Source organism: Peromyscus californicus, unplaced genomic scaffold, assembly GCF_007827085.1.
Source record: "Peromyscus californicus insignis strain IS unplaced genomic scaffold, ASM782708v3 Scaffold_5__1_contigs__length_169319896, whole genome shotgun sequence".
NCBI classification, from domain to species: Eukaryota; Metazoa; Chordata; class Mammalia; order Rodentia; family Cricetidae; genus Peromyscus; species Peromyscus californicus.
Window position 1 is genome coordinate 105,380,335 of NW_026294573.1, and position 286,775 is coordinate 105,667,109.

The following is a 286,775-nucleotide window of genomic DNA, read 5'->3' on the forward strand; positions in this document are numbered from 1 at the left end:
AAAGTTCTCCTCCTTCCTCTCTTGTTCCTTCGTCTTTCCTCTCTCAGATTTCCCCTTCTGTTAATTCTCTCTGCCCCAGCCCTGCCTATCCTTTCTCCTGCCTCTAGTGATTGGAAGTTTGTCTTTTTAAGGTGCATCCAAAAGTCCTGAGGTTGTATAAGAAAGGAATACAATCAGTGGGCAAGGTCAAAGATACAAAAATGAAGTCAGTTGGGGCAATGCCTGGGTCATCCTTGGTAAGCGGTAGTCTGGTGATTTGAACAAAGGCATTGTAAAAGCTGGTAGTTGGTATTGCATTGATTAAGGTGGCCCCGAGTCTTAGTTTCTTTTCCTAATGTGAAAAAATACTCTCACAAAAGCAACTTCAGGCCAGGAGATGGTGGTGAACTCCTTTAATCCCAGCACTCAGAAGTCAGAGGCAGGTGGATCTCTGTGAGTTCAAGGCCAGCCTGGTCTACAGAGCAAGTTCCAGGACAAACAGAGCTACACACACCCTGTCTTGAAAAAACAGACAAACAACAACACAACCACTTCAGCGAGAAAGGGTTTATTTTAGCTCTTAGTTCAAAGCACAGTCCATCATGGTGGGAATCAAGCTTGAGACAACTGGTCACCTCATGCCCACTACCAGGAACAATGAGGGATGAACGCAGGCGAGTGCTCAGGTTTTCTTCATTTTATACAGAACAGGCTCTCCTGCCCAGAGAATGGTCCCATTCACAATTACAGTGGGTCTTTCTGTTATCTATTAGGCAGCGCAATGTTATTTATTAAGCGGCACTGTTTACCGTGGGAGAAAAGCCACGAGGCACAACAAAACCCACTATAAGAGTTCATTAAGGGATGGGAACAGAAGGAATATGCACAGGCCTATGGAATGACCGTGCAGGAAGAGAGGGAAGGAATAGGTGAAACCCACTTTCATAGGTCCCCTTCCCCCGACATGAGCATATGGGCTTACATAGCTATGCCATGCATGTGCATAGATTACTGATCACGCTACATGAAAATTATGTGATCACACAGCCCATGGATTACGTAGGACCTAAGGCCCTGGGATGACTAAGCATCTTGCCTGGCTACTGGACAGCGGTCATGTAGCTGGGGGAGTGCCTAGGAATTCTAACACTTTCCACATCAATTAACATAATCAAGAGAATCACCCACAGGTAGGCCCAGGAGCCTTTCTCCAAGGCAATTCTAGATCCTGCTGACAGTTAACACTTACCATCATGCTACAAATCTTGAAAATGCCTCAGTTACCCCACGCCCCCCCCCTTTTTTTTAAAGATTTATTTATTTATTATGTATACACATGCCAGAAGAAGGCACCAGATCTCGTTACAGATGGTTGTGAGCCACCATGTGGTTGCTGGGAAGTGAACTCAGGACCTCTGGAAGAGCAGCCAGTGCTCTTAACCTCTGAGCCATCTCTCCAGCCGCATCCTCCCCACTTTTTTTCCAGACAGGATCTCATGTATCCCATGCTGACCTCAAACTACATAGTCAAGATGACCTTAAATGCCTGATTCTTCCTGCCTAGCTATTAGCCATTCGGCTCTTTATTAAACCAATCAGATGGCACCTTGGCAAAGACACATCTTCACAGTGTGCAAAATATTATTCCACAACATTTCCCCTTTTTTGTTTAAATAAAAAAGAAAGATTTTAACTCTAACACAATAAAACTATAAACAATAAGAACAACTATCAGGTATTGTCTAAATAAAAAGGAAAGGTTTTAACTCTAACATAGTAAAACTATATAGAATAAGAACAATTATCAGGCAAGAATTACATTCACAATGTCCAGTTCATCTGTATTTGGCAGATTGAGAGAAAATACGCCATTATCTATCCTATCTCTGTGAGTTCAAAGTTTTGTATCTAATTAACATTATTATTATTATTATTATTATTATTATTATTTTTGGTTTTTCGAGACAGGGTTTCTCTGTGTAGTTTTGGTGCCTGTCCTGGATCTCACTCTGTAGACCAGGCTGGCCTTGAACTCACAGAGATCCACCGGCTCTGCCTCCTGAGTGCTGGGACTAAAGGCGTGTGCCACCACCACCCGGATAAAATCTGATCTTTGTTAATTTTGATGAGAACCAAAGGCATAACCTCTCTCCCAACGCAACATATTTTTGACTTCCATTCTTAAGTGAAGACATTCTTAAAATATATAGGTTGGTTTAATTTAGCAGTTTCCATAATCCAATGTCTCTCAGCAGCTATTGTTTTTTGTACATTAGCATTAAAAAATTCAAATTCAACAAAGCACCATACAGAATCCAGACACTCTGTGTATTTCCCATCATTATGTGGCTTATTATTTTTTTTCATATTACTTTACTCTCTCTTTAAAGACTTTATTTTTTTAATTATTTTTTGTATGACTGTCTACACCCATTTTCTTCTCTTTCTTCAGCATCTAGCCACATTTTTAAACATACTGTACCTTTTTAGATTTCTTTTGTGTGTGTCTGGACCTAGATTTACTGAGCACCTGCAGTGTTCTCTGACTACGTTGAGATAAACTGTTATGCCAGCTGCCACGTGGCCTAGCTTAGCATATGGAGCTGGCACATGGCACTGGTGGCTGGCTCCAGCCCACAGACAGTGGCCAGTAGCTACACCCTGTATGCTGAACATTGGCCTGCCTGAGAGCCTGTCGGACGAGAAAGCCACATCCAGCAACTTGTCCAGAACCTTTCTTAGCTTTCTCAGGCTCTGTTTGGATATTTGAGCTCCATGTTGGGTGCAATATGTAGCGATTCTTTCTCTGTACCACCAGCCAGCTCCCAAATAATGACACAGAGACTTATTATTGTTATGCCCAGATCTCGGGGACCCCCAAAAGACCACCACGGAAACCAAAACCCGTATGTAAAAGCAAAGAGCCTTTATTTTCAAGCTCTAGGGCTTGGTCTGTCTGTCTCACACTGTGGTGGGAGCAGAGAGCCCTGAGCCCAGGCAGAGTAGGGTTTTTATCATAGCAGAGGTTGGGGTGAGGGGATTTCCAAGGTTCAGGACCCTGATTGGCTGACAATTATCTAGGGGTATCAGTAAAACAAAAATAGGTGTGTGCTATACTCAAGGACATCTGTCCACCTTATCTAATGGTTGGAAAGTTTGGGATGTCAGGTACTTCCTCATCCCTGGGTGGATCCCTAGGTGGTGTCAGCTTATGGCTTTTCCTGGATCTGGGTGTTGCCTGCCAGTAAGCCTGTCACAGAAGCTGTGTCTGGGCCCCTAAGCCTGTCAGGGCAGCTGTGTGGTCAAGCTGCTTTGGGGCCCCTCCATAATTATTAATTATGAAAGCTTGGCCTATAGCTTAGGCATGTCCCACTGGCTTTTATAACTTAAGTTAACCCATTTATATTAATCTACAATTTGCCTCATTTTTTTTTTATCTCTCTTCATCTTGTACCTCCTGTTTCCTTTCCATGTCCTCTGGTGTTTGTCCCGCCTAGATTCATCTCTTTTTCTTCTCTCTTTACCAGGAAGTCCCACCTAACCTCTTCTTGCCTAGCTGTTGGCTATTCAGCTCTTTATTAAATCAATCAAAAGGTGCCTTGGCAAAGACACATCTTCACAATCTACAAAAAGATTATTCCACAACAATAAATCTTGTGTTTAGGACAAGGAATTAAAATGTTTTTACCTCCCTCACCTTGTAAAACTTTTATACAAAAAATTTTTTTTAAGATTTATTTATTTATTATGTATACAGTGTTCTGCCTGTATGTGTCCCTGCAGGCCAGAAGAGGACACCAGATCTCATTACAGGCGGTTGTGAGCCACTATGTGGTTGCTGGAAATTGAACTCAGGACCTTTAGAAAAGCAGTCAGTGCTCTTAACCACTGAGCCATCTTTCCAGCCTTATATAAATGTTTTAATACTACCTACCCAGTAAGCCTTTACTTAGAGAAATGCCCACGCTTTATTCTTGGAATACGATGGCCTGGAATAGTGATACATTTCCCCCTCTCCCTTGACTTCCTGTCTGTCAGTTCTTTTCTTACTAGCCAATGGAATAGGATTGTGAAGTCTGAGGGCAGCTACTAGGGTAAAGACACAGCTACCTACCACCTGAGTTAGAATAAAAACCAAATGCACTTCCTATCTCTGCCCAGAGGGTGCTGGGATTAAAGGTTCTGCCACCATGCCTGGTTCACATTTTATAAAATTTTTATTTCCCTGACAAATCCAAGCCAAAGATAATGGTTTTTCCTGCCCACCTCAGAGGGCCAGACCTCTTGGCTCAAAGGGATGGACCTCCTTTGGGTAGTGCTGCTTCTGCCTGTATGCTTACGTGAAGTTTTCTGGGACAGACCACAGACACCTTAGGGGCTGAGTTTCTCTCTTTTTGGAGAAAAGGAACAGGGCAATTGCATTTACTTATTTCATTCTGTCAGCAAAACAGAACTGCCTTTGCACTAAACAAGTGCCTTGGACTTTGCACCTGAAGATTGGCTGTGACACTCGAGACATTTTGGTGTATGTGGACATGTATCTCAGACTTTTTTTTGTTTTGTTTTTCAAGACAGGGTTTCTCTGTGTAGCTTTGTGCCTTTCCTGGATCTCGCTCTGTAGACCAGGCTGGCCTCGAACTCACGAAGATCCGCCTGCCTCTGCCTCTCGAGTGCTGGGATTAAAGGCGTGCGCCACCACCGCCCGGCTGTATCTCAGACTTTTAATGCAGGACTTGGGACCTCTGCTGAGTCTGTGGATTCAAGGGACATGTCATTGTTTTGTTGTTGCTGTGTTTACTACGTCCTCCCTTCCTTGTTCATGGGACATGGTACCTTTCCATTTTTTAATCTTATATATATGGGAATTTCAACATGTCAGTGCACCATGTATGCAGTGCCAAAGGAGGCCAGAACACCATGTCATATCTCCTGGACCTTGAGCCACAGAAAGGTGTGAGCTGCCATGTGGGTGCTAGGGATTGAACCTGGGTCCTCTGGAAGAGCAGCAGTGCTCTTAATTGCTGACCTGTCTCTCAAGGCCCTCATGTCATCTTTCTTTAAATGTGTAGCCCAGGCTGGCCTCGAACTTGTGATCCTCCTGCCTCCGCCTCCTTCAGCAAATCCTACCGGCGTGCGCCACCACAACCGGCTCATGTCATCTTTCTTAATTCTGCTGCCAGCACTTTTCACTTACCAAATGTGCAGTTTACTGTTGGATGTTTTTATTCTTTTGGGGGCCTGCCACCCAGCTCCCTAATAAGTCACACACAGAAGCTTATTCTTAATTATAAATGCCCAGCCTTAGCTTGGCTTGTTGCTAGCCAGCTTTCTCAACTTTAAATTATCCTGTCTCTCTTTGGCCTTGGGGCTTTTATCTTCCTCTATTTCTACATACCTTTCTTTGTTTCTTGCTCTGTGTCTGGCTGTGTAGCTGGGTGGCTGGGTGGCTGACCCCTGAAATCCTCCTCCTTCTTTCTGGGTCCTTTTTCCTTCTCCTCCCAAATTTCTCTATTAATTCTTTCTGCCAGCCAGCCTTGCCTATCCTTTGTGCTGCCTAGCCATTGGCCATTCAGCGCTTTATTAGACCATCAGGTGTTTTAGACAGGCAAAGTAACACAGCTTCACAGAGTTAAACAAATGCAACATAAACTAAAGTAACACACCTTAAAATAATATTCCCCAACAGTTTACAATTGAATAAGAACAGAAGGATTTTCTTTCTCAGAGGAATATGCAGAACTTGGAATATGTGTATAAAAATATATATAATATATATAATGCTGACTTAAATTTCCCTGATGTCTTATTTAGGGTTTCTGTTGCTATGAAGGAACACCACGACCATGGCAACTCGTATAAAGAAAACATTTAATTGGGACTGGCTGACAGGTTTAGTCTATTATCATCATGGCAGGAAGCTGAAGAGGTAGCTGACAGTTGTACATCCAGATTGGCAGACAGCAGTAAGACAGTGAGACTCTGGACCTGGCTTGAGCATCTGAAGCACAAAGTCCACCCTCAATGACACACTTTCTCCAACAAAGCCACACCTACTCAAGCAAGGCCATACCTCCTAATAATGCTACTACTCCCTATGGACCTATGGGTTTCATTTCACTGTGTAGCCCTGGCTGTCCTGGAACTAGCTTTTTAGACTAGCTGGCCTCCAAATTCACAGCGATCCTCCTGCTTCTGCCTCTCAAGTGCTGGAATTAAAGGTCACCACTGCCTGGTAGAAAATCTTATTTTTATACAGCTCAAGCTAGCCAGTGAGATTAGCCATATCAGCAAGCTCCAGGTTTGATTGAGATCCCTGCCTCACTGAATAAGGTGGAAGAGTCATGGAGGATGATTTCCAACATCAACCTTGGGCCTTGATATGCCGGCACATCCATGGGTATCTTCGTTACTTTTCTATTGCTGTGAAGAGACACCATGACCAAGGGGGGAAAAACATTTAATTGGGGGCTTGCTTACAGTTTCAGAGGATGAGTTGATGACCATCATGGCATGAAGCAAGACAGCAAGCAGGCAGGTATGGCACTGAGCAGTAACTGAGAGTGATTAAAGGCGTTCACCACCGCTGCCTATGTAGCTGAGAGTGAGACTGGGCCTGGTGAGGGCTTTTGAAACCTCAGAGCCCACCACAGTGACACACCTCCCCCAACAAGACCACACCTCCTAATCCTTCCCCCAACAGTTCCACCCATTAGGGACCAAGCATTCAAATGTATGAGCCCATTCTCATTCAAACCACCACAATAGGTACACGAACACTCATGAGTCCACACTTAAAAACATGCACATACACACACATAATACACATGTACTATGTACATACTTATATACATACATATTGTAGGTAGCCAGGCATTGTGGTACATACCTGTAATCATAGTTACTTGGGATGCTTAAGACCTAAGGATGGAAAGTTTAAGGCCAGCTTGGGAGACAAAACAGTACTTCTTAAGGAAGAAAAGCCAAGCATGGTGGCTCACGTTTGTAATCCTAGCTCTCAGAGGCTGAGGTCAGAGGAGTGCCAGGAGTTCAAGGCCAACCTGCCCCACAGTATGAGCCCCTCTAGAAACAAAACAAAAAGACGGAAGTCTAGCTCAGCTGGCAGAAAGTTTGCCTAGCATACACAAGGCCCTAGGTCTGATCCTCAGCACTGTATAGACTGGGTTCGGCTGCACATGTCTGTGATCACAGCAGTAGAAACACAAAGAAAGGAGGGTCAAAGTTCAAGACCAGCCTTGGCTACGGAGGGAATTTGAGTGTAATCTGGCCTAGAGAATCAGGGGGAGGGGGCGTGGGGGTGGGGAGAAAAAGGAAGGTCAATAAAAAAGTCTGGGTTGTGGCTCAGTGATTGTGTGTTTTCCATGCAAGAAGACTTAGGTTTGATTCGTATCACTGAATAAAAATTATTGTGAGGCTGAGGGCATAGTTCAGTGGTAAAGAGCTTGCTGAGAATAAGAAAGGCCTTGAGTTTGAGCCCCCAGCACAACAAACAATTATGAACTTTCACTCTTCTGAGCGGCCTTTAGTCATTTCCACAGAGACAGTGACCTGTGGTGTGGATCCGATGCTGATCCTGGAATGCCAATGTGCAGGACAACTTACAGAATGAACCTGCACCAGTGCCCCGTGTGCCCTAACGTGGTTGAAGACACCAAGATCCCTGCTCCACTCAGCCTGAGCCTAGAGATCCTCAAAGGATTCCAGATTCTTGTCCAGTGGACTCCTGGGTCATCCAGAGCATTGTGAGGCAAGACAGAACCAAAAAATGAAGCTACCGCTACCACGGCCCTGCCCATTCACAATGTGTTTATCTCTGAAGGGACAGGACGACTCAAGACAGACGGACGGGACTGCCCTTCCCAAGGTGGTATCAGGGGTTGGCCGCAGTGCTGATTTGGGATGGTGGCACATCATTTCAATCTGGAAAATCAATCAAATCTTCTTCTAGGCAGAACTGCAGATGGGCCAACACAGTTCCCTGGAGGTGTGAGGCCTGAAGCCTGAAGGGACCAGCAGGTAACTGGGCACCACAGCCTGAGGCCAGTCAGGATCAAGCAAGAGCATCCTGCTTCCTCCAAGGGTTTCTTTGCCTGAGGAAAGTGGAAGCTGGCACTCACATTCCTTCAGGATCTTCAGAAAATGGAGGCAAGGGTGATCCTGAAGCCCTACCCACTTTGTTTGGTGACCAGTGCCAGTCCAAACTATACTGGCATGCCAAAAATGACCACTTTCTTTTTTGCGGTTCAGGATTTCACTCCTTAATGGAGACAGACCCTGGGCTCCAAGAGAGAGGCAGGCGACGACATGAATTATAACACTGGGCCCATTTCCTGAAGCACAAGTACAGTGTAACTGTGACAGCAGATCTTGGGGACCTAAAAGGGGTGATGCTGAATGGAAAGAAAGTGACCTGCCAGCCATGGTGGAGCACACCTTTCATTCCTGCACTGTGGAGGCAGAGGCAGGTGGATCTTTTTAAGTAAGAGGCCAGCCTAGTCTACATAACACAGTGAGTTCCAAGCCAGCCAAGACTACATATTGAGACTGTCTCACAAAAAAGAAAAAAAGAAGAAAAAAAAGTGACTTGAGGTTCAGACAGGAGTCAGGATGGAGAGAGGGCCAGAGTAAGAAAGAAGTGGAGAATGGAATCTGAAAACTCCCCAAGTGTGGGTGACCTATGCCACAGGTGTGTGAGGCAGCCGGGGTTAGCTTTGTTAAGGTACTTTGACAGGGGAAAGTCTGACCATACTGCTGTGGCTTTCTACCCTGAATCCATCTTGAAGCATCGTGAAGTAGGATTCTCTGCCTCCCTCACAGTGTCCAATCCTGTGTGCCCAGTGATAGTTTGTAAGAGATTTGGGAAAATGTGCTAAAAGTTAAGGAGTTTCAGGAGTAAAAACTGTTATTAGAGCTGTAAGAGTCTTGGGCCTTGGCAACCTTAACAAACTAGGTTGGGCTACTCATTCTCAACAGGCCAATTAAAAAGACAAAGTTGAAGTGAAAAAAAAAAAAAAGAGCAGAGATATTTTAATTAAGGTGGCCACATTGGAAAGAACAGTGACGTCTAGTGACATTCTCTACTCCAAGTCTATCTCCAGGGTTCTGACAAGTGGTTTAGTTTAAGCTTACATAGAAGACAAGAGGTATGCCTAACTAAGCAGTCCTTTGTCAAGGTGTGGTCCCAGCCATCATCGGTTCATTTCCAGTTTCTCTGGTAATGTAGTCTGACAAGTTTTCGGAACTGTGAAATGTCTTTCCTGGAGTCAAGTTCCCCTGTTGACTGCCATCTGTGCCCTAGTCTTCTCCTTCTCCCAACATGAGACTGCCAGGGAAACTGCGACCTCTGGAGAGTCCAGTGTTTTAATAGTCTGATTACAAACGGTCATCCATCAGGGTCTCTAGAGTATCTTTAATCCAGCCAGGATGGTTAGAGGGCCGAGATTGGAAGGGCTATACCTACCGGCAGCGAGACAGCTCATGCTTACTTCCGCATGCCAGAGGATGAGCTGGCTGAAGTCGGAAATGTCCCGCCAGAAGGCAGGATTCCTGTGGCCGCAGCTTGGCCGCAGCTAAACCGCCATTGGCAAGTGGCAAGCGGAAGTTCTCCGAGGACACCAATTCTCCTTGCAACCCTTTAAGTCCCACCCCTCTGGTCTAGGCGGCGTCTCCGTGGCGACATGCTGCGATGTGCGGCTGCGCAAGAGTGACGGGGCTCGGGCGAGTGGGAGGGGGTGTTTTGGTTCTCGCCGCTCGCCGTCCTTTCCAGACCTGGCTGTCGGAAAGCTGCTCGGTCCTGCTTTGCCTTCCCCTTCCCTTCCCTTTCCCGACCCGGATTTTCCCTCCTTCCCTTTACGCGCCTTTCTTTGATCGGCTGCCGCCCGGGGTCCGGGCCATTTTCCGGGCCGGGCGCACGAAAGCGCGCGGCCCCGGGCCCGGTATATGATCCGCCGCCCTGCCGCCCCTCGCTTCCTCCGCCCCATGTGGCTGCGGGGCCACGGCGGCGCTGCCCACGATGGCCCGGAAAGCAGTTAGCAGGAAGCGGAAAGCGCCTGCCTCGCCTGGAGCCGGGAGCGACGCTCAGGGCCCGCAGGTGAGGGCTTACAGGCCTGGGATGGCCAGAACCCCAACAGAGGCGTAGGGAGTGCCAGCTGGGGCCGGGAACCAGGGGCCAGGGCGGGACAAGAGCCGGGGTCCGGGACTGTAGAGCCGTGGCCGGTCCTTCTGCAGTTTACTGGCGTGCAGGCGGGCCGGAAGGGTGAAGAGCCAAAAGGAAACTCCAACATGACGCCTTCCGCTGGAAGTCTGCAGCTGGGGATAGAGCTGGAGAAGCCAGGACCTCCTGGGTCCTGCAGGAAACTGAATTCAGGGGCAATCTGGGAAGAGACCGAAGTCAGCCTTCCGCTGACACCGTGAATGTGGGCTGATTGTCTCTTATCAAGGAAACAATCTTCCAAGCTAGATGCTGGTTCTTTTAGACACCTAGAAGAAATACCAGGTGTCATCTCTGTACTGCCCCCTTTGGAGAGGAGAGCCTCTCGGACTTGGGATTCCGACGCTGGTTACTCTTCCTTTGCACCCCGTTGGTATTTGAGTTTTCGAATTCTAAAACTGCCCGCAGCGCAAGTCGCGCGATGTCAGATGAGCGGCCATTGACCACATCCCTGGAAGACACGGGATCCCACGCTGGCACTTTGAATACCCTTTATGCTCTACGGGGAGCACAGGCGGAGAGGGAGAAGGGGGCTGGGTAGAAATGCAGCCCAGGTGGGTTCGGTAATCTGGGCCTCATTACCTTCCCTGTCAAGGACACCTGAGTATATAGGGTTTCTGAGTCCTCCACTTTCCTCAAAGGTCTGGGAAACGTTTCATCGTGTCTACCCATTTTCTAAGTAGGATTCACTGTGAGAATCGTTTTTCAGTGCAAGACGAGTTGAGCTGTACTTTCTGGGTTGTGAATCTTCTGTTACATTTTTGGTTGTGTAAATCCTGAAGGACGAGTTCTCGGTTCTTCTTCTCTAATACAGTGGGATTTCTTGTCTTCGAGGAAAGTGGCCAAACCTCTGATTTCTGATGTTGATTTCCACAGTTTGGCTGGGATCACTCTCTGCACAAACGGAAAAGGCTCCCCCCGGTGAAGAGATCCTTAGTGTACTACCTGAAGAACCGGGAGGTCCGGCTGCAGAATGGAACCAACTACTCGCGGGTGTTACATGGTTACGCAGCACAGCAACTTCCCAGTCTCCTGAAGGAGAGAGAATTTCACCTTGGGACCCTTAATAAAGTGTTTGCTTCTCAGTGGTTGAATCATAGGCAAGTGGTGTGTGGCACAAAATGCAACACGGTAAGTGTCAGGAGGACTTTTCTCTTGGATCTGAGGTGCGTGGTTTTACCTGCTCTAGAGCCTTTCGAGCGCATCGTCCCCATCTGTTTACATTTCCTTTTATATAAGCAGATTTGGAATCTGTTAAGAAATTTTTCATGGGCTGGAGAGATGACTCCAGTGGTTAAAAGCACTGGCTGTTGTTGCAGAGGTCCTGAGTTCAATTCCCAGCAACCACATGGTGGCTCTCAACCATCCGTAGTGAGATCTGGCGCCCTCTTCTGGCATGTAGACGGAACACTGTATACATAATTAATAAATCTTTTTTTTTTTTTTTTTTAAAGACTTTTCAGTAGTAGTGTTAGGACAGAGAGGTGCTCAAGGAAGGAACAAACCCAGGTGTGGTTCTGGGCTCCTCAGGAGAAGTGCCCCCAGGAGTGCCTTACTCTCATCCTTTCCACCCGCCCATCCCCTTTTTCCTGCTCCTTTTCACACTTCTGCATCTTCTGATAATGTCAGAAGAACACGTGTCTTTAGGCCCCTGGCTCTGTGTCGGCTGCTGCTTCTGGTGTTTTGGCTTCATCTTTTAAGTAGGAGACCTCAAAGGAAGGACAGAAATCGATGCTCAGCGCACCACTCAGGGTACATGATAGTGACAACTTAGTTGCTGTGTACCAGCCTTTGACACACGTAGAAGTGTCTAGAACTTGACTGAAAGCAGAAATAAGGCAAATATTCTTTCTCATGTAATGGAATCCAAACATAGCGCCTGGACAGCTAGGCGGTAGAATTGTTTATGTTCCAGACAGGACTGTCCACTGAGACCCTGTCTCGAAAGAAACAAAAAGGGATGATATGAACAGTTTACTATGAGACAGACAGCGGTGGCGGTGCCCGCCTTTAGACGCTATAGAAATGGTTGATGCTACAAGAGACAGGGCTGGTGTTGGATAAATGATTCTGTCTAGCCCTCCCTCCATTTTAACTCGCCTAGTGTGACTAGACGGGTAATGTTGAATGGTGAGTAAATTGACTCTGGACCGAAACATACCTGGGGTTACTTAAAAGAGAGGTTACTCTACATCGAGAAAACCTTGGCCCAGTGAGCTTGTTCAGTGGAAAGATGCTTGCCGCCCAAGCCTGGCAACCTGAGTTTGATCCCCAGAACCGACATAAAGGGTGGAAGAAGAGAACTGATTCCATAAAGTTGATTTTTTTTCTGACCGCCACATGTCTGCCATGGTACACACCACACCCAACAACACAAACACATAATAACAAATTAAAAAAAAAAAAATCTTGGGTGCTCAGTGGGCAAAAGCTGCCAAGCCTGCCAACCCGAGTTTGACCCTCAAAACCCATGTGATGGGGCTGGAGAGATGGCTCGGGGGTAAGAACACTGATTGCTCTTCCAGAGGACCTGGGTTCAATTCCCAGCACTCACGTGGCAGCTCACACCTGTCTGTAATTCCAGTTCCAGGGGACCTGACACCCATGGCAAAAACACCAGTGCACATAAAAATAAAATAACCCATGTGATGGAAAGAGAACAAGCTACCGCAGGTGACTGCACACGGTTGCTGTGGCATGTGTGCCCATAGCCAAATATAAATACAAATTTAAAAAAGACAAAATCTATCAAATGCCTTAACTACGAGAAGTGTCTTTATAAAGACCACAGGCCAAATTTTAAACAATTTTGAGGAAGGAAATAATACTATGGTGGTTGGGGCCAAATTTTCACTTCTCCTTCTGTTAAAGGTTGTTTGTGTTACACATAACACTTTCAAAACTAGGTGCTGGTAGCAAGCCTGCACAAAACTTCCTTTTTCTGATTTCAGACGTGCCCCAGTGGTTTAGGAAACTTATTGTTGACACTTGGAGTAGGAAAAGTATCTTGTTTCTTTAACCCATTGACAATATTGAAGGTGAGCATATTGACTAATAATTGAATGTATTCTGGACTGGAAAGATGGCTCAGCAGTGAAGGGCACATGTAGGTTTGATTCCCAGCCCCACATGTGGCTCACAATCATCCAGGAGATCTGATGTTCTCTTATGGCCTCTGAGGGCACCAGGCACATGTGTGCTGTTCAGACATACATGCAGACAAAACACCCATTCATAACATAAGTTTTCTACAAAATTTGCTCTTAATACCTACTTCTGTTTTCCTAACTTAAAAGTCTATTTTAGCCAGGCAGTGGTGGCGCAGGCCTTTAATCCTAGCACTCAGGAGGCAGCGGCAGGCAGATCTGTGTGAGTTCAAGGCCAGCCTGATGTACAGAGTGAGTTCCAGGACAGCCAGAGTTACACAAAGAAACCCTGTCTCAAAAAATCAAAAACAATTTTCATTTTTTAAAATTTCATGTGTATTTCATGTGGGTGCTGCGTTTGCCACAATGAGCACGTGGAGGTCACAGTTTACAGATGTTGGTTCTCTCCTTCCACCACGTGGGCTCCAGGAATGGGTCTCAGCCTACTGAGCTCAGTCCCCTCCTAACTTCATCCATCCTTTGCCTGTTCTCTTCCCTTTCGATGTTTGCCCTGGTTGTCCTGGAACTCGGTGTAGACCAAGCTAGCCTTGACCTCACAGAGATGTGCCTGCTTCTGCCTCCCCAATCCTGGGATCACAGTTGTGTGTAATCACTCCTGATTCCTAACTTAGACTTACTACCTCTGTCTTCCTATCTTCATGACTTAAAGTGCTTGGAAGTAGTGGAGGCTGTCTCATGTAGGCCAGGTTGGCATCTCTTTTACTGTATAGCCAAGGCTGACCTTGAAAATCCCAGTCCCCTAGCTCCTCTCTGATAACTGTTGGGATTGTACACAGGTCCTACCACACTTGGCTGTTTTCTTTTTTTCATTTTTATGTGTATGGGGACTTTGCCTGTATGTATGTCTGTGTGCCGTGTGTGCGGAGTACTTGAGGAAGTGGGTATTGGGTCCCCTGGAACTGTAGTTAACAGATTAGCCGTCATGTGGGTGCTGGGAACCAAACGGGGTCCTGTGGAAGAGCAGCCAGTGCTCCAGAACCAGTTGCCTTTTCTTTTGGTGGTGGTTGTTATTTGTTTTGGGGGGTAGGGGACAGGGTTTCTCTGTAGCTCTGGGTGTCCTGAAACTTTGTAGACCAGGCTGGACTTGAACTCAGAGATCTGCCTTCCTCTGCCTCCTGAGTACTGAGATTAAAGGCATGCACCGCCATGTCAGGCTGTTTTCTTTTTATAGTGTTATTTATTTCTTTGCTCAGCTTCTAGAACCAAAGCAGGGAACCAAGAACAGTGTTCTCCCCGCCCCACCCCCTTGACTTTGTGACATTTGGCAAATGCTTCCTACTTTAGTATTTCGTTATGTTGGGGGTAGGGTGGGTTGCAACCTGATCTTATGTAGCCAAAGCCTGCCTTGAACTCCTGAGCCTCTTGCCTCTCCCTCCCAGCTGTCCTTGGTTTTGTTTCTGTAAAACAGTAATAGCATTATCTGGTCTGCCAGTCCTCTGGAGACTAGCTGGGTGAGACCCTAGCACTTGAGGCTGAGGTGGGTGGGTCTATTGAGTTTCATGACAGCCAGAGCTACATAGTGAGACCCTGCTTTAAAAAGAAAAGAAAACTATGATCTGTGAGGGAGGTTTCGATTCCAGTATGGCAAGCTTCAGGTATCTAAAGAGAGTTGGAATGGGTTGTAAAGTCTGACCATCGAGGATTTTACTTTATAGGGGTATGGGAGACATGGGGAGAATATGGTTAAGATACTGCTTCAGGGAGAGCAAAATCCAAGAGGAATTGCCATGAGTTTTACTATGAGAGAGAATAGACTAAATCCAAATGATGAGGGAGAGGCTAGAGAGAGAGATGGAAGACGTTATCTCAGGTAGAATCTGAGATAATGTGCTTTTATCAATTAGTCGATGTTAAGGAGAAGGTAAGTTTGTATTGGGAGTTACTAATTTATAAATTTATGAAATAAAGACACCTTTGGTTTCAGTCTCATAACATTTTCTTAAAATTTCAAAATTTATTGTGTATATAAATTTTCTGGGCAAGATGTGGGATAGTTCCTAGTTTTCCTGTGATTTTTTTTCCCCCCCAAAAGGTGAGTGCTATTGAGCCAAAATGATGAAGGACCTTTGATCTTTAAAAGAGGAGCTCCACGCAGCCTTGGAGGGGACATCTGTGTTTACCAGGCAGGAGCCTGGAGAGTACACAGAGTACAAACAGGAGGAGGGTGGGGAGAGCAGGCGGTTTAAAGGGAAGGGTCTGATGTGCAGTTAGAGGCGTTTTGTTTATTTAGAAAGGTTTTTGCTGGTAGGCTTTTTTTTTTTGAGACAAGATCTCATACAGTCTAGGGTGGCCTTGAACTCCTGGTGTTAGGGTTGCCTCCTGGCTCTAGCTCTCAAGTGCTGGGATTACTGGCATGGATCACCCCATGTGGAGCTAGCTAGGTTTTGAGATGGGGTTTCTTTCCTTCCCTGTAGACGAGGTTGGCTTCTAACTGAAAGTGGTTCTCCTGTAAGGCACCATCCCTGGCAGAGATATTTCAGTTAGAGAGGAATTCATTTCTTATCGCGATGCCCTCTAGCCAAAAACTACCAGGGAGCCAAGTAGTAGAACAAGTGAGATAAACTCACTATAGTTAGGGATAACCTGTTCCATAGGAGGGAGGGCCTCCCTGTAAGAGGGTGTCGGAAAGAACTTGGAAAGGATTTGCGTTGGGTGGTTGAGAGGAAGTCTTAAGGACTCTGCTCTGGATGGGATGCTGTTAGGAAGTGAGGGTGAGTTCCTTGTACACCTTGTCTAGAAGGAAGGTAAAGCTGCTGCTGATGAAGCAGCCGCTCGTATTCACCAGGGTAAGGACGTGTTTCATCTGCTTGTGGCTTTGACAATAGTCGTGTTTGATCTCTGTTCAGAGATGATTAGAGAACAGCCTGTTCTGATGCTGATGAACACCAAGTCCTGGCCAAAGTGTCAGGCTCACTTTGGTGTTCAGGCTGCTTTTTCTTTCTCAGCGTCTCCTAAAGTCATGGCCGTAGATGTACTGTTGAGTTCACAGATGGACTTGTGGTCATGAAGTATACAAGTTAATTGCTGCAACTGCTTGTCAGATAGGAGGGAGAACTTTGAGGCAGCCCAGTTTTGGAGGTAGGATGGTTAAGCATCAGGGTTGAGAAAGTAGCTGTAATATTAATGATTTCTGAGATTATCTTCTCAGAGTAACCAAAATCGTAAAAGCATAACATAGTAGTTACCATTGACACATGAAGCAAATAGCACACTTAGTTTTCCATGGCCAGATATCCAGATATTCAGTGTGTGTGTCTGTCTGTCTGTCTTGTTGTGTTTTTGAGACTTCATTGTGTAGCTATGGGTAGCTTGAACTTGCTGAGTAGATCATGCCTCTGTCTCTTGAGTGCTGATGTTGAAGGCATGTGTACCAGTGGGATACAGTCTTTTAGAGAAGGATTTATTGGCCAGATGCAGCCGTGCCAGCCTATAATCCCAACTACCCCAGAGACTATGTGAGGGAAGAAGATCAAAAGGTTTCAGCCTGCGGAGCTAGAGAGATGGCTCAGTGGTTAAGAGCATTTGCCTGCTTTTATAAAAAGTTTATGGCTAGATCAATTGGTAGTGTGCCTTCCTGTCATTCAGGAGACACTGGACTTCTTAGAACTATATTCCCAGCACTTCTGAAAACTATATATGGCGTTGCACATTTATTATAATCCCAGTATTAGGGAGGTAGAGCAGGAGCATCTGGAATTCAAGGCTGTCCTTGACTACATAGCAAATCTGAGGCCAATCTAGATGACATAAGACCCTATCATTAAATAAAAATAGGGGCTGGAAAGATGGTTCAGTGGTCAAGAGCCCTGACTGCTCTTCCAGAGGACCGGAGTTCAATTCCCAGCACCCACATGGCAGCCCACACTTGTCTATAACTCCAAGATCTGACACCCTCACACACAGATACATGCAGGCAAAACACCAATGCCTATAAAATAAAGATAAATTATTAAAAAAATAATAAAAATAAGGCCAAGCAGTGGTGTCCCACACCTTTAATACCAGCACTTGAGAGACAGAGGCAGGTGGATCTCTGAGTTCGAGGCCAGCCTAGTCTACCAAGTGAGTTTCAGGACTGCCAATGCTACACAGAGAAACCAGTCTTTAAAAAAAAAAAAAACAGAAAAATAAAAAATAGAACTTCAGTGTTCCTGAGCTGCAGTATGAGTTTCGGGAAGTTAGTGAGACCTTGTCTCAAGATAAAGTGTAAGGGCAGTTGGGATCACTGAGTAGGTAAAATACATGCTGTGCAAGCAGAAACAAGTGAGATGTTGCCTCAACAAGGTGAAGATGAGCTAACTTCCTAATGTTGTCTCTGACCTCTGCATGTGCAGCTGTGGCACGCGTGTGTCATTACACTCACTCACACACTCTCTCTCACATAACCATGTAAAGAGAGCTGGAGCTAGGGCTGGGTAGTAAAATGCAAGGCCTTAGGGTCAGTCCCCCGGCATTAGAGAGGAGGGTGGGTGGAGATGGAGCAATTGAGGGCAGGGCCACTTGTTGGAGTGGCTGTGGAGGGGCAGGGTGGGTGTGGTGGTAGCTCAAGGGTGCTTGCCTAGTGCAGTGCAGTACCCTGGTTTAGATCCTAATACCACCCTGACTGCCCCCAAAATGGTGGCACATCTGTAATCCCAGCTATTCAGGAGGTGAGGTAGAAGGTTCTCCAAGAGAAAGCCTGGGTGGTAGGGACTCCATATCTCAAAACATTTCAAAAATAATTGTATTGGGCTTAGCTACCAGGCATATATCTTTTTTTTTTGTTAGTTTGTTTTGTTTTTTGAGACAGAGTTTCTCTGTGTAGCTTTGCGCCTTTCCTGGAACAAACTCTGTAGCCCAGGCTGGCCTCGAACTCACAGAGATCCACCTGGCTCTGCCTCCCAAGTGCTGGGATTAGAGGCATGGGCCACCACCGCCCGTTTTAGGCACATATCCTTATCCCCCACCACACAGAGGGCTAATCGCAGTACTATCAGGTGAACAAATTTTGTAGTTAGGAGAGAAACTTGCTAATTATCTGCCTCCGCTCCCTCTTTAATCCCAGAATGGGTGGTTTCCTTATTTTTAGGACTAATTTTGTTTTTGTTTTGTTGACAGGGTCTTGGGGTCTCAATAAGTAGTCTTGGGTATGCTTGAACTTGATATACAAAACAGGCTAGCTTAGAACTCAGAGATGTGCCTGCTTCTGCCTTTCTAATGTTGGGATTAAAGTGTGTGCTACCACTTCCAGCCAACTTCATTTTGATTGTTTTGTTTTTGTTTTTCAAGACAGGGTTTCTCTGTGTAGCTCTACTGTCCTGGAACTCACAGTGATCCGCCTGCCTCTGTTTCCCGAGTGTTGGGATTAGCAGACAATTTGATTTTATTGGGAGGATATTTAGGTTGGTAAATTATTTCTTTGTGTATATTTGAATGTTTCTGGTTGGAAATAATTGTGGCAATATTTTATACTCCCTAAGGTTCTGTGCAAAGTTGATCCGTGCATAAGGCTTTAGGAAGAACAGGGGTTAAGAATGAATTTATGCCTCTTATGTGTGGTGATAGTAGACTTGTTTCTTCCTGTTTCGTCTTTTGGAAAGCGTTGCTTGAATGAGATTTGGGCCTGTTTAATGTAGTGCTTTGCTCTTTTTAGGCTGTTCTCTGTATGCAAGGAAGCGAATGATATTCCCGTATTCCCCAGCCTGTGCTGGGCATATAGCTCAGTAACACTCTGCCTAGCATGATGAGGTCCTGGTTTCTTCCTCAGCTCTGTAGAAAAGCAAGGTAGGGTCTGAGCATGGGGAGCAGGAGGGAGGAGACAAGACGTTATTTAGGGCAGCTTTCTTCCTTTGGGATATTGATGATTCCTTTGTTGTCCAGGACTGTGCCTCATTGAAGGAGATTTCAGACCCGGGCTCTGCTCTGTGGAGGCCAGAAATCACTTTTTCTGTCTCCACATCTCCAGTTACTATAATGATTAAATGCGTGTAAACTCATCGATACACTACCACACATGTTTAAGCACTTGTACTTCCAGTTGATAAATAACACCTGCATAATTGGATGTGATCTGAGCCCTTTATTTCAGGAGCAGTTTATTTGTGGTTTCAGTGAACAGAGAAGGAACATGTCACCCCTTTTGGTGCTCAGCTTTATCCAAGCTGGATCTTTGGTAGGCATTATAGTCAGTACCGGGATTACGGGTGTGTACCACCATGCCAGCTGGACATTTTTCTGTTCAAATCCCAGTGTGGTTGATGAGAGGTTGGGGTGGGGGATAGCTGCTCCGTGGCCAAGCATGCACTTACTGTGCCTGACACACACCAGAAATGAAAAGAGAGTGGGCGCTTAGACGAATAAGAGTTTGTCCTGGTGACATCCATGAGTATTACTTCCCTTCCTAAATCTGAAGTGCAGGACTGCTTTTTCCAGTTCTAAAAGATAAGAGAAACTATATGGATTGTCAGGATTCTTTATATTAAACCATACTTCTCAGACCTTTCGCTGAAATACCCCTAGACTGCTCAGTCAATATGTGGACAGTACTGGGCCAGTGTGGAATCCTTGGAGTTCTAAAATAATCTTTAAAATATTGTAAACCAGGCAGTGGGGGTGCACACCTTTAATCCCAGAACACAGGAGGCAGAGGCAGGCCGATCTCTGTGAGTTCCAGGATAGCCCGGTCTACAGAACTAATTCCAGGACATCCAGGGATACACAGTGAAACCCTGTCTCGAAAAATTATTGTATATTTTGCTCTATTATGTATGTATATATGTTTGCCATTGTATTAATAAAAAAAATACCTTGTTTTGGGGAGTGTAGCTCAGGAAAGTTCATGAGACTCAGGGTTCAATCCTCTGCAACACACACCCTCTAAATACTGTATTGGGGTGTGGAAGTCTTCTGTCATCTACTGATTAAATGAGTGCTCCCAGATGAGGTACTAGTTTCTTGTAGAAACCAAAGCACCAAATACATATACATGCCACCATGCCCAACTTTTGATCTTACATTTCTATTATAAAAAATTTGGACACAGCATATATTTTGAAGAACAGGGAATTTATTCATTAAGTGCTAGTTTATCTGTGCAGTAAAGTACTTTGTAGCCATGAAAATCTGTGTAGAAAGCTGGGAATAGTGGCATGCACCTACATTTGTCACACTGGGGAGGTAGAATCAGGAGTTCAGGGTGGTCTGCTGCTGAATGGCAAGTTTGAGGCCAAGAGGCTACATGAGACCCTCTTTCAAAAAAGAGACAACAAACAGTAAGTAATGTGACCAGCACCTGTTGGTACAGGCTTGTAATCCCAGCACTCAGGAGCTAGAGACAGGCAGCTCTCTCTGAGTTTGAGGCCAACCTAGTTTATATACTGAGTTCTGGATAGCCACGGCTACATAGTGAGACCTTTTTTTTTTTTTTTTTTTTTTTTTTTTTTGTTTCTTTCTGGTTTTTCTTTTTGGTTTTTCAAGACAGGGTTTCTCTGTGTAGCTTTGCGCCTTTCGTGGAACTCACTTGGTAGCCCAGACTGGCCTCGAACTCACAGAGATCCGCCTGGCTCTGCCTCCCGAGTGCTGGGATTAAAGGCGTGCGCCACCACCGCCCGGCTCTTTCTGGTTTTTCTTTAGTGAGATTTTTTTTCTTTCTGGTTTTTCTTTTTTTCTTTTTTTCCCCCCTCCTTTTTAAAAAAGATTATTTATTATGTATACAGTGCTCTGCTTGCATGTGTGCCTGCACTCCAGAAGAGGGCATCAGATCTCATTACAGGTGGTTGTGAACCATCATGTGGGTGCTGGGAATGGAACTCAGGACCTCTGGAAGAGCACCCAATGCTCTTAACCTCTGAGCCATCTCTCCAGCCCCTTTTTTCCCAGTTTTTCAGGACAAGGTTTCTCTGTGTAGCCCTGGCCTGGGCAGGGGATAAAAGGACTCAGAGATCCACCTGCCTCTGCCTCCCAAGTGCTGGGATCAAAGGATTAAAAGCATGTACCACCACCACCTGGCTGAGACTCCTTGTTTAAAAAAAAAAAAAAACAGACAAAACAAAATCAAAGCTAGCCTGGCTATAGAGTAAGTTCAAGGCCAGCTCTGGACAGTGTAATTGTCTGAGGACACTCCACCCTCCCCCAAAAATGTATAGAAATACCATGAAGCCCTGGTTCAGATTCTGAACAGGCATACACAAAAGAAGTATGGTGAGCCAGCATGATGCTTGAGCAGGTGAAGGCACTTGGCATCAAGTTTGACCTGAGTTTAATCCCTGGGACTCGCTGGTCGAAGGAAAGAGCTAACTTCTGCAGGTCGTCATGTGACCTCCATAGGCATGCCATGTTACCTGTGTGTGTGCATGCATGCGCAGACAGGCAAACATGAGCACAGATAAATATGCAGTGTATGACTGGGAGGGATTATCTTGGTCAGGTTAATTGAGGTGGAAAGACCCATGTTAATCATCTGTGCCTCCTGACCATGAGTGCAGTGTGACCAGCTGCCACAAGCTCCTGCTGCCATGATGTTGCTATCAGGATAAGACAGGACCTTGGAACAGTGAGCCGGAGAGCCCCTTCCTTGAGCTGCTCTTGTCGGGTGGTTTCTTGCAGTGAGCCAGATGACTCATCCAGCCGTTGGCCTTCTTGGCACACTGACTGTGTTGTTTCTTTCTCTCTCCTTTGTTCTTTCTACCTGTAATCATTTCTCCTCTTCTTTAATGTCAGTATCAAGACCTCTATTTGTTTACATTGGTGGGTGTGGAGATGAGAGGAAAACATTTGAGAGAATTGATTCTCTCCTTGCACCACATGGCTGTCGGGAATCCAACTCAGGGTGTCTGCCTTGGAGTAGGTGTCTTCACGCACTGAGCCCTCCCTGGCCCAGTGTGGTTTGTCTTAATGTCTGGGAAACCGGCTACCTTTGCTCTCCTCTCTATGTTAAATTCCATTCTGGAAATGGATACTGTGTTTCTAGTAATTGTGTAAGGTTCCCTTCCCTGTGGAAAACCATTGTCCTGCGGGTGCATTTATGTGTCCTCCGCACCCCGCCCACATGCATGGCTTACTAATCTTACGTCTGTCTCAGTAACAACCTGTGCTTGCTCTTCCTGCTGTCTGAGAAGGGAAGATTCAGGGAGCCAGAGCCTGAGGCTTTCCTCGCTGCGCTACCAGTGTCTGGTACTGGTCCCAGTAGGTTAGTGTGGAACAGCCGCACTTGAGTGTGTAACAGGGATCTGCATTGAAGCTTCTGCACTTGTGAGTGTGGAAAGCAATTCTGTGCCAGTTCCTCACATCCCTGTGCTCCTCTGGGAAGAGGCAGGATGGTCAGTCCTGCACGAGGTTCTTGGCCATCCCGCTGTAAGTTCAAGGGTGAAGATAGAGATGAGATTTTGATTTTCTGAGCCCTCCGTTCCTAGCCACCTCAGTTTTCACCAGTTTTTAAGCCTTAAGGCTTAAAAGGCTGTACAACTACTTAATAAAATAATTATATACTCAATTTTAAGGTTTCTTTTACTTAATCGTGTGTGTGTGTGTGTGTGTGTGTGTGTGTGTGTGTGTGTGTGTGTGTGTGAATGAATATGTGCATGTTAATGAAGATGCCTTTGTAGGCCAGAGGAGTTAGATTCCCCTAGAGCTGTAATTACGGTGTTTGGGAGCCACCTTACATGGGTGGTAGGAACCAGATGGGTCCTTTGCAGTACCTGTTAGCCACTGGGTCCTCTCGCTAGCCCCTTGTTCTTTGAGATAGGCTGTCTTGTAGCCCAGGCTACCTCACAATTCTGTTCCTCCTGCACAGTACTGAGATTCTAGGTGTGTGCCACTCTACAGTGGTGCCGAATGTTTGAGGTGCCAATAGAAAGATTGAAGAGCCAGCAAGAAGGCCGAGCGGCAGCCGGGTGATGATGGCGCACGCTTTTAATCCCAGCACTCGGGAGGCAGAGGCAGGCGGATCTCTGTGAGTTCGAGGCCAGCCTGGTCTCCAAAGCGAGTTCCAGGAAAGGCCCAAAGCTACACAGAGAAACCCTGTCTCGAAAAACCAAAAAAAAAAAATAATAATAATAATAAAGAAGGCCGAGCGGGTAAGGGTATTTGCTTCTCAGGGTGAAGACAGATGTGTTCAATCCTTGGACCTCCCCTAACCCCCCTCAATGGCTTTTTTTTTTTTTCTTTGTTTGTTTGGTTTTGGTTTTGGTTGTTTCTGTTGTCAAGGCAGGGTCTCTCTGTGCAGCCTTGGCTGTCCTGGAACTCACTCTGTAGACCAGGCTGGCCTACAAAGATCCACCTGCCTCTGCCTCCTGAGTACTGGGTTAGAGGCGTGCACCACCACTGCCAGGCTAGACACCCCCAGAGTGGAAGGAGAGAACCCCATGTTAAGCTTGGACAAAATTTAATACTTTCTTCTTTTTCTTTTTCCTTTCTTTTCTTTCTTTCTTTTTTTTTTTTTTTTAAGTCTACAGCACCTGGTATTCTTAGGTGGTCTCCCATCCAAGTACTAACCAGGCCCAACCCTGCTTAGCTTATGAGATCAGAGGAGATCAGGTGCATTCAGGGTGGTTTGACCGTAGACAGAATCTGTTTCTAATTTGTTGATGTAAAATGTTAAACTTTCCCAGCACTCGGGAGGCAGAGCCAGGGGGATCTCTGTGAGTTCGAGGCCAGCCTGGGCTACAGAGCGAGATCCAGGATAGGTACCAAAACTACACGGAGAAACCCTGTCTCGAAAAACAAAACAAAAAAATGTTAAACTTTAATATTAAGTCATTTTAAGTTATTTCATGTTCCATTTGACTAATGGCCTTAGCTATGCCATTAATAATTCCAAGTGTCCTGCTGTGTTTGGCAAATGGATCTCTGTGAGCCTCAAGGCCAGATGGGTCTACATAGTGAGTTCCAGGCCAGTCAGGGCTACACAGTGAGACCTTGTTTCAAAACAGAAAACAGCAGTGAAACTCCCCAGAGTTTGCTATAGAGGAGACCCTTAATTGAACAAATGAGTGTTTGTACTCAGTGTTGACCACACTCAATAGCAACTGTGTTTTGTGTGCCTCTTTTCTCTTGCAGCTTTTCGTAGTGGATGTCCAGACAGGCCAGATCACCAAGATTCCCATTCTGAAAGACCGGGAACCTGGAGGTGTGTCTCAGCAGGGCTGTGGTATCCATGCAATAGAGCTGAATCCTTCTAGAACACTCCTAGCCACTGGAGGAGACAACCCAAACAGTCTTGCCATCTATCGACTGCCTACATTAGATCCTGTGTGTGTGGGTGACGTAAGTTTTTCCATTGGTCCTCATTAGAACTAACCTTGTTTTAAAACATGGATCCTCTCCTAACCTAGAAAGGGGTGGTTTTTCCTGACTTGGGGGTGAGGGCTAGAACAGAGAGCAGAATGGAGATTGGGATTCCATAGGTAAGAGCTAGGACATGTGTTTGATAGAAGGGCTGTTTTTAATTCACAGGGTCCACGTATCTCCCATTGCCCTGTCAGAAAATAAATGTACCAATTCATCTATAGTCAGGCATTGTTTTTTGCTCCAGGAGCATAGCAGTGAATAAAATTAATAAAGCCCTTGCCTTTAGTACAGTGCTGAGTGTGACCTGTGAACCAGTGTGTGTATCATACAAGTCAGTAACATGTAGTGTGACATACACCATAGAGGAGTAGCAGCGAGTGTGACCTGTGAACCAGTGTGTGTATCATACAAGTCAGTAACATGTAGTGTGACATACACCATAGAGGAGTAGCAGCGAGTGTGACCTGTGAACCAGTGTATGTATCATACAAGTCATTAACATGTAGTGTGACATACACCATAGAGGAGTAGCAGCGAGTGTGACCTGTGAACCAGTGTGTGTATCATACAAGTCATTAACATGTAGTGTGACATACACCATAGAGGAGTAGCAGCGAGTGTGACCTGTGAACCAGTGTGTGTATCATACAAGTCAGTAACATGTAGTGTGACATACACCGTAGAGGAGTAGCAGCAGGCTAAAGGGATGGGTGTAGCGGGAAGATGCTGTTTCAGAGGGAGGCAGAGAGAGCTTTAGTGAGAAGACATGAACAAGGAGAGAGACTTAAAGGAAGCGTGGGCAGCGCCATGGGAGTGTTCCAGGCGAAGAGAAGACTGAGGTAGAAAGCTGGAAGCTGTGTCCTCTGGACATTTTGTTTGTTTGATTTTGGGTTTTGGTATTTTGAGTCAGGTTCTCTAAGTAGCCCTGGCTGTCCTTGAGCTCCTTGTGTAGACCAGGCTGGCCTCGAACTCACTGAGATCCTCCTGCCTCTGCTTCCCAGTGCTGGGATTAAAGGTGTGCGCCCCTTTTTGAATTCTTGTCTGCAGGAGTGCCAGTTTTCTTCTGCCTTTGATTCTTCCCAGATATTCTGAGCTCTTACACTACAGGTTAAGAGCATTAGAGGCCGTGTTTTTGTTGTTTGTTGTTTTACATTTATTTGTGTGGGGGGGTGCACATGCTGGTGCACACGTGGATCTGTGTGTGGGTACACATGGGAATGTGTGTGGGTACACATGCTGGTGCACACGTGGATCTGTGTGTGGGTGCACATGCTGGCACACATGTGGAGACCAGAGGACACTGAGAAGTACTGCAGTACTCCCTTCCTTCGCTGTGGGTTTTGGGGATCAAACTCAGGTCCTCAGACTTGGCAGCACCTCACTTGCCAAGCTGCTTTGCTGGCCCTGTTTTGTTCTACGGCACGGTCTCCATATGTGCTCATGCTGTCCTGGAACTTGGGGTCCTCTGCCTCAACTTCCTAAATTACAGGCCTGTGCAACCATGCCCTTTTGTACTTAAATGTTTTACAAGATATTTCCAGTCTGACCTGTATGCTTTTTAGGAGAATTCATTATGCTCCTTATTTTACTAATCTTTTGTTATTGTTGTTTTCCTCTCTGTTCATGTCACTTACCCTCTAAGGATGGACACAAGGATTGGATCTTTTCCATTGCATGGATCAACGATACTATGGCAGTGTCTGGTAAAGTTGCCCTCCTTTAGGAAGATTTGATGTGGAAAAAGAGGAAGTTTAAAAATTATAGTAGTGTGGGCCGGGCGGTGGTGGCGCACGCCTTTAATCCCAGCACTCGGGAAGCAGAGCCAGGCGGATCTCTGTGAGTTTGAGACCAGCCTGGGCTACCAAGTGAGTTCCAGGAAAAGGCGCAAAGCTACACAGAGAAACCCTGTCTCGAAAAACAAACAAACAAACAAACAAACAAACAAAAATTATAGTAGTGTGATAGAAAATAACCTACTAACACTAACAGGGGCCGGTGTAACCAAGGCTGGTGTAGAACTCATACGTGGTCTAGACTGATCTTGAACTTGCAGCATTCCCTTTGTCTAAGCCTCCTTTCTGCTGATCCTGTAGGATTGACCCACCGTACCCAGCTTAGGGGACTGTTTTCCTCAATCCACCTTAAGTGTTTTAGATTAAGTAATTGGGTGGGTGGGTTCGCTCATGCCTTGGCACACATGGGACCCAAGGGTGACTCTCAGCTCTTAGTTCTCTCCTCCTTCCCAGAACTTGGGAGGTGAAAGCAGGAAGATCAGGAGTTCGTGAACCAGCTTGGGCTATGTTAACACCCAGTCTCAAAGATTAAAAACTAGGAACAGAGGGCTGGACATGGCTCAGCGGTTAAGAGCATGGGCTGCTCTTCCAGAGGTTCTGAGTTCAATTATCAGAATCCACATGGTAGTTCACAATCGTCTGTAATGAGATCCATTGCCCTCTTCTGGCATGTAGGCACGTATGTGGATAGAGTGCTCATATGTACTTTAAAGTACATAAATAAATCTTAAAAAATAGGAAGAGAGAGAGAAGAGTGGACGACAGAAACATAAGCAAATAAATATCTTTGTGTATGGGCTTTAATGTTGTGAATTGTTTCTAATGGGAATATAAATGTTCAGTGTTGCTGTGGATGACTTTTTTTTTTCCCCTGGAGCTGAGGACCGAACCCAGGGCCTTGTGCTTGCTAGGCAAGCGCTCTACCACTGAGCTAAATCCCCAACCCCAACATTTTATTTTGTTGGAGAATCAGGAACAGGTTCAGAGAAAAGTCCTCTTTGAATGTGTGAGGCTGGGGATGAACTCAGCACTGGGCAGGGGTAAAGAAAAGAAAGCTGCTTGTTCATTATTGTTTACTAAGGAAAATAATTAATAGGTTTTGTTTGACTTATGACATTTAAAATTGAATTTAGGAGCCAAGCATAGTGGCGCACACCTTTAATCCCAGCACTCCTGGGGCAGAGGCAGGCCGATCTCTGTGAGTTTGAGGCCAGCCTGGTCTACATAGAGAGGCCCAGGAGAGCTAGAGGGTCAGGGTCAGAGATCCTGCCTTAAAATAAATAAATAAATAATAAATAAATAGATAGATATTAATAAATAAACATAGATAGATGAACAGACCTCAAGTCCTTGTGCTCAAGCAACTATTCTACTTCTGAGTTACATTCCCAGCACAAAAACAACCATCTCAGGGCTGGAGGGATGGCTCAGTCATTAAGAGTACTGGCTGAGCTGGGCGGTGGTGGCACGTGCCTTTAATCCCAGCACTCGGGAGGCAGAGGCAGGTGGATCTCTGTGAGTTCAAGGCCAGCCTGGTGTCCAAAGTGGGTTCCAGGAAAGACGCAAAGCTACACAGAGAAACCCTGTCTCGAAGAATCCCCCCCCCCCCAAAAAAAAAAAAAAAAGAGCACTGGCTGCTCTTCCAGAGGACCCAGGTTCAATTCCCAGCCTCACATGGCACTGATATCTGTCTGTAACTCCAGTTCTAGGGCTTCTGATACCCTTACACAGACATACATGCAGGCAAAACACCAATGATCATAACATTAAAAAACCAACAACAAAAAACCCAGCCATCGAGGCTGGAGAGATGACTCAGAGGTTAAGAGCACTGGCTGCTCTTCCAGAGGTCCTGAGTTCAATTCCCAGCAACCACATGGTGGCTCACAACCATCTGTAATGAGATCTGGTGCCCTCTTCTGGCCTGCAGGGATGTGTGTGGGCAGAACATTGTATGCATAATAAATAAATAAATCTTTAAAAAAAAAAAAAGGTGTGTACTACCACACTTTGCTACATTAAAAAAAAAAAAAAGCCATCTTTTTTCCCTTTCTTTGTTTTTTTATTTTTTAATGCCTGAGATGGTCTCCATAGCCCATGCTTAGCTCAGACTCACTATGTGGCTAAGGATGACATTGAACACCTGATCCAACTGCCTACCCTCCCAAGGGCTTAGATCATAGGTACATACCATCATACTAGGTTTTCTGTGATGCTGGAGATTGAACCTAGGATTTCCATGCATGCTAGACAAGTGCTCTATCAAGGTATATCTCCAGCTAAGAATTCATTCTTGGCCAGATGTGGTGGCGCACACCTTTAATTCCAGTACTCAGGGAGGCAGAGGCAGGTAGATCTCTTTAAATTGGTTGATGGACCTCCGTAAAATTGAATATAAAGAGATGTTTCTAGAGAAAGAAGTCTAGATGAAGAAATCTGAACTGAGTATGATGGCCCATGCTTGTAATCCCAGCACTCAGGATGCTGAGGAAAGAGTAATGCTACAAGTTTGAGGCCAGCCTAGGTTACAGAGTGAGATGTCTTAATGCATACCAGCCAAGTGATAATGGTGGCACACACAGGTGGCGGGCAGATCTCTGTGAGTCCAAGGCCAGCCTGGTCTACAGAGTGATTTCCAGGACAGCCAAGACTGCTTCACAGAGAAACCCTGTCTTGAAAAACAAACAACAAAACAAAACAAAGCATACTGCAATATTTGGGGTGGACCATGTAGCCAAGCTCTAGTGCCAGGCAGCTTGTTGAAAAGGCCCATGTAGTCTTCTGGGGGGTTTTCTCATGGAGGGTTAAATATATTTGACATCTGTCGATCTCCTTTGCTGCAGGTTCACGGGATGGTTCTATGGGACTCTGGGAGGTGACAGATGATGTATTGACCAAAAGCGATGCAAGACATAATGTGTCACCAGTCCCAGTGTATGCTCACATCACTCACAAGGCCTTAAAGGATATCCCCAAGGAGGATACAAACCCGGACAACTGCAAGGTGCGAGCCTTAGCCTTCAACAACAAGAACAAGGTATGAACTCACCAAGGGACCTCAGAAGCCTGCCCCTTCTGACTTTGTCTTGGGGGATCCTTTCTCCTCCAAGGCAATGCTTGCTGACTTGGCTTTAAACTCACAGGGCACCCTCTTTAGAGGCTAGGACTGCTGGTGAGAAGTTACAATGGACTGTGAAGCTTAAGCCTTTGTCTCTGCTGTGTTTGGCCGGGGTGACCATGTTTGTGGTCTGATTCGGTTTCCCTGAGACCACCCTACTCTGACACTGCCTCATTTGCATGTGCCTTCTCAGGTGCTCTAGTTTGGATTTGGTTTCCATACCTCTAAAAGCTGTCACTTGTTTTTAAGCTCCTCACTTTTCCCTGCTTCCTTTATCTTACACCTGCCCCTGAGTTTCACCTAAATCACTGTGCCAGATCTCCTCACAGTGGGGTTGTAAGCAGAATCTAAACTAGACCCAGGGCCCAGAAAGGAGACAGGCTTCTGCAAAATCTGAAAAAGGCCCCAACTGGACTCATTTTTTAAAACTTTTTCTTATGTATGTGAGTATTTTGCCTGCATCTGTGCATGGGTGTGTGCACACAAGGCCCTGACTTAATCTCGCACACCGGAGCTGAGAAAAATAGCCTTTGGCTTGTGAGCTCTGCTCTAATAGTCTTGAGGATATCAGGGGTCTCTGACATAGGAAGGACATTTTCACCCACAGATGTGTGTTCATGTGATTGTTAGAGACTACACTTGCTTTGCAGAGTTGAATATACTACCTGCTGCAGTCCGTGGGATGAGGTGAAAGCATCCTTGATGTAGTCTCCGGGACAGGTGTGGAAGACAAGAGAGCCCCACCCCTCAGGCTCCTCCCCTGCATATGTGGTACTTTGGTTTGCTGCAGAGCGTAGTATAACTTCCTCTTCATTGCTCTTGTAGGAGTTGGGAGCAGTATCACTGGATGGCTACTTTCATCTCTGGAAAGCTGAAAATACATTGTCTAAGGTGTGAACATGACTTGGTAATTTTATATGATAATTTATCATAGGTTTAAAATACTGTCATTCCTCTAGAGTCAGAGTGGATTTGTCCAAAACACCTTTTCTCCCAAGGTCTAAGAATAAACTTGCATAGTACATGAAGGTGTGAGTCTAGCATGCTTCTCTTGAGGAAAAGTCTGTATCTTTTACATTTACTTGTGAGGCATGATCTGTGTGTAGCCCAGTCTGGTCTTGTGATCTTCCCACTTCTAAAACAGCTCTCAAAGACTGGGAATACTGACAACCAGGCCATGCTTAAGCAGGAAAAGGCCTTTGTTTTGTTACGCTTTGAGACAGGGTTTCTGGGTGTAGCCCTGGCTGTCCTGGAACTTGCTCTGTAGACCAGGCTAGCCTCCAACTCAAAGAGATCTGTCTGCCTCTGCTTCCCGAGTACTGAAATTAAAGGCATATGATACCACCACCCAGCATCTAAATTTTTTTTTTAATTTTGTTTTTCTTTCTTAAAAGATTAGCTAACTAGGTAGCCTTGGCTTGTCTCAAACTCGGGATCTTCCCTCAGCTTTCCAGTGCCAGAATTACAGGAAAGTCTTAAAGAGACCCGAGATTGCAACAACACGGTTAAGGAGAAAACAGATTTATTAATAATACCTGCTAGCAACTTTTTTGTACAGTAGAGTGTTTATGTGGGTCATTAGTCCATGTCTTGTCTGTGCTGCTTACAATATTTGTAAGGAGCTTTTTCTAAAGAGAAAGCAAAGCTCTGGGAATTGACACAGCAGCTTTGCATTCCACTGCCCCTGCCTAGTGTCTTACATAACAGGCAGAGCCTGTAGATTTGCTAGTCCTCGGGGTCAAATAGGAAGGCTGACTCAGGCTCCCTGGGACGGAGTCAGTCCTATAGGTACGCTTTCTCTGGTGTACAGTTCCCATTGCTTGGGAAACTGGCCGAGCGTAGTCAGAAATGCGTCCCTTTATCGGAAGAGCAACAGGGTGAGAGTTAGGTGAGAGTGGTGGCCTGGAATCACTCCTGGAAATAAACTATAGTTCTTGGCTTTTCCTGGCCTTCTAGTTATTTAATTCCAGCCTTACCTTTCCCCCAGCCCACAAGTTACTTCATTTACTTGGTTTTGTCCCTGGCTTAGGTAGGTAATTTGTGTATAAAGGAAGCACACAGAGGTAAGAGCACAAGAATGAATGCCCATTTATGCTAGTTATGGATGTACCTCTTTTCAGCTCCTTTCCACCAAATTGCCATATTGTCGAGAGAATGTATGTCTGGCCTATGGTAGTGAATGGTCAGTGTATGCAGTGGGCTCTCAAGCGCATGTCTCCTTCTTGGATCCACGGCAGCCATCATACAACGTCAAGTCTGTCTGCTCCAGGGAGCGAGGCAGTGGTAAGTCCCTGTGTGTTCCTTCAGGCTTAACCACTACATTGCAAATGGGTTTTCCCTTTTGTTTCTTCTTTGACTTCCAAACAAGAATAGTAATCTGTGTGTAGCATGTACAAGTATTTGGTGACAGAAGAGAGGAACTTACTTACCTGCATGTGGCAACAGAATGTCCAGGCTGAAGAAGCCTTTGGTATGAACCACCGTGAGGAGATAAGCTTTTAGCACTAGTTCCTTGGGAAGTTTTTGCTGGGGCCCTGCCTGAGCTAAAAGTCTTACGTACTGACCTGGTAGAAGGAGTTAAGGAGTATGAGGTCACTTTTGGATGTGATGATAAGTACGTAGTGTAAGGTACAGATACACCTCAAGAAGCTGAAGAAAGTATGGGTTTTAGTTCTGTCAGTGGGTCCTAGGTCTTAGCATCTAACACTGGATTGTGGCTAGGAACCAGACCCAGGGCTCTGTGCTTGTTTGAACTGCTCTGCCTCTGAGCTGTACCCGTAGCCCCCAGCTGCTGTTCACACAGGATATTCTAGAACCATCACTTCTTTTCTTTAGTGGAAGAGACCCGTGCTGGTACTACACTAACAGTTCAGAATACTTCCTTCCTGAGAACTCACTTCTTCCCACCAAGAATCCTGTGGAGAGCAGATGAGAAAAGTTAACAGTTAAGACGACTTACTGCTCTTCCAGAGAACCTGAGTTCAGGTTCCAGCACTCGCATTGAATGGCTCACAGCTTCCTATGACATCAGCTCCATGGGATCTGTCATCCTCTTCTGGCTTCCATGGCCAGCAGCACTCCTGTGTACACACACACAGAGTACACAGTACACAGTGATTTTTAAAAACACAGAAGCTGAAGCGGTGGTGCACACTTTTTTTTTAATGTGCATTGGTGTTTTGCCTGCATGTATATCTGTGTAAGGGTGTCAGATAAGAACCTCTGGAACTGGAGTTACAGTTTTGAGCAACCATATGGGTGCTGGGAATTAAACCTGGGTCCTCTGAGAGAGCAGCCAGTGCTCTTGACTGCTGAGCCGTCTCTCCAGCCCCTGGTGCACACCTTTAATCCAGCATTTAGGAGGCAGAGTCAGGCCAAACTCCCTGAGCACTAGGCCAGCCTGGTCTACAGAGTGGGTTCCTGGACAGCCAGGGCTACACAGAGAAGCCCTGTCTCGAAAAACAAAAACAAACAAAAGGAACAGTGGGGGTTACAGTTTAGCCTCTTTTTCAAACAGTGTTGTTTCTGTGTAGATATTACGAAAGCGGTTTTGGTTTTGTTTATTGTTGGAGAAGGTGGGTGCCATGATGCTGATTGGAAGTCAGAGAACAGTTTGAGGGAGTTGTTTCTCTCCTTCCATGGGAGTTATAGGAATCAAACTTAGGTGGTCAGCCTTGACACCCTCTCACCAACGCTAGGATCTATTTGCAAGTAGTTAAGATGTATAAATTTAGACTAGAGGACAGTGGATATAATGAAAGCTGGAGAAGGAATAGGGTGTAGCTGGAATAGCATACAATGAAAAGTTTTATTATTGTCATCATCATCATTATTATAACTGTTTTGTTTTTGAGACAAGGTCTCACATAGGTATCTTTGGCTACCTGGAATTTGCTGTGTCACAGGCTGGCCTTGAATTCACAGATCTGATTCCCTGCCCCTCCCCCTCCACAGTACTGGAATTAAAGGCATACACCACCATACCCAGCTTTGAAAGGATTTTGGTTACTATTCATGGAGGCAGCTTGCATGAGGAAATACTAGTTCACAAAGGTTCCTAGCTCCACACAGATGCCAAGAGGTACCTTTTGCCCTGTACTTACTTAGTCACAGATACAGCAGATGTATTTTCCCTTTGATCCAAAGTAGTTGGTAACTTGCCGTAAATAACATAATACCAAATCCTTCCTGTAGGGCCATGCTGGTAACAGGAAGATAATAGTGAGCTGTAGTATAAGTAACGTGATGGAGCAGAGCCAATAGTTAGGAGAGATGACTCCAGTGCTACTCAAGGGTATGGCATACAGAGAATGTCAGACACACGATCTTTGGCAGAAAACAACGTGGATATTCCCAGCAATGTGGCTTATTAGCAGAGCGTCCTGTTTAGACATTGGCACAGTACCATCTGATATTTGGGTCATACTGTCCCTGATTGCTCTGTGCTTTTCTTTCTCAGGGATCCGATCAGTGAGCTTCTATGAACACATTATCACTGTGGGCACAGGGCAGGGCTCCCTGCTCTTCTATGATATCCGAGCACAGAGATTTCTGGAAGAGAGGCTCTCAGCTTGTTATGGGTCCAAGCCCAGGCTGGCAGGGGAGAATCTAAAACTAACTACTGGCAAAGGCTGGCTGGTGAGTAAGCTCAACCCCAAGAGGACGGTTGCTTGCCGTGGAGGGGGCGTCTTCCCTCTGCCTCCCTCTTCACTTTTCGCTGTTGACATTCCTTAGAGCAGAGGAAAGCCCGTTCCCGACTTTGTGTTTGTGGCCGCGCATATTGGCCCTGGGGAAATGGAGGCCCAGTGGGTTGGTGGAAGTAAACGCTTGTCATCTCAGCACTCTGTAAACTGAAGGAAGATTGCAGAACAGAATGAAAGACGCAGTCAGATATGCTGATGCCTTAAGATTTTCTCCAAGTAACAGTGGCAGAAGGATAAGAACTTCCTGTTGCTGCCGCCAGCGAGTTATCATGAACAAGTTTGACTGCGGAAAGCTGAAGGTGAAGACTTTCAGCACAATAATTTTTTATCCTGTTTAGTTGGGAAAATGAGACCAGTTTCCATGAAAACCGATCGTGTGACATCAGGTCGTGGGTATAGAGCCCTCTCCTCTGGCAGAGACCGGAAGTCAGTCCTGTCCCTTCCTGTCCTTTCCTAGCGGTGCTAACAGTCTACTTCTCTTCCCACAGAATCATGATGAAACCTGGAGGAATTACTTTTCGGATATTGATTTCTTCCCCAACGCTGTTTACACCCACTGCTACGACTCGTCTGGAACGAAGCTCTTTGTGGCAGGAGGGCCCCTCCCTTCTGGGCTCCATGGAAACTATGCTGGACTGTGGAGTTAATGACAACTAACTTTCTCCCAAAATGCAGATTTACACTAACTTCCACCCTCGGTTTCCTGTCTTTTGATTCCCCCACTGTGGAAGCTTTTCTGTGTAGTTCAGACAGCAGTTTGCCAGTTCAGGCAGTCCCTAGGAGGAAGCTATGCGGAAACCCAAAAGGTGGGGCTTTTCTTTAGTTGCTTGGTGGTTTGTTGTTTTGGGGTTTTTGTTAGTTTGTTTGGTAGATATTTTTGTTGTTTCCCCTTTCAGTAATCAGAATGTATCCCCACCTTCTGCTTTCTCAACCAAACATTGTTACAAATCCCTGTTTTAATTTTTTCCTTAAGTGACACACCTCTCCTTTCTTTGGCTTCTTTACACTGAAATGACAAGGTCATTCTCACCCTTACTTCACTTGAGAGGTAGGGCCCCTTTATAATTATGTGGTAGCTGTCAGACTTTCTGTGAAAGTTTGGGAGCCTTGTGTGTGTGTGTGTGTGTGTGTGTGTGTGTGTGTGTGTGTGTGTGTGCGTGCGCGCGTGTGTGTGCGCGTGTGCCTGGTGGTACTGTCACTGATACTACTCGGAGTGAGGATTATCTGTATTAAAGTATTTATAAAAGAAACAACTTTACTCAGAGTCCAGTTTAGGACTAGCCTGTATCTTTTTTTAAAGTCTGACATTGTAGGAAGTGAAAACTTAGAGAAACAAATCCCACCAGGAAAACCCTTGGGTTAGAGTAGCAGCCTTGGGGGGTGGGGGGAGGCTTCATGCCAGGACTCCACAGTGACCCACCCCTGCCTGTCCTTCCCACCCATGTATCCCCAAGAAAGAATGCCTGTATATGTGTTACTTCCGCTTCCTAACCTCCTATCTGCTTAGCCCAGGTCACTTGGCTAAAACATCAGGTGCATCTCTGGGACTGTAGAAGGCTTCCTGGTAGAGTATCCTCTCCCCAGTCTCCTCCTGCCTCTGCTTGGGGTCTGATCTGGCCAAGAGCAGGAAGTCTGAAGCTCGGCATGGTGGCCATTCATAGTCCTATGACTTACAGGGAACTGTTCCATTCCTGGGGTTTTGCTGGTATTTTCTAACTGGGTTCTGTTCAGGAAGGTGTGATTTGTGGTGAGTGCTTTGTGTGGGGGCTGTCTGTTTTCTCAGTGCAGTGGAGCTTAGCATTGGAGGTCACGCTCCTGCTCTGTTGGCTCATCCCTGGGGTAGCAACAGGGTGGCTGTGATAGCCTCACTGCATGCAACAGCATCGATGGGATTCGTACTTGGCGTGTTCCTCTCTTGAACTATTTATATTTCGTCTGAGGCTTTTTAACTTGCAGGCAACTGAGCGTAAGCCAGTTGTTCTCTCCACACATCATGTCGGAAGGAACTTTTATCCGCCCTAGTCCTGCTGAGGCGTGCAGTGCTGGTCTGGCAGCACCCAGGCCTGAGAAATGAAGTCATCGTCCTGCATCCAGTTTCTCAGTCGCTCCCAGTTCTCCCAGTTTCTCTTTGTGTCAAGAGAGTGTCCTGATAATGGCAGGGACTGCTGGGGAAGGGAAGCGGCGGCCCACATGACAGTACACAGCATACGCCACAGGATTCAGAATCATCATCCTATAATCTACAGAAATAGGTGCTATGAACAGGAAATTAAGCAAAATGCTGGATGCTATGACTCTTTTGTCTTAATTTTTTTTCTATTATTAAACTACAGGCTGTAGATTTCTTAGTTCTCACAGAACTTGTCATTTTAAACTGACTTGTATATTTAAAAAAAACAAAAATCTTGAGTAGGATGCTTTGTGCCGTGGCCAGACCGTCTCCTGTGATGCATTTGTTTGAGATTTTCTGTTTTTAAAATGTAGCATTTGAATTTTTGCCAAGGAAAAATAAATACTATCCTAGTGCAGAGCTGTTTGAGTGAATCTATATGGCAGGGAAGCTGCAGGGACGGACTACCCAGAGGACTGTTGAGGGCATGCTGGGCTTTGTCAAGGTTAGAGTACCTGCAGTGGCTTGCTCCTGCTCCCCAGCTCTGGGGCAACACTGGTGCAGCTGAGGGTGGCTGTGCCCAGAGGAAGTAGTGTAGTGCAGGAGAGGAACAAAACTGACTAGCTCCAGAGTAAGTCAGGGTCACTGGTGGACCTTGAGAATGACAGAAAGTATGACAGGAAGTGGCTTCATCGTGGCCTTTTTGTAACTGGAACCACGGATCTTCAATGTTCTTCATAAGGTCGGACACGGTGGCCACAGTGACTGATGGTCTTCCCAAAGCTGTGGGGAAAAAAGTGCTAAGTCCTACCGGCTTCATGCTGCTAACTCTACAAGAGCCAGCAGTGCTAGGGCACTGAGCCTAAAAAATGTAGTCCTAGTCCTCTGCCACATGGCACTTAACTGCCTTCCGAGCAAACAAGCTAGAGTTGTGTTTACACTTATACTATAGGCTAATTCAGACCAAACTCACATCGGGACCTCAGTGCTCAAAGACTTCGAGATGGGAAGGATGTGAGGGTTTGTTGAAGCAATATGAGAGCACTCCTAGAAAAGAGTGACGTTTGGACAGGGCCTGGAACCACAAGCTCCTGAGAGATGGTGTTTGTATACTATTCCATTTTGTGGAGGAAATGAATAAAACAAGCATCAGGGTAGAGGGATGGCTCTGTAGTTAAGAGCATTTGTTGCTCTTGCAGAGGACCTGCCTTTGGTTCCTATGGTGGTTCGAAACCATCTGTAACCCCAGTTCCAGGGGATCCAATACTCTTTTCTGAAAATGAGGGCAGCAGGCATTCACATGTCACACACACGTCACGTGTACATATAATGCAGGTAAAACACTCATCATACACATGAAAAAATCTTACATTTGGGCTAGAGAGATGGCTCAGTGGATAAGAGCACTGGCTGTTCTTCCAGAGGTCCTGAGTTCAGTTCCCAGCAACCACATGGTGGCTCACAACCATCTGTAATGAGATTTGGTGCCCCTCTTCTGACCTGCAGGCATACATGCAGGCAGAACACCGTGTACATAATAAATAAATCTTTAAAAAAAAAAAAAAAGTTTTAAAAAAAATCTTACATTTTCTTAAAAAAATCACCTTTTAAAAACGATCACTGAGCTGGGTGGTGGTGGCACACAACAACAAATCATTGATGGGCTGGTGAGATGGTTTAGAAGTTAAGAGCACTGGCTGCTCTCAGAAGACCAGGGTTCAATTCCCAGAACCCACATGTCAGCTCACAATTGTCTTACCTCTAGTCCCAGGGGAATCAGATGCCCTCTTGTGGCCTCTGCTATGCAGTGCGTATGCAGACATACATGCACATGCAGGCAAAGCACACATACATACAAAAGTAAGTGTTAAAGAGATCTAAGAAAAAAGATTACTGGGGTGCTAGAGAGATGGCTTAACAGTTAACAGCACTGGCTGCTCTTCCAGAGGACCTGGGTTCAAATCCTAGCACTCACATGGCTAAAAAACTAAGTCTGTAACTATAGTTCCCAGGAGTTCCAACACACACAGACGTACATGCAGGCAAAACACCAATGTACACACACAAAACGTCTTTACCAGGCTGGAGAGATGGCTCAGAGGTTAAGAGCACTGACTGTTCTTCCAGAGGTCCTGAGTTCAATTCCCTGCAACCACATGGTGGCTCACAGCCATCTGTAATGAGATCTGGTGCCCTCTTCTGGCCTGCAGTCATACATGCTGTATACATAATAAATAAATCTAAAAAGTCTTTACCAGTGACCACTTCTTTTATGAGACGGACTTTGGCACTGAGCTCACTATCTAGCCAAGGATGACCTTGAAGTCTGATTTTCCTGCCTCTGCCTCCTAAGTGCGGGGGATTACCAGTATGCACCACTACACCCCCGTCATCTTCCTCCCGAGTATTTAGAATGTCACTGCAGGACTCAGGTCTATGAAACATGCTCAGAGAAAGGTGCCTTAGCAGATAGGCAGTGGACTTGCCCTCAACCTCTGGCCTCCGTGGATTCTTGGCCTACTCCCATTTTCCAGTCAGACTGTAGCCAAATACATAGCACAGAAGGGCTTTGTGGACTTCCTGGTGCCACTTCCTGCCAGCAGCCTCTCCTGCCAGCCATGAAAGAATTTCCTTGTTCATTTTCAAGCATGTGCTGCCTGCCTCATTCCAGATGAGCTGCTGGCTCCTCCCATCATGCCTTGGGTCCTTTGCTGAAGAGAATCCCCTAGCCCATCAACACTCATTAATGTTCCCATTCCCCTAACAGTCTTATTTGAGGTGACTGAGGCCCTGCCCAGCCTGGTATTCACTGAAGAGCCCAGACTGGCTCTGAAGTAATCCACCTTAGCCCCTCAGTGCTGGGTTTACAGGCGTGAAGGACCACGCCTGACCAGTTAAGAATTTTTAGAAGGTACTATTCCTACTCATTATCTGAGCTCAGCCTGTTTACTATGCTGCTTATTAACTGTATCTAGATCTGTAATTAACATCCTAGTGCTGTGGGCGGGAAGAAAACCTGTCAACCACTGCCTTCTCCCTTCACTTGTGACTACCTTTCTTAATAAGGAACGACCCAGTCAGAGGACTGGAAATAATGAAGTGCCTGTTCTCTGAGTGCTAAGATGTAGATCCTAAGTGTCCCCCAGGTTCATGTAGTAAAGGCTTGGTCCTCGGTTGAGAGGCTATTGTTATGTGGTAGAGTCCTCTAGGAGGTGGAAGGAAACTACATCATGGGGCTGTGTCCTTGAAGACACAGGACCCTCTGCCTTTTCCTTTCTACTGTCAAATCTCTTCTCAGCAGCTGCTGTTCTCTGTCACACAGTCCCAGCTACAATGTCCAGCTTTGCCACAGGCCCTAAAACAATGGGTCCAGCTGCCTATGGAGTAACTTCAAGAAAAAAGGATACCTGAAAGCCTCAAGGAAGAAAATGAAATGAAATAAACAAGCCAGGTTTGGTGTAACTGTAATGCTTGAGAGATGGGAGCAGAAGGATCAGGAATTCACGGGAAGTCCTCAGCTACATAGTTCAAAGCCAGCCTCGGCTACATGATACCTTGTCTCCCAACACAGCAGAAATAATGATAACCAGGGGCTAGACATGGGAGCACAACACTTGAATCCCAGCATTCAGGAGGCAGAAGTCCATGGATCTCGAGTTGGAGGCCAGCCAAAGGTATACAGTGAGACCCCATCTGAAAGAACAAAAGGTATCAGACCTCATAAATGGTTTATCCCTGGTATTTTGTGGTAAGGGCATTTGCCAATGGCATAGTTGATTGCCGTGGTGAGAGGTATGTGGCAGGTTTGTGTCCTCAATGTGGTCACCCAATAAACATCTTCATAGCAACCTTTCTGCCCTCTATTATACTAAGAATACAAAATTATCACTGTAATGATCATATTTAGAGTTCCATCACTAGATATTTTTTAATTTTGCTTTTTGAGATAAGGTCTCCGATAACCACACAAACTAACTCCTGCCTCCAAAATCCAAGTGCTGAGATTATGTGTGTGTGCCTGGCTTGGGCCTTTTTCTTAAGATGTGGAGTGTATTTTAAGGTACTAACAGATTTCCTGAGAAAGGATACCCACCCCTAGGTGCCATCAGCCAACAGTGAGTATCGACGGAGAGAGAAGGGATCGGTTCTAGCTGCACAGCTGCTTGGGACAAAATGAGTCCCTCTGCTGGATGACAGCGTTTCTCCTCTGGTGGTGCTCAGACCAGCAGCCAGGCAGGGTGGTGCACACCTGTAACCCCAGCACTGGGAGGCTGAGGCAGGACGAGTAGTTACCTGTGAGTAGCTATATAGTTCAAGGACAGATTGGGTAACAGGAGACAGCCTCAAAAAATCAGCTGGGTGTGGTAGCATACTCCTGTCATCCCAGCACTGAGGAAACAGGCAAGAGGATCTGACAAGTTTGAGACTCGCTGTCTACATGGTGAGTGCTGGGCCATATAGCAATACTTGTCTCATAGAGTCCCATTAAACAAAGAACAAGGGCTAGGGATATAGCCCAACTGTAAAACACTTTGTCCAGCATGCACGAAGGCCTAGGTTTAATCCCCAGCACAAACAAAATAACAGCAAACTAACAACTCCTACCCAAAATAAGCTAGGACTATGGCCCACTCTTGTAATTCCACCATTGGGGAAACTGAGACAGGAGGATTGTAAGTTGAGTTCAATTCCTAGTATGGCATACTGGGTGCTGTGGTGGGTGGCACCTGCTTGTACCCTAGCACACAAAGACAGAAGGATCAGAAACTCAAGATCCACTTGAGAGGCAGAGACTATTGGATCTTTGAATTTGAGGCCAGCCTGGTCTATAGAGCGAGTTCCAGGACAGCCAGAGCTATTACACAGAGAAACCCTGTCTGGAAAAACAAAAAGTTCAAGGTCATCAGGCCAGTTTAGGCTAAATAAAACCCTAAGGCCCCCCCACGTAAAGTGGTTACAATGAAAGCATTCTCCCTTTCTCATTCTCCCCCTCCCTCCTTCCATCTCTCTCCCTCCTCCTCCCCACTCCTCTCTTTCTGCACTCTGTAGAATCATATGTATCTATATGAAGAGGTCAGCTCCCTCTCACTCCCCCAGGGCACTCTTGAGCAGAGAGAAAGGAGGATTTGTAGATAGGATAGAGAGAGACAGAAAACACAGGATAGCCTCGGGAGGACCTGGGTCAAAACCCACCGGCCCCTTCTGTCTCTACTAAGGGGCTTTTAAAGGAATGCCAAGGGGTGAGGCAAAAGACCTCCCCCAGCACAGCAAGTGTAGACCATCCCAGACACCTGGTGACCACGCACGTGGTCCAGCCATCCCCTAATGCAGTCCTGCTGTGTAAAGCAAGCTCCAATCTCACTAGGAAACATTTGTGGGCTCCCACATCTATACACACAACAGAAATCTAAACTATCACTAGACTTGCCAATAGTTGGTCTCTGGGCAACAGAGATACTTTTGCCAACTTCAGTTGAGTACAGTGGCAGGCACATGCCTGTAATCCCAGTATTTGGAAGAGACAGGAAAATTGTCATAAGCTTAAGGTCAACGTAGACTACATAGCCAGGTTTAGACCAACCAGAACTACACAGCAAGACTATTACTGTATCACAAACGGAGGAGGAGGAAGGAGAAGGAAAGAAAAAACAAAGGAGCTAGATTGTTTAGCCTTGTGAGGTCAAGGAATCTATCACATTCCCAGTAGGGGGAGCCAGAGGTTAGGCAAACTCTGAGGCACCGCTCCCGAATCAACACCTAACAGAATGCTGAAAAACAGCCGCCCCCAGAAACAGCATTATAAAACTATTTGTTTCAGGGTGCACCTGACTCAGGCTCCTACCCCTGAACTGCCTCCCCAGCCCTACAAAGCAAATTCGTAGGACTTCTCAGAGCAGTAATCCCTAACCTTCCCTATGCTTTCTGTCTGGATTGGAGTCACCCTGTGTTCTATGAGACCCTGTCTCAAAACAAACAACAGAGGCCAGCAAGATGGCTCAAAGGATGAAGAACAGCCAGAACCCTATGTTAAGGTGGAAGGAGAGAACCACAGTTGTCCCATGCCTTCCACATGCGCACCATGCCACCCATGATGAGCTGCCCCACCACACACAGACACACACAGACACATGCAATGCCAAATGGATACTAGGGGATGTAGCTGGGGCTAGAGTACTTCCCTGCAGCAGTTAGGTTGGCGGCATTTGGGAGAAAAGAGCACTGTATCCCGGGTGGATTCTCCTAGTAGTTGGGGCTTGGGGTGATGTTCTATTCTGTTTGTTTGATTTCGGTTCTTTTGTTCTTTTTTTTTTTTTGGTAAAGTATAAGTTTTAGCAGTTTGCTTAATTAGCTACACTTTATTGGGGGGAGGGTGTCTCAGCACACACGTGGAGGTCAGAGGACAACCTGTGAGAGTCACTCCCTTCCTTCCTCTGTGTGGGTCCCAGGGAACAAACTCGGGTGGTTAGGCTTGGCAGCAGGCACCTGATGAGCCATCTTTTTTTTTTTTTTTTTTTTTTTTTTTTTTTAAGACAGGGTCTGTTTGGTCAGCCTGGCCTGGAACTCACTGAGATCCTCCTGCCTCTGCTTCCCCCAAATGCTGGGATTAAAGGCGTGCGCCATTATGCCCAACTTTATCTTTTCTGAAATAGTGTTGCACTACAAACTGGCCTTGAAGTTGCAAATCTCCTGCCTCAGTCTCCCAAGTCTACTTACTATGCCTGGCTCTAGGCAGCTGTTGGACTGCAAGTAAGCACTTCATTAGATCTCTCTGGACGATGTGACCTTCTTTGATCAGGGAATGAAGTTGCTTCCGTAAGGCATTCTTCAGGCTTTGAAGAAACTGAGTCATTTATTGAGATTTTTAGAGTGGGTTTCACAGTTCTGGGGAGACAGCAGATTTTCATTTTAACTCAGCCAGAATAACCACGAGCAGCAAGGAATAGAGGAACTGATTAGAGAGAACTGTAACACACTGCTTCATGCCCTAAAGGCTCCCTCCAGGCCTTTCTCCAAACTCTCACCTGGAGCCTGGTAATTCCTTCTGGTTGTATCTATCCTGTATAACCACAGTTAGGCAAGAGGCCAGCCACTGAAGAAAAATATGTGGCTTTTCCATAGGACTCAGGGGCCTAAGCAACCTGGAGGGAGAAATTGAAAACTGGGCTCCCTGAGAATCTGTTGTGTCAGTGACTCTGAGGAGCTGAGCTGTCCAGGCACCATGCAGCAGGTTTGGAACTCAGAGGAGGTATCAGCTACCACTGTGCAGAACATGGGAGAGGCAATCTGAGTGTCAGTTTTGCCCATGGAGACCACAGCACTAAAGACCCTGTTGGGCTCCCGTCTGTTTGTAGAGACGGATGCTGATCTGTGCGTTCCTTGCCATATCTCTTCCTGTACCTCAGTAGTGTAGTCGGCTGTAGCTAAGGTGGGAAGAAGCTTACATTACAGTAGGGCTCTTCTCTAGCAGGGCAGGTCCAGGCCTGCAGGAACTGGTTTAACTTGCTTCTCAGAGTCTTGACTCCACCTCAGACTCCTTAAGCCTCAGGGAAGGGAAGTGGAGGGGTTCTGGGTCAGGACCTGAAATAGCCAAAGAGATCTACCTGTTCTTAAGAAATCTGTTGTTACCTAGGAAGTCTCTGGAGAAGTGATTTTCAGAGTTAGGTCTCAGGTCTTATCTGTTTCCAGTTCCCATTGCTATTCTTTTTCTTTTTTTTTTTTTTTTTTTTTTTTTTGGTGGGGGGTGGGGTGGGTTTTCAAGACAGGGATTTACTGTGTAGACCTGGCTGTCCTGGAACTCTCTCTGTAAACCAGGCTGGCCTTGAACTCACAGAGATCCACCTGCCTCTGCCTCCCAAGTGCTGGGATTAAAGGCAAAGGTGTGTGCTACCACCTCCCGGCTAGATTTAGGTTTCTTGAAAGCTGCTGTCTAAATCTGTCAGGTCTGTGTGGAGCCGGTATTGGGCCAGAGGACAAAGCAGCCTCCCAAAATCCCATGCCGTCAGTCTCCTTTTCCTCCTTTGACAGCGGCTCTGTGCAGCCCTGACTGGTCTGGAACTCAGCAACACTTTGCCTCTCCAGTGCTGCAGTTACAGGCAGCTGCCATCGGGCTTGTTTTAGCTCTGCTTTTTTTTTTTTTTTTTGGTTTTTCGAGACAGGGTCTCTCTGTGTAGCTTTGCGCCTTGCCTTTCCTGGAACTCACTTGGTAGTCCAGGCTGGCCTCGAACTCACAGAGATCCGCCTGGCTCTGCCTCCCGAGTGCTGGGATTAAAGGCGTGCTCACCACCGCCCGGCAAAATTATTTATTTATTCTTATTTTGTATGCATTGATGTTTTGCTTGCATGTATGTCTGCATGAAGGTGTCAGATCCCCTGGAACTGGAGTTACAGACAGTTGTGCCATGTGGGCACTGGGATTTGAACCCAGGACCTCTGGAAGAGCAGCCAGTGCCCTTAACCGCTAAGCCATCTTGCCAGCCCCTTAGCTCTGCTTTTGTTAGTAAATGACGGCTTGGCTCCCTACCCTGTAAGTTTCTGAAGTTTTACTGTTATCTTAGTTTCCCAGAAGTTTACTATGTTACACACTTCAAGGCCAAATTAAGGCTGTAAACAGCAGTGGCTGAAATTCAGCACTTGGTGGGAGGACATCCCTGGACCGCCAGCACAGGAGGTGGAGGAGTCAGGAGAGGACAGGGAAGGGTCTGTGGTCATTTGATCTCCACTGCATATCCCACCTTCCCAAGAGTCCCTGCAGACCTATCAGGAAGCCTTGTCCCCTCTGAACCAGTAGTGATCTATTCTCTTCCCTGAAAAATGGCTCCGAGGTACTTGACCAAATCTTGTAACCTTTTTGTATCAAACTCACATTAGTTGTCCATCAGTGTTTAGATGGGTTCTACTTGATAGGGTGTATGCTGTTCCAGAGATCTGTCAGCAAGACCTTGGGCAAGTTACCCAACTTCTCTGTGCTTTTTTTTTCTCCCTCATATGTAAATATCCCCAGGAGAAGAGGGTGCTTGCTGTATGGTCATCTTTGGTTCTAAGTTGGTAACAAGGTGATTATTTAACTTTTATGGCATTCAACCACAAAGATCTGGGTATGATGGTTTATGCCTGTAATCCCAGCTTTCTGGATGCAGAAGCAAGAAGGTAGCAGCAAATCCAAGGCCTGGCTGATGACCTACATGGTGAGTTCAAGGCTAGCCAGGGCTTCACAGTAAGGTCCTGTCAAAAAACAAACCAAGTCGGGCTTTGGTGGTGCACGCACGCCTTTGATCCTAGCTCTTGGGAGGCAGAGCCAGGCAGATCTCTGTGAGTTCAAGGCCAGCCTGGTCTACAGAGCAAGATCCAGGACAGGCACCAAAACTACACAGAGAAACCCTGTCACGAGAAAAAAAAAACAACCAAACAAAAAACCACCAACAACAAAAAACAAAAACAAAAACAAACCAAGCCATGCATTGTGGCACGTATCAGTAATCCCTGCACTTGGGAGACAAAGTATGAGGATCAGGAGTCGTTCTTGGTTACATATGGTTCAAAAGCAGCTTGAGTTACATGAGACCTTGTTTCAAAACAAACAAGCAAACAAACAAAAACAATTTAAACAAGAACATGGGCCTAAGCAGAAAAGTATGTACAATTACTTTGATGGAACATTTGGGTTTGGGGGAAGAAGTATGCATGTTCTAAGTATCTCAGTGTTAAGAACTGGACTGGAGAGATGGCTCAGAGGTTAAGAGCACTGGCTGCTCTTCCAGAGGTCCTGAGTTCAATTCCCAGCAACCACATGGTGGCTCACAACCATCTATAATGAGATTTGGTGTCCTATTCCGATGTGCAGGCATACATGCAGGCAGAACATTGTATACATAATTAATAAATAAATCTTTAAAAAAAAAGAATTAGTGGGGGTTGGGGATTTAGCTCAGTGGTAGAGCAAATTGCCTAGCAAGCCTAGGACCCTTGGTTCAGTCCTCAGCTGGCATGGTAACAAAGGAAAATAAACCAGGCCAGGTAGTACACGCCTTGAATTCCAGAACTCTGGAGACAGAGGCAGGTGGATCTCTGTTCTGAGTTTGAGGCAAGCCTGGTCTATATAGTGAATTCTGGGACTGCCAGGACTATGTAGAGAGAGATAAATAAATAAATAAGAGTTTGCGGGCTGGAGACTATACCTCCGTTGCATGCATACCTGGCATGCATGAAGTCCTGGGGTCCTGGGTTCATTAGAAAACCAGACATATTCAAGAAAGCCTGTAATCCCAGCATTTGGGAGGTAGAATCAGGGGGATCAGAAATTCCAGACCAGGCCTTGGCTACATGAGACAATTCTCAGAAAAACAGAGTTGGTAGAGGAAAGGCAACAAATAACCTCCCTCTGTGCTACAATGTGTATTTGTTTTTTTCCCAAAAAAATCCCTAGCTGTAAAAAATGTGCTTTAAAATATTTTTTAATAAATTGAATTATTATATTTGGGAGTTGGCATGTGTAATGCAACAAGTCTGAGACAACCTGAAGGAATCCTCTTCCTACTACATGGGTCCATGGATGGAACTTGGATCTTCTGGCATGGCAGTAAGTGCCTGAACCACCTTCCAGGCCTGAAATTGCCTTTTATCTTCTATCCAGCTCTGTTAGCATTTATGTTTCCCTGTTACAGAATGTCAGGAAGCTTGTTCTTCTTTTTTTTTCCTATTGATTTCTATGAATCAATACCTCTCTTTGTAATTCTGCTTTCTTTTTCCATTTCTCTCCATTAAAACTAAGCAAAGTAAAGAAAAACACATCCCTCTCCCCTGGTGCCGCATTCAGCCAGAGACATGTAAGTCCCTGAACACCACCATCTGGCCTGCTTCTAAACTAAGCAGCCAGAATTGACCAGCACCTGCAGCTGTCACTCAACGGAAAAGAATCCCACCGGGAAAGTTTTGGCCCCAAAGAAGTTTTCCCAGACCAAATGAGGCCAAGACTGAGAATTAGTTTTAACTTTGCTCTTTGGACCGAGTCCACTTTGGACAGAATCCACCTGGCTGTCTCCTAGCCCCCCAGGTGTCATATACCTGTGATTTTCCCAAAGGAAAGGTACTTATAAACTAGAGGTAGGCTACAATTTCTCTAACTGGAGCTACAGATCGTTTGCAATAAAACCTGTTATATAAAATAAAAAGTAGAAGAGAGAAGGGTCTTGGTCACATAGCAAGTCGGTAGCCAACCTAATAATAGTTAAAAGGCCCTGTCTCAAAACCACAGAAGTTTGAACTTGAAGCTCGTGGTTTGTGCCATTAATGAGAGTAGTTCCTTCAGCCACTGCAGTTGCTATTTCCTGAAAGGACATTTTCCCCTCCTGATGCCTTTTGCTGCTGACCACTTTACTCTTAAATGTAATGTGTTGTGAGAATAAATCTAGCTGGATAAGAAAGAAAAGAAAACGTCTCTACATAGCCCTGGCTGTCTGATCTTGAACTCTGAGACCTGCCTGCCTCTGTCTCCCTAGTGCTGGGATTAAGGGTGTGTGCCACCATGACCAGGTGTAAGAGTGTTTTGCTTGCATGTGTATCTGTGAGTTGCTTGGTGCCTGGTACCTATGGAGGTCAGAAGAAGGCACTGAATCCCCTAAAACTGAAGTTATAGACTGTTGTGAGTTACCACATGGGTGCTGGGAATTGAATCTGGCCCTCAGGAAGAACAGCCAGTGCTCTTAACTGCTGGACCATCTATCTCTCCAGCCCTTAAGATAAAGGGTCTTATTCTGTAGTTCAGGCTGTTCTGGAACTCACTAGGTAGCCCAGGCTTTCCCTGAGTGAACAGTAATCCTCTTCTCTTGGTCTCCCAAGTACTGGAATTATAGGTCAGACCATCACATCTGGTTTCACAAAAATAAATAATACACACAAACACGCATGTGTAAATACACATCTATCTTCTTGCTAGATTATGTATAACTTAAAGACAGATTGATTCATTGTCTCTGTCTCTGGCGTTTATTTGGCAGTTGCTTGTCGAAGGGACAGGCAAAGAGGCAGGTGTTACAAGAACTGCTAAATTGGTCACTTAATAAAAAAAATCCCGGTACCAGATATTGGGGTAAATGCTGAAAGATCAGAGAGACAAAGGAACAAGGTACTGCCATGTCTCACCTCACCAACTCTGAATCCTCTGAAATCCTCTGAGTCCTCACTTGAAAGGCTCCAGCCGAAAAAAACTCTAGCTGAAAGGGACGCTTCTGCTGAAAAACCTTTGGTTCCCATCTCCTCATGCCTTCCATACCTTTCTCTGCCCAGCCATCACTTCCTGGGATTAAAGGCCTCTGTGCAGAGGAATTGGCGAGGTGAGAAGTGGCTGTGGCTTGTTTCCTCTGATCTTCAGCATTTACCCCAATATCTGGTTTGAGGTTTTTATTATAAGACCAATTAAGATTCGTGCCACACATTGGAGATGTGGAGGCAGGGAGATCAGAGGTTCAAGTTAATCCCTGGTTACATATTGAAGTTTCAGGATGGGGTACATGAGACCTTATTTCAAAAGGTAGTTTATGGTTCATACATGTAATCTCAGCATTTCTGAGGCCAGAGCTGGAGGACTGCTGACAGTTCCAGGCCAGGTTAGTTTACTTAGTAAGATCGTCTCTCAAAACAAAGATGGATGTGGTGGTGTACACTTTTAATTCCAGCACTAGGTAGGCATCAGAGGCAGGTGGATTTCTGTGAATTTAAGACCAGCGTGGTCTACAAAGTGAGTTCAGGACAGCTAGGGCTGCATATTGAGACCCTATCTCAAAAACAAAACAAAATCAAGAAACACACACACACACACACACACACACACACACACACACACACGCACGCACGCACACACACACACACACACACACACACACGCACACACACGCACGCGCACACACACACACACACACACGCACACACACACACACACACGCACACACACACACACACACACGCACACACACACGCACACACACACACACACACGCACACACACACACACACACACACACACACGCACGCACAGGATATTGTTTCCTTCCTACTAGGAAGCTGGAGTGAGCTCAGAGCTCATGTCCCACATGGATGACCTACTCCCAATTTCCCCCAGAGTAGAGCCCATTGTCAGCAAAGATGAGAGCATTATGGTTTATCCTTAACTAACAGGCATTTGGTCTTGCTTTAGAAAGAAAACAGGTGTACCCACTTTGTTCTTTGGCCCGGAACAGGTCTCAAGCTGCTGGGAGATTAGCATTTGTTTGGAGGAATGTCAAGGTCAGACTGAATGGTTGTTGAGCTTCTTTCCCTCTTAGCATATGTGCTGCAAATGGCCAGTCCTGATCAGAGCGGCTCTCTGCAGGCAGTAACATTAGGGAACCTTAGAAACCCAAGAGAAGGTCTGCACTAGTTTAAACAAAATCGACAAGAGAGTAGTCTGGGGAAATTTTTTTTCTTTCGTGACCCCAGCCGGCCCATCCTCAAGCTTGCAGAACCAGTGCCCTATCAGCAACAGAGGATCTGAGGGGGCTCCTTTCTCTTCTAAAATATCAACACCACCACCTGTCACGCTACCATTAGAGCTGAATCCCCAGTGTCTCTAAGGAGACTTTTCTATGGTGATATTTGTTACCTCTACACTTTTCTGCTTCTAGGACCTCTACTGACATCAAATTCTTCTTCTTCTTCTTCCTCCTCCTCCTCCTCCTCCTCCTCCTCTTCTTCTTCTTAATATGGAATGCTTCGCAAATTTGCGTGTCTTCCTGTGCAGGCCATGCTAACTCTGTATCGTTCTGATTTTAGTATATGTGCTGCTGAAGTGAGCACAACATCAAATTCTTATGGAAAAGACAGAGATTAGTAGCTGGAGGAAATAACTTCGTTAGCGTGACATGCAAAGCACTGCACAGACACCACCAACCCCTATGATTGTTTTGCACTACACTGACTCCCAAGGCATTGTCCCTTTAGACAAACAATTGAATTCTTTTCTGCCTGGGGCTCACACAATTTCCCCTGCTAGGAATATATGCTAACCCATCTTCTCCCAGTCTTTTTTTTTTTTTTTTTTTACTTAGCACACAAAACCTTGTATTATTATGAAGTATTATGTCAAGGCTCTTACAATATTTTAACATAGCCCGGCACTCGGGAGGTGGAGGCAGGCGATCTCTGAGTTCAAGGTCAGTCGAGTCCAGGACAGAGTTCCAGGACAGCCAGGGCTACATAGACTCTGTCTTGAAAAACAAAAACAAAAAATTTAACATTTATCTATTGTGTATGTGTATGCACACATACTTCATATGGAAGTGGAGGTCAAAGGATAATGTGCAAGATTTCATTTTCTCCATTCACCATGTGGGTGACAGCAATTTAATTCAAGTGCCAGGCTTGGTGGTAAGCTCTTTGACCTGCAAAGCCACCTCACAGTCTCTATACTTATTTTATTTCTTTTGGTGCTTGTAAGGAAAGAACTTGACTGACAGCTTCTCCCTACCCCTTCCCCACAATATATTCTTATTTGTAATAAAAGTTCCTTATAACTTTGTGTGTGCGCGTGGTGCTGAACATCAAACTGAGGGCCGTGTACATATCAGATAAACATTCTTACACCAACCCCACTCCCAGCCCCACCAAGATTTAAGAATTCAATTATTTTTTCAAGTCTCTGACATGCATCATTTTGCATGGACCTGAAAATGTCCTTTACATAGATGAAGGAGATTTGGGGACTTCTTTTTAGGGTGGGAGTTGAACTCAGGGTCTCCTAGTGAGTCACATCCTCCAGCCCAAGGACAAGTAATACTTAAGGTGGGAATCTGCTGGCCTTTTAGAGAAGTAAGACACCAAGGGTCATTAGATTGTATCTAGGTCATAACTGTAATCAGTGAAGTATATGTGTGTGTATGTTTGGTGTTATGTGTCTATGTATGTAGGCTGGAGATTGAGTTCAGATGTCTTTCTAATTGTTCTTTTGTCTCATTTTTATTTATTATTATTTTTATATTTTGAGATTGTTTCACTATGTAGTCCTGGCTGACCTGGAAGTTGCTATGTAGACCAGGTTGGCCTCTAACTCATAGATATCTGCCTGCCTATGCCTCCCACAAGTGCTTTTGCAACCATGTCTGGCTTTTGCTTTTTTTTTTTTTTTTTAAGATGGGTTTTTAGGGGTTATCTTAGTTAGGGTTTCTATTTCTGTACAGAAATGCCATAACCACAGCAACTCTTTTTTTTTTTAAATTTATTTCTTTTTATTTTATGTGCATTGGTGTTTTGCCTGCATGTGTCTGTGCGAGGGTGTCAGATCTAGGAGATACAGTTGTTAGCTGCCATGTGGTTGCTGGGAATTGAACCAGGGTCCTCTGAAAGAGCAGTCAGTGCTCTTAACTGCTGAGCCATCTCTCCAGCCCTCACAGCAACTCTTATAAAGAAAAACATTTAATTGGGGCTGGATTACAGTTTAGAGGTTTTGTTCATTATTGTCACATCAAGAAGCAAGCAGGCAGACAGCCCTGACTGTCTCAGAACTCACTTTGTAGCCCAGGCTGGCCTTGAACTCACAGAGATCCGCCTGCCTCTGCCTCTCCAGGGCTGGGATTAAAGGCGTGCGCCACCACTGCTTGGCTAAACTTTTGATTTCCTTTAAAAAAAAATATTAAAGGTGATGGTGGCACATGTCTTTAATCACAGCACTCAGCAGGCAGATCTCTGTGAGTTAGAGGCCAGCCTGGGCTACAGAGTGAGTTCCAGGAAAGGCGCAAAGCTACACAGAGAAACCCTGTCTTGAAAAATCAAAAAAAAACCAAACCAAACCAAAACAACAACAAAAAAACCAAAAAAAAAAATATTAAATTTATTTTAGGTTGCATTGGTGTGAAGGTGTCAGAACCTCTGGAACTGGAGTTACAGCCAGTTGTGAGCTGCCATGTGGGTGCAGGGAATTGAACCAGGGTCCTCTGGAAGAGCAGCCAGTGCTCTTAACCGCTGAGCCATCTCTCTAGCCCCAAGCCTTTGATTTTCAATAGTTAATTTATTTATTTATTTTTTAATCTTTGACTTTCCCAAACATTTCTATAGAAAAAGAAAACAGAGACTGAACTGACCAGACACAATATTGGATCACTAGCCAAGAGAGATAAGATGCATCTACACATGAATAACCAGGATAATAAGTTCCTGTTGCTAGAGGTACAGCCTGAGCATTCTTTGATCAATTCAGGCAGAAAAACAAAGGCTTCCTTTGAACTGGGCAAAAATTTCAATTGTTTCAGCCAAGTAATTTAAATAGAACAAGTCTATTAGTAACTAGCAAGTTATTAATTAGCACTGTATCCCATCAGTATAAGCTAATTCCCTTTCTATCATGTTTAAACCAGTTGCACCTTATGGGTACAAATAGAATTTGAATATAATTCTGTTTGTTGAGGATTTATGGTGTGTCACAAAGATACTTTACATACTCTCTTTTTTTTTCAGGACAGGGTTTATCTGTTTTTCCAGAGGACACTGGCTTGATTCCCAGCACCCAGAAGGTGGATTACAACCATCTCTAATTACGGTTTCAGGGGATCTGATACCATTTTCTGATCAGACAGGAACATAGTGCATATATGAATGTATATATATTAAACATTTTTTGATTTATTTATTTATTTTGTATACAGTGTTCTGCCTGCACACATCCCTGCAGGCCAGAAGAGGGCACCAGATCTCATTGCAGATGGTTTGTGAGCCACCATGTGGTTGCTGGGAATTGAACTCAGGACCTTCGGAGGAGCAGCCAGTGCCCTTAACCTCTGAGCCATCTCTCCAGCCCCCAAACATTTTTAAAAAATTATTTTTATTAAGCAGGCATGGTGAATGGCTCTTGCTTGTAATCCGAGCACTTGGGAGACCAAGGCAGGATGACTGCTATAAAAGGCCACCGTGGACTGCATGTGGAGGCTAGGTTAGTCTGGGCTGGAGTGAAACTGTTTTCAACTTTTTTTTTTCCCACCCACAGGGTTTCTCTGTGTAGTTTTGGTGCATGTCCTGGATCTCACTCTGTAGACCAGGCTGGCCTCGAACTCACAAAGATCCGCCTGCCTCTGCCTCCCGAGTGCTGGGATTAAAGGCGTGCGCCACCACCGCCCGGCTTTTTTTTTTTTTTTTTTTTAAAGATATGCCACATTTATAAATCATTATTTGAGCCGGGCGGTGGTGGCGCACGCCTTTAATCCCAGCGCTCAACGAGGCAGAGGCAGGTGTGAATTCTGTGAATTCCAGGCCAGCCTGGTCTACAGAGAGTTACACAGGGCTACACAGAGAAACCCTGTCTCAAAAAATCCAAAACAAACAAAAAACCAACCAACCAACCAACCAAATACACCCCCTCTCCCCGCCTCAACCAAAAAAAAAAAAAAAAAAAAGCATTCTTTGTGCTTAATCCCTTTGGGTTAACCTCTTTACTAAAAGTGGCTCTGATAACTTCGAAAGACCCAAAACCCGATTCAGGTCTCTTAGGTCAGGAGTTAACTCCCTTTCCTTATCGCAAAACCGGGTCAGTTCTTGCCTCTTGGGCTAGTACACGATTTTATAAACCTCTGACAACGGGTAGGCGTTCAAAAAATGGTAGTCGTTTCCTGAAGAGGAGTGTTGGGAATGCAGAAAGCAATCCGCATTTGACTACATTAATGTCTCGAGGCCAATCAGCCGGAGGACGTTCCTGGGTATCTCGGCTCAGCAGCTAGCCGTTGGCGTTTTCCCGCGCAGAGGGCAGGGCGGAGCGCCAGTCCCGCAACGTGGTGGCTGGACCCACTCTCCGCCAGGACTACACCTCCCAGCAGGAACCACGCTGGTTCGTTTGGCAGGTGGCACCCACTGGTACTACCCGGAAGCTAGTCCTACCGTACTTGAAGTAGCCAGAGTCTGGAGTTGCATCTACGAATTCGATGGGAAAAGGCGGCCTTACACAGTGCTTTTACCGCGCAGCACGCTGGGAGTTGTAGTCCACTCCGGAAACGTCCAGAGGCCAGGCTTGCTTTGAGTGGTTGGACCATGTCACGTGATGACAGAGATGACCGCATGCGAGTAGCTTGCAGTGTCTCTGAGGTCATCAAAGCGCGACAGCACGCTCTAGTAGTGGGTTCCCTGTAGGCAGCGGATAAAATGACTCTGAAACTCCAAGCACGAGCAATGCTAGTATCCCCACAGCCTCCACATGGTACCCCTTGCCCAGCTGCCAGAGCAGTCCTGGCCAGCCGGGTGGACCTGCTCAAGCTTCGAGTACTGGCCCCGCCCTCTCCCGTGACGTAAGATCACGTGACGGGCAGGGCCGCCTCTGCCGCCGCCGCCGCTTTGTAAGAGGCACATTGGCAGGTAACGAGCGGCGGCGGCGGCGGCGGGTCCCGAGTCCAGCGAGAGCGGCAGCGGTAATTGCCATCCTGTCCCCTTCGGTCGCCTTTCCAGGGCCCTGAAACCTGCAGTGTGTGCTTTCTAGGCCTGGGCTAAGGTCTTCTGAACTCCCAGCCCCCTTTGGGATGCCCCAGGGTCTACACGGGTGGAGCGGGCCGAGCTTCCCTCGCTGGCTTCTTGTTTCCTTAGTGTGTCCAGGCCTGGGCACCCGCCTTCCTCTCCCGCTCAGGTTGCCCTGTGCTTCCTGCTCCCCCCACGTCGTAGTTGGCCGGGCCCCACCCAGCCCCAGGGGGCGCCTTCCCCTCCCCCCTCCGGGTTTCTGTCCTGGAGGGTGTGGTTTTCTCTCCCACCTCGGTCCCTGCCTGTAGGCTGGAGCTCCCAGCCACGCTGTCGCCCTCATCCTGACCACCTTTCCGCTTTCACGTCTGGCGCCGGTCCTGGGACGGGTCTTAAAGCCCAACTTCTGCGCTCTAGTCTTTCCCTACTGAACCTGAAGGCATAGTTCAGTTTTTACTTCTTTTCATTCCGGAGGGCTTTGGTGTTAGTTGAAACTAAAGTTTTCTTCCTCATGCCCTGTTCTTGTAGTCTGGTTGTGTCACAGTTTATTCTTTTCTTTACCGTAAGTTAAGAGTGCTTTGTAAACTGTAAAGCGTGCTGTTAGAAATTCAAATGAGAATTCTTTAGCCTGGTGCATTCCAACTCAGTTTTCTTTACCACTGAATTACTTTACCACTTGGCTTTCCTACCTTTCCCCCGAATTTGAGTTGGTTGCCCAGGCATGTCAACTGTCACCACTCAGGACTCTTGACTCTTGTTTTCTCTTGAGGTTAGTCTTCTCCTCGTTCCAGCTGTTTCCTGCTTTAACATAACCCTGTACTTTTCTACCACCTCTACACCTTTCTACTTTATTTCCAAGGTGTACATTTGCCTACATTTTGACGTTCTCCATCATTGTGTTCAGTAAAAATTTAGAGCTTTCAAGGTGCCCAGAGGTACCCAGAGATCATCTTTTATTTGAAGAGCATGTCGGTTTTTTTGGTCATTTTTTGGTGTAGATAGGGTTGCACTACCTAGCCGAGGCTGGCTTCCGTCTCAACATCCCCTTGCCTCAGTTTTTCTGTGGTGGGATCTCAGGCTGCATGGATTACAGGCAAACACTATCGTGCCTGTTTAGAATGAACTTTTTTTTTGTTTTTGTTTTTGTTTTTTTTGAGACAGGGTTTCTCTGTAGCTTTGGAACCTTTCCTGGAACTCACTCTGTAGCCCATGCTGGCCTTGAACTCACAGAGATCCTTCTTCATCTGCTGGGATTAAAGGCATGGGCCACCACTTCCTGGTGCCTGTTCTTTTTGATGTTGGTTTTTTCAAATAAAGTAGAAGGAAGGTGAATATCATACCTAAGTTCTGTAGTATAGCTTAGACATTGGACTGGTTCTTTGGTATGGTCTCCACCTATTTTAGGAGAGAATAAATTCCACTCTTTAGTGATGATCCACTATATTTTGCCTGCCTTTAGGGCCTTTTGGCTAGGCTTGTTTTCCAGTTGCTATGAAGATTTGTCTTACTGAGCAAAGGTGTTTAGTTTCCCATTCCACTCTTGTGCTTGCTGACTTTATGTTCTTGCCTGATTTTCCTACTTCCGGCTTACTCGTGTTCTGTAAGATCCCACCCTCACCCCCGGTGTATGTTTCCCACACTTCTCATCCCCCCCCCCATTTGCTTCCTTGCTGCCTCTGACCTTCAAAAACTAAACATTTCAGAGAAAGGGAGATTGTTTTGTTTGAAATATGGGTGGAAGTAAGTAGCATGGCAGGGAATGAGGCCATGAGAAAGGATTGTGGTAATTGCTTCTCCGTCCTGTTTCCTGCTGCTCTGGTTTCCTCTGGTCTCTTTAAATGTGGATTGGGCTAGCCATAGTCATATGAGGCTTCCTTTAGAAGTACTCTACTTCTCTTTCTGGTAACTGGTGAAGTGCTCATCAGGAGTTTCTCTTAGTATTACTTTGGATGAGTTTTATTATTTTGGAGAAATGGTGGAAGAACATGGTTACAAGTTTATTTTAATTATTAAATGAGTTTAATTTAGTTAAAAATGAGTTTATTTTAACTAATGTACTTTTTATTTTATTTTTTGAGATGAAGTTTTACTTTGCAGTCAAGATGTCTTCAAACTCAAAATCTGCCTGCCCCAGTCTCTTGGGAATTACCGGCATGTGGCATACTATTCTGGCCTGATTTTAGGTTTTGATGTTTACCCCTTAAGGATATAGAATGCATTTAGGAAGTATAATCCTGTCTTGCAATGCAGGCATGGTCTAAAGTGATTTTGCTTTTTTTTTTTTTTTTTTTTTTTTTTTTTGTTTTTTGAGACAGGGTTTCTCTGTGTAGCTTTGTGCCTTTCCTGAATCTCGCTCTGTAGACCAGGCTGGCCTTGAACTCACAAAGATCCGCCTGCCTCTGCCTCCCAAGTGCTGGGATTAAAGGCGTGTGCCACCACCACCCAGCTTAAAGTGATTTTGCTTTTAAATGTTAGCCTTGACACTGTTTTTGTTTGTTTGAGATGGTCTCACTACACAGCCCTGGTTGGCCTGAAATTCGGAGGTTCACCTAGAGTCCAGCCTGTATGTGTGCATGTTGTTTGAGACAGAGTCTTAGTCTGTAGCCAGGCTGGCTTCCAACTCAGGGTGTAGCCTCAAACTTATAGTCCTCTTGCCCAGACTCCCAGGTGATGGGATTTCAGGTCTGTGCCACCATGTTCGTCTTGGGTAGAGTTTTGCAGCTGTTTCGTTGCTGTTTGCAGAACGGGGAGTGGAGATGAACTTAAAGGAAGTCAAAGGAAGGCCTGTGTAGGAAACGCCACCAAAAAGCCCGTGGGAGAGTTTTGCAAGTTTTGACTGAGAAATCCATCTTTCTGTTTTCAAAGTCAACCAAATTGATCAGTTCTGAGTTCCAGCAGTCGGAATGTGTAAAGGCTTATATTTGGGTTGTTTTTACCTTTTTTTTTAAAAAAAAAAATAATTTTTGTATTTTTTTTGGTCAGTATTTCTTCCAAAGTTACCTTTTCTTTCTCCCTTTTTTGGGGGAGGGGTGATGGGGTTGCTGGTGATTGAACTCAGGGCTGAGGATATAGTTTGCAACTGAGCTATACCCTCAAATCCCTGTACTTTTTTTTTTTTTTTTTTTGGATAAATGGCCACCACCGCCTGGCAAATCCCTGTACTTTTTAGAGAAAGTAAGTTTGTTGGAAATTTTGTCTTTTTAAATTCAGGGTCTTGTAGACCAGGTTGGCCTTGAATTTGATGGGTAGCCAAGGATGAGCTTGAACTGACTTCCCTGCCTCCACCTTTACCTCTTACAGGTGTGCTCCACAGGTATGCTTCTGAAATGCTTTGATACAGGCATCGAACACCAGGTTTTATGAATTTTTGGCAGAGGGACATAGTTGCTTGTGAACTGAAGTGAGTTTCAGTTGGTACCCAGTTAAGTGTTTGTAATTGAGGTATGGAACAGGGCTGTGTTGAGGAGTGAAGTGCCTTGGTTAAGACTAGGCAATATTCTCCTTTTAAAAGTTGTTAGAGGGCCGGGCAGTGGTAGCACTCACCTTTAATCCCAGAACTCAGGAGGCAGAGGCAGGCGAATCTCTCTGAGTTCGAGGCCAGCCTGGTTGGTCTACAGAGTGAGTTCCAGGAAAGGCTCCAAAGCTACACAGAGAAACTCTGTCTCAACAACAACAAAAAAGTTGTTAGAGGGGGCTGGAGAGATGGCTCTTTCAGAGGACCAGGGTTCAATTCCCAGCACCCACATGGCAGCTCACAACTGTCTGTAACTCCAGTTCCAGTAGATCTGACATCTTCAAACCAATGCACATAAAGTTAAAAAAAAAAAAAAAAAAAGTAGTAAGCTTTAAAAAAAAAAAAAAAGCTGTTAGAGTGCTGGGTGTGATGGCACACTCTTTTAATTCCAGCACACTTGGAGGCAGAGGCAGGCCATCTCTATGAGGTCAGGCCAGCCTAGTCTACGTCATGAGTTCCAGGATAACCAGTGATTGAAAAAAAGGTGTTAAGGGGGTTGGAGAGGTAGCTTAGATAAGAGCACTTGCTGCTCTTTAAGAGGACCCTGATCAGTTCCCAGCACTCCAGGATGGCTCACAGCTGTCTGTAACACTCCAGCTCTAGGAGATATGATACCTTCTTTTGGCCTTCTTGAGCACCAGGCCTCTAGTGGTATGGACAGAGTACCCGAATGCAAAACACCCATACACGTTTACAACAAAATAAAACCTAGTCGTAGGCCAGTGAGATGCCTCACTGGGTAAAGACAAATGCTTCCAAGTCTGATGATGCCCGAGTTTGATCCCTGGAACCCATGCGGCAGAATGAGACTAGGCCCCTGTCAATTGTTTTCTGACCTCCACTTATATGCTGTGGCATGTGCACACACACACATAAAATAATACTGTTTTTTAAACAGTTGTTAGGAATGTGGGTGTGGTTCAGTAATGGAGAGCTTCCTGCCCAAGCATCAAGGCTTAGTCTCCAGCACTGAGAAAAAATGTGGTTTTTCTCACCCAATTTGGACATCTAAAATTTATTAGAACATGCCTTATTGCTTCTTTTTTTCTTTTGTTGTTTTGTTTATGTGCATTGGTGTTTTGCCTGCATGTGTTTCTGTGAGGGTGTGGATCTCTTGGAGCTGGAGATAAAGACCGTTGTGAGCTGCCATGTGGTTGCTGGGAATTGAACACAGGTTCTCTGGAGGAACAGCTAGTGCTCTTAATCTCTGAGCCATCTCTCCAGTCCTACATTTTTGTTTCTAAGGCTTAAAATTTAATATTTTTCTTTTAAAGTTTTTTTTTTTTTAATGTGAATAAATGTTTTGTATGTACACCATGTGTGTGCCTGGTGCCCATGGAGGTCAGAAGAGTCATTGGATCCAGTGGAATTGGAGTTGGTTATGAGGTACCATGTGTGTGCTGGGAATTGAACACAGGTGCTCTGCAAAAGCTCAAGTGCTCTTAATGCTGAGCAAGCTTTCCAGCCTCAAGACTGTTTTAAAAGATTATTTGTAGAGGAGAAAATGCCTGTTTTTATTTTTCCCTTTTGTTTGTTTGAGTCTGGGTTTTGCTGTATAGCTCAGGCTGGCATGGAACCTACTATGTGACAGGCTGTTCTTTGGCTCATCTTCAGCTCATGGTGATCCTCCTGTCTCAGCCTCCTGGCTGGCTGAGTTTAAAAGGCAACTGCCACCACACCTAGCGTAAATTTGCATTTGTAATCTCCTGGCGGGAGAATCATCATAAATTATTTGCTGATGTCTTGTCTACATTTAGAGTTCCAAGCCTCCCATGGCTATATAGTGAGACCTTGCTTCAAAAAAGCAAACCAAGGCTGGGCATTGGTGGTGCACCCCTTTAGTCCCAGCATTCGGGAGGCAGAATCAGGCGGATCTCTGTGAGTTCGAGGCCAACCTGGTCTACAGAGTGAGATCCAGGACAGGCACCAAAACTACACAGAGAAACCCTGTCTCGAAAAACAAAAAACAACAAAAAACCAAACCCAACAAACAAAAAAAGCAAACCAAAACAGAAGCCTACTTATTTTCTTGTTTAATGCCAAAACTTTTCCAGTGAAAAAGTCTACCCGTTAGAGTACACATGATGGACATGTATAATCTAGGCATGTAAACACACAGCTTATGCTGTGAGAGATCGAGAGAGATACTGGGTTTAGTATGCTTAACTTAAGGAGCAGCATGTTATGATAATTATGGTCTTAGATCACACTTCACAATAATTCAGGGGTCAACATTATTCTGAGGTTAGGTTCAGTGACTATTTGGAGTGTTTTTGTACAGGAGGTAAAGGAGGAAAAGGGGGTTGTGTGCAAAGGAAAAGGGGAAGAAAGAATTGAAGTAAGAGAGGAAGGATTATCAAGCAGTTCTGAACTATCAAACTTTTTTTGCCATAAAGTTTTGCCCTCCCACTCTCCCTCTGGTTTTTTCGAGACAGGATTTCTCTGAGTAGCCTTGGCTATCCTGGGATTAAAGGTGTGCACCACCACTGCCCGGCCCCTATTTGTTTTTTTAAATGTGCACGTTTATTTATGTGTGTGTATGTGGGTATGTGAACATGTGTGTGCACCTGCCAGAAGGCCTAGGATTCTGTGGAGCTGGATTTTAGGCAGGTGTGAGCTGCCTGATAAGGGTGCTGGGAACTGAACTAGTTAGTCCTCTGCAAGAAGAGTATGCTGTCTTAACTGTTGAGCTGTATCTCTAGCTCATGTTTTTTTGTTGTTGTTGTTGAGACAATCTGTGTAGTCCTTGCTGTCCTAGAGCTTGACATGTAGACCAGGCTAGCTTTTGTGCTCTCAGGCCAGCTGGAGTTACAGGCAGTTGTGAGCTGCCCAACAAGAGTGCTGGAAACTGCAGCACACACTCTTAACTGCTGAGTCCCCTCCTCCCCTCCTCCCAAGACAATTTTATGATGTTCCTGTAGCTGGCCTGGAACTCTCCTTTTATACCAGCTTGGCCTTGAACTTAGAGATCTTCCTGCTTTCTCTTCTGAAGTGCCTATTTTATACAATTTATTTATTTATTTTTTATATTTTTCGAGACAGGGTTTCTCTGTGTAGCTTTGGTGCCTGTCCTGGATCTCGCTCAGTAGACCAGGCTGGCCTCGAACTCACAAAGATCCACCTGGCTCTGTCTCCCAAGTGCTGGGATTAAAGGCATGCGCCACCACCGCCCGGCTGTTTTATACAATTTTTTATTTTTTATTTATTTATTTTTTTTAAGATTTATTTATTTATTATGTATACAGAAGAGGGCGCCAGATCTCGTTACAGATGGTTGTGAGCCACCATGTGGGTGCTGGGAATTGAACTCAGGACCTCTGGAAGAGCAGTCAGTGCTCTTAACCGCTGAGCCATCTCTCCAGCCCCCTTATACAATTTTTTTAAAAACTGTGTCTCATTTTGAGAAGCAGTAGAGGCATGGGATCACTGAGAGTTTGGGTCAGTCTGATCTACATAGGGAGTTCCAGGATAGCCACGACTATACAGACCCTGTTTCAAAACAAGAAAGAAAGAAAGAGTAACAACAAAAGGCTGGAGGTGCTGCAACTGAGTGGTAGAGTGTTTGCCTAGACCATATAGGTTCAGTTCCTAGTACTGCTCCCCTCTTCAAAACAGTGATTTGAAAACATCCCCGCACACTGTAGGAGAACCCAGTTATTCCAATCAAAAGTCTTGTCAGTTAAATGGTCACTATTTTACTACCACAGAAGTTGGTAATGTGGTAGAGCTGGCACAATGCCATGTACCTACACCAAGGTAGGTACTCTGGTCTGGCCCAGAGCGGGACAAGGAAATGGCTAGTGTTATTTGTTAGCTAGATTGCGGTGATAGTTGCAAAGCTTAGCAAATAAACTAAAAGTCATTTAATTACATAAAGTGAACTTTGTGTTTTGACCATACCCCAGTCAAATTATTCAACTTTTTTTGGAATAAATATTCTGAGGTAAGCAAATTAAATAGATAAAACAAAAAACTCAAGCAGCATACATTAATCTATAATTATTACCAGTTATGATAACCAAGCATTAGAAATCCATTATCTCCCCCCACCCACAGGGTTTCTCTGTGTAGTTTTGGTGCCTGTCCTGGATCTTGCTCTATAGACCAGGCTGGCCTTGAACTCACAGAGATCCGCCTGGCTCTGCCTCCCAAGTGCTGGGATTAAAGGCGTGCGCCACCACCGCCACCACCCCCTGGCATCCATTGTCTTTTTTTTTTTTTTTTTACTATTTTTTTTTTTTTTTTTTTGGTTTTTGGAGACAGGGTTTCTCTGTGTAGCTTTGCGCCTTTCCTGGAACTCGCTTTGGAGACCAGGCTGGCCTCGAACTCACAGAGATCCGCCTGGCTCTGCCTCCCAAGTGCTGGGATTAAAGGCGTGCGCCACCACCGCCCCCATTGTCTTTTTTAAGTTCCCACAGACTTAGGAAACAGTATTTGATCAAGGTTTCCTAATCTCAGTGTAGTAGATTTCAAGTGTATCTGACTTGGGGACTAGTGCTCTTAATCATACTGCTCTGCTATTTGCTTGTCTGAAATGCTGCTGTCTGGGAGTACAGCCAGGTGCTAGCTGATAAATCAAAGCTAGCAAAGGAAAGGAAATTGAATACCTTTGTAGTGTAAAAAGCTGTGTCTTGATACTAGATAAGGAATGGGAGTGGGATACGAAGGTGGGGGTCTTTGAACTGTGTAGGGTTCCACTAGACTGTACACATCTATTTTTTTCTATTTTATGTATTCTATGTGGAGATACTTCGAGTTGGTTGAACTTGAGTTCTGAGATTCAATACAATAGGCTACTTTTCCTTTAATTTTTCCATTCTGATTTTGGTAGCTTTTGAAATCAGTATGGTGAGCTGATCTCTAAGCCCTGTACCAGTTTGTATTTATCCGATGAAGTATGCATACATTAAGGAGCTGTACCCCCAGCCCTTTTTCTTTCTTTTTAAATGCTGGTGCTCTAACTCGTGAGCCACAGCATTGCCCATGCCCAGCATGTGCCTTACCCTGAGCTACGTCACTCCCCCAGGGAATGGCTGGCTCTAGTAGAGCACACAGTTTGTGGTGAGGGGACATGCCTCAAGTATTGACTTTTATATTTCAGGACTAAGAGACTGAAACAGTGTTGAGTGTTTGAGGACAAAAGGAAACAAGATGGTGTTGTCAGTGCCTGAGAAGGCAAAGGGAGGCTGACTCAAATTACCTTGTGGTAGAAACATACAAGAGAGCAGGAGGAGGACTGCAAGCAGGAGTCCTGGCCTGGGGTAGCATTTCTTCTGTTGGAGTGATAAGGTGATAGAAACCAGACTGAAGGTGAGGCAGGTGACTAGGGAAGAGTGGAGACAGGAGTGTGTTCCTTAGGGAAAGAGCTGAAGTAGTCATTGCTTACAGTGTAGAGTGCTCAGTTCCCAGTAGAGACTGGAAGGAACTATCTCTTGAGCTTCCATTCTTGAGGTTAATCTGCACTTAGACAACAGTTTTAACAGGTCTTTCTACATTACCATCTGGGAAAGAGATAGGGAATACTTTTTTTTGCGTAGTATGATGGGAGATTTCCTTATTTAAGGGGTTTTGTGTTTTGGTGTTTTAGTAAAAAGCTGACACTGGTAGGTACATAAGTAGCGGGTGTGTTATTGTTTAAATGGATCACATGACTTGATTGGCACATTCTTTAGGTAACTTGACATGGTTTTGGGATGGTGAAAACAGTAATAAGGATGCTAATAGAATAAAAGCAATATCCTTATTAAAAATCATACCTGTTTTGGGAGGCAGAGGCAGGCAGATCTCAGAGTTCCAGGCCAGCCTGGTCTACAGAGTGAGTTCCAGGGTGGCCAGAGCTACACAGAGAAACCCTGTCTTGAAGAACCAAAAATAGAAAAGAAAAAAAAAAAAAATCGTAGCTTTATAGTAGTATCTAGAGATGATATACTTTTGTCTTGAAAGCGCTCCCCCTAGCTGGACATGGTGGCGCACCCTTTATGTATATAAAAGATAGGGTTGTCACTGAAGCTGAAGGTCTCAATTCAGTTAGGCTGGCTGGCCAGCAAGCCCTGGGGATTTTCCTGTCTCCACCTCCATAATGCTAGGATATACAGGCCCTGCTTTTTGTAAATGGGTTCTGGGGCTCAAATATGGCTCCTGTACTTACTAACAGACCATTGCCTCACTTCCTTGCATCTTTGGCTATCCTGGAACTCACAGAGATCCTCCTGCCTCTGTTTCCCAAGTGTTAGGATTAAAGGTGTATACCATGATGCCCAGTAGGACAAGTTTTTAATTTAATTTTTTATTTTAGTTTATGTGCTTTGATGTTTTGCCTGTGTGTATTTCTGTATGACGGTGTCAGAGACCATGGAACTGGAGTTACAGACACTTGTGAGCTGCCATGTGGGTTCTGGGAATTGAATCCAGATCCTCTGGAAGACCAACCAGTGCTCTTAACTGATGAGTCATCTCTCCAGCCTTGACAAGCGTTTTTTAAATGACACAGTAATGAATTCTGTGCTTCTGCTTCCTTTGTTTGTTTATGTTTCTTCTCTGTGTAGCCTTGGCTGGCCTGGAACTCACTCTGTAGACCAGGCTGGCCTGGAACTCCGAGATCTACCTGCCTCTGTCTCCTGAGTGCACCACCACCGCTGGCTGCTTCTGCTTCTTTTGTCTTAACTCTTTTGTCCTGCCCCTCTGTTGTAGCCCACTAGGTTTCCTAGTAGCTGTACTCAGCAGAACTGCATAAAGAGGTTAATTGGACCACGGGCCTGAGTATCAGGTGTTTGTAAGGGTTGAGGGGGAGGTCTTTTGCTCCACCCCTTGGCATTGTTATAAGTAGCCCTTTGGAATAAGGTTCTGGGCCTGTTTAGATAATGATCCAGGCCCTCTCAAGTCTATCCTGTGTTTTCTCTCTGTTTCTCTCCCCTCTATTTCTAAGTCTCTTATCCCTCATTCCTCAAGAGTCCCTGGGGTAAATAATGGTGGGGGCTGGCCCCCCACCCCTCTTTAGGGTTATGATACAATATGTGCTTGTGCCAGTGGATGCTTGCAGATAGGGAGATAGCTTCTTAATTATCCAAGTTAGCAGGGAATTCATTTTGCAACTTGGTGAAAACCAAAGCTGTTTAAAGTTTGAAGGCTTGCTCTGTAATGATAGGGTTAAAAATACCCTTCCTACTTTAAAAAAGGTCTGTGAATCAGTGATTTAAGACAGTAAAGATGTCTGAGAAATGCATGACAGGAAAACCATTTGAAAAACTGCATTGTCTTTGGGTTTGGAATTTTGGTTTTGGAAAGTAGCCATCTTATTGCTGCCCAGAAGTTATGCAGACATAAGTGCTGCCACTATGAGAAATCAGCCGAGGACAAGAAGACAAAAGATGTGATGAGTTTGTATTAGGAAAGCAAGTTCTTCAGTGTGTCTTCAGATAGACTTGGGATTATTTCCTTTATCACTCATTACACAGTTAAAATAGCTGATGAGTCTGAAAAGTTAGCATCTGTTTGGTTTTTCAAGACAGGGTTTCTCTGTGTAGTCCTGGTGTCCTGGAACTCGCTCTGTACACCAGGCTGGCTTTGAACTCAGAGATCCACGGGCCTCTGCCTCCCAAGTACTGGGATTAAAGGAGTGTGCCACCACCACCAGGCTTAAAATCAGTGTTTGTAATACTCTATTGCCAAGGAAGGAAAACACTGCCTTTATTTATTTACTCACTCATTTATTTATTCATTCACTTACTATTTACTTATTTATTTGGGACAGGGTCTCTCTATGTAGTCCTGGCTATCCTGGAACTTAACTATGTAGATCAGGTTGGCCTTAAACTCATGGAGCCCCCCTGCCTCTGCCGCACACAAGCCTGAGGTATGTAGTAGGCCAGTCAGGGATACAAAGAGAGATCCTGCCTCTCAGAACAAATAAACAGCTTAGTGAATACACTTCCAAGGTTCTTTTTGCATCATAGTCCTGTAAATGTTGTGTGTAATATGGGCTGTTTGTTTGGACATGGGTTTTGTAGAAGTAGGGGTAAAGATTAGTTATGAATAATGAGTGACTTCATTGGAGGGCAAAGAATCCTTGATCCTGCTAGGAAAGAGAGGGTTTAAAGGCTGGGTATGTGGCTCAGTGATAAAATGGTTGCCTAGCATATGTGAAGTCCTGGGTTTGATCCCTAGCACCATGAAAGAGCAATAAAATAATTTTTTAAAAAATGAGATTTTAAAGCTGAGAAAGCTGGATAGGAATGGGACACCTGTATGGAAGAAGCCCCAGACAATGAAATACTTTTCCTTCTCTGACTGTAGGTAGCCAGAGAGAACTGTAACTGTGCCAGATGAGATTGGATGTCCTCTAATGTTCAAGAGTGCACCAGCATTCATCTTTTTCATGGGCAGGTTATAAGCACAGCCTAGCTGATAGCATTGTGTGGGTGTAGGGAGTTCATCCTTGTCCACCAGCTGCTGGAGGCCTGACCCTGCCCTCTGCAGCTGGGGACAATAACAGTATCAGCTTGGTCAGCTCCTGGCAAGTGAGCACTAGCAGTTGAGCTGCGGGGAATTAGGCCTCGGAATCGAGTGTTTGGCACCCTTGTTGCCTTATTCTCCCCCAGACTGGCAGTGTTGAGTTCTTCTTGCTGCCTGTCCTGGACTTTTTAAACCAGTAGAGATTCTTTACTAATTTCCCAGGCAGAAAAAGGTTGAGCATAATGGATTCTGATGGAAAAAGCAAGAATGCAGATTGGAAATTAAATGAAAGTAAGAAAACAGAACTGATCACGAGAGTTCAATAATGTTAGAGACTCAAAAGGGGTAATTGTTGTTGGGTATTTGAAAGGCTGTGGATCTTGCTGGGATTCTGGCCCAGGCTAGATATTTTGGATTAGGAATGAGGTATTTAGGTGATGTCAACAGTTACTGGTTGCCTTATAGAAGGAGGCCAAGTTGGGGACTGTTCTATTTCTATAATTGAACATTTGAATATGGTATAGTGTACCTCACAGACGAGGAAGCCAGGTGGGTTTGAAGTCTTCACTTTGTCACTTAATGAGCTGTGACTCTGTAAAATGGGAGTATTATGTACTTTGGAGTGCTGAATAGTATGTGATTTAATATCCTAAAAGTCAGGCTTGATTGCACATGTTGATAATCTTAGCACTTTAGAGGCTGGGGCTGGAGGCCAGTTATAAGTTTGAGGGTAGCCTGGGCTACACAGTCAGTGTCATGCAAGTACCAGGCTATCTGAGATCTTAAAATAGTATCTGGCACCTATAAAACAATATATGGTTGCTGCTGTTGTCATTACTTACTGGTTTTAGAATTTGGGGAATGAGTGTACACCTGGGATCATCTTTACCAAAGGCAGAGACTCAGAAATGAGTTAATACTCTCTGTAGGCATTCTTCTTTGTTTGTGGGTGAGTGTGTCTAGAGGCCAGAAGTTGATGCTGCCCTGAACCCAGTTTGTCAGTTCAGCTACATTAGCTGACCACATGCCCCGATGGAGATCCTTAGGTCCACCTCATCAGTCCTAGAATTACAGGTGTGCACCACCATGCTTGGCTTTTATGTGAGTCCTGAGGCTTGAACTCAGGTTATCATGTTTGTAGGACAAGTAAGCACTAGGTGAGCCATATCCCCTGCCCCTCTGTAGGTAGTCTTGGTGGAGTCTTGCTTGTTTGTTGAGAGAGGTCTCCCTGTATATCCCTGGCTAGCCTAGAGCTCACTTTGTATAGACTAGGCTGACCTCAAACTCACAAAGATCCGCCTGCTGCTGCCTCCCAAGTGCTGGGATTAAAGGCGTGCACTACCACTGCCCCCCTAACTTTTGTTTTAAAGAAGTTAAAAATATATCAGCAATTCTAAGTTAAAAATCTATCACTGTATCACATCAAGTTTACTTTGAATAAGATGAGGTAAAAAGGATAGGAATTTCATTTGGTTTTTTATTTTCTATTTTATTTTTTCATTTATGTTTTGAAATTTTACTGGATAGATTGGAGTAACCTCATGCTTTCTGTAGCTCAAGAACCCGAGATATGGAAGAGTTTCTGACAGATTATTTTTAGAAGTCTCTTGCTCTTGTCTGTTTCTATTCTAAGAATTCTCTTGGAACCTGTTCCAAAGTAGTAGAGCTGATGGAAAAAGTGTAAATGCAGTTCCTATGTCTGGCAGCTGGGTACTGGCTGCAAACACAGATATATTTACTACCCAAGGGTCTGTTTCCAGAAGAAAGCAGAGTCTCTCCATGTATTGTTTTGGTGTGTTAGTTGAAGGTGTTTCTTCCTAATCTGGTTTCCATGCCCTCCATTTTCAGTTTAGAGGGAGTGAACAATTTTAAGGGTTTTTGGTGATGATGACTCTGGTAAGTTTCTCCCTCTCTTTCTCCCTCCTCCCTCCTCCCTTCCTCCCTTCTTCCGTCCCTTTGTAGTGTGTGTGCGCGTGCATGTGTGCGCGTCGTGTAGGGGTTAATTCTTGCCTTCCACCTTGCTGAGGCAGTCTCTGGTTTCTGTCTGTCATGCTGTGTATTCCAGGCTGACTGGCCTTGTACTTCCTGCTGGTTCTGTCTTCATCTCCCGTCTCGGCATAAGTGCACGCATGCCACCTAATCTGGCTCTTTGCTGGCTTGGAGGGATTGGACTTCTGTGGTGAGAGCTTTTACTCACTGAACCATTTCACCCTCTATTTTTGTTTTGCTAAATTTCATAAATTTGTAGCCGTGTGTGTGTGTGTGTGTGTGTGTGTGTGTGTGTTTTCCTGTAATATTAGAGTAGCACTTGGAACTTCGTACATGCTGGACAAGTGTTCTGCCACTGAGCTATGTAATTTAATTATTTGTATGTAGGCATGTATGTTTGTGTGTGTGTGTGTGTGTGTGTGTGTGTGTGCACACGCGCGTGTGTGCCTGTGAAAAACAAAAGAGAAAAAAAAAGACCTGTCATTTTTCAAATAAACATAAAGGAAGCAATGTAAAGCTAAGAGTGCTTGTTTATACCAATAATCCCAGCATTTGGGAGGCTGAGACAGGAGGATTGTGTTCTGGGCCAGCCTGGGCTATAGCATTGCAAGTGCCTATCTCAAAAAAATAAAAAACCCAGGCTGGAGAGATGCCTCAGTGGTTAAGAGCACTTATTGCAGCCGGGCAGTGGTGGCACATACCTTTAATCCCAGCACTCAGGAGGCAGAGCCAGGCGGATCTCTCTCTGAGTTCAAGGCCAGCCTGGTCTACAGAGTGAGATCCAGGACAGGTACCAAAACTATACAGAGAAACCCTATCTCAAAAAACAAAAACAAAACAAAACAAAACAAACAAACAAAAAAAAACCCCCAAAAAACAAAAAACATTTACTGCTCTTGCAGAGGACTTGGACTGTGTTCTCAGCATCCTTGTAACAGTTCCTAATCACCCTTTAGTTCCAGGTAAAGCTCTCACACATAAAAATAAATCTTAAAAAACAAAACAAGGGTTGGGGATTTAGCTCAGTGGTAGAGTGCTTGCTTAGCAAGCGCAAGGCCCTGGGTTCGGTCCTCAGCTCCGGGGGAAAAAAAAACAAACAAAACCAGCTGATGCTGGTAACACCTACCCATAATCATAGTACTAGGGAGGTAGAGCCAGAAAGATCAAGAATTCAAAGTCATTCTAAACTATATATTAAATTTGGAGGCCAGGCCTGTGGTGTGTAAGACTATCTCAAAAGAAGAAAAGAAAGAAACCCAAAAACAAACTGAGTTCTAAACCGAGTGGTGGTCTTAGGTTTTACAAAGCAAGTATTTTGGCTGGGTGTGGTTTCTCATGCCTTTGATCCCAGCATTTAAGGTAGAAGTAGGAGGATCTCTGAGTTCAAGGCCAGCCTGGTTTAAATAGATAGCCCCAGGACAGCCAGGACTAGAGCATTTTGCTTTAAGTCTAGAACTGGGGGCATTTTATCGCATAATTACGTCTTCATTAGGAATGCTTTATTTATCACATAATTACATCTTCATTATGAATGCTATTTATTTATTTATTTGTTTGTTTTTTTTTTTTCCAGGCAGGGTTTCTCTGTGTAGCTTTGTGCCTTTCCTGGAACTCATTGTAGCCCAGGCTGGCCTCGAACTCACAGAGATCTGCCTGCCTCTGCCTCCTGAGTGCTGGGATTAAAGGCATGTGCCACCACCGCCCGGTTTAGGAATGTTTCATTTGCTGATAAGTGGAGATATAAATTTTTTTTTTAAAGATTTTTTTATTTATTATGTATACAGCATGTATGACTGCAGGCCAGAAGAGGGCATCAGATCTCATTACAGATGGTTGTGAGCCACCATGTGGTTGCTGGGAATTGAACTCAGGACCTCTGGAAGAGCAGTCAGTGCTCTTAACCTCTGAGCCATCTCTCCAGCCCCGAGATATAAAATTTTAATGTTTATACTCAGTGAGTTAGTAAAATTGTTTTTTTTTTTTTTAATTTTATGTGTATTAATGTTTTTCCTGTAGGCTTGTCTATGAACTACATGCATGCAGTGCCCAGGGAGGCCAGAAGAGGGTGTCAGATCCCGGGGACTGAAGTTACAGATGGTTACACACTGCCACATGGATGTTGGGAATTGAATCTGGGTCCTCTGGAAGAGCAGCCAGTGCTCTTAACTTCTTCTTTTTTTTTGGTTTTTCGAGACAGGGTTTCTCTGTGTAGCTTTGCGCCTTTCCTGGAACTTACTCTGTAGCCCAGGCTGGCCTTGAACTCACAGAGCCTCGCCTGCCTCTGCCCCCTGAATGCTAGGATTAAAGTCATGTGCCACTGCCACCACCACTGGCAGCTCCTCCTAATTTTCTAATTTAAAATTTAACTGTTGTGGGCTAGGTCTCACGTGGACTCCAGAGGGTCGTTTTAGGGGATTGGTTCTCTCCTTCCACCCTTAGGGAACTTAGATTGTCAGCCTTTCTCAGCAGTCACCTCCTGAGCCATCTTGTGCAGCTAGCTTTCTTGGCTGGCTGTCTTTGGACTGCCAGGCAGCAAATAACAACACGGAGACTTATTAATTATGAAAGCTTGGCCTTTAGCTTAGACTTGTCCCTAACTAACTCTTATAACTCAAATTAACCTGCTTTTGTTAATCTACATTCTGCCATGTGGCTTTTTTTTTAAATTTATTATGTGTACAGTGTTCTGCCTGCAGGCCAGAAGAGGGTGCCGGATATCATTACAGATGGTTGTGAGTCACCATGTGGTTGTTAGGAATTGAACTCACGACCTCTAGAAGAACAGCCCGTGTTCTTAACCGCTGAGCCATCTCTCCAGCCCCATCTGCCATGTGGCTTTTACTCTTCCTCAGTATGGCACATCAGACTTGGTACATGTCTCCCTCGTGCCTTGATTCGTCCCTCTGTCTGGAAGTCCTGCCTATTCTCTCCTGCCTGGCTATTGGCCATTCAGCTTTTTATTAAACCAATCAGAGGGTGCCTTATGTAGAGATACATCTTTACACTGTAAATAAATATTCTGCAACAGTCTTGCTCTTTTTAGGAGGAACAGGGTCTCCTGTACCCCAGGCTGGTCTCAGACTTACTTTGTAGGTGAAGATGGCCCTAAACTTGTGGTTTTCTATCTCTACCTGAATGGAGAACTACAGGTGTGCATCAGTATGCCCAGCTTAATGGAGTGCTAGGGAATTATTCAGCGTTTCATGCATGCTGGCTGAGTACTCTACCTACTGAGCTACATCCCCAGCCCCCAATTTAAAAAAAAAAAAAACCTTTTAAGAAACATTTATTGTATGTGTATGCCATGTTGGAATGTGATAGGGCAACTTGCAGGAGCCAGTTCTTTTCCTTCCATTATACGGGTCCTGGTGATTTCACTTGGGCTGTCAGCTATGGTAGCAAGTATCTTTAATTACTGACGCATTTTGAGAAAAATCAGGCTCATAACATCAAAATAATGTTTTGTTGTAATAGGCTATAAAACTTAAGTCTTTTGTAAATCACAAAGTTCATGCAATTTAGTGTAAGGATGTGTATTACGTTCTTGTAGTTTTCTCACTGGACTACATTCTATAAGAAGAGGCTCTTTATTATATTAAACATACTTACATTGTTTTCACAAATGGATTGCTTATCTTGTATGTATGAGGCCGTAGTTAGTCCCTAGTCCTGCCAAAATGAATTGCTTCATTTAAGCAATATAAATATTTCTTGTATAATTTTACATTGCTTTGTGTTTTAGAAAATTTGTCTCCTTTCTTTCTTTCTCTTTCTTTCTTTCTTTCTTTCTTTCTTTCTTTCTTTCTTTCTTTCTTTCTTTCTTTCTTTCTTTCTTTCTCTCTCTCTCTCTCTCTCTCTCTCTCTCTCTCTCTCTCCCCCCACCCTCCCTCCCTCCCTCACAAGAGTTTTGTGTAGCTCTGAGAGCTCCACCTGCCTCTGCCTCCCAAGTACAGGGATTACCCTACTTCCTACTGAGATCTTTAAACTCAGGTAACAGGATGTCTCTGAGATGGCTCAGTGGGTAAAAACACTTGCCACACAATCTGAGGCCTGAGTTCAGTTCCTGGATCCTACTGTAGAGGAGAGAACTGATTCTCAAAAGTTGTCCTCTGACCTCCACCCATTGGCTGTGACACACAAAAATCATGAGTAAAATAAGAATTTAAAAACTCAGAGGATGCTCTCAAAGGAAAACAATTATGGTAAAACCAACATTCTATATAATGAAAACAAAGTAACCAAATTAGCAGTCTCAAAGTTGTTAAGCTCAAAATAGGATGTAGAGTGTGTTTCATATGACTGAGAGGCAGTTGGAATAAGATAAAATGTTTAAACTAGCCTTTGGGGTATGTGAGATGTTTTAGTTAATTGATTATTTGCTGTTATAATGTAAAAAGCAGTGCCGTAATATACCCAGTTAGTATAGGACCTGTCGTGAGAGTAAATATCAGGGTGTCGGTTTAAGAAGATGTTAGGCCTTTTCTAACGAATACATTTGAAACACATTTATTTATAGTGTCTGAAGTAGTGTGATGAGTTTCGGGTAGTTTCTTAGTCACTGTTCTATTGCTGTGAAAAGACCATGAACGAGGTAACTTCTATAAAAGAAAGCATTTAATTGGCACTTGCTTACAGTTTCAGGGGGTAGTTTATTATCACCATGGTGGGGAGGGAGGGAGCATTGCAGCAGACAGCAGGCATGGCGGTGGAGAAGTAGCCGAGAGCTCACATCTGATCAGGAGTTTCAGAGTTGAAAGTCCACCCCCAGCGACACACCTCTAATAAGGCTGCACATCTTAATTCTTCCCAAAGAGTTCCACTGACTGGAGACCAAGTATTTAAACATATGACTCTATGAGAACCATTCTCATTCAAACCATCACAGTTAGTTTCTTGTAATTTATGATCATCAGATCTAAAGGATACCTAGAAGTCCCAATATAGCTGAGGATGACCTTGAATTTCTGATTATCTTTACCTCCCCAGGCCTTCATTACATATGTATGCCATCATATCCTGTTTTACAGGGAACTGGGGATTGAACCCAGGGTGCATGCTAGATAAGCACTCTACCAGCTGAGCTGCATCCCCAGCCCTCTGGTCTTATAAACACTTAAGATTATGAAGACAAGTCTGGAAACAGAATAGCTAAAGTAAAGTATGAGTTGAATATAGATCCTGAAGAAACCAAAGGAAAGCAGTGCATACATAAAAGGAGAGTCTGGTCAGTATTACCAGGCACTAAAGCAAAGCAGTTGGTTTTGCGGTCAGTTGGTTTTGCGGTCAGTTGGTTTTGCGGTCAGTCTGGGCAGCATAATGGAACCCACACCACAGAGAAGAGGACAGAGGAACAGGGACAGGGAGAGGGAAAACTGCTAGGAAACAATCCTGGGTACTTGCATTCTGTTTGAGATATTTTCAGTAGATAAACTTGGGTAGAAACTTAGCTTTGGCCTATTTGAATTATTCCCCTTTATGCTCTGGGGTGGTTATGCCAAAGATGAAAATTATCCAGAATTTTACATTTAACTTATTTGAGATAAGGTCTCAAGTAGCCCAGACTTCCCTTGAGTTCTATGTAGCTGAGGATAACCTTGAACTTCTGATCCTTCTCCATATACCTGAGTGCCAAGATTGTAGTCATGGGCTACTATATCTCTATATCTGCCTTTAGATGGTTCTAGGCATGGTTTAAGGGGTGCTGGGTTTAAGGCTGCTTCGATTAGAGCTTGTGTTAAAGGTTTCCCTGGAGCTCTGACTTGTTTTGAATGCTGGGATGCAAAATCTAGTCCTCATGATTGAACAGCAAATGTTCTTTTTTTAAAATTATTTTTATTTTTTTCAAGACAGGGTTTCTCTGTAGCTTTGGAGCCTGTCCTGGAACTCACTCTGTAGACCAGGCTGGGCCTCGAACTCAGAGAGATCCACCTGTCTCTGCTTCCTGAGTGCTGGGATTAATGGCGTGCACCACCACCACCGCCCAGCCAGCAAATGTTCTTAACTGTTAAGCCATCTCTTTATGCCCCTGGAACTCTTAATCTTGTCCCAGTGTCCCAAGTATTGGCATTACAAGCAGTGCCATTGTGTCCTCATTAACATAAAATTGTATTTACATTTTTTTACTTTCTCTCACCGTGTGTGTGTGTGTGTGTGTGTGTGTGTGTGTGTGTGTGTGTGTGTGTGTGTGAAGGTGCACAAATGGAGGTCTGATGACAGCCTGTTAGTGTTAATTCTTTCCTACTTTGTGAGTCCTGGGAAGTGAATTCTAGGTTGTCGGGTCTGGTGGCAAGTGTCTTTCGCCACTGAGCCTTCTTGTCAGCCCCAACCATAACATTTTTGATTACATGAGCAAAATTAAGATTTACAAGTAACTGATGATGTAGCTGTGTTGTAGAGTGTACATTTAGTATTTATGTAGCTCTGTGTTCAACTGTCTCCCACCCACCAAAAATTATACAAGCATAATTTAGAATGCTTCTGGACCAATTTTTCTTTCCTTTTCTTTTTTTGAAATTAAAAAAAAAGATTTATTTATTTTTATGTGCATGAGGGCTCTAACTGCATGTATGCCTTTATGCCAGAAGAGGGCATCAGAGTCCACTGTAGATGCTTGTGAGCCACCCTGTGGTTGGTTGGGAATTGAACTCATGACCTCTGGAAGAGCAGCCAGTGCTCTTAACCACTGAGTCATTTCTCTAGCTCCTCTTTTCTCTTCCCTCCCCTCCCCCCCTTTCCCCCTTCCCTCCTTTCTCCTTTCTCCAAGTTGAGCCAGAATCTCTCTGTAGCCTTGGCTGGCCTGGAACTTGCTATGTGTAGACCAGGTTGGTCTCAACTCAGATCTGTCTGCCTCAGATTCCCAAGTACTGGAATTAAAAACATGCACTACCGTACTTAGCTCTTTTTGAAAAAATATTCTGAAGCATTTTTATGTTTTATTTTGTGTGTTTTTTCCCCCCCTGAATTAGATGTGTGTGTGTGTGTGTGTGTGTGTGTGTGTGTGTGTGTGTGTGTGTGTGTTTTAACCATGATTTGGAAGTTTTGCTTATAATGCTTTCTTTCTTTGCAGATTTTGTATTTTGTACATACATTATTTTGTATATTCTGTATATGATGACTTCGGTGAGCAATGATCGTTGCCGAGGTGCTCGGGAAAAACCACAGATGCCAACAACACACGCAGCACAGCCCCAGAAACAAGTGGTGCAGGTGAGTCTGGTGGAGCTTCTGTCTTGGGTGGAAGTAAAGACACTGAGGGAGAAGGAATGCACTAATAGGCCCTTTCTAGAAAACTCAGGATTTAGCATTGCATTTACAGAGTGAATAAATAGTAAGTGTAGGAAAGAGGTGATAATGGTCAAATTGAATGTTGTTCCAGGAGAACCATTTGTTTCCTCCTGAATTCCAGTTGTTATCATCATCTCTGCTACAGCACTTTCCTTCCTTCCTTCGTCTCATGGTCCAGTTTATAGCACTAGGAACTGAACCCAGACCCCTTGTGCTCTAGACCAGCACTCTACTACTGCACTACACCCCCAGCTCCTTTGTTATTCTTGCAAGTGAAGTGAGACAGTTAGTTCAGTACGGCACTGAGCACAGTGTCCGTCCGGTACAAAGTTATTAATACTCTGTACTATAGTGATCCAGTTGACAAGCTTCTTAACAGAAAGAGTACCTTTTCCCCTTCATGTGATTTATTATCCTTACATTTATTAACTGTGTGTGTGCATGCACACATGCACATATATATATATACATATATATATGTGTGTGTATATATATATATCTCCTTGTGTTTTTTGAGCTCCAAGGACAGCTTGAGAGAGCCAGTTCTCTCCTACCGTGTGAGTTCAGGGATGGAACTCAGGTGTCAGGGTTGACTGTGAAGCAGTATCTTAGTGAATAATGAATCTTATCTGGTCCATTCTAATTTCAGACCCATGGCTTGATACATTTTTATTGTTCTTTTTGTTTTTTGAGATTGGGTCTTATCAGGTCAGCCAATCAGACCTTGAACTCATGATTTCTCTACTTCAGCTTCCCAGGTGCTGGGGTTTCAGACTAGGACCACTGTGGCTGCCTTGGATGATACTCTATTTTATTTTTGATATTGGGGTTGGAACACAGGGTTTTGTGCATGAGGCAAATATTTTACCAATGAGTTATTTCCCTTACTCTTTTCAGGAGTTTTGTAGAATTTAATACTGAAATTTTCTGTTATATTTGGTACAGAGTAGAATTTTTTTACATAATTCTTGTGTTAAATTGAGTCTAAAATTAGCTTTGTATTTTGCTGCTATTAACAGATAAATATTTGCTATGTTAGTGCTTAACCCCTAAGTTCTTTTACTCTGATAAGTATTCTTTACAATTGATCAAGAAAGATTGCCATGTTGAATGTGGTAGCACAATCTTAATCTCAGCACCAGAGGCAGAGGCAGGCAGAGTTTGAGGCCAGCCTGGTCTACCAGCAAGTTCAGGCTAGCCAGAACAGAACAACATAGGAGACTCTGTTGTTGAACTGTTGTAGCTAGGCTATCTTTTAGTTTATTAAATGAATTATCTTGTATTATGGAAGAAACATAGGTTAGAGTAACCATAAGTGAAGTCCTGGTGATTAATAATAATAATAATAATAATAATAATAATAATAATAATAATAAATTTAGTCTTTAAAAAGAAATTAAATCAGTATGTGTAGCAGGCTTTCTTTTGGGCCACCAGCCAGCTCCCGAATCATGACACAGACTTATTAGTTATCAATGCTCGGCCTTATGCTTGTCCCACCAGCTCTTATAACTTATTTAACCTGTTTCTCTTCATCTACATTTTGCCTTGGGGCTTCTAACCTTTCTTTTATTTTGTATGTTTTACTTTTCCTCTTCTGTGTCCAGCTGGCCCTTGGTGTCTCCCTCTCTCTCTCCCTCACTCTCTTCTCTTCCCTCCTCTCCGAGCCTAGATTGCTCCTACTTACTTATTCTCTCTGCCCAACAGCCCCGTCTATACCTCCTCTGCCTAGCTGTTGGCCATTCAGCTTTTTATTAGACCCATCAGGTGCCTTAGGCAGGCATGGTGAAACAGCAACACATCTTCACATAATTAAACAAATGCAGCATAAACAAATGTTACGCATTTACATAGTATTATTGCATAGTATTACATAGTATTATTACATAGTATTATTCCACAACAAGTATGAGGTTTCGAAGGAAGGCCAAATGAATGTTAGTGATGCAGACGGTACCCTGTATGCCTTGCAAGCGTTTGCAAGTCTGGAGCAGGGAATTAGTTTTTTTCCTTCCAAAAGGGTTTTATTTTTATTGTGTTTCATTTTCAGTGGTTTAAAACAGAGTCTTGCTGTGTAGCCCAGGATGGCCCAGAGCTTTCTGTGTAACCAGTGCTGGTCTCAAAACTAGATTTTTCTCCCCAGCTTTCCTGGGATTTGGACTACACTAAAAGATACTCACTGATAGCTTTTTTGTGGAGCCTCTGGGGGGTAGCTTAGGTCATCTAAAGGAAAAAGCTGCTGATTGAACAGCGAGGAGGATCTGTTTCCTTTTTGGTGTTTTTGTTTGTTTGCTTTGCTTTTTAAAATATTTATTTTTAGTTAACATGCATGTGCATTTTGCCTGTATATATTTTGTATTTTGCACACCATGTGTTTGTGTGCCTGTGAAGGCCAGAAGAGGGTGTCTGTTGGATCCTCTGGAACTGGAGTTACAGATGGTTGTGAGCCACCATGTGGGTGTTGGAAATTGAACCCAGGTCCTCTGGAAGAGCAACCAGAGCTCTTACTTGCTGAGTCATGTCAGTTTTTTGAGACAGGATGTCATAGCTCACTCGGGCTAGTCCAGTGTGCCGTATCATCCAGGCTGCTGTCTAACTGAAGCTCTGCCTCCCTCCTGCTCTCCAGTGCTTGCCTTATAGATTTGCACCATCATGTCGTAACTTCCTGTTTTCTTTTTTACATTTTATTTATTTGTATGGATATTTTGCCCACGTGAATATCTATACCACATACACAGTTAACATACAGTTGTGAGCTACCACGTGTTCTTTGGAAATCAAACCTGGGTCTTTTGGAGGAACAGTCAGTGCTCTTAACCACCAAGCCATCTCTCCAGTCCTGTTTTCTGAGGTTTTTTTTTGTTTTTTAAATAAAGATTTATTTAAATGTATGTGGTGCTCTATCTGCATGTACGCCTGCATGCCAGAAGAGGGCATCAGATCCCATTATAGATGGCTGTGAGCCATTATGTGGTTGTTGGGAATTGAATTCAGAACCTCTGGAATAGCTGCCAATGCTCCTAACCACTGAACTATCTCTCCAGCCCTCCTGTTGTTTTTAAAATTGCATTTTGGGCCTACAAGTGGGTAAAGGACTTGCCCCACAAGGCTGATGTTTGGAACCCGTGTAGAGGTAGAGAGACAGAATTGATTGCACAGAGGTTTTCTCTGACCTCCACATGTGTACTGTGTGCTTTCTCCTTCCGCCTATGTGCGTCGTGCACGTACACACACCTTTACAACAAGGAAAAACGGAGGGTGGTGAGATTGCTCAGTTAGTCAGAGCTCCCACCATACAAGCCTGGAGCCCAGGAACATACACATTGTAAAGTAAGAGAACCAGCTCCCAAAAGCTGTCCTACTTCTACACGCATGCCATGGCGTGCAGAAGCCTGCACTCACACATATGTTCATCATAATAATAATAAAAATGAGGGGGAAAGAAACCTTAAAAATGGAATCTTAAGATGTTGCCCTAAGATCGCCTCAAAAATTTGTCCTCAAGCCATCTTCTTGTCATAGCCTCACATGTAGCTGAGATAATTTTCCTTTTTGTTTGTTTTTGAGACAGAGTCTGTTATGTAGCTCTGACTGTTCTGGAACTCACTCAGGCTGGTCTCAAACTCACAGAAATCCACCTGCCTCTGCCTCCTAGGTGCTGGGATTAAAGTCATGCACCACTATGCCTGTGATAATTAATATCTGATACTGCTTTTTATAAAATTATGTAGAGAATCTTTTCAAAAATACTACTAAGGAAAATTTTACATTGGACTGAGGGTATGCTTGCTTGATGGTAGAACATTTGACTAACATACATGAAGTGCCAGTCTCAAGTTCCAGCACAATATACACATGAGTACACACTTAGGAATGTCACCTAATAATGGTAAAGTACTTGCCTAGCCTGCATGAAGCCCTGGGTTAGTCTTTAGCACCATGAAAACTGGGCATAGGGGAACAAGCTGTAACCCCAGCACTCAGGAAGTGGAGGCAGGAGGATCAGAAGTTCATTGAGTGTTATCTTTGGCTGTAGTGTGTTTGAAGCCAGCCTGGGCTACATGAGACCCCAGAGAGAGAAGAGAAGATGATTGTTAAATTATATGTTAATTCCAATGTAAAAATAGTTCCTCAAAATTACCTTAAAGTGGCAATAAAGAATATTGGTTAGGATACTAATTGCCCACTAAATGTCCAGTCGTAGGGGCTTTTCTGTCCAAGTTAAGTGCTGAAAGAGCTGTTTTGAATTTGTGTAAAGCTGAGTTTGGGTCTTGGGGTCTACATCTTTATTAATTAGGCAAGATACAATTTCTGGAGTGCTTGTTTTCCTTTTTAGTTAAGTATTATTTAGGCATCAGTTCTCTCTAGTCGATGTCTCCTTTTGTCCTCCTCTTCTCCATACCAACTCCATTATGCTCAGCACAGGCTGTTCCTCCCAGCCTCCCTTCCTGCAGCCTTCTGGGTAGCTGGAATTTCAAGTCTGCCATTAGTAGGGTAGGCTTGTTCTTCAGTTTCTTGTCATCGACATATTAAAGAGTATAGGATAATTATATTTTACATTGTCTTCTAATTTGGGTTTGTGTGATACTTCATGATTAGAATTAATTCTATATTTTTGGTATAAGTAAATGTGATGTATTATTTTTCCTGTTTTCAGTGCTAGGCATCAAACTCAGAATCTTGAGTATATTAGGCAAATGCTCTGCTTCTGAACTGTATGTGATGGGTGAACTATATGTGAACTGGATAAGATATTAGGATATCATAGGGTCTAGGTTTGTTCTGTTTTACTATTGATTAGCTCTACCAGTTGATTAAAGTAGTGAGTATTCCTCCAGTGTCTTAGAGAGGCCAACTGGGGTTTTAAAATACAAAATAGAGTGTTAATTCTTTGCAGAATGATTGTAAAGTATTAGAAATTATAAACAGTTGCTATCAGGAAGTGGTAATTTTTATTGTATATCCCACATAAATTATAAAATTATTATTTGAAATTTGAGGTGGACATGATGGTCCATGCCTGTAATCTCAGCACTAGGCAGACTAAGGCAGAGGATAATTTAGAAGTCAGGGTTGGAGAGAAGGCTCTGCCAATAAAGGTTCTTGCTACTAAGACTGACAACCTGAATTTGATCCTGGGTCTCAAATGATTGAAGAAGGGATCTATCTACTCCTGCAGATTGTTCTCTGTCCTCCACATGGGTGCTGTGGGGGGATGTGCATACGCACATACACACACACAATAAATAATTTAAAAAACAAGATGGCAGGGTGTGGTGGTGTGTGCCTTTAATGTCAGCACACAGGAGGCATAGGCAGGCAAATCTCTGCAAGTTAGAGGTCAGCCTGGTCTACATATATATAGCAAGTTTCAGGACTTCCGGGGCTACATAGACCCTATCTCAAAAAACAACAAAATAACAAACAAGTAGAAAATAAAATTATATTAAATATTATAGAAAATGTGGTTTCTGTTTAAGAAAATATGTGTTTATATTTAGTATATAAATAATAATTAGGCAAAATAATATGCCTACAGATTTTTTTTCTGTTACTGTTTTGTTTTGAGACAGTGTCAACTATTTAGAGAAGACTGTTCTTAAATGTACAACTAATATCCCTCTGCCTTTGCCCCCTTAGTGCTCATATTACTGTCATGAGTCCTCATGCTCATCTGTAACGATGGTTAAAAGAAATAAAATAGGGGCTCAGTAGATAAAGGTATTTGTTGCCCAGCTTGATGAGCTGAGTTGGGTTTTTAGGACCCACATGATGGCTAGAGAGAGCTGACTCTGGGGTTGGGGATTTAGCTTGCACAAGGCCCTGGATTCAGTCCTCAGCTCCAGAAAAAAAAAGGGGTGGGAGCTGACTCTGGCAGTCTGTCCTCTAACTTCTGCATATGTACTTGCTTGCATGTGTGTGAATGGGCACATACACAGACACAAAGAATAAATAGGTAAATGTATAAAAAAAATTTAAAGTAGTCAAAAAATAGGCCAACTGGATCTTTTATTGTAATACTAGGATGATGTGGGAGGATCGTTGTGAGTTCCAGGCTAGTCTAGTTTACATACTGATTTTCTGGCTGCATGGTCTGTAAAGACCTTGTCTCAGCCTCTGCCCCCAGATAAAACAAAAATTCTAAACCAAAAAGATACCCTTACTTCAATAAGTTATTCAAAGATTTCTGAAAAACAGTCCAACTAAAGAAATGGGTTCACTAGGGAATCTTCCAGCATAGTTTTCTTACAAATTAAAGATTATATATGTATATGGTTGTTTTACGTGCATATATATATCATCGCACCACTTGTGTGCCTGGTGCCCTTGGAGGCCAGAAGAGGGCATTGGAGTACCCTGGAACTGGAATTACAAACTGTTGGGGAGGGTGCACTAAAGTTGTTTTAAGTTGGAATTATTAGTTGACCCTGCTTTTTCCTCTTTTTTCCCTAAGCTGTACAGACCTCTTGACACTTCTTGAGCTCAGCCTGGTAACTTCCCTATTATACTCTTATGTTTGGTGCTTTGTTTTTTAAATAATTGAACTGTTTATTGAGTAAAGTATTGTATTGATTAAGGTTTGTAAAAGTATTTTATAAAGCTAACACAAGTTAGCACTGAGACTGTTGATGTATAGCATTACTGTTGTAATACTGTGCTTATGAACAGCTGAGCCCATCAGCTGTGCTTTCAGAAGTCATCTAGTCTGCACTCTGTTCAGAGTTAAAGCAGTGATTTCACAGACAAATGTAAAGAATGTTTGTAAAAGTCATAATACTTACACTAAAAAGGCCGAATCTTCTCAACAGATCAGTAGTTGATACTTAGTGAGTAAGACCAGGAAGAGTGTCTTTATAGTGAGAAATGTACGAGATGGTGCTTAGCTTGTATGAGACCTTTGGTAATTATTTTGCTGAAAATCTTAGGCCGTGCTTGTTGATGCAGATGCCTTTTCAAAATTAATATTTTATGTGATATTTTTATAGGGTCAAGGAATAAAAGTTGTAAGTTGTGTGTAATTACAGGCAGTGGACATTTCTTAAGGAGTTTTCAGGCTTAAATGTTGCTGCCTTGGGCTTGGAGGCATAGCCAGCAGTTGGGTTTTTGCCCAGCCCTTGGTTCACAAAACAAAACAACACAACATTCTCTGTAGAGCCAGCAGTTGTTGCTCATTTGCTCAGACTTTTTCAAACCCACAGTTCCTGGCTTTGTTATTTGTATTGTTGGATCTGAAATTAAAAACAAAAACAGCCGGGCGGTGGTGGCGCACGCCTTTAATCCCAGCACTCGGGAGGCAGAGCCAGGCGGATCTCTGTGAGTTCGAGGCCAGCCTGGGCTACTAAGTGAGTTCCAGGAAAGGCGCAAAGCTACACAGAGAAACCCTGTCTCGAAAAACCAAAAAAAAAAAAACAAAAAACAAAAAACAAAAAACAAAAAAACCCAAAAGATTTATTTTTATCATTTTTAAATATGGGGTATGTGTGTTTGTATGTCTATATGTGGGTATGTGCGTATTGAGTGTGGGCAGGCAACCTTGGAGGATGGCCAGAGGTGGATGTCTAATCCTCTGCTGCAGTGACAGATGGTTGTAAGCTGTCTGATGTGGGTGCTGGGAACTGAGCTCTGGTCCTCTAAAGAACAGCAAGCGTTCTGAACTGCTGAGATGTCCCCAGCTCCTTTGTACTATGACCTTTTGACATTACTCCGTGAAGTATTTCCTCTTTGAAAACTCTCAAACCAGTGCATCCCACTCCATGGTGTGTGTGTGTGTGTGTGTGTGTGTGTGTGTGTGTGTGTGTGTGTGTGCGCGCGCGCATGTGTGTGCATACACATACATATACATATATTTAAAAATGTGTTTTTTTGAGTCAGGGTTTCTTTATACAGCTCTGGCTGGCTTGACCTCACAGAGATCCATCTGCCTTTGCCTCTCAAGTACTGGGATTAAAGGTGTGTTCTTCAATGCCATGCTAACTTTGTTGCTCCTCTCTCTCTTTTTCTAAGATTATTTATTTTATTTGAACATTAGTGTTTTGCCTGCATGTGTGTCATTGTTACATGTTTATGCAGTGCCTGTGGTGGCCAGAAGAGGGAGTCCAATCCCCTGGAACTGGAGTTACAGTTGTGAGTGTTGGTTCTGGGAACTGAACCTGGGTCCTTTTTGCAAGAAAAACAAGTGTTCTTAACCACTGAATCATCTCTTCAGCCCCTAGATTTATTTATTTTTGAGACAGTTTTTTTTCTTTTCTTTTGAGACAAGGTTTCTCTAGCTGTCCTTGAGCTCAAACTCAACAGAGACCTGCCTGCTTCTGCCTCCCGAGTGCTAGGATTAAAGGAATGTACCACCACTCCCAGCCTTGAGACAGTGCTTTATCCATGATAGATTGGTCTTGAATTCTCTGTGTAGCAGAGGCTGGCCTTGAGCTCCTGATCCCACTTTGTCTGCTTCTGAGTACTGGGATTCCAAGCGTGTCCTGCCATGCTCATCTCTGGTTTGGGTGGTAGTGGGGATCAAACTCCACCACCGCAGGCTCTTTTAGCTCTTTTAATACCTATTTGTCTCTTTTCTTTTGGCCTCCTTCAGGGCAATTTCCATATACTAAACTCTCACCTTTAGCTCTCCCTCTTAAAAATGGGTAAGTTAGCTGGGTAGAGGTGGCACATGCCCATCACTCAGGAGGCAGAGGCAGGTGGATCTCTGAGTTTGAGGCCAGCCTGGTGGTCTACAGAGCTAGTTCCAGGACAGCCAAAGCTCCACTGTCTCAACACATACACAAAGGGTAAGTGCTGAGATTTGCACTCAAGTCTTCATGCTTGTGCAACAAGTACTTTACTGATTCATCCATCTCTCCAATCCCTACCCTGTCACCCTCAACTCCAGTCATCATCCTGTCTGTTTTCCTTTTTACTTCATTATCTCACAGATTTTTGCATATCACCGATGTGGGCTGTGCTTTCATGGATTCCAGTCTTTGAACTTGTACACTCACTTTGCCAGTCTTCAGGTATTAAATACCAGAAGTATTTCAGGTCAGTGAGATGGCTCATTGGGTAGACACACTCGATGTCCAGCCTGAGCACCTGAATGTTATTGTCATAAATAAATTATGACTTCCTGAATAGTGGAAGACGAGAACTGAATCCCACAAGTCCTCTGAGTTCCACATGTGTGCTGTGGCATTCTGACACCCAGACAGAAACACACATACACACAGAATAAACTAAATGAAAGAAAAACACAACTCCCTGTACCTTGCTTCCCCATTATAGTCCAGGTTTCTGTTGCTACATTGTTAGATGTTAAAGAGCTCACTCAGTGCCTAAGAGGGAGCATAATGAATGTGTTTTCTACTGTATACCTTAATATCTGAGCCATTAACAAATAGTATCAGTTGGTTCTGGCAGACTGGAGATTACTTACAGGATCCTGTCTATCAGTTGTGTTTGTGATTTTGTAATTTCTAAAGATAGGAAAAACTGATAATTGTTTACCAGATCATTGTTAGCCCTACCCTGTTTACTTGTTATTTTCAAAATGCTGTGCACATTGAAGGGTGTATTTTTGGGATACTTTTGTCTTTGAGACAGGGTTTTTCTATGAAGCCCTGACTGTTTTGGAATTTACTACATAGATCAGGCTGGCCTCAAACTCACAGAGATCCACCTGCCTCTATTGAGGTCAAAGGCATGTGGTTTTGTTTGTTTGTTTGTTTGTTTGTTTTGTTTTAAATTTAAATCTTTTTGTTGTTGTTTGTTTTGTTTTTTTGAGACAGGGTTTCTCTGTGTAGCCCTGGCTGTCCTGGAACTTGCTCTGTAGACCATGCTGACCTTGAACTCAGACATTCGCTTGTCTCTGCCTCCTGAGTACTGGGATTAAAGGTGTTTGCCACCACCGCCTGGCCTTGTTTTTGATCTTAAAGTTTTAGTCATCTTTCATCATTTGTATGACAGTTGTCATATTTTGTAGTACCTTTTATCAAATTTAGGATGTTCTCTTCCATTCTGAGTTTCTTGCACTCTCTTTATAATTAAAGAAAAAGTTGGATTTTGTCAAGTACTTTCTGTGACTCTGAAGATGATTATAGTGTTCGTTTGTTTGTTTGTTTTGAACACCTGGGCCCTTGTGTTCTGCCACTGAGCCACACTTCAGCCCTAGAATATGTTGTTTATATCTGTTATTGTAGAAATATAATACATTGCATATTTTTCCCCTTGCCTTACCTTGGCCTCATAGTAGGCAAATGCTCTATTGCTGAGCTACACTCTCAGATTTCTGATGTCAGATGTTACTATATAAACCAGCTTTTATTCCTGAGATATAAGCCTGATGTGGTACTAGAATATGGTCATTTTTATAAGTTGCCAGTTTATTGGTAGTTTGTTGATAATTTGTTTTGTTTTGTTTGTTTTTGTTTTTTTGAGACAGGGTTTCTCTGTGTATCTCTTGCTGTCTTGGAACTGGCTCTGTAGACCAGGCTGACCTTGAACTCACAGAGATTCACCTAGGATTACAGGATTGTGCCATCAGTGCCTGGCTTGATAATATTTTTTTTTATCTACTGATAAAGTATGCTTATTTATGTCTTTGTTTTTGGTTTTACTACAGTCCTGGTTTACACGGCGCTGTAAGTGTCCCTTGTTTTCAGAGTTTGTGAATTAGAATTAACTAGAGAAACTGACTATGCTTGGGCTTTTCTTTCACAATCTAGTCATTCATTCATTCATTCATTCATTCATTCATTCATTCATTCATTCATTCATTCATTCATTGAGACAGGATTTTACTCTGTAAACCAGGCTGGCATAGAAGTCACTGTGGCCCAGGTAGCCCTCAAGTACATTGCAATCCTCCTGCCTCAGCCTTGTGAGTGCTAGGGATTATAGGTGTGATCCACCATGCCCCACTGTTTTTGGAAGGTGTGATGAGTAGTTTAGTTACTTAGCCTATTATTAGTGTCCTTTTGGTAGGTGATGCCCCTGCTCCATTCCTTTGTATGTGTGATGTAAGTGCGGGTTTGCAGGTCAGAGGACAGCCTTTGGGTGTCTGTTCCCTTCTTGGGGCAGTGTTTCTTTTGTTGTTTCTGCTTTTGCAGGCTAGCTGCCCCTCGAATTTCCAAGCCAGTTCTCCCGTCACATCTTTTGGTAGTCATGCTGGGGTTAGAATCACACTGTTGCATCATGACCATTTATGTGCATTCCAGGGGTGGAACTCAGGTGTCAGGCTTGGTTGGTTTGGGCTTTTTTCATGATTTTCTGTTTTGTCTAGGCTGTCTAATTTGGTGACACATACTTGTTCAGGTTTCCTTTTGTTCCATTGTTGCTGTTTGTTTGAGGCGAGGTCTCACTGTCTTGCTAGGCTGTTCCTGAACTCACCAACTTCCTGCCTCACTCTCCTTTTTCAGTACTAGGATTTCAGGTGTATGCTGCCACGTCTTGCAGTCTCTCTAGTAATAGTGTTCCTTTCTTTTAATATTACTACTCTCGAATCTTATCTCTTTGTTTGTAGCTGAGTGTTTTATCTGTTTTATTGACACATACAAGCCTGTGTTCTCGTGTTCATCTTTCTCTGTGGGTTCTGGGTGTTGAACTGGGGTCCTCGTGCTTGCACAAGTACGTTTACCAAGTGAGCTGTCTTCTCCGCCCCACAACATTTTTTAAAATTCATTTATATGTGTGAATGTTTTGCCTGCATTTATGTATGTGAACCATATGTGCCTGGTACTACAGAGACCAGAAGAAAGTATTGGTTCTCTTGAGACTGGAGTTACAGGTGGTTTTAAGCTGCCATGTGGGTGTTGGGAACTGAACCTGGGTTTTTTGCAAGAGCAGCCATTGGTCTGAATCTCTGAGTCATCGCTCCAGTTCCCCTATCCCACCCCACCCCCCAGACATTACATTGAAAGTGATATACAATGTTTAGATCTGCTATAAAAAGCAGTGGAAGGTATTGTAATAATGAAATGGGACAGACTGCTCCTTTGGGATATTAGCACCAGGAGCTCTCATGGCTTGATCAGAAATGACTCTCATCCAGATTCAGTGTAACAAGGGAGCTCCATTTCAGAGGTTGTAGTTCTCTTTTGCTTTTCCTCTTGCCTTGTTTACTTATCATGCTGCTGGGCCTTTGTCTACAACACTGGGATTTCTCAGTTGATGGTGGGTCTGGGGAATGGTTATCTGGTGTGCAGTAGGAATAATGAAAGTGTATTTGGTCCTTGTGTATATTGGGAAAGATTGCATTAACATTGTCAACAAATATGGACATTGAATTTCTTTTTTTTTTTTTTTTTTTTTTTTTTTTTGGTTTTTCGAGACAGGGTTTCTCTGTGTAGCTTTGCGCCTTTCCTGGATCTCGCGCTGTAGCCCAGGCTGGCCTCGAACTCACAGAGATCCGCCTGGCTCTGCCTCCCGAGTGCTGGGATTAAAGGCGTGCGCCACCACCGCCCGGCGTGGACATTGAATTTCTGTACAGATGTCTTTTCTGGGTGTAATGCAATAGTATTTAGCAGTTAAGCTGAGGTAACAGCATGAATAGATTGGAATGATAGGATTGGCTTTTAGATTGGATATAATAGGCCACAGCTGCTGGAATTTGTATAATTACCCACCTACAGGAAATAGAAAGGCCTTCTGAAAGGTGCTTTACAATGCAGAAACTGCCAGTACCCCCATGCATCTTGGTTAAGGTTCCTTGTAACGAGTGAACTATATAATAAAAGCTGAATGGAGCTGGGCTGTAGTTGGTTGGGTTGCTACAGTGCCTACCTGGCATGCACAAGACCTTGGTTCAGTCTCTAGTGTCACATAAACTGGCTATGGAGATACAGGCCTATAATCTGACTGTGAGGTAGAAGCAGTGGACAGTCACAAGTTGAAGATCATCTTTGGCTATATGGTGAGTTAGAGCCTAGCTTAGCCTTTAGGAGATTCTTAACAAAGCAAACCCAGGAAAAACTGATTGATGTACTGACTGAGGCTGTCTTATTCTGTCCTTTAGACTGGCTCCTGAACCTGTGATCTTCTTGTTTCTTTCTCCTCAGCCATGGTTTTACAGTACATGCCATACCTGACCTGTATTTAGGTTTTTAAATATGTGTTCAGGAATTAATGTAGACTTTATTTAGTTAAGAATGCTAATTTAGCCAGGCATGGTGGTGCACAGCTTTAATTCCAGTGCTGGGGAAGCAGAGGCACAAGGATCTATGTGAATTCCAAGGCCAGCCTGGTTTGCTTGGTGAGTTCCAGGATATGTAGGGAGCCATGTCTCACAAAAAACAAAACAAAGAATGATAATTTAGGGCCAGTGGAATGACTCAGCATGGAAAGGTGCTTCTGACAAAATCTGACCTGAGTTTAGTTACCAAGACTCACATGGTGGGAGGAGAGAAAGGATCTCCACATTGAGTTGGGCCTGGTATTAGTTAGTCCTGGCGTTCTAAGGGCTGAGGCATGAGAATTGTCTTGAATTTGAGGTCAGTCTAGCTTATATAGTGACTCTAGTACAGGCTGTGCTACATAATAAGACTGCCCCCAAATCAACTGACGACAGCAATCCAAACAATAGCAACAAAAAATTCTCCTTCCAGACAGGACCCTGGGCCTGGAAAGACGGCGCAGCAAGTAAGAGTACTTCTGTACAGTCTTGAGATCTGGAGTTGGATTCCAGCACCCATGTCATAAGCTGGGAGTCCCAGCATACCAGTAACCCCAGCTCTAGGGCTCAGACACAGGAGCTTCTTTGGTGTTTTCTGGCTTCCATCTAGCCAAGGAAACATGGGCCCCAAGGTCAGGGAGAGACTAACTCCTCCTCTGGCCTTGTTCACAACACACACCTACACATGCATGCACCAGAATAGTCCAGTAGACATGCCACCATGCATGTACCAATAGTTCAGTAGACATGCCACCATGCACGCACTCGAACAGTCCAGTAGACATGCCACCATGCATGCACCAGAACAGTCCAGTAGACATGCCACCATGCATGCACCAGAACAGTCCAGTAGACATGCCACCATGCATGCACCAGAAGAGTCTAGTAGACTTGCCACCATGCATGCACCAGAACAGTCCAGTAGACATGCCACCATGCATGCACCAGAACAGTCCAGTAGACATGCCAACATGCATGCACCAATAGTCCAGTGGACATGCTACCATGCATACACTAGACTAGTCCAGTAGACATGCCACCATGCATGCACCAATAGTCCAGTGGACATGCTACCATGCATACACTAGACTAGTCCAGTAGACATGCCACCATGCATGCACCAATAGTCCAGTGGACATGCCACCATGCATGCACCAATAGTCCAGTAGACATGCCATCATGCATGTACCAATAGTCCAGTAGACATGCCACCATGCATGCACCAATAGTCCAGTAGACATGCCATCATGCATGTACCAATAGTCCAGTAGACATGCCACCATGCATGTACCAATAGTTCAGTAGACATGCCACCATGCATGCACTCGAACAGTCCAGTAGACATGCCACCATGCATGCACCAGAACAGTCCAGTAGACATGCCACCATGCATGCACCAGAACAGTCCAGTAGACATGCCACCATGCATGCACCAGAACAGTCCAGTAGACATGTCACCATGCATGCACTAGAACAGTCCAGTAGACATGCCAACATGCATGCACCAATAGTCCAGTAGACATGCCAACATGCATGCACCAATAGTCCAGTGGACATGCTACCATGCATGCACTAGACTAGTCCAGTAGACATGCCACCATGCATGCACCAATAGTCCAGTAGACATGCCAACATGCATGCACCAATAGTCCAGTGGACATGCTACCATGCATACACTAGACTAGTCCAGTAGACATGCCACCATGCATGCACCAATAGTCCAGTAGACATGCCACCATGCATGCACCAATAGTCCAGTAGACATGCCACCATGCATGCACCAATAGTCCAGTAGACATGCCACCATGCATGCACCAATAGTCCAGTAGACATGCCACCATGCATGCACCAATAGTCCAGTAGACATGCCACCATGCATGTACCAATAGTCCAGTAGACATGCCACCATGCATGCACCGATAGTCCAGTAGACATGCCACCATGCATGCACCGATAGTCCAGTAGACATGCCACCATGCATGCACCGATAGTCCAGTAGACATGCCACCATGCATGCACCAATAGTCCAGTAGACATGTCACCATGCATGCACCGATAGTCCAGTAGACATGTCACCATGCATGCACTAGAACAGTCCAGTAGACATGCCACCATGCATGCACCGATAGTCCAGTAGACATGCCAATAAGAGACCAACTGAAGAAGTAAGCGTTTAAGTAATGTTAGCTCTATTAAAGACTTGTACAGGGATGCGACAGAAGGTTGATATCTTTTACCTAGTTTACTTGTGGACCTGATCCTTACATTTTTTTTTCAAATTTAAGATACTGTATAGGAGCCAAGCATAGTGTTACATATGCCTGTAATCTCAGGACTTTGTAGATTGAGGCTGGAGAGAGAAGAGTTCAAGACTATGGGCTATGTGGCAAGACTATCTCAAGAAAGAAAATAAAAGGAGAATCCAGTTAGGCTTGGTGGCACAATCCTGTAATACCAGCTATTTAGGGGGCATAACCGGAGTTCAAGGCCTGTATGGGTTAGAGTGAGTTCACAGCCAACCTAGGCTATCTGTCTGTCTGTCTATTTTTGAGACAGAGTCTCTCTGTTATGTAACCCTGGCTGTCCTGGAATTTTTTGTATACCTCTGACATCTAATTCACATATTTCCTACTGCTTCTGCCTCTAGAGTGCTGGGATTAAAATGGGAAAGGCATGTGCCACCAGGTCTGGCTTCAACCTGGGCAATTTAGTAAGACTGTCTCAAAACAACAAAAATGTAAAACAGATTGCGAGGGGATATATATATATATATATATAATTTATTTATTTATGCATATATATGCTTAGCATGTGGGAGACTCTAGATTCAATTTCTGATGCTATAAAAACAAGACAAAAGAGCAGAACATCAGACCACCACCACAACCCCAAATGAGCATTTTATAGTGGTCACTGCACAATGCTACTAATATTTAATTGCTATAAATAATACAGAAGGAAACCTTAAAAATTTAGGAGTTCGTTTTCTTCTTCTTCTCCTCCTCCTCCTTCTTCCAGTTTTTCTTCTTTTTTTTTGAGAAAGGTTTTCTCTGTGTAGCTCTGGCTGTCCTGGAACTCACTCTGTAGATTAGACTGGCCTCAAACTCAGATCTGCCTGCCTCCTGAGTACTGGGATTCAAGGTGTGCACCATCATGCTGGGCCCAGAAGTCCATTTTTTTTTCTTTCTTTCTTTCTGTCCCTCCTTCCTCTCCCCTTCCCCCTCCCTCTTCCCCTTCTCCTTCCTTCCCTTTCCTTCCTTCCTTCCTTTTTGGTTTTCGAGACTGGGTTTCTCTGTCTCACAGCTCTGGCTGTCTTGGAACTTGCTGTGTAGACCAGGCTGCCCTCAAACTCAGAGAAATTCGCCTGCCTCTGCCTCCAGAAGTCTATTTTCTAAGAACAGGGTTTTGTATAAAGAACCATTTTCCGTGGAGCTGACTAAAAGCGACAACCCCCGCCAGTGTAGTTGAACAGAGAATTAACTTCAGAATTATTCTCTTCAACTACATGCAGCCTTTTCCCTTTAGAACCACCCAGAACCAGTTGGGTGTCCTTGTGTTGTCTTGTGTGTAGCCCTGACTAGGCTGGGACTTGGTATCTAGATTGGGCAGAAGGACCCTCCTGGGTGCTGGAATCACAGGCACGTGCCACCACCACCAGCATCTTGCTCTGCTTTGTTCCTGCCTCCTCAGTGGATAGGAAATCCCAATAAGCAGCATGACTGTCGGGTCATTTGGCCAAGAGAACAAATGCTTTATGTTGTTTAATTTCATGGCAGTTTTCTTATGGGAGCAGGTTACATATAGTCTCAAGTCCTAACTTCAGCCAGCCTGCCTGCTTTCTTCCCTCCCTCCCTCCCTCCCTCCCTCCTCCCTTCCTTCCTTGTATGGGAACTCACATAACTTAGTGTGTCTTCAAATTCTCATGTGGTCAAAGATGATCTTGATCCTCCTGCCTCAGCCTCTCAGGTAGTGGGATTATGAATGTGTACTATCACACTTGGTTAACCAGTGTTTCTCAAAGTGTGATGCTTAGTGGTTGAGAGTTCTGTTTAACTTGGATTCTAGCATCTGTCTTTGTATTTTAGTTTTGAAATCCACTACTTTTTTTGCTTCGTAGGCAACGGCTGAACAGATGCGGCTCGCGCAGGTGATCTTTGATAAGAATGATTCAGATTTCGAAGCTAAAGTTAAACAGGTATGTTTCTAGGAAAGGATACTGTGACTTTGTACTTTATTCTCAGTTACAAACATATTTTCTGGGGCTGGAGAGATGGCTCAGTGGTTAAGAGAACTGGCTGCTCTTCCAGAGGTCCTGGGTTAAAGTCCCAGCACCCACACATGGCAGCTCACAACTGTCTGTAACTCTAGTTCCAGTGAATCTGAAACCCTCACACAAATATTCATGCAGGCAAAACACATTTTTTGTTTGTTTGTTTTTGGTTATTCGAGACAGGGTTTCTCTGTTCTGGAACTCACTTTGTAAACCAGGCTGTCCTCTCTGCCTCCTGAGTGCTGGGATTAAAGTATGCACCACCACTGCCTAGCCAAAAATTAAATTACTTAAAAAAAATAGTTTCTTTATGTATGTAAGGGTTTTTTTGCCTACATGAATGTACACTGCATGCATTCTTATTATCCAGCGTGGCCAAAAGGGGGCATTAGCTCTTCTGGAATTAGAATTATGGATGATTATCAACCACCCTATGAATTCGGGGAACTGAGCCTGTTTTCTGCAGCAGCAGCAGCCAGTGCTCTTAACTGCCAAGGCATCTTTCTAACCCCTGCACTGGATTCTTATTAATGTCTTTTTTTTAAAACATTTTATTTATTACATATACAGTGTTCTACCTGCACGTATGCCTGCATTGCCAGAAGAGGACACCAGATCTCCTTACAGATGGCTGTGGGCCACCATGTGGGTGCTGGGAATTGAACTTAAGATCTGGAAAAGCAGCCAATACTCTTAACCTCTGAACCATCTCTCCAGCCTGATTCTTAATAATCTTAAAGAGAGATTTCTAGTTTTAAAATATGCTTATTTTTTAGTCTGAACTTGTATTTGATAATGAGTTTGGGGTCTGTGATAAAATACTTAATATTGGTAGCCAGATGATGAAATATAACATGCTTATCTTTTTTGTTTTGTTTCTGTTTGGTTTTTGGTTCTTTTGAGACAGGGTTTCTCTGTGAAACAACCCTGGCTGTCCTGTAGACTAGGCTGACCTTGAACTCACAGAGATCTACTTGCCTCTGTCTCCTGAGCGCTGGAATTAAAGTTGTGTGCCATCACTGCCCAGCAAGCATGCTTATCTTGACAACAGAATTTTTTAAAGTAATTAGTGTGTTTGCATGTGACCATCAGACCAGACATTTATGAAAGCTCACTGATATTTTTGTATACCAATATTTAGAAAGAATAACTTTTGGGATGTAAGGAACATTTTTTTTAGTTCTAGGAAAGAGATGCCTTTTCAAATGTCAGTATAATTTCAAACTTCAATTGACAAAGTATAGATTTTTTTAGAATGATGTTTTCATTTCACATTTCAGTAGAAGTCTTTGGGATAAGTTAACTTGAATTCCAAACCCTTTTTTACTGCTTTTCACCCTTCTAGAGTCTAGAAACCAGACATTGCTCTCTATGCCAATTTCAGATATTTCAGTCCTTAGTTGTGTTCTAGCAATTGTTCTTGAGAACAAGTGCTCCACAGCATGCTTTTTTACTTTGTGGATTCCTTGTTTTTACAATTGTTGACATCAGGTTCATAGTGAATGTTTTGAAGTTATCAAAGTAATCGATTAAAAACCATAGAACTCATTGGGTTGTGCTCTTTATAGTCCTGGCTACTTAGAAGGCAGAGGCCTAGAAGTTTGAGAGCAGTCTGTAGGGCTTAGCCATGCTCTATCTTCCTCCCTAAAAGAAAAAAGGAAGTGTCTAGAACTCTGTCTTCCTTTCCGTTAGGGTACCTAGGTACAGCTTGAGAAATACTCCTGTGTATTGTATTGCCAGTTATCTGAGTAATAAAACATTTGTAAAACACACCACTGGTCTGTGAGTTCAGAGTGAAGTTCTGCTCTTAATTCTGTATCTTACTTGTCCAGTCAGTAGGCAAAGCCTGATTCTTACTGTATGTCGTAATAATGGTGTGTGGCAGGTAGTACAGATAGTTCCTATCAGTAAAAAATACTTGGCAAGTGTGCAGGTGTGTGATCTCATCTACTCGGAGGGCTGAGATGGCTGCCTGGGCAGCTTAGTGAGAGCCTGTCTCAAATTGGAAGTAAAAGGTTACTAAAGATTTATCTCACTGGTAGAATACTTGTCTTGTGTGTATAAGTCCTCAAGTTTATTCTTCCAGTAGTGAAAGAAAAAAAATCTGAACATAAAGCATTGGGAAACTGTAAAGTATTAGAACTGTAGTTAGTCCAGTGGTCTAATGCAACGAGCTGCAGTTATGTTATTAGACCAGGAGGCCTGCTTTCTGCACTTAGATTTACTTACTTTTGCAGTGCTGGGCATCAAGCCTCAGACATCCTAAGCAAACACTACCACTGAACTATAGCTGCAGCCCCCAAGTCTTTTGTTCTAGACAGGTCTTTCTATAACTAGCCTTTGGACCACAGGCATGAAGCTCATGAAATATTGAAGTCAGGCTGTTTTGAACATAAGTACATTAAAATAAATTAAATTCCATTAAAACACAATAGTTACATTATAGATTTGTTCAGTAAATTAAGGAACTTAGATCTAATATGTGGATTGTTCTCCTGAGGAAGATGCTAAGTAGTTTGTTAGGCTGATTAGGAGGATGCCCTGAGGTGTCCTTTGACTTCAGCTGTGATCATGCCTAAGTTTCTAGAGACAATACTGTGTTTAGGAGAGCAGCTGTGACAGCTGTTGAATTCTACTTGTGAGACTCTAAAGTCTTATAATTAGATTTGTATGTGGAATATTCTAATGCAGTTGATGATGGTGGCCATGTACAAATATAGTCCCAGTTAATGTTTTAGGAATCAAAACTCTCCAAGTTTTATGCTATTGACCGAAGTTTGAGCATGATCTAGGAATTCTGAGAATGTTGGTCTGTGTTGTACTGATTAGTAGGCTTGGGGTTGTGGTGCACCTCTTTAATACTAGCACTTAGGAGGCAGAGATAGGCAGATCACTATGACTTTGAGGCCAGCCTGGTCTATATAGCAAGTTGTTCCAGGCCAGCTACAGCTACATAATAAGATTCTCTTTCCAAAAACAAAAAAAGTGGCTTGTCTTCGAGGAAGTTGATTTGTGGGTGAGTCTACTAGTATTAGTGGGGGGCATGAGAAAGTCCACCTGCACTTAGAACCTAAACTTACTGGAGTCTAGAAAAGGCCCATGTGGAGGGACAGTATGATTGTTGGATTTGAGTAGAAGAATCAGCAAAGTTAATATTGAGTGTTCTGGTTCCCCTTAACCATTTTCTGATACTTTGAATAGCTTATGGAAGTGACTGGAAAAAATCAGGATGAATGCATAGTGGCTCTACATGACTGTAATGGAGATGTGAACAAAGCTATCAATATACTGCTGGAAGGAGATTCTGACACGGTGAGTGTTACTGTTTTCCCCACTTTCAGATTGCGCTTTCAGTTTCCTCTTGGATGGAGCTTGTGGTAGAGGGGTTGGGGCATGCTGTATTTTGGAGTGGGTATTCTGGTAAACAAACCCAGGGCCATTCATATTTGAGACAAGCACTGCAGGAAAGTTCCCACAAAGAGCAATAACGTGGGTGTTCCTTCCAGCAAAATAGTTTCTAGTATCCTAGCCCATGAATACTAACTCCACCTAAAGTACCCCAGCAGTGGGTACTAACACCACCTAAAGTACCCCAACAGTGGGTACTAACTCCACCTAAAGTACCCCAGCAGTGGACACTAACACCACCTAAAGTACCCCAGCCCGTGGACACTAACACCACCTGAAAAACTTGGGCTCCAGACTGTTCACAGTTATTCATCTTTGTTACCACCTCTAACCACCTGCTTATTGGTTTTTCTCTGCTTTAGCCCAGGCTAGTCTCAAACATGATTTGAAGATGACATTGAACTTCTAATCTGCCTGCTTCCTTCCTTTGTTAGGATTACAGGATGCACCACCATACTTGATTTATACAGGGCTGAGGATTAAAACCAGGGCTTTGTGAATGCTAGGCAGGCACTCCTGACTTACATCCCTAGCCATGCTTTAAAAAAAAAAAAAATGAGTTTGTGTCTGTATGTGTGTGTGTGTGTGTGTGTGTGTATGTATGTGTGTGTGTTTGTGTGTGTGTATGTATGTATGTACTCCAGGTAAGTGCCTGGTACCCCAGGAGGTTAGAAGAAGGCATTGTATCTCCTGGAACTAGAGTTATGGGTGGTTGTAAACCACTAGATAGGTGCTGGGAACTGAATCCAGGTCCTCTGCAAAACCAACAAGTACTCTCTTTTTTTTGTATTGTTTTTTTTTGAGTCGGGGTTTCTCTGTGTAGCCCTGGCTGTCCTGGAACTCCCTTTGTAGACTAGGCTGGCCTCAAACTCAGTTCCACCTTCATCTGCATTTGAAATGCTGGAAAACAAGACCCCTTAACCACTGAGCCATTTCTCCAGCCCCTTCTGCCCTACTTACATCTTTAGACTAACAGAAAACCAGGATTTACTGGTAACTTTTTTATTAATGAATTTTCCATAAGCATGTTCTAAGACTTAAAATATAGACACTTAAAATATACACAGATATAGAAGATCATACCAGGCTGTTATAAGCTTTATTCCCTTGATTTCTATATGGAAATTGGATTGTATTTGGTTTATGTTTCTAAATTGAGGAAACTACTTCAGAGCAAGTTAAAACAAATAATGCTTCACCGAAAAGAAAGTATATTGATGAATGCACCCAAAATGACTTTCTTGGGGCTGGAGAGGTGGCTCGGTAGTTAAAAGACCTAAGTTCAGTTTCTAGAACTCTCCTATGGTAGTTCACAATGACCTATAACTCCAGCTCCGGGGATTCAGACACCTTCTCCTGAATGCACTTACACATGTATGTACACACAGAAGCGCACTACTTGCTTTTCTGGTGCATGAGAAGGCCAGAAGAGGGTGTCAGATCGTCTGGGACTAGAGTACATACTGTTATGAGCTACTACTTGAGTGCTGGAAATCAAACCCAGGTCTTCTGGAAGAGCAGACAATACCCTAAGCTGAGTTGTCTCTCCAGCCCCTATACACACATTATTTTAAGAAATAGAAATAAATATATATATGTACATATATATATTTAGAGGTTTTATTTTATGTGTATGAGTGTTTTGCCTGCATTTATGTCTGTGTATCATGTGCATGTAGTGCCTGTGGAGACCAGAACTGGGGGCATTTGATCACCTGGAACTGGAGTTACACATGGTAGTGAGCTATCATGTGGATACTGGGACTCAAACCTGGTTCCTCTGTGAGAGCATCTAGTGTTCTTTTTCTTTTTCTTTTTTTCCTCTCCCCTAGATAGGGTCTGACTATATAGCCTTGGCTGTCCTGGAACTTATTTTGTAGAGCAGGCTGGCCTTGAACCCACAGAGATCTGCCCACCTCTGCCTCCAGAGTACTGGGATTGCAGGTGTGCGCCACCACTGCCCTGTGATTGCCGTTCTTTCAATGTCTGTGTTTAGCCAGATTGCCACTTTATAGGGGAGGTTATTACAAATATCCACTATATAAAAATTGAATGCTGTAAGAAACCAAATACCATAACTAAACAGTGCTTTCTTTTTAGTTGATATTGGAAAACGATGAATTTTTGGGGTGCTGGAGAAATGGCTCAGCAGTTAAGAGCACATGCTACTCTCAAAGAGGACCTGGGTTCATTTCCTAGCACACAGCAGCTCACAACTTTGTAACTCCAATTCTAGGTGATTTGGCACCCACATCTGACATCCATGGACACTAGTCAAGCACATGGTACACATGTCTACATGTAGACACTAATACACAACATATAAAATGATCTTTTTTTTTTTAAATGAATGAATACTGGGCATGATGGCACATGCTTGTAATCCTAGCCCCAGGGAGGGAGAGAAATCTTAGTGTGAGGCCAACCAGGGCTACATATAAAGACCCTTGTCTCAACAACAAACAACAACAAAAAGAACCTTGTTGCATAAGCCTTAGATAATTTGGAAGGTAGTTCGCTATTGGAGTGCAGCTTTAACTGTAGATAAGATTCCATGTAGGAGAGTACTACTCCGTGTGCTTAATACATCTATTGGGAAAATGTGTGTTAAAAGGTGAATTAAGGGTTTGGGGATTTAGCTCAGTGACCCTGGGTTCGGTCCTCAGCTCTGGGGGGGGAGGGGTGGAGAATTAAAATGTTCAGCAGTATGTAGGGATGCAGCTCAGTTGCTGGGGTGCTGGCCTAGCATGTTTATGTAAGGCCTGGTTTTCTTGCCTGTCACCCATAGTATTGAGTGGCATTGAGACAGCAGAATGATCAGGGAGTCAGGTTCATCTTTGACTTCATGGTGAGTGTAAGACTAGCCTTCCCTATGTGAAGCCCTGTCTCCCCCAAAGTTCATGCCCTTTTGCAGACATTTTGGGGTACATTTCTTTGGTTTTATAAAAACTCAACTGCACTTTCGTTTCTAATAAAGAAGAAATCGGTGGGAAAAGAACTTTTCCAAGTCATTTACTAGGGCCTTGTTCTTTTCAGTGGAGGTGTACCCAAACACTGATATTTACTGCTTTCCTCTAGCTTCCTTAGATATCAATTTGGGGGGTCAGGATAGTTGGGTAAGCTTTTATTTTGAGTTAAGGTTTCATGTAACCCTGGCTGGTCTTGAGCTTGCTGTGTAGCCAAGAATGGCTTTGAACTCCTGAGACTTTTGCCTCAGCATCCCATGCGGGGTTACAACCATGTACCACCATGCCTGACTGTTACTGCTTTTTTTGTGATAAGTTCTCCCAGCTGGACAAAACTCACTATGTATGGTAGATTGACTTCAGACTCAAGGCATTCATAAGTGCTGGGGTTACAGTGTAAGCCACCATGCCTTGTTCAGTATTTAACTTTTAAAATTGTTTATTAGATGTATTCATTTTATTTTCTGTGAGTGTTTCACCTGCATGTTTGTCTGCACCATGTGTGTGCCTCGTGTCTGAGGATGTCAGAGAAGGTGTTGGATTCCCTGGAACTAGTGTTATTAGTTATGGATGGTGGGAGTCGCAGTGTGGGTGCGGTGAACTGAACCCAGGTCTTCTCCAAGAGCAACAAGCGCTCTTTTTTATTAAAATTAATTAATTAATTAATGCTGAATGCCATTTATTGAAGGAGGGAGGAGGTCTTAAATACAGGCTTACAGCACAATGGGAGAACCCCGGAGGACAGAAGTTCGCTACAGATGTTTTACAATCGTGCATCTAAGCTGTTAACGCCCATTATGCAGGATACACAGACAAGGAACTTCCCTTAAGCATTCAGGAGGGTGGAACCCGGCAGGGAATTAGCATAAGGAGGATATCAAGGTCAAGGTCAGCAAGCACAAGGCAACAGTTATCCAAAACGGGGGCCAGGGCCCTACAGGTCCCCCTTTTACTAAAAAATGAGCTTCTGACTTAGGTTGCGTGGGCCGTCAGCAGGTCACCTTACCCGTCATGGAGACGCCTGCCCAGGCCACACAGGCGCAACAAGTGCTCTTAGCTCCCGAACAAACTCTCCAGCCCTACCACCAGCTACAATGAACATGGGAATTTCATAATGGGGGGCTAGATCTGAATCCTTGTTTTTGTCAAAGGGCAGAAAGTAGCAAATTAGGGGCTGGACAAAGTCACAGAGTGCTCTTGTTTACAGGGGAGTGGGTGTGAAGGAAATGAAGCAGAGGAAAAGTCCTTTTGAAATTCTGATTTGTGTTAGGAGGACATGGTGTGAGACAGTTTCTTTCATGCTCTTTGCCGTGTGTCTTACCTGATACCGTCTTTGGCTCTGTGGCTAATGACTAGCCAGTGGTAATGCCTGTCTTCCCATGCTAACTGCAGTGGGGTGAGCGTGCAGACAGGGTAGGCTGGCCAGCAGCCAGATAAGCAGTGAAGGCAAACGGATTCTAGTCTGTTGACTAGCCCTGTTTCTGTGCCAGGGTCTCAGAAACAAAATTGGTACTTTGAAATGGTGTTCATTTGAGGATCCTAGTTTTTTGAATATTAATTTGTTTTTATTTTGTGTGCATTGGTGTTTTGCCGTGGGTGTTGGGACCCCTCGAACTGGATTTACAGACAGTTGTGAGTTGCCGTGGGTGCTGGGAATTGAACCCGGTACTCTGGAAGAGCAGTCACTGCTCTTAACCGATGAACCATCTCTCCAGCCTCTTGGGTATCGGTATTTTTAAAGATGAATTTTCTTTTCTCACGTAAGTGCAGATAGAAATACTGAGCACGACAAGTACTGAACTTTTTCTTTCATCATGTCTACATACAGTTTAATATATCAGCTCTTTAAATTAATGTATGTATTTGTTTTTAACAGATAATATTGATCGTTGATGGCTGTGCTGATGGTTTTGAGACAAGTTTGGAACAAACTGCTTTTCTTTATCACTGAGATGTATCAGGGCAGATCTTATGTATTTCTTTGGACATATCTTACAAATAGCAAATTCATAATGATGCAGGTTGTTACAAAGTTCCTTTGTTTTTGTTGTTTGTTTGTTTGAGACAGGGTTTCTCTGTATAGCCCTGGATGTCTTGGAACTTGCTAAGTAGACCAGGCTGGCCTTGAACTCACAGAGTTCCATCTGCCTCTGCCTCCTGAATGCTGGGATTAAAGTTGCTTTGGAAATCTGTATTTTTAATGACCTTGTCCTCTTTAAAAACCTTGTGTCCATACACTTGAGGACTATTGTACACAATCATCTCTTTAGTAGTTATGATAGTGTTAGACTGCCTCCTTTAGTGTTAGACTGCCTCCTTAAAGGCTTCTTTTCCTGATTTCCCTCACAAATGAATTCTTGTCAGTCTATGGACAACTCACAAGCCAAGAGTTGCTTAAGGCTGATATATCTTTTGCTGAACAATATGGGAGAAAATGTTTCTCTCTTAAATTCTTTGCATAGAAATCTGACCCCCATCCACCTTTTGTTCTGGTTCTGTAAAGATCTGTCTCTCTCTCATATATGCATACACCTGCCTTGTCCTAGCTTCATGATCTTCCAATAAATTTCCTGGAAATTTATTCTTTTTAGAGTTTTATCTTAAAGCATGTGTGTGTGCATCTCCGAGACAATGGCCAAGGAGGATAGAAGAGTACTGTAGTTACAGGCAGTTGTCAGCTGCTTAACATGGGTGCTGAGAACTGAACTTCAGGCCCTCTGCGAGAGCAGAGCCCACTCTTAAGCACAGAGCCATCTGTTTAGCCCAAAATGTACAGCTCAAGATGGCCTTTTAACTCCTGGTCTTCCTGCCTCTGTCTCTACAGCATGTCCTACTAGCATATGCTGGGCTACAACTGACTGTATTTTAGAGGAAGGGTCTGACAGTGTAGCCCTGGCTGCTCTTGCACTCTTGATCCCCCTGCCTCTTCCTCTTTTGTTCTGGGTTTGTAGGTATATGGCTTTGCTTCTGTTCTGTAACATGTGAAGTTGGGATTGTGCTTAGTTTAATCAGACTTGCAAACGTAATAAATTGAATTTGCAGACTTTTACTCGAAGAACAACAATTTTTATGGTCTCCAATTTAAAATATAGAGGAAGTGCTTCAGGAAATATTATTAATTTTATTCCTGTATTTGTATAGGAAAAGACTTGGTGGTGAGAAAGGAACATCTTGTCTGTAATTATTCATGCAATATATAATTACAAGAGCTTAACAAGGTTTGTTGTCCGTTTTGGGATTTGATCTTAGTTTTAGTTTGTGTGTGTGCACTCACAAGTGTGTGTGCCTGCAGAGGTCTGAGTTGTCAGACCCCCTTGGAGCTAGAGTTAGAGGCACTTGTGAGCCACCTGATGTGGGGCTGGGAAGTGAGCCGTCCCTCCAGGTTTTGTCTTTTTCAGGAAAGCAGAACTAAGTGGGAAAGAATTAAAATGTAGGGGTTGAAAGCTATATGACAACTCAATGATCGTAGAACTCTACTTTTTGATAGACGTCATGGGAGACTGTCGGGGGAAAGAAGAAGAATTTTGGAAAAGAAAGCTCAGAAAACAAAGAAAACAGAGAGAAGAGGACGGAGAGAGAAACGAGTCGTGGACGGGGAAGCAACAACCGGAAAGGAAGAGGTGGCCCCCGAGGCAGAGAGTGTGAGTACAGCTTCTCTGCTTAGCATTTTCATGCCCCTGGAAAAACAGCTCAGAGAATACCCATAAATCTACCTGTCAGTGTACATTCCTCAGTCTAATCACTAGCACTGGTCTGTTAGGTGCTGTGATGGGCTTTCCTGTTAATGCTGACCTGGGCTGCAGGTAGTTCATTTTTGTGTCCTTTAAGACTGATTTCTGCCGGGCGGTGGTGGCGCACGCCTTTAATCCTAGCACTGGGAGGCAGAGCCAGGCGAATCTCTGTGAATTCGAGGCCACCCTGGGCTACCAAGTGAGTTCCAGGAAAGGCGCAAAGCTCCACAGAGAAACCCTGTCTCGAAAAACCAAAAAAACAAAAAGACTGGTTTCTGTTAGAGGTCAAGTGAACTGGGGTTGGGGTAGGTATAGGTTCATTCTCTGATATATGAAGCTATTTTTCTTCCCCAATTATAGATACTCATGCTATAGACACGGATAACATTAATAAGAGGTATGCCTTTAATCCCAGGCAAAGGCATGTGGATCTCTGTGAGTTTGAGGCTGATCCTGGTGTACATCATAAGTTTCAGGCCAACCAGGGTTACATAATAAGACCCTGTCTCATCCCCCCACAACAAGCCTAAAGGAGATAAATTCAATAGGCGGGCTCTTTTTTGAGTTTAACCTGGAGTTGTTCTCCACGTATGTGCATTGGCGGGTTTCCTGGGGTTCCCTATTTTGACACCATTTTACTGGAACAGGCCAGGAGACATTTTATAGTTAGTTTATTCCTTTGATATTTACCAACTACTTGCTGTGTAGTGTAGAGACCTATGGAAATGATTAAAACAGATTTTTTAAAAGGTTGATAGCCTGGTGATGCCTGTAATCCTAGAATTTGAGAGCTTTTAGTAGGAATAATTGAGTTCAGGGCCAGCCTGAGTTACATAGTGAAATCCTGTCTCAAAAAACACCCTCTCCTTTTTTCCCCTCAGTCTTCATAAAATTAATTAGAAGTTAATTAGACTATCAATATATGTCTCTGGCTTTAATAAATTCTCCTTCCTCCAGCAGTGAAATTACATCCACCACTATGCTTTGCTCTAAATTTGTGTTTGTTTTGTGTTTTTCAAGACAGCATTTCTCTGTGTAGTCCTGGCTGTCCTGGAGCTCACTCTGTAGACAAGACTGGCCTTGAACTCACATAGATCTTTCTGGCTCTGCCTCCTGTGTGTTGGGATTATAAAGGCATGTAGCACCACTGCCCATCAGCCTGGCTTTACATTTAATTGAAATTATTTTATCTATTTATTGTTTGTTGTATGCACATGCCATGTACACACGTGTAGTAGCTCAGAGAACAACTTTGGGTTGTCTCTTTCTCTCCTTCCACCATTTGGGATTGAACTCGGTCATCAGGGTTGGCTGGAGCCTTTACCTAGTAAGCCATTTCACTAGCCCTATTTTTAAATTAAGGTTAATTGGGTGATAGCATTAAGAATGAGAAGTAAAGTATTTTATGTAATGGAAAATGTATAATTTGGTGTTGGGGATTGAATCATGGGCCTTAACTTGAATTCTTACTTAGCCTCATCTCGATCTCTTAAATAATACTTTATTTTTTGAGATAGGTTCTCATTATGTAGCCCTGGCTGACCTTCAACTCACAGAGCTTTGCCAGCCCCTGATAGCCAAGTGCTGGGATTAAAGGCATGGGCCACCACACCTGGCCTTATATAATACTTTAGTAGTGTTATATAGAACATTGTATGTGAGGAAATAAATTCAGAGACAGGTGGAGATAGGGGAAGGGATATGGTAAATTTAAATGCACTGCAAAGGAGGCCTCACTGGGAGCTCATGGGAGTTAAGTAGCCACTAAAAAATGAAGGGAGTTAATGAGACCAAGATCTCCTGTCAAGGTTCTCTATGGTATGAAGCCATTAAAGCCAGTGTGAATATGAGAAGTAGGAGTCTGTGCTTGCCTCTTCTGGGTAGTACACTAAAGAACCTGTCTTTCATTGTACCTTTTACAAGGATACTGTGTATGTCTGTGCCTGTGTCTGTCTGTCTGTCATCTATGTGATATTACTGTTTTGTTTTCCAGCCTTTATTTTATTTTTTATTATTATTATTATTTTGTTGTCATTTTTCCGAGACAGGGTTTCTCTGTGTAGTCTTGGCTGTCCTGGAACTCACTCTGTAGACCAGGCTGACCTTGACTTGTCTATGCCTCCCGAGTGCTGGGATCAAAAGGCATGTGCCACCACTGCCCGGCATTTACCAACCTTTAACTTAACTAAGGAGTAAATTCTGTTATGGTTGTTGCATAATGAATGTTGATTTTGTTGTTACTGTTTAAAGAAAATTTATTTGATGGGGGCAGATCCATATAGATAAGGTCTCTCTATGTAGATTGGATGTCTTGTAGCTCCATAAATAGACCAGACTGGCCTCACAGAGATCCTGCTTCTGCATCATGAGTACTGGGATTAAAAGCATGTGCCACCATGCTCAGCACCATGTTGTTTTAATTTCACTTTTATATCTGTGATTGCATGTGTGGCCATTCAGTTTTTTGTGGTCCCCCCCTCCCCCAACTAGGTCTCAGTGTGTTGTCCAACAGGCCTTGAATTCATGATTTTCTTGGTTCCACCATCCTAGTGATGGAGAAGTGTTTGGTCACGTGCTTCCAGTTTTGTGCCACTTTTTATTTTTCCAGTTTTCTAAATGTTGTTTCATTCTAACCTGCTGTTTGAGAGAGGGTCTCACTTGAAGACCAGGCTGGCCTTCAACTTAGGGGATCAGAGGAGAGTGCAGCCATTCCTGGCTTTTTTTTTTTTTTTTTTTGTTCATTTTTGCACTTGGTTTTGTAAGTGCCAAAAAAGTTTGGTATAAAGGTTTGGAAATGAAAAGTTGACATTTCTGCTTTTTTCTGTTTAGTCAAAGGTGAAGAGAATGGAATTGATTGCAACCAAGGAGACAAACCTTCAGAGCGGGGCAAGCGGACCCGAGGCAGAGGTAAGGGAGAATGAACCAGATGGAATCCTGGGCACAAGAGGAGAAGGCAGGCTGGTGATTTGCTGGGTTTTGAGAATGTGTGGAAATGCATTATGAAGGAATGTCATCCTCTAAGATGGCGAGATGTAGCTACTGATGCCTGTGACAGACGCGTTGTGATTTTGTGTTTACATTTTACTTTGGTTCTGTTGTTTTGGTGTTGAAGATTGAGCCCTGTGCCTGTCCTTGATAAGAATGTGCTCCACCACTGAGCTACACCCCAGACCCTAGAATCCTATTGTTATAGTAAGGTATGGTGGTTCCAGGTGTAATCCCAGCACTTGGGAGTCAGGCAGGGGCCTGGAGAGTTCTGCTATACTATGCAAGAATAGCTTATCCTTTATTTTGGGGTTTTGTGGAGGGTTTTCTTTGTTTTTTGTTTTTTTCTAGACAGGATTTCTCTGTGCAACCCTGGTTATCCTGGAACTTATATGTAGACCGGGCTGGCCTCAAACTCAGATCTGCCTGCCTCTGCCTCCCAAGTGCTGGGATTAAAGGCATACACCACCATGGGGCATTATTTATTTAAAATGTTTTATGTGTATGGATATTTTGCCTGCATGTATTTCTGTGTGCCATGTGTATGCAGAGTCTGTGGAGGGCAGAAGAGGGCATTGGATGCCCCTAGGGACTGGTGTATAGTTGGTGAGAGCTGCCATGTGGGTGCTGAATGGAGATGGAACTCCTCTGGTAGAGAAACCAGTGCTCTTAACTACTGGGCCACCTTTCCAGCGCTTGTGATTTTTATTTTTATTTTTTGTTTTTTTGAGACAGGGTTTCCCTGTGTAATAGTCCTAGCTGTCCTGGAACTTGCTGTATAGACCAGGCTGGCCTCTGCCTCCCATGTGCTGGGATTAAAGCGGTGCACCACCACCACCACCACCACCACCACCACCACCACTACCACCACCACCACCACCACCCAGCAACTTGTGTTTTTGTTTGTTTGTTTGTTTTTAAAAAGGTCTCATACTACAGTCTAGATTGGTTAGGAAGTCTCTATGCAGCCCTGATTGGCCTGAAACTCTCTGCTTGATTAAATCATTCAACTTACATATATATATATATATATATATATATATAAATACCACTATATTCCACAATTGTGTTTTTTAAAGGATTTGGACGTGGCAGAGGCAGAGGGGCAGGAAGGTTCTCTGCTCAAAGCATGGGGTAAGTCACAGCCATCCTATTGCTGTAGTTATTTCCTAGTTATTCTAGTTTCTCTCCCTCTGACTTGTGTGTAGTTAGAGCATTGCTGTTTCTGTAGCTATTAAATCAGGGCTCTGACCTTTGCACTGCTGGCAGTTTTGCTTGAATAATGCTTCATTGGGATAGTAGATGTTCTGTACTTTGATGCGTAGCATCATCCTCTCCTCTAGCTAGCACCCCTCTCCCCGTGAAGTTACTAAAATGTCTACAGACACTGCCAAAGGTTCCCTACGGAGCGGGCATGTGTGTATAATCATTCTCGGTTGCCTAGTTGAAAGCCAGCTAAATCCCGTCACTGTACACGAAATATGTTTATGTATAAATAATACTTTTATCCCAAATGATAGTAGTAAAGGCTGACCGTTCTAGGAAGGTGTCATAATTAGCTACTATTATTTCTAGGATTTCTTTTTCTCATTGTTTCTTTTGTGTGTGGCAAGACAACTCAAATATCGATCCCCAACCTTTAAACTCATAGCTTTTCTATTTACTTCCTGTGTTTATTGTAACATTTCTATTTATTTTGTTCTTCATTAATCACCAGTATCATGATGCCTTATAGCTGTTCAGTTAGGATTGAATTATCTTATTTGTATTTTTTTTATATCTATTTTGTATTTGTGAACATACACTTGGCATCCATATGGAGTCAGAGGACAACTTTTGAGAGGCATCCTTTCCACCATTGTGTCCCATGATTGAATTTAGCCTGTCAATCTTGGCAGCTAATGCCTTTACCTGCTGAACCATCTCACCAGTTAGGATTTTAATGAAAATACAGAGAAGTGCGGAACATTTCTTTAGCTATAGCTGTACATGAAGAAGAATATAACTCCATTCAAAGGCAAGGTTAGGGCCTTGGAGGGTTCAGTGGTTAAAGAGTACTTGTTGCTCTTGGAGAGGACCTGGGTTTGGTCCTAGCACCCAGCTGCCATATCGTGGCTCACAGCCATTTGTAACCCCAGTTTCAGGGGATCTGATGTACTCTTCTGGATCCCTCTATGAGCAGGGGCATGTGCATGATATATATATATATATATATATGCATGCAGGTCAGACACTTGTACATATAAAATAAAAATAATGGCACAGCTGGGCAGTGGTGGCACATGCCTTTAATCCTAGCACTTGGGAGGCAGAGCCAGGTGGATCTCTGTGAATTCGAAGCCAGCCTGGTATACAGAGCGAGATCCAGGACAGGCACCAAAAACTATACAGAGAAACCCTGTCTTGAAAAAAACAAACAAACAAACAAAATGATGGCACAGACTCTTCCTTAATCCCCAGCACACTAAGGCAGAGGCAGGCAGATCTATCTCTGTAAGTTCAAAGCCAGTTTAGTCTATATAGCAAGTTCCAGAACAGCCAGAGTGACATTGAAAAACCTTATTTCAAAAAACTGACTTGCCCTGAATAAACATGCCAAGCTTAGAGTCTGACATGAGGGAAGGAGATGGGTTAACTCTTGATATATTACTTCTCATTGGAAGTCTTTTAAAGCTGTATTATTTCGTGTGTGAGCCTTGAGTGTGCAATTGTGTTCCATGTGTAGGAGGGTACCTATGAGGTTTCCCTCTGAAATTAACAAGTTACACAATGCATTGAGAGTGTTTGTCCACTTTTTTGGTCTTTGGAAACGGTTTCTCTTAGGTACTGGAGTTCCGGGCCATTTTTAACAGTCTTGTGGGTCCTGCAAGAGCAGCAAGTGATCTTAACCACTGAGCCATCTCACCCACCTCTTCATTGGAAACTTTTACTGGTGTTCTTTCTTGGCTGGAAAAGTTTCAGGTCTCATAACTACTTAGGATGCCAAAGACCAAATTGTAGAAACTTGAGGATCATTTATAAGAGTAGATAGATGATCCTAAAGTAGCCTTTCCTTTGTAGAAGATAGGCAAGCTTGGCTGGAGATGTAGTTAATAGAGTGCCTCCCTAGCACAGGCAAAGAGAGCTCTGGGTTCAGGCCCTTGCACATCGTAAAACAGGAGATGCTGGCACAAACTTGTAATTCCAGGAGTATTGTTATGAGGTATCCACCAAAGAAAACTACCCAGACATGGTTTCAAGTCAATAGCAAGTCTGTATTAGCTAGCCAGCAACTACTCTAGGTGTTTGAGACATATTGCAGCTCTGAGCCTTTGTCAGGCTGAGCTTTTAAGCACAAAAACCACACCCTGGGTTGACATACATCAGTTAGCAAGAACAGTTAGCCAAAAGTAGAGCTACAGAAGCCAAAAAGCAAGGTTGGTACATTTAGGGTGTTTCCCAGAACTGTGGACTTTGGTTGCTTCTTTCTTAAGGATTTATTTATTATTTATACAACGTTCTGCCTGCGTGTATGCCTGCAGGCCAGAAGAGGGCACCAGATCTCATTATTGATGGTTTTGATCCTCCATGTAGTTGCTGGGAATCAAACTCAGGACCTCTGGAAGAACAGCCAGTGCTCTTAACCTCTGAGCCATCTCTCTAGCCCCCAGAACTGTGGACTTTGGGTTGGGAGTTTGTTACTGTTTTGGCAGGGGTTGCTGCCTGTGTGCTGGTTTCCAAGGCCTGAATGATACTTCCATCATGGTATCAGTTGTATTAGGTCTGCGGGCCTGTTACAGTATCAGAAGTTCAAGGTCATCCTCAATTACATAATGAGTTTATAGGCAGCCTGGGATACATGAGACAGATCCTATTTTCAAAAAATGAAAAAATGGGGTGGTGGTTCATATCTCTTAATCCTAGTACTTGGGAGGCGGAGGCAGAGGCAGGCATATTTATTGTTTTGAGTTTGAGGCTTGCTAGCACTGCATAGTGAGACCCTGTTTCAAAAACAAAAAACAAGACATTTGTATCATTGCGCCTAATGGTTAAAGGTGCTTGTTGCCAGGACTTGTGACTTAAGTTCCGTCTCTGAGACCTTTTTTGGTAGAGGAGGGAACCTGTTCCTGAAGGCCGTTCTCTGATCTCCATAAGTGTGCTGTAGCACATGTGAATCACCACACACTAAATAAAAAATGAAGAAATCTGAATCAGGCTGTCGTGGTGGCATAAACCTTTAATCCCAGCATTTGGGAGGCAGGCAGATGTCTGTGAGTTCAAGGTTACCCCTGGTTTACTTACTCAGTTCAAGGACATCCAGGTCTACATTGAAAAACAGTCTCAAAACAAAACAAACAAAATCTTCCTTATAGGGGCTGGAGAGATGGCTCAGCAGTTAAAAGCACTGGCTGCTTATCCAAAGGACCTGGGTTTGATTCCCAGCACCCACCAGCAGCTTACAAACATCTGTAACTGCAATTTAAGGGAGGCTCTGATCAGGGCACTTCCAAGTATGTGGTTCACAGACAAAACACCCATACACATAAAGTAAAATAAAAATAAATGTTTACAAAATATCTACATCACACCGGGCGGTGGTGGCCCACGCCTTTAATTCCAGCACTCAGGAGGCAGAGCCAGGTGAATTTGTGAGTTCGAGGCCAGCCTGGTCTACAGAGTGAGATCCAGGGCAGGCACCAAAACTACACAGAGAAACCCTGTCTCGAAAAACAAAAACAAAAACAAAAAAAAAAATCTTTATCACAATGGCTTAAAGAGTTGGCTGCCATCAAAGAGGAGGAGCAGGAGGAGGAGGAGGAGGAGGAGGAGGAGGAGGAGGAGGAGGAGGAGGAGCAGAGGCGGCCGAGGCCTTTTACAGCAGCCCTTCCAAGGAGCTTGAGCTTATTTGGTTTGGACTATGTTTTACTTTTTCTTTTTTGTGTTTAGAGACAGGGTCTCTCAAGGTTGCTTTGGCTGGCCTGATGCTTGCTGTGTAGACCAGGCTGACCTTTCTATCAGAGACCTGCCTGTCTTGCATCCCCAGAGCTAGATTATGGGTGTGTGCTACCACACCTGGCCAAATTTGGAATATTTTTGTACACAAACTTTATTTTGTGATTTTGAAACTTGCTTTAGTTTCTGTTTGTTTACTTCAAACCCCAGGACATTCAACCCTGCAGACTATTCAGAGTCTGCTTCTACAGATGGCTGTGGGACAAAGTTGGTAGTTTGGGAAGCTGCCCAGAATGGTACAGATGAAGGTCCTGGTAAGTGTTTTGTTTTTGTCTTAAATCTTTGTTTTGTTCTATGTCTGTATTTAAGAAATGGTCTCACTACAGCCTGAGTTGGCCTTGAACTTTCAGTGATCCTCCTGTCCCATAGTCTAGAAGTCTGGGATTTCAAAACTTAGCCATCACACCCATCTTCAGAGACTTCTTAGTATTTCTGTCTGTCTGTCTGCCTGGTGGGAGGAGTGCATGTGAGTTTGGGTTCCACATTCCTAGAGCAATTTCAGGTGCTGTGATCTACCTGACTTGGATGCTGGGAACTGAATGCAGGTCCTCTGGAAGAGAAGCAGACATCCTTAACAGCCCCTAGAGATGGTTTTAAAGCGTTTTGCTATCTGAGTGTGGTGAGGCATGAACTGTATTTAGCTCCCTGAGTCCAAGTCAGGTATATGTGCTTAACCACTGAGCAATCTCTCCTGCTCAGCCTTTCCTTTTCAAAGTGAGATGAAGTTCTGTTTTATATCTTAAACTGGCTTTGAACCACCGATCTTCTTATCCCAGCCTCTGAAGTGCTAGAGTTACAGGCATGTGCCACTACTTGCAGCTAGAAGAGTTTAAGATTTATTTTTATCTTTTATGTTTATTGGTGTTTTTTATGCATGTATATCTGGAAACCACATGTGTGCAGTGCTTGAGTAGGCCAGAAGAGGCTGTTGGATTCTCTGGACTGGAGTTGTAGGTGGTTGTGCAATGCCATTTGGGCGCTGGGGATCATCCTCTGGTCCTCTGGAAGAACAACCAGTGCTCTTAACTGCAGAGCCATCTTTCCGTCCCTAAGAGATAAGAAAACTGCTTAGTGTTCTGTGTTGTGACTGCTAAAAGTTAGAATTTGTTTGTTTGTTTTGCTTTTTTGTTTATCCAGACAGTGTTTCTCTGTGAAGCAGTCTTGGCTATCCTGGAACTCACTCTGTAGACCCGGCTGGCCTTGAACTCACAGAAATCTACCTGCCCATGCCTCCTGAGTGCTGAGATTAAAGCTGTTCGCCAGTACCACCTAGCTATTTATTTATTTTGTTTTTTTGTTTTGTTTTGTTTTTTCAAGACAGGATTTCTCTATGTAGCTTTTGGAGTCTGTCTTGGAACTCACTTTGCAGACCAGGCTGGCCTTGAACTCACAGAGATTCACCTGCCTCTACCTCCTGAGTGCTGGGATTAAAGGCCTGCCTGCGCCACCACTGCCTGGCTGTGGTTTTTGAGGCAGGGTTTCTCTGTGTAGTCCTGGCTCTCCTGGAACTTGCTCTGTAGACCAGGCTGGCCTTGAACTCAGATCCACTTGCATCTACCTATTGAGTAGCTGGGATAAAAGGCATGTACCACCATGCTCAGCTTTTTGAATTGTTTTCTGGAATATATAAGTCAATAGTTGTTAACTATTTGTTTACTTAGAGATCCTCTGATGACTAATTCCTGGTAGTCTAACTACAGAAGCTTTATTTATAAAAAACATAATTATACAATAACAGTGAATTAATTATAGCCCAATGCACAGAAGTTATAAACCTGGAAACAGCAGCCTTTCGTGGTGGCACACAACTCTAATCCTAACATTTGAGCGGTAAAGGCAGGGTGCTTTGGAGTTGAAGGTCAGCCTTGCCTATGTGATTAGTGTAAGGCTAGCCTGGACTATGTGAGACCCAGTCTCAAGCAAGCAAATACATTCTATAATACATTGAACTATCTCAGAAGCTTATGGTCTAGAAATGAATCTACAGAGAAGACAAAAGCTATTTAGAAATATTTGTAAAGACCTAGTGTAGATGTAACCAACTGTCTTACTAAATAAGAAACACAGAACCAATGCAAAGAAGAACGCCAAGAGGTCAGAGCTAAGAGCTAAAACCTTACCCTTCCTCCTGCGGTGGTCCTACCTCTCTGAAAGAGAGCTACTTCCTGTGTTAAAGTCTTTATATAGACTTTCTGTTCTGCCTTCTCATTGGTTGTAAACCCAATCACATGACCGCCTCGTCACTGTCTGTCTGTACAGACCTCCAGGTCTTCTATGGTTGGTATTGAGATTAAAGACATGTGTATCCAATGCTGGCTGTATCCCTGAACACACAGAGACTTACCTAGCGCTGCCTACCAAGTGCTGGGATTAAAGGTGTGTACCACCACTGCCCAGCTTTCCTATGACTTGCTAATATCTCTGACCCCTGGGCAACTTTATTTAGCAACATACAAATAACATTTTAGTACAAATAAAATATCACCATAACGTAGTATTCTGGTGTGGTAGAATTTAGGCTGAGGTAGAAGGACCACAGAATGGAGGACAGCATGGAATCTGTAGTGAGACCTTGTGTCTTAGTCAGACTTTTCTTCTTTGTGATAAAATACCTGAAAAATAAGAGAGGAGTGATTTACTTTAACACAGTTTCAGTCTGTAATGGCTGACCTTTTTTTTTTTTAAAAAAAAACTTTCTGAGACAGAGTCTTCTCTATGTAGACAGGGCCTGCCTTGAATTTACAGAGCATCACCTACCCCTGCCTTCCAAGTGTCTTGATTAGAGGTGTGGGTTACCATGCCTAGCCCTCTTTGTGGTGTTTTTTTTTTTTTTTAAATTTCATGATGAGGCATTAACATCATGACAAGCCAGGCATAGAGGAACTAGCTTGTCACCTCACGATAGCCAGGAAAGAGTGACTCTGGAGAGTTTATAGCTCCCAAGGTCACACTGACTCTAGGGGTCCACTTCAGTTAAGTTTCATTATATTCCAGCATATTGACTCACCTGGGAGCAACCCTTCCATACACGAGTCTTTTAGAGAACATGCCATATACTAACCATGGTAGTCTGTCTTGAAAAGAGAGACCCCAAAACTTTTCAAAAATTACTAGTGTAATTGATGCTACTTAATGAGACATCTCAAGGGAAAGAATTGGTGTCATACATTATAGATAATATCAGAACATAGTTCTATGCCCTGGGGTTGTAGCTCAGCTTGTAGGTGTGATGTCCAACACCATTTCTTATAGGAGAAAGATAAATTTATATCAACAACTTTGAGGTTCTGTGTGCTTTTGTTACTATAACATTTTGAACAAGCTGTTAGAAAGTATTTTAAAACAGAAAAATGATAATATCATTTATCTTAGCAGTGAAGGGTTTGCTTACCATACACAAAGCCCTGGTACCACCACTACCAAAAGAGACTGGCCAGAGAGATGGCCCAGCCATTAAGAGCATTTAATTGCTCTTCCAGAGAATTCTAGTTTGAGTTTCAGCACCCACACCAGGCACTTTACCCTGCCTGTAACTACTTCCTGCAGGAACGGGGTACACATACACATTTAAAAACAAGGGAAGAAAGGAAGAGAAATAAGTGTGTGTGTGCTTGCAAATACATATATGCAGTTGGAATTTAAGTGTGCTAAACGACCAAAGCCCAGTCTTGGGGAACACATTTATATTCTCAGCAATGTGGGAGACTGAGGATTGAGGTCAGGACAGTCTGGTTTACCTAGAAGACTCTGTTTTTAAAGTCAGACAAACCAACAAACAACCAAACAAACAAAGGGCTGAAGAGATTTCTCAGTGGTTTAGTGCACTTGTTGCTCTTAGAGAAAACCTGGGTAGAGTCCCAGCACTCACAGGGTAGTTCACAACCATTCAAAAATCCAGTTGCAGGGGACCTGACATCCTCTTTTGACCTCTTGGGCACCAGGCACATAGTATATGTTCCTACATGCAGGAAAATATTCATAATAATTCAATAATTTTTAGGGGCAGAGCAAGTTGAATTCTAATAAATGCATATACATTTGTAACCATAATTAAAATTGAGATGATATTTTTCTAGTAGCAATAAACAATTACAAGTCAAATAAAAATGGATCATTATTTTAAAACTAGCATCTTTTATGGCTGGGGATTTAACTCAGTATTAGAGTGTGTTCCATGTGCAAGGCCCTGGGATGTATCCCTAGCATTGAAGAAGTAAAACATACATAATGGATGTGAAAGATTGATTTGTTTGTGGAGAACATCTAGCATAGTTTCTACCAAAGGGGGGCATGCTCAGTGTTCTTGAGTCGGAGTTCTCATCCTTGCTGCCACCTCCTTTCCCCAGGGTACTGATAGGTAGCTTCAGCATGGGTACTACTTCCCATCTTAGCAGGCTTTGCCTTCATTCTAAAGACATGGAAGAGAATTTATGGTAATCCAAACAATTGTGATGAAGCAACCGAGAACTCAAGAGCTTAATCTTAAATTACAGTAATAGGCAGCATGGAGCTAGCAGAAGCCTATCATGGCTTGACACTGTAGCCTAGCGGGAAGCATGAGTCTTTTGTCTAGCTCATTGGGGCGAGGATTTTGACATTTCAGGGCTATTCACTATAGTGAATAGAACGGAGCAACCCCGAGTGGGAAAACAGGCCCAAGTAAGGCCGACACATATTTCACAAAGAAGACAGGAGCAAATCTTACCTGCTTTGGGCAAGGCAAAGATTATGTATAAAAATCTCAGTGAGCATGAATCCTTAAGAATTTGTGTGTATGGGCATGGGTGTGGGTTCTTGTGCCCATGTGTACACCTGCAGAAACTAGAACCGTGGCACCATGGGTCTTCTTTACCGCTCTCTACCTTTTTCTTATTGTGTGAGTGGGTGTGAGGAGGTCAGAAGACTTTCCACCCATGGATTCCAGGAATAGGCTCAGGACACCAGGCTTAACAGCAAGCCCCAATAGTTTAATGTATAAATTAGGCATAGTAAGACATTTAACAATTAGAACTAACTAATGAAGTCAAAACTGTAAGGGTTATATGAATGTGGTTGATGTTTTGTTTCTAGAATTTTCATTTAACATTTTTGGGCCTTGGTCTCTGCATGCGGAGGGGTTGCTGTAATAATGAACTATTTTGTGTGCTGACATTGCTCTTGTTTTCATGTGCTGTAAGCCTTCCTTTTACTTTGGTCCACAGAAGGGATAGCAAAGCCTCACAGTATATCTCAGGAGCTGCCAAATAAAAGTTCTTATGGACTCAAAGGTATGATGAATATTTTGGTTTGAAGTTTTGCATAGTTAAGAATCATACAGAGCCGAGTATGTCATTTCCTGGTAGAGTGCTTGAAAGCCCAGGTTTGACCCCAGCACTGCAGGAAGTGGGTGTGGTGCAGGTTGAGGAGAGTTTGAGGCCAGACTCAAAAGAAAAGAAATACACCTTTGAGCCAGTCAGGTAATGGTAAAGGCACGTGTCCCCAATCCTGATGCCTTTAATCCTGGGGACCCAGAAATAACATGGAGGGAACTGACCCTTACAAGTGTCCGCTGACCTCCACATTCATGCTGTGGCAGGTAGACCTCTGAGTTCAAGGCCAGCCGTGGGTTACATAGGGAGTTCCAGGACAGCCAGGGCTGTATGGTAAGACCCTGTCTCAAAAAACCAAAAAGGCCGGGCGGTGGTGGCGCACGCCTTTAATCCCAGCACTCGGGAGGCAGAGCCAGGTGGATCTCTGTGAGTTCGAGGCCAGCCTGGGCTACCAAGAGAGTCCCAGGAAAGGCACAAAGCTACACAGAGAAACCCTGTCTCGAAAAACGGAAAAAAAAAAAAAAAAGGAAAGAAAGGGATGGAGAGAGATGGGGGGGAGGGAGGAAGAGAAGAAGGAAGGAGATTGGTTGTGTCTTTTTATAAAATGAGTGTGTGTTTACTTTGTTCCTATGGCTCTTTCTTGTACTCCTTGCTCCTGGGCTTTTAGTTTTTGGCGTGCTAGGACTGAAGCCAGAGCATTGCACATACTGTTCAGACACCTTACCAGTGAATTAGATTCTCAGCCAGCTCAACCCAACATACTGTTTCGGGCTGAAAATAATGTTATCAAAGTTATCCCATAGGTTTGGGGGTATAGGACCATAGACTGAAATTGGATTATTTGCATGAAATTCTTACTGTAAAGTTTAAATGTTCTAGAATTGGTAAGAGTCTGGGCTCAGTCAGGTGGTGGTGGCAGCAGCAAACGCCTTTAATCCCAGCACTTAGAAGGCAGAGGCAGGCAGGTCTCCATGAGTTCGAGGCCACAGCCTGGTCTGCAGATCGAGTTCCAGGACATCCAGGGCTACACAGAGAAACCCTGTATCAAAAAACAGGGCAAAAAAGAGTCTGAGTTGCCCGCCCTCCTAGCCAGTGAGCGGCATTTTTATACTGCAAGCTATTGCACCATATGCCTCTGGCTTTCCCACCTGTTTCTCAACACACCAATTCATGGTTTCTCCTGCCTACTGCTATCATCACACATGATGTCTTCCTGTTTAGAAACATACTCAGTTTCTCACGGCCTCCTTTTGTGTTAATTTTAAAATTATTTCCTGCTCCTCTGAACTTAGAATAGGATGACAGTTATGGTAATGACATTGTGTGAACTTTGTTGGGAACTCTGTAATATAGCTAATATTTTTTAACCTTGTTCTCTAAATCTGATAATAGTAATCTACGTGATATAGGGCCTGGTGCAGATTTGCATTAAAATAATGTTCCTTTAAATTTTTATCTTCTCTTTAAACTGTAATTATGTGCTCATGTGGGTTCACATGTGGGTACACATGCATGGAACCGAGGTCAAATTCAGGTGTCATTTCTTAGGAGCCGCACATCCCTTTTGTGTTTTGAGACTGGGTCTCTCACTTCGGAGCCTCCAGTGGGCTAAGCTGGCCTGCCAGTGTGCCTCGGGGAGCTTCCTGTCCCCGCCTCCCAAGGATCAACATGTGCCGTCATACCCAGCTTATTTGTTTGTTTGTATGACCTGTGCAGGGAAACATACCCAAAGTAAGCACTCGGAGTCTGGGGGAGGACATCAGGTACCTTCCTCTACTGCTTTCCAGCGCATTCTTACTGAACCAGAGGCACACTGATTCAGCCGTGCTGGCTGAACTCTGGTATCCACCTGTCTCCATTCCCCGTCACTGGGTTGGCCATGCTCGTGAGTTACTGGAAATCAAGCTCCGTTCTTCAGGCTTGGATAGCCGCCAACTACTCTTCCCGTCCCTGTCCCCCTAGCCCCTGAATACTTTTTTTTTTTTTAATAAGTCATGGTTCTGCTGGGCGGTGGTGGCGCACGCCTTTAATCCCGGCACTCGGGAGGCAGAGCCAGGCGGATCTCTGTGAGTTCGAGGCCAGCCTGGGCTACCAAGTGAGTTCCAGGAAAGGCGCAAAGCTACACAGAGAAACCCTGTCTCGAAAAACCAAAATAATAATAATAAGTCATGGTTCTGAGAATTGTTTTCAAGTCCTCATGCTTCCTCGTACAGTGAGCACTTCACTGACGAGCTAATGAACTCTCTAGCGCCTTTTTTTTCAGTACCAGAAATTGAGTCTTACACATGCTAGGCAAGCACTCTGTCCTGCCCTGTGTTCCATCTTATTTGTCTATTTTAGATTGTTGGTTTGACATAGTCTTCCTACATAGTCCTAGCTGTGCTGCAACTGTGTATATACACTAGGGTGGTCTCGAACTCACAGAGCTCCCTCCTGAAGGGTATTCTACCATATCTGGCTATTCTAGTTCTCAGTTATAAAATAATGTGTATCATAAGGAATAAATCTGTTGTTGATCGTCTTTGTTTTTTATTTATTTATTTATTTGAGCATGTTTGCATTTTCTTACAGCAGAATTGCTAAAATATTTCTTAAATTGCAGTTTGAGGCATTAATTAGATTTAAGCATTTAGTTCTGGGTATTTTATATAGAATCATTTTTTATTTTTACTAAGATTAGAATAGATTTAAAGAAATCATGTTTCTTGGATTGTTAAGTAAATTACTAATGAGATGAATTGTTTTTCTTGCATAATACACAGAATCATTGGTAATATGGTTGACCTGTGCTGGGCCCTTTTTGTTCCCTGTCAGGTGCCTGGAAAAATTCTGTGGAAGAGTGGACAACAGAAGACTGGACTGAAGATGTAGGTGTCTAGTGTCCATTCCGACCTTTCTTCCTCTCAGTGTGTCATGGCTGCTCTCAGGAAAAGCCCAGAGCTCTTCATCTCATTATGTCTGCTGCTCCCACTGCTCCCGCCGCTCCCGCCGCTCCCACCCCTCCTAGCCCTCTAGGTGGCCCTAAGAACTCTGCTGTCTGAAAAGGTCACCAGTCAAATATGTCTTGCTTTGTATTGTGCAGACCAAGAGTAAAGATTTTCCTCTTGAACTTTCCATACAGCTTTCTGAAACCAAAGTGTTCACTGCTTCATCTGTTCCAGCAGAGAACCACAGCTCACCTGGGCAAAGGTAAAGCGGTTTTTTCTGGGTTTTCTTTTTATCTTTTTTTCATTCAGAGCCTAATTGAAATTTCATTTGTTTTAGGGCAACTGTTTCGTGTTTACTCAGATCTTTGAGTTTCTCTCCTTCCTCTATCTAGCCTGTACTTCCCCTGCCTGCAGCACCCATATTCACTCACGTCTTATTAGTGTGTCCAAGGGTGATTGAATGACGTGTTGTTGGGATTTGTTAGCAGCTGGCTGGAGAGTATACTAAACCTAGTTATAATGCATAGTTAGTCTCTAGTAAAGTTTTGTTTTTGCCCTTGAGACAGGGTCTTACTATGTAGCCCAGGCTAGCTTAGAACCTAGAGATCTTCCTGCCTCTGCCTCTGGAGTTCTGGGTGTTATATTACTATTCCTGGCTAAAACAATTTTTTCATTTAAAGAATACACTTACTGCATTAATTCTTTGGTTTCTCCATGCACTTGTTTAGGTGGTCTCTATCCTGATTCAAACTAGTCATTTTAAATGGGTATATTAATTATAATGTGCTAAATTCCAGAAAAAGGAGGCCCTTTGAGGTTAATATTCTCTGTGTGTATAAGGATGCAGGTATGTAGAGGCTAGAGGACAGACAGCCTTGTGTTGTCTTTCAGAGGGGCTGTCCACCCTGAAAAAACATTGTTTTACATTTATTTATTTTTGTGTGTTTGTGCACATTGGTGCATGTGCACCATGCCCATGTGCCATAGCACTGTTGTGGAAGAAATCAGAGGAAAACCTGTGGCATTCACTTTTGTCCATCCTGTGGATTCCGGATTTCAAACTAAGGTTTTCTGGCTCGGCAGTATCCACCTCTACCTGATGAACCTTCTTGCTGGGCCCAGTGTTTTTTGTTTTTTGGAGATAAGTTTCTCAGTGGCTGGGAACTATTAAGGAGGCTAGGCTGGCCTTCCCAGCACACCTAAGAGTCAGTCCATCTGTCCTGTCCTCTCCAGTGCCACCAGGCCCTGTATTTTTCATACAGAGTCTAGAGATCAAACTTAGATCCTTGGATTTGCTAGGACATCTCTTGACTGATGGTCTGTGCAGCCCTGAGGCTAATGACATTCTTAAACCTGGATTGGATGGTCAGGCTTGGTAGTTAATACTGCTTGTGATCCTAGTGTTCCAAAGGCTGAGGCAGAAGTGTCATGGGTTTAAAGATAATGTGTGCTATAGTGAGACTGGTCAGAAATGAATGTATACATGGCAGAATTACCTTATTTCCTCTTCGTGATTTTGCTCTGTAGTCTAGGCTGGTCCCACAGCAGTCCTACTGCCTCGTACTCTTCCCCTAGGCTTACAGATGGGGGTTACCATACCAGGTTTTAGCTGAATTCTTACTGAATCGTACTTTTCACAGTAATTCTAAACACCTTTGAAAATGATTTTAAGGGTCTGTGTGACTGACTCCTACACAGTCTGTTCTCTGACCTTAATACAAGCATGCAAACGTGTACACACATGCTCTAAAGGTATTTAATTTTAAAACAAAAAAATTTTAAATGCTGGAAGGCAAATTTGAATCTGGCTTCTCAAAAACAAGCTAAATGAGGCAGTTAGAACTTTATTATAGGAGAGAAAGATGCATACACCTCCATTGCATTTATGACTAAGTGAAAAATGACTAATTTACTAGTGGTACTTTAATTTCTTAGAAAGATAATCGAGAGAGCTGGAAAGGTGGATCGGTGGTTAAGAGCACTTATTCTTGCATAAAACCCAACTTAGATACTAGCACTACCATGGCTACTCATAGTGGTCCATAACTCCAGTTCACGGACCTGTCACCCTCTTCTGATCTCCACGGGCACCAGGCACACATGTGGCACATAGATACACCTGCAAGTGAAACACCACATAAAATGAATAAATATGAAAAACAAGATAATGGATTTAGGCATGATGGGGAATACCTTTAATCTTAGTGTTCAGGAGTGGGAGGCAGAAGGAGTTCAAAGCAAGGCTTATATACAAAGTAAATTTGAGGCTGACCTTGACTACCTGAAACCTTATGTTAAAAAACCCGAACATATCCAGGCAGTGGTGGTGCGCACTCCTTTTAATCCCAGCACCCCAGAGGCAGAGGCAGGTGGATCTCTGTGAGTTGGAGGCCAGCCTGGTCTACAGAGTTCCAAGACAGCCAGAGCTGTTACACAGAGAAATCCTGTCTTGAAAACCCAAACAAACAAAAAACCCAACCAAAATGATAAACAACAAAACACACACACACACACAAACACAAACAAACAAACAAAAAACCTTGCTGTTTTGGACAAGCCAATGCCTTCCCAAATGCTCTGCTCAACACAGCTAATCAGATGGCACCAGGGACTGCAAACTCCACTGCTGCCAGTGACTATTCTCCCTAGAGTTTGGCCGCTCCATTCTGTTTCAGTATGATGTGCTTTTGTGCTTACTTGTTTGTAATAGGGTCTCACCTTGTAACCCTGGCTGTCTGGGAACCAAGTAGACCAGGCTGGCCTCAAACTCAGAGATCGACCTGCATCAGCCTCCCAATTGCTGGGATTAAAGGTATGCGCCACCATGCACAACCTCATTCAGTATGGGGTCTTCAGGAAGGCGCCCGTTAGCAAGTCCTCAAGACTTCACGGCTCACACCTTGCAGTTTGTCCTGACAAGGAGTGAAATGTGGCAGTAGGTCCTCGTCCAGGAAACAATGATGTGATGATTTCCAAGCACATATCTGATGATTCCGTGTGGAGCTCAGCTACTGAGTTTCCTGGGCTGAGATGAAAACTTCTTCACTTGTCAGTGACCAGTAACTGGGATGAAGATTTCCTCCTCCTTCTCTTCCTCCTCCTCCTCCTTATTTTTTTTTATTGTGTATGTGCATTGGATTTCTATTTTGGGGTGTAGGTGTGATGTGCTCCCACACGAGCGCAGGTCAGAAGACAGTCCACGAGTGTTGGTGTTCTCCTTCCACCATGTGGGTCCCTGCGGCTGAACTCGGGCTGTTAGGCTTTGTTTGGTGGCAGGCGTCTTGACTCTCTAAGCCACCTCACTGGTCAAAACTGTGGACTGCTTGTATGTCCTTTTATTTATTTTTGAGACAGGTTCTCTCTACATAGCTCTGCCTGTCATGGAAGTAACTTTGTAGACCCGAGATCTGTTTGCCTCTGCCTCCTGAATGCTGGGATAAAAAGTGTGTGCCGCCATGCCAGGCTCGAGTGCTTTTACAGAAGATCCTGCAGTACTGGTTCTCACTTGAGTCTTACTAACCTTTTGGAGTAGAACGTGCTTTGATTCTGGTAGTGTTGCAAGTTTTATTAGCACTATATGCAATATACATAACTGACTTGTTTCACTGGAGTTGGGATATCATGTATTAGAACACCAACTTAGGTTTTAGATTATTAGCCTCAAAATTGAATTGGTTTCAGGAGAGTAAAAATGGTTGTGTATAAGGAAAAGAACATGGCCTAGCAGCGTGCTCTGTATGAGGAAGAAAGCCTGAATGATTGAACTCCCCAGACCCTGTTTCACTGACGAGGTGAGAGTTTCAGTTAGAGAACTGTTTTGAGCAAGACTTTGAAAGGACTCATGGAGTACCATCCTGGGCAAACCTTTTGCAGCTCCCACTCTACTGGGTAAGTCATCCATGTGGCAGGCAGTGTTTAGCCCAAACTTCATTTTCTTGAGTCCATGCTTTTGGTCAGGGTGATGGGGGCATTATACAATACTTCGTTACACTGGGTAATGGTGTTGCATGCCTTTACAGGCTGATCTCTGTGGGTTCAAGGCCAGCCTGGTCTACAGAGCTAGTTCTAGGATAGCAAAGAAACCCTGTCTTGAAAGTCTGTGTTAGTTTGTTATTCCTTTATTATTAAATATTTTAGAGAGAAAATTATACATGGTTAAATGTGTTATGGGATAGAATACACAGTTTATATGGATATTTCAGATAAACTTAAGACTTAAAAACTCTGCCATGGTTGAGGTCTTGATGCTTTAAGAATATCGATTCACTCTGTTTCAAGAGAATTGAAGCTGTGGGTGGTGGCACACACCTTTAATCCTACCACTGAGGAGGCAGAGGCTGGGGGAACTCTTGAGTTAGAGACTAGCCTGATGTACATAGTAACACTCTGTCTCAAAGCAAACATAAATCAAAATGTTGAACAGAAAAAAAAAGAAAATTGGAGAAACATGAGCTCAAGTAATGGTGTCTGTAAGACATTGCAGTTCCTCTTGGGGTGTCATTGGAACCCCTCAGTGCCTGTTTCTAAGTTGCAGTTCTCTCTGCCTTCGTAACCTGTTTGGTGACTGCTCAGCTTCTCTTTTAATCTTTCTGAAACTCCATTGTCCACTGGTTTTGCTTATTCAATCTCTGGCTAAATTTTCTTTATATTGATTTGCTCTCCAGTTTGCTGGCTGGTGCAACTTGCTCCTGACAGCTGATTGCTCCTTTGTCTCTCCTCTGCTTAGCATTGACCTGGTGGCCTTGCTGCAGAAGCCTGTCCCTCCCACTCAAGCCGCAGAAGCCAACTCCTTTGAAGCATCCCAGCAGCAGGGCTTTGGGCAAGCACTCGTCTTCACAAATTCTCAACACAACAATCAGACGGCACCAGGGACTGGTGGCTCCACTTCCGCCAACGCCTATCCGCCTCAGAGCTTGGTAACTCATTTTATTTCAAGTTGGGGTCTTCAGGAAGGCGCCCGTTAGCAAGTCCTCAAGACTTCACGGCTCACACCTTACAGTTTCTCCTGACAAGGAGTGAAATGTGGCAGTAGGTCCTCGTCCAGGAAACAATGATGTGATGATTTCCAAGCACATATCTGATGATTCCGTGTGGAGCTCAGCTACTGAGTTTCCTGGGCTGAGATGAAAACTTCTTCACTTGTCAGTGACCAGTAACTGGGATGAAGAGTTCCTTCTTATTAATGATTTTTTAAAAGCTTTTCTTTCACTTCTATTTATTATGCGTGTACTTGAGGGTAGGCCGTGTGTACACCATGACCCCCTTGAAGAGGTCAGAGAGCTTGTAGGAGTCAGTTCCCACTCTGTACTGTTGGGCCATCAGGGCAGCCCAAGGGATTATGTTCTCCTAGATTTCGTTTCAAGGTCTGTTTGTGTATTGAATATGTTCTAAAATTTTTGTTTTCAAATTGAATAAAATGCAGATGTTTGTCTCGTCTGTCCAGGTGTGCCTACTTGGCACTCTACTCCCTGAAATACACTCCCTTCTCTTCAATTGCCAAGTAACACGACAGAGGTCCTTACTTCAGTGTTATGTTTTTCTTCAAATAGTGCCACCCACTCATAGAGAGGCGTAGTGACTGTGACTCCTCAGTGCTTTTGCAGTGACTTCCATCGATCAGGAAGAATTCTGGGATTGGTAGTGAAGAAGACAGGCGGGTGGGGCTGTAAGCTTGGAGTGCAGCCTGTGAAGGAATGCAGCTGCAGGAGGATGGCTGAAGTCTGTTGTAATGCAAAGTAAATACAGAGGAAACTCTAATGTGTGCTCCCTCTGCCTTCCCGTTAGCTGCTGATGCAGTGTTTCTAACTTTAGAGTCTCTATGTGGTCACTGAGGCCAAGATGGAGCTCGACCATCAAGTCTGTTGATACTATAATCAATAGCTCGAGACACTATAGTGAAAGCTGTTTAGCATTATATTAGAGCCATGGCTCTAAAAGTTGCTACTATTTATAATCATTGGTGAAATTAAATAACAACTTACTACTACTAATAGTAAAAATAGGTTAACATAAGGCAGAATGAGACAGTGTATTAGGACTTGGACTCTATCTTATTGGTTCAGTGAAGTAGATGGAATTGAGACTGTCCTGTTACAGAGAGCAAAGCAGTGGCTGTAGAGAAAAAGTATTTGATAGTAGCTGGGATGGATGGTGGATGCTGTGTCAGTAAGAAGACTAGCACTTGGGTAGACTTACACCAGATGGACTTGAGCAGGGCTTTGATGGCAAAATAACATTGGCACAAATGTGCTAAGAGGCAGGAGCTGTGATTGATGGGCCAAAGCTGCCCATGACCTAGTGTATTTTTCTCAAGTGAAGAACTCTGAATTTTCTAACTGGGCTATTCCACACCTTAGAATACTGATAATAGCCAGGCATGATGGTGCATGCCTTTAACTCCAGCACTCAGGAGGCAGAGGCCCGAGGATCTCAAGAGTTTGATGCCCAAAAAAAAAAAATTTTTTTTTTTTCCTCTCCTTTGATTTAACTTCTGTAAGATACACACACTCAGGCTGGAAAGATGGCTCATATATTATTCCCCCGGGCATTTGAGTAGCAGAAAGTTCATTCCTAAAAACCTAAGTTTAGGGCTGGAGAAATGACTCAGTGGTTAAGAGCACTGGCTGCTCTTTGAGAGGTCCTGAGTTCAATTCCCAGCATCCGCATGGTAGCTCACAACCATCTGTAATGAGATCTGGTGCCCTCTTCTGGAGTGTAGCCATACATGCAAACAGAACACTATAATAAATAATTCTTTAAAAAAAAAAAAAAGAGTCTCTGGAGGAGGGAAGCATTGTTGTTTTTTCTTACTTATAGAGATTGACTGGTGTTCTTAGTGATCTGAAGAAGGTGAGCCCAGTACCGTCAGGGCATTTCTTCAGCTTCCTGCAGGTTTTATTGTCTGGCATTAGAATGTGAGCTTCTGACATTCACTTCAGTTTAACATTGCAGGGAACGCTCAGAACTGACCTCCGCTATTCCTGTTATTAGAGAGAACTACTGTTCACAGGTTATAGAAGTTTTGTGTGTGGTCTGTCCAGCATACTTTTGTCATTTAGTGGTTTGTTTCTTAATAGTTTATTTTTGGGTTGGAGAGAAGGCCCAGATGATAAAAGCAGTTACTGCTCTTACAGAGGACCCAAGTTTGATTCCCAGCAGGCATGAATTAAAATAATAAATGGAACTAATAAATAAAACAATTAAAATTTTTTTTCAAGATTGTAGTAAATGTTTTGGTTTCTTAACCTCACATCAGAACCAGGGAGGAATGCCGCTTTATTTTGTTGATTGTGAAGGCATAGTTGCATTTTCATGTACTTACTGTTCTCTAAAGCAAGGATTGCCTGTTCAGATGATCCGAGGTGAGTCCACTGTGTTTGCAAGCCTGAAGTGAAAGAAAGCTCAGGGCTTGCTCTCTTTCCCTGTCTTCACAGTCATCCGTCCTGGGCTCGGGATTTGGAGAGCTGGCCCCCTCAAAGATGGTGAATATCTCCAGCTCCCAGATTTTAGACAAGTTGAAAGCACCCAGTTTGAGCCCATTCGCGGCCACGTCAAGTGCACAGCAGAACAGTACAAGTCCCCCGGCCACTACTGCTTCTTGGGACCTCAAGCCTTCAGTATCCCAGTCCTCAGTCCTCAATCATTTTGGTAAGTATGTGTTCTGAGCTGCTTTAGTATATTGAGTCAGTCAGCAGAACATGTTCTATGTGAACAGTATGGAGGAACTTATACAGGGTCTCCTGGAATCCATGCAGCTTTGGAAAATGGAGTGAGTTGTCTTACTGTCCAGTGCCTACATTTCTTTGTTGTACAGTTAACAGGAGTAGACAGATTCCTGGCTAGAAGGGCAGAAATGTTGTATGGTAGTTCATGCCTGAAATTCCAACAGGCAGGAGAGGGGAGGGAGGAGGATCACCACAAGCCTGAGACCAACCTAATACAGAGGAAGAAGCTGCTTGCTGTGGGCCTGCTTGTTAACATGCCTTGATCTCCGAACTTGGGAGGCAAACTGGTCTCTGTCAGTTTGAGGACCTCAGCTGGTCTGAGTTGTAGGACTATATAATGAGAGCCTGTCAAAAAATTAAAAAACAAAACAAAACAGGAAAACCAAGCAATTGGGACTAGAGGGGTGAATGAGCGAGTCCTGGCTGATCTTTCAGAGGACTTAGGTTGGAATCCCACCATCCATGGCCTTGCTCAACAACCGTTTGTAGCTCCAGTTTCAGGTAATCCAGTGCCCTTTTCTAGCCTTCGTGGGCACATCACACAGGACACAGATCTGCTCGTAGGGAAACAGCTACTTACACACATAAAAAGTATAATTACTTAAGCAAGTAGGCAACCAAACGAAAAGACAAAAGATAAGTAAATGCGTGGTAGGGGAATATAAACATTAGTTTGCAACACTGACTAAGGACGCTTAGGAGTAATATGGAGTGTCGCGCAATCACTTTCTAAGGGTGTGGGGGTGCAGCTCCGAGGTAGAGTGCTTGGTTGCTGTGTGAGGCCCTGGGTTTTAACCATACACTACAGAGGGAAAGAAAGCCCATAAGAGCTAAGATGCATCCTCATTCAGTCATTTTGTGGAATCCATCATGATTTGGCCAAGGTTTACTTTCTGCTGTAGAGGGAGCATGTGTAAACTTGATGTTTTCTGCACAAAACTCCCACCGAAGTCCCCTTTTGACACTAAACTGTCATTTCCGGTTACAGTCCTGTGAAAGCTTGTGGGAGAGAACAGTAGGGGTTGCTTCAGTTCTGGAGTTGTTTGCAGGTTTCTCTGCTTCATGAAATAACTTGCCATGCTCAAAAGTAATGTCTGTGAGGGCTACTCCTTCAGCTCTCTTGGAAGCTGGATTCATAGCCCCCTTTTCCTGACAGAGCGTAGTTACAGATTTGCTAAGGAAACAGATGTTAAGCACAAACCATGTTGTTTGTATAGACCTTCTAGGACAGCAAGCCACTCTTCCTGGGTAATGTGTTGACACCTTGTGCCTACCACATACAAACGTTGATGTTGGATCCAGCCAGCATTCAAACACACCATCAGATAATAGCTATAAGCCTCTCCTGTTATCTTTTCCTTGCATAATTAATAACTTTATGGATAGAAGCACGTTATTTTGTTTCCATGTTCTCTATGAAGCCTAACTTTTTGGTACCATGCCTCATTCTAAGTTGAAAATGAACTCATTTAAATAGGATGTGCTACTTTAATTTTTTAAAACAAGGCTGTGTTGCCCAGGCTGGCTTTTAACTCACAATGCTCCTGTCTCGGCCTGTGACATTCTAAGATTATAGGCATGCATCCTAACACTCAGGTAGTCTGCATTTCTTTTCTTTTCTGTTTTTTGAGCGGGGTTTCTCTGTGTAGTCCTGGCTGTCCTGGAACTCGCTCTGTAGCCCAGGCTGGCCTCAAACTCACCTGCCCCTGCCTCCCGAGTGATGAGATTAAAGGTATATGCCACCATCACCTGGCAGTTTGCATTTCTTTTTCATGATTTCTATTCAATAAAACTAGAAAAGATTTTTTTTTTTTTTTTTAAATTGCAATTGGAGCCAGGCAGTGGTGGTACACACCTTTAATCCCAGCACTCAGGAGGCATAAGCAGACAGATCTCTGAATTCAGGGACAGCCAGGTAGGTCTACAGAGTGAGTTCCAAGACAGCCAGGACTACACAGAGAAACTCTGTCTCTCCTCACCCCCGCTCCAAAAAAAGAAATACAATTGGCATGTTCTAGTAATTGATCTGGTTGTATTGAGAAAAGTGTACTAGGTTCATTCATTATCATTTTGTTTTTAATAGCTCATCCATATAATACCAGTATGAAAAAGTAGACTGTATATGCTGAGTTCAGTGCCCTAAAGATGAGGGATGATGTTCTCTGCACATTAAAATGAAGGAGCCTTGGCTGGGGAGCGGTGGCGCACGCCTTTAATCCCAGCACTTGGGAGGCAGAGGCAGGCGGATCTCTGTAAGTTTGAGGCCAGCCTGGGCTACAGAGTGAGTTCCAGGAAAGGCGCAAAGCTACACAGAGAAATCCCGTCTCAAAAACCAAACAAACAAACAAACAGGCACCAAAACTACACAGAGAAATCCTGTCTCCAAAAACCAACCAACCAAACAAACAAACGGAAAAAAAAAAAAAAGAAGCAGCCTCTGAAAAGGAAATGAAGATCTATAATTACGTCTGTGTGTTTTTGATAGTCAGGAATGAGAGCAGCAGTGGAAAGAGTTGTTTGTCACCCATGGACTGTACAGTTTGTAATATTACCCATAATGTGTCGTAATCAAAATAGTTTGTAAAGGTAGGTACCAAATTGATGGCTGGGGAGATGGCTCAGTTTGTGCAGTACCTGATGTGTAAGGAGGAACATCTGTGCTTGGCTTCTCAGCACCCACGTCAAAGCTGGGTGCAGTGGTGCACATCTGTAATCCTAGCACCGAGGAGGCCGACGGGGTTAACCCCTGGAGCTCACTGCCTAGCAGAATGGGGAGTTCCTCCAGGTTCAGGGAGAGACCTTGTCTCAATAGAATAAGGTAGAAAGCCACTCTGGAAAACATTTTAGTGGTGACCTCTGGCTACACACAGAGAGAATATAGCAAAATTGATAAAATAATAAGCATCTAAATCGGTTAGCCAACGTATAGGTGTGTGTAGCCCTTCCATAGATGTCTCTACTTCATGTCTTCTGCATGAGAGATAAGGAACAAACCATTCAGTCACCTTTTCAGTCACCAATTGGATTTGTTTCCTTTCCCTCCAGTTCCTGTCCTCTTCACTCTTTTCAGATAGAGTCAGAACACCTGGTAGTGATGGAAGCCTCTTGAAAGTAAAGCTGTAGACGTCTAGACGTTGCAGAATTCCTCATTTCTACTCACTGTTTCTTTCTACATTTCATAGACTTCAAATCTCAGCCTGAGCCGTCTCCAGTCCTTAGCCAGCTGAGCCAGCGTCAGCAACAGCAGAGCCCGGCAGTCAGTGTTCCTCCTCCTGGTTTGGAGTCCTTTCCTGCCCAGGCCAAACCCCGAGAGTCAGCACCTGGAGATGGTCCTGCTATTGTCAACAGACTTTTGCAGCTTCCCAATATGGCTGTTGAAAACATTGTATCTGCCCACCAACCGCAGCCCAAACACATCAAACTCCCTAAGCGCCGGATACCTCCAGCTTCTAAGGTAGGCATTCCATCATGAATCCTGTCCCAAAGGGTTTATTTCACACTAGCTCAAGTGTTGGAAAACTGAATATTAGACATTGGGATACAGTGTCTTCAAGCATAGCTCATCGTCACTTGGGAGGATTTGGCAATTTCTCGGGCACTGGGCTAATTATTAGAGTGAATTCATGCTGGTAGACAGAGTCTCTTAGTTCAAGTACAGACCCGAGGGTCTAATTGAAAGCACTTTTGTTATTGTGTGTGATATCTCCTGGTTGGGAGGTGTGTGATTACCTCACCAGATAATGCTTTCATCACCACTGTATCCTCATGTACCAACTACCATGACACATCACATTTCCCAACAACGCTACAGCCGTTTATAATATTCATGTGGACATTCCCTGTTTAAAAGGTTCTGTTTCTCTTCTTCCTTTTTCTCAGCATTTGACAGTGCAGTCCACGGAAGCCACTTGCTTGCATCTGTTTGTAAGCCTTGAGACCTGGAGACCCTGCCCTCTATTCCTGACAGAGCTTTGCTTTTCCAGGTTCCCGCTTCAGCAGTGGAAATGCCTGGTTCTGCAGATGTCACAGGATTAAATGTTCAGTTTGGGGCCCTGGAATTTGGATCAGAACCATCACTGTCTGAGTTTGGATCAGCAGCTTCAGCCAGTGAAAATAGTAATGCGATTCCTATCAACTTGTACCCGAAGTCTTTAAGGTACAGAGCTCACAGTTTAGTTGTGACTGAACATAGTCCTTTCTTTGCAAAAGAAAACAAAACAGAGTCTAAGAATCTGGTGAAGACAATTTAATAATGGTTTTGTACAGCTCTCAACATGCTTAGTTTCCCAGATAACGCTGTGGCACGCACTTGTATTAGTCCTGTCTTGTCCCTCCCATTGAAAAATTGTATGTCAGAACTTGTCTCATCTAGATGTGACATGTAACTAGAATCGTGTAAAATGTGGCTTTTGCATCCCTTAGCTTTTACTTAAAAGTTTTCAAAGGTTATCCATACTGTGTGTGGGCTTCTGTTGCCAAGCATTTCACTAGGCAAATGTGGTACATTCAGAGTTGGTAGACATTTAGGTTCTTTTCTTTTTTTGCTTGTGGTGAATCATACTGCTGTGTTACAACGTTCCTGGTAGCAGAACTATTGAGTCATGTCCTAAGCACCTGGAGATGGCCAGACTTGCTTACACAGTATCAGTAGCACACTCCCCAGTGACCCACAGCGCTCCAACACTTCATTTTGATTCAGTGGACTATTTTGCAAATACAGAGATTTGAGATTGTTTTATTAGTTGTCTAGAGGGAAATGCTGATACATTAGATTGTAATGCAACTTTGTAGTTAATGTCACTTTAGAGTGTGATACTGAGTTCCTCTGTAAGGTGAAGCTGTCACATGATGCCAGGGTGCGTCTAACACTGTGTACTCTTTCTCAGTGACCCTTTGAATGCCTCTTTACCAATGACCAGTGCTGTACAGAATTCCACCTACACAACTTCAGTCATTACCTCCTCCAGTCTGACCAGCTCGTCCTTGAGCTCCACTAGTCCAGTGACGACGTCTTCCTCTTATGACCAGAGTTCTGTGCATACCAGGATTGCATACCAAAGCTCTGCCAACCCACCAGATTCAGCTCCAGGCTCTGTTGCTGTAAGTGCTTCTTCTCCCGGGAAGTTAGTGTGAAGTTTGGCAAATTATGCTGTAAAATTTATTTACTAGCCAGACAGTGGTACTGCACGCCTTTAATCCCTGCATTCAGGGGGCAGAGGCAGGCAGTTCTCTGAGTTTGAGGCCAGCCTGGTCTGCAGAGCAAGTTCCAGGACAGCGAAGGTTGAACAGAGAAATCATGTCTCAAAAAAGGAGAGAAAAAAATACATTTAATGCGTGCGTGCGTGCGTACATGCATGTATGCATGCATGCATGCGAGCGAGTGAAATATACATGTGGAAGTTAAGAGAGCATCTTGCAGGAGTTGTTCTCTCTTTACCTTGTGTCCTGGGGACGTAAGTCAGGGCATCAGGCTTGGCAGCTGGTGCCTTTGCTCATGGAGCCATCTTTTTTGGAGCTGAGGACCAAACCCAGGGCCTTGAGCTTGCTAGGCAAGTGCTCTGCCACTGAATTAAATCCTCAACCCCTCACAGAGCCATCTTGCTGGCCCATTGTAGTATTTTGGGGGAAAGGGCTTTCTGTTTATCAAAACAATAATAGTACTTTACTCCCCAGCCTGTGGTACCAGATGTGAACTGTTTCCTGTGGAACAGTCATCAAGTCCAGTCAGAAAAGCATTAGTTATCCCCATAACAGGTTTATCATTATTAACCAGTGGGTTCTTGCTTGGCTGGTCTGAATTATTGTATACAAGGTCCACAGCCAAGTAAGACAGTTGATAGTAACATGTGGAGCCATAGCAATAAGGTCATAGAATCCAGCTCTAATAATATCCATCAACAATAATGAAATTTGCTTGTATTGTTTGGGGTGCTGGGGTTTTTGTTTACTAATCTGTTGCTTCTAAGGATAGCTTGATCGATGAATATTTGATATCACCATTCAAATAATGTGAAGGACCATTTTGTTAAGAGTTGGAGAGAAAAGCAGCAGGGCAGACAATATCGAAGTCTCGTCAGTTGCTGGTAGGCAGACAGAGAAGAAGGAGGGGCAGGGTTGGCAAGCAGCTGTAGACAGGAGTCTCAGGAGGTATGAAGTGCAGCATGTGGAGCTGTGTGGTGGATCTCCTAGAACTGCACTTGCAGACTGTGAGCCACCCTGTGGGTGCTGGGCATCGAATACAGACCCTTTGGAAGAGCAGCCAGCCCCCTTTCTGCTGTGCCTGCTCTCCAGGCCTCTTTGGACATTTTTTATCCTAAAGAGCACATCGGTTTCTGTTCCCGCCTCTCCTGGGGATGGTGTCTGAGCCTCCGGGGCTCTGCTGCTGCCTGCACTGTGGCTGCCTCCCCAGCCTGCGAGGCAAGTGTCCTTTTAGTGTCTCAGTTAGTTCCACCACAGTCGCTGTTCAAGCCAGTCTGTGCCTTCAAAAAAGCCGTGTCTTAAGATCATAGCTTATCTTTTCTTAGAAATATTCCTGGTATGGAAGTTACTCTTTCTTTAGAAAAGAGTTTTACTTTTTTTTAAATTTAGAAATTTTATTTTTGCGTGAGAAATGGAAAGTATCACGATGCAGTTATAATGGGACTTCATCTTTATCAGTTCAACAGCTCGATAGTTGTTTTAGGAGGTGCTTTTAGCCTTGTTACTTCCCTAAGTTCTGAGTCTGGTTTGTGAAATGCCCACTTGTTGTGATCTGTTGAAGTCAGTTGTATTATGAGAGAGAAGAGGCTGCAGACGTTGCTCAGGGTTACGAGCCTTGCTGCTCTTGGACCCACCTCAGGCACATCACAGCCCCTAGCTCTTCTGGTCCCTGAGTGACATGCATTCACAAGGAAAGAGAAAGTCAAATCTTTGAAAACCCAGTTGCTCCTTTGTTAACTGTAGTCCCAATTGTGAGTCAGTCTGGTGATTGTCTGGACATGTCTGTGTGTTAACTCTCTCCATGTCCTTTGTAGAACGGACATGGTGGTGGCCGAAGTCAGCACACAGTAGACGGTAAGTATGTTCTCATTACAACTAGTGGAAAACAGAGAAAGTTTGGCTAACATAATTTGAAAACCACCAATTGATCAGCGGTTAATTCTCCAAAATCTGTACTTGACATTTTCCTTGGAATCCACTTTTTGTTTATTTTTGAGGCTGTCTCACTCATAGCCCCGGCTGACCTGGAGCTTGCCATGTAGACCATGCTGGCCTCGAACTCTAAGAGCTTTGCTTGCCTCTGCCTCCTCTGTGCCAGGATTAAAGATGTGTTACTACCACACCACACCCCAAAACTATTTCTTCTGAGAGGGTGTTTTATTCACTGTGTATCTGGGCTGACCTCGGACTTCCCAGTTAATAAAATGTCAAGTATCTGGGAACCCCAATGTGCATGCCAGACTCCCTTCTTGAGCTGTTCTCACTCTCTTTTCCTGTGAGACTTTTGTAAAGTCAGCTTGGGTTGTGGGGGTGACTTTGGCCTCTTAATCTGGGGTGAGATGCTTCTTGGATGTGTCATCTTCAGAATCAGACACTAAGACTCAGGAGTGTCAAATCACCTCAAACCCACCTTCCCCCGACCCTACCCTTTATTTCCTACCAATTGAACTAGCACCCAACAACATTAAAATATTTAATATTAGTTCAGTCAGTAGAGTGCCTACCTAGCCTATCTGTAGCTCTGAGTTCAATCTCTAGGACCACATCCGACCGAGTGTACTGGCAGAAGCCTGTAATGGTGGCATTTGAAGGCGTGAGAATCAAAAGTTCATGGGTGTGGTGGCATACAGTGTAATTCCATCATTCAGGAGCTGATGGCAGAAGGATCCAGAGTTCAGAGTCATCCTTGCTTACTTAGAAGTTCATGGTTGGCCTGTGCTACATGATACTGTCTCAGAAAGAAATGGAGTTGACCTAGCTGCAGGTCAACCTGTCCCCTGCCCGCTTTCAGCTCCCCTTGTTAGAGCGGAGTGCTTCCTTACAGGGAGTTCTGCACGAGGGAAAAGACAGTGATGTGTTTCCAAGCACATATCTGATTGAGATGTGTGGATGACAGTCAAGCTGAGTCTTTTCCGAAGGTCACCATGTGTGTCCATGTCTCTGCTCTGTGGTTGATTTTCTGAAACACACCCCAAGGAAGTTCCCGCTGTACCTTTGCAAATAGACGTTGGTGTGAATTCTTCCTGCTGGAGAGAGGACAGCCCTTCCTTTCCACATTTCCCTGAGGTGCAGTGCACTCTGGCAGCCCGGGCCTTCACTTCTTTCCAGTGGATGGAAGCGCCCTGAGGAGCTCTTGCCTATCTGCTCTCCAATCTCTTGGGCCATGCTTCTGAAGGGAAATTGTCTCACTACATACACATCAATTTTGGCCCATCTTTCCTGGGGGCTTGTGTCCAGTTCGTGAAAGTGGGATTAATCTGTCCATATCAAGACCGTTTATGATTGGGTCATTTTCGGTTCTTTGTTCAAACTCTTCCTTCCCATCTGGTTATGTAATCCTATCTGTAAGAAATGCAGCTGTCTGGTGACGTGCTTAGGCGAGGCGCTATCCTAGGAAATGTAACGTGTGGTATATCGTATCTGAACGTGAGCAGATAGGGACTGTGTCTCCAGTACTGAGGGTTGCTTCTGAGGCTGAAGGGGTGCGTTTCTTGCAGCTACTACATCCCTGCCAGCTCCAAAGACGACGACAGATGCTCCAGGCCTCCCGTCTGTGGGCTCTCTTCCCAGCACCACCGCGTGCACTGCGCTTCTGCCCTCCTCGTCCCAGCACACTGCCACTCTGCCCTCCTTGTCCCAGTCTGGGGACCTGTCCAGCAGCCCCCTTTCTCAGCTTAGCAGGTATGTGGGGGACAGCAAGAGGAGGAAGGGGATGGGGACGCCATGAACCTCTGGTGGAGTGTGCAGGCTTCAGTTGTAGTCCACTGGCTTGGCCTTTGCTCACATCCAACCTCGCTAACTGCTTCTAATGTTCCTGCTGCGGGAATCCAAACCCTCCTGAGAAGCAGTGGGGCCACATGCAGATACTGGGTGCCTTGCCTGGCTCTAGTCCCTGACCCATGCACTGTCACGTGGAGTAAGAGTGATGTGTGTGTGACTCACCTGTGTCCAGATTCCAGAGATAAATTATTGGAAGAGGTTATGGGAAAAGGAATTGGCATGTTACCCATACCTTGTGGGTCTTTGATCCATTTAGTTCAGAGCAAACGTGGTTGATTCGAACTCTGGATCTGATTGGAATTTAAGCTGGACTCTTAGGTGTGGGCCACACATAGACCCTCATGTGACTCAGTCTTCTGAGCTCTCTAGTATAGTCAAACAAGGTGATGATTTATTGAAGCCAGGATGTATCAGATGTCACGGTGTATGGCCCTGTGGATCATTTTTGACCACAAGGAGGACTTGCCACAGGATTCTAAGGGCATGAAGTGCGATGCCCAGCCAGGCATCCTCAGGGATAGGATTGACTTTGATTATATCCTGTCAAACCAGGTAGGTCTTGCTTCTGTGGAAAACTCCGTTGTTTGGACATGTGGCTCTCTATTTTCTTTTCTAGCTCCCTCTCCAGCCACCAGAACAGCTTGCCCTCTGCACACGCAGCACGTCCCGCAAGCACGCCACACGCTGTAAGTACCCAGCCGTGCTGCACAGTCCCCCCCGACCGCTGTGAGTCGTGGGCAGAGTGGTTCATCAGATCTCAGATGACCCAGGGCCTCATAGTTCATTGCCTTGGACTCCTGGGCTTTTTCTCGAGGTGTCAGGGTTTGCTTGCCTTCAGGGACTTGGCGTGTGCTCTTTCCTTACAGGACACGACTAGTCGGCAGGGACAGTTTGGTTTCTTGCGGATTTTTCTTATTTTACACTTTATTTATTTATGTTCTTCTTGGTCGAAGAATAGGTTTGTTTCTAATTTCTGTCTGCAGGAAACGTATTGTTCTGCTTCTTGGCCTAAAAGATTATTAAGTTGCATTCCATTGTGTATGAATGTCATTGGGACTTCGCTAGTGTTAGTGATTAGTTGTCTTGTTGACTGACAGCTTAGAGACAAACAGTTTGAGGAATGATGTTTTCAGAAGATCAAGAAATCCAGGCTAGGAGAGTTTCAAAGTGGAGGGGTCAGCTAGGGAATGCCCTTAAGTGTTTGCTCACATTTGTGTGTGTGCACGGTGTGTATATATATGCCTGTTTCCCACAGAGATCAGGAAGAGGCTATTAAATTCCCTGCATTTAGAGCTACAGATGATTGAGACACCAGGTGTGTGCTAGGGACCAAATCTAGGTCCTCTGTAAGAGTAGCCAGTGCTTTTAACCACCGAACCGCCTCTGTCGCTCAGTCTTGTTAGTTGTGTGTGTGCATCTGTGTGTGACTGCAGGTAGCCATAGAGTCTAGAAACGGGATTGGATCCCCTGGAGTTGGTGTAACAGTTGGTCGTGAGCCTTCTGGTACAGGGCTTGGAACAAAACTCTGCAAGAGCTGTACATATTCTTGACCACTGTGCCATCTCTCCAGTACCCTATAAGTAGTTTGGTTTTGTTGTAAGTGTATTCAGATACATCTCTTCTCTCTGTCTCCAAAAGCAGATTCTCAATATCTTGTCTTGCAGAGCAAAGTACCCTTTCCATGGGGCTAGTTACACCTCTGCTTGCTATTTTTGTGGTACTGGGGTAGAAGCAGGGACACTCGCCTTCTAGAAGAGCTGTCTGTGCTCTTAACCACTGGGGTTTATGTTTGAGACAGTCTCAAACTGGTCTGGACTCACTATGTAGACCATACTGGCCTGGAACTCCCAGAGATCCACCTGCCTCTGTCTCTGAGGTACTGGGAATAAAGATGTGTGTCATCATGACCAGCCTCCAGCCCAGTTTTAGTCGTCTTGGTGTTCACTTTGAGTCCTGGTGGCTGAATCTGGCCCTATAGCGAGAGGCTACACTTCCCCCAAGACAGAGTGACTCACCGCCCTGTAGTCACCGAGTGCTGGTATTGCCCACTGCCTGGGAGAGTCCATCTTCTTGCTGTGAAATCCACACGTCTCGGCTTTTGTTTTGCCAGCATGCCAGTGTGGAGAGCACCCCGTCATCAGCCACCTTCTCAACAGCAGCAACCTCTGCCCCAAGTGCCCCATCCTCAGGGGTCGTCTTGCCTGGAAGCAGCCTGTGCCTGGGTGGGACCACTGTGAGCGTGCCCAGCAACAGTACCAGGGCCACAGCCTTGGTGACCTCAGGTGTGTACTCCAAGCCCCTTACCTGCCCCCTCAACAGTGATCTTCTAGACCTCTGCCTATACCCCCAAACAGCTGAGCCACCCCATGGTGAAGTGAGTGATTTTTCCTCTTTGTAGGCAAAGCGCCCCCAAACCTGCCTCAAGGGGTGCCTCCTCTGCTACACAATCAGTACCTCGTGGGCCCTGGAGGACTGCTTCCTGCTTACCCGGTGAGCACATAGAACTGGTTGGCTCAGGCGCTGGTACCTTGCAGGACCTGGTAAGGGGTTGTGAGTTAGGCCAGAGCTGCCCACCTGAGGCAGCTCATCTCTCTGTCTCTGTCCACCTAATACCTGATGTGTCTTCCTCCTTCTAGACTCTACATAGACAGGATCTTTTCCTATAGCACCTGACCCAGGTCCCATTCTTGAGTGTGTCTGTTTTGGCCCCCGAGATGGCTTTGGTGTGGTCCCTAACGTGTCGCTGATTCTCCCGCAGATCTACAGCTATGATGAGCTCCAGATGCTGCAGTCACGGCTGCCAATGGTGAGTAGGAGAGTGGCTCTGTGGACCTGGGCAGCACACTCAGGGCTCCTCCTTTCCTTGCTTGACTGTCACTGTGTGTGGCCTGCGGGACCTCAGCCATGGGACTCCCCCATAGCACTTTTGAGAAGCTATGTCTGGGGGTGCTGTGCTTGGTTTGAGCATGTCTTTTGGCAGATAAGGGAGCTGTGCTTATCCTGGGGAAATTTGAGACTTTAGACAAGAGCACATGTAAGCCATGCCCCGAACCCAATCTAGTCCCTTATTTTCCTGTTCCATTTTGTGGTGGAGCACACCCCTTTAATCCCAGCACTAGGGAGGCAGAGGCAGGAAGATTTCTGATTTCAAGGCCAGCCTGGTCTACAGAATGAGTTCCAGGCAGCCAGGACTGTTATACAGAGAAACCCTATGAACAGCTGAACATGGAGGTACATTCCTGTAATCCCAGCATTCGGCTGAGTTTGAGTTCAAGACCAGCCTAGTCTACATGCTATGCCCCTGTCTCAGAACAAACAAACAAACATCACGTGCGAGTTGCACTTAGAAATTGAATCCTGTCTTCATCTCAGGACACCAGGACTCCTTTGGGCTGTAGTGGCCAATGGCCACACTCACAATGCCCTTCTGCTTGTAGGGAACAACGGGCAGGAGTTGGCTGATTTCGTATCACAGTGCCATTACAAGAATGCTGGCCCTTTGCTGTTGGCCTCACTGCCGGCCAGGGTCGCCTGTTCTGACTCCGGGTCTAGAGATAAAAGAATGGGTCTTGTGGCGAAGCCACAGTGATAAGCAGGGAAACCCGGAATGGGCCCTCAGGCAGCAGGATTGCCCTCTGCGTAGCTGGGCTCAGCTTGGTATTTTCTAGGGCATCAGTCAGTGACAGGCATAGATTGTGGCCTTTCATGTTCCTCAGAGGAAGAGACTTCTCCCCAAGTGTAGGCGCACATTTGTGGACCTCCATGTGAGTTCCTGGAGCATGTGAGCAGCCAGTTCCCTTGACCTTTGAACTGTCTCTCCAGCCCTTCCTTTTTCTTTTAAAAAGTCCTATCTTAGAGGACATCTCCAGTGAGCCCACAGTGGAAACAGCTTTCAAGTTTTCCTTGGATCCTATTTTAGGCTTCCTTTTGGGACTAAACCTCTCCCTGCCTTTGGATTTCCTCCTCTTATGTGAAAAGGGCTCCCCCTTCTGGGTGTCCTCCCCACCATTTCCTGTGCCTTTTGGAATTCTAGCTGAGAATTGCATGGTTTTCCTGGAGCTTACCCAGGCTTGGTGCGCGTGCCGTCCCCAGCAGCGATGCTCTTGTGTGGTGTGACCTCACCTCAGGACTAGGGCAGCCCAGAACCCTGGGTGGTACCGGCCAGGGAAGCATTTCTTCATCCATAGAGCACAACCTTCTTAGCCTTTTCAGCTGACATTCTTGAGTTTGACTCTGGGCAGCGTCATTGTTGTTGGAGCTAAATGAATTGGGAGAGCCTAGACCTGGGTTTCTGTACCCACCTAGCACTGCTCCCTGTCCCCCTGTAAGCCTTCCAGGCTTTCCTCCTCTGCCTTTCCAGTGGCTGTTCATTTAGAGTCTCACAGTAAAGACCAGTAGAGTTGGTTTGGTGCATAGCATTTACCAGGTCTCCATATGTGGTGTCAAAAGTCGTGTGAGATTGCCTCTGTCTGACAAGCATTAGGGTTTGCAGTCTGCCTACATGTTGTCAGCTGAAGCAGGGGTTCCGGGCTGTGCACACTTGAGGGTATTGTCACACCTGCAGCTCTCTGGGACAGCTGCCTGTCACGGGCACTCTGCGTGTGGCATCCCCCAGAGTGCCCATGCTTGTTGGGCCTGCTGGATCTGCTCTCTGAGGGTGGGTGAGACCATTTGCTCAGGGAGTCTCCTTGGTCTTTTCTAGGATTACTATGGAATTCCCTTTGCAGCACCCACAGCCCTTGCCAGCCGAGATGGGAGTTTAGCTAATAATCCGTATTCAGGTTAGTTGGCTCAGTGGGCAAGAGTGGGAGGTGATGGGCTGGCCCGTGGCTAGTCCTAGGAGGCCAGAAGGTGGATGCAGAAGGGCTGGGGTGCTTGAAGGTGTGAGTGTGAGCTGGCAGTTAGACCTATTCCTGTTTGTAACAGCCAGCCTGGCCTTGCCCTGGATATGAGGTTTGGTTTTCTTCTAGGTGATGTCACTAAGTTTGGCCGAGGAGACTCTGCATCCCCTGCTCCTCCAGCAACACCAGCTCAGGCACAGCAGGGCCAGTCTCAGACCCACCACACAGCACAGCAGCCCTTTCTGAATCCTGCTCTGCCACCTGGCTACAGCTATACCGGCCTCCCCTACTACACAGGCGTGCCCAGTGCCTTCCAGTATGGGCCCACTATGTTTGTGAGTATTTCTGCAGATGGTTCCCAGGGCTGTGGGCTCCTCCAAGCTTGAAACCCTGGCCATGTTTTCCAGCTGCCTTTAGGTCCATCATGGATTCCACTTAGGAAAATCCTGGGCCTCTTGGTTATGACTTGGTTTTGCTGTAGGCTCTGGCCCAGACTGCCTGATCTCCTCTTTGTCTTATTCTTACACTCCAACCTCACCTGCTCGTCCCACTAGGTCCCGCCAACCTCGGCGAAGCAGCATGGCGTGACCCTCAGCACTCCCCCTACCCCGTTTCAGCAGGCCAGTGGCTATGGGCAGCATACTTACAGCACAGGTAAAGGCGGGCCCTGCACTGAGAGGCCCAGGGTAGGCCAGGCTTGCTTGGCCCACACATGTCTCTTGTGTCCTGCCATGCAGGTTATGACGATTTGACCCAGGGGACGGCAGCAGGAGACTACACCAAGGGCGGCTATGGGGGATCATCACAGGCACCCAACAAGTCGGCTGGATCCGGGCCTGGTAAAGGTAGTATCAGCCCCTCTCCAGGACTAGAACCTGGAGTGACTGTCCCCTGTCTGGCTGAGGCAGGGCTACCCGGGGTCTCTGAAACTGGCCTGAATGCCAGGGGAACAACTGTTTTTGCCCTTAGGAGTATCAGTGTCTTCAGGCACCACTGGCCTCCCGGATATGACTGGTTCTGTCTACAACAAGACACAGGTGAGGAGGGGGGTGTACAGGGGTGGGCAGGTGGAGGGGGGTCTAGTTCACTCTGCCCTTCTCATTGTCACCTCTGTCCCGCAGACGTTTGACAAGCAGGGATTTCACGCAGGGACACCCCCGCCTTTCAGCCTGCCCTCTGCCCTGGGCTCCACTGGGCCCCTGGCCCCTGGCGCGGCCCCCGGCTATGCACCTGCACCCTTCCTGCACATCATGCCGGCCCACCAGCAGCCTCACTCCCAGCTGCTGCACCACCACCTCCCGCAGGACACCCCCCCGGTGAGCACAGCGATGGAGGCAGCCTCCTTGCCATGGGCCTGGGGTTCTGTGCCGGCCTTTATAGCCCTTTCTCCTCTTCCTCCTCAGAGTGGCTCTGGTCAGCGCAGCCAGCCCAGCTCCCTGCAGCCCAAGTCTCAAGCCTCCAAACCCACCTATGGCAACTCTCCGTACTGGACAAACTAGACCCTGAGAAAAAGAGGGTGGGCTCTTGGGCAGGAGAGCACACATGGAGCACATTTCTGGGAACCCGGTGCCCTTTCCTAGAATTCTGAGACGTAACTGTCAGCTGAGCCTCTGTGGGAAGCCTGCCTCCCAGACCCACTATTGTATGTAATGTATTTATGTATGTATTTGTAAATGTGATAGAAGCCTGGAGGAGCTGGGGTGTGTCTACCAGGTAGCATAAAAGTGTGCTCTCCCCATCTGGACACCCTCGATGTAGCCAAGGAAGCAAGCCCCACCCCCGCCCCTCTGCCTTCAGGCCTTGCACGTGGCTCCCAGCTCAGCGGGCTGCTTGTGTGCCATTGAAGGACTGGTGGTAGGGATTGGGGTCAGGTACCAATGAAGAATCACGACTCTTCTTTATCTCATTCCCTGTGAACCATTGTGTTTCTCTCCTCTGTAATGCTTCATACTTGGTTTTGAGCAACTGATCCTCTTGTCATTTGTCATGGCCCCCCTCCAACAAATCTGAATCTGGGAAGAGCAGAGATGACCCTATCCAGCATACACCTGTCTGCCTGAGCAGCAAGGCCGCCTGCTTCTGGTCTGCTGCCCCAGGGGCTTGCCTTTGACCAACCATCTAAAAAAGAATCCCAACTGGGTCTCAGAGATGTTCAGCCAGTCAGCTCCCGTGTAAAGAAATCCAAGATCTGCTTCTATCTCAGTGAAAGCCTGTCTCCAAACAAAGGCTCCTCTATCTATACCAGTTGTCCTGAACCAGGCAGGCAACTGTTTCAGGGTTTTCTCTCACCCAAACTCCACCTAATAAAGTTCTGAGAGCATGCTGGGTCTCTGCATTCTGTGACTAAAGATGGTTTGGGAGAGTCACTGGACCTCCCAGGGATGGCCACTTGAATTGCTGTCTCCTTCTGCGCTGCTTCTTCAGGCTGTACTCATGAAAGCTAATGTGCCTTTTCTGGCCACCTTAGTAAGACCTGGGACCCGCGGCCATCTTTTGTATGGTCCAGAGAGCAGGAGTTTCAGGGTAGTGCTGTCCAAATCCCAAGTGACCTGGAAGGAAGCCACGTGCCAGGGCTCAAGGTCCCAGAGCTGTGTGTGCCTGTCCTGTGCTTTCACTGTGAGATAGGCAACTGTTGAGTCAGGGATTCGGGACAGACGATGCTCAGTATCCTGAAGTGTCATAGCTCTATTTCAGACTAGGCTAAGTGAAACGCCTGAGGTAGGCTGGGTAGCGGGCATGCCCCTGTAATCCCAGGACCTAGGCAGCGTCAGGGGGATTAGTGAGTTTGAAGTGGGCCATGTCTACTTAAATGGGACCATCTTTGAAGTCTGGAGGATTTGGGGGCCACAGTGACAGACATCATTACAGCCAGGAGCAGTGGTCAGCCATCAGACACCTGTTAGCTGTCGCCCATAGCTTAGGCTCCTGGCCTGCTCATGTTGTGTCTCCTGTGACAGCCCTTGTCCCTCGGCCTCCTGAACGAGGGACTGAGCATGCTGCTGCCTGACTCGGTCCCTCGCTTCGTTCTATTCCAACAATGAACACACAGTGTTTGCCCAGGGAGGATGGCAACACCCTTCAGGCCAGTTCAACAAAGGCCTTGACTTGAAGAATCTCAAAAGAGCTTATTGACTGAAGGTAGTTAGTGGAGCCCAAGTTCTAACTATTTGGCAGAGACCTGTCAGGGTGACAGTGAGGTGTATTTTTTTAACATGGGGGGAAGGGCGATGACCCATGGGGAAGTAGCAATACAGGTATATTTTATTTCACATTTTTATTAGTAGACAGATGGGCATAAAAAGACAAAATCAATCACTAAGGGGGAGTCAACACAAAATGCATCGGATAAACTTTTCTCATAAGTTAAACTGAAAATCCATCTACAATTTTAGCTAAGAAAACTATTAAAGTCAGGTGTGTCCGCTGGTTTCAGTTGAATTGCATCTGCATCTTTTTAGTTGTAAATGTAAACCTTGTGTATCAGGGCGGGAGGGAGGGTACTTACTTTTCCAAGAGAGCTGTGCACTTCCCTTCCAATGGACAGGATCAAACATAAGGGAACCAGCAAATAATGGCCAGGAGAGGGCCAAGAGGAGACTACACAAGTAGATAGTGTGGCTAAGAGAATTCTGGAATGATGAGAGACGTGGGGAGACTTTGAGAAGCGACAACAGCATCATGATACTACACACTTTGTCCACTCAGCCTGAGGATACATGAAGTAAAGAGCACTCGGTGAGGCGGGGGTAGACTAAAACCTTGTTCTTTCCAACTGTACTCAGAAGGTTCTACCTGCAGCCGAGACCTCCATCTACTCTCAAGAGAAAAAGCACTCAAGTGGTTTTCCACAGGGCATGTTCTCAAAGTCTGTGACCACCAACTGTTGCCAGTCAACATGGCCTTTGGAACTGCCTGCACAGCGTCGATTTCAAACCTGGCCTTCAACAGCAATGTCAACAGGCTACGAGGCCCACCTCAACTTGCCTCTCTGGCTCCCTGAGTCAACCTGCGACACAGGCCAGCAGGGCACCTCCCACAATGCCAAGGTGTCTAGCATGTCCAGGTGTGAGATCCTTCAGCATGAAAGGCTTATGTTTAGGGTGCCAAGAGAATAAGATCAAACTACTAGCTGTAAACTTTGGGGGTGGACGCAGGGGGAGGAAGATGGGCGCTATGACAGGATCTGGCTCCAGGTTTGCAGGCAATGGAGCATTGAGGGGACACCAAGCTGGTGCCTCTAGGAGTTTTTCCTCCTTCCTCTGGTCCACACAGCACAGCAGCTGTGTTCCTGAGTCACTAGATGCACGTACAGCCCTGGGCCCATGGAGATTAATATGAGTTATTTCAGGACCAGACTCAACATTCTCATTTAATAACAGACCAAACTTTAGAGGCCAGAGAACTGCTGGGAAATAGCATTCATTCAGGAGCGTTTGAAGAGTGACTGAAAACCCTGAGATCAGAAAGGAGGAGGAAGCACGGAAGGCAGGGCTGCCTACTGGACAGTGGAGGATCCGTCCTCCCTCCTCCCCAGTTCCTGTCTGCCCTTTGGTTTCTTTCTGAGCTGTGATCTGAAGGTAAGAACTGACACTGGCTTGAGGATCTTAACAATCCTATCCTTCTGAAAACTGGCTTCACATCATAGCAGTTTGATACACCAGGAACAGAAATCTCATTTCAAACGTGAAGTCCCTGGCTGGTGAAGGCTGGAGCTCAATCTTGGCTCAAATCTGGGAAACAGTTGCAACAGCTACCTACTGGAAATGCCTGCAGTCACTGGGGCCCCGCCCAACAGAGGCCCAGGGAAGCGCCATGGCCAAAGCACACTGAGAGGAAAAAAACCTCCAGATCACATCCAAGTGGCACACAGCCACACTGATCACTACCAGTATAAGCAGCTCAATGAAAACCAAAATCTTAACACATGCACCTAGGATTAATACTGAATAATTCAAAGTGGCTACTTCAATGAACAAACAAAACTTGGTGTGAGAGTGTCTGCGATGCTGGCTCTCCGACAGTGGCCACTAGCACTTTTCACTTTTCCCCGCGGCGGCGGCAACCAAACTGGTGTAATTTTATAATTTTTAGTTCTTTGTTTTCACCCCTAAAAATCCACACACACTAACCTCCACTTCCCCCCTACTTGCCCCACTCATTGGTAGAAAAAGTTACCCTACCTTTAAAATAAATAGCAACCAAGTGCTCAGTTCTATGTAAAGTATGAATATTTATTTCAGGCTTTAGATCCCAATCGATTCCAAAAAACAAAATCTGATTTCTCTCCTCAGAGTAGCTGTAGCCTCCATGTTGGGACGATGTCACAGAGGCAGAAGCAGCACATTTCATCAGGCTTAGCAAGAGTAAGTCCCTGATGCCCACCGCATCCCAGCCTTAGGAAGGGAAAGAAACAAAATTCACCACCACGGGGCTGAACAAATGCACACGCACTAATGGAAAGGAGCAGCTAAACCTTGGCAAATTGGCTTTTTTTTTTTTTTTTAAAGTTTGTTTTGTGGGTTTTTTTGGTTTTTTTTTTGTTTGTTTTTTGTTTTTTTTGGTTTTGTGTTTTTTTTCCCCCATTTTCTTTTGCTACCCAATATATGCAGCACTTGTGGACTCCCAGTGGGTTCCCAGCTTTAAACACATTAATGTCTTAAACAGACTAATCTTCGAGAATCTAAAAACAGACGAACGTGTTTTGCTGTGAACATTCTGCAGAGATGAAGTGAGGTGGGAGTTTGAAGGGTGGTGGCTGTTTTTGTTTTTTAAAAAAGAATCAATACAGTGATGAGAGCGTCAAGAACGCAAGAATTCAGACATTCCGTGGAGGGTACTTCCTCTCCAGTAAGGTCCATAAAAAGGAGCAAACTGAGATCCGCAGGGGAGTCAGCAGGAGCTGTGTGTTTCCCCACCCCATGAGTAAGTTTTTGCTGAGGGGCCACCATAGATCCCCACTTGCTCCCCTCCCTTTGGCCTGAGACGTCAGGGCAGTACAGGGGCACTGAAGGAACATGTCACGACTCCTCATTCCCAGAATCATCATCATCATAACAGTCGGCATCTTCTTCCTCCTCGTCTTCATCATCAATGTCGTCGTCATACAAGTCGTCATAGAGCAAATCTGAGCTGTTGTCATTGGAAGGCACTTTAGTTTTGATGCAGTACTCTGCCAGGGTTGTGGGGACCTTCACTCCATCCTTTTCTGCTTCAGCCTTAGTGGCCGAGACCTGTTTCCTGAACAGAGGACAACACAAAATGGTTTGTGGAAGTCTACTTTGGTTTTGTTTTGAGAGGGCTTCACTAACCCACACTAGCCTTCAACTGGCCTCTTGTCCTTAAACCTTCTTAGGCTGGGATTATGAGCAAAAGCCATCGTACTTGGCTTCGGCCTCAGTCTTGAAGACAGACTCACCCTCCAAACTCCAGACAGAGAACAGATGCCTGCACCACATAAAGGCTCTCAGCTCTCAGGTGCCGTCCTGAGGGTCCTAGTTTAACACTTCAGCCTTGCTCGAGACAAAAACCTCCTGCTGACTGCTGCATGGCTCAGGTTAACTACCCACAGCGTTTGGAAATTCTGTCTTTGCCTCCCATCTCCTGCTCAGGGATCAGGGATTACACATCCACTGCTGGCCTTTTCTGTGGGTTCTGAATTAGGGTCAAGCTTACAGGGGGGTGCTAGGAATCAAACCCAGGACACGCAGCAAACATGCTGCCACTGAGCTAGAGGCCCAGCACATTGTTAATGCCTTGAATGCACGAAGCCGGTCACTCTGGACTTTTCCCCCTTGGCTTCTAAGGTTCCCCCATATCACTAAGTCTCATTGTTTTGGAGTGCTGGGGATCGAATCCAGGGAGTCACACCTTCACATAATCCTACTTATACCTACTGGGCATTTCCACCTTTCTTGACTGCCTGGCTCCTATCAGAGTGTGACTTTCATAAGAGCAGGTGCCCTGTCTCCCTCAGTCTTTTCCATTATCTAGTGATGGCTTGGCAGATAACAGGCATGCATCGAGTGTCGACTAAGTGTAGAATAGTCTCTTTCCCAAAGTACAAACCAAAGTCATCAAGCTGGGGAGAGGGGACTGGAGAAACGGAAAACGTAAGAACACCACTTCCTGAAGCTTTAGCTGCCAGACTTTGCACATGGATGTTCCTGTAGCTTCTCTAGGTCTTTACCATTTACAATTCTTGATACAAATAATCTCCCACAGTGGCTGACCACTAAAAACAAGCAGGGCGCAGTGATGGACTGGGGAGGCAGAGGCTGGATCTCTGTGTTCAAGGCTAGCCTGGTTTAAATGCCTTCCCCCCAGGACAAACAAAACCACTACAGTTTATACTGCTCTCCAGTGAGTTTATTTTTTTGTGGTTTCTGTTCTGGGTTCTCTTTCAATAGCTCAGTTCAGTAGGCTCCTACTCCATAGATCGGGAGCCTGTCCTAAAGTCACATGGTCTGACTCACCTAATGATCTCAGCGTACTCCTTGTCTTTTCCTTTACTGTCTCTCCATTTCCTGAACATGACTGAGGCGTCCACGTTGGCTGGAGAAAAGGTGTTGGGCTCATTAAGCAGTGAGATTACACTTAACAGGATAGTCCTGAAAAGGAGAGAAGAATCCACTGTGAATCCCATGTTCAGAAAGTACAGGTTTTTACAGACAGTTTTAAAGTTTTTCTATTAAAATATTTGATACAAATTTGCGGTTATAGTTGATGACTTCTGAAAAATGATGATACAATGGCAGTGGGCTGAGGTGGCCCGGCAGGTAAAGGTGCTGCCACCAAGCCTGGTGACCGACTTTGAAAGCCAGGATGAACATGAGGAGAAGAGAACCAAGTACCACAAGTTGTCCTCACGCTTCCGCTTAGATGCCATACACACACACACAGTAAATATGATTTTAAAGAAATTCTAAGGACCAGAAAGAAGCCATTACTATAGCTGTCAGAACTCCAGATAGGCAGCCTGCCAGCGGACCTCCCCCCGTCTCAGTGCCCCCAAACCCTGACACTATCCCCAACACACCCCTCCTTCTCCCCATGGCCTTGTCCCAGCCCCCAACACAAGGAAAGAGTGACTCCCCTCCTGGATCAAAGGCCATGCAGACCACCAGAACTCCAGCCCCCAACTCAGGTGGAGACCCCCTGCTCCATAAGAGACCAGAATTTTCCAGACAGGGTTTCTCTGTGTAGCTTTGGAGCCTGTACTGGAACTCCCTCTGTAGACCAGGCTGGCCTTGAACTCAGAGATCCTCCACCTGCCTCTGCCTCCCGAGTGCTGGGATTAAAGGCATAGGCCACCACCCAGCTCTACTAGACTTTCAAAGAGAAGCTAATACCAATACTCCTCAAATTATTCCACAAAATAGAAACAGAAGGAACATTGCCCAATTCATTTTATGAGGCCACAGTCACCCTGATTCCCAAACTACACAAAGATTTAACAAAGAAAATGAACTACAAACCAATTTCTTTCATGAACATAGATGTAAAAATACTCAATAAAATAATCACAACTTCCCACCCCCAAAGCTGGACATTGGTGGCATACACCTTTAATCCCAGCATTTGGGAGGTAAAGCAGGCAGATCTCTGTAGACCAATTTGGTCTACAGAGTGAATTTCAGGACAGCTAGGGCTACACAGGGAAACCCTGTCTCAAAAAAACGAAACAAAAACAAAACAAAACAAACAAAAAAAAAAACCAACCCACAAACCGAATCCAAGAATACATTAGAAAGATCATCCACCATGACTAAATAGGCTTCATCCCAGAGATGCAGGGAAGGTTCAGCATTAGAAAATCTGTCAGTGTGACCCACCATATAAACAAACTGAATGAAAAAAGCCACATGATCATCTTTAGATGCTGAAGAAGCCTTCAACAAAGTCCAACTCCCCTTCATGATAAAGGTTTTGGAGACATCAGGGATACAAGGACACACCTAAACATAATAAACGCAATATAAAGCAAGCTGATTGCCAGCATCAATTAAATGGAGAGAAACTCAAAGAAATTCCAGTAAAATCAGGAACAAGACAAGGGTGTCTACTCTCTCCCTATCTATTCAATATAGTGCTTGAACTTCTAACGAGAACAATAAAACAACTGAAGGAGATCAATGGGGATACAAATTGGAAAGGAAGAGGTCAATGTATCATTATCTGCAGATGATATGACAGTATACATAAGTGATCCCAAAAATTCTACCAGGGAACTCCTACAGCTGATACACACCTTCAGTGAAAGTGGCTGGATACAGATTAACTCACAAAACTCAGTAGCCCTCCTACACACAAATGACAAACAGGCTGAGAAAGAAATCAGGGGAACAACACCCTTCACAATAGCCACAAATAATATAAAATATCTTGAGGTAACTCCAACCAAGCAAGTGAAAGACTTGTATGATAAAAAAAAAACTTCAAGTCACTGAAGAAAGAAATTGAAGAAGATACCAGGAGATGGAAAGATCTTCCATGCTCCAGGAACAGTAGGATTAATTTAGTAAAAATGGCCATCCTACCAAAAGCAATCTACAGACTCAGACTCAAAGCAATCCCCATCAAAATTCCAGCACAATTCTTTACAGATCTTGAAAGGACAATATTCAACTTTGTATGGAAAACAAAAAACCCAGGATAGCTAAAACAATCCTGACCAAGAAAAGAACCAAAAAAAAAAAGATACCTGAAGATATCATTCCCCATCCCTGATTTCAAGTTGTACCACACAGCTATAGTAATAAAAGCTGCATGATACTGGCATTAAAAACAGACACATTCATCAATGGAGTCAAATAGAAGACCCAGACATTAATCCATACACCTATTAACACCTGATTTTTTATAAAGAAGCCAGAAATACACAATGGAAAAAGAAAGCATCTTCAACAAATGGTGCTGGTCTAACTGGATGTCAGCATGTAAAAGAATGCAAATCCATATCTATCACCATGCACAAAACTCAACCCCAAATGAATCAAAGACCTCAACATAAATCCAGACACACTGAACCTGATAGAAGAGAAAGTGGGAAATAATCTTGAGCACATGGCACAGGAGACCACTTCCTAACAGAACATGGATAGCACAGGCACTGAGATCAACAATTAACAACCGGGACCTCATGAAAGTGAGAAGCTTCTGTAGGGCAAAGGAGACTGTCAATAGGGACGAAACGGCAGCCTACAGCATGGCAAAAGATTTTTGCCAACTCCACTTCCGACAGAGGACTAATATCCAAAACATATAACATCAACAAACCACATAATCCAATTAAAAAATAAACAGAAGTCTCAACATTGGAATCTCAAATGGCTGAGAAACACTTAAAGAAATGTTCAACATCCTTAGCCATCGTGGAAATGCAAATCAAAACTACTTTGAGGTTCCATCTTACACCTGTCAGAATGGCTAACATCAACAACGTAAGTGACAGTTCATGCTATCCAGGATGTGGTACAAAGGAAACACTCATTGCTGGTGGCAGCGCAAACTTGTACAGCCACTATGGCAATCAATATGGTGGTTCCTCAGAAAATCTGGTATCGATCTACCTTAAGACCCAGCTCTACCACTCCTGGGCATGTATCCACAGGACACTCCATCCTACCACAGGACACTTGCTCAACCGTGTTCACCGCTGCTCTAGTCACAACAGCGAGAAACTGGAGACAACCTAGATGTCCCTCAACTGAAGAATGGATAGAGAAACAGTTAAAAACAAAATGACATCACAAAACTGCAGGACAAGGGCTAGAACTAGACTCAGAAAGGCAAGCATGGCGAGTACCCACTCGCAAGTGAGTGTCAGCTGTAAGTGATAATTACCTTACAACCTACGATCCAGAGGCCGAGGAACAAGGGACCACAGGGGATGCAAAGATCTTCCTGGAAAAGGGAATTGGATTTTGCAGGTGGACTGGGTGTGGGCAGCGAGGGGAATAGAGGGATCAGGTGAGGGGGACGGGGAATGGAGGGAGAGAGTACAAGGAGAGGTGACTAATTGGAGGGCATTTGGGGGCCATGTGGAAACTCCCTGGAATCTACAGGGTGGTCCTATAGAGGATTCCTAGCAATGGAGGATCTGGAGCCTGAAGGGGCCATCTTCTGTAACCAGGTAAGGCTTCCAGTGGTGGGACTGAAACACCAACTCACCACAAAACCTTCGACCTACAGTCCATCCTGCCTACAAGATGTGCTGGGGTAATGGAGGTGCAGAACTTGTGGGAGTGGCCGACCAATGACTGGTCTAAATTGAGGCCCACTCCACAAGAGGAAGCCCATGCCCAACACTGCCTGGATGAGCAGAAATCAGAGGCTGGATACTCCAGAGACTTAGGGTAAAACTAAACACAACTGACAAAATAAAAAAAAAAAAAAAATCAATAAATAAAAAATAAAATCCTAATGCTATTCTGCTATATTGATAGATCGATACCTAACCTAGTTGTCATCAGAGAGGTTCCTCTGGCAGCTGATGGAATCGGATACAGAGTCCAATAGCCAAAAATTAGATGGGCGAGAGCCCGGGTTGGAGGTCTCTACCATGTCCCTCCCACTGGAGCTTAAGGAACCCCACGGAAGAGGGAGAGAAGAACTGTGAGAGCCAGAGGGGTGGAGGACACTGGGAGATCACAGCTTTGTGCGATCAACTAAGCAGGGCTCCCGGGGGCTCACAGAGACTCGAGTGGCAAGCTAGGATCTGCTGCGTCTGCACCAGGTCCTCGGCATACGTGTGGCTGTTAGCTTGGTGGGTTTGGGGGACAGACTCCTAACAGTGGGAACAGGTGTTCTTCTGACTTCTTTGCCTGTTCTTGGGACCCTTTTCCTCCTACTGGGTTGTCTTGTCCAGCCTTGATATGGGGGATTTCGTCTTGTTTTCTTGCACCCACCACCCACACCAGGACGCTTGAAACTACCTGTTAACTCCAGCTCCTGGGGATTTGAAGCCTCTGGCCACAGACAGATGCACAAACATGCACACAGACAGATGCACAAACACACACACACACACACACACACACACACACACACACACAGATGCACGCACACACACACACGTACAAATGCACAATTAAAATGTACAAATGCACAATTAAAAATAAAATGAATCTTTTTAACAAACTGCTTTTTAGCAGTCACCTGTCAGGCCACTGAACTGGGCAGGGTGGTACAAGTCTGTCATTTCCACACTCCTGAGGTCGGCCCCAAACAACCAAGCTAACGGACAAGTTACAAGGGCGGGGGGCAGGGACGAGATGTCTGATTCGATGAAGTCTTTTGTCCTAACAGGATTAAGGGCAGAGCTGCTGTCATGATTGTTCTGAATCACATACAGCAATTTTCAATGAAAACCTTCCCCTAGTTAAAGTATCACACCCTCACAGGCACGCACGCACGCACGCACGCACGCACGCACGCACACACGCACGCACTCCGCCGCAGTTTCTATTAGGTTAAGGATAATTTCTTGGGTCTTTCTCCAAAGAGTTTTCTTGATTTCTTCAAAGAAATTCATCATTGCTAACAATGGAAAATGGACCAGCATAACATTCTATAAGTAGAAAAAAAGATGTGGGCAGAAAATCACAGAAGAAAAAAAACAGAAATAAGAAAAGTCTGTGTTACTTCAGAAGAAAACATACGACACCTGTGGGAAAAACAGGACTCGGACAAAGCCTGTTACAAAATGCATGCAGGGAAATGTGCACGCATACACAAATGCATGCAAACTAGCAAGTTGTGGTGTTGAGATTTTTATTGCAGACTTTTAAGCAGAGGCAAGTTCTAAGCCAGCCAAGACTACACAGTGAGACCATGCCTCCAAAACCAACAAATTAGTCTGGCCTTCCCCCCCTCCTCTGTCTACATATAATCCCCCCGGCTGGAGAGACGGATCAGAAGTTGAGAGCTCTGACTGCTCTTCCAGAGGTCCTGAGTTCAATTCCCAGCAACCACATGGTGGCTCACAACCATCTGTAATGAGATCTGGCTCCCTCTTCTGGTGTGCAGGCAGAACACCATATACATAATAAATAAATAAATCTTAAAAAGACAAAAGAAAACAAATACACACAAACAAAAAAAAACCTAGCTTAACACAGAGATTTGTAGATGAGATTTATAGGCCCAGTATAACTTGATTCTTTTGCCAGAAGTAAACTCCACATACTGCTGCTACTGCTTGTATTAGCTTCATCTACCCTGACTCTGCTAATTAGAAGGGATTCTTTGAAAGACCAGCCAGGAACACCAGAAGATAACCCAGTTAAAACTCTGTGAAAGAGATCCCCGAGCCCCCAGGTGAGGACTGAACCCAGGGTCTTGCACTTAAGCGCTCTACCACTGAGCTAAATCCCCAACCCCTGTGGAAGAGATCTTTAAAGAGAACATCAGGTCAAAGAATCCACTTCTAACTGGGAAAACAGGACAACACATGGCAAACATACAGTAACTTAACTGGTTCACATATCACATATGCTGCTAAAGCAGCTAAAACAACAGTTCCCGCTGAGAAGTGCTGGACTGTTGTTGAGAATGTAGTATTCCTAGGATATGATGCAAAACCACGGATTTCCAAGTTACATACACAAAAGTACAAAGTTTAAAAACTAAGACTGAAAGGCCAGCTTGGTCTGTGTAGTGAGTTCCAGGATAGTCAGGGCTATGTAGAAAGACCCTGTCTCAAAATAACAACAACTACATAACTAAGATTGGAGTGGAGGTTGAGGAGGTGGACATGCCTCTGGAGATCAAACCTAGGGCCATGCCAAGACATGCAAAAAAGTAATTTAAAAATTTTATGATTGCATGAAGTGTCTGTGTGCATATGTGTGCATGTGTGTGTGTGTGCATGCATGGCAGGGCACATGTATGAAGGTGAGAGCACAGTTGTGTGGAGTTAGCCCTCTCCTTCCACCTTTCTGTAGGCTCTGGGGATGAAACTTGGATGGCCAGGCTCACGAGGAAGCGCCTTTACTCACTAGTAAGCACTGTGGAGCACACCGAGCAGCTGGAAGAAGAGGCGGTGGGATCAGGAGTTCTAAGTTCAAAGTCAGCCAGAGCTACACAGCAAGTTCCTAGCCAGGCTGAACTAACTACAGCAGACCCTGCCTTTCAAATAGAAGCAAATGTAAATATGTAAACTATCTTTACTTGAAAGAAAAAAAAAGTAATGGTAATGATCACTGGTATTACACACACACACACACACACACACACACACACACACACACACACATACAATCAAAGGAACAAATAAAACCTCCCTGCCCCAAGTGAAGTTTGAAAGAGTCCTGGGACAAGTGAGACTACAATTCCCCCTTAGCTGTGGCTCTTCTGCCAGCAAATGCTCGGGGCAGACCCTGGCTCTTCGCCCTTCCAGTGGGTTGTAGAAAAGACTAGACAGAGGAAACTCTATACCCAACTGTGGCTGCTGGATTAGGTCCATCCGTTTGGCTCCACCATGCCACTCCCCTACCCTCCAGGAAACAGGAGAGATAACAGGCGGTTCTGAGCTCTACTGCAGAGAAAGTGGCTGTGGACTGTAAGGAGGCTGTGACAAAGGCCCTGCTCTCAGCACGGCTAGGGCCAAAGCAAGAGCTAGGGTAGGCTGTTTCTCCCACTAACAAGAGATGTAAGGAGCACTCCTCACCAGTGTCCTTCCTCACTGGGTGTCTGGATTTCTTTCAGAAAGGAGGCGGCTGCCCACCCTTCAGGGACGGCAAATCCATCAGACTTTACTGCAGGATGACTGGACTTTTTCTTGCTTACTGCTGTAGTCAACCCTTACCACTGTATAGGCTCAGCTCTGAGAAAAGGCTTTCTATTCTTTCGGTCACAAAGACCCTTACACACAACTCTACCTTATGACTATGCCCACTAATGTGCTCAACAGCCACAGACCTGCTCACAAGAAGCCCCAACACAAGAGATTATAATGCCAGTGCCATGCAGCAGCTGTCACTCATGACAGAACAGCTGGACACCACCCCATGGGAACTCCACTACAGTCCTGCTACAGCAACCCGAAAGCTGGATTCAGATCCAATCCCCTGAGTCAGACAAGCCACGAACCCTGACAAATTAGCAGCGAGGTCATGTGAAGAAAAGATCGCCCTATCTGCCTTGTGTGTCTTTTTTTGTTTTGTTTTGTTTTTGTTTTCTGAGACAGGGTTTCTGTGTAACAGCCCTGGCTATCCTGGAACTCACTCTGTAGACCAGGCTGGCCTGGAACTCACAGAGATCCCGCCTCTGCCTCCCGAGTGCTGGAATTAAAGGTGGGTCTGTGTTTCGGTGTCATGAGTTTATTGAGCACTTAGGCAGCAAATGCAAGGCAAACCTGGTCTCTAGAGCAAGTCCCAGGCCAGTCAGACTACACAGTGAGCCATGCAGGGTCCTAAGCAAGCCTCAAACAGACTAGCAATTGACTACATACCTTTAGAACCCCCTTAACAAACTAGACATGGTGGTGCAAGCCTGTAACCCCAGCACTCAGGAGACAGGCAGGAAGACTCCAAGTTTGAAGTCAGCTCGGCTACACAGTTAAAACATTGTTTAAGGCCGGGCGGTGGTGGCGCACGCCTTTAATCCCAGCACTCGGGAGGCAGAGCCAGGCGGATCTCTGTGAGTTCGAGGCCAGCCTGGTCTCCAAAGCGAGTTCCAGGAAAGGCGCAAAGCTACACAGAGAAACCCTGTCTCAAAAAAACCAAAAAAAAAAAAAAAAAAAAAAACATTGTTTAAAAAGACAAAAAACTTTCTCTTCAAGTAACAGAAACAAAAAGAACAAGTAAAGGCCGGGCGGTGGTGGCACACGCCTTTAATCCCAGCACTCGCGAGGCAGAGCCAGGCGGATCTCTGTGAGTTCGAGGCCAGCCTGGGCTACCAAGCGAGTCCCAGGAAAGGCGCAAAGCTACACAGAGAAACCCTGTCTCGAAAAACCAAAAAAAAAAAAAAAAAAAAAAAAGAACAAGTAAAACCATTCCCTATTGCTATAAATCCTGAGGCGGCTCGTTCCTAACTTTAATCTCAAAGACAACCAGGGCACGTCAAGCAACACGGTACGAAAGTCTTCCCGAGCGACCCTAGAGATCTCACAAACCGAGAAGAGCTTATGCTGGAGTGACACCAACAGCTACATGGAGCACAGAGATGCGAGGTGGCCAGTTCCAAAGCAAATGCCATACACTGAGCTTGCATACAAGTACCTTAAGGTACAACTCACAGACCACCACCCCGACAGACCTGCATAAAGCAGGAGAAGGCATTTCTGGCTGAGGAGAAAGAGCTCTTCTTTCCCTCCGCTCTCCCGAGAAAGGAGCTTACAACGTAGTCCTATAACTCATTATGTAGACTGGGCTGGCCTTGAACTCACAGAGATCTACCAGTCTCTACTTCCTGAGAGCTGTGGTGTGCGCCATCACCAGCACCCCAAGGAAAAACATCTTGAATGAATACACCATCCAGGAAAGAATATAATTAACAATCTTGTTCCAGGCTGTCTATCAGGGAAGAGGCTTATTTTCTGAATAGAGAAACAGAAACATTGATTCCACACTCAGCCTCTAAAGAGAAGTAGCAGCAGTCCCTTAGAGACTGTGTCCTCAGGCCCAGGTGTCCCCTAGCCCTGAGAAATAAAAACCAGACTCATACTTCAAGGGACAACCAGGATGGGGTGTGTGTGTGTGTGTGTGTGTGTGTGTGTGTGTGTGTGTGTGTGTGTATGTGTGTGTGTGTGTGTGTGTGTGTGTGTGTGTGTGTGTGTGTGTGTGTGTATGTGTGTGTGTGTGTGTATTTGTGTCCAAATCTCAATAAATTTTCTAAAAAACTTTTACATAAGTAGCCCCTCTTATCCTTGGGAGTAGTTTTCAAGACCTTCGGGGATACTAGAACTACAGAGTATGCTGTGCACCCTAGAAACTAGGTATCAGAAATCAACAACAGAACCAGGGATGGCACTCATTCCTGTAATCCCAGTACTCAGGAGCCTGAGGCAAAAGGTTCCAAGTTCAAAGGGATCCTCAGCTAATAGCAAGTTCTGAGACTCTCTTAACAACAACAAAAATCCTGGGCTTGTGGCACAGGACTTTAATCCCAGCACTTCGGGGCAGAGGCAGGTAGATATGTGTGATTCAAGGCCTACAGTATAGGCCTGGTCTACAGCTGTGGGGTCCCTACAGGTATCACAGCTGACAGGAAAACTCAGTTACAGCTGAACTTGGTCAGTAAGACTGGACCAAAACTTCTGGAGAGTAGATCCCTGGTTTAATTGTCTTCCACATTTAAACACAGTCCAACTTTAGGGAAGTCTCCACTTGACAGTTCTCATACCAAAGCTTCAGGGATGGCTGCATGGAAGGAAGCCTCTGCAGAATACCCTCTACAGCAGAGCACCTGAGAGTTCGTTATAAACTGAGGTCCACTGTCTGGGAAGCAATGCTGGGGCCTAGAGAGGAAGGATTGGTAGTAAGCGTGTGGATGGGTGCTACTGATGGAGAATGCAAAGTTGATGAGGCCTCTTTCATAAGGGTAAGTTCCAGGCACTGAGAGACAATGCCTAGGATTAAGTCCTAAACAGTTCTCATGAGTTGGGAGAAATTCCGGTTGAGCTGGCTGCTAATAGCAAAGGATCACCAGGGTGTGTGACCATGTCACTCAGCATTCGGGTAACTGGGTCTGCATGCTTGACAAGCTTGGTTGCTCCAGTGCTTCCTTTAAACTGTACCTCCTACAACTACACTTCTGTTAGGGGCCAAGAAAAATAAAGTTCCCTTGAAACACAACAGTGCATTCCTACACATAGTAAGTGATACCCTGCACTGGTAGAGAGACAGCCACTAGGTGACTAATGGGTGTGTAATACACAGTCAGGACACAAGGGAGAGAGGTACAACCTCAAACTTAGAGATCGTTCCTAGAATTTCTCATTTAATACTTTCAGACCACAACTGACTATGGGTAACCAAAATTATAGAAAGCAAAATACATTGTCTATTTAATTATATTATCAAATTACTTTGGAAAGCGGAGCATGGCAATCTCTCTCAAGTAGCCTCCTAAACACTTCAATGAACTTAAAGTGGGGGAAAAAAACAAAAAAAACCTCCTAACTTTCAGTACTTTAACTGTCTGTTAAGACAGCTCCTATAAGCCAGGGTGTGGTAGTGCACACCTTTAATCCCAGAACTCAGGAGGCAGAGGCAGGTGGATTTCTGTGAGTTTGAGGTCAGCCTGGTCTACAGAGTGAGTTACAGGACAGCCAAGGACTGTTACAAAGAGAAACCCTGTCTCAAAAAACAAAAAACTGAGTTCGAGGTCAGCCTGATCTACAGAGCGAGATCCAGGACAGCACCAAAGCTATACAGAGAAACCCTGTCTCGAAAAAACCAGTAACAAAAAACAAAACAAACAAACAAAAACTAAAAAACTAAAGATAGCTCCTATATGCAGCATTTGCTATAGGCTCCTATATGCAGCATTTGCTATAGGTTCTTCTCAAAACAAGTAGGATGCATTTTAATAAAGTGTTTAAAATAATTCTTATTTTTATGTGTTTAGTATTCAAATTAAATTTGACATTATGTATAGTGGGCTGTGATATATACAGGCAGCTAGCAGCTATTTCTCCCTATAGGCAAATGAAAGGTATCTGAGGAATTAAGAAGAGTATTTCTTTTCTAATATATAGCAAATGATCATTTGACCCCACCCCTCACTCACCCCAGAAGCTTATTAGTAGTGACCACAGTCAGCTAGGTAACAAGCGCCATTCCAGCAGCTTTTCCTAGTCCATCTACTCATGGCTTCTATCCACTAAGCAAGGTGTTACCCTAGGCCTTTAGATGAGAGAACCAGAGACATTAAAGGTCCCTCTAATGGTTACAGTATTAATGACTAATAAAACCTAATACCTTGAGTATTAAAAACAAAGTTTTGGTGTACCATAGTTAAGTATATGTCTTATCACATATGATGGCTAATACTGTTAGTATTTTGAACTGCCCCTTGGGGACCCACCCCTTCCCCTTGGGGACCCGCCCAGCATCCTGCCGCCATCTCTCCCCTCCTCTTGCTAGAGGTAGCACTATGCACCTCTTTCTCTCTCCTCTCTCTCTCTCTCTCTCTCTCTCTCTCTCTCTCTCTCTCTCTCTCTCTCTCTCTCTTCTCTCATTCCCTCCATTCCCTCCCCACAAAATAAACTTGGACACCACCTCTGCCATGTGAGTAACTTTCCACAGTCCGCAGCTCCGCATGGCGGGTCTCACCCACCGCCCGCCACTGGGCACCTTGGTCTAAACCCGCCAAGGCCTCCCACCCTCCATATCATTACAGATACCTAAGGCAGGACTATCACAGAAGTTCAAGGCCAGCCCGGGTTACATAGACACTGTCTCACAGCAGCAACCAGTCTCTACCTTTTCTTTCTTATTTTTTTTCTGCCAGGAGGTCTTACTATGTAGACCAAGTTGGTCTCAAACTCACAGAGATCCACCTGCCTCTGCCTCCTGAGTGCTGGGGTTAAAAGGTGTGCGCCACCACAATGGCCAAAAGTATATTTCTTACTTCATCAAAACTATAACTAGTCGGGCATGCCTAGGTACCTCAGAAACAGCCAGGTGAGGTCTGCAAGGTGGTAACTGCAGGTGAGGAGGTTGCTGTCAAGCCTGACAACAGAGCTGAGTTCTTGGAATCCACGTGATGGAAAGAGAAAAGTGACTTCTACAAGTTCTGACCTCTGACCTCAACACTCAAGCTATCACACACAGACACACACAGACACACACAAACACACACACTTCTGTGATAAAGGCCAAATCAATACATACGTGTTAAAAAAATAAAAATAAAGTTTAAACACAGGAGTTATGGGGTCTAAGGAAGAATAAAATTTAATATAAGAAGAACCTGATGGAGGGAAATGGGAAATGGGAATCACTTCAAAGTGATGCAGGCACACGTGTTAGTCAACCAAGATCGCCCACATTCCAGAACCAGGTGCTCCCCAACTCGCACCTGCCGCCTTCAATCCTCGTCACTAAAGACCACTGTGAGCGACCCACTGTCGCCACTGTCTCGTCCCTAGTTCCCTTTGAGAACGAACGCTCCACACCTTCCCCACCCTGTGCCACCACAGCTCCCGCTCTCATCCCAGCTCAGATGTGGCCTCTCACCCTCCCCCACCCCAATAAACTGCTGATTTTTCCAGCATTTCTTGACCCTTCAATTGCCAAGAGGCCCCTTTGAAGAAAAGCCTTACATAACACATCCTCATGCTCTAACCCAGAGAGAAACTGTCAAACACAGGAAAGATTCTTCCCACAGCTTCAAACAGAACGAGACCCCACCCACCCAAAACAGGACTCAAGTAGCAAGTGTCTGTAGTCCTGTGTATTTGGGGGGTTGAGGTAAAAGATTTACTTCAGCCCAGGAGTTTGAGGCCAACTTTGGCAACTTAGTAAGAACGTCTCCAAAATAGCTGGGCGGTGGTGGCGCACACCTTTAATCCCAGCACTCAGGAGACAGAGGCGGGCGGATCTGTGAGCTCAAGGCCAGCCTGGTCTACAGAGTGAGTTCCAGAGACAGGGGTACACAAAGTAACCCTGTCTCAAAAAACCAATAAATAAACAAACAAACAAAGGAATGGATGAGAAGAAGCAGAAGAAAACAAACACGGTAAGTTTCGTTTCTTATAGAACTCCTTACCTCACATTCTGAGTAGGATTCCACCTTTCAGAGGGCAGTTCTCCACTCTGTGGGTCATCTACAGGCGGATGAAGAATTGAAATGCATACATCTCCATTCTACAAGACAACAATACATTTGATAAATATGTAAAAACTGATGTAAGCAAGGCATGACAACATACACCTGCAATCCCAGTACTCAGACTGAGGCAAAAGGATCTCAAGGATGAGGCCAGCCTGGACTACAGTCACACCTGGTCTACACACTTGCATACACGTGTACATACACACACACACACACACACACACACACACACACACACACACACACACACACACACACTGTGTGATAAAGGCCAGCAGCCTAGACTACAGTCTACACGGCCAATTCCAAACCAGCTAGGGCTACACAGTAAGAACCTGTCTTTAATAAAACAAACACAAACCAACAACAAAAAACAAAATATACAATGTATAAGGCATATAATTTTTTGCTAAAAATTGTTTCTTTTTATTGTGGGAAAAACAATTCTCCATGTTAAAATTCAAAGTTGAAGAAGAATTAAATAGTATAAAAATTTACTTGGACCAGGTTTGGTGGCACATGCCTGTAATAATCACAGCACTTAGGACAGGAAGCAGGAGGATCACTCCAAGTTTGATATATGATCTACATATATCAAGTTCCAGGTCATCCAGGGTTACGCAGAAGTTGTATCCTTTCTCAGATAAAACAAAACAAAAACACTTGGGCCAATCTCCAAGATGTATGGCCTTTCTGTAGCACCATCCTTCATAAACAAACAAACAAGATAATTCTTGACTATGTGGTTAAACATTAACTGGTGTAGGTAGTTATTATAGTTTGCTGCATAAACATAAGAACTAATCCAACAAGTACATTCAGATTACTTCAAACACATCACATGACCTACATATGCCATACAGAGAGGTATATAAATGGACACACATTCAACCGAAAAGTATAGCTTAAGTAAAATAGTTATGTGCTTCTTTAAATCCTCCCTGCCTTTCTTTTCCTGTTGTTTCGAGGCAGGGTTTCTCTGTGTAGCCCTGGCAGTCCTGGAACTCGCTCTGTAGACCAGGCTGGCCTCAAACTCAGAAATCCACCTGCCCCTGCCTCCTGAGTGTTGGGATTAAAGGTATAGGCCAGCAATGCCCAACAAGTCACTTGTGGTTTTTTTTGTCTGTTTGTTTTTTATTTTTGTTGTTGTTTGAGACAGGGTTTCACAGTGTGACAGTCTTGGCTGTCCTGGACTGGACACTTTGTAAACCATGTTGGCTTCAAACTCACAAAGATCTGCCTACCTCTGCCTCCTGAGTGTTGGGATCAAGGGTGTGTGTCACCACACCCAGCTAAGTCATTTGTTTTTTAAGAATCAAAACTGAGAGGTAAGAGCTAAAAATTTTTTGAACCTATATGTATAATACAATGTACAAAATTGTTATATATAACTCAAATTTAAAACACATACAGATGTTTATGTAATTATAAAATAGAGCTTCTAAAAACTTCCGTGTGCACCGGGCGGTGGTGGCATGCACCTTTAATCCCAGTACTTGGGAGGCAGAGCCAGGTGGATCTCTGTGAGTTCGAGGCCAGCCTGGTCTACAGAGCTGAGATCCAGGACAGGCACCAAAACTACACAGAGAAACCCTGTCTCAAAGAGAAAAAAAAAAACAAAAACCAACTTCTGTGTGCTGGGCAGTGGTGGCATATGCCTTTAATCCTCAAAGGAGGCTGAGCTCTGAGTTTGAGGCCAATCTGGTCTACAGAATGAGTTCCTTGATAGCCAGGGCTACACAGAGAAACCCTGTCTTAAAGAACAAACCAAACCCCTTCTTTGTGTGTGTGTGTGTGTGTGTGTGTGTGTGTGTGTGTGTGTGTGTGTGTGTGAGAATACATCTGTGAGCATTTGCCGAAGCCAGTGGTCATCAATATGGGGCTTCCTCAGTGGCTCTCTACCTTAGTTTTGAGCACTACAGTGTGCTTGGCTGGAAAGCACCAGGGGTCCTCCTGTCCCTGTCTATACAGCATTGGAATTACAGATGTGCACTGCACTGTCATTCTTGGCTTTTCACAGGGGTGATGGGGATATGAACGGAGGTCTTCATGCCAGCACAGCAATCACTTACTGAGGCAGGCCTCAGACTCAGAGATCCACCTGCCTCTGCCTCCTGAGTGCTGGGATTAAAGGCGTGAGCCACCATGCCCAGAAAAAAAAATATATATATATATATATTTTTTAAGAGAATAAAATTTTAGGAAAATAAGATTAAGATAGTGTATTCTAAAAACTAGATTATAATTGGACATCAAAGAAAGGTGAAAGACAGACCACAGTAAAAGAAAGAAAACTGTATGTGGGGAGAACAGAAGAAAAAACACACAAGAGGCTTTGTGGTCGTAGGAGCTTTTACATAGGTCCCCAATAATGAGTAAAATTTCATAAACCTGAAGGAAGTTTAGACATGTGTCTATCTGGAGAAGTCAATCAACGTCATAAACATCAGACCAGGAGCTGGGCTAGCCTAGCTGGCAGGGCTCGCTACACAAGCAAAAGCTCCCAACTTGGACCCCTGGGTCCATGGAAAGAGCTGGGGCTAGCCTAGCTGGCAGGGCTCGCTACACGAGCATAAGCTCCCAACTTGGACCCTGGGTCCATGGAAAGAGCTGGGCGTGGTGGAGTGCGCTCATCATCTCGGCAGAGATGCTTCCTTGGGCTTCCTTGGCAGCCAGCAGAGCCTATGGGCTCCAGGTTCCAGGGAGAGCTTGTATTCAAAGAAACAGGGTAGATGGCTCCTGAGGAATGACTCCTAAGACTGACCTCTGGCCTCGGTTCAATCACACATGAACTCACATACTATGTGCACCCACTCATAATAAATACATAAATAAGTAAAAAATAAACACGTGATAAAATAAAATACTCCCGGGGACTTGTTTCCTATTACTGCTCTAATAATTACCACAGCACGATGGAGTAAACAGCAAAGTCAACCTTTTTGCCAACATGGCACCAAAATTGAAGAAAGCTCCTGCCCCACCCCAAGCTGCAGCCAAAGCGAAGGCCTTGAAAGCCAAGAAGGCAGTGCTGAAAGGTGTCCTCAGCCACAAAGAGAAGATCCACATGTCACTCACCTTCTGGGAGCCCAAGATCCTGCAGCTCTGAAGGCAGCCCAAATACCCTTGAAAGAGCATGCCCAGGAGAAACAAACCTGACCACTACACCATTATCCAATTCCCCCTGACCCTGCCATGAAGAAGATAGAAGACAAGAACACACTTGTGCTCATTACGGATGTCAAGGTCAACAAGCATGAGATCAAACAGGCTGTCAAGAAACTCTATGACATTGATGTGGCCATAGTCAATACCCTGGTGAGGCCTGACAGAGAGAAGAAGGCGTTATGTTTGGGTGGCTCTTATGTGATGATGCTGCTCTGGATGTTGCCAACATCTAAACTGAGTCCAGGTGGCTAATTCTGACAGAGTTAAATATCAATGTGTTGGCATTCCCTTTCCCTATACTAAAACTATTCTTGGGCCAGGGAGATGGCTCAGGGGAACTTCTAACTCTTCAACAAGGACATACAAAGATACCAAATTGATTGACATAGAAAAGAATTCAAAGTTCTAGTTTTAAAAAAGATCAATGGCCCTAATGACTACTCATATTCGAAACTTAGATAAGCCCTGTGAACTGCTTAACACCCTCACGTCCTGCCTGCTTGCCTTCTGTGCTCCTTTCCATCTCTCAACTCTCATCTGCAGTAGACGGCGACTGACATAGAGGACCCACAGCTGGCCACCAAGGTGCAGAAAATAAGAGACTACAAAATGCTCATCCCTAAAGGAGACATATATACCTCACCACTGCCACCCTTGGGAATGACTGTAGAGAGAGCCCAGAAATAGTGTCAGAGCCAGAGGTGAAAGAACCACAAGGCAAGCTCCTCTGGACACAGCAGAGCAGCTGCACATAGGAACTTCAGCACTGTGAGAGCACGCACAACACCTGGACAAGCCCAAGCCCAATCAAATAACAACATGGAGAGGAAAGCTGGGCACACAATCCCACTCCAGCTGTGAAACAAGCTACTGTTAGCTGCTGGGGGGGAAGGGTCAGATCCTCTAAGACCGCAGGACCTGGGAAGGTGAGCATTCTCCAGTGGGAGACCACACATCCAAGAACACTTTGGGCAATACAAATTAGTATGAAGAGTTTCTAAGAGAGAGGAGAGCTGAGGGAGGCAGAAAGAGTAAGAGCAGAGAAAAGAAAAGGAACTTCAGTGGATGGGGAAAGGGGCGATAAAGATGATCAAGCACATACAAAATCCAAAACTCTCAAAGAACTATTAAAAAAAAAAAAAACTGGCCAAGAAATCCAGAACTTGGGCAAGAAATTTAGCAGAGACTACAGAGTAGGAAGTGGGAGGAAACTGTGAAAAAGAAAAATGTTTAAAAATCATTCACTATGAGCTGGAGAGATGGCTCAGGGGTTAAGAGCATTGACTGCTCTTCCAGAGGACCCGGGTTCAATTCCCAGCACCCACATGGCAGTTCACAACTGGCTGTAACTCAAGATGTGACCCTCACACAGATTATACATTCAGGCAAAACACCAATGCACATAAAATAAAATTAAAAAATTAAGAAAAATCATTCACTAAACATCACAAATGAAGTGGCCTAGGCAGACAGCTTAATTAATATCAGGGATTAAAGACACTGAGGAATTGGTACATTCGGATATCAACTAAAAAAAAAAAATCAGAATATGCAAGACATTGGGAAATCACTAACAGAGCAAATTTCAGAATTTCTGCTATGCAAGAGGCAACTGAGACACAGACTAAAGTCCACAAAGGCCTCAACTCTACACAAAGAACTAAGGAATGCTCAAACTGCACAGGGAAGAGCATACCAACTGGTTATCCCATAACAAATGGTCAGCCCAGAAAACATAAGTATAAGTGACATTAAACAGACTGAGCAGGTTGTATTTATGTATATATCAACAATTAATGAAAGAAAGAGGCCATGGGATTGAAAGAGAACAAGGAAGGCTTATGGGAGGGTGTGGAGGGAGGGAAGACAAGGAGGAAATGTTAGGACTATGTTATAATCTCACACACACACTTTTAAAAATACATAATACAACTCATTTTTTTTGGGGGGGGCAGGGTATCACTATGCAGCCCTGGGTGGACTGGAGCTTGCTACGTAGAACAGGCCATCCTCAGACTCACATATACCTGCCTGCCTCTGCCTACCAAGTAGGAATTAAAGCCACGAACCACCACACCCAGCAATCAAATATTTAAAAAATAATAATAGATATGAGATATGGCTTTTTCATAGGACCCAAGTCCAGTTCCCAGGACCCACATCAGGCAGGTCACACCCACTTGTAGCTCCAGCTTCAGGGGATCTGACATCCTCTTCTTGTCTTCTGCACACACACACACACACACACACACACACACACACACACACACACACACGCACGCGCGCGCACACACACACACGCACACGCACGCACGCACACATGCACACTTTATTTATTTAAAGATTTCATTTTTCTTTTTATGTGTTTTGCCTTCATCTCTATCTGTGCACCACAGGTGTGCAGCGCCCACAGAAACTCTAAGAGGACCTACCATCCCCTAGGACTGCAGTTACAGTTGGCTGTGAGCTACCAGGTTGGGTGCTGGGAATTGAATTCAGGTCCTCTGGAAGAACAAACAGTACATGCTCTTAATCACTGAGCATCTCTCCAGTCCCAGAAATAGAAAGACAGACAGACAGACAGACATACTGCTGGCCAAAGGCCTGTAGCTGAGGCAGTTCTAAGTTCTCCTAAGGAAGCTACTGTGTTGCTCTGTGAAGTGGACATGATGCCTGCCAAGCTGTCTCCCAGCTAACGACGGTTACGTCCGAAGACTGGAGCTGCTGTCTGTCAGCTCTGGTCGGGAAAGCTCCTTCCTGTGGCAGACAGCAATTCACTGCAAAGGCTCGTAAGGGGTCGAAGTGCAGAGAGGCAGTGAGAAGTGGCGGCTCAGTCACAACAGGACACCACAGAAGGGCAAGAAAGGCTCTAAGAGATCATGGAGACCGGAAGGCTGATTCTGGACACGACGTGGCAGGTGCTCTCTTCAACTCACAGCAGCTATGAAGACCTTCATAATCCCTGAACAAGAAGGCCTGCTAACATCCTATCATGAAAGAGGAGTCATGAGGTCCTACCCTTCCTTGACGACAGCTAATGGTTGCTGGTTGCTGGGGAAGGAAAGACAATCTCTTCAATGGGAAAGCCACTAGGAAGGTAGGTGCCCAGGCTCATGTAAGCAACCATATGCAACTCATTCATGAAAAAAGAGTAACAAAGTAGAAAGAGGAGCAGTTGGGGAGAGAAAAAGGGTCAGTGAGAATGGAAGTGGGGCAAGAGAATAATGGAAGGGAATATAATCAAAATTATATCCACATATGAAAATGTCACAATGAAACCCAGTATGATAGTTAATGAACATTTTTTTTTTTGAGACAGGGGCTCTTGGTCCTCAAGCTCACAGATCTACTCTTTGTTGGTTTGTTTGTGTGTGTGTGTGTGTGTGTGTGTGTGTGTGTGTGTGTGTGTGTGTGTGTGTTTTGAGACAGGGTTTCTCTGTGTAGCCCTGGCTATCCTGGAACTTGGTCTGTAGATCAGGCTGGCCTCACAGAGATCCACCTGCCTCTGCCTCCCCAGTGCTGGGATTAAAGGTGTGTGCCGCCGCCGCCGCCGCCGCCGCCGCCGCCGCCGCCGCCGCCGCCGCCACCACCACCACCCAGCTCCAGATTTACTTTTCTAGAGGTAAGAACTAATGCCTTAAAAAAACTTTAGATTATTCCACTTACTAAATTAAACTTTTTTGTTGTTTTTCGAGACTGGGTCTCAGCACCTTGTCTAACCTGGCACTCTATGTGTACTAAGCTGACCCTGAAATTGGGAGCCACCCATCTCTTGCCTGGAAAGACCTGTCACCACGGCTGACTAAATCAAACTTTTAATATGAAGAATTGGGTTGAACTGGGTGGGGCACTGTGGCACACACCTATAATCCCAACACTTGGGAGACAGAAGCAGGTGGGTATGTCTAGGTTCTTGGCTAGCCTGGTTTTCATAGTGAGATACAGATCTGTCTGCCAAGGCTACAGGAGTAAAACTGTTTCAGATAAACTCAAACAAACAAAGAGTTAGCAAAAGAGGGGGCGGGGGATATGATGCTGGCTGGAAGTATAATTCAGTGTTAGCATGCCTCAGGCTCTAGGTTTGATCCCAACACCACACACACACACACACACACACACACACACACACACACACACACACACACCACAATTCAGTGGTTTTAGTACATTCAAAGCACTGTGAGATTAGCACTTCAAGTAGCTGTCAAGTTTCTATCATATCAGCTAAAAAGCACTCTGCTTAGTGGTTTTCCTCCATTACTTTATCTCCCCAGTCTTTAGTCGCTACCAACTTGCTTTCTGATTTAGTGCCTTATATATTATGAACCTTTAACATAAACGGAATCACACATGCAACCTTTTCCTGACTTCTTGCACTTAGTTGCTCTTCCTGGTAGCAGGTGCTTGTGAACTACTCCACTACTCCATGGACGTGGGGAGCTTGTACTGTCGTCTCTGTGGGTGGGCACTAGGGTTGCATGTGAACAGTGCTGCTCTCTACACTTGTGTGCTGCTTGTCCTACAGTAAGTACCTGCTTCTTTCCCCTTAGACTAGAAAGTGGGGTTAGATGCTGAGGTCTGTGGCATCGTTTTAACTTAATTTAATTTCCATGGGCCTTTTTCCTAACAACACACGCACCATTTTGTGAGTTAGTGAATTCTCACTGTGGGTCTGATGTGTATTTCAGCTTATTCATTGTCTGGTTCTCTCTATATCTCCAATCCAAGGCTGCCCAGTCTGGCCTCAAACTCCTGGGCTTTGGTAATCCTCCTGCCTCGGCCTCCTAAGTACACACTTGTGGCTTACTTTGGCTACTTTTCAATTAGGTTAATTCTTTTATTAACTGTGTTTTTTAAAAATTCTTTAAAGAACTTTACAGACCATGCTGGCCTCAAACACAGGAATCTTCCTGCCTCTGCCTCTTGAGTATATGTCTGAGCAGTTTCTGAAGAATTTTTTATGAAGAAGGGATTCAGTATCATTTTTTTGTTTGTGAAAATCCAACTATTAATGAGACTGCTACTTCCCACTTGTGCTAATTTTTATGTCAACTTGACACAGGCTAGGAGGATCATCTGGGAAGAGGGAACCTTAACTGAGAAAATGCCTCTATCAAATTGATCTGTGGACAAGTATTTGGGGCACTGACTGATGTGGATGACGGGTTGGGGCCACCCCTGTGCAGTGGTCCTGAGTTGTGTAAGAAGGCAGGCTGAGCAAACTATGAGAAGAGTAAGCCAGAGGGCAGACTTTCGCCATGGCCTCTGCATCAGTTCCTGCCTTGGTCTCCCTCGATGGGCAGTGCCCCAGAATATGCAGACCAAATAAACCTTTTCCTCCAGAAGTTGTAGTGCTTTATCACAACCGAAATCTTAGCAAGGACGACACTCAATGAGTTTGGTGTCATTTCTGTCAAATCTATTGATTGTCACTGGGCATCACAGTCCTGCCTACAATCCCAATACTTGGGAGCTGAGGAAGGACGATGCTGGAGGCTACTCTGGACTACATGCCAAGATCTTATCTCAAAAACAAAAATTCTCATAGCTACAGATGCTCTCCACTATTTTAAGGTTCTCAATTCTTCATCATAACAGTACTAAACTCTCTTGGTAAGAACAGTTTCATACTATGTTTTAATTCCTTTTCAATGTTGTTTTGGCCTTCTAGGTCTCTTTATTATTTCTTTATAAATTTTATAGTCATCTTGCTGATGTTTGCAAAAAACAGAGAGAGAGATTTTGATATAGGATTGTTTGTGGGTCAGACTGCCAAATACTATCTGCCCCCCTAAAGTTGTCTTTCTTGGGAGCTCAGCTGGTAAAGTACTCGATACACAAGCATGAAGAACCTAAATTCAATGCCCAGTGTGCACACAAAAAGCTGAGTATCATGTAAGAGAGAAGAATAAAAAAATAAAAATGACATAGAAAGCTAAAAAAAAAAAATAACGATAAAAAGCTGAATGTATGGGTATTTTGTCTACAGGTATATATGGGCACCACATGTATGCTGGTGCCTGAGGAGGCCAGAAGAAAGCATCAGACAACTTGGGACTGAAGCTATAGACAGCTCTGAGCTGCCATGTGGTTGCTGCGAATCAAACCCTGGTCATCTGCAAGAGAAGCCAGTGTTCTTAACAGCTGAGTCATCCCTCAAGCCGCACACATAAAAATACCTATACACATAAAAACCTGAGTGTTATTTCTTAATAAAGAGAAATGGAAAAAAAAAAAACAACTGAGTGTTGTGGGGCACTTATAATCTCAGTGCTGGGTACAGATAAAGGTGTATTCCCAGGGCTAGCTGGCCAGTCATACTAGACTAGTTAGTGTTCCTTTGGTCCTACTGAGAGAACATGTATCAAAAAGGAAGGTGGACAGCATCTGACGAACATCTGGGTTCTCTCCTGGCTTCCATGTGTGCACACACAAAGGGACACACAAAACAGATGCTTTTACTAGCATGTATAAATGTGCAAAATACTGGGTTTGGGCCTAACATTCTCACATACATCGACAGCATATTTAGAGCATATCTACCCCTCCACCCTCTCTTCTTTTTTTCCTCCTGCTGATACCCTCCCTATTTCCAATAGTCCCCATTCTACTTTTATGTCTGTGTGTCTCATTTGTTTACTGTTTCTATTTTTAAGATCTGGATTCACTAGAGAGATAAAACATAATATTTGTCTTTCTAAATCTGGCTTATTTTGTTTGACCTAATTGCCATTTATGACCATTTTCCTACAAATGACAGGACTATTCTTTTTGGCTGGATAATATTCCATTGTGAGTATATACTACATTTTATTTTCCCCCTGTATGTTTTTGTTGTTTGAAATACGGTCTTACTACACAGTGCTGGCTGATAGGACATCAGGTGACCTCTACTCAGCGATATGCCTGCCTCTGCCTCCAGAGGGTGCAGTGAGATTAAATGTGTGCATCACCACGTCTGGCCTTTTTTTTTTTTGGGGGGGGGGGACTACTCTGCGGCCCTGGCTAGGCCCTGGCTGGCACTGACCTGCCTGCCTTTGCTTCTCATATGCTGGGGTTAAAAGCTTGCATTTTATTTTACTTTTGAGACAGGAAGCCTTATCTGGCCTGGGTACTTGCTACTTAGCCCAGGATACCCTCCAACTTGTAGAAATCCTCCCGACTCCATCTCCTAAGTGTTATAGTAACAGGAATGTTCTATTTAGTATATGTAATTGTGTGTTGACAATTATTGCGCCCTACACTGATTATGTAACCTGATTGTTGTCAATAGTGTCAAGGCACGCAGGAATCTCCACTGTATCTAACTTTGATTCCCCTAAGTATATAGCAAGGAACAATACAACCTGATTACATGGCAGTTCGGATTTTTGAGGAACCTCCATGTTGACTTTATAGTCTCTGTACTAACTCACAGGCCTAATCACTATACTGTTCCTTGTTCTCTCTCACACAACTTGTGTAGTATTCACTGCCTCCACACCCCCTTCTTTCTTTTCAAAAACTCACGTGTATGGGTGTTTTGCTGCACTATGTCTGTGCCATGTGTGAGCTTGATATCCACAGAGCTGGGAAATGGGCTTTGGACCCCGAGAGACGGTGTTACAGATGTAAGTTGTGGTTGTACAATGTGGTTGTGAGCCACCTTGTACTTGTGCTGAGAATCAAACCTGGGTTCTCTGGAAGAACAGCCGTGTTCTTAACCACTCACCATGTCAACATCCAGTCCTTGTATTTTGTTTTCTTGATTAACTGCTTTGACTAAAGTGAACCAGAATTGCAATGTCATTTTGATTAGCATTTTCCTGACTGCACATACACCTCTAATCTCAGCACAAAACCAACAGCCCCCAAATTAACATGTTCTAAAAGCGGCTAATGCACATTTGAGAAAAACTGAAGGTACAAACACACACACACACACACACACACACACACACAAATTTAAGTACAGAAATAGCAGATCTGTAATCTGAGCACTTGGGAGATAGTGGTAAGAAATTCAGTCTTTCTTGTTCTATATATATGAGAACACGACACACGGCCCCGCCACACACACACACACACACACACACACACACACACACACACACACACACAAAGAGAAAAAGTACAGATGGGAGACAGTGGTCTAAGCTTTGGTAGAGCATGTGGTTAGTATGTGCAAGGTTAGGGGTTTAACTGCAAGCAGTAAAAGAAAAGAGAGAGGGCCGGGGAGATGGTTCAGTGGTTTAGAGCACTGACTGTTCTTCCAGAGGACCCAGGTTCAATTCCCAGCACCCACATGGCAGCTCACAGCTGCCTGTAACTCCAGTTCCAGGATACCCAGCACCCTCACACAGACATTTATACAGGCAAAACACCAATGCACATAAAATAAAATAAATAAATATTTTTAAAAGATAGAGAAGAGAAAGAAAGAGATGTGGAGAAGAAAGGAAAACAGGCACAGCCCAGGTCCAGCACTCAGCACTGTGAGCACAGGCAGACCTGTGTGTAATCCCCGCACTGAGGAGGCCGAGGCTGGAGGCCAGCCTGGGATACAAAGGAGATCCTGCCTCAAAACACTAAAATAATACTTAAAAAAAAGAAGAAGAAAAGAAATTCTCTGGGGAGAGGGTGCACACCTTTAATCCCAGCACTCGGGAGGCAGAGGCAGGCGGATCTCTGTGAGTTCGAGGCCAGCCTGGGCTACAAAGCGAGATCCAGGACAGGCACCAAAGCTACACAGAAAAACCCTGTCTCAGAAAAAACAAACAAACAAAACCTAAGATGAAACCCACATACAGACTTTGGGAGTTAAATAGGAGAATATACAGAAATTTTCTCCAGAGTATCAGGTATGAGGAATATTATACAAGCCAATTAAAGACAACCTGTTTTGGCTGGGCATGGTGCTGCATACCTTTAGTCCCAGAGAGACAAGTGAGTCTGTGAGTTGGAGGATAGCCTGTCTAAATAGCAAGTTCCAGGTCAGCAGGAGCTATAGAGTGGAGGAAATTAATAATTTGTTTTAATCATAAAAACAGTAACTAAACGTTGCTCCCAAAATAGATTTCTGGGTAGAACATGGTGGTACACACCTTGAAGCCCAGCACTCGGGAGGCAGAGGCAGGTGGGTCTCTATGAGTTCAAGGCCAGCCTAGTCTACATATAAGTCCTAGGCTAGCCAAGACCCTGTCTTAAAAAAAATAAAAGATTCTGATTAAGCATATATGTATGGATCTACAGAGATGGCTTGGCAGTCAAGAACACTTGCTGTAGCTGGGAGGTAGTGGCCTTGATCCCAGAATTCAGGACGCAGATCTCCGTGAATTCAAGGCCAGCCTGGTCTACAGAGCAAGTTCCAGGACAGCCAGGGCTACACAGAGAAACAATGTCTCAAAAGAGAGAGAGAAAGAGAGAGAGAGAGAGAGAGAGAGAGAGAGAGAGAGAGAGAGAGAGAGAGGGGGGGGGGGGAGGGAGGAAGGGAGGGAAAGAAAATACTTTTTTTTCTTTTTGGCAGAGAACCTGGGTTCATTTTGCAACGCCTACAAAGTGGCTCACAATTCTGTAACTCCAGTTTCAGGGGATCTGCTGCCCTCTTCTGGCATCTGAGCACCAGGCAGAAATATGGTACATAGACACACATGAAGGTAAAACACACACATGTATTTTGTTTTTTTATTTAAAATTATATATATCCATCCCAAGACAGGATTTCTCTGTGTATCCCTGGCTGTCCTGGAACTCTTTGTAGACCAGGCTGTCCTCAAACTCACAGATCCATCTGCCTCTGTCTCCAGAGTGCTGGGATTAAAGGGGTAAGCTTCCACACCAAGCTAAAATGAATTAAATTTTTTAAACAGAATTTGTGTATTTGAAAAATGCTTTTAGAGTACTGTATTTATGCCCCCCTTTAAAAAAAAACTATTTCTACAATTCTTCTTTTTGTAAGGCATATTCATTTTCTGTGCGTGAGTATTTTATGTCTGAGTCATGTGTGTAGCTGGTACCTGTGGAGACACAGTAAGCGGGTGTTAGATCCCCTGAAACATGAGTTACAGATGGTTTTGAGGCACCAAGTGGGTGCTGGGAATTGAACCTGAGTCCTCTTCAAGACCAGTCAGTGTTTTTTCCTGCTGAGCCACCTGTCCAGCCTTCATGGTCCTTCTTAAAGGTTGCTGAGTAAAACAGAATGAGCATCTCCTTTGAGAAGCTCACACCCATGCTCCTGGTTGTCTTTTCTAAGTGTCTCTCTTCTCTTTCATGCCTAAGTCTATGTGAAAACTATCTTTAATAAAACTGTTTCAAAGAAGTTATGGAAATTATAAATCTATGATTGGTGTGATGATTAATCTTAATTGTCAATTTGATGGAATCTGATTAGAATCTCAATAGGAATAAATTTTCTGGTCATGTCTGTGAGGGATTATCTAATTTGAGAAGATCTACTTTAACATAGGCAGTATCATTCTAGAAAAAAACAAAAACAAACAAACAAACAAAGAAAAGCAGAGAGTGGCCAGGCCTGGTGGCGCACACCTTTAACCCCAGCACTCAGGAGGCAGAGGCAGGGGGATGACCTATGTGAGTTCAAGGCCAGCCTGGCTGACACAGAGAAACCCTGTCTTGGAAAAAAAAAAAAGCAGAGAGCCCTAAAACCTTTCTCTCTGGGCTTGTGATCAACTGTTTTAAGCCCCCGAGGCTGTAACTCTCCCTCAAAGGGAATCAAAATAAACCTTCTCTTCCATAGGAAGCTGTTCTGTGAGGTATTTTCTTCACAACAGTAAGAAAAGCAACTGAGCCGGGCGCTGGTGGCGCAGGCCTTTAATCCCAGCACTCGGGAGGCAGAGGCAGGTAGATCTGTGAGTTCGAGGCCAGCCTGGGCTACAGAGTGAGTTCCAGGACAGGCTCCAAAGCTACACAGAGAAACCCTGTCTCCAAACACCAAAAAAAAAAAAAGCAACTGATTGGCAACATGAAGGCCCATGGGATACACAGTTAAAAAGTAAAGAGTGCTGACCAGAGCTGGAGAGGGAGAACACTGGTCTAGTCTGCCCATAGCCCTAGGTTTGCGCTCCAGAAGTTTTTAAGAAAAATGAACAGTGGGTGGTGGTGGCCCACACCTAATCCAGCACTAGGAAGGCAGAGGCAGAAAGACCGACACACAGAGAAACCCTGTCTTGAAAACCAGAGAGAGAGAGAGAGAGAGAGAGAAACACGGTTAACACTGATAACAAAATCTTAACACAGCACTCAGCATTTTTCCCTGAACTAAGGTTACAAAGTTGAAGCACAGTGTTTGAAGCACAGTGTTTCCTGTGATTTCAAATGGGGCAGGAATAAGACACAGGAATATAATCCAATCATTGGGGATGCGGAAGCAGGACTGCCCTGAAATGGAAGCTACCTAGTACATAATAAGAGCCTGTTTCCATATGTTATATGTATGCATGTATACACGTATGTATGTATGTATGTATGTATGCATGCATGCATGCGGGAATGTACAGGCGGAAGCATGATAAGAAGAAGTTTGAAAACAGCATTAAGGTTCTATAGTGAGTTCTTTTAACAGCCAGTCTCAACAAACAAAGAACCAGGGACTGCAGAGACGGCTCATTGATTAAGCACTGGTTGCTCTTTCAGAGGACCCAGGTTCAATTATCAGTACACACAGGAGCTCACAACCATATGTACCTCCAGTTCCAAGGGATCTAACCCCGTTCTTCTGGCCTCCACAGGCACTGCATGTATGTGGTGCACAGACATCCTTTCAGGAAGAAATCCATAAACAAAATAAAACATAAAAATAAAATAAAGACACAGAGCCAAAGCTGAGTGCAGTGGCTCTCATCTATAAATTCCCAAGATCTGGAAAACAGAAACAGGCAGAAGCTACAGGATCATAACCTGGGCTACTGAGACCTATCTCAACCCCACTCTCCCCAAACCAAAACACCCGAACGGAAAGAACATATGGGAACAAGGAGTGGTGGTCCACACCTTTAAACCCACCACTGGGAAGGGTAGAGCAGGAGAATCAAGAGTCTGGCTACCCAGGGCAGGAGTGAGACCCTGCCTCAAAATGACCGAAGTAGGAACTGTTTTTGTAACCTTTCTTTAGCCGTGAAGTTTTCTTATTCTAAGAGTGTTTAACTGCATGTATGTCTGTGCACCACGTATGTGCCTAGTGTCCCCAGGTGTCAGAAGAGGGCACTGAACTCTCTGCAATTGGAGCTATGGATGGCTGTGGCCACCATGTGGTGCTGAGAACTAAACCTGGACCTTCTGCAAGAGCATCCAGTGCTCTTTAACCACTGGGCCGTCTCTCCAGCCCCATGCAAGTTTTTAAAAAAGTCTAAAGTTGCTTCAAAAAATTCATTTAAAAAGTTGATCTAAATGGTTTTTAATATGCCTGAAACACTGGGACAATTAAAGCAAAGCATATATTAAGCTAAACCTTAGAATTTTAAAATTTTGGATTTAAATTTTACATGAGTTTAATAACAATGAGATATTAAACTATTTCTCTAGTTTGAAAGATTATAAGACTGCATGCAATATATATAAAATCTGTGCAATATAAATCCTAATGTATTATCCTTAGCTTTGCCAGTTGATTCCTAATTAGGATAAATTATTAAAGTTAACATTCAGAGAAAGAAGCTCTACAAAAGAGATAATTCAGTCTACTAGGTAGTAAGAAAGTAACTCAGTGTAATTAAAGCAATGAAATGAAAAGAAACAATCGACAGACATGCGCTTCCACCTGCTTCACTCCCCAAGCTGCTGCTGCCGCCAAGTCCACTACCTAACCACGGCTTATCACCAAACACAGCAGAGGCTGGGCACAGTGCCGGGCTGCACTCTACAAGCAAGAGAGCGTTCAACTCCAACACCGGCAACACTGAACCCGTCAGCAGGTGGGACGGACGCAAGGGAAGGAAAGCCGTGAAAAAGTACAGGAAATGGAAAAGTAAGCAAAAGTATTCTGCCAGTTCCAGGATTCAAATATATTTCCTGCAAATTATCTATAAGCACTATCAATATAGCATATGCCTGGTTTGTTGTAGCCCAGGCTGGCCTTTAGTTCCTGGGCTCAGCCTCTCTGGGCTAGACTACAGTATGTGCCATGACACCAGGCTCTCCCATATACGTTAAATTTGGTGGGGGAGATCATGAACAGCAATGTTTCACTTGGGTCATCCTATCTGTAAGGTTTGTAATCGTTGGTATGAAAACAATAGTGTTTATGAAGGCACAGGATCCAGTTGTGCACTTCTGAGTGCACTAAAACATGTAACCAGAAAACTACTTAATAAAAAGATAAGGTCTCACCACGTAGCCCTATCTGGTCTAGAACTCTCTATGTAGACCAGGCTAGCTTCAAATGCACAGAGATCTACCTGCCTCTGCCTTCCAGCTGCTGGGATGACGGTGAGCATCACCACACCCTGCTGCAGACTATACAATCGCTGATGGCAAATCCATATTCAATTGGCTTTTTATGTAAAGGTTTATTTTTAATTGTGTGTATGTGGGGTGGGTAGATGCCTGCAGAGGCGAGATGTGTCAGATCCCAGGAGCTGGGGTTACAATAGGTTGTGAGAGCCTCACAGAAAAGACAGGAACTCTGCAAAAGCATTATCACTCCGTAAAAGTTTTTTTTTTTTTTTTTTGGTTTTTCAGCAGGGTTTCTCTGTGTAAAGTCCTGGCTGTCTGGCTGTTTGGAACTCACGCCTTAGACCAGGCTGGTATTGAACTCACAGAGATCTGTTTGCCTCTGGCTCCTGGGTGCTGGGATTAAAGGTGTGTGCCACTTTCTCAACTTCATCTTTATTAATTTCACAGACATGGTATTTTTTAAATAATTAAATTCACAAATACTAGAGTAAAGTGTACATCCTTTTGGGTGATAACAGTATTTAGCAAACTATAATCAAAGTTTCTCTGTGTAGCCCTGGCTGTCCTCTGCCTGAGATTAAAGGCATGTGCTACAATGCCAACTCCATCTTTTGTTTTTTGGGGTTTTTAAACATGTATGTATTTACTGGAGGTGGGGGATGAAAGTGTCCATGGTATGTGTTGAGGTCAGAGGACAACTCTGAAGAGTCACTTCTCCCCTCCAGCCTGTGGGTTCTAGAAATTAAACTCCAGCTGTCGGGCTTGGTGGCTTTACTCACTGAGCCATCCATCTGGCCGGCCCCACTGCTGTCCCGTTACATTATGATTATGTTAATTCTAACAGAAAATATTGCAGGAGGCTATTTCTGGAAAGGACAGCACATATCACCTTTTCATCATGTCTGTCCTTTTTGAAAAAAACAAAAACCAAAAACTGTGGCTGTCTGGAACCCCACTTGTGAGGCTCCAAGGACTACAACTTGGAAGCCAGACTACGATACACTATGAGGGCTGGCCTCAGACAAACGTAACAAAAAAGGAAAGGCAACTGTGGGAAAATAAAAAGGCTGCTCTACTAGGCTAATACATTACTCCAACAGTGTCATCATTTTGCCCAAAGCTAAGTAAGTATGTTTCTTCAGGTTTCAACCAACAGTTCTCTAGAAATGCTCCCTGCAGGCACACTGACTTGTCCAACAGAAGAACCTCACCTTGGATTTATCCCAAAAGAGGGTCTCAAGTGCTCAGTAGTAACTCTGAAAGGAGGCAGTCCAAATGTAGGAGGGTAAATCCCCCCAAAAAGCTGAGGCTCTGCCCATAGCAACAGGTGACCCTTGCTGTAAAGTTAGAGGATAGGTACACAAATAAATTCATAGGACTTTACTAAATTTTTAAAATGCAATTGTTAACACGTGTGCATTATAATCTTAGCAATGAGCTGCAAAGGCTTAAAGCCTTGATCTTTAACTGGAATGTAATTACTATATATTATAAAAATACCCTTGATTTTAAGTAATTAAACCAGAGGCTACAGAGTAAGTACAAAATCATGAATATTTCTCTGTGGTTACAGCAAAACACAATTTACTGAGATATAGCGTCTATTTCAGAGGTGAGTGGGGGCGTGGTGTTGTGGCTGAACCGGATCCTTGTGCATGCTAAGCAAATGCTCTACCACTAAGCTACACCCTCCAGCCCAAACTACTTTTTTTATGTGATGTGGAAATCAAACTCAGGGCCTTGACTATTAAATCCCTAGTCTCTTTTTAAAGAACTAATCTGAAAAATCCAGAGAAAGTTATGACAGATGTCTCTTACCTCATAAATGTTGGGGTGCCACATTTTGGTCAAGAATCTGAAGGTAGGTGGTGAATATGGGTAGTCAATAGGAAATTTAATATGTGCCTGAAAAGAAAGAAAAAGATAATGCTAATAAATGAGACAAGTTATTCATTTGCCTAATAGTTCACACTATTATATCCCAAAGAAGCAAAGTTCCTTTCTAAAAAGCAGGCTGCTGAGAAGTCATTTACAGTATCAGGGTTATTAGAATATTCTGTTAGTATCTCTGCAAATATTTATGTCTTTGTTAAATCACCCAAATTCAACTTGCAGGAATGAAAGGTAAGATGTGCCAAATACTGAGGCTGCTGTTTCCATGCAGCATGGGGCCCACTGCATCCAGATGTGCACTTTACTGCTAAGCTAGCCCTCATCCTCTGCTAGCATTATTTTTGTGGCAAACAAAACAACAATATGGTTTTCTAGTAAATAACAATACATTTTTCCTTTTTACTGACATCATACAAACATTATGTCCTCACTCATCAACAATAACATTGACATTTTGGTGTCTTTTCCTTTCAGTGATTCTTTTCATTATACAAATGCTCTTTTTCTACTCCTCAACCCTAATAAAAGGCACTTGCCACCAAGCCTCATGACTTGAGTTCAATTCCCAGGTCTTACAGTGCCACTTCTCACACATTTCCTCAACATTAGTTGTTGTTGTTGTTGTTTTTCCGGTTTTCCGAGACAGGGTTTCTCTGTGTAGCTTTGTGCCTTTCCTGGATATTGCTCTGTAGACCAGGCTGGCCTCAAACTCACAGAGATCTGCCTGCCTCTGCCTCCCGAGTGCTGGGATTAAAGGTATGCACCACCACCACCTAGCTTAAAGCTTACTTTTAAAAAATTTATTTGTTTTATTTTATTTGTACTGAATGTTTTGTGTGCATGTATGTAATATGCACCATATGTGTGTCTAGTGACTTTGGAGGTTAGAAGAGGGTATGTGATCCCCTGGAACTGGGGTTGGGGTTATGGATTGTTGAGCCACCTCGTGGGTGTTGGGAATCAAACCTGGGTCCTCTGCAGGGGCCACAAGTGCTCTTAACCACTGAGTCAACTCCGAGACTACCCTAAGACTTTTTTTTTTTTTTTTAAATTTGATAGCAGGCTGTTTTTTTAGCTCAGTGGTAGAGCACTTTCCTAGCATGTATGAGGCCCTAAGTCCAATTCCCAGCACTGACGAAAAGGAAAATTTGATAACAGGGTAGTGTACACACGTGCAAAAATGAAAAAAATATTAACAAAGTATGTATATGAAAATGTCATAATAAAATGCATTTGTTAGCCGGGCGGTGGTGGCGCACGCCTTTAATCCCAGCACTCGGGAGGCAGAGCCAGGCAGATCTCTGTGAGTTCGAGGCCAGCCTGGGCTACCAAGTGAGTTCCAGGAAAGGCGCAAAGCTACACAGAGAAACCCTGTCTCGAAAAACCAAAAAAAAAAAAAAAAAAAAAAAAAAAAAAAAAAAAAAAAAAAAAAAAAAAAATGCATTTCTTTAAAAAAAGTGATTCAAAAAGGAAAATTTAATTCCTCAAAATACTGAATTTTTGTTTTTTTGCCCTGTTTTCATATTCTGTTTTTGCCTGTATCATATCATGAACATTTTTTTATTATAAAATATTCTTATGCTGGGCCAGCCTGGGCCACATAAGATCATAAGATTGTCTCAAAACCACAAAAAGTTAGCCATGATGGGACACATCTACAATTTGGGAGAAAAAGATAGAGTACCAAAAGTTCAAAGTCACTTCCAGCTATACAGTAAGCTCAAAGGCAGCCTGTGCTGAAGTAGACAATATCAGAAGGACCTGTTTTGGCAGCACATATACTAAAATTGGAATGCTACAGAGAAGACTAGTATGAACCCTACCCAAGGAAGACATCCAATTCATGAAGCAGTCCATATTTTAAAACATAAATAAAATAAAATATTCTCTAAGTGTGATTATTAGTGTTAGCATAATATTTGATGACATACATAAACAGATGAGCCCTTTTTTCAGACAGGCTATGTAGCCCAGGCTAGCCTCAAACTTGTAGTCCTCCTGCCCACCCATGTAGTAACTAGGATTATGGGTATGCACCACCACACACAAATCATTTCTTTCAAAAGGGTTTTTTTCTTTTTCTTTAAAAACTTAATTTTTGTGTGTGAGCTTTATTTAATTACTATACTAGTTAATATAAAACATATGACACGTTTTCTTAGCCTCTGTATTCAGGCATGAACCGTAACATTTTCAAATACTAATCCAAAAGAGCAGGCCCTAATCTTAAAAGAGCCACGGTGGAAAGGGACCAAACGGCCCATCTGTCTGCAATCTTCAAGAATAACTAATGGAGTTTCAAGTATTCACACATGGAAGACTACTACAATCCTACTATTAGTCAAAACTGAAAACAACATTGCACACAAAAAATCACTTTGATGCCCCAAACGTCTCAAATAACTGAATGAAAATCTTAAGCAATCAAGACTAGTTCAGATTGAGCGCCATCAGGACAAAGGGGTTTCCTTTCTTCCTTTCTTTCTTGATTTTTTTTAATGCCGAATGCCGTTTATTGAAGGAGGGAGGAGTTTAAATAAAGGCTTACAGCACAATGGGAGAACCCCAGAGGACAGAAGTTTGCTACCGATGTTTTACAATCTTGCATCTAAGCTGTTAATGCCCATTATGCAGGATACACAGACAAGGAACTTCCCTTAAGCATTCAGGAGGGTGGAACCAAAAGGGGCTTTCTTACCTTGGGACAGTTAGGCTATTCCTTGCTCTTTTGATATAAAACTTTACAATATACGTTCTTGGAAAGATCTCATATTTAAAATACTAAGAAATGTTTTAAAAAAGGGGGGAGGGGGCTGGAGAGACGGCTCAGTGGGTAAGAGCACTGTTTGCTTTTGCAGAGAACCCAGGGTTCAGTTTCCAGCACCACATGATGGCTCACAACTGTCTGTAACTCCAGACCAGGAGACTGACTCCATCTTCTGGCCTCCTCACTGCATGTATGTTGTGCACAGACCTAAGTACATTCAGGCAAAACATTCACACACATAAAATAAAACATAGATCTTTTCTTAAAATCCAAACTAAGGGATCCATATGAGTTCTGTTATAAAAAGCAATGCCGGGCGGTGGTGGCGCACGCCTTTAATCCCAGCACTCGGGAGGCAGAGCCAGGCGGATCTCTGTGAGTTCGAGGCCAGCCTGGGCTACCAAGTGAGTCCCAGGAAAGGCGCAAAGCTACACAGAGAAACCCTGTCTCGAAAAACCAAAAAAAAAAAAAAAAAAAAAAAAAAAAAGCAATGAAAAAAAGTTCCCAAAGTTTATAAAGATCAACTATTTCACACTTCTAGAAAAATAGTCAAAGCCAAGCATGGTAGCACACAGCTCTGTGATACCAGCACTCAGGAGGCTGAGATGGAAGGACTGACAAACTCTAGACCAACACCAGCTATACAGCAAGACAATCTCCAAAAAAAAGAAAAAAAAAATTAAAAGACCAAAAGCGTGCATCATTTTTCAGAGGCTATTCACAAAAACGGCAGAGCTTCATTAGAACAAGTTTTATGATTTAACTAAATCTAGTCCAATCTGCTATTGCCAAAAAAAAAAAAAAAAAAAAAAAAAAAAAAGCTAAAACAAATATTTTACAAATCAACCTAAAAAAATAAGGTGGGTGGAATGTGGGTAGTGGGGTGACAGTGACGGAACTGGGAGGGGAAAAGTGGCCTTCTGAAACCTGCTCAGCCTGATGACGACATCATCTTCCACCCCGGGAACTGCCATTATTTCTAGTTGTGTTCTAAACAGTCCACTTGCAGGCCGGGCGGCAGGGGCGCACGCCTTTAATCCCAGCACTTGGGTGGCAGAGCCAGGTAGATCTCTGTGAGTTCAAGGCCAGCCTGGTCTACAGAGCGAGATCTAGGACAGGCCCAAAGCTACACAGAAAAACCCTGTCTCGAAAAACCAAAAGAAAAAAGAAAAAAGAAAAACAACAAACTCCACTTGCAGAGAGATGCCTATTTCATCTGATTTGAAGCAGGGCAATCATGCAAACAGTTCCACTTATGGCTTTTGTTGAAAACAACTGCCTAAAATTATTAAAGTTCAGAAGTACCCTACGCAGTGAGAAAAATACACACAACAACAACAAAAAACAAAAACAAAAAAACCTGAAAGACAAAAGTAGGCTCTGAGATGTCCATGTCTTTGAAAAGTTCTGAAAAATTCCTATGAATTTAGAATACTATACCAGTATGTGGGTCGTGTGTATGTACAGAGTGATATGCATGCCCAACAAGGATCAGAAAGCTCACATTTCTCCCTGTGCAAGCAAGAACTGAAGCCTAAGGCCAAGCTGTCAACCACTTGGCTCAATGTTAAAAGTGTTCCCTAACGCACGCATGCACGCACGCACGCACGCACGCACGCACAGGCACAGGCACACTCCACAAATCCCAAGTAAATCAAAGCTATCTCTATACAATCATCAGCATACATTAAACTGAATTCATTGGCCACACATGAAAAAGAACATAGACTTTAGAAAATTAGGTTAAAGTACTAGGCAAGCTAACAATTATAACAAGCACACTAAATGTTAAATTTTAAAAACTGTATTAGTGAGATGGTTTGATGGGTAAAGGCAATTGCCATTACACCTGGCAACCTAAGTGTGAGCCCACGTGGTAGAAGACCAACTCCATTAAGGTGTGCTCCAATCTTCACATTGTGACATGCACGCACACAAACGCATGCATAAACTGTAAAAAAACCCATAATTTACATATATTATATGCAAAAAATAATTTAAAATGACCATATAATTATATAAGACATAAAAATACAGAGAGAAAGGGAGAGGAGCAAGCGATTATTTGAAATTAAAATCCTGGCTAAATTTCCTGAAGTTTTTTTTTTTTTTTTTTTTTTTCAAGACAGGGTTTCCTCTGTGTAGCTTTGCGCCTTTCCTGGAACTCGCTTTGGAGACCAGGCTGGCCTCGAACTCACAGAGAAGGATTTTAATTTTTTAAAAATTTTATTATTGGAGGAGAGATGGCTCAGTGGTCACCAACACTTTCTCGGCAGAGGATCTGGGCTCAATTCCCAGCACCCACATGGCAGCCTACAACTGTCCATTACTCCAGTTTCAGGGGCTCTTTCTGACAGACCCATATGTGATACACAGACATACATGTGAGAAAAACACTCATACAGAATAAAATTTTTAAATATTTTTAAGGGATTTTTAATTAAAGGGGAAGAGGGGCGTGCACATGAGTGCCTATATGCACTCGAACACGCGTGTGTCTGCGTGTGGATTTCTGCATGTGAAGGAGTGTCCATGGAGGCCAGAGAGGGTATCAGAGGTCTCCTGAAACTGGAATTACAGGTGGTTGTGAATGCCCAATTTGGGCGCAAAACTCCACAAGAACAGCAGGGTGCTCTTAACTGCCGAACCCTCTCTCCAGGCCCTACTGGAGATTGTTTTGTTTTGTTTTGTTTTCCGAGACAGGGTTTCTCTGTGTAGCTTTGGAGCCTGTCCTGGAACTTGCTCTGTAGACCAGGCTGGCCTCGAACTCACAGAGAGCCACCTGCCTCTGCCACCCGAGTGCTGGGATTAAAGGTGTGTGCCGCCGCCGCCGCCGCCTCCGCCACCCGGCTTTCTATTGAGGATTTTAAATTAGCTCTTTTCAAGAGGATTATAGAAAACTACGGCTGAAGGACTAACGGAGTCAGCAAGATAGCACACGCCACAAATCGTTCTTGGAAACTGACACAGGTTTTGAGTTCTGGCCAGCCTGGAACACATAGCTATACCGCCTCATACACATAAAATCCTAACGGAAAGTAAAGTATTAAGTGTCTCAAACCATTTCCACCAAGGTAAGGGGAGATGGAGGTAGGAGTGTGGTGGTTTGAAAGAAAACGGCCCCCGAAATGGAGTGGCACTATTAGGAGGTATGGCTTTGTGGAGTGGGTGTGGCCTTGCTGAGGAAGTGTGTAGTTACTGTGGGGGCGGGCTTTGAGGTCTATCTTGCTCAAGCGTCCCTCAGTGTGACACTGAGTCCACTTCCTGTTACCTTCTGATCAAGATGTAGCCTGCACCATGTCTGCTTGTACACTGCTCTGCTCCCTGCCACGATAATGGACTGAACCTCTACATTATAAGCTGTCACCTCAATTAAATGTTTTCCTTTATAACAGTTGCCATGGTCATGATGTCTCTTCACAATAACAGAAACCCTCACTAAGACAAGGAGGAACAATGAAAAGATAGGACAATGGAACAAAGGTTTTGTGTTTGTGCCCTGACAATTTATTAACCCTATTATTTAAATCTCTACACTTTTATTTTTCCTCTTTCTTTTTCTTTTTTTTAGACAAGGACTCATTACAGTAGCCCTGGCTAGCCTGTAACTCACAGAGATCTATCTGTTTCTGCCTTTCAAGTGCTGGGGTCAGAGGTGTGCATCACCATGCCTGGATAAGCTTCAATGTATTTATATAAAATATACTTATGTATGATGATAATGTTTTATAAATATATTTTTAAATATTATGAAAATATAAAATACACACATACATACACACACTTAAAAAAAAAACTTTAAGTAAGGTGGCTCTTGCCTTTAACCCAGCACTCGACACCAGGAGGTGGATCTTTGTGAGTTAGAGGCAAGACTGGTCTACAGAGCTAGTACTAGGATAGCCAGGGACAGAGAGAAACCCTATCTAGAAAAACCACAGTGAATGAATGAATGAATGAATGAATGAATGAATGAATGAATGAATGAAATGAACAAACAAGTGCAATTAGGGGCTGGAGAGATGGCTCAGCAGTTGACAGCGCCGGCTGCTCTTCCAGAGGATCGGGGTTTGACTCCCAGCACCCACACAGCAGCTCACAATTGTCTGCACTTCCAGTCCCAGGGGATGCAATGCCTTCTTCTGGCCTTTGTGGGCACTGCATTACATACACGTGGCGCATAGACATACATGCAGACAAAATATCTATACACACAAAAATTATTAAATAAAAAAATAACTTAAAAGATAAAGTGAAATTTTAAAAATGAGAATGTTTTCATTAAAAGAACAATCTAGGAAGCTTAATATTCATTATAACTGAAGATTAAAAAAAAATAAAAGCCAGACATGGTGGTGCACACCTTTAATCCAGTACTTGAGCAGAGGTAGGCAAGTTTCTGTGAGTCCCAGGCCAGTCTGGTCTACATAGTTCTAGAACTAGAGAGAGACAGTCTCGGAAGGGAAAAAATAAAAATGAAATAGATCACAGCAGCATGTTTCCCATTAATGCAAAACACAACAGCTGGAAGGAAGGGGAAAAACCCAAAGGGCAATCTTTGTAAAACTGTAAGATTCCAGAGAGCCCGGGAGGGGCTTACTGGCCACTGACACTTGCCACCAAGCCTGACAAGCTGAGGTCCGTCGCACAAACACAAGTGGTGCAGGAGAAAACAACTCTTGCATGTGTCCTCTGACCTCCACAGGAGAGCGACAGCATACACACATATTATATGCACACACAAATTAAAATGTAATAAAAAATGTTCATTCCATAAAGAAGGTGGGCATAACTGTATTCCTGACACTAAGGAGGCTGAGGAAAGAGAACTGAAAGGTTTTTTTGGTTGCTTTTGTTTGATTTTTGTTTTTCTTTTTTGGTTTTTTGAGACAAAGGAAAAAAAATACTTGTAAGAGATGTCTCAACAGCAATACTAGAAGCAACGAATGCTTTCAAAGGTCTGTAGAAAAATTATTCAATCTAGCAAAACTATACTTCAATTACAAAGTGTGTATTTTCAGATGTAAGAATGTCAACATTATCTTTAATGATACTCTAGAACTGACACCTCACATCCCACACTCCAAAGACTGTAACTAACCCCCCTGCATGGCACAAGCCTGTAAGCTTGGCACTCAGGAAACAAGAGACACGGTATCTAGATCACCAGGCTAGACCAGCCTGGGCTACAAAACAAGACCCTGACCTCAAAAGAACCAAAACCACACAAACAAATGTTTAAAAATGTACAAGACTCAAAAGAATAAACTTATCAAAGTGAATAATTAGTGTAAACACTAAAAAACAAGGCAAATTAAAAAAAAAACTCTTATTTTAGCAACAATTATTTTGATGGGGAGTAATTAAGGTAAGACTGGGCATATTCCTGGTGGTAAGGCTGTGGCCAGGATTAAAGAGGGCATCTGACATGACCTCTGACCTCCAAACACACATTTACACACATGAGAATTTGTGCCCACACACATGCACTTGCACTGGCGAATGTGCATGTATGCATATAGACAATGGGCATGGTGGTGCACTTAATCCCAACATACAGGAGATTAAAGCAGGGGGATCCAGAATTCAAGGTCACCCTCCACTGCAGAGTGGGAATCCTGAAGCCTAAGAATAAATCTACAAGGATAACTGTGATTCTATGCTGAAGACTATAAAATATTCATGGGGAATTTTTTGTTTGTTTGTTCAGACATAATCTATGTAGCCCTAGAATCTCACTATGTAGACCAAACTGACCTTGAACTCACAGAAATCCACCTATCTCTGCATCTGCTGGGATTAAAGGCATGCACAACCATGCTTGCTGATAAATTTTTTAAATGAATGTGCAGCTGAAGTTTTCCTGTGTCCCCTGGCCCGAGGTCAGGACAAATCTCTCTCACCTGCCAGTCCCGCAGCCACTGGGACCCAGGTAAACACAGAGGCTTATATTATTTACAAACTGTATATATAGTCTATGGCAGGCCTCTTGCTAGCTAGCTCTTATATCTTAAATTAACCCATTACTATTCATCTATGTATCGCCACATGTTCCATGGCTTTACCTGCGTCTAATTACATGTTGCTCCTTGGGCAGTGTGTTGGCATCTCTCCACTCAGCCTTCCTCTTCCCAGAATTCTCCTTGTCTGCTTATCCCACCTATACTTCCTGCCTGACTACTGGCCAATCAGTGTTTTACTAAACCAGTGTACAAAAGCATTATCCCACAGCATTTCCCCTTTTATGTTTAATTAAAAAGTAAGGTTTTAACTTTAACACAGTAAAATTACATATAACAAAACAGTTATCAAGCAAGAATTATAGTTATAATATTTGGTCTATTTGTATTTGGCAAAAATCAAAGAAGATATCCTATCTATCCCATATTTGTGAGTTCAAGGTTTCAAATCTACCTTATCTCCTAACAAAACCAAGGAAAACCATCATTATAACTATCTAATCTTCAACTACATCAAAGACCTCAGAAGGATACAATATTGCCTAAGTAAACAGGAAGAGCATTGTCAGCAACTTCCAAAAATCTAGAATGACAGAGAGCTGGCTGCCTGGACAGTTACCCAAAGTTCTTCTGTAACATTGGGGTATCCATTCTTCAGCCTACAGGCCTAGAGTCTCTCAGTCACTTCTGTCTGCGTCCTGTAGAATGTCTGGCAGTTTCTTCTGCAAAGTGGAACCTGAAGGATCATTTCACCTTGTTTTGGCAAATTCAGTGGTCATTTTCCTACGTGTCCTGCATGTCCAATTTATACATTTTATCAGCAATCCAGGCAAGAAGAGTTTCTTGCCCAAATGGCTACTTTTGCCAAGAAGAAGATAAACTCCATATGGAATGTCTTTGATGCCCATCATCTTCCATGAAGTAATTGGTGCTTTCAGAAGCAGATGTGTCTCATTGTTCAGAAAAGTCTAAGTTTTTAAAACATTTTAAATGTCATATTCTGTAGGTCTTTGAAGTGTTTGAAGATTAACTACCTAACTGAAATATATCTACATGTATCTAAAAAACTTAATATGACAAGCTTGATTATCATGGAGATTAATTATTAATCTGTATTTCTTAATTATACATTACAATTATAAATGAGCTATACAAACATAATACCTTAAATAAGAGTAGAAATATACATACAGTATAACAAAATTAACTTTAAATTTGTATCAATAAACTAAAATCCATAGCAATGTAAAACATTTTAAACAAGTTGTTAGTTACTCTTTATCCTATCATATCTATGTCCCCTTCTCTTCTTTACAAAGAGATTGCATTTATCATTTATAATCAACCCTCTTTAAATAAAAATAAACATTTATAAACAATATTTTGGGAATTTGGACATAGCTTCTCATGCTACTTCCTGCTGGTCTTTCAGTGGTTTTTGGGTTTGGGATAACTGTCATTGTTTAGGATGGTTGGTTTTAAGTTGTTATTATTAATGGTCAGGAAAGAGGCTAAACAAAGGAGATTAGATTTAAGATTCTTGTTTGAAAGAAAAAGGATATAGGTAAGAGGTAGATTATTGAATCTACTCAAAAAAAGATACAGAAATGATAGAATAAAGGGTAGATTACTGAATCTACTCTGAAAAGAAAAAGGATACAGACATGATACAGATAAAAAGGTAGAATATTGAATCTACTTTTAAAAGACAACTACCAGTTTTAAATACTTTACATTGGAATTGATTTTTTTTTTATTTATTATGTATACAGTGTTCTGCCTGCATATATCCCTTCAGGCCAGAAGAGGGAGCCAGATCTCATTACAGATGGTTGTGAGCCACCATGTGGTTGCTGGGAATTGAACTCAGGACCTCTGGAAGAATAGTCAGTTCTCTTAACCTCTGAGCCATCTCTCCAGCCCTGGAATTGATTTTTATATGTTGTATACAAATTATATATATTGAGATTGATATTGTTAGAAAATGCTGTACGTATATTTCTAATCTTGTTCAAGACATTGTATCTATACAGTTCATTTAACAATGTAATTCAATTTGCTAATCCTTCAATGTTATTATTACCAACTATTAGGACATAAAGAAATGAAAGTAAGTAGTTAGACATTACAATCAAACTTGTAGTCATATTAGGTATGTTTTCAAGGTCAAGCAGAGATATATTTTAGATGGACAGGTCATCTTCAAACCCTTCAGAGATCTACAGAATATGGCATTTAAAATGTTTTAGTAACATAGATTTTTTTTCTTTCTTTATGACTATGAGACACATCTGCTCCTGGCAGCACCAGTCTACTTCAGAGAAGATATGGGCATTGAAGAAAATGCATATGGAGTTAACTTTCACTGTGGCAAAAGTTAGGCACTGGGCAACAAAGTGCCCTCACATCGACTGCTGACAGTATGCTATCCAAAATGGACAAACAGGACACAAAACAAAGGACTACCGATCCTTGCCAAGACAAGTGTGGTTGCAGCTTTGGCAACAGGCATCCTCTGAGGCCAGGGCAATATGGCAACATCGCTGAAGTGGCTTTGCAATCTGGAAAAGGTACAGTGCCCCTTTCTTCGAAGGCAGCTGAACAGGCAGTGGGCCGATGGCTTCTGGTGTGTAGAGGAACAGTAGCTGAAACAGTTATTCTTGAAGAGTAGCTAGGCTGATGGAGTCTAACCTCTCGATGGTAGACTGGCATTTAACAAAGGAGATGAAACCACCCACAAGCTGAGAAGAATGGGCAGCCAAATTCCAAAAACACCAGTAATTTCCAGAATTTAAAATCCTGAATCATGGCAAGACATTGGTGGAATTCGAGTTTATCTGGTACATGGAATACTCGCACCGAATGTGAGATCGAGCTATAGGCCTTGTGTACATCCTACTTCACAAATGAGTCTGTCAGATACTCTAAGCCTGTAGGCTGAAGATGATGCCCCAGCATTGCAGAGAAACCTCAGGTGACTGTCCAGGCAGCTGACTGTTTCTGTCATAACTCATTTTTTGGAAGTCACTTGTTTGCACTTCCTGTTTCACTAGGTAATATTATTTCCTTCTTGGGTCTCTGAGGGAGTTGAATATTAGATAGTTGTAGTTAACAATTTTCCTTGTTAAGAAATTCAGAAAAGAAACTTGCCGGGCGGTGGTGGCGCACGCCTTTAATCCCAGCACTCGGGAGGTAGAGCCAGGCGGATCTCTGTGAGTTCGAGGCCAGCCTGGGCTACCAAGTGAGTTCCAGGAAAGGCGCAAAGCTACACAGAGAAACCCTGTCTCGAAAAACCAAAAAAAAAAGAAATTCAGAAAAGAAACTCACTAAGGAGGTGTAAAGTGTGTAAGTTTGAAAGACATTATAAGATAGTTTTCTGTTGATAATACAAGGCAGGATAGAAAGTGAATTAGGTATATTTTGGACTCACCAAAATAGGATAGATAATGGAATATTTTCTCTGAATTTGTCAATGCAAATGAACTAGGCATTGTTGATGTATTTATTGCTTGTATATATTGTATATAGTTACTGTATTGTATATAGTTTTTCTTATATTAGTTATAACTTATTTTTCTAAATTATTTTTAGACAAAAAAAGAGGAAATGTGGTGATATTTTATTTGTACTTTAATAAAGTTTGCCTGGAGATCAGGGGAAAAGGTCACCCATTTTAGGCAAACAGGAAGTCAGGCAGCATATGCCCTTAATCCCTCAGCAGGCAGGATCTCTGTGTGTTCAAGCCCACATTAGGGAACAGAGCCAAGCGTGGTAACACACGCCTTTAATCCCAGTACCAACCATCAAGGCCTGGAGGTCTGTACAGACAGACAGAAAGTGACAGAGTTGGGTAGAAGAGGAAGTGAGGTAGCTGGGCTAAGATAGCCAATGAGAGGGCAGAACAACAAGGCAATAAAAGCCTGGGTACACAGGAAGTGGGCGCATTTGGAAGCTGCAGGGTTGGTGAGGTAAGATTGGCTGGTGGCTTTCCCTATTTCCCTGATCTAAGGCTTTCACCCCTATATTTGGCTCCGTGTTTTTTATTTAATAAGACCATTTAGAAATTTGTCTACATGAGTGAGGTAGCAAATGCCTGAAATCCTATCACAAAAGACTAAAGCAGGAAGAATAAGTCTAAGCTACATAATCAAACCTGTCTCTAAAGCAGGAAGAATAAGTCTAAGCTACATAATCAAACCTGTCTCTAAAGCAGGAAGAATAAGTCTAAGCTACATAATCAAACCTGTCTCTAAAATAAAGACCTAAGTAAGTAAGTGCAGAGATAAATAAAACACATAGACTGAACAACTGTCATTAAAATGTCCATTTTCCAATGCAAAAATCCCATTCACTCCAACCAGTCCCCACACATATGCACTGGTACTCCAGCATACACAGGTGTGCACACACACAATGGGCATGGAGGTGGACTTAATCCCAACACATGTAAGAAAATAAAAAAAAAAATCTAAGCAAAGGAGGTTGGAGAGATGGCTCAGCAGGTAAGAGCCTTGGCTGATCCTCCAGAGGACTCAGGTTCTATTCCTAGCACCACAAAGTGACTCAGAACCATCTGTAACTCTAGTCCTAGGAAATTCAATGCCCTCTTCAGGCCTACACTGGCACTGAACGCACATGGTGTACAGATATACTGTACACATATTAAATTATATATACACCCTGCAGAGTCACTTGGAAACAAACTGATATTAAAACTTCAATGAATGAGTGAGGATGTAGTCCAGTGGCTACTTAGCATGTTCAAAGTTCTAGGTCTGATCATCAGTTCCACAAAAACTTCACATGGACAAAGAGTTGACAAAACAATCTTGAAATAAGAAACAAAATACACTTTTAATCCCAGCACTTGGGAGGCACAGGGAGGTGGATCTCTGTGAGTTCGAGGCCAGCCTGGGCTACAGAGCCAGCTGCAGGACAGCCAGGGCTACAGAGAGAAACCTTGTCTCAAAAAACTAACCAACCAAACATCAAAACAAAAGAGAAACTATAATAAACCTGAATATATATTAGATTTCAAGACTTTATAGTAATTAAGACTGCTAAAGGTACAAGAACAAACAGACAAATGTAAGGGAAGTGTGTGCAGACATATACCCACTTGTACAGAGTCACCTACTTTATAACAAAGACACCATTTCAATTCAGTGAAAAAGGATAGTTCCTCTCTGTTTTGTTTTTGCAACAGGGTCTCACTGTGCAGCCCTGGCTGGTGTTGAACTCACAGAGATCCAAAGAAGAAAGGGTCATTTTTAATAAATAGCACACGCCTCTAATCCCAGCACTTAGGAGGCAGAGGTAGGCAGATCTCTGAGTTAGAGGCCAGCCTGGGCTACAGAGCTACAGAGTGAGTTCCAGGAAAGGTACAAAGCTACACAGAGAAACCCTGTCTCAAAAAACAAAACAAAACAAAACACCAAATAAAAATAACAACAGAAGCAAAATATCTAAATACTAAAGCCTATGATCCAGATGGCTGTACTGGCACATGCCTATACCAGAATTTGTAGGTGGAAAAGAAGGATAGAGTTTAGAAGAAGTCAAGGATATGAAACAACATCCTTCTCAGAAACAAACCTGGAACATTGGTACATACTTGTAATCCCAACAACTGGGAGGCTGAGATAGGAGGATTGCCAAAGTCAAGGCCAGCCTGAGCTACAAAAAGTAACTCTGACAAAAGAAAGCAAAAATACTGTAAGAAAATAATTTTATAATGTGAGACATAAATACAAAAAGCCACTTACAGCAAGGGACCTGAATGAATGAGCCAAAGAGAAGAAATACAGTATACTATTCACCAGCCTGTTCATGGACTAAGAATTTGAAAAGTCTATATGAAAAGAGCCTCTTACACAGGGAGCCAACAGTTTGAAATGTAGAGTAATATGCCAGTGGGGAATAAAGAGCACAGGAAAAAGCCAGCCAGGCAGAAGGAAGTCCACATCAAGTGTCAAGTTTCCCACAGTAAGGAGGAATGAACAGTGGTGTGCCCACACACTCTCCTCCTGGGTGCCTGACTGGCATTACCCACCAGACCCAGACTCCCAGGCAGGAGCTATAAATGACAACTGAAGAGAATCAGACTAACTCTAAAATAAAAGCAGTGGCCAAAAAGAAAAAACAAGAAATCTCTAACTCTTGACAATTTATCAGACGAAATGATAACCAGTTGATTTTAGTACAGAAGATGAAACTACACAATGGTTATCTCTGCTAACAGTCATTCAGATAAAAAACAATAAATATAACAAAGTTTTCACATCCCTTCACCAATCCATGTATTACATTCAAACAGTAACCAAGTTCAAATACGCCATCTCTTTAGAAAAGTAGCATTTTCTAAGATACAGAAAACTAATTAAACTGGCAGATGATTAAGTTAGAACATGCTACCTAACATTACCTAATTATTGAATAATAGATTGTTAAGTGTAACAAGGTAGCTCATGGTCTTTTTTTAACACACAACCTCCAGAAAGAAAACTCTATGTCAGACAAGCAAACACTGGAAACCTGATGTTATATAACCACATATTTGTGATTATTCTGATTTCAAATACATGTAAATTCAGGAATGAACAAATGAAAAGGCTGTTGCAGCTCATGTTTTAACTAGAGTTGCAAAGAATAAAGGTACAGAATATATGCCTTCCCATTATCACATGCAGGATCATTCCTCTTCCAAAAAGGTACATGCCATTTGTAACTTAATAACTGATGCCACAAGAGGGGATGGGAGTGACTGGCACAAGGCCCGAGCACTACAAAATAGAAAAACAGCTAGGCATGATTGTATATGCCTGCAATCCCAGCACTTGAGAATCAGAGACAGAGGGCTCCCCCAACTTCAAGGCCACAGAGGGCTACATAATGGACAATCGGGGGAAAGACCCTTCAATTATCAGACAAAAGAGGAAGGTAATACAATTCAGTTAGACCAAAGGTTAAGATGTCAGAGGAAAAAGGCTCACTTATTATTGACCTACCAGGGAAAGTTTGATTTCCAATGAAAAGAATTTTAATGGGATGACTTGGGAAAGAAGTAACTTGCCAGGTGGTGATGGCAAACCCCTTCAGTCCCACCACTTGGGAAGCAGAGGCAGGTGGATCTCTGTAAGTTCAAAGCCAGCCTGGACTACAGAGTGAGTTCCAGGACAGCCAGGGCTGTTATACAGAGAAACCCAGTCTCAAAAACAAAAGGAAGGAAGGAAAAGAAAGAAAGAAAAAAGTAACTTACACAGTCACAAAGATTTTATGTTCAATATGAAGGCAAGATTTAGACAACCAAATGGTATCTTATTTGAACCCAAAATCTTTCAGAAGAATAGCCTAAAAAGCAGTCTCAAAAATCATGGTGTCACAAAAGACCTAAACTTTGACCTTTAGCTACTTAAGGGAAACAAAATCACAGTTGCAGTATACTTTCCAAAAAAGGATGTAAGACAGGAAGACAGGAAGAAAGAAACCAGTACCAAAGAGTCCATCATAGTCTTAGAACGTTCTGAGTCCATTTTAATACTGCACATAAATCATTTTATGTATACCTTGAAAATAACCTAGTCTATCAAACAGGGTATCTTCACTGGATATGGTAACATACACCTATAATCCTAGCACTTGGCAGAGAGGGAACAAGGCAGTAAGATGCCATAAGTCTGGGGCCAGCCTGAACTACACAGAAAATTCCAGAACAGCCTGGGCTACAAAGTGAGACTGTATCTCAAAATAACAAACAAACAAACAAAAACAAAGCCAGGATACTCTTAGGGGTCTAAAACTAAGAGGCAGGGGAAATATTCTAAAGTAAATCTGAGCAGTGAGCCTTAAATTTTTAAATACAAACTGTCCACCAATATCTGAGTGTCAGCTCTGGGAAAGCATCTGCATTCTTTAAAGACAGGGTCTCATTACATAGCCTTGGCTGGCCTTGAACTCTTGATCTTCTCATTCCCCACATCCAAATGCTCAGACAGACTACAGGTATGTGCCACTACCACCAAATTGGAAAACAGCATTTTAAAAACCGAAATATTTAGCTGGCCTGAAGACACATGCATTCTGAGTGCTAGGGTTACAGGCATATGTCTTCGGGCCTAGCTAAATATTTCTGTTTTTTAAAATGCTGTCTTCAAGCCGGGCGGTGGTGGCGTACGCCTTTAATCCCAGCACTCGGGAGGCAGAGCCAGGCGGATCTCTGTGAGTTCGAGGCCAGCCTGATCTACAGAGCGAGATCTAGGAAAGGCGCAAAGCTACACAGAGAAACCCTGTCTCGAAAAACCAAAAAAAAAAAAAAAATGCTGTCTTCCAGGCTGGAGAGATGGCTTACTGGTTAAAAGCACTGGCTGCTCTTCCAGAGGGCCTGAGTTCAATCTGCAGCACCCACATGGCAGCTCACAACCATCAATAGTGGGGTCTGATGCCCTCTTCTGGCCTGAAGGCATACATGCAGATAGAGCACTCATAAAATACATACATTAAAAAAAAATTTTGAAAATTCTGTCTTCCAAGTTGGTGATAGTGGTACACACCTGTAATTTGTCTGTAGTTTGAGCATTTGGTACATTGTGAAACACTGGGGTAGAGTCCCAGTACAACACACACACACACACACACACACACACACACACACACACACACACACACACACACCATTCATATGTTAATCTGAAGAAACAGAAAATAATTTGGGTATGGTATTAGAGGTTGACCCTAGGGTCTCCTACATTCTGGGCAAGTGCTCTACCACTAAGCTATATTCTCAGATTCCATTTTAAAAAGACTTTTATAACCCTGAGCCATTCTCCAGGTCCTCAGCCTCCCAATTTTTAAATATAAAGTAAAAATCACCGGCTGAATAGTTAGCACTTCTACCCACCTTCACTCCAATTCTCACAAAGTCAAGTCCTGGAAACAAAATCTGTCTTCGAAAGCAAGAGAGAAAAGGCCTTTTCCGTCCTCAGTCTTTTCCTGGCCCAATCCTCCAGGACCGTGACAAAGAACCTGGCACCAACAAACCTCACATAAAACTGCTGCCAATGCCTAGAAGTCTTCGCCAGCTAGAGTTGTCCCCATTAACATTTTTATACTGAAGTAGAACACTGCCACTAGGTGGCGGCAAACTACCTCCAAGACCAGATCAGATTTAGATCACGAGGATTTCCTGAAACTCCGAGGCAGAAATAACATCTCACATTTTGTGCAACTTGTTTAACACCACTTGTCACAGTAAAGTGGAACTTACATATCACCAACTATATAGTGGCCATTCTAGAATACGACCTTCTGGACTTAAGTCATAGGTTAATACTGTTATATACAAAATAAAATTAAACATGATCATGTATGCCAGTGTAATATGCATGCAATACAACTGAACAGGTCCATTCTTATCATCACAGCAATCAGAAACAGAGGTGGGAAGACCTGAGTTCAAAGCTCTCCTGCATCACCAGGGACACCTTACCTGGGGGCAGGCAGAGGGGGTTCTAGAGAGAAAGCGAGGACGGACTAAGCGCTTGCTGCAAACCCTGGGCACGACCTCCAGCACGGTGAAACAAAACCGCTATTCATTTACTAAATGACAAGTCTACAGTCCAGCTAATAACTTCAGAGGCTGAGGCAGGATTGTGAGTTAAAGGCCAGCCTGGGCAACACAATGAAACTCAAAAGTTGCTTGCCTACTTGAAGAACAGGCAGTGGAGGCTAGAGAGAGCCTCAGTGGTTAATGCTGCTTACTGTTCTTCCAAAGGACCTGGGTTTGGCTCCTAACACCCTCATGCAGTAGCTTACAACTGCCTTTGTCTCCAGTTCCAGGGGATACAACACCCTTTTCTGACTCTGCAGACACCAGGCACACACATGGTGCATACATGCAGCAAGACACTCATAAATAAATAAAATAGATCTTTTTAAAAAATAGGAAATGAGAGCCAGACACTGTGATGCAAACCTTTAATCTCAGCACTCAGGAGGCAGAGGCAGGTGGATCTCTGTGAGCTTGGATCTCTGTGAGTTCGAGGTCAGCCTGCTCTACAAAGTGAGTTCCAGGATAGCCAGGGCTGTTACAGAGAGAAACCTTGAAAGTGAATTAGATACAATAGGATAGATAATGGAATTATTTTCTCTGAATTTGTCAAATACAAATGAACTAGACATTGTTTAGGTATTTATTACTTGTATATATTATATAGTTATTGTACTTTTGTATATAGTTTTTCTTATGTTAGTTATAAGCTTTTCCCTTTTTTCTTTTTATTAAAATAGAAAAGGGGAAATATGGTGATATTTTATTTGTATTAAAATGTTATTTGTATTTTAATAAATAAAGTTGCCCGGGGGTCAGAGCTATTAGCAAGCCATAGGAAAGCAGGGCAGTGGTGGCGTATGCTTGTAATCCCAGCACTTGGTAGGCAGAGCTGGGTAAGTCTCTGTGTGTTCAGGGATACAGCCAGCATTGGATACACACGTCTTTAATCTCAATACCAACCACAGAAGACCTGGAGGTCTGTACAGACAGGCAGTGACGAGGCGGTCATGTGGTTGGGTTTACAACCAATGAGAAGGCAGAACAGAAAGTCTATATAAAGACTTTAACACAGGAAGTAGCTCTCTTTCAGAGAGGTAGGACCACCGCAGGAGGAAGGGTAAGGTTTTAGCTCTTAGCTCTGACCTCTTGGCGTTCTTCTTTGCATTGTTTCTGTGGTTCTTATTTAATAAGACGGTTGGTTACATCTACAAACCTTGTTTTGAAAAAAAATAAAAAATAAAAATAGGAAATGAAATTCTAGAGACATTAATAAGTGAATACAAAGTGAAGTGCTGTAGTTCTAGCACTTAGAAGACTGATGCAGGAGTTCTCAAGTTCAAAGCCAGACTGGGTTACAGAACAAGTTCCACGTAATGAGCCATAAAGTGAGACCCATTCAAAAATTAAAAACTAAAAACAGAAAGTTGGACAAGGTATGTGTGGTGGTTCATGCTTAGAATCCCAGCATTTGTTAGGTAGAGGCAGAAAGAAAGAATAAGAGTTTGAGGTTAGCCTGGGCTACATGAAGCCCAGTCTCAAAAGAGGGAGGAGAACAGGCAAGTGGGAGAGAGAGAAGAGGAGGAGATGGGAGCAAAGAGGGAAGCTGAGTAGGAATGGATTGTTTTTGTTTTTGTTGGAGACAGGGCCGCTCTGCAGACCAGGCTGTCCTCAAACTCAGAGATTATGATTACATAGAAAAGTGATTGTAGTGGAGAAGCCTGGCAGACATATTACCATTAATGAGACGTGAAATGATGTGCCACCTTAAAGGATATAAGGAATGTGAGGAAATTCCACAGACTCTAACTGAAAGACAGTCTACAAAATAAGTGACTATAATGACCAAACATTGAGATCATGAAGTCTAGAGCAAGACTAGGAATGCTACTGTGTTCAAAGGTTCTACAGAACAGTTCAAAGGTTGTACAGCCAGAGGCAGTACAAGACAAGCACATCCTTTGTTACCATAACCTGACGGTGACTGGGCAAATTTAATGGGATCTGAGTACTTTTCTTTCTTTCTTTCTTTTCTTTCTTTCTTTCTTTTTTTTTCCTTATTTTTCTCGTCTTCTTGGGATCTGAGTATTAAATGGTACTTACATTTCAACCTTACTTTCTCTTTTGGGAAGGCAGGGGAACAGAAGTCCTGCTCTGTATCCCAAGTTAACCCCAAACTCACAACAACCCATCTGCCTAGGCTTCCCAATTGGTAAGATTACAAGTATGCGTTTGTTAATCATCACAGCCAGCTTCATTTTAGTTTCTTGATTGTTAATAATAATTCTGAGTGTACAGAATACCCTTGTTTGTAGGGCACACACTAAAATACTCAGAGTAATAATGAAACATCAGATACCTTCAAATGGCTTCTCCCAAAAATTCTTTGAACTTGTCTCAAAGTGTTTAATTCTTTAAGAATTAGAGTGCCTAATAAAGAATAGAATCTATCAGAATTGTTGTCCAAGGAGTAACAGGAGAAAAGGAAATGAATACCTGGGGACCAACAAATAAAAGGCGGCCCACAACAGTCAAAGTAATAATGAACCATAAAATGTGTCTTGAGGTACAGCTCAAGAGATCGCAAGCTTCGGACCCTTGGTTCCTTCTCTAATAGTTCAGAATCTCAGAGGGAACCATGAACTGAAAAGTATGATTATGATCTCAATGCTAGAAAGAGTAACTTAAAAATTATTTAAGTACTGAACCATGACGGAATCTAAGGCTAGAACACCTTTCAGGTGGTTTTACTTTGGAGGTAAAGACTCTGCATTCTGTAGGAACTGAAAGGCATTGCTACTGGTCAGTGGATGTGTTTCCTCTGCGAAGACAGTGAGCAATGTGGATAGGCAGGATTTGGAGGGGAGGTCAAATTTTAAGTTTAAAGCCAGAATTAAGGAATCCAGACAAGCAGGTCAGTTAAGTCATCAGCCACCAAGACATAATGACACTTGGTATTGCAAAGGGCATTAAGCCATGAGTCCAGTTGTTCAGCTGGTAATAAGGATAGGCTGGTTTAGCATGTCGGATGAATGGTTACATATGACTGATAAATGACGCAAGCAATGACACTTTGTTACCACTCTACAATCCTCCTTGTCCTGCTGCTACCTTAAACACACCTCCATCAGCATACTGGAATTCTGACAGACAATTCTGACTTCATTTTAATAGTCCAGATTCTCAGCTTTGGTGCAATCTGAAACAGCCTAACTACTTGATTCCAATCCCATTCCTCAAGCACAGGTACTAGGGTATGCCCCAACTCTGATTTTTCTCCGGAAAATATACTGGGCAAAGTGTACAAAGTGCTCTCATGGGAGAGCACTTATTTAGCATACATACGGTCCTCAACTTAAAACCCAACACTGTCTACCTGTCCCCCAAATTTTCTAATGTTTATTCATCTTATTAGTCATGACCAATACACTTTTCCTGAAGGCTACGTTCTGTCTCCAAACTACAGTCCAACTGCAAGGATCCTTATGGATCTCTTACCAGACAACAGACCTCCACAGCTGAACAGTCAAGTACGGTTTTGAGAAGCAGGGCAAAATATAGTTAAGACATACAAACTAGGTAAGCTACAGAACCTGGAAGGCAAACTAACCCATGTAACTAACCCTGGGCAAGTCTCCTCAACTCCCTACAAGCCTTAACTTCACTCTTCGTCCCATTTATGGAACCACATTAGTGCCATCTCACCAAGCTGCCATCCACATGATGTGACAGTAGGGAAAGGCAGAGGACTCGGTGGGCGCTTGCTGTGCAGACACAAGGACCTGCATTAGGACTCCCAGCACCACAGAGAGGCTGAGCATGGAGGTACACATCTGTAACGCTTGTAGGGGCTTGGGGATAAGCCAGACCCAGGATGATTCTGGGGGTCATTCTAGCTAACCAGTCTAGTTGAAATGGCAGACTCAAGTTTCAGTAAAAGACCCTGTCTCAAAAAAATAAGGTAGAGAGTAACGGAAGAGGCCATCAACTTCTACCTCTGGCCTCTACACAGCATGCACAGAGAGCGTACCCACAGAGACACATGCAGGTCTACCCCCACACACAATACACATGTATAGGATAAAAGCAAGTTACCATTCACTGTGTATTTATTTCCTGTGTACTGGACATACTTCTAAAATACTTTACGTGTTAATTCATTTAATTGCTGAAATAACTGTGAGTTATCATCAGAACCTTATTATAAGGAAAATGAATACAAAGTTTTAGAAACTTATACAGGGTCACATTTAAGTGAGTCTGCATATTATTTATATAAAATTCTGTGTATATATGTATATATGCAACATGCAACACAGATAACAGACATTTCCATTTTAGCACAGGAAAGGGCAAATGCTAATAATGCAATAAACAGGAGCTATATCTTTGTAGTTCTCTATTAAACAAGAGAATTTTCTTTATTTTTGTTTTTTGTGAGGGGGGTGTTGGAGACAGAGTTTCTCTGTATAGCCCTGGCTGTCCTGGAACTCACTCTGTAGACCAGGCTGGTCTCAAACAAAGGAGATCTGCCTGCCTCTGCTAGGATTATAGGCATGTGCCACCAGGCCTGGCATAGTTCCTTTCCAATGCTTTCCCACTTTTAAATGTCAAGAGTTGCCTTGAAGCCCTTTCTCCTAACAAACCTCCTTTCCTGAAAGATAATTATGTGTTGACTTCTTTTTCTCTTCTAGCTACAAAAAAAAAGCTACAACAAGTGGACAGCAATTGAGGAGCAGCACTCAAGCCTGTCCTCCGACCACCACAGGCACTACAGCTGGCTACCCAAAGAGCAGCAGCAGCAGCAGGAGAGACCCTGACAAGGCAGGGGCACAGACCCAGCAAGTCCTCTGACTGCCACACGCCCATCATAGCACAAGCGCTTGCTAAGCACGCACACACTCAGGCTCTCACACAAAATAGTTTTCAAAGAAACAATGTCTCAGTGACTCTTCAGCTAACCGTCTCAGCACTGGGCTTTACAAACAAAAGCTAGAGTAAACTAGGAATAGTGGCTCACACCTGCAATCCAGCAACTGAGCAGGTAAGGCAAGAGATACTACGAATTTGAGGTCTATCTGGGCTATGCAGTGAGTTACTAGCTTGAGCTTAAGTATCAGCCACTGCCATGCCACTGAACTGCTACACACAGGGACATCAGGACATTCTTTGGGAAATACACAAAAGTGAATGAAATTCCCCTCTCATCATTACTGGTCCATTACTGATTCAAATATTTCCTGCTCTTAAAGTGTCTGCTAATAAATAATGAAATGAATAATCATAAGCTTGAAACACATATTACGCTGCATAGGTTCACCAATTTGCTAATTTGCCTTTTTCTGTTCTACATGCATTTTTACCACAATCAGTTAAAATGTGTTTTAGCAGATTCTACTTTTGTGTTGTACTGAATTCTTGACCCAGGTTCTTCCAAAACAGCATTCGTACAAATTCCTTTTCGTTTTGGTTTCAGACAAACACTATAACCAAAAGAGCTACATCCCTGGTCCCTATACAAACTAAATCTTCCATAGCTGCTTCATACTATACCCACTAGTCAAATGAACATCAATTGAGCAGTATCCGTAACATATGCAGACTCATCTAGAGCCAAGGAAACAACCTGATATCACTTAAATTTCTTAATTAGCACTGATGGTGTTGTCCACATCCTCAACTCGCTCAGCAACTGTCCTCACCAAAAGCTAATCGCCCCAAACGTTTATTTTCCTAGTGTTGGAATTAAACACTAATTACTTACCACTGGTAGATGGCTGTGTGGTTGGTTGCAGCTTCATTTTCATTTTTAAAAAAAGATTTATTTTTATGAGATTGGTGTTTTGCCTATATGTACACCTGTGTTGAGGGTGCCAGATCCCCTGGAACTGGAGTTACAGTTCTGAGCTGGCACATAGGTGCTGGGAATTGAACCTGGGTCCTCTGGAAGAGCAGCCAATGCTCTTAACCGATGAGCCATCTCTTCAGCCCTTTCATTTTCATTTTTAATTTCATGAAGAAATTTTTATGAGATAGTCTATTTCAATTTTCTAGTTTTTTTTTAACTATTTTCCCTTGAGACTTTTATGAGGAGTGTAATCTGATAACGTCTACTATTTTCACATAGTTACACTGTGGTAGCACAATAAAGACAATGCTTTGCCATTTAACATGACTTGATGACAGAATCCTCCATTGTGCCTGGGAGTCTGTCACTCAAAGTCAACTTTTGTCCTTTCTTTTTTTTTTTTTCTTTTTTGGTTTGAGAGAAGATCTCACCCTATCTGGGCTGACCTCACACTTGTGGGAATCCTCCTGCTTCAACTTCCTGATTACTAAGATCATAAGCATGAGCTACCAACGGGTTATGAAATGACAATAATATACCCAAAAAAAGGGTTAAAATACCCTAGTACACCAAATAAGCGTGCTAGTCAACACCATGAACACAACTGCATCAATACGTGTTTTGTTTAGGAGACAAGGTTCTCTGTGCATACCCCTGGTGGGCCTAGAACTCATTATATAGATCAAGCTGAGTCCGGGCAGTGGTGGCGCACGCCTTTAATCCCAGCACTCAAGAGGCAGAGGCAGGTGGATCTCTGTGAGTTCGAGGCCAGCCTGGGCTACAGAGTGAGTTCCAGGACAGGCTCCAAAACTACACAGGGAAACCTTGTCTGGAAAAAACAAAACAAACAAACAAACAAAAAGTCCCTAGATCAAGCTGGCATCAAACTCATGGCCATCCTCCTGCCTTGGCCTCTTGAGAACTCAGACGATGGTTGGGAGCCATCGCAGCTGATGCCATCACTGGGATTTGTGGTACACCATGGGGCAGCATGAACGCTGAGACCACCACCTGTCTCCTGTGGAAACTACTGAACTTTGCCATTGGAGCATTAATAAATGCAAAGTTCAGGGCTGGAGAGATGGATTAGCGGTTAAGAGCATTGGTAGCTCTTCCAGAGGTTCTGAGTTCAATTCCCAGCAACCACATGGTGACTCACAGCCATCTACAATGGGATCTGATGCCTTCTTCTGGCATGCAGGTGTACATGCAGATAGAGCAGTATATACATAAAATAAATCTTTAAATATTACTAAAAAAAAACAAACAAAAAAGCAAAGTTGTAGCAAAACTTTTATGGGCACTGAAACTTAAATTTCTTTTCTTTTTTTTTTTTTTTTTTTTTGGTTTTTCGAGACAGGGTTTCTCTGTGTAGCTTTGCGCCTTTCCTGGAACTTGCTTTGGAGACCAGGCTGGCCTCGAACTCACAGAGATCCGCCTGGCTCTGCCTCCCGAGTGCTGGGATTAAAGGCGTGCGCCACCACCGCCCGGCTTTTTTTTTGGTTTTTCAAGACAGGGTTTCTCTGTGTAGCTTTGCGCCTTTTCCTGGAACTCACTTGGTAGCCCAGGCTGGCCTCGAACTCACAGAGATCCGCCTGGCTCTGCCTCCCGAGTGCTGGGATTAAAGGCGTGCGCCACCACCGCCCAGCTGAAACTTAAAATTCATATAATGTTCATGTGTCAAGAATACTATTCTTTAATATTCAATCACCCATTCTCTACTCCACTGATTATTCCTTCCAACTGGAATACTTTTGAAATGAGACATTCTCTTTAGTCTAAAGAACTTTTCTTTTTAAATTTTTTTTTTTTTACATTTATTTATTTATTGTATGTGTATATATGTGGGAGAGTAAGTGCCACAGCACATTTGGGAGAACAGAGGGCAATTTGGGGAGTCAATTCTCTTTCGACCATATGGGTTCTAGGAATCAAACCCAGGCTGTCAGATTAGGAGGCAATCACCTTCGCATACTAAACCATCTCACTGTCCCCATAACTTTCTTTTAATTAATTCTAAATTGTTGCAGTAATTATTGCGATAGTACAAGCCTGCTGGCAAAATTGCCATATTTTCTTTTAAAATATGCTTGTTGGAGCACTTTACTGCTCTTCCAGAGGACCCGTATGGTTCCTAGTACCCATATCAACTCACAATTGCCTATAACTCCAGCTCCAGTGGACCTAACACCTTCTGGCCTCCCCAAGCACCCTCATACACATGGCATAGACATAAATAAAAAAAACTGAAAATTAATATTAGAAAAATGTATTTATTTTGTTTTTGTTTAATGTGCTGGGGATCAGACTCAAAGCCTCCCAAATGCAGGCAAGTGCTCCACCAACAATTCACATCCTCATCTCCCTCCCTCCCTTCCATTTACTGTATATGCTTTAGATTTTTAATATATTTCACTTATTTTTTTTTTTTTTTTTTTTTTTTTTTTTTTTTTTAAAGATTTTTATTTATTATTTATACAATGTTCTGTTGAATGCATGTATGCCTGCAAGCCAGAAGAGGGCACCAGATCTCATTACAGATGGTTGTGAGCCACCATGTGGTTGCTGGGAATTGAACTCAGGACCTCTGGAAGAGCAGCCAGTGCTCTTAACCTCTGAGCCATCTCTCCAGCCCCCACTTATTTTTTTTTTTACAACCTATTCTGTCTGAAACTGCTCTTCGTGCTTCAGTGTGAATGCTGTTTCTATTTCTGCTTATTTCACAATACAAATATTATAAATGAAAACTGTCTTTTTTAAAAAAAATTATTTTTATTTTATGTGCATTGGTGTTTTGCCATGGGTGTCAGGTCCCCAGGAACTGGAATTACAGACAGTTATGAGCTGCCATGTGGGTGCTGGGAATTGAACCTGGGTCCTCTGGAAGAGCAGTCGGTGCTCTTAACCACTGAGACATCTCTCCAGCCCCGTGAAAACTGCCTTAAGTCTTTTTGAGCTGCTACAACAAAAATACCAGAAACTGGATGGCTTTTAAAGAATAAATGGCCGGGCGGTGGTGGCGCACGCCTTTAATCCCAGCACTCGGGAGGCAGAGCCAGGCGGATCTCTGTGAGTTCGAGGCCAGCCTGGTCTCCAAAGCGAGTCCCAGGAAAGGCGCAAAGCTACACAGAGAAACCCTGTCTCGAAAAACCAAAAAAAAAAAAACCAAAAAAAAAAAAAAAGAATAAATGTTTTTTCCCTGCTATTCTGATCAAGAAGGGGATGTAGTTCTGCTGGTGGAGCACCTGCCTAAATGCTGCATAATCTAGGTGTGGCAGTGTATTCCTGTAACCTCAGCACTTGGAAGGCAGAGGCAAGATCAGGAGTTTAAGGCTAGCCTCAGCTACATCCAATGACCATGTCTCCAAAAAAAAAAGGGTGGGGGGAGGAGGAGGAGAGGAAGAGGGAGAGAGGAGGGAGGGAGAGAGGAGGGAGGGAGGGAGGGAGGGATGCACGAACGAACTGGAACCACTACCCAAGTATTAGAAACCTCAGCACTGGCCAGGCAGTGGTGGAACACACTTTTAATCCCAGGACTCAAGAGGCAGAGGTAGGTAGATATCTGGAGGCCAGCCTGGTCTACAGAGTAAGTTCTAGGACAGTAAGGGCTACAAAGAAAAACCCTTCATCAGAGGTGGGGGGTTGAGGGGAAGGAAAGAAAGAAAATAGAAGAATTAAGCATATGACAAATCAAAGGTAGTGAAAACAATCCAAATGTCTGTCAAAGGATCAACAAATTACAGGATACAAGTAACCAATCAAAACATTCTACCTACTCAATGTGAATCTTAAAGCCGCTTGTCAAGCAAAATAAGCCATACCCAAGAATATACACTGCATTATTTCATTTGAATATTTCATATAAATGTCTGGAACGTGAAAAACTAAATTACAGTAAGTGACTGGGGGTTAAAAAAAAAAAAAAAAAAAAAAACTACCAGGCTGCTGAGATGGCTTAGTGGGTAAAGGTACCTGCAGCTAGGCCCGACAACCTGAGTTCAATCCTCAGGACCCACCAATCCTACAAGTTGTTATCTGACACACATGCTGTGGTATGCACACAACACCACATACATAAACATAATTTTTAAATTTTGCCAGGCATGGTGGTGCATGCTTTTAATTCTAGCACTTGGGAAACAGAGGCAGGTGGATCTATGTGAGTTCGAGGCCAGCCTGGTCTACAGAGCAAGTTCCCAGACAGACAGAGCTGTTACACAGAGAAATCCTGTCTCAAAAAAAAAAAAAAGGATGTAAAGTGGCAAAGTGGGGCTGGAGAGATGGTTCAGCAGTTAAGAGCACTGGTTACTTTTCCAGAGGATCTAGGTTCAGTTTCTAGACCCACATGGTGGTTCCACATGTGACCCTGGAGGCATCAGGACAAAAGTATAATACATTGATGCAGGCAAAATACCTGTATACATAAAATGATTTTTAATTAAAACTTAAAGTGATTGTCTGGGATAATGTGGGGTAGGAATGATCAGAAAAGCAGCATAAAAGGATTTTTAGAATGATAGAGATGCCCTATAATTTGTGGTGGCAGTTAAATGGGTGTGTACACTTGCCAATATAAATCAGAATTAACTCAGTAATAGAACACCTGACTACGATACAAGGCTCTGGGTACTATCCCCATCAACACACACACAAATGAATGTTCACAGAATCAAAACTGGTAACAGTCAAAATGTAGAAACCCAAGTATATTACCAAATGAGTAAATGGGAGCACAGCAAATGTTTTAAAGGAAATAGTTAAAGGAAAGGGTTGGGGGACAGAGCTCATTTGGTAGAGTGCTTATCTATCATGCAAAAGCCCTGGGTTTGTTTGATTTCAAAAGCAGTGCATGAAGCAGGGACGGTGGCTCATGCCTGTTAATTCCAGCACTTGGGAGGTGGAGCTGGGAGAATGAAATAAATTCAAGGTCATCTTTGGCTACAAAGGAATTTCAAGGCAGGGCTGGTCTATAAGAAAGACTGTCTCAAAAAGCAGGAAACAGAGGAGAAAGGAAGACAAGAGGAGAAAAAATAAAACGTGCTCAGGGCTGGGGATACAGACTGTTAACTCCGTAGTTAAAGCACTTGCTGAGCATCTGCAAGGCTCTAGATTCAATCCTCAGAATCACAAAACAAAAATAAAACAGAAGATAAATGTACCCATGCACCAGGATGTTATTCAGCAATAAAAGAAATGAAGTAGGATGGACATATAGCTCATCTGTAGGCTTGCAAACTGGGTATGGTGGTACATGTGCATAACAGCACTCGGGGGATGGAGATCGAATAATAAAGATGCTGCCTCAAAAACAAATAAAAAGAGGTACATGTTATGCTACACATAAATACACCCCCCCCCCCCCCGCAGCTGAGGACTGAACCCAGGGCCTTGTGCTTGCTAGGCAAGCGCTCTACCACTGAGCTAAATCCCCAACCCGCTACACATAAATTTTGAGAACATTCGGCTAAGTGAAAGAAACCACTCATAAAAGACCACATGTTACATACTATGTAATTCATCGTATGAAATGTTCAGGATGGGTAAATCAGAGACAGAACGTAGAATGGCAGCTTCCTATGGATGAAAAAGTTAGATAGTGGCATGCATGTGTCTGTAATCTCAGCACTAGGGAGGCTGATTCAAGAGAATGTCTACACAGGTTTGCCTATGTGTCCGAGGCCAGGCAAGTCTACACAGTGAGACTGTGTGAAGGCTGAAAAAGGCTTAATGACAAGACCCTGCTGCTGAAGACATCCCATGAACTGGTCAGATGACATGGAGAAATCAAGCTGGTACTAAAAAGGAAGCGTTATCTATCTCTGTTGGCAAGCTCTCAAAACTGCAAGGTTTTATGTAGGCAGCTGGAGATGAGGATGAAGAGACTCATCAGCAGTCTTACCCAGCTGTGAATCCTGTGAACTACAATATGTGCAAGATATGTCCATAGGGCAGGAGTGGTAGCACAGACCTTTAATCACACAACTCCAGAGGCAGAGGCAGAGGACAGTCAGCCTAGTCTACACAGGAGTTCCAGGCCAGCCTGTGGCACACAGTAAGACCCTGTCTTTAAAAAAGGTATTCCCTGTGAGTTCGAGGCCAGCCTGGGCTACCAAGTGAGTTCCAGGAAAGGCGCAAAGCTACACAGAGAAACCCTGTCTCGAAAAACCAAAAAAAAAAAAAAAAAAAAAAAAAGGTATTCCCATCAGTGCAAAGGTAGCACAGCACTGAATGTTATGGATGTGACCAACCACTTTTTGATTGGACTTAAGGCCCACTCCATAGGAGGAAACATGTACCCACACAGTAAATCTAATAAAGAGCCCATGACTGGGGAGCTCACATGCCCCAGAGGACAACTTACTACTACTGTCCTCTGAATTCATTATCTGTCTACCCATAGATTAGTACAACCCTCAGATCTCATCAGAGAAGTTTCTTTGTGCAGTTAAAAGTGGTTAACACAGAAACTCACAACTGGTCTAACCGTAGAAAACCAATGTCAATGGAATGCTCAGCCACAAATGAAATCTTGTTTTTCAAGACAGGGTTTCTCTGTGTAGCCCTGGCTATCCTGGAACTCATTCTGTAGACCAGGCTGGCCTCAAACTCAGAGATTTGCCTGCCTCTGCCTCCTGAGTGCTGGGATCAGAGATGTGTATCACTACTACCCTATGACACACCACCCCCCACTACACACACACACACACACACACACACACACACACACACACACACACACACACACATACACACACACCTGCCCCAAGCTCTAAAACAGCATCTTCTGGACAGGACTGTACCGTGAACTCAGAGCAGCTGTGGCTGCCTACACAAGACCGGAACTAGACCAAGGCAAGTCAACATCTAGCATGAATGGGAGTGAGGAATTCTGGGAGAAGGAGAAAGTAAGTTTTCTTGTTCTGTTTTTGTTTATTTAAGAAAAGAAACTTTATGTTTTGTTTCATTTTTTTAAGGCAGGGTCTTGCTGTGCAGCCCAGGCTGTCCTCAAACTCACAGTAGTCTTGCCTCAGCTTTCCACATACTAGGATTATATGCATGAGCCACTACCCCCAGCTCCAAGAAAACACTTTTAAAAAAAAAAATCCATTACATTCATTTTGGGAGGAGGTGCACATTTGTCACAGCATGCATGTAGATGTCCAAGGACCAACTGAACTTCATTCTCTCCTCTTAATATGTAGGTTTCGGGGTTCCAATTCAGGTCCTTAGTCTTGATGGCAAACACCTTTACCTAACTGACCCATCTTGTCAGTATAAGAAAGTTTTTCATAGTTAATTTTTGTTTCTGACTGTCCTGGATCTCACTCTGTAGCCCAGGCTGGCCTTGAACTCACAGAGATCCACCTGCCTCTGCCTCCTGAGTGCTGGGATTAAAGGCATGTCCCACCACTGCCTGGCAAAGCCTCTTTTCTCAAAGCCTCTATCTTTAGTCTTTATTTTAGTGTGGGGGGAGGGGGACTCAGCAGTTAAGAGCACTGGCTTCTCTTCCAGAGATGATCCGGGTTCAATTCCCAGCACCCACATGGCAGCTCACAACTGTCTTTATCTCCAGTTCCAAGGGATCTGACACCAATGCACATAAAAAAAAAAAAAAGTTAAATAAATTATGTTTAAAAAAAAAAAAAGCCAAGTGGTGGTGGCGCACGCCTTTAATCCCACCACTCAAGAGGCAGGCTCCAAAACTACACAGAGAAAACCAAAAAAAAAGAAAAGAAAGAAAATTTCTTCTTACAGAGGGCCCAAGTTTGGTTCCCAGAACCTACATGGTGGCTTACAACCATTTGTAACTCTGACCTCTTGACCTCTTTAGGAATCAAGCACACATGGGATACACATGCAGGCAAAATGTTCATACACAAATAAATCCTTACAATCAAATAGCAAATCCTTTATGCTAGCCTGAAAGTCTGAGTTCAACCCCTGGCATGCACATCATGGTGGGAGAAAACCAACCTCTGCAAATTGTACTCTGACCTTCACAAGTCTATACACACACCCCAAATTTTTTTAAAAAGCTCTTCAAGGGGTGGACTTATCATAACTCAGTGGTAGCACTCTTGCTGAATGAGAGGCCCTGGGTTCCACGCCCAGCACCACAGGCAGTGGATGGGGGTGATGCAGTCAGTGGAGTGCTTGCTTTGCTAGCACGAGGACCTGAGTTTGAGCCCCAGCACCCACATAAAAAGCCAGGAGCTGTGACATGTGCTTGGACTCCCAGCACCAAGGAGACAAAGACAGGAAGATTCCCTGGGGTTCCAGGCCAAGCAGTCTACCCTAACTGGTAAGCTATAGGCCAAGATGTGTCTCAAAGAAGGTGGACAATTGCTTAGGATCACACCCAGGTGTCCTCTAGCCTTCACACACACAGTTTTAAAAGAAAAAAAAAGTTTGTTGTTGTTGTTGTTTTAATGTAGAAGGAAGGTGGCCAGGGAAAAGGCTCAGTAGGGAACATGCTTACGGGAGAGGAGAGAACGGACTCCCTAAAGCTGTCCTCTGTACTCCACATGTGCACCACAGCCATGTGTGCACATTCCTACATCTTACACATACACACAAAACATATGTTTTAAACAAACTAAACAGCGGAAGGAGATGCCGCAGAGTTGAAATGAATGGCATTTCTCATGATCATCTTCCACAAAAACAACAAAGGTTAGTTGGTTGTTTTCAAGACAGGGTTTCCCTGTGTAGCCCTGGCTGTCCTGGAATTCACTCTGTAGACCAGGCTGGGCTCAAACTCACAGAGATCCACCTGCCTCTGCCTCCTGAGTGCTGGGATTAAAGGTATGCGCCAGCACTGCCTGGCATTAGTGCCTACCTTTTAAAATACATCTATTATACTGCTTCCCTGTTAATTTTGCTGAGAAGTTTGAGGACTACGTGTTGCTGAGGCTCACCTCGAACTCTCAATCATCCTGCATCAGTACCAGGATTATAAGGATATACCTCTACACCTGGCCAGTAATCCCAGCATACACACATACACACATACACACACACACACACACACACACACACACACACACACACACACACACACACAAATAAACATTAATTGAGACAGAGTTTCTCTATGTAGCCTTGGCTGTCCTGGAGCTCACTCTATAGACTAGGCGGGGCTCAAACTCACAGAGATCCACCTGCCTCTGCCTCTGCCTCTGCCTCCTGAGTGCTAGAGTTAAAGGCCTGCGCCACCATCACCCGGCAACATTAAAAATTTTAACAGGAAAAAAAAAAATTTTTTAACAGGTATTTATTTTCATAGCTATATACTTGAATATGATGATAAAGCATTCCATCAAGCTATAACCCCCTTATCCTGTTGATTAACCTTAAGAATGAAGTTTTAGCACAATAAAATTCAAAGTATCAAGAAAATATAGGGGCCGGGTGGTGGTGGCACACACCTTTAATCCCAGCACTCGGGAGGCAGAGGCAGGCGGATCTCTGTGAGTTCGAGGCCAGCCTGTCTCCAAAGCAAGTTCCAGGAAAGGCGCAAAGCTACACAGAGAAACCCTGTCTCGAGAAAAAAAAAAAGAAAAAAAAAAAAAAAAGAAAATATAGAATGCTTAGTCTCTAACTCCACTAGAAATAAATATCAATAGTTTCAAGTGGCACTCAAGACTTTTATCACCTCTTAAGGTTACTTATACTCTAAAAAAAATCAACCCATAAGGACTCAAGAAATTGGATGCACTAAATCTAACTTTAAACAAACCTAGGGGAATTAGAGGGGATGAGGTCTTAAGGGTTGTGGGGAATACAGAAGGAAGATATGGAGCATGTTTAACAGGCAAGCAGAAGGGGGGAGGCGGGAAGGGGCATGAGAAGGGCAGTGGGGATAGAAATAAATGACAACAAAATATGGTATACATATAAATGAAGAGGCCATGATGCAACCATTACTTTGATTTTCAATCTAAAAAATCAATTTAAAAAAGGAAAAGGGGGCCGGGCGGTGGTGGCGCACGCCTTTAATCCCAGCACTCGGGAGGCAGAGCCAGGCGGATCTCTGTGAGTTCGAGGCCAGCCTGGGCTACCAAGTGAGTTCCAGGAGAGGCGCAAAGCTACACAGAGAAACCCTGTCTCGAAAAACCAAAAAAATAAATAAATAAATAAATAAGGAAAAGGGGCTGAGCTTGGTGGCGCCTTTAAGGCCTGCACTCAGGAGACAGAAGCAGGCAGAGCTCAGTGAGTTTGAGGCCAGCCTGGTCTACACAGCTAGTTCCAAGCAGCAGGGAAGGAAGGGAGGAAGGGAGGAAGGGAGGGAGGGAGGAGGGAGGGGGGTAAAGGAGGGAGGGAGGGGAGGGAGGCAGGCAGGCAAAAAGGAAAAGAGACTGAAGAGACAGCTTAACAGTTAAAAGAACTACTGGCCGGGCGGTGGTGGCGCACGCCTTTAATCCCAGCACTCGGGAGGCAGAGCCAGGCGGATCTCTGTGAGTTCGAGGCCAGCCTGGGCTACCAAGTGAGTCCCAGGAAAGGCGCAAAGCTACACAGAGAAACCCTGTCTCGAAAAAAACCAAAAAAAAAAAAAAAAAAAAAAAAAAAAAAGAACTACTGAGTTCAGTTCCCAGCACCTTTTTCAGCTCGGTTTCAGCACTCACAACCATCTGCAACTCCAGCTCTTAGCCTCCATGAGCACCTACACTCACATAATTAAAACACAATCAATATGGTGGTTTGAATAGGAATGGCCTCCATAAGCCCATATATTTGAATACTTGGTCATTAGTGAAGAGGCACTACTTGACAGGATTAGATGTGACCTTGTTGAAGGAAGTGTGTCACTGGGGGCGGACTTTGGGTTTCAAATGCTCAAGCCAGGTCCAGTGTCTCTTCCTGCTGCCTGTGGATCTGGATGTATAACTTTCAGCTACCTCTCCAGACCCATGTCTGCCTGAGTGTCGCGATGCTTCCACTATGATGGTAATGAACTAAACCTCTGAACTGTAAGCCAGCCCTAATTCAACATTTTCCTTTATAAGAGTTGTCATGGTCATGGTGTCTCTTCACAGCAACAGAACACTAAGACAATGAATGAATGAATGAATGAATGAATGAATGGTGTTGGTTTATTGAGACAAGGTTTGTGTAGCTGTCCTGGAACTCACTTCGTAGACCAGGCTGGCCTCCCAGCTGGGTACTGGGAATTGAACCCAGGTCCTCTGAAGAGCAGCCAGTGCTCTTAACTGCTAAGCCATCTCCAGTCCCAAATAAATCTTTCTTAAAAAAAGGAAATTTGAGACTCATCCAATTTCTCTTTTCTCCACTCACCCCTATTGCTCTGAAAACCCAGACTGGCCTAGAACTTACTATGTAGCCCAGGAAGGCCTCAAACTCATAGAAATCCTCCTGTCTCAGCTTCTTGATGCTGGGATTATTGACAGGCATATTGGTCAAGAACAAATTCTCCTCAGTTACTCAATATTAAAAACACATGCTGGGCTGCAGAGATGCCTCATCAGTGAAGAAACTTGTTGTTCTTGCAAAGGACCCAAGTTTGGTTCCCATCACCCACATGGTGGTTCACAATCATTTGCAACTCTACTTCCAGGAGATCAACCCTCTTCTTCTGACCTCCAAAAGCACCAGGTACACACAAGTACACCTACACATACATGCAGGCAAGACACGCATCCACATAAGAATAACTACTTTTTAAATTATCTAAACTAACCGTAAGCCTTTACAGCAGAAAAACAACTTTCACTCTCTGCCTGCCTTCCTTCCGTCTGATAAAACTCTGCAAGGGAAACCATAAAGAATAGCATGCTGGCTGGGTGCAGGGGCCGCACACTTATAATCCTACTACTCCTAAGGCCGAGACAGGAGAAGTGTATGTTCCAGTTGTATGTTCCAGACCAGCCTAAGAGAGTGAAACCTTGTCTCAATAGTCATGGAGATTAGAACAGACGCAGGTAGACCTCTGTGAGTTCAAGGCTAGCCTGGTCTACACAGTAAGATCTAGGTTCTTGTCTCAAAATAAATAAACAATAAAATAAAAAACTTTCCTTGGAATAAATTATGAAGGATATTAGCATAAAAATTACAAACTGGGAGGCCGGGCGGTGGTGGCGCACGCCTTTAATCCCAGCACTCGGGAGGCAGAGCCAGGCGGATCTCTGTGAGTTCGAGGCCAGCCTGGGCTACCAAGTGAGTTCCAGGAAAGGCGCAAAGCTACACAGAGAAACCCTGTCTCGAAAAACCAAAAATTACAAACTGGGGATTGGGGATTTAGCTCAGTGGTAGAGCACTTTCCTAGCAAGCACAAGGTCCTGGGTTCGGTCCTCAGCTCTGAAAAAAAAAAGTAGTGTCACCAAAAGAGGGTTCTTGAAGAAAAAAAAAAATTCTGGACTCAGTCTAGTCTTCTACTTACTACCCAGTCTGCTATTCCCTTGCAGTGCAAACTGTTTTCCAAAACTTTCAAAATTTAAATAAAGTTAGCATCTGGTTTATATACCCACAAATTAATTTTTTTAATGAACTTATGGGGCTGGAGAGATGGCTTGTCGGTTAAGGTCTTCTAGAGGACTTTGGTCAATTCCCAGCACCACACGGCAGCTCACAACTGTCTGTAACTTCAATTCCAGAGATCTGACTCCCTCACACCAATGCACAGAAAATAAAATTAAATAAATTATTTTAAAAAATGAACTTATCAGCTGGGCATATAAGTAACAGCAGCACTCAAGGGTCAAGAAGGGGAGGGTCAAAACATGTTCAAAACCTTTCTGCTTTACAGCAAGTCCCAGGCCAGTCAGGAAAACAGAGTAAAGGCTATGGACACAGCTCAGCACTTCCTGCTCTTGCAGAGGAGCCAGAGTTCAGTCCCCAGCACCCATGTGGCAGTTGACAATCACTACCTCCACCTCCAGCTCCAGGGGACCCAATGCCTTCCTCTGGTCTCTGCAGGCTGCTGCCCACATGTGGTGCACATGAGCTCACAAAAGCACACACATTATGAAAAAAAAAAAAAGATAAAAAAAGGAATACATGAGATCTTATCTTTAATTAAACAACAAACAAACAAACAAAAAAACAGTGGTGTCACACACCTTTAATCCCATCATTCAGGAGGCAGAGGCAGGTGAATTTCTGTGAGTTTGAGGCCAGCCTGGTCTACAAAGCAGTCTCAGGACAGCCAGAGCTGACAGAGAAACCCTGTCTTGAAATACTTAAAAATAAATAAATAAATAAATAAATAAATAAATAAATAAATAAATAAATAAATAAATAAATAAATAAATAAAAATTAAAAAAAAAACTGAAACAAACTAACAAAACCCTTACAAGTATATAACTTTGAAACAAACACATTCTAATCATAAAATAATGAATATGTTGATTTGCAAGGATTACATGGAGACTGGCTGAGGTAGTATATAATCCTAGCACTCTGGATGTTGAAGCAGGATCAGGAATCTAAGGTCATCCTCACCTACAATAAAACCCCATCTCAAAACAACAACAAAATAATAAACTGGGTGTAGCTCCATACACCTTTAGTCCCAGCATTTGCTAGGCATAGGCAGGTCTCTGTGAATTCAAGATCAGCCTAGTACTCCAGCCTGGTCTAGAAAGCAAGTTCCAGGCCAGCCAGGGCTATACAATGAGACCCTGTCTCAAAACACAAACATAAAAAAGTTACCAGTTTCTCTACAACTTGTGGGCAACCGAGATGGCTCAGCAGGTGAACAGCACTTACCACACTAGCCAGATGGCCTGAGCTCAGCACCAGGAGAGGAGAGCACCGACTCCTGAGAGCTGCCTTATCTCCACATGCACACTATGGCCCCACACTAACACATTCAACAAAAAGTAGAATTACATGTAGAGATTTCCACCACATTCTTGCTCTAACCTAAAGATTCTGATTCTGAAAAAGTACAAGCTGATAAAATCGGTGTGCTTTGGGTCTTGCTATGTAGTCCCAACTAGCCTTGAACTCAGCCTCATTTAAAACAGAGAAAAACAGTCAAAGGACAGAGAAATAGACAGTATTTTACATGAATATGCAGACTCCATTACTTTACTATGTGATCCTGAGCTGGGATTACAGGCATGTATCACCTTACCCAGTCCTGTATTAATATATTTTTCAACCATTATACAAGTTCCCAAAATTGATTTAAGTAGTTTAGCCCTTCATCATATGCTTAATATTCTTAGAACACTGCCCTAAGCCCCACCTAAAATGCATTTAGAGATCTCCATGACAAAAACTGCAAGGGGGCTGGAGATATGGCTCAGAGGTTAAGAGCACTGGCTGCTGGCTGCTCTGCCAGAGGTCCTGAGTTCAATTCCCAGTAACCACACGGTGGCTCACGACCATTTATAATGAGATCTGGTGCAGACAGAACACTGCATACATAATAAATAAACAAACCTTTAAAAAAATTCGCCACCAGGGGTGGTGACACACACCTTTGATCCCAGCACTGGGGAGGCAGAGGCAGGCAGATCTCTGTGATTTCGAGGCCAGCCTGGTCTACAAAGTGAGTTCTAGGACAGCCAGAGCTGTTGCAAAGAGAAAACCTGTCTCGAAAAACCAAAAAATAAATATAAATAGATAAGTAAATAAACAAATAAATAAATAGAAATCATCTTCCCCAATAATCGAATTTATGGAAAGTACCAAATATTGGAAATCCTTGGCCAAACTTAATGAAATCTGCCTTGTTCTCCTGATCTAGTTCCTATGTAAAAAGAAACTATGTAAAAAGAAAAATATTAAACTGAGAGATACTGATATTCAATGCTTCCAAATTCAGATACTAGCTATCACTCAGGAAAAAATAAAGAAAATCTAAACATCCTTCAGAACTTGCTTCAATTTTACTTTTGTGAAATCATTAAATTTACTAAGTTTCCAATGTAAACATACTGACCTATAGAAATCTATTTCTACTAATTTATAATAGATAAAACCAAATAATATCTGTAATATTTTTGGCCAAGGCTGGATGGGGGTTATAGGGCACCCATGACTCCACTTGTTTTCCTTTTTGAGATGGGCTGTGTGTGTATGTTGCCTAGACTGGCCTCAACTCCCAAACTCCTATGTCTCTTACTCCCTCAATCTTCCCAGTTTCCTGAATGGATGCACACCTCTGTTTGGGCTATATTTCTAAAATCTACAACACTTCATTGCAAAGGGTACATTCTAAGGGTGTATAGAGTAAATTTCCTTAGAAAATAAAATTTATATTAGGGTAAAGGGGAAAAAAAAAGTCCAACATCATAGGCAGTACAAAATTATAGCATGTATACTAAATAGCAATTAAAAATGTGGCATAAACTAAACACGATGGCATTTGTCTGTACTGAGATCTCAGCACTTAGGAGGTGAAGGAAGACTAGGAGTTCATGGTTATCCAAGTTGTCTCAAAACAAATAAAAAGAAAAATAATTAGATGTGGAAAGAGATGGGCCAGCAGTTAAGAGCACTCAGTCTTGCAGAGGGCCTGGGTTCGGTTCCCAGGGTCCACGTGGCAGTGCTGTCTCCAGGGCATCTGAAACCCTCTTCTGACCTCCAGGAGCACCAAGCAGACACATAGTGTACATACATCTATACAGGCAAAACACTCACACACATAAAATTAAGTCTGATAACAATAAATGAAATAGAAAAACATAAAACTACAGTATAAAAAAAACCCAGAGTGGTGTGGTACATTATAATGCTTGTAGTCCTAACATTCAGGAGACTGCAGAAGTAGCCGTCTTAAGTTCTAGGTCACTTAGGTTGTATCCTTCACAATCAGAACACCCTTCACAAACAATACAACTAGTTCACATATTGGCAACAGTGAGATCTCCAAGACAAAATTAAAATTTAAAAACAATGTTATCTGGTTAACACTTTAATATCATCTTATCACCAGGCTGCAGCTTCTAATTTTAGAGAATATAGGTATGTTTACATCTACATAGACTATTTCTGGAGGATTACATTTTGAAAAGTTAAGTGGCTTTCAGGGGTAAGACAGACATTCATATTGCTTGTTTTCCTATATCAGTCTTTTAAAAAAATAAACATGCTAAATATCACTGTTATAAAACTTGAATTTCTGTATAAATATCTTCATCCACTGGGCTTGGGGGAGGATCTCTGAGATAAAGGGCAGTCTGGTCTAGAGAGCGAGTTCCAGGACACCTAAGGCTACACAGAAAAACCTTGTCTCTAGGGGGAAAAAATTCATCCTATCTTGGACTTTTTTTTCCTTACCAAATTTACAAACCTATATTTAAACAGCTCTTATAAAGAAAAACAAAAACATTTAACTTACTAAACTGTTCTTTTTCATTTTACTTTTGTAGCTTCAGGACTTGAACTGAAGGAAAGGTCTTATGCACCCTAAGCAAGCACCAACCACTGAGCTACGACCTCAGGCCTGATAGCTCCATCCTGAAGCATGGATAAACAAGGGTTTAAGGACTGAAGTGGAGGAGAAAGAGGCAAGGCTAGCTAAACAGGTTTAGAGCTCCAACTTCCCATTACTTTGTAACTGCCAACCTTTGGACAGTAGCATTAGTACTCTGATGAAATTCTTTGGTTTACAACAATATGTAAATGTAACAATCCAACAGTCAATTCCACGAAATTGAAGGTAGCATCTCAGCTGTTAAACACACTCAACTGTTACAAATTAATGTTTTAGATCTGGAGAGGTAAGATGGCTCAGCAGTTAAGGGCACTGCTGCTCTGTTCTCACAGAGGACAGCTCCCAGATGTCTGTAACTCCAGCTCCAGTGATCTAATGTCTCTGCCCTCTCTGGGCACCTGTGCTCATATGCACATGTACATACAGACACACATACCCACATGTAATTTAAAGAAATATTTTTGCATGTGTGCACTCACGTGTATAAATCAGAACAATTTATAGGAGTTGGTTCTCTCCTACTATGTGGGTCCTGGATATTAAACTCACAATCTTCAGGGTCAGTGGCAAGCACCCTTATCCACTGAATCATCTTGCCAGCACCACCACCTCTTTTTCTGGAAACAAAGTAACACCGTGTAACCCTGGCTGGCCTGGGACTCACTATAATGCAGACCAAGCAGGTCTGGAGCTCACAAAGCCTACCTCTGCCTCCCAAGTTTGGTATTAAAGGTGCATGCCACAGCCGGGCGGTGGTGGCGCACGCCTTTAATCCCAGCACTCGGGAGGCAGAGGCAGGTGGATCTTTGTGAGTTCGAGGCCAGCCTGGTCTACAGAGCAAGATCCAGGAAAGGCGCAAAGCTACACAGAGAAACCCTGTCTCAAAAAAAAACAAAAAAAAAAAAAAAAAAAAACCACACATTTAAAGGTGCATGCCATCATACCAGATCTTAATTTTTCTTAGAGTGGACACATACAGTTAGAATACGGGGAAATTAGAGCTCTCAAAGACTACGGTTAGAAATGTAACATGGTAGATCTACTATGTCTAGCGGTCTAATAGTTCCTCAAATCGTACACATGGATTTATCCTATGAACTAGCAATTCTATTCCTAGGTTAACACCCAAAAGAAATGAAAACATAGCCAGGCAGTGGTGGACATCTTTAATCCTGGCACTCACCAAGAAGAGGCAGGCATTCTGGAGGCCAGCCTAGTCTACTAAGCGAGTTTCAGTACAGCCAAAGTGGCACAGAGAAACCCTGTCTCAAAAACCAAAACAGAAAAAAGAAAAAAAAAAAAAAAAAGAAAGAAAAAAGAAAAGAAAATCCAAAAGAAAAACATTATTTTGAAGATTAGCTCCATTTTGCTCATTCTAAGTATGTACCTTGAGCAAGTATTTTTCTGTTTTAGTGATGTTGGAGACTGACCCAAAGCCTCAAACATGCTTAAACTTCCACTCCACTACTGAGTTACACTTACAGCACAAAATCAATCAGGTATGCCTCCCTGTTGGAGACAACTTCTTTTTCTTGGTTTTTTTTTTTTAACTATTTTTAATTGCACACTCTTTTTTTTTTTTTTTTTTTTTTTTTTTTTGGTTTTTCGAGACAGGGTTTCTCTGTGTAGCTTTGCGACTTTCCTGGGACTCACTTGGTAGCCCAGGCTGGCCTCGAACTCACAGAGATCCGCCTGCCTCTGCCTCCCAAGTGCTGGGATTAAAGGTGTGAGCCACCACCACCCGGCTAATTGCGCACTTTTAAAATTAAGATTTATTCGATTATTTCATGTAAATGTGTGTACCACATACCCACTTGGTGCCTGCCAGAGTCAGAAGAGGGCATCTGATACCCTGGAACTGGATGAGACAAGGTTTCTATGTGTAACTGCCCTCGCTGTCCTGAAACTCACTTTGTAGACCAGACTGGCCTTGAACTCACAGAGATCTGCCTGCCTCTGCCTCCTGAGTGCTGGGGTTAAAGGCGTGGGCCACCACACCTGGCTTTTAACTTCTATATTGTAAAAGTTAAGGTAAAGATAGAATTAGATTTGTTTTGCTTCTTAGATTCTCCAAATGAGGTTAAGTAATCTTTATCTTCATGGGACCACAGAAGTCAAGGCTGTTACTGCCAGCAGGTTTTACTAATGGTCCTCATTATCACTGTTGTGGAATTATTCGCTTCCCCCTACATATATTTTGTTATAGGATGTCTTTACAAAGATGCTAATGTGCTATACTGACTATATTACCAAGATGACAATCATCTTCTTTTGTTGTTTAGTCAACCCTTCAGTCATTAAGAGCCTGAGCTCTAAATCAGGTGACCCAGCAACTAGATAAAATGTCACTGACAGCAAATTCTAAAGTAAAATCCAACTTCTTTGTAGGAGGAAAAATGTAACCAGAGGAACTTCACAGTCCAAATAGATTGAAAGTTTAAATCAAACCTGGTCTACAGAACGAGTTCCAGGACAGCTAGGGCTGTTGCACCTGTCAAGAAACCCTGTCTCAAAAAGGCGGCACACGCCTTTAATCCCAGCACTTGGGAGGCAGAGCCAGGCGGATCTCTGTGAGTTCGAGACCAGCCTGGTCTACAGAGCGAGATCCAGCAATAGGCTCCAAAACTACACAGAGAAACCCTGTCTCGAAAAAAACAAACAAACAAAAAGGATCTCTGAGTTTGAGGCCAGCCTGGTCTACAGAGTAAGTTCCAAGAGAGTACTACATAGAGACCCTATCTCAGAGAGAGAATTCAAAAAATAAAAGTATGTAGTATCAAAGCTGGTCTCAGCTCAAACAGGAGAAACCCTTAAGCCCAGAAGTTTGAAGCCAGCCTGGACAACATAGTAAGGCCCCTCTCAGAAAAACAAAAAAGAGCCGGGCAGCGGTGGTGCACACTTGAGAGGCAGAAGCAGGCGGATCTCTGTGAGTTCAAGGCCAGGTGGTTCTACAGTGAATTCCAGTTGAGCCAGGGCTATGTACAGACCCTGTCTCGAAAAAAGAAGAGAGAAAGAAAGAGAGAGAGAGAAAGAAAGAGAGAGAGAGAGAGAGAGAGAGAAAGAGAAAAGAAAGGGAGGGAGGAAGGAGAATTAAACTGCTATTTAGTAGCATTTCCTAAATAGCTCACAATCTAAAAAACCCAGGTGTAGGGGTTGGGGATTTAGCTCAGTGGTAGAGCGCTTGCCTAGCAAGCACAAGGCCCTGGGTTCGGTCCTCAGCTCCAGAAAAAAAAAAAAAAAAAAAGAAAAAAAAAACAGGTGTGCCCCCCCCAAAAAAATGCTTAACGGTGGTGGTGGTGGTGGCGGTGGCGGTGGTGGTGGTGGTGGTGGCGGCGGCGGCGGCGGCGGCGGCGCACGTCTTTAATCCTAGCACAGGCAGAGGCAGGAGGATCTCTGTGAGTTCCAGGCCAGCCTGGTCTACAGAGTGAGTTCCAGGACAGCCAGGACTACTTGACAGAGAAACCCTGTCTCAAAAAAACAACAATAACAAAAAAGCCAGATGTAGTAGCAATGCTTAGAACTTGGGGGTGAAGCAAAGGCAAAAAGAAGAGGAATTAAGGAATTCACTTCAAATCCAACATGGGTACAGGAAAGCCTGTCTCTAAAAACCAAACAGCTTGCCAGCGGTGGTGGTGCACACCTTTGATCGCAGCACTCGGAATGCAGAGGCAGGAGGATCGCAGCTGGTCTACAGAGTGAGATCCAGGACAGCACAGGCTGTTACCCAGAGAAACCCTGTCTGGAAAGAAAAGGCTCAAACAAGGGGTGGCAGGACAGCCCAGCCATGAAGACACTGGCACTCCTCCTAAAGCAATGGCAGGAGTCTGAGCCACAAGGTGGGAGGAGACAAATGCATCCCCAAGTTGTCCTCTGACCTCAGGGTGCACACAGATGAAGTAAGTGGTGATAAACAGAACCGGGGCAGGAGAGATGGCTCAGCAGTTTAGAGCACTGGCTACTTTTCCAAGTTCTGAGTTCAAGTCCCTTCACCCACCTGTTGACCCACAGGCTCCAAAGTCCTCTTCTCATGTACATGCAGACAACACACCCATAATACACAAAAGTATATATAAAATTTTTAAAAATAAATGAACAAATTAAACAAGAAATAAGTAAATAGAGCAAAAGAGCCCATAACCTTAAGAGTTCATATATACTCAAACACTACTAGCAAGCTTTGCTCACTAGAGAAAGGTTTTTTGTTTTTTTTTTTAAGAGAGCCAAGGTCTCAGTTATTAGTACAGGCTGGCCTCAGTAATTCAAAAACTTATGACAATCCTCCTGCTTCAGCCTCCCATATACTGAGTTTATAGGTGTGAGCCACCATGCCTACCAGCTAAAGAAAATTTTTTTTGCAGTAGTGAAGACTGAACCCATGGCCTGTAGCATGCTAGGTAAGACCTCTATCACTGAGGTATATCCTCAGCTGGAAAGTATCCATGCCCTCAGTTTCTGTGTGTAGCCCAGGCTGGCCTCTAACTCAGAGATCCACCTGCCTCTGCCTCCCGAGTACTGGGATCAAAGACGTGTGTCACCACCACCCAACTTGGAAAGCGTTTCTTAAAGAACAATAAAGCTTTACTGAGGTAGAAAAAGTGCTCCATGCAGCAGCAAGCGGGAAGACTCAAAGCCGAAGACTGCCCGAGAAGGCATTTTTCAAAGTTAGAAATAACAGATTCCCTTAAAATTGAATACTGTAGTCTTCCTATAACTTCCTTTCCAGTTTACCACTACAATGTTTATTAAGTGACCTCCTTAACTTATGCCACAATTAACTAAGAGTAACCAGCTGGAACTGTAACTAGTGGTCATCAGCCTTGGCAGCAAGCACTCTTAACCAGCTGAGTGAGCTAGTCAGTCCCTGTGCCAACTTTCAGCTGCAGCTGGAGAGGAACACACTAAAAACTGAAATTTAAAAACACAAAAACAATGATCACAAACTGACCTTTTTCCAAGGAAGAACTAATCAGATAACTTAAGGAGAAAAACAGCAGAAAACACCACTAAACAAATTCCTCCCAAAGACTGAAACAAAAAAACCAGTTAAGAGTTTTCATACTTGGCCAAAGAGCTGGCTTAACAGGTAAGAAAGCATTTGCTGCCAAGTCTGCTGACCTGAGTGGCATCTCTGGTACCCACACTGCAAGAGCAGAGGACTCACTCCCAGAAGGGTCGTGCGAGCATACACGTACACTTAAATATAAGATTCAGGGCTGGAGAGACGGCTCTGAGGAGAAGGGCACTTGTTATTCTTGTAGAAGACCCAGTTTGAGTTCAAGCACCTACAGGGTAGCTCACAGGTGGACATCTTCAGATCTTTTCAGGCACCAGGTACACATGTGGTACATAGACATACATGCAAGCAAAGCACTTCTATTTAAAAAAAAAAAAAAAAAGCGGCAATCAGGCGGTGGTGGCACACTGCCTTATTAATCCCAGCACTCGGGAGGCAGAGGCAGGCAGATCTCTGAGTTCAAGGACAGCCTGGGCTACACAGAGAAACCTTGTCTCAAAAAGACAATAAAGCAAACAAAGGTGCAGCATGGGCTGGAGAGACGGCTCAGCTTCAAGACCACTGGCTGCTCTCAAAGAGGAACCAGATTCAGTTCCTAGCACTCATTTACAGGCTCACAACCACCTGTGACTCTAGTTCCAGGAGATCCAATGCCCTCTTCTGGCCTCCTCAGACCAGGCCACATAATGCACATACATACACACAAGCACTCACACATGCACATAAAATAAAAATTAATATTAATAATAAATTTGGTTTTTTGAGTCCAGGTTCCTCTATATAGCTCTGACTGTCCTGGCACTATGGCCACCTGTCTCTGCCTCCAGGGATTAAAATGAATATATAAAAATATATCTTAAACACTCTGGGAGGCAGAGGCAAGGAGATCTCTGAGTTCAAGGCCAGCCTGGTCTACAGATTGAGTGCCAGGAAGCCAGGGCTTAACAGAGAGAGTCTTTCTTGAAAACAAAACAAAACAAATGTGTATGTAAAATGCAATTAAAAAAATTCTAGGAGCTGGAGATGGCTCAGCCAATTAAGAGCACTGGCTGCTCTTCCAGGGGACCAGGGTTCAAGTACTAGTACCCACAGAGCAGCTCATAACCATCTATAACACCAGTTTCAGGGGATCTGGTGACCTCTTCTGTCTTCTATGAACATCAGGTATGCACATGGTGCACGGACATACATGCAGGCAAACACCCAGACAGACAGACTGACAGACACACACACACACACACACACACACACACACACACACACACACACACTCACACACAAAATGAGTTCAAGGCCAGCCTGTCAACATATTGAGTTCCAGGACATTGGGGACTATGTAGAAACCCTGTTTCAATAACCACTCCCCCGGCCCCCAAAATAAAAGAATTTCTGAGAGCCAGAATGATGGTTCCGTAGTTAAGAGCATTTGCTGTTTTTCAAGAGGACCCAAGATCAGTTTCCAGCAACCACATTAGTGGGCCCATAACCCTCTGCAACTCAGTTCCAGGGGATCTGATGTCCTCTTCTGGCTTCTGAAAGCACCTAACCCCCATGGCAAACAGACTCACTCTCTCTCTCTCTCCTCTCTCTCTCTCTCTCTCTCTCTCTCTCTCTCTCTTTCTCACACACACACACACACACACACACACACACACACAAGTATTTTTAAAAGAGTTTCCATTTTTGATGTTGAGGATATAACTCAGTTGGCAGAGTGCTTGTCTGGCACACACAATACCCTGGGTTCAATCTCCAGCATGGCATAAACCTGGCATGATGACAAAAGCCTGTAATGCCAGCATCTGGGAGGTGGGAGGCAAGATCAGAAGTTTAAGGTCATCCTTGGCTACATAGTTGGCTACAAGCCAACCTAGGTTATATGAGGCATGTCTTCTTAAAAAAAAAAAAAAAAAAGTATTTTTATACTTTACTGGAACAGGGTAGCACAGACCTATTATCCTGGCCCTTCAGAGGCCTGAGAAGAGGGATGGTAAGTTGGAAGTCCACACAAGTTACAGAGTAAGTTCCTGGCCATCATGAACTGTAACCAGGATCTCATTCTGAAGCACAGGCTGGCACCAACACTACAAATATGAACCATGGGAGAAAGGAGTTTTGGATGGGAATGGGGAATGGGGAATGGGTGGCATTTTTCTTTAAAAAAAAAAAAATAGTAAAAATGCTGAGGGCACGGCTTCAGTGAGACTTTGAGAAGCCCTGGGTTCAATCCCCAGCGTCAAAAAATTAGTACGGGGCAGACAAGATGGATCAGCAAGTAAGGCTCTTGCCATACAAGCCTGTAAATCTGAGTTTAATCCATAGAACCCACACAAAGGTGGAAGGAAAAACTACACCCCAAAAGCTGTCCTCTGACCCCTACAAATAAGCTGTGGCCTGTGCTCACCCAAATTCACAAAAACATCACACACACACACACACACACACACACACACACACACACAAACACAATTTTTAAAAATTAAGACAGAAAAAAAAATAGGGCACACAAATCCTAATATTAAGAAATTTAGCCAGGCAGTGGTGGTGCATGCCTTTAATTCCTGCACTCGGAAGCAGAGGCAGGTGGATCAAGGCCAGCATGGTCTACAGAGAGTTCCAGGACAGCCAGGGCTACACAGAGAAACCCTGTTTTAAAAAAATAAATAAAAAATTTAAACAGGAACTGAAGAGTTGGCTCTGTGGCTAGGAGTATCTGCTGCTCTTGCAGAGGACCCAGGTTCAATTCCAAACACCCACAGGGTGGCTGACAAGCATTTGTAACTCAAGTTTTCGGAGGATCCAATGCCCTCTTCTGAACTCTGAAAACACCAAGCAAGCACACACGTGGTACACATACATACATGAAAGCAAAAACAGCCCAGCACTCGGTAGCAGAGGCAGAGACAGGCAGATCTCTGAGTTTGAAACCAGCCTGGGCTACAGAGCTAGGTACAGGATAGCCAGGGCTACACAGAGAAACCCTGTCTGGAAAAATGAAAACCATATTTTTGTTTGTTTGTTTGGTTGGTTGGTTGGTTTTTTTGAGACAGGGTTTCTCTGTGTAGCTTTGCGCCTTTCCTGGAACTCACTCTGTAGCCCAGGCTGGCCTCGAACTCACAGGAGATCCTCCTGGCTCTGCCTCCTGAGTGCTGGGATTAAAGGCGTGTGCCACCACCACCCGGCGAAAACCATCTTAAACAGGAACTAAAGCTCTTTCTTTTCTCTTTTCCATCCCTTCCTGCCATGCAGTCCTGGTCAGCCTAGAACTTACTATGTAGACTAGACTGGAACTTACTATGTAGACTAGACTAGACTAGAACTTTCTATGTAGACTAGACTGGAACTTACTATGTAGACTAGACTAGACTAGAACTTTCTATGTAGACTAGACTAGAACTTTCTATGTAGACTGGAACTTACTATGTAGACTAGACTGGAACTTACTATGTAGACTAGACTAGAACTTTCTATGTAGACTAGACTAGAACTTTCTATGTAGACTGGAACTTACTATGTAGACTAGACTGGAACTTACTATGTAGACTAGACTGGAACTTACTATGTAGACTAGAACTTTCTATGTAGACTAGACTGCAACTTACTATGTAGACTAGACTGGAACTTACTATGTAGACTAGACTAGAACTTTCAATGTAGACTAGACTAGAACTTTCTATGTAGACTAGACTGGAACTTACTATGTAGACTAGACTGGAACTTACTATGTAGACTAGACTGGAACTTACTATGTAGACTAGACTGGAACTTACTATGTAGACTAGACTGGAACTTACTATGTAGACTAGACTGGAACTTTCTATGTAGACTAGACTGGAACTTTCTATGTAGACTAGACTGGCCTCTGACTTGTTTGTAAAACTCCTGCCTTTGCTTCTTGACTGCTGGGATCTCAAGGACACGTGTGGGTCCAGAACCCAGGGTTTTAACCATGCTAGACAAGCCCTCTACCACTGAGGTACACCCAGTCCCCAAAGCCAATCTTTGCACCAGGACTAAAGCTATAATTTATTTTGTTGTGTGTGTTGCTGGGGTTTAAAATCAGGTCTTCATGCATGATAAGCAAGTACTCTACTACTGAGCTACAGTCTCAGCCCAAAGCCTTTATTTTAAATTATGTTACAGGAAGTATTTCTATACTATCATTTCCAAATCAAGAGAGCCACATTCTGTTCCCCATTAGTAAGCAGAAGTATTATTTTCTTTCACAGTTTAAAAAAAAAAAAAAACTCCAATAGAGGGAGATTAACTACAACCCATTTACCTTAACTATTGATTCAGTAATAATACTTTTTGGAAATTAAACTGTATCCTTATATCAGGTATGGTGGTACAGGCCTCTAATCCCAGCACTCAGGAGGCAGAGGCAGGTGGATCTCTGTGAGTTCCAGGACAGCCTGGTCTACTGAGAGAGTTCCAGGACAGCCAAGGCCACAAAGAGAAACCCTGTCTCAACCAAAAGAACAAAAAACAAAAAGCAAACAAACTGTATCCTTTAAAATTAACCAGGCATTTGCTTTCCAACTGTTTTCTAGGAAAGTTATCATACAAACTCCACTTTGTGCAATACTTCCAATATCTACAAATGAATGTTTATATTTGACAGTACATACAACACACCTCAACATGGACACAAAAATATCCTTTCCAATCTGTCACTAATGACGTGAACCTTTACTCCGTAATTTTAAGCACCTGCATCTAAAAAGTATAGTGTATACTGACCACAAAAGATGAAGCAAACAGTTGGTAAGGCTACCTACCACTCTTACATAAGATTCTAAAAATGTCCTTTTACTAAGTATTCAGCAACTATCACATGCATGAATGTTAAGCATTCTCTATCAATCCTATTTTCAACAAAGTTGACCCAGTTTAAAGCCTGAAATTGAGGCTTTTGAACGGTACAAAATAAGAGTTAAGTAATTGGGTAGTCCTAAAAATACACATCACAACTACATGACTAAGATATTCGTTTAAAACTTGTGCCAAGATAACCCCTCCCTTCAAAACAAACTAAAATTGACTCATTGGCCTATTTTACTTAATTCTAGAAATTAGAAAAAAAAATGAATTCCTAAACACTCATTTCCTCTGACTCTACCCCCAACTCCATCTTCACTCAGGGATTCCACCCTCCAAAAAAAAAAACACGCTTTAGTCAAATCAAGACAAAACAAAAACAAAACAAACAACAACAAAAAACCCTCAGTGTCTCCAAGTACTGAACTCAGGAATAATCCGTGGAAGACAATAGAAACAATGTATATGTAGAGGCTGCCTAAGGAGCCTCTCCACCATGAGAAGAAACCCTCTCACCTCAGCTGCTTCTCATTTGTGGGACGACCCCATTTGCAGAAGCTAACCACCTAAGCAAAAGCATTCAATTTTCTCTCCCTAAAGTGGGAAACTATCAATCTCTCTGCCTGACATGTCCCACCCTTTGTGGATGTTTGTACGGGGGGGGGGGGGGGGGTTTGCTTGTAAACTTGGTAGGAAAGGACAAAGGGCATTCTGAAAGCAAGGGAGACTATGGAGTAAATGAGGGCAGAAAGAGGGCTAAATTAAAGTCCCCTCAAGCAGATGAGCAAGGCAACGCCAGCACACCACCCTCCCTTTTCTGGCCACCCTCCCCCAGGGTCCTCTTCCTTATTACCACCTACTGGAATCAAAAGTTGGGACTACTCCTACCCAAGACCAACAAATCCTCCAAATGTCAGGGCACTAGCAACATCGGGAATGACAGGCTAATGTTCCTCCCCCACATTCCCTCCCCCCCCCCCCAAAAAAGAGAAAAGTCCAATCCAATAAGTGCAGGTCACCCTGCCCTCTGGGGCAGTTCCAGCCTGCGCAGAGAAGGCTCGGATGGGTCGAGAAAGAGAAGATAGACCATCTCTATTTCCACACACCCTCAGCTGGAGAAACAAAACAAAGGCAGCCCTCCTTCCCGGTAGCCAACTACCCCAGCCACAGAGGCTTTCCTATTTCCCGGTGCCGTCTGGCCTCCCGCCCCCGCCCCATGACAAAGAAAAGGCACTTGGTGAGCAAGGCCTTCCTGCCTCCACGGATGGGGGAGGGGGCTGCGAGGTGAGGGGCCCCCTCGGCTCCCCCGCGCTCACGCTCCCGGCCCGCGGCGGAGAGCGGAGGCCCGGGAACGGGGTGGGGTGGGGGGGGGGGTACCTTGAAGTAGCCGCCTTCGTAGAGGGTGTTAGGGGGTCCGAAGATGGCCACCTCCCAGTTGTAGAGGTCGGACTCATCCACCAGGGTGATCCGGAAGCCCTCCACTGGTTCCTCCTGCAGGGATTTCAGCTCAAGCATCAAGGCTTTTTGCGAGCTGGTCATCTGCTGCTGGGCCATCGCGGCGGCGGCGGCGGCGGCGGCGGCGGCGGCGGCCGTGCGGGGCCGCGGCCCCAGTCCTCGCGCACCGGCCGGGCCGGACCAGGCCCCTCCCCTCTGCTCGCCCTCGGGCCGGGCCGGGCCGGGCCGCTGTCTTCACACGCCTGGCGGGGCCTGATGGATCAGGCCCCAGACGGCCCGTGGGCCCGCCCGGGGTCCTCCTCACTCTCGACGCGGGCCGGCCCGGGCCCTCCTCCTCCCACTCGGGCCGGGCGGGGGCGGGCCTGAGGGAGTTGGGGGAATCCGCTCCGGGACCCGGGCCTCCCCCCCCCGGAGGGGGCCTCTACTTGGGGGGGGGGGGAGTGGAGGTGGAAGCGAAGGAAGGCGGCGGAGGGCAGGCGATGGTGAAGACAGGGGGACCGGGCTGGGCCGGGAGCGCCGTGCTCGCTCGCCCTCTCGTTCTCCGCGGGGGCCGGAGGGGCGCACGAGGGGAGGGCGCGCCGTGCGCTGGGGTCTCGGGACGGTGGCGGCGGCGGCGGCGGCGGCGGCGGCGGCGGCGGCGACGGCAGCGGCTGCGCGGGGGGAGGGGCGGAGGAGAAGAGCGAGAGCGCCTCGCGCCGCGGGAGCGACAGAGCAGAGAAGGAGGGAGGGAGGGAGGACGGGAGGGAGGGAGGGAGGGAGGGAGGGAGAGGAGGAGGAGGAGGAGGAGGGGCGCGCGCCGGGAGGGGGGCGGCTCGCGGCGGCAGCGGCCCGGTGCGCGTGCGCGCGCCCCTCCTTTCCCCCCCCCCCCCCCCCCCGCCCTCCTCGCTCGGCTTTGCTCCGCTCCTGCACCCGCCTGCCCGCTTCTCCCCCGCCGCCGGGCCCCACGGTGGCGGCGCTTTGTGACGCCCGCGCGTGTCCCCCACCCTTAAAAGAGCCAAGCGGCGGTGGGGATCAAGGGCGGGTCGCGGAGGATCGCTTTGGGCCCTAAGTGACGGTTGTGCGGCCTGACGCCGCGGTTCCAGAGGCGTGCCCCGGAAGGAACCTCAGGTCCTGAGGCTCTCAAGCGCTCTCGCCCTGCGTGTCCCCTGGCCTCCGCAGTCTCGTGTGGATCCCTGGTCCCCTGCGGGGCTCCTCTCGGCGACACCCAGTCTGTGGTCCCCACACTCTAGTAGATGCTAGAGTAAGCTGCACCTCCCGCTGGTCGAGCCCCTAGGCAAGACGCCCACCTTAGGGAAGCCAGTCTCCCAAAAGAGAACTAGGGAAAAGCAGACACGCTAGCTCCTGCTTCCCTTTACCGAGAGAAGGTTGTGTGGAAAGAGTAGAAAACTAATGCTGAACCCGATTCCAGGTCCTACTCCGTGAGATTTGGGGAAGAGCGCTGCCTGTACCTTTTTAGAGTACCTGATTGCAAAATACTGAGGTTGGTCTGGTATGAGCTTGGAAAGGAAGAGAGAGGACAAAAGCAGAAGGGTGAGTGTGAGGCCAACCTGGTCTACTTGCGAAGTTCCTTGCCAGTCAGCGCTACATAGTGAGACCCCCATCTCTAAAAACAAAAGGCTGTGGTTGAACTTTTACCTCCTACGGATCCGTTCTGCTTGATCTGCCTGGGCCTGGCATGACTGAAGACAGGGAAACATAGTCTTCAGTCCCTGCGTTAGGATACTCAAGGATTGTTTGATACAGAAACCAGGATACTACTGGGCATGGTGGCTCACGCCTTTGATTCCAGCACTTGATAGGCAGAGGCAGGCTGACTGAGCTCAAGGCCAGCCTGGTCTACATAGCAAGTTCCAGGACAGCCAGAGCTACATAGAGACCCTGTCTCAAAATAAAAAATTAAAATTAAAAAAAAAAAAAAAAACCAGAAACCAGAATACTGAGGCAAGTTCCAAACACACCATTTTGGGTTCAGAAAGCTCCATTCCAACTACTTGTTTGATCAGCTTCTGTAAAAGAAGATTAATTACACCTAACACAAGGAGTTGTAATGGTTAAATTAAATCTACAGCTAATAAGACTTTACTTTTACAAAAGTTTCAGATTTATAGAAACAGTAAAGTACTTAGCACCCAGTTCCCTATTATAACATCTTCCATAGTATAGGGCAATTATTGTGATTTATAAACCAAAACTGACAGCTCAGCATGATGCTACGTGCTTGTGATCCCAAGATTCTGGAGGTTGAAGCAGAAGGATCACTTCGGATTCTAGTCCTGCCTGACTCATAAAAGAACCTTTCTTAAAACCAAGTGGTGCTGCTGCTGCTCACCTGTAATCCCAGCCCTCTGGGAATAGAGACAAGAGGATCAGTTCTAGGCTACAAGACCCTGTCTCAAAACAAGGAGCCTGTGAGAAGCCTCAGCAGATAAAGGGAACTGCTGCTAAGCCTGAAGACAGAGAAGGAGTCCCAGGATCCACGTGGTGGAAGTAAAGAACTGATTCCCACAAGTCGTAAGTTGTCCTCTGACCTACACTCAGTGCTTGCAATGGCACACACTAAATAATAAATAAATGATATAATTTAAAATTGTTTAAATATTTTAGATGGTGTGTGTGTGTGTGTGTGTGTGTGTGTGTGTGTGTGTGTGGCTTGCTTGTGTGTATGTCTGTAACACATTGAAGCCTGGGGGCTGGAAAGATTATCAGTGGTTAAGAGCGTGTACCTCACTTCTGGAGGACCTGAGTTCAATTCTCAGCACCCACATCAGATAGCTCGCAATCACATATAACTCCAGCTCCAGGGAATCTGATGTTCCTGGCCTCTGTGGTCACCCAAACTCACATGTACTTATCTAGACAAAAATACACGTGTAAACGTAATTTTTTTAATATAAAAAAGGAGGGGATTGAAGAAATGGTTCAGTGGTTAAGAGCACTGCTGTTCTTGCAAAGGACCTGGACTTAGTTCCCAGCACCCACATGGTGACCCAAAACCACTTGTAACTCCGCTTGCCGGGGATCAACACCCTTCTCTCACCTCCATGGGCACTGTATTCACATGGTGTATATACAGACATACACACCTTTAATCCCAGCACTTGGGAGGCAGAGGCTGATGAATGTGAGTTTGAAGCTAGCATGGTCTACAGAGTGAGTTCTAGGACAGCCAGGGCTACACAGAGAAACCCTGTCTCAAAAAACAAAACAAGAAAAAAATCTGTATACACATTAAGTCAAAAACATTCCTTTTTTTAATTTTATTTATTAATTTATTTGGTATTTTTGAGATAAAGTACTCACTATATAGATCAGGCTGGCCTCAAACTCACAGAGATCCACCTGCCTCTGCTTCTGCCTCCCAAGTACTGGAATTAAAGTCGTGTGTCACCACACCAAGCAACTTTTAAAAAGTTTTTTTTAACCTCGGTGTTTCCAGTTCTGCCGCCCTTTTCCTTTTTAAACGATGGCATAGTGGCAGATGCCAGCATGAAGCCCTTCATGAAGACCTGAGGAATAAGACTGTCACCCTAGGGGCTGAGCCCAGTGACACCATTCTCAGGGCCAAAATCTAAGGTATAAGGAAGGCATCCAGCACAACCGGCAGAGTTGATGTTCACCAGGAAGCAGCTGGAGAATGACCACACCTTGTCAGACTACAATATCCAGAAAGAGGCCCCCTGCACCTGTGTGGTGGCATCACAGAGCTGTTCCTTTGCCAGCTCATCCAGAAGTACATCTGGGACAAGATGATCTGTCAGAAATGCTGCTAACCCCTGCACCCAGGTGCAATGTAGTCAACTGCCACAAGAAATGCACCCAGAACAACAACCAACTTATACCTAAAAAGGTCAAATCAAGTTGAGAGCCTGCTTGGCCCGTGACCTCATACCCAGGAAAGTGCCCCTCCATCACCTGGAAGTATATACATGCCAATACTGATGTGTTACTATTGACTGAAGCTCAGGTTTTAGTCATATTTTCTTTGTTTTTATCTAGTGTCATTTTCCTTTTGGGGGAGGAGGTGGGTTTGAGACAGGGTTTCTCTGTGTAGCCCTGGATGTCCTAGAACTTGCTCTGTAGACCAGGCTGGCCTTGAATTCAGAGATTACTGTCTTTTCTATTTCTACATCCCATCCATTCTTAACTAGTACAGTTTCTTAGACTTTTCTTCCTTTTGATGACTTTGACACTTTTAAAGAATATTGGGGGCCTGGGACTGGAAATACGACTCAGAGCACTGACTCCTCATCCAGTGGACCTGGGTTCAATTCCCAGCACCCACATGGCAGCTCACAACTCTCTGTAACTCCAAACCCTGGCACCCTCATACATACATACAGGCAAAACCACCAATGCACATAAAATAAATAAATGTTTAAAAATTTAAAAAATAATGTGGGGGGGCTGAAGAGATGGCTCAGAGGTAAAGAGCACTGGTTGCTGTTCCAGAGGACCCTGGTTCAATCCCCAGCACTCACATGGCAGCTCACAACTGTGTGTAACTTCAGTTCCGGGGACCCAACACCCTCACACAGACACACATGCAGTCAAAACACCAGTGCACATAAAAAATCAAAAAGAATCATCAAAAAAAGCTTTTTTAAAAAAGAATATTGGTTTTTGCTTTTTAAATTTTATTTATTTGATATACATGAGCATGAGTGATTTGTCTACATGTACGTCTGTGCAACATGTGCATCCCTGGTGCTCTCAGGGGTCATAAGAGAGTCAGCTCTCCTGGGACTGTCCTGTGGAGGACTGAAGTGGTGAGCTGCCATGTGGGTGCAGGCACTTGAACCTAGGTCCTCTCAAAGAGCAATGAGTACTTTTGACGGCTGAGTCATCTCTCCAGCCCTGCTTTGATTTCTTATTTCCTATGGTGGTGCTGATGATCAAAACCAGGGCCTCTGTCCTGGCTAGTTTTACGTCCATTTGACACAGCTAGAGTCGTCTGAAAGAAGGGAACCTCAATTGAGAAAATGCCTCCATAAGATCCACCTGTAGGGCATTTTCTTAATTTGTGACTCATGGGGGAGGGCCAAGCCCGTGGTGGGTGATGGGGGGTCCTAAGTTCTGTAAGAAAGTAAGCTGAGGAAGCCATGTTGAACAAGTCAGTAAAGAGCACTCCTCAGCTCCTGCCTCCAGGTTCCTGCCCTGTTTGAGTTCCTGTCCTCACATGGTGTTTCTTCACAGCAATAGAGACCCTAACTAAGGCAGCCTCCAAACTAAGGAAGCATTCTACATCTGAGATATAGCCCTCAGTTATTTGTTTCTTTTCCTGTTTTTAAGGATTTCCTCTTTATTATTATTTTACAGTGTGTGTGGGGGGGGGGGGTGTCCTACATGGAGATAGAGGACAAACTTTGTGGAGTGGATTCTCTCCCTCCACTGTGTGAGTCTTGGGGATCAAACTCAGTCCTCAGACTTGGCACCAAGTGCCTTTACCTACTGAGCCGTCTCTTGCTGACCCTGTTTTACTTTTGGGGGGACAGGATTTTACCTTGTAAATCAGGCTGACTTCAACTAGCAGTCTCTGCCTCAGTCTCCAGAATGCTTTTTTATAGGGGTAGGCCACCACACTTATCTAGATCAAATATTTAGTAGACAATCCCTCAAAATTGGGATTTGTGATGTTTTTCTAGTAAGTAAGACTGTTGGGTTTACTTTTTTTTTGTTTTTGTTTTGTTTTTTGCTAAAGAGAATGATCACAGAGGTAAAATACCATTTGCATCACATCATACCAAGGGCATGTAATAGAAAAACATGATTAGCCTTGTTGATGTTGACCTTGGTCACCAGGCTAAGGTAGTGTGTCAAGTCTCTCCACTGTAAAGTTACTCCGCTTCCCCACCCTTTCTTTACAGTGTTGTTTGGAAGGAAGTCACTGCACAAAAATCCACTTAATGAGCCATTTATTTATTTATTTATTTATGGGCAGAGTATGTTATTGCTGTGCTGTCTAAGCTGACTTAGAACTCAGTATGGAGCCCAAGCTGGCCTAAGACTTGTGAGCCTCCGGTTCCTGCCTGCCTGGTTCTGGGGTTACAGGCATGTGCCACCACCAAGCACAACTTTCCCCACCCCCCACAGAGCTAAGACATCAGTACTTTAAAGCATCATTCTTTCATCCCAAGGTCATCTTTAGCTATATAGTTAAACCCAGCCAGGGTGACCTAAGACCCTGTCTCAAAATATTTTTTAAAGGATAATTGATGGGCCCAATCCTGTCTAGGTCATGAGACCAAGTTCTACCACTGGAATTAGAACTCCCCTCGAGGAAAACTATCCTAATTAAAGCATCCTCTCCTCCCCAAACGATGACATATGCCTAGCTCTAGCTTCCTTTCCTCCACTATTCATTTTCAGGACAAGAAGATTGTTGACCTAGAAACCTGGGAGATGATGTTGACACCTTTAATAGCACAGCTGTGAGTAGACAAATAGGCAGAAAGATCACCTTCAAAGCATTTCACCCACACACAGTCACCATCGCCCCACCCTGACCTATAGGATTATAGATCCTTAGCCTAACCCGTTGAAACGTACACCTGTATTCCTGGGCTCAAGTCAGCTTGCAAACTTATACACTAGGTTTCTACTCTGGGCACAGTCCCTAAGTGAGAAAGCTGGCATCCTCTTGTCTTAATGGGTTTTATCTCAAGTCTCTCCACTGTCGTAGAGAAGTGCAATCCCACCAAACTAGCTCCTGTCTTACTCTAGCCAGTCAAGACATTGTCTTTTAAGTAAACTGCAACTGTTTCTTATTCATCTCTGTATCTCAACAAAAGCACCACATCTGATACAAAGTAGATACTTGGTATTTGGGGTTTTTGTTGCTTTATTATTATTGCATTTACTTATTTTGTATGGGGGACCACATGCAACACCTGAGTGGGATATGGCCGTCAGAGAACAACTTGCAAGAATAGGCTCTCGCCAGGCGGTGGTGGCTCACGCCTTTAATCCCAGCACTCGGGAGGCAGAGGCAGACGGATCTCTGTGAGTTCGAGGCCAGCCTGGACTACAGAGTGAGTTCCAGGAAAGGCACAAAGCTACACAGAGAACCCTGTCTCAGAAAAAAAAAAAAAAAGGCTCCTTTCACCGTGTGGCTCTCATGGGATGGAACTCCAGTCATCACTTCGGCAACCCTTTGAGCCATCCCGCCATCTGGTTGTTTGAGTTCTGAGGCAGGGTCTTCTCTTGTAGCTCATGCCACTTAAGTATTTGTTTTCAAAGACCACAAAACTGGGCGGCACAATCTAATTTCAGTACTGAATGGCAAGGCTGAAGCAGGAAGTCCAGCATTTGGGTAGCTAAGGCAAGAAAATTACCTAGAGTTGGAGCTGTCTAGTGAATACCAGGTCAACCAGGGCTACACAGCAAGATTCTGTCTTAACACACACATTTACACACAGGGGAGGGTGGAGGGAGAAGTAGAGAGAGAGCGTCAGAGTCAGAGCCAAGAAGATAATCAGTATCACAAAATAACACATTGAACCCCACCTTCCACCACCATAGCTACGCCGCCGTCTCTGGCACATAGTAGGTATTCCAGACAACAAAATCTATAATCATATTTTTCTAATGTTTGTCACATATTAGGTTCTGAAATAAAAGCTGACAGACCTAGTAATGCAGAGAGATGGAAGAGATGGAGGCCGGGGAACCCAAGTTCAAAGTCAGCTAGAGTCAGCTCAAGATCAGTCTGGGCAAGTTGGCCCTATCTCAAAATAGAAAGTCTGGGAATATATAGCTCAGTGGTAGAGCACTTGTGCAACATGGAAGGTTCTAGGTTCATGGCCTGGTACTGAGAAACACAACCACCACAACAAAAATGATTGCCAGAAATGACAACATTCTGTTTCATAATGTCAGGAACAGACTTGAATTGATTGATTGGTGCCCTCTTGTGGTCAAGAAAACAAAATACCAACCCACAGTTTAAGGCATCACCTGGTATATGCCACGCAGGAACTTCTGTAGAGTCCATTAACTTTTTTTTTTTTTTTCAAATGAGTACAGACATAATCTAAACAAAGGGAGAAGTATTTCATTTGGGATATTAATTTTTTTGCACCTCTTCCCTAGTATTTAAATTTTTAAAACAGAGTTTCCAGTATCCCCAGTTGGCCTTGAACTAGCTGAAAATGACCTTGAACTTGTTACTCCCCTGCCTCCACCTCTGCTTACTTGTTGGAATTCAAGGTTCTCACTGATATGCCCATTTTAGGAAATTTAACTGTGATTTTTTTTTTCTTTTTTTTTTTTTTTTTTAGATAAGGTCTAAGTGTGCCAGGCTGGCTTTAAACTTGTTATGTAGTTGAGGCTGTCCTTGAACTGATTTTCATGCTTCTCCCTGTCAAGTTATGGGATTTCAGGTATGTGCCACATATCCCAGCTGTCAATTCTGAATTAAAAGATTGGATTAGGAATATGCATTCCTAAAAACAAAACAAAAAATATGCAAGGCCTGCATTCAATCCCCACAACCCCCACAAAAAATATTTTAAAATTGTATTTTCTTATTTAGTTTTTAGGTGTATTCACCTATTTTTCCCTTAATATGTTAACATAGAGCCAGGTGTAGTGAGGCATAAGTGTGGTCCCAGGATTCTGGGAGTGAACATAGGATATTAAGAATTTGAGCAGGGCTGTGGTGGTGTGCATCTTTAATCCCACCACTCAGGAGGCAGAGTCCTGTGGATCTCTGAGTTCAAGGCCAGCCTGGTCTACAGAGAGAGTCCCAGGACTATACAGAAAAACCCTGTCTTACGTGGGGGAAGGATATCAGTAATTCAAGGCTATTCTAGACTACAAATTGTGTTCAAGTTCGTGTATCCCAAGACTGACTTGAGATACAAGAAACCCTGTCTCAGCCAGGCGGTAGTAGCGCACATCTTTAATCCCAGCACTTGGGAGGCAGAGGCAGGTGGATCTCTGAGTTCAAGGTCAGTCTGGTCTACAAAGTGAGTTCCAGGACAGCCAGAGCTGTTATACAGAGAAAACCCTGTCTTGAAAAATATATACATAGAGGCTGGAGAGATAGTTCAGTGGTTAAGGCCCAAGGTCACTCAATTTTTTGGTACTAGTTTTGCAGAGGATCTGAGCTCAGCTCCCAGCGCTCACATCAGGCTGCTCAAGGGCCTGTGACCCCAGCTCTGAGGAATCCGATGCCTCCGGCCTTGGCAAGCACCCAAACTCATACCTTAAAAAAGCAAATCTTTAAAAATGAAAAGACATGGGCTGGAGAAATGACTCAGTGGTTAAGAGCACTGACTGCTCTTCCAGAGGATCTGAGTTCAGTTCCCAGCACCCACATGGCAGCTAAAAACTGTCTGTAACGCCAGTTCCAGAGGACCCAAAACCCATGGCAAAACACTAATGCACATAAAATAAAAATTACAAAAAAAAGTTTAAAAAATGAAGAGATATAGATGTCATACTTGAACAGTGCTACTAGGAACCACAATCATCCAATAATAACTAACAATTGTTAAGCACCTATATGTAATAGGTTGTTGTGAGACAATCTTTTTGTAGACTGTGAAGATATATTTCTTCCAAGGCACCTTCTGATTGGTTGAATAAAGAGCTGAATGACCAATAGCTAGGCAGGAGAGGATAGGCAGGATTTCTGGGCAGAGATAGAAACTCTTTGAAAAAGGAAGGCGGAATTCGCCAGCCGGACACTGAGGGAATGGGACATATTGTACGGAGGAAAAGTAACAAACCACATGACAGAATGCAGATTAATATAAATGGGTTAATTTAAGTTATAAGAGCTAGTGTGAACAAGCCTAAGCTAAGGCCAAGCTTTTGTAATTCATAAGAAGTCTCTGTGTCATTATTTGGGAGCTGGTGGTCCAAAGAAAGTCCACCTACAATAGGTTCTTCACATACAGCATCTCAGTTAAACTTCACAAAATGCATTACATTCATTCATTTTACTGAGGTTAAACAACAAGCTACCCAAGGTCACTCAATTAGCAAATGGCAGAACCTCAGGTTAGCCTCAATCATCCCGCCTCATGGATTTTCCTGGAGGAGGAAAGGGGTCTTTCTTGCTGTGTAGCACAGGTTGGCCTTGAACTCAAGATTCTCCTGTGTCGGCCTCCACAGTGCTAAGATTACAGGTATGCTCCATGACACCCAGCTTCAACCACCCCATTTCAGTGAGACTGCTATTAACTGCCTTGCTTGTAATGTTCTTAGTGTAATATGTTGACAGCAATCTGTGTACATCACAGCACCACCCACACACTGAGGTTGTTTACTTCTTCCTCCCAGTCATCAAGATGCTCTCAGGAAAGCCATTCACCCTTTCTTTCATTCAACAAATATATGGGGAGTGCTTCTTGCATGACAGGCTCTGTGCTAATTGCCAGGAATACAGCAATGAATCAGACAGACTTCCTGGGTGGCACGTATCTATAATCCCAACTCTCTCGGAAGGTGGAGACAAGAAAGCAGCTAGGTACTATGTACTGAGTTTAAGACCATTTTGGGTTACTCAAAAAGAAAGAAAGGCAGGCAGAAAAGAAGGAAGCAAGCAATCAAGTAAGCACACAAACAAGTCATCTTAAGGCACTGCCTCGCCACCAGGCCTAATGGAAAGAGAGAACCAACTCCTGTAAGACCTCCTCCACATGTGTGTCATAGAACAAAATAAATGGGAAAAATTAAAAACAAACAACACATAAAGGATTGATTTGTGCCATTATGTGGCTAGCTAATGGTATTCTAATGGTTGAAACAGAAATAGACACAAACAAGCAGTTACAATGTGGCGACACCTGGGAGATAGTTCCAGGTCATCCTCAGCACCACAACAAATGTGCAGCCAACCTGGGCTACATGAAACATTGTCTCAAAAAGAACAGCAAACACACACACACACACACACACACACACACACACACACACACACACACACACACACACACACACACACAGAGAGAGAGAGAGAGAGAGAGAGAGAACCCAAACGTGTCTACCATGTTAGAGGCCCTGCATTGTAAACAAACAAATACATACATACATAAATGAAAATTTCTTAAAAAGCCACTTGACAGCTTGATCTATGTAGCAAGTTTTAGACCAGCCAAGGCTTCATAATGAGCACCTATCTCAGAGAGAGAGAGAGAGCAATAAAAACACCAGATATGGTGGGGAATGCCTGTAGTTCCAGCTACTTGAAGTGGCTGAGGCAGGAATCCCTCTTAGATCTATAAGTCTAATATCCAAGACCAGTTTAGGTAGTGAAGAAAGAAAAAAAAAAGGTAGGGAAAGATGCAGTTACAAATGAAAGCAGGAAAGGGAGGAGGATTGGAAGAGACGTGACAAAAATGTGTGAGTTTGTGAAGTTATATATAACCAGATAAAAGGGACTAACTTGTGAAATAGAAAGGGAAGAACATTCTTCCAGGTTTCTGGCTTATGGTCAAGATTTAAAAAACTCTCTATCCTAGACACCAAGTACAGGGCTTGACATTTCTTATATGCCTATCATTATTTTTACAATAATTTTAACTCAGGGCCTCTTAACTGAAAAGTATAAACTCTATCACAAAGTTCAGGCACATACTCCTTTTATTTTATTCTTCAAGATTTACTTACAGGTGGCTGGAGAGAGGGATTAGTGGTTAAAAGCACTTACTACCTTTGAGAGTAGCTGGGCTCTTTCCCCAGCACCTACACAGGGGCTCACAACTGCCTGTAACTCTACTTCTAGGAATCCAATACCCTCTTTAGGCCTCCAAGGGTTCCTGCACACACGGTACACAGAAACTCTCCTAGGCACAAACACATGCATACACAAAAATAAATTTAAAAGATTTACTTTTGTTTTGTTTTGTTTTGTCAAGACAGGGTTTCTCTATAGCTTTGGAGCCTGTCCTGGAACTCAACTCTGTAGATCAGGCTGGCCTCGAACTCACAGAGATCCGCCTGTCTCTGCCTCCCAAGTGCTGGGGTTAAATGCGTGTGCCACCACCGCCCAGCTTAAAAGATTTACTTTCAAGAGTGGAGAGATGGCTTAGCAGCTAAGAGCTCTGGCTGCTTTTCTACAGGAACTGGTTCAATTCCCAGCACCTACATTTTGACTCACAACCATCTGTTTCTCCAGTTCCTGAGGATCCAATGAGTTATCTGGCCTCCACTAGCACTGCACATACATGGTGCACAGATACACTGGAAGAATATGTATATACTTATACACATAAAATAAAATAAAATTACTTGCATGGCCTATGTCTCTAATCTCACCAGTCAGGAGGCAGGTGGATCTCTGTGAGTTCCAGAGCATCCAGGGGTACAGAGTGAGACACTGTCAAAAAAAAAAAAAAAAAAGATTTATTTACATGTAGGTATGTGTACCATGGGAGTGCCTGGTGCCAAAGGAAGGGCATCTGATTTCCTAGACCTGGAGTTACAGCAGTTGTGAGCCTCAGTGCTGTGTGGGTTCCGTGAACCAAACCCAGGTCTTCTCCATGAGCAAGTGCTTTTAACCCCTCGACCATGTCTCCAGGGGTAGAATTCTTTTTGTTGTTGTTTGTTTGTTTCCAAAATTCTTTTTCCCTCCCTTAATTCCACCCCCCCCCCCCCCCCCCGTGTGTGTGTGTGTGTGTGTGTGTGTGTGTGTGTGTGTGTAAAGAATACAGGTATCATACTAATGAATGTGGAGGTCAGAGGACAACTTGCAGGAGTCAGTTCTCTCCTTCCACCACGTGGGTCCCAGGGCATAGAGGCAGGTGCCTTTACCACTGAGAGGTCTCATATGTCCTGAGGTGCCAACTCTTGACCTCTTTGCCTTCTGGTTACTCCCCTCTGCTTTACCTTATTTATCTTACAATGTAGTCCTGGCTGGCCTGAAACTCCCTACATAGACTAGGCTGGCCTAGAACTCAGAAATCTGCCTGCCTCTGCCCCCTGAGTGCATCTATCCCTCCACTGGAGTGCTGGGATTAAAAATATGGGTTACTATGTCCAATTTATTTTATTTATTGAAACAGGGTATCATATAGCCCTGGCTGGTCTGGAATCCCTGTGTAGACCAGTCTAATCTTGAGCTCAAAGAGATCTGCCTGCCTCTGCCTCCTAAGTGCTAGGATTAAAGGCGTGCACTATCACACGTAGCCTAGGTAGCCTAGATCAGAGGTCTTAAAAGGTAGATGCCAAAGTGCCATTTTGAGAGTTTCCCTCATAGTAGTTCAGGCTCAGCCTCGTGAATGGGATTTCTGGGATGAGCCTTCACGCCCCGTTCCAAGTGGTTTTGTAAAATAATATGTTAATAAAGGTAAAGTAAATCTGGTGAAATATTAACACTGAATGAAGAAAAGTATTTAGAAATCCACTGTTACGATGGCTCTGTGTTTAAACATTTAGTGTCTGAATTGTTATATTTTAAGAAGGAAAAGCTGGAGAGAAGCTATGTTAGAATTATAGATACTTGAACTAACCCTGGCTGTGAAAACAGGAAAAAACAAATTCAAGATATATTTTAGAGGTAGAAATCACATGACTTGCTCATAGATACATAAGTTAGATGCTGAGAACCACTAGCACAAACAGACAAAAAAAGAAAAAAAAAAAACCCACCGGAAGCCAAAGCAAGCCCCACCCTTCCCTTCCCAGAGAGGGAAGTGAGGACAGAACGCGACCAGCTGGACTCACACGCGCTTCCGGTCTAGTGTCGCGAAGAGGCTGTAAATTCGAGGACCTCCTGTGGTCCCTCCCACAATGGGCGGACCCCTGCGAAGTACTGACCAATAGTGAGCGAGACGGCGTGCACTAGCCCAATGGTCCTGCAGTGGGTGGAGCCTGTGACAGGAGTTTGAGCCCCGGAGTTGGCGTTTCGGCCCACGTGGGAGCTGCGCGGTAGATCCGGCTGGAATCCCGAGTGCGGGAGAGTGGTCTGCCGTGGAGATGGGGCCGGCCCCCGCCGGAGAGCAGCTCCGCGGAGCAGCAGGGGAGCCAGAGGTTGGTTGATCTCAGTAGGTGGAAGAGAGTCTCAAAATGTGCTTTCTTGGCTACAGAGCCTGAGATAGTCAGGCCTGACAGCTAGCTTGTGAGGGACTTCAGGGTGGCCCGTTCTGGAGGAACCGTTTGGAAGCTAGGCCTGGCAAGATCTGAATAGAGCAGGGGTGGAGGGGATATTTAAAAAGCCGCAAGCCTGTCTCAGCAGAAGATTTGTGGGATCTGAAAACACGAGGGCTCTGGGGCACTGCTTAAGGCGGTGAGCAGTAAACGGGTGCAGCCAGGTCCACGCAGGACTGCAGGCTTGTGCTGTCAGACTCATCCCGATGATGGACATCCCGAGTTTTATAAAATCTGATGCCCACTGAAGGGGAGGACCTGGGGTAGATGAATACTTTCCCCACAACCTTTAGAAAGCTGAGATAGATACCCACGATTTCATGTTGGCTTTTCCTTCTCGGGCCATAGATTTTGGGACTTGCCCTAGAAGGCGTGAGCAAGGAGAAGGGGACCTCAAGAAAGCGTGCAAAAGCAGAGCCACCTGCGGAAGGCCTCCTGCAGCCAGTGAAGCTCAGTCGGGCAGACCTGTACAAGGAGCCTACAAATGAGGAGCTGAATCGCCTGCGGGAGACTGAGACCTTGTTCCACTCCAGCTTGCTTCGTTTACAGGTACTTGGGTGACCAGGGCACAGGTTAGAGGGGCTTGCTTGGGGTCCTGAGGCTGACAGGTTCTCCCCTTTCCCTCTCTTACAGGTGGAGGAGTTACTGAAGGAAGTGAGACTCTCAGAGAAGAAGAAAGAGAGGATTGATGCTTTCCTGAAGGTGGTCAAGCAGCGGATCCAGAGAGTGCCCTCAGTCCCCGAGACAGAGGTGAGACCGGTGGCCTGGCGAACAGCGAGGCATCTGACACAGTTTGCTGTTCTCCCAAGAGAGTGGGGCGCTGGGGAAATGGTTGTCACTGCAAGAAAACTGAACCAGGTCACCAGCTGTCCATGTATTCATCTCTCAACAACCATATGTATGTCTTGCACAAATTTTACAGGATTTTGTTTGTTTGAACAGGGTCTTTTGTAGCCCTGGCTGGCCTTCAGCTCCTAGTAGTCCTGCCACAGCTCCCAAGCGCTGAGATTGAGGGCCTGAGCCACACTTTGGTTTTTAACACAGGGTCTTAACTCTGTAACCCATGTTGTCCTCAAACTGGTGGCAGTCCTACTTTAGCCTCTGAGTGCTGGGATTGCAGCTGTGAACCTTTACTTCCAACCAAAAATGGATTGTTTGTTTGTTTGTTTTGTTTTTTTGTTTTTCGAGACAGTTTCTCTGTGTAGTCCTGGCTGTCCTGGAACTCACTCTGTAGACCAGGTGACCTGAACTCAGAGATCTGCTTGCCTCTGCCTCCCGAGTGCTGGGACTAAAGGCATGTGCCACCACCGCCCGGCTTGCTTTCAACTTTTCAATGTAGCACTTTTTTTTGGGGGGGGGGATTATTTCTAGACAGGGTTTCTCTGAGTAGATCTGGATATTTTTGTTTCATGTATTTATTTATTGGGACAGGGTCTTGTATAGTCGAGGCTGGCCTTGAACTTGATTACTATATAGTCAAGGGAAACCTTGAACTCCTGATCTTCCTGCCTTCCCAAATGCTGAAAATGGGTAATAATAGAATTAAATCATGGTGGCTTAAATATTTTTGTGAGTCAAGTTGCCTTCATGGAGAAGATGTTTATGGAAGGTTGAGAGTTTAGTTTTTAACATACTGGTATGTTGTCTACTAGACATTGAGGGTTTGTGAGGAAGACAGTAGAATCCATGTGTTTTCTCTCTGTCCTTACAGCTCACTGACCAGTCATGGCTGCCAGCTGGGGTTCGAGTGCCGCTACACCAAGTGCCGTATGCTGTGAAGGGTTCCTTCCGCTTCCTGCCTCCATCCCAGATCACTGTTGTGGGCAGCTACCTTCTGGGTACTTGTATCCGACCAGATATCAATGTGGATGTGGCACTGACCATGCCCAGGGTAAGGCCCATGGTTTGGGGGATATAGAGGCCCACCACCACTCTAAGGGTAGCTTAGATGTAGCTGAGGGAGCCCTTGGTCCAGTTACTGTCCCTTTGGGACTTTGTGCTCTTTGTCTGGAAATGGGATGTGTTGCTCCTGTTGGTTTAGGCATTCCTGAGTCACTGAAGAAGCCCTGGACTTAAGCCTTGCTTCGACCTAGCCCCTAGCTCTGTAAGCACTTACGTGTCTGACTTCTCTCTTCTTCCCTGACTCCTCCAGGAAGTCTTACAGGACAAAGATGGGCTGAACCAGCGCTACTTCCGCAAGCGAGCCCTTTACCTAGCTCACTTAGCTGACCACCTGGCCCAAGATCCACTCTTCGGCAGTGTTCGCTTCTCTTACACCAGGGGCTGCCACCTGAAGCCCTCCCTGCTGCTGCGGCCACATGGTGGGAGTCACACACGGGGTTTAGTGCACAGTATGGGGTGGCAGATCTGGAGGGTGGGGTCACAAGGTCAGAAGGTCTAGAGGAGTAGAAATGGAAGTCTCAAGGCCAAGGTGGGAGGCATTGGTTTCAAATTCCAAGACAGGAAGTTATGGGTCTCCAGGTATGAAGGGGTGGTAAGGGGATCCCCCTGGTCCCAGGAGTTGTAGAATGTCAGTATTCCTTGTCTCTACCCAGGGAAGGATGAGCGCCTGGTTACTGTACGTCTGCACCCATGCCCTCCTCTGGACTTCTTCCGCCCTTGCCGCCTGCTGCCAACCAAGAACAATGTGCGTTCTGCCTGGTACCGAGGGCACAGTGTTCCAGAGAGTGGTAAGTGGCCACTGGTGTTGGAATGTGTTGGTGGACAGGGGTTTGGTGGAGGCTTCTTTCCTCACAGCCTCTATTTTTTCCTTGACAGCCAACCCAGAGCCCCCTACACCCCACTATAACACATGGATCCTGCAGGATACAGCTCTTGAGTCTCAAATGCACCTGCTGTCAACTGTGCTGGGCTCTGCCCAGGGGCTGAAGGATGGTGTAGCACTTCTGAAGGTTTGGCTGAGGCAGCGGGAGCTGGACAAGGTGAGTTGGGTGGGGGGATAGCCCGGTCTCCTCACCTCATTGTGTGATGGGCTGCTTCTGAGCTCAGTTCTGTCATGTCTCTTTTAGGGCCTGGGTGGATTCAATGGCTTCCTTATTTCCATGCTGGTTGCCTTCCTGGTGTCTAAACACAAGATCCATGTTACCATGAGCAGCTACCAGGTCCTGAGAAGTGTCTTGCAGTTTCTGGGTAAGGTGGCTGGACTGGAGAGGCCAGGGGTTCCTTATCCCAGGGATCCTCTCATTCCTCCAGAGCTTGTTCCTTGTCACCAAAGATGAGAAAACGGTCTGAGACAAGCAGGTGTAGCCACCCAGGCTGAGGGAGGGAAGGAGGGAGAGAGGGTTCACTATGGCAGGGTCCCAGGAAGAACCTTCTAACACGCCTGCCTTCTCTGGTTCACTCTAGCCAGTACAGATCTGACCGTCAATGGGATCAGTTTATCTCCCAGTTCAGATCCCTCCTTGGTGAGTTGGGGAGGGGCAGGTCTGTGCCAGGAGGCCTGAAGGTAAACTTGAGCCCTGATTGGCTTCTTTCTGCCTCCCAGCCAGTCCTGGCTGACTTCCACCAGCTTTTCCCAGTTGTGTTCCTGGACTCTACAGGCCGCCTCAACCTCTGTGCAGATGTTACAGCTCCCACTTACAAGCAGGTACCAATGGGCTCCTGTTCCTCTACCCTCCAGAGGACCCAGTTCAGACACTGTTCCTTTGTCAGTCCCAGAGCCTCAGACACTCCTCTCCAAAGAAGTAAGGTCAGATGTGACGCTTTCAGCCAATGAGGGTTACAGCTGTGGTCCCTCCTGTACCCTGTGGCCCAGGTGCAGCACGAGGCACAGCTGTCCATGGCCTTGCTGGACAGCAAAGCTGACGATGGATTTCAGCTGCTGTTGATGACTCCCAAACCCATGATCCGGGCTTTCGACCACATTGTCCAGTGAGTTTGGGGTGATGCAGGGTGTGGGTCATTGAGGAGGAGGAGGAGTCAAGGACCTAGTGGGTCCTGATTGGTCCCTTTTGTCCCTCCAGTCTCCGCCCACTGAGTCGTCTGCAGGCAGCATGTCACCGGCTCAAGCTTTGGCCAGAGCTGCAGGACAATGGTGGGGACTATGTTTCAGCAGCTTTGGGCCCGCTAACCACGATTTTGGAGCAGGGTCTGGGCTCCCGGCTGCACCTTCTGGCTCACTCTCGGCCTCCAGTCCCAGAGGTGAGACCATGTAGAATGGAGAGTTTGTGGGGTCCCAAGGGACACAAAAGACAGGCTGCCCGGCTGGTTGGTTTCTAGGCTGGGGGACTTTGGGGTTGAACTCAACCTTTTCGTACTCGACAGTGGGGTATCAGCCAAGATCCACCGAAGCACAAGGACTCTGGGACCCTGACCCTGGGACTGCTCCTCCGGCCTGAGGGACTGACCAGTGTTCTTGATCTTGGTCCTGAGGCTGACCAGCCTGAGGTGTGGAACCCCAGCCTGTCCATGGGGAGGAGTGGGTGGGTCATCCTCATGCTAACCAAGTTGAGGCCTGTCATATGGAGGTTTCTGAGTCAGCCTGTATCTTACTTGAATGCTTAGAGCTGAGCTTAGGGCTTTGAGCATGTTATAAGGCAAGTACTCTAGCACTGTGCTACAGCCCAGCTCAGTCTTTCTTTCCTGATCTTTCCTTCTGTCCTTTGCTTCTCCCCTAGGCTGCTGACTTTCGTCAGTTTTGGGGATCCCGCTCAGAACTTCGACGGTTCCAGGATGGAGCCATCCGGGAAGCTGTGGTCTGGGAGGCAGCCTCGATGTCTGAGAAGCGCCTTATTCCTCACCAGGTGGTCAGCCACCTCTTGGCACTGTGAGTGTTAGCATCTTCATGCCAGGAGGCTGCTGTGGTCAGGCAGGGCAGCCATTTTTGATGGGCATAGCCCCTGATCCCCTCATTGTATCTGTGTTCTTCAGCCATGCTGACATCCCAGATACCTGTGTCCACTATGTGGGCGGATTTCTCGATGCATTGATCCAGCGCCCAAAAGAGGTAAGAGCCTGGGCTCTGAAGTGAGTGAGTGTGGAGTAATGCCTCATGGCGAGACTGGAAAGAGCCCTTTTCTACCATGACTAGGCTGTATCTTCTTGTGTCCAGCAGGGGGTGCACTGGTCCTGCTGTAGCCTGAGTCATGGCAGGATCCTAGGTGGTGCTGGGGTTTTGTAAGACCCAGACTTCTTCCTGAGTGTCTTCTCTTCATCAGATCTCCAACACAGGTGAAGAGGCCCTGGCACTGGCTGTGCGTTGCTATGATGACCTCAGCCGCCTACTGTGGGGACTGGAGGGTCTCCCACTCACTGTGTCTGCTGTTCAGGGAGCTCACCCAGTGCTGCGCTATACAGAGGTAAGGTGGGGAGTCCTTTCCGGTTGGTGCCTCCCACCACTCCTCTGTTCCAGTCACTCAGTGTTCGTCCTTTTACCTCCTGTCTCTGGGCTCTCCCTCCCTGTTAAAGTTACCGTCCTCATCTCTCCCACAGGTCTTCCCTCCAGCCCCAGTTCGACCGGCCCATTCCTTCTATAAGCATCTCCAGGAGCGGGCCTCATTGCTGCCCCGGCTGGACAAGCCCTGCCCGGCCTATGTGGAGCCTATGACGGGTAGGAGGGTGTTGGGGAGGGGGTGGGAGAGGCAGCAGGCGGCAGTATTAAATCTCTCACCCTTGTGTTCTTCAGTGGTTTGTCACCTGGAGGGCAGTGGGCAGTGGCCTCAGGATGCGGAGGCTGTGCGGCGGGTGCGAGCCGCCTTCCAGCTGCGCCTGGCAGAAGTGTTGACGCAGCAGCATGGGCTACAGTGCCTTGCCACTGCCACACACACGGACGTCCTCAAGGTCAGGCTGGTGCGGGGTGGATGTCACAAAGAGTGGGCTCCGGGGATGCAGGCAGCAGAGCACCCCCAAGTTCTGACATCACTTCCTTTGCCACATCTTCCCGCAGGATGGGTTTGTGTTCAGAATCCGAGTGGCCTATCAACGGGAGCCCCAGATCCTGAGGGAGGTACGGAGCCCTGAGGGGATGATCTCCATGAGAGACACACCTGCCTCCCTCCGCCTTGAGAGAGACACCAAGCTGCTGCCCCTGCTCACCAGTGCCCTGCATGGGTAAGGCTACGTGCATAAGCTCTTCTTGGATGTAGGCCTTCTGCTGCCCCATTCTGCTCTCCTGCCTCCCAGACTCGGAGAGGCCAGATAGCATAATACCTCAGTTGTCAAATGGTAGTACGTTAGCACCAGTCTCCCAGGTATTTGCCAGGAGAACCTTGGATAACATATGAACGCATTAGGGCAGAGGCTGAGTGACTGGCAGTGGGGCTGACATCCTGTTTGGGGCTCCGAGTTCCTGGCTCTTAATGCCATTCCCGCCTCTCCCAGACTCCAGCAGCAGCACCCAGCCTTCTCCGCTGTGGCTCGCCTGGCCAAGCGGTGGGTGCGTGCCCAGCTTTTGGGTGAGGGATTCACGGATGAGAGCCTGGACCTGGTGGCTGCTGCCCTCTTCCTGCACCCTGAGCCCTTCACCCCTCCCAGGTAATTCCTCCAACATGTCCCTTACCCAGAAAGTTGTCCTTCCTGATGCAGTTCTTACTCTAAATGGGGGAGGGTGGCTGAGTACCTGACAGGACATTTTCAGACACCCAGACCTCCCACAGTCTGCAAAGGGATTATGGGAAACTTGGGGGGGACATCAGGCCTCTGATTCTTTCCTGTTCTGTCTACTCAGCTCCCCCCAGGTTGGTTTTCTTCGGTTCCTTTATCTGGTATCTACCTTTGATTGGAAGAACAACCCTCTCATTGTCAACCTCAACAGTGAACTGACTGGTAAGTGGTAGGACTCAGATCAGACTACCGGAAGAACTCCCCTCTATGGGTGGCACAGTAAGACCGAAGGGGTCTGCCTGGAATTCTGTCAGGGAAGCCTCCCGCACCCAGGTGTCTAAGCTACTGTCTACCTTGGGGAAGAGAATTGTCAGGAGGAAGAGGCCCATATTAAGTCTGGCTTAGAGACTTTGCCCATGTGGTGGTCCATGACAAAATGGACTGGGATGGTAAGCACGCCACCCAGGGGGCTGTGGGGAGAGGGGAGAGCAGAGGAAGGCTTCTTGAATACTAGGTGAGAGGTCTGTGCAGGGGCGGGGGAGGGGCAGGAAGTGAGACTAGGTGCCCACACCTTGCGGGTGGGATTGTTGATTTCCCATTGTAATCTTAGGAGCTCTGGGTCTCAGAGAACAGGGTGTCGGGTTCCTAATTCTCCAGGTGTGTGAGAGCCCAGGATGAGGGGGGCCTTGGGCAGGCCTCAGCTTGTGTAAGTCAGAGACTAGTCTGGGGGTGATAAGCAGTGGAAAACTTGGCCTCTGGGCTGAAGCTGGGAGATTAACACCCCACCCCTTTAAGGCCCATGTGGTGTCCCTTTTATAACCTTTGTCCTTTAGGAGAGGGGTATTGGAAAATCCCTGTGATGGGCAGTTACTGGTTACACCGTGGGAGGACCTGGGGCAGTAAAGGTCTTTCTGGGGAGGCTGATGTAGTATCCCCTGTCATCTCTAGCTGAGGAGCAGGTAGAGATTCGAAGTAGTTTCCTGGCGGCTCGGACCCAACTCCCAGTCATGGTCATCATTACTCCCCAGGACCGCAGAAGCTCTGTGTGGACGCAGGATAGACCTTCTGCCCAGGTTCAACCCCATACCTGTCCCTAAATTTAATTTTTTTTTTATACTAAGAAGAAAGACCCAGGCCAAGCTAGGAGAAGTATGATCAATCTTGTGACTTTTCTGTGTCCCAGATCCTTCAGCAGCTCGTGATCCTGGCCGCTGAGGCCCTTCCTGTCCTAGAGAAGCAGCTGATGGATCCCCGGGGTCCTGGGGACATTAGGGTAAGCATCAGACTCAGGGTAACTCCTAGGGCCAGAAGTCCATGGTTCAAGGGCTTCTCAGGATACCCAGTTGCTCTGTTTGGTGAGACATAATATAGAGAAGGCTTTGAAGCTGCCGTGGTGCCTGGCAGTGGTGGAGCCTGGTGGAAATCCTGGGCATCCTTTCTGCTTCTGCTTCTGCTTCTGGACTCCAGCTGGCCCTTGCTGCTCCCCTCTGTGGGGTTTGCTGTTCTCACCTCCCTGTGGGCACACAAGCCCGTAATGGATGGCCAGATGCATGGGAATGAGGTCGTGGAAGGGTGACTTAAAGGTTTCCTTAGACAGTGTTCCGGCCACCCTTCGACATGTACGATGTACTGATCCACCTGACTCCCCGCCACATTCCGCGACACCGTCAAGCTGTGGACCCTCCAGCTGCTTCCTTCTCCCGTGGTCTGCTCAGTGAGCCAAGGCCTTCATCTCTGATGCCCGTCCTGGGCTATGATCCCCCTCAGCTCTATCTGGCACAGCTCCGGGTAAGTTCTAAAGGACTGGTCGGCCTAGGGAGTGTTCAGTGGAGCCAGAGCCATGGAGGTTCTAGGTGCCTAATGTAATCTTATTTGTGTTCTGTCCTTTCTAGGAGGCCTTTGAAGATCTGGCACTTTTCTTCTATGATCAGCATGGTGGGGAGGTGATTGGTGTCCTCTGGAAGCCCGCCAGCTTCCAGCCCCAGCCCTTTAAGGTATGCTGACCAGTGACTGTCACGTGTTGCTGACATGTACATGTGGTTCTCTGTGAGTATGCATTTCTGTGTGGCCCTGGGTCAAGTATGTGTAGGGGCTCATCTATCTGTCTATACTGCCCCCAACCTTGCATCTCAGTGTGTGCCTTTGTGATACTTCAACTCAAATTTATTCTCTGATTCTTCAGGCCTCCAACATAAAGGGACGCATGGTAGTGTCTCGAGGTGGGGAGCTTGTGATGGTACCCAACATAGAAGCAATCTTGGAGGACTTTGCTGTGTTGGGTGAAGGCCTGGTACAGGCTGTAGAGGCCCGAAGCGAGAAGTGGACTGTGTGATTCCAACTTTGTGACAAGCAGCAGGTGGACTGTGGGATTTGGCCCTCTGGAGCAACATGTCAGTGGGCAGCCACTTCACTAGGGACACCTTCTGACCTGAACACTGATCATCCCCAGAGGAGGCCCTGCCAGATTGTTCGGTCTGGTGCTTTAGCACTGGGGCAGGGGCTATGGTGTCCTGTGTCCGCTAGACCTAACCAATCAGAGTCTCAGAAGAGGAGCACCAGCTCCGAGGAAACTGAGTCCACAAGCTCCATTTGCCTGTTCTGTCAGTCCTGAGTCAGCCTGAACTGTTTTTCTCTCCATCTTCATCTTCCTGAAACAGCTGAAGCTGTGGTGGAGGCCAGGTCCTCTTCTCACTGGCGGGACACACGTGCCCAGATAGCAGTGTGCCTTTCAGGCCTTCAGATAGGACCCCAAAGAAGCTGTGTCCCTTCTCGAGGGTCACAGCACCAGCACTGAACAGTGGAAAGGGGACTGTGTGTGTGAGTAGAACCCATTGAACAAGCACAGAGCCATCCTGTGTTAACGCTACTGCCTCCCAGCACAGTAACAGTTTGAAAAGACAGGCCACAGGGCCTCCGTGTGTGGAGTTGAGGGGATCCTCCAGTCCGGAAGGAATGCATAAAGCACTGGGTGCTGCCGCCTGGCCTCTCCGTGTGAGTCCGCCCTTCCTTTGCACTGCCTTTCGCTCCCCATTACTGTGCTGCACACCTGCTCTCCAGGAGCTCTGAGGGAGGCAGGCTGCTGCCTCTCAGCCTGATCCACACCCCTCTGGCAACCGCTCCCTGCTTCCCTCCCCTAATCCTGGCTGGGTTTTTAGAGTCAGCTCAAATAGCACCCCTCCTAGTCCCTGCCCTCACCCCGGCCTGAGGTGTCCTCTTGTGAGCTGTGGGTGCAACTGCTCCTTGTCGAGGTCACTTGGCAGTCGTGCACACCAGTGTGCACGTTCTGTTGTCTTGAACTCTGATTTAAAATTAAATTGCCTAATGCTTTCTGGGCTCCTGACTTGTCTTTTCTCATGGTTTTAGCCTGCTCTGTGAGAAAGCTCCGTGAGGACAGAGAGCATGCTGCACACAGATGACTTGGTGCTCCTCGTGGCACCAAGGATGGGGCTCAGGGAGAAGACAGACATGTGTAAAAGGAGCACCCAGCCCAGGCAGGTGGAGACCAGGGCCGCCACCAGAAGGCCACAAGGAGTTGTGGATCATGCCTTCACAGGCGAGTGGTGGTGGAAAAAAACCTTAGACTATGTAATGGTATCACATAACCTTTAATCCCAGCACTCGGGAGGCGGAGGCGGGCAGAGCTCTGTGAGTTCGAGGCCAGCCTGGTCCACAGAGTGAGTTCCAGGACAGCCAGGGCTACACAGAAATCCTTTCTCCAACAAACAAACAAAGAACAGGCTGGAGAGACAGCTCAGTAGTTAAGAGCACAGGTCTTGAGTTCAATCCCCAGCATCCACATGGCAGCTCAAAACTAGTCCCATGGGATACAATGCACTCTTGTGATGTGCAGACATACATAGAGACAAAGCATCCATGTACAGAAAATATATACATAAGTCTTAACAACAACACATATATATATGTATATATATATATACACACACACACACACACACACACACATATATATATCATACACTGTTACACTGTTAGGTGTTGGCTTCCATACCTTTCCTTAGTCTTTTGAGACAGGGTCCTCTGTAGCCCATGTTGGCCTTGAATTCACTGTATATAGGTGAGTCTGGTGTTGAATATTCCTGAGTCTCCTGCCTCTATCTCCCAAGTGCTGGGATTATGGGTATATGTCATCATGCCTGGCTTGACTTCATATTTTATGTGTAGAAGTGTGGTTATATAATCATACCAGCTCTACAAAGGAGGTGCTTGGCCAGGCAGCAGTGGTGCACGCCTTTAATCCCAGCACTCAGGAGGCAAAGGCAGGCCCATCTCTGTGAGCTGGAGGCCAACGTGGTCTACAGAGTGAGTTCCAGGACAACCAGAGCTATACAGAGAATCCCTGTCTTGGGGGGGGGGGGAGGTATTTTTAACTCCTTTCTGAGTGAGGAATCAGGCTCAGTGCTGGGTGGGACCAGTGGGGCATAGATAACCAGTGAGCTCCATCACAATGAGAAGCTGTGTGAAGGAAGGAACTCCCATCTCCATTTTCCTGTCCCTACTGTCATTACAGAGCCCGGCCCAGGCTTGAAATTAGCACAGGAAATTGAATTGGTTGGAGTCTACATCTCTGTTATATAGTTCATTTGTGAAGAAGCATCTGTGTGCTGTAACCTCTTCCCTTACAAAGCCCTGTAGCCCGTGGTGGTCGAGGGTTGACCTTGGCTTGTCTCTGCCCCTCTTGCCCTTGGTTCCTTGGCCTATTTCTGCACAATTCCACTGTGGGCTCTGAGGAAAATCACGACTGGCTGGCCCTTTTCAAAACTGTTCTGTTTCATCCCCCAGGGCAGCTTCAGTCCCTTGTACAAGTCCAGCTCTGGATGGTTCAGTTGGAGGAAGGTGTGGGTAGTGTGCCCTGGAGGCAGGTCTATGGGGTGGGGGTGGGGGGGCAGGTCTATGGCGGGTGGCAGGTCTAAGGCAGGAGGCAGGTCTATGGCGGGTGGCAGGTCTATGGCGGGTGGCAGGTCTACAGCGGTTGGACGTCTATGGCGGGTGGTTCTAGGACCTGTAGATACCAGAACCCACCAGGAGTTGGGCCTCCCTTTGGCTTGGCTCACGCTTGCCGTCTGTGGAAGGCATACAACAATAGCTTTGTTGGGTGCCCTCTGCATGCCCAAGTGGCGAAAGAAGAGCAGATCTCAGAAACCCAAGGAGCCATACCACTCCTCACACACCGCTCTTGCCTGAGCCAGGGCAGGAAGCCTAAGCTTTCATTTAAATCCCTCACATGGCAGCTCCAACCTGTTTTCCTCACATCTTCTCCAGGAGGCAAGAAATGAGATGACTCTGCCCTGGCTCTTTGCTACAGGGCAGGGTGACACTTGCTTGGCCATTTGTGTCTCAGTCCACTGAGGCATCTGAAGAAGGCGCTACTCACGTGTTGACTGAGCGTTGGAGACAGGAGCTAGAACCTGGGGAAGGGAAAGTGGGGAGAAGGGAAGGGAGGCTCCACTCAGAGAAAGCCTTTGTGTGTGCTAGAGATGGTGTTGGGGGTACATCCCCATGGGGGCGCCTACCTTTGCACGCTCTTCACTGCAGGTGGAATAGATGGGGTCGTTTGATCTCTGGCATGGTCTGTCCTGTCTGTATGCAGTAGGCATGCACATGTGCACTCATGCATCTGTATGCCCTATTCTATGTCTATGTAGGCTTATTTTGTCTCCAGCACAAGGAATCACCGCAAAGAGGGAAATCTGGTTTTGGAGTTCAGGTCAGGAGAAAAAAACTCTCAAGTAAGAAGGAATGTAGGAATCCTGGACTTCTTCCTGTGGCTCTGAAAAAGCTGTTCACCTTGGGAGGAGGATGTTCAGACTTCCAAAGCTCTGATCTTTGAATCCTCTTTTGTTCAATGTGGTGAATTCTGAAAGGGCCCTCCTCCTTGACTGCAATACGGTCAATCTCTCAACTCAGTCGTCTTAGCTGAAACCCCTGTTTTCCTCCACCCAGCTCCTTACTTTGGAAGGAAAAGCACAGTGTCTCCAAAACCCAGGGGTCTGTGAATCAGGTTACACTCAACGGAGTCCTAGAGTCAGATTTGGGCTAACTAGCCTCTCCCCAATATACATGTCACCCCCTAACATCCGGTTCTTGTGAGTCAGGTATTAATCCAGGTGAGTGATAAGGGAGAGGGGAAGCGTGGGGCACTGAGTCATCCATACTCTTCACGCCAAAGGCCATTCTGCCCATTACCCTGCCTCAGAGGAGGAGGAGGCACCTCGGATTGCCCCAGGGAGCTAAGTAGGACCAAGGAAAGGGGTGTTCCAGATGGAGACTTCCTCCTGTTCCTCAACTTCTGAGAGGTGGGTGGAGAACATGGTTTTTCTGGTTTATGTGAGGTTCAGCCATGTAGGAACTTGTCCAGGGCAACAGTTGGGGGTAAAGCTCCAAGCTGTTCTGGCTGTGCTGAGCCTGCCCTTTGGGCCAAGAGGTGAGGTGAGGTGAGATGGGCTGAGGGGCAATGAAGGAGAGAAAGGCCTGAGCTGCAGGTCTGTCCAGAGGCGGACAAGGAGGGCGACACCTGGTCCACTTCTCTCTTCCGGCCTGCTAATTCTCCCCCTCGCCTCTCTTCCAGGCCCTGAATACGACTGCTGTAGCCAAGACCGAGAGGGGCCGGGTCAAGGGAAGGGACAGGGGATGGGAACATGAGTGCTCAGGTGCACCCCAGCTCAGGCCCAAGCTTCTGCCCCTCAAAAGCAAGACCTAGCCGGGTGGCAGTGGTGCACGCCTTTAATCCCAGCACTCAGGAGGCAGAGGCAGGCGGACCTCTGTGAGTTCGAGGTCAGCCTGGTCTACAGAGCGAGATCCAGGACAGGCTCCAAAGCTATACAGAGAAACCCTGTCTCGAAACACCCCCCCCCCCCCAAAAAAAAAGCAAGACCTAGTTCTCATCTATTTTGCAAGACAGATCTTGAAGTTCCCAAGAGCTGAAGAGGTCAATCGGGCCTTGACTAAAGGGCAGCATTGAGATCCAGCCACCTGTCCCACCTGTCAGTCAAAGTGTGGATGAAAAAGATACACAGAGAAAGGCATCCTGGCCTTTCTCTAATCTCCCCTCCACAACATGCCCCCTCCCACCTCCAAGCTTCTCAGCCCACTGACCTCAGAGCTAGAGGCCCTTAGGAAGAAATTTCTGAACTCTAACTGCAGAATCTCCTGATGTGCTCTGTCCCTTCCCTGGAGCAGTCCCCTGTGACTCCTCTCCCTTCAGGCAGGAAGCTGCCACCCTGTAATTAGCAGCCGGCCTGGGCTGGGATGAGGAGAGAGAAACCAGGACTCATGCAGCACATGGATAACCTTTTTTGGCATGTCATATATGGTATTTCCTTCTGTGAAATTCCTATGAATGTGCCTTCTGTCGTGAGGTCCTTTAAAGAGCCGTGGCCCAGCTGGTTCCTGGTTCGGACCTCAGGTCCAGCTCCTGTCCACTCACTTCGGTCCACCTGGATCATCTACTCCTCAGGCAATTTCCACACATCTGACTTCTTTCTCTTCTTTATGGCTCCTCCTAGGCCTCCTGGCTTCAGTTCCTCTCCTTCCAACCCATCCTCCACTGAACAGTTGGTGAGATCCTTCCCTGTGCAAATGCTGAAAACCCTCACAGCTCCCATCAGCCACTGTTGGTGGTAGGAGAACATCTTCCAGAGGTCCAGGCTCTGCATTCTAGCTTTCCTACTCCCCACCTTCCAGCTGTATCAGTCTCACACCCTCAGAGCCCAGGAGCTCACAGCACAGCTCAAATACCTCCTTGTCCCTGCATGAGATCTGGGCTCTCAGCGTAAGTCCCAGGTGCTTCTCAAGCACCTGTCTCCTCCTCTTGCTTCTCTGTGGCTGATAGCTCCCTGCTAGACAGACGATCATCTGTTATCTCTCACCTAGAAACCCAAGTATTCCTCAGCAGAAAGCCCACCAATTAGTCTAGCCCTTCTTTTCCTAGCTGCAGGGATGGACACTGTGCTAATTCTCGGCTTTAGTTTAGACCCAGGAAGCCTATGAGCATTTGAGCATTTCTGTCTTCTTCACCACTGTTTTTTTTGTTTTGTTTTTTTTAGGTTTATTTATTATGCATACAGTGTTCTGTCTGCATATATGCCTGCAGGCCAGAAGAGGGCGCAGGGCTCATTACAGATGGTTGTGAACCACCATATGGTTTCTGGGTATTGAACTCAGGACCTCTGGAAGAGCAGCCAGCGCTCTTAACCTCTGAGCCATCTCTCCAGCCCCCACTGCTGGTCTTGACCTCTCATCTTCTGGAAGAGCCCTCTTGGCTCCAAGAGCTTTCCTGTCAGTGAGAAGGAAGAGGGGAAATCAGAAGGCAGGGCTTCAGGGATCTGGTTCCTAATAGGCAAGCTAGAGCCCTCCAGACATCCTAGACCTGCTCCCAGAGGTGGCCAGGTTTGTGCCAACTCCATATATGAACTTTTCTTCCCCTGGTGGCTGGCATGGGGTAGACCAAAATGTTCAGCAGTTTGTCTCCAGAACTTTCAACAAACCCCCCTCACCTATCTTTAGGGCTTTTCTAAAAACTAGACCCAGACCAGGTCCAGGCAGGGACACACTCAAATATGCCCATGGGTGCGCATATGCACACATGGATCCCCGGAAATACTGATAGGCCATAACACATGTCTAAACATGCACCTGGATGAACATGGATAAGCCTAAAATATTCTTTTCTTTCTTTCTTTCTTTTTTTTTTTCTAGTTTTCCAAAACAGGGTTTTTCTCTGTAGCCCTGGCTGTCCTAGAACTCATTCTGTAGACCAGGCTGACCTCCAACTCAGAGATCCAGCTGCCTCTGCCTCCTGAGTGCTGACATTAAAGGTGTGCACCACCACACCTGGCTCTGAAATATTAATACTATTTGACTCTTACTGAGGCCCTAGAGTTGCTTCCAAATGAAGCCTCCATGGGACTGAAGAAACTGAGACTCTCAGGGGCCTCGAAGGATCAGTGACCAAGCCCGACTTAAAGCTCACATGGCCTCCAGTTCTGGGGATCTGCTGCCTTCTAGTCTCTGTAGGTATCTATACTCATGTGCACACACATACACTCAGACACACTCACACACACACACACACACACACACACACATTTTTAAAATAAAATAAATAATTTTTTAAAAGATTTATTTACCAGGAGGTGATGGTGCACACCTTTAATCCCAGCACTCGGGAGGCAGAGGCAGGTGGATCTCTGTGAGCTTGAGGCCAGCCTGGGCTATAGAGCGAGATCTAGGACAGTCAAGGCTACACAAAGAAACTCTGTCTAGAAAACCAACAAAAACAAAACAAAAAGATTTATTTATTTTTGTTTTGTGTGCGTTGGTGTTTTGCCTGCATGTATGTGTGTTTGAGGGTGCTAGATCCCCTGGAACTGTAGTTAGAGACAGTTGTGAACGCTATGTGAGTTCTGGGAATTCAACCTGGGTCCTCTGGAAAAGCAGTCAGTGCTCTCAACCACTGAGCCATCTCTCCGGCCCAAAATAATTTTTTTTGTTTGTTTTTTGTTTTTTGAGAAGGGTTTCACTGTGTAATCCTGTCTGTCCTGGAACTACCACTGCCTGGCTAAATTTCTTTTTTAAGATTTTTTTTTTTTTTTTTTTTTTGGTTTTTCAAGACAGGGTTTCTCTGTTTAGCTTTGCGCCTTTCCTGGAACTCACTTGGTAGTCCAGGCTGGCCTCGAACTCACAGAGATCCACCTGCCTCTTTAAGATTTATTTTAGGGGCTCAGGGCAACCAGGCACATAAGTGACACACAGACACACGTGCTGGCAAACACCCATACTCAAAGGAAGTCAATAAATATAAATCTATTTAAGCCAGCCATGATGGTGCATGCACTCAGGAGGCAGAGGCAGGTGAGTTGAAGGCCAGTCTGTTAGTTCAAGACCAGGCTTCTCCAGGACAGCCAGGGTTACAAAGAGAGACCCTGTCTTAAAGAAAGAAAGAAAGAAAGAAAGAAAGAAAGAAAGAAAGAAAGAAAGAAAGAAAGAAAGAAAGAAAGAAAGAAAGAAAGAAAAGAAAGAAAGATGATATAAGGAGATTTGTCCAGTTTTTCTGTGTTATTGATAGTGTGTTATATGTGATGTTTTCCCCTCAACTAAAATACATTCAAAAAAAAAAAGAAAAAAGAAGAAAGAAAGAAAGATAAAAACCAAGCTGGGTGGTGGTGGCACACGCCTCCAGCACTGGGGAGGCAGAGGCAGGCAGATCTCTGTGAGTTCGAGGCCAGTCTGGTCTACAGAGTGAGATCCAGGACAGACTCCAAAGCTACACAGAGAAACCCTGTCTTGAAAAACCAAAAAAAGAAAGAAAGATAAAAACCAAACACTTATTTTGACCTGCTCTGTTTTAGAGCTGGGCCAGTTCACCCCTCCTTAGGCACCCTGGTGGTCCCCCTCTCCCAGGAGGTCAAAATATAGATGCTGAACTTAGTAAGGACATGGTGCACTACAGCCCAGAACTCCTGGACTCAAAACAATCCTCCTGCCTCATCCTCCGGAGTAGCTGGGTCTATAGGCATGTGTCACTATGCCCAGCAAAACAGGTTTTATTTTTTATTTTTATGTATGTGTGTGTACATGCATGTATGTATATGTATGTGAGTGCAGGTGCCCAGGGAGTCCAAAAAAAGGTGTAGGGCCCTTTGGAGCTGGAGTTCAAGTTCTTGTGAGACACCTGCCTAATGTGGGTGCTGGGAACAGAACTCAAGTCCTTTGGAAAAGAGGCAATCACTCTTAACCATCGAGCTATCTCTCCATGCCCTGGCCTGCTCTCATTTAGACCAAAATAATTGGGGGGATGGGAAGGAAACGAAGGGTGTGTCATCCTTACCCCTTAAGGGGCCCCAGCCAGCCCCTCTGGTCCAACAGGCTTCAACTTGCATCTTTTAGCCCATCCCTAGGCTGGGAACCCACTCCCCTAGCTCTGACCTTGAAGGAGTCATAGCCTCCCACAGTAGGATGGGCTTCCAGGCCCTATCCCTAACTCAGCCTATTGCTTGGGTGAGACATAGGCCTTGCTCAAGATGCCCAAGGAGGAGGCCCCACTTCCTCTTTGCCTCCCTAGAGCTCTCAGAGGAGCTGACTGGTCACTTGCTCTCAATCTTGGCTGTCATTCCCAAAGTGCAAGAGGGAGCCCCGAGGGTAAGACTCAGAGGGTTGGGACTTTACCAAGGTACCTCTTCTCTGTGACTTTCTCTTGTTCTAGGGGGGTACCAATCACATTAACTACACTGAAAATGATGTCCCAGAATTACTCAGCAGTGATCGAGGGAGTCCCGCTTCTAGCCTACACTCAGGCCAGCCTGGTGTTTCTATACATGCATCCTTCGTTCTCTCTATCCCAGATGCATAAGAGCTGACAGGAATAAGGGGCCTTTGGAAGGTGTCCTTCCTCTCCTTCAAGTAGGGTCCTCTTTCATCCATTAAAGAGTAGGAAGGCCTACCCATCTATAATGTCCTAATTCTGACCCTACCCATCCCAATGGGCCTATGTTTGGATATGTGTGTATACCTTGGTCATGGATACAGATGAGTTTGGTAGAATTACATGATGTCAGAGTCCTGTTTGCTTTGATAAGGACCTCAATGTGCCTTGGCATATGTCTGGCTGACGGAGGGTGGGTGTCGAAAAGATGCTCTATGTTGACTTGCAGCCCCAGGATCCTAGACAGGCACATTCAAACACAGACACACAGTGAATGGGTTGAACTGCCCACATATAGGTAAACAACGGAGCACTATGAGAATAAGACACACATATGCCAGGTTGTGTCTCCTCCCTCATGCACTCCTATGGGAGCTGGTACACGTTCGTGGTCCGGGGCCCTCATAGCACTTGGGTATAGACGTTATACATGCACACACATGGACTCACATACATGTACCTTTTTTTCTCCTTTGCTCTGGTTCCTAGCCCAGGCTCTGCTAGCAGCAGGCCTAGGATGGGTAAGGTGGAAGATGGGGTGCTATGGACTGGGTTGTCTTTTTTTTTAAGACATGATCTCTCTGGTTGGGTGGTGGTGGCGCACATCTTTAATCCCAGCACTCGGGAGGCAGAGGCAGGCGGATCTTTGTGAGTTCGAGGCCAGCCTGGTCTACAGAGCAAGTTCCAGGAAAGGCGCAAAGCTACACAGAGAAACCCTGTCTCGAAAAACCAAAAAAAGGAAAAAGAAAAAAAAAAAAGACATGATCTCTCTATGTAGTCCTGGCAGTCCTGGAGCATGCCATGTAGACTAGGCTGGCCTCAAACTCAGAGATCCTCCCAAGTGCTGGGATTAAAGGCATGTGCCACTATGCCAGGATCTCTTGTCTCCTATTCATGTGGAGGAATCCCACCTGAGGTAATGAGAGGCCTAGACACAGCAAGGGTGGAGAGCGCAGGGCATCCTGGCAGGAGATGTTCCCCATCCCGTAAACCACAGTTGGAGCCTGGCACCAGCAGTCTTGTATTCCATTTGAGTCACAGGCTGGCAATAGGCCCAGCAGGTAGGCACTCAATGATGGCTGCCTGATTCACTATGGGGCCTCCCAGCCCAGGGGGGAAGGGGTGTCTGGGAAAGGGGGATCTCTTCGGGCCAAGGACTGTGAGAAGCTTCATGTATTGGTTCCATATACCTGTGAGCCTATGGCAGTTTCCTGGTCAATGAAATCCCTTAAGCAAAGTTCAGTGCCTATAGATAAGAATGTAACTACAAGCTGTGTGTGTGTTTGGAATGTCAGGTATTTCTCCTTAGATGCAGGCCCCACTGGGTAGGGTCAGTTTACGGCTTTTCCTGGGTCCAGGTGTTGCCTGCCAGAAGCTGTGTCTGGGCCTCTAAGCCTGTCACCGCAGCTGTGTGGTCAAGCTGTTTTGCCCGCCCCCCATGTATGTGTGTACATGTATATGCATGTATGTGACTGAGCACTTGTGAATCTACCTTATATATTGCTAATCCTCAACACTAGGATTTTCTCCTGAACATCTTTTTTTTTTTTTTCCTTTTGAGGTAGGTTCTCACCATGTAACTTTGGCGGGCCTGGAACTTGCTATATAGGCTGACCTCAAATTCACAGAAATTTGCCTGCCTCTGCCTCCCACACGCTGGGATTAAAGGTGTTCGCCACACCACTGTGTCTGACTTTTGTCTTCCTTTTGGTATTTTTGCTTTTTCATACCATAGTGCATGTGCGAAGGCCAGAGGCAGCTTATAGGGGCCAGTTCCCTCCTTCCACCACAGGGGTCACTGGAATTGAACTCAGCTCACCAGGCCTGGAGGAATGTGCTTTTCCCGGCTGAGTCATCTCACGGCTCTCTTTTGTTTTTTTGAGCAAAGGTCTCATGGAGCCCATCATGTGCTCAAACTTGATATGAAGCCAAGAATGACCTTGAACTCCTGATCCTCTTGCCTCTGCCTCCCAAGTGCTGAGGTTATAGGCGTGCCCCACTCTGCCTTCCATATGGTAATCTGTTTCAAGGACAGCCATTGCTCAGAGGACAGGTCCCCAGGGCCTTTAGCTCACCTAGAATAAGTCCTCCTGAAAAATGTAGTTTCTTTGGTCTTCCCTGGCGATAAATGCTTCTATACAGACTATGGGTAACAGTACACACTTTTCTCGAAGTCAGACGGGAGCAGGGCTCAGGCCACTAAACCTGTTTCCAGTTGATCAGTTGATCAGTCAATCAATTTCTCTTTTTGATGCCAGGGATCAAATGCAAGACCCTGGACATGCTAGGTATGTATTTTACCATTAAACTCTACCCTCAGCCCAGTTTCCCAGTTATTAAATCAAACTGGGTATAGTGGTTCATGCCTATAAGCCCAATACTTGAGAGATTTGCCAAGAGCTAGAGGCCAGCCTGGGCTACATAGTGAGTCCAAGGCCAGTTTGGGCTACAGTTTGTGTGACTTTGTCTCACAAACAAACAAACAAACAAACAAACCAAACAAAAAATCCAAGGTAAATAAATAAATGCAGCACTGGGTGGGGGGTGGAGCTCAATAGCAGAATATATGCTTAGTGTGCCGTGCTCCAGGCCCTGGGCTTTAATCCTAAGCACTCGAGAAAAATGAAATAGAAGAAAGAAAAAGGCAGGCAGGCAGGCAGGCAGGGAAGCAGGCAGGGAGGCAGGCAGGCAGGGAAGCAGGCAGGCAGGCAGGCAGGCAGGGAAGCGGGCAGGCAGGGAAGCAGGCAGACAGGCAGGGAGGCAGGCAGGCAGGGAAGCAGGCAGACAGGCAGGGAGGCAGGCAGGCAGGGAAGCAGGCAGACAGGCAGGGAGGCAGGCAGGCAGGGAAGCAGGCAGACAGGCAGGGAGGCAGGCAGACAGGCAGGCAGGCAGGCAGGGAAGCAGGCAGACAGGCAGGGAGGCAGGCAGGCAGGGAAGCAGGCAGACAGGCAGGGAGGCAGGCAGACAGGCAGGGAGGCAGGCAGACAGGCAGGGAAGCAGGCAGGCAGGCAGGGAAGCAGGCAGACAGGCAGGGAGGCAGGCAGGCAGGGAAGCAGGCAGACAGGCAGGGAGGCAGGCAGGCAGGGAAGCAGGCAGGCAGGCAGGCAGGCAGGCAGGGAAGCAGGCAGGCAGGCAGGCAGGCAGGCAGGGAAGCAGGCAGGCAGGGAGGGAGGCAGGCAAGCAGGTAGACAGGCAGGCAGGCAGGCAGGGAAGCAGGCAGACAGGCAGGGAGGCAGACAGGCAGGGAGGCAGGCAGGGAGGTAGACAGGCAGGGAGGCAGGCAGGGAAGCAGGCAGGCAAGGAAGCAGGCAGGCAGGAAGGTAGGCAGGGAAGCAGGCAGGGAGGCAGGCAGGCAGGCAGGCAAGCAGGCAGGGAGGCAGGCAGGCAGGCAGGGAGACAGGCAGGCAGGCAGACAGGGAGACAGGCAGGCAGACAACACTGAGGACAATGTTGCCTGTGATGCTCCCCCTGGCTGATGGATCAGACTTTCTTATAGTTTGTCAGGTGAAACCTCTCTCTCTCCCCCAATTTTAGATTTTTGAGACGTAGTCCCTTTTTTTAGGGGGGGATTGAGACAGGGTCTCACTATGTAGCTCTGGCTGTCCTGGAATTCAGTATGCAGACCAGGCTTTCCTGAAACTCACAGAGATCCACATACTTTTACTTCCTGAGTGCTGGGATTAAATTCGAGCACCATCATTTTATTTTATTATTTATTATTTTTTTAATTGAGACAGGGCTTTTTGTAGTTGTAGTTGTTGTTTTCGTTTTCGTGTGTGTGTGTGTGTGTGTGTGTGTGTGTGTGTGTGTGTGTGTGTTTGTGTGTGTAGCACTGGCTATAAACCAAACTGGCCTTGAACTCAAAGATCCTCCTGCTTCTGCCCAGCTATTTTTATTATTATTATTATTATTATTATTTTTTTTTTTTTTTGGTTTTTCGAGACAGGGTTTCTCTGTGTAGCTTTGCGCCTCTCCTGGAACTCACTTGGTAGCCCAGGCTGGCCTCGAACTCACAGAGATCCGCCTGGCTCTGCCTCCCGAGTGCTGGGATTAAAGGCGTGCGCCACCACCGCCCGGCTTATTTTTATTATTTTTAATTAAGTGTCTGTATGTAGGTTTGTCTACATGAGTGAAGGAGCCCACAGAGGCCAAAGATATAGATAGACTCGGTGGTGATGAGCTGCCTGATGTGGATGTCGAGCTGTAAGAGTAGTTCATTCTTAACCACTGAGCCACCTCTCCAGCCCCCCACCCCCCAATGTTTTGAGACAGGCTGTCAATAAGTTGCTCAGGCTGGCCTTGAACTTACCCTTTAAGACAGACCTTTTTGAGACAGGGTCTCATTATGAAACCTAGGCTGATTCTAAATCCACAATTTCCCCACCTCAGTCTCCTGAGTGCCAGGATTGCAGGTGTGTGCCATGATACCTGACCCAGTTTAATCTGTCTTTAAAAAAAAATGAATTAATTATGCCAGATGTGCTGGCACATGTCTTTAATCTCAGCACTTGGGAGGCAGAGGCAGGTAGAGCTCTGTGAGTTCGAAGACCAGTCTGCATGGTGAGTTCCCAGCCAGCCAGGGCTACACAGTGAGACCCTGTCTCCAAAAAAATTCTGATGTATGTGTGGCACACGTACCAGTACCACTATGGATGTGTGGGATTAATTCTCCCCTTCTGCCTTCAAGTGGATTTCAGGGATTAAACACAGGTCATCACACTCTTCCTGCTGAGCCATCTCCTGTCCCCAGCCTAATTACTTAAAAGGATGGATTTACTTCAATGGGAGGTCAGCCAGGTGGGGAAAGGAGTTAAAAACAGCTGGAATTCACCCTCTGGCATGACGAGGCATGTCAGGACATCTGCAGCTCAGCCTCAGGAGCCACGGGTACAGTGCAGGAAGGCCCTACAAGAGAAAGTCCACATACCCCAGCCGGCACGTGCACATCAAAAGTATGATCAGGTACACAGGACATATGCAGTGTTAACACAGCTATGGATGTAACCGACCATCGCATGCAATATGTGACATGTCCCTAGGGCACAAGAAGGGCTGGTGAATTCTGGTTAGGACTCAGCACGCGTGTGCCCACCAGGGTAGGCACTGTGAGTTCTCTTCCCACTTGGGGCCCCTAGCCTCCTTTTCAGCCGCCTGACTGAGGACCTGCTCTATCTGGTCATCTTGTAGCAAGCTGGTTCCTCTTGGTGATGACAGATTTCACCCCTAGCGTGCAATGATGCCCACAAGACTCACTGTGAACCCGGGAGATCGCTTTTGCTTCAGGTCCTTTTTCACAGTACTTCAGTCCTTCCCTAAATTGACTCCCTCCCCTAAGCGTCCTCCAGAGCCAATCCACCCTTAAAGCTCCTTAGGACCTTCCACGCCAGCTCCTGTCACCCCGCGTCTCCACTAGCGCCCCTAGGCTGGGCGGTGGCTGGGGTGGCTGGGGGTGGCTGCACTCCGCCCCGGCAGGGTTCTACGGCTGAGGCTCCGCGGGCGGGGCCGCTCTCCCGTGCATATAAAGGGCGCCACCTAGGCTGCGGCCGTCGCTCTCGGTGCCCGCCGCTAGCCACTTCTCGTCCCCACGCCCGACCGCGTCGCTGCCTGCTTTGCCATGGGTCGACAGAAGGAGCTGGTGAACCGTTGCGGGGAGATGCTCCATATCCGCTACCGGCTGCTTCGCCAGGCGCTGGCGGAGTGCCTGGGGACCCTCATCCTTGTGGTGAGTGCAGGGAAGTGAACAGCCCTTTTTCCTTTCCAGCCCTCGTGCTCCCCAACTCCTTATTCCGAGGGACAGTTTTTCAAGGCCGATCCGACCAATTCCCACTGCTCTCCAGGCTAAACCCTCAGGGTCAAGCCGACCTCCAAAGCCCTCCCTCATCTTCACAGTTCTAACTCAGTTCCTGACAACCCTGACTCTTGAGAATGAACGTGTTACTCAGCAAGAACAACTCTGCTCCTTTACCCCTGGAGACCCAGACCACAGGCTGACAGAAGGGTCACCCCTACATTTCGGGGCCGTCAGCCTTTTCTCTTACCTCCCAGTCTTGCAGCTTCCCAGAGCCCCAGTCCCAGGATACAGTGAAAGCGAACGGACCCCTTATTAGGTTATTTGGGTCTTGGGTGTCTGGCCCCTAATGAATAATTAAGCCTCGGGAAGTCCAAAAGTTGCAGTGAAGTGAGGACAGATTACCACAGGTGGGGGCAGAGGGCGCAGGTCTCTGGGGCCGCTAGAGGCAAGATTGGAAGAAAGGAATGTCGCGGAGTTAGGCGATGGTGGAAGGAAATCTGAATGAAGGAAACAGGGTCCTAACAGAGGACTGGGTGTGTGCGCGTCTCTGAATTTGTTTCCCTCATGTCTAGTACTTCAGATCTCGTCTGCCACCCATGTACTCCCAGCGTCTCTGCAGAAGATTGTTGGCCTTTTGATCGATCCTTCCTCTGCTTCTCGGTTACTCGCGGCCCTCTGATCCCCCAAGCTGAGGTTTCTGCAGTTTCACCCCGAGTTCTTCTGGGTAACTCTGGGTGCATGTCTTAGTCTGACAGGCAGTTGCGGTGCTCATTTCCTGTCCCGGTTACTCTGATTTTCGATACATTTGTTTTCCTCTGAGGCTCTTCTGAATTGAGTTGTCTCATTGCAGTGGGTGGGTTACTTGAGTTGCAGCGCCCCCCGAGTCCTAGGTAATGTAGATCAGTTAAATGACAAGAGGGGGTGGTGGGGCAGGCTGGGGAGAAGAGGGCCCAGACTGGCCTCTGACCTCATAGACTAGTGGTCTAGCAGTTGTCCCCATTCCCTCTCTCCCCTGTGCCAAGAAGGGAGTTGGGGGACACTATCACACTCCTGCCACTCTTCCCTATCTTGATTTGTGAGTCCAGCCACCTGTTTGGGGGCACCAAGGACAAGGAAAGTGTCTTCCACGTCACAGAGAGCCTCCTTATCCCTTCCCAAGTCTCAGGTCAACTCCCCTGTGAAAAGAACAGTCAACCCTCGCTGAGTCCCAGGATCATTTGGCTTATCGTGGACCACAAAAAGAGTATGTTGGATTTGTGGTGAAGGCTTTCAGGCTCAGGTAGATGTGAGGTATCAGGTGTTGCTGAAAAGCAGAGCTGGGGTGGGGCAGACCTAGGGACACCCTGATGGGTGAGGGCTTGCTTGGGCACCTGTGTTGAGGACCCAGAACCTTGCAGTGTCAGAATCCAGGTTGTCTTTGGGGGTGAGAAAAGCCCTCTTCCCTGAGGTATATAGTTGGGTGGGGTGAGGGGCTAGCTGAGAACCTGGAGACAGGGGTGAGGGGGGTGGAGAAGGAAGAGGAAGATTAGCCCCAAGGTGGTGGAACTGGCTTTGATAACTCCTCCCTCCAAGGCCTCTTGGCATGAAGCCAGGTCTGGGCCTCAGGCAGGCAAAGAGCTCAGGCCAGGGTCTGGCTGGGCACAGTGCTGCAGACCTCCACGTGCCTCCACCCCGAACTCTTACAATCTCCAACCTTTGCTTCACCCTGCCTGCACACCTTTGCCCTGAATCACCTCCACTGGCTTCCCTGTCTCATCTTTCTGGGTGATAATAATCAGTGCTTAACAACTCAGTCCACGGCGCGGACCCATTAGAGTTAATGGAGCGCGGCCTGCTGGCTAGCAGAGTACTTTTTTTTTTTTTTTTTTAAAGACAGGGTCTCTCTACATGGCCCTGGTTGTCTTGGAACTATGTAGACCAGGCTGGCCTCGAACTCACAGACATCTGCCTGTCTCTGCCTCCTGAGTTGCTGGGATCAGGCCCAGCTCAGCATAGCACTTTTAGTAATGGAGAAGTGAGAAAGGAGACCCAGGGCTGGGCTGGAGGAGCTTTGAGGGACGCTAGAGACTCAGGAGGACAGTATTTTACAGCTTGTGGAGAGTATTTCCCCTTTTGAACATGTACTGTGTCCCATACATGCTGAACTTGAGGGACTCTAGTTCCTTTTAGTCCCTCTCTCCCAGGTAGAAGGTTAGAACAGATCTCACTGGCGTTGGAGAGAAAAGCCTCTTAAAACCTAGTATTTAGGACTCTCCTCCAGGCAGAGGGTTGGAGAAGGGAGGGGAAGGTTAGCCTGGGAGGTGCTGACTGAGAAGGACAGTTCCAGGAGAGGGAAGTTGTTAAGTGAGGAATGTGGTGAGGGCCGGGCACTCAGATATTTCAAGAGTAGATTCAACCTTACTTTTGTTCTCCTTCCAATCTCCGGGTCCCCCCATCACCTCCGCTGTGACCTTAGCTTTGGAACGGCGTGCGTGCAGGGGCAGGGTACTTTCTACCTCTGTGTGCCAGGTCTGGAGGGCAGAGGCAGAAACTGCTAGAGTGACAGCCCCCTCCCATGCCCTTCTGAACCAGTGGATATTGTTCGGCCATCTGGGTTCCCAGTCCGATACCCATTCCAAGTCCCTCCCACGGGGCTCTGCGATATTCACGATGGAACGCAAGCCGGTGAAGGACTTGTGGTTACAGCAGGAAGGATTTGGGTTCCGTTCCAGGAAAGACCTCCAGTCTTCTGTGTTAGCAGGAGTCGCTGGTCTCAATGGGACTTCCTCTGTTCTGTTTTCTGACACAGATGTTTGGCTGTGGCTCCGTGGCTCAGGTGGTGCTCAGCCGGGGCACCCATGGTGGCTTCCTCACCATCAACTTGGCTTTTGGATTCGCCGTCACCCTTGCCATCTTGGTGGCCGGCCAAGTGTCTGGTAAGGCCTCCACCTCAGTCTCAGTCCTCGGCCCTCATCATCAGCATTTCCAACAAGTGTCTGGCTAGAGAGCTGAGAGGGAGGGGTATCCCCAAGTGTGGGTCCTAACAGTGCCCTCAGCTTTGGGACCTTTGGAGACAAGGGTGGAAGAGACTTGACACTCTAGAACCTTTGACTCTCACCTTGCAATCAAAGATTATCAATCTGGGACACAGTCCAACTGCCATGCAGGCCAAGGAAACCTTCCTGCAGCCCAGAAGGGAGGTGCACATGGGAGCCCTGGCCTCCCCGCGGTGGTGGGCTGTAGCTAATAGGTTCTACCCCCTCTCCTCAGGAGCCCACTTGAACCCCGCTGTGACCTTTGCCATGTGCTTCCTGGCACGGGAGCCCTGGATCAAGCTGCCCATCTACACCCTGGCACAGACGCTGGGGGCCTTCTTGGGCGCGGGGATCGTTTTCGGGCTGTACTATGGTAAGCATCGCCCATCCTGCCCTTCTCCACGGCACTCTCGATCTTTAAGTACCTGTTGGCGCCAGTCCCGTTGATGACAGCTGAGGCCTGCCCAGGCCCGGGGCTCATGACTCATGAACACTCAGGCCCAGGTTGGGGGCTCCAAGGGAAAGAAACAAGTTGGGCAACAACAGATTCTCAGGTCCTCCACCCCACCCCGCTGCCTGTGCCTCCAGAGTAATATGCTTACCCATGACCCCTGGCAGGGTGGGGAGGGCAGGGCTGGGAGGGTAGGCTCTGCCTGCACTCACAACGGATCTACTCTGTCACCAACCAGATGCAATCTGGGGCTTTGCCAACAATGAGCTTTTCGTCTCCGGCCCCAATGGCACAGCGGGCATCTTTGCCACCTACCCCTCTGGACACTTGGACATGGTCAATGGCTTCTTTGATCAGGTATGGATTGGGGACATGCGAGGTGAATGCAGAGGAACAGACTTGTTTTGGACAACACTTCTTGATTGTAGCAGGATTTCTCAATTTGTGGAGGACCCCCGACCTCAGATCATGGTGGCAGGTCCTTTATAAAGCATGGAGCTTCCCACTGAATTGCTGGGCTTGCAAGCATCCTACCTAGTCAGGGCAAGGCAGAGAGACGGAGGGAAGGATGGGAGCATTGAGGAAGGAGCCATCTCTCACCTTGTTCTCTCGGCTTTCCAGTTCATAGGCACAGCCTCCCTCATCGTCTGTGTGCTGGCCATTGTTGACCCCTATAACAACCCTGTCCCCCGTGGCCTGGAGGCCTTCACTGTGGGCCTTGTGGTCCTGGTCATTGGAACCTCCATGGGCTTCAATTCTGGCTATGCTGTCAACCCTGCCCGAGACTTCGGCCCTCGTCTTTTCACCGCTCTAGCTGGCTGGGGCTCAGAAGTCTTCACGTGAGTACAGCTGCCGCTCAGCTTAGCTTGCCTGTCCCCTGCCCGGCCTGCCTGCCTCTGATCACCTGTCTCTGTCCTCCAGGACCGGCCGGCACTGGTGGTGGGTACCCATCGTCTCTCCGCTCCTGGGTTCCATCGCTGGCGTCTTTGTGTACCAGCTCATGATTGGTTGCCACTTGGAGCAGCCCCCACCCTCCACTGAGGCAGAGAATGTGAAGCTGGCTCACGTGAAGCACAAGGAACAGATCTGAGTGGGCAGCAGCCATCCCACTGTTCACTCTCTTGAGTATCCACTGACTGTGTGGGGGCCACTTCCTAAACGCACCCTTGTGATGCCTCTCACAGGCTAAGATGCTCCTGTAACCCACTGCCCCTGCTGGATGGCCCTTTCAAAGTTTCTACTGAACTTCTGCCCAATAAAACATTAGGTCCCCACTCTTAAGTCAACATAGGATAGCAAGTAGGACCAAACATCCTTCTGTTTCCCGAAAAGAAAAGAACGTGCAGCATGTGTGTTTTTATGCAGGCATGTGTGCTGTTTTCCAGGCATTCAGGGCAAGGGACCAAATTTTCAAAACAGACCCTAGCAGCTCAAGGGAGCCCAGGGGAAGGGAGTGAGTACGGAAAGTACCAGAGTGTGCATGCTTCAGGGACTCCATGTGGAGGTGGACCCAGAAGTGTGCTTCTGAGTATGTGTGCGTCTGCTCTTCTTTTACAGTGGGTTTCTAGGCTTTGGGAGTAGGAAAGAGATAAGAGAGGCACTGCTCACATCTGGAGCTGTGACCCCTGAGTAGGGACTGTGTAGTGTATTTCTGTCATAAGATAGGCATTGGGGTGGGGATGAAGTCCAGGCCGCAAGTTTCATATTTTCTGTTTTTTTAAAAAAATATATAAATATACACGTACATTTTATATATATATATGTTACAGTCTTAGGAATAGGGGTAGGGAGACTCCTTTTTAAAGGGGTTGTTTCCTTCCTTTAATCCTCCAATCAACAATGTACTATTGCCTTTTATAAAAAAAAGAATAAAATGTATGCATAAAACAGGAACTGTGCCTTTCTGCTTGTTTTTTGTTTGTTTTGAGAGAAAGTCTATGTAGCCCTGGCTATCTATCCTGGGACTCACTATGTAGACCAGGCTGGCGTTGAACTCACAGAGATACCTTGTTGGCATCAAAAGCATATGCTATCCCATCAGAGTCTGCTCTTTCTGAAACTAGGATTGGAGCTTTGGTGTTATTTGACCACAAACTCCCAGGTGTCTGGAGTCCAATCTCAGCTTGTATTTAGTGATTCCCACTTTCCATCCTCTTGAGCACCTTCCGAATGCTTCCATCTCACCCCACTCCCTAGGAAGGAAATTTGGAGCCCCTAAGGCAGGCAGAGCTGCCCAGAGAACTGAGAGGGTAAGAAAGTCCCCCATGGCTTGAAGAGGCCAGTCAGACTGGGAACCTGTAATGTCCTCTTCAGCTGCTTAAGCTCCGTCCAGACTTCTTAGCAGCCCCCTGCAACTGGCAGTCCACACAGGCTCCTCAGGGGTAACACCCTGAGAACAGGGCTCTTTCCGAGGTCCCCACTGTATCTGAGAACGCTCCAAAGTCCTCCACCCATGTCCAGGTTCTCCAGAACCTCTCCCTGTCCTGACCCACCCCATTACAATGCTCTCTACCTTTACTCCTGGCTACTTCTCTGCGACCCTGGGCTTGCCTACTTCATCATCCCATCTAGAGTCACTTGCCTGAACCAAGAACCTCTGTTGTGTTTACTGGAGTCCCCTTCTGCCTCATTAGTCCGGGACACGTCCCTGCCCAGTAAGGCACGGGTTGTGTGACAAGCCGGCACACCTGAGCCAGGAAGTACGCCTCATTTCCGGCTTCCTTACTCTATCTGACTTAGATTTCACCAGGAAGATGAGGGGAACCTTCCTGCAGAGTTAACCCTGTAGGAACCAGAGGCTTTGGGGCCTGCACAGTTGTGCTTTTCCAAGGCTCTTGCACCCTGGCCCCTTCACAGATGAGACCCAGGCCCAGAAAGGGTGGGAGGCAACTTCAGACCATACAGCTAGGACTGTGACCTGGGAATGGGTGCGAGAAGACAATTCCTCCACGGATCTCTACCCTTTCCTTGTCCCCAACTCCCAAGAGGCATGTCTGGAATGCTGGAGAGACCTGAGCCAGAGGGAGTGTCCCTTTCCCAGACCCTGAGGGGGAAGAATGGTGAACCCTGGGAGGAGAAGGTGCCTGCAGAGTTTCATTCAGCATACCATACCAGCTTCATTGAGCAGCCACACCAGTTCCTCCTTGGGACCTCTCCATCCATGACCCTGCCCCACCACCCTTCCTTTCAAATCCCACCGGTCAGCCAGTGGGTGGCAGGAGGTCTTCAGGTGCGGTGACCCGAAGACGCTGGAACCTGGGATCCATGCCCATCACAGCCTCTCTGGTGTGTTTGTGTTCTTTCTCTGGACCTTAGTTTCCTTGTCTGTGACACTGGGGTTACTAAAAGGAGTAAATAATAGGGGATGATTCATAAGAAGGGCTTAGCAGGCTGGCAAGAGGGCTCAGCAGGTAAAGGCACCTGCCGTCAAGTCTGACAAGGTAAGTCTGATCTCTGGAACCCAAACGGTGGAGGAAAGAACTCAACCCCCAAAAGTTGTCCCCTGAGCCCCACACTTGCACCCTGGCCTGTTCACACACACATACACACATGCAACAATAAATGTAATTAAAAATATAAGTGGGCTTAACAGTGACCAGAAGTCAGTAAATGACCCCGCATGACTTTTACTCGCAGAACCAGGACGGGGTGGGAAAGCCGGGGCCGAGAGGGGATGCCGGGAGCTGTTTTGTAAAGGTCATTGAATTCAACAAACATCGTTCACGTGCGATGCCTTCCACAGCTGTGAATTTACTGGGAGGGGAAGGAGGAAGGGGGGTGGTGACTTGCTCCTCTGTGTCCAAACCCGACAAGGCTCTTGGGATGGGTAAGAGAGGCAAGACCGAGCCACAGTGTGCAAGGCAGAGGTGGACAAGGGGATATGTTGGAGCAGTGAGTGGGAACAGGAGCGAGGCAGCCACCTTGTGACCCCTCCAGGCAAGGAGCTCCCCATGAATACTCCACTCTGAATAGGCACTCACGGCTATTAGCAAATAAATTCTGGAAGGAAAATGCTCTACTTCCTATAAGAAAGTTTCTCTTCCATTTCACAGAATTTGTTTTCAGGGAAGCTAGGGAGAATTGTCCCATGGAAGGGCAGCTGTATCTTAGGGCTTGCAGAAGGCTCTTCCTCTAAGCTTCAAGTCCTTGTCACAAACCCCTTTGAAGGAGGCATCTTTCTTCTTCTTTTTCTGAGATAGGGTTTCTCTGTAGCCCTGGCTGTCCTGGAACTCGCTCTGTAGCCCAGGCTAGCCTCAAACTTAGAGAGATCCACCCGCCTCTGCCTCCAGAGTGCTGGGATTAAAGACCTGCATTACCACACCGGCTCCATATTCCTTAAAGCGCCGATGTGCTCCAATCCGCTCCCTGAAAATTGAGCTTGGCTGCTGTTTGGATACCTGGCTCTGTGTCTGTGCACACAGGCAAATGCGCATTTCCTGAGGCTTCTTGTGGGGCTGTCTTTCACCGTGTCAGGCTGTCTGCGTCTCTGGTTTTCTTCATCTTTGGCTCTCTGTGTGTGTGTGTGTGTGTGTGTGTGTGTGTTACTGCCTAGTTCTTCACGTAGCTCTGGAGAGGCATCTTGTATATACTTGAGTCCATTTCTCCGTGTAGTTGGTGTACATCTCTAAGTGTAGACAGCCTTCTATGCTCCAGGGCATGTCTTCCTAATTCCTGGTAATGAGCTCTGGCTTGCTGAGCCTTTTTTTTTTTTTCTGAAAAAGTTGGGTGGGGCATCCCTAAGCTTGGAGAAACTTGGGTGAGGTAGAGTTGGGTGGGGTGGGAAGACAAGAAAAGAGCCTACTCCACCCAGTATGGAGGCCCTAGAGCCATGGCTCTCAACCTGCGGGTCATGACCCAAGTGGGGGTCGCGTATCAGATATTTACATCACTACGATTCGTAACAGTAGCAAAATTACAGTTATGAAATAGTAACAGAATAATTTTATGGTTGGGGGGTCACCACCACATGAGGAACTAGATTAAAGGGTTGCAGCATTGGGAAAGTTGAGAACCATGGTCCTAAAGGCTAGAGAAAGCTCAGCCCCCCCCCCAAGGAAACAGGAGGGTGTTGGCTGAGGAAGGGAGGAAGGAGCTTGTGTTTCAGAGAAGGCAGCTGAGCTGTCCCAGGGAGGGATGGAAGTGGGAAGGAAGGAGGCACCGAGAGACTGCCCATCCCTTAGGCCTAAAAGGGGTCTTGACAATAGAATGCCTAAATCCTAAGAGGACAGAGGAGTGGGTGTGTCTGCATATTATCTGGGAAGGACCCACTCAGGGACCCAGGGAGGGGCTGCATGCTTCGAGCTTTGGCCATAGGCTTCAAGGTAGCAGCAGAAACAGAGACTGCCTTAGGCACCATTGCTGTGGGGGGCTTCAAAGGAACACCTCCTCTTCAAAGAAAGCAAGAATTGGACCTGAAAGTCTCTTTGGATCTCAATCCAGACCTCTAGGTCTCTAGGACTGCAAGCTAGCCCTTGCCAGCAACAAGACACAGGCAGGTGGGAGTCTCTGTTAGCCTGGTTCCAAGCTCTGCTGGCTGTGCCCAGGAGACTAAGACCCGTGAACCGTATCACCTCTTGTTGTGGTTCCCGGTTGACTTTGGCAAGTGGAGGCATATCTAGGAAATAAGAGGGCGAGGAGGGTGAGAGAGGAAGGTCAAGGTATTTGTGCCTGTTCCAAGAATCCATCTTCTGAGTTCTACAAGTTGCCCATCTTGTTCCTCCTGAGTGAGAGCCAATGGTTGTTGGCCTTCATTCTGAATGAAGGCCAGTAAGGATCCTATGTGCTTCTGTGCTTTGGCTCTTAAAGTGGGGGTAGTAATGGTACCCACATCCTTAGGTTGCATAAAGTGAGGATGAAGTGAGTTAACACGCGTTGGGACAAGGGACAAAGTTAGATGGCGTGATGACAGGCCTCCTCCTCTGAACTGAAGAGGGGCAGTGCAGCCGGGCTTGGAAATGAGACACCCATCCCTCCAGCACCAGCAGCTAAAATCTCCAGCCCCCCACTTCCACCCCATTCACAGCCTTTGTCAAAATGCCAGAGTGAGCCGGGCGGTGGTGGCACACGCCTTTAATCCCAGCACTCGGGAGGCAGAGCCAGGCGGATCTCTGTGAGTTCGAGGCCAGCCTGGGCTACCAAGTGAGTCCCAGGAAAGGTGCAAAGCTACACAGAGAAACCCTGTCTCGAAAAACAAAAAAAAAAAAAAAAAAAAAAAAATGCCAGAGTGAGAGGCTGTAGTGTCAAGAAGGGACGTGTGAGACCTTTCCCTACCTTCGGGGTTCTCTGGGTAGAACACCTTACTCCAATCACCTAGACCAACTTTTCTGAATCCTTCAATCCCCCGCTTTGAAGAAGCCATTGGATGCAGCCTTATTACGCTTACCATCCTTATTACAGTCCTCTTCCTCTGCCCGCCCCACACCCTCCTCCGTGTCTAGGGACGGAAGCCAGGGTTTCATGTGTGCTAAGCAGCACTTCACTCCTGAGCTGTAACCCACAGCTCCGCGTTGTTTTGTAGGCTCCTTGATCTGTGCTGAACTCCAATTTTGCTCCCTTACTGCTCAGAGCTGACTAGGCTTGGCTGGGAGAGATTAGGGAGGGAGAGAGGACTCTGGAGGTCTGATAATCATCTGGTTACAGTTCACTGCTTGTCTCCATGGAAATGCCCCCCACAGATGAGGAGGTACCTGAAATGTCAGGCTACACCTCCTCGGCCAGGCCGCTCTGCTCAGGTCACTGCCAAGCCTGGCCTGGAAATTTGCTGAGGGAGGGGAGGAGGTGCCAGGCCTGAATCTACAAGCAAGCTGCAGGCCCCGGACTATGGCAGCTCCTTCTTGATAGAGGTAAGTAACATTTAGCTGAGAGATCCCTAGTTTCCTGTCAGGGCTGGGAAGAGTAGTTTGACCCCTGACCCAAGGACAAAGTCATCCCTTTATCAGATAAAGGGATAGCTTGCAACACCTTCAGCCCTTGGAGCCCTGTGTGTGTGTGTGTGTGTGTGTGTGTGTGTGTGTGTTTCCACATACATGAGAAAACGTATCTCCTAGAACTAATGAAGAACCAGGAGTGTGCATATGTTCACACCGATGCATTTACACCCCTTCTCACCCCTCCCATACTCATTCCACAAGTGGCCCATCTGCTTTCATACATGCAGTGAGCTCTCACCCTGACATCCACTCAATGTTGTGTGACTTTTCTTGGGGAGACATGAACGAGTGCTCATCCTAGATAAGGCACCAAGGACAGACCAAAGAAATAATTCCACCCAAGTCTAGTTTGGTCTACTGGAGTTTAATTGGGGTTACTTATCAGGAGCATGGGAGACTTATGGGTGGCAACACCACCAAAGAAAAGTCCCCCAATTTATACATCTTCAGGAGGGAGCAGAACCTCATTGCCTTCCCCACTTCCGGGGGAAATGTTCATGGGTTCAGTCTTGTGAAGGTCATCTGGGTTAATCACGCTTCTCTGATCTCAAGACAGCAACACTTACTCACTCACACACTCAGACTCAGACACATGCTGTAACACACTCAGGTACACCAACACCCTCACATGCTCACATTCGTAGGCTTGTACACTGACGTCCTCATATTCTGCTTAGGCACGTGTAGACACTCCTAGGTTCGTTCAAATGAAGTATACACACCCACACTCCTCCCTGTAGGGAGCCCAGAGCCACCCATTTGTGACTGAGAGTGACTGGAAGTGTTATGTGAGTAAGTGTGGGGTAAGGAGAAAAGAGGGGAGGCATGACACTGTGGATAAGTCACAGAGGTTAAGAAGTGGGTTTGGTGAGTTGGAAGGGTGGCTCGGAGCTAAAGAGCACTTGTTGCTCTTTCAAGGAGCTGGGTTTGGTTCCCAGCACTCACATGGTGGCTCACAATCAGCTATGTAATTCCAGTTCCAGGGGAGCCAAAGCCCTCTTCTGACCTCTGCCAGTACTGCACACATATGGTGTATACACACACACACACACACACACACACACACACACACACACACACACACCCCTCTGCAGGCAAAACGCTTGTACATAAAAGAAAAGCAAACACAATTAAAAAAAAAAAGCCAAAAGCCGGGCGGTGGTGGTGCACACCTTTAGTCCCAGCACTCGGGAGGCAGCGCCACATGGATCTCTGTGAGTTCAAGGCCAGCCTGGTCTACAGAGTGAGATCCAGAAACCCTGTCTTGAAAAAACCATAAAAAAAAAAAAAGAAGTGGCATTGGGGAAGTCTTTAGATTTTCAGATCACAGCTAAGATTTTCAGAACAAGGGATAAAGAGACCAGGAGAACTGACTTTCTTTCATGTGAAATGACCTCAGTATGTATCCCAAACTGGCCTTGGCCTTGAACCTGAGATCCTCCTGCCTCAGCCCCCCTTCTCCCCCTTGCTGGGATTATAGGTTTTATTGCCACACCTAGCTTCTGAGTCTCATTGTCTGGGTGGGTACACAGAAACTGTCAGCAGATACCTGCTGGATGAGCGAATAGCAGGGTTGACTAAATCCCCGCATTCAACGGGAAGAGCTCCTGGCCTGTCACACAGAAGCCTGGAGTCCTAGGCAACCACAGAGTCTGAAGTCACCTGTTTGTCCCTTTGCTTCTGTTCCACAGAGCAGAGAGGTGAGTCTCAAAGCACAGGGAACTTGCGTGAAGGTGCTGGGTGCCGTGACCAGTCCAGCTCTGAGTCGTGGGTGTGGACATGTCACCTACTCCCAAGGATATCTGATTTCTGAGAGAAACCTCCCGGCTCCGCCGCTGGCTTGGGTGAATGGAAAAGACTGCTTTGGGCTGTCCCAGGGATCTGGGGCCTAGCTAGGAAAGGAGACGCAAGATTTGTTATTTTATTTATTTATTTATTTATTTTTTGGTTTGTTTTTGTTTTCGAGACAGGGTTTCTCTGTGTAGCTTTGGTGCCTGTCCTGGATCTCACTCTGTAGACCAGGCTGGCCTCGAACTCACAGAGATCCGCCTGCCTCTGCCTCCCGAGTGCTGGGATTAAAAGTGTGCGCTACCACCGCTGCTGGGCTATTTTTTCAGTTTTTTTTTTTTTTCGTTTTTTTTTTCGTTTTTCGAGACAGGGTTTCTCTGTGTAGCTTTGCACCTTTCCTGGGACTCGCTTGGTAGCCCAGGCTGGCCTCGAACTCACAGAGATCCACCTGGCTCTGCCTCCCGAGTGCTGGGATTAAAGGCGTGCGCCACCACCGCCCGGCCTATTTTTTCAGTTTTAACTTCTTCTTCTTCTCCTTCTCCTTCTCCTTCTCCTTCTCCTTCTCCTTCTCCTTCTCCTTCTCCTTCTCCTTCTCCTTCTCCTTCTTCTTCTTCTTCTTCTTCTTCTCTCTCTCTCTCTCTCTCTCTCTCTCTCTCTCTCTCTCTCTCTGTGTGTGTGTGTGTGTGTGTGTGTGTGTGTGTACACGTGCTACACATGGAGGTCAAAGGACAGCTTTGGGAGTTAGTTCTCTTTCCAACATGGATTCCCAGGATCAAACTCAGGTCACCAGGCTTTTTACCCACGGAGCCATCTTGCTGTCCCCTCCCCATTGGCCTTTCTGGCAGAGGATTTGGACTAATTCATCTGTTTATTCATTCTTCAGATATTCTTTTTATTTGGGGGTGGGGGACAGGGTCTCATGTAGCCCAGGTTGGTTTTGAACTCTTTTTTTTTTTTTTTTTAAGATTTATTTATTTATTATGTACAAAGAAGAGGGCGCCAGATCTCATTACAGATGGTTGTGAGTCACCATGTGGGTGCTGGGAATTGAACTCAGGACCTCTGGAAGGGCAGTCAGTGCTCTTAACCTCTGAGCCATCTCTCCAGCCCCTGGACTTGAATTCTTTATTATTATTTTTTTAAGATTTATTTATTACATATACAGTGTTCTGCCTGCATGTACCCTGCAGGCCAGATGAGGGAACCAGATCTCATTACAGATGGTTGTGAGCCACCATATGGATACTGGGAATTGAACTCAGGACCTTTGGAAGAGGAGCCAGTGCTCTTAACCCCTGAGCCATCTCTCCAGCCTCTTGAACTCCTTATGTAGCCAAGGCTGACCTTGAAGTCTCTATCTTCCTGCTTCTACCTCTCAAATGCTGGCATTACGAGTGTGTACCACCAGGCTAAGCGTGTGTGTGGTGTGTGTGTGGTGTGTGTGTCTGCGTGTTGCTGAGGATGGAACTCAGGGACTCATGCATGCTAAGGCATACATTCTGTCACTGAGTTAAACTCCTGGCTCAAGTATTCTTTTTATGGCAGGCTATGATAAGTGTCAGGATTGGCAGTGTTGTGATGGGCAAGATAATACAGCAATATCTAGCAGGAAGTAGCTAGATGCAAAAAGACATCTCATCCAGCACGCCTTAGGTAATAATGACAATCATCTGAGTGAACGGAGACATCTAGATCAAAACTGCAAATCCAGCATCCACCCGCTTCCTGTCTCTGCCCTTTTCCTTCCATTTGGCAGCCTCATGGTAAGGCTGGAGCCTCCCATGGTTTCAAGACAGCTGGTAGTGGTTTTCAGGCTAACTCCTTCCTTTAATGTTAGCAGGGCACACCTCTGTCACAGCTGTTTTGACAAACACTCCAACTGAACTCTGATGGACCAGCTTGGCCAGATGCCTAACATAGAGTCACAAGAATGGCCTGACCTGGTTGGATTAGTCTAAGTCACATGACTCCTTCTGGCCCCAAGAGATGTCCCTCAGCTCCCTCTGGATAAAATGGATTCGTAAATGGAAACTGAGCAGTACTAGCAAAGGACACAGGAGCCACCTGAACTTCAATCTTATTTAATGGAGTGAAGAAAGAGTCTGTCAGAGGACGTTGGACAGCTGGGCATGTAACTGGCCGGTAGAATACTTGCTTAGCTCCACAAGGCCCCGAATTCAATCTTCAGTACTGGGGTAGGGGTGGGAAGACTATCTCTACATAATTTGTAGGGCCCAGTACAAAACGCACATGCAGCTTGACTCCTTGCTGAGGGGCTGAAGAGGTGGTTCAGCAGTTAAGGGAGCTTGCTGTCCTGCCAAAGGACCCAAGTTTGGTTCCCAGCACCTGGCTCACGATCACCTGTAACTCTAGCTCCAGGGCATCCAGTGCCTCCTCTGGCCTCTGAAGAGCACCTACACACGTGTGGCATACTTGCACACATAAATAACAATACCTTTAAAAAGAAGAGATTGTGGGCTGGAGAGATGGCTCAGCGGTTAAGAGCACTGGCTGCTCTTCTAGAGGTCCTGAGTTCAATTCCCAGCTACAACGTGGTGGCTCACAACCATCTGTAATGAGATCTGGCACGTAGGCAGAACACTGTATACATAATACACAATAAATAAATCTTTGAAAAAAAAAGAAGAGATTGTGAAAAAAGATTAGTTGCTCAAAATGTCTAAAGTTGGGTGTGGTAGAGCACATCTACAATCTCAGCACTTGGGATATTGAGGAGGATCACAAGTTGGAAGCCAGCTTAGGCTACATGAGGAGATCCTAATGGACCCTTCCTTCCTTCCTTCCTTCCTTCCTTCCTTCCTTCCTTCCTTCCTTCCTTCCTTCCTTTCTTCTTATCAGAAAATTATTTTAACAGTTACAAAACATTTTTTTATTTTTTTTACAAAACATTTTTTAACAGAATCAAAATAAACTGGCAATTATTTTTTAAAATGTATTCTATTAATTGTGTGTACTTGAATTTTGTGTGTGTACCATGCACATGTCTGATATCCAGGGAGGTCGGAAGAGGAGACAAACCCCCTGGAACTGGAGTTACAGATAGTTGTGAGTCACCATTGGGGAACTGGGACTCTAGTACTCTTAACCACTGAACCATCTCTCCAGCCCCCAAACTGATTATTTTGTGATTTTGAGAAGTCCTTAGACTTGAGGTCCTGCTGAAGTAGAAGTAAAATCAATAAAATGTCTTGGAAATTATTCCAGATGCTCATGTCTGTCACACTTAGCTCCGAGGAGATCACTCAGTCCTTTTAAAAAAGGACCTTAATATGGTGGCACATGTCCTTAGTCCCAGCACCTGGGAGGCAGAGGCAGGTGGATCTCTGTGAGCTCCAAGCCAGGCTGGTCTAGTAGTGAGTTCCAGGACAGCCAGAATCACACAGCGAGACCCTGTCTTAAAAATAAAAACAAGGGGCTGGATAGATAGCTCAGTAGTTAAGAACACTGACTGTTCTTCCAGATGACCTGGGTTCAATTCCCAGCACCCACATGGCAGCTCACAACTGTCTGTAACTCCAGTTCCAGGGGATCTGATACCCTCACACAGACACACAGGCAGGCAAAACACCAATGCACATAAAAATATAAATAAATTATTTTAAAAAAACAACAAAAAAGAAAATATGGGCTGGAAAGATGGCTCATTGGTTAAGAGCACTTCCTCTTCACCTAGAGGACCCAGGTTCAATTCCCAGCACCCACACAGTGGCTCACAGCCATCTGTAACTTCAGTTCCGGGGGGTCCAACAACCTCTTCTGGCCTCCACAGACACCAGGCATGCAGGAATTGAGTTACATACATTCTGACAAAACACCCATATGCATGAAATAAATCTTTTTAAAAAAAATGTATTTCTTTGTTCCCTCTTTGGGGGCTTGAAGTGAGTTCACTGGCATTCATTAATCACCTCCCAACCCTATCATTTACCTCTTTTTACAGTGTTCAGTTCTGCCTGCGTACACTTCAACTTTTTTGACTAAATTGCTTTGATAATATTAAATCTTCTAAATTATTTCCTCTTTCTTTCTCCTCACAGGCTTTTTATTATTGCTGAAGTCTGGACCATACAGCTTTTTTGTTTTTGTTTTTTTTTTTAAACTCTGTTCCTACTGACACGAGCTGCCATCAACTAGAACTTGGCAAACCCTTTACAGTTCACACTGTTTCAAAACAAAACATTTAAAGGGAGGGTGTGGGGGAGGGGACAGGGCCACTGGAGCCTGGATTTGGTTTTCTAAATAAAGTTGGAAAAGAAAAAAAAAAGTATTCAATTCAATTAAAAACAATTTAGCAATCTAAATAA

At 45.0% G+C, this 286,775-nt stretch overlaps 5 protein-coding genes, 5 non-coding genes and 1 pseudogene across 14 annotated transcripts; 8 read left to right on the forward strand and 3 right to left on the reverse strand.

Annotated features, from left to right (window-relative positions):
- The first annotated feature begins 9,046 nt into the window (after positions 1 to 9,046).
- On the forward strand, positions 9,047 to 36,783 carry Dcaf12 (DDB1 and CUL4 associated factor 12). Its single transcript, XM_052716491.1, has 9 exons — positions 9,047 to 10,087; positions 11,084 to 11,338; positions 24,409 to 24,615; positions 26,282 to 26,342; positions 29,276 to 29,469; positions 30,376 to 30,441; positions 31,671 to 31,833; positions 34,010 to 34,188; positions 34,742 to 36,783. The coding sequence occupies exons 1-9, from the start codon at positions 10,010 to 10,012 to the stop codon at positions 34,898 to 34,900; spliced, it is 1,362 nt and encodes a 453-aa protein (XP_052572451.1). The 5' UTR covers positions 9,047 to 10,009; the 3' UTR covers positions 34,901 to 36,783.
- On the reverse strand, positions 23,796 to 23,914 carry LOC128098113 (5S ribosomal RNA). Its single transcript, XR_008214138.1, has one exon. It is a non-coding gene; the product is annotated as a 5S ribosomal RNA (ribosomal RNA).
- Positions 36,784 to 50,090: 13,307 nt separating the features above from the next.
- LOC128098029 (uncharacterized) lies at positions 50,091 to 50,190 on the reverse strand (annotated as a pseudogene).
- A 4,464-nt stretch (positions 50,191 to 54,654) lies between these two features.
- On the forward strand, positions 54,655 to 143,661 carry Ubap2 (ubiquitin associated protein 2). 3 transcript variants are annotated; one of them, XM_052718468.1, is made up of 30 exons: positions 54,655 to 54,776; positions 75,837 to 75,976; positions 82,509 to 82,545; positions 93,325 to 93,402; positions 96,679 to 96,789; positions 103,339 to 103,492; positions 106,412 to 106,489; positions 107,647 to 107,701; positions 111,710 to 111,813; positions 116,761 to 116,826; positions 119,683 to 119,735; positions 119,990 to 120,057; positions 124,522 to 124,711; positions 127,229 to 127,442; positions 130,702 to 130,973; positions 131,503 to 131,675; positions 132,406 to 132,619; positions 134,533 to 134,572; positions 136,216 to 136,399; positions 137,115 to 137,184; positions 138,609 to 138,780; positions 138,897 to 138,988; positions 139,257 to 139,304; positions 141,201 to 141,279; positions 141,469 to 141,674; positions 141,894 to 141,993; positions 142,077 to 142,184; positions 142,309 to 142,376; positions 142,461 to 142,655; positions 142,743 to 143,661. In XM_052718468.1, the coding sequence occupies exons 2-30, from the start codon at positions 75,897 to 75,899 to the stop codon at positions 142,836 to 142,838; spliced, it is 3,405 nt and encodes a 1,134-aa protein (XP_052574428.1). In that variant the 5' UTR covers positions 54,655 to 54,776; positions 75,837 to 75,896; the 3' UTR covers positions 142,839 to 143,661. The 3 variants fall into 3 exon arrangements, with proteins under 3 accessions (XP_052574428.1, XP_052574430.1, XP_052574429.1); XM_052718470.1 differs by lacking the exon at positions 116,761 to 116,826; XM_052718469.1 differs by lacking the exon at positions 82,509 to 82,545.
- On the forward strand, positions 122,741 to 122,821 carry LOC128098097 (small nucleolar RNA SNORD121A). The gene has a single exon (XR_008214124.1). It is a non-coding gene; the product is annotated as a small nucleolar RNA SNORD121A (small nucleolar RNA).
- On the forward strand, positions 124,834 to 124,914 carry LOC128098098 (small nucleolar RNA SNORD121A). Its single transcript, XR_008214125.1, has one exon. It is a non-coding gene; the product is annotated as a small nucleolar RNA SNORD121A (small nucleolar RNA).
- On the forward strand, positions 135,556 to 135,634 carry LOC128098100 (small nucleolar RNA SNORD121A). Its single transcript, XR_008214127.1, has one exon. It is a non-coding gene; the product is annotated as a small nucleolar RNA SNORD121A (small nucleolar RNA).
- Positions 143,662 to 146,545: 2,884 nt separating the features above from the next.
- On the reverse strand, positions 146,546 to 232,540 carry Ube2r2 (ubiquitin conjugating enzyme E2 R2). Of its 2 annotated transcripts, XM_052718471.1 has the most exons (5): positions 232,305 to 232,540; positions 180,496 to 180,582; positions 162,055 to 162,152; positions 148,812 to 148,946; positions 146,546 to 147,576 (listed from the first exon to the last, which is right to left on the reverse strand). In XM_052718471.1, exons 1-5 carry the CDS (start codon positions 232,479 to 232,481, stop codon positions 147,357 to 147,359), a joined length of 717 nt encoding a protein of 238 aa, XP_052574431.1. In that variant the 5' UTR covers positions 232,482 to 232,540; the 3' UTR covers positions 146,546 to 147,356. The 2 variants fall into 2 exon arrangements, with proteins under 2 accessions (XP_052574431.1, XP_052574432.1); XM_052718472.1 differs by lacking the exon at positions 180,496 to 180,582.
- LOC128098011 (U6 spliceosomal RNA) lies at positions 182,332 to 182,433 on the forward strand. Its single transcript, XR_008214062.1, has one exon. It is a non-coding gene; the product is annotated as a U6 spliceosomal RNA (small nuclear RNA).
- A 13,474-nt stretch (positions 232,541 to 246,014) lies between the features above and the next one.
- On the forward strand, positions 246,015 to 256,364 carry Nol6 (nucleolar protein 6). Of its 2 annotated transcripts, XM_052718465.1 has the most exons (26): positions 246,015 to 246,359; positions 246,825 to 247,025; positions 247,110 to 247,226; positions 248,188 to 248,367; positions 248,629 to 248,797; positions 249,032 to 249,166; positions 249,255 to 249,418; positions 249,506 to 249,626; positions 249,843 to 249,901; positions 249,982 to 250,083; positions 250,252 to 250,367; positions 250,460 to 250,637; positions 250,761 to 250,883; positions 251,114 to 251,262; positions 251,367 to 251,442; positions 251,654 to 251,794; positions 251,928 to 252,045; positions 252,121 to 252,275; positions 252,382 to 252,545; positions 252,816 to 252,968; positions 253,162 to 253,259; positions 253,986 to 254,110; positions 254,221 to 254,310; positions 254,631 to 254,825; positions 254,930 to 255,031; positions 255,220 to 256,364. In XM_052718465.1, the coding sequence occupies exons 1-26, from the start codon at positions 246,306 to 246,308 to the stop codon at positions 255,367 to 255,369; spliced, it is 3,435 nt and encodes a 1,144-aa protein (XP_052574425.1). In that variant the 5' UTR covers positions 246,015 to 246,305; the 3' UTR covers positions 255,370 to 256,364. The 2 variants fall into 2 exon arrangements, with proteins under 2 accessions (XP_052574425.1, XP_052574427.1); XM_052718467.1 differs by lacking the exons at positions 254,930 to 255,031; positions 255,220 to 256,364 and having other exon boundaries at positions 254,635 to 254,778.
- Positions 256,365 to 269,859: 13,495 nt separating this feature from the next.
- On the forward strand, positions 269,860 to 275,612 carry Aqp3 (aquaporin 3 (Gill blood group)). Its single transcript, XM_052716605.1, has 6 exons — positions 269,860 to 270,199; positions 273,057 to 273,183; positions 273,518 to 273,655; positions 273,972 to 274,090; positions 274,355 to 274,572; positions 274,655 to 275,612. Exons 1-6 carry the CDS (start codon positions 270,092 to 270,094, stop codon positions 274,821 to 274,823), a joined length of 879 nt encoding a protein of 292 aa, XP_052572565.1. The 5' UTR covers positions 269,860 to 270,091; the 3' UTR covers positions 274,824 to 275,612.
- Positions 275,613 to 286,775: the final 11,163 nt, after the last annotated feature.

Excerpts from the sequence above, each read along its gene's own strand:
- Dcaf12 (XM_052716491.1), top strand. The coding sequence starts at position 10,010 with ATGGCCCGGAAAGCAGTTAGCAGGAAGCGGAAAGCGCCTGCCTCGCCT. Across the intron at positions 26,343-29,275 it reads CGATACTATGGCAGTGTCTG|GTTCACGGGATGGTTCTATG; the intron begins GTAAAGTTGCCC and ends CCTTTGCTGCAG. Across the intron at positions 34,189-34,741 it reads CTACTGGCAAAGGCTGGCTG|AATCATGATGAAACCTGGAG; the intron begins GTGAGTAAGCTC and ends CTCTTCCCACAG.
- Ubap2 (XM_052718468.1), top strand. The coding sequence starts at position 75,897 with ATGATCGTTGCCGAGGTGCTCGGGAAAAACCACAGATGCCAACAACAC. Across the intron at positions 96,790-103,338 it reads TGGAAGGAGATTCTGACACG|ACGTCATGGGAGACTGTCGG; the intron begins GTGAGTGTTACT and ends ACTTTTTGATAG. Across the intron at positions 131,676-132,405 it reads TTGTACCCGAAGTCTTTAAG|TGACCCTTTGAATGCCTCTT; the intron begins GTACAGAGCTCA and ends ACTCTTTCTCAG.
- Ube2r2 (XM_052718471.1), bottom strand. The coding sequence starts at position 232,481 with ATGGCCCAGCAGCAGATGACCAGCTCGCAAAAAGCCTTGATGCTTGAG. Across the intron at positions 180,583-232,304 it reads ACGAAGGCGGCTACTTCAAG|GCACATATTAAATTTCCTAT; the intron begins GTACCCCCCCCC and ends CTTTCTTTTCAG. Across the intron at positions 147,577-148,811 it reads GAGTACGCTGAGATCATTAG|GAAACAGGTCTCGGCCACTA; the intron begins GTGAGTCAGACC and ends TCCTCTGTTCAG.
- Nol6 (XM_052718465.1), top strand. The coding sequence starts at position 246,306 with ATGGGGCCGGCCCCCGCCGGAGAGCAGCTCCGCGGAGCAGCAGGGGAG. Across the intron at positions 250,368-250,459 it reads GCTTTCGACCACATTGTCCA|TCTCCGCCCACTGAGTCGTC; the intron begins GTGAGTTTGGGG and ends TTGTCCCTCCAG. Across the intron at positions 254,111-254,220 it reads AGGATAGACCTTCTGCCCAG|ATCCTTCAGCAGCTCGTGAT; the intron begins GTTCAACCCCAT and ends TCTGTGTCCCAG.
- Aqp3 (XM_052716605.1), top strand. The coding sequence starts at position 270,092 with ATGGGTCGACAGAAGGAGCTGGTGAACCGTTGCGGGGAGATGCTCCAT. Across the intron at positions 273,184-273,517 it reads GGTGGCCGGCCAAGTGTCTG|GAGCCCACTTGAACCCCGCT; the intron begins GTAAGGCCTCCA and ends CCCTCTCCTCAG. Across the intron at positions 273,656-273,971 it reads CGTTTTCGGGCTGTACTATG|ATGCAATCTGGGGCTTTGCC; the intron begins GTAAGCATCGCC and ends GTCACCAACCAG.